The sequence below is a fragment of the Drosophila arizonae genome, chromosome 5 (assembly GCF_054131065.1).
Source record: "Drosophila arizonae isolate 15081-1271.41 chromosome 5, UAZ_ARI_1.0, whole genome shotgun sequence".
Classification (NCBI taxonomy): Eukaryota; Metazoa; Arthropoda; class Insecta; order Diptera; family Drosophilidae; genus Drosophila; species Drosophila arizonae.
This window is the reverse complement of record NC_142925.1, coordinates 1,335,829-1,624,186: the sequence shown is the minus strand read 5'-3', so window position 1 is coordinate 1,624,186 and position 288,358 is coordinate 1,335,829. Positions and strand designations below refer to the sequence as shown.

The following is a 288,358-nucleotide window of genomic DNA, read 5'->3' as shown; positions in this document are numbered from 1 at the left end:
AGATCACTGTGATCAGGAAAACCAGCGTGGAGAGCAACAGCTCCATGGCCATGATGCACAAGACAAGCTTGTCCACCTGCAGCACTCGCTCCAGCAACACTTCATTTTGCAGCAGGTCATAGATGGTGGCACTCAGACCATAGATTATCAGGCTCACAAAGCTCAGCGAGTAGAGACGCGTCCACTTGTTGCTGACAAAGCGACCTGCCCGCTGGAAAAATCCACTGCAGCCCATGACGAACTGCACCCAGCTAATCAGGCTGACGCATTCGTGCAGACTTTGCGGTTCCCGAATGAAGTACAAAATCGCCATTACTGCCAGCTCGCTGGATGAATCAGAGCTCGGTCGCGTTGCGTGGACAACTGAATTCGAATCCTACGTGCGTTATGTTTCCGCCCAGCTCTGTGGCCTTTGGATATTCAAGTAATTATTGAATGCCATGCTATAATGAAGCATTCAATCTGATAGCTGTGCGAAGCAAAATGCATCAATAACTAATTAAGCACATTATATACAGAGGACGAACGATGGCTGTTAATTACGAAATCTTCGTATCGATCAAACTGTATATACACAGTAAATCTGAAGTCTCTAGGTCTAAAAGTGTCCAAATTAGGCTGAAAGAACAAAGTCGATTTTTCGATTATTCTCGATAAAAAAGTTATCGGATGAGTTATCGAAAAAATAAGATCAACTTGTACTGCCTATGGTATACACGAGTATGCATGCCAAATTTCAGCTCTCTAGCTCTTATATCTTCTGAGATCCTTTTGCGCATACGGACGGACGGACGGACAGACGGACAAGGCTCGTCGTCCTGATCAGGAATATATATACTTTATGGGGTCTGCGATGATTCCTTCTGCCTGTTACATACTTTTCACAAAATCATTATACCCTGATTTCCCATTTTCAATGGAGTGGAGTAAGATTTTATATCCAAATACAAGATCTATATAGCAATACAGTTTATTTACCTTCATACTGCAGAAGTATCATTACCTAGGCTTTATTATAGATGCTCTATTCAGTTTATGTTTTTCCCTAATCCTTATCATTTCCATAGCTTGAAAGTAGAACTTAATGACACCAACATATTCGCTAAGCCCCTTGGGCGAGACGTCGGTGATTTTTAGGGAAAACATGTAAATGCCTAAAGGCAAAACTGGGAGCATGTTCTCATCAATGGATAAGTTCCGCGCATAGAGATGATTCTGTAGGTGATTATGAGAATTAAACTAGTTTACAAATCAGTGTATTCAATTATTGAATTCAATTATTCAATTATTGAATTTGAATATCATAATACCTCAATTGGGCAGGAGTGGTTGACATTCGAGAACTCCTTGACTGTTCTCCACAGGATTGTTCCGTAGGGCAAGAAGCTTCTCTTAGCTAAGATGTCACATGCATTGAAGGTGACATTGACCAGGAAGGGATGGTACTGATTGCTGTAGCCCTTTTTAAACACCTCCAACTGAACCTGCAACAGAGGCTATTACACCTAGATATTATTCTAACTAGACATTATTATTTACCGAAAAATTGCGCATTGGCACAACGAGATCACAGTCCATTTGGGCAACTGCCTTGTTCCAATTGATTGCTTTGATGATGCAGGAGAGATTCACAGCGCGTTTCGGGTTGCCAATGCATTCGATATTTGTTGTCTTGTATACAATCTTGGGTTCGGCGCCCTGAAAGAGAAAAACCCTTGAGTATCGAATAGATTTGTTGCATTTTAAATGCATTTAACTGCACTCCATTCTGGCAGTAGGATTATGAAGACAAGCCAAGCTAAATACATTTTGTCGACTGATCGAGTGGCAAGGGCTGCACTTTAATATAACAGAGATACAAAGTTATTTTTAATTGTAGGGGCATCAGATTAAATGAGGCGAAATCATTAGCAATATCGTAAAATTGATTTTACATTGGTGTACAAATTTTGAGTTTGAAATCTATTTTATGGTGATTAAATTATATAACCCAACGGATGAGCTGGATTCACTGCCATACTTTTGCAATTTAAAATGAATTATTTCAATTAAATAAAAGAAATTTCTCGATTTTTTTTTTATTAATTCTACTGTTGCTTAATTTTAACCATTTCCTTAACATTCACATAAAACTTTACGGTACCAACGAATCGAGCAGGTCCATCTGCGTAGTTCTCAAAGAATTTTAGAGAAATTAGATAAAAGCCAAGTGGGAAATTCGGCATTAGCTTCTCATCTATGTACAAATTTCTAGCCAGCAGATGACCCTGGAAATTACGAGTTTAATAAAACATTCATCAAACAGTCAATGAACAGGGAAACATTACCTTAATGGGGCAGCTGTGATTTACATTTGTGTATTTCTTGATCACTTTCCAAAACATCATGCCATAGGTCAAAAAATTCCTCTTGGAGATAATGTCACATAAATTGACAACTGCATTAACCAGAAACGGATGATATCGATTGCTGTAGTCGCGCTTAAACAACTCTATGTGCACCTAGATATATCAAGAAAGGAATATAATATATGGGAATACCATGCAAATGCCATTTACCGATGTGTTTGTCAGAGGTAGTATCAGATCACAGTCCATGTAGGCCACGGCCTTGTTCCAATTGATTGCCTTGAGGTAGCAGGTTGCATTTACGGCGAATGCGGGATCCGGGAAGCATTCAATATTGGTCGACTTATACACAAGCGCGGAATCAGCGCACTGCATATATAGATATCATATTAACATACTATTTTATAAGATATGGTAGAAGCTCTTGAGAGTATTACCACTCTGTAAAGGTGCCACAGATAGAAAATAATGCCGATTCGAAAATACATTGCGCTCACTGATAATACGTCAAGTGCCTCCTATTTATGATTGATGATGTTCACATTTGTTTTAGTACAATATTTTAAATATCATTAAAAACAAAAACAAAATTACTTAACAGGTTTTTAATAGCAATCGATTAGCATTATATTATCGAGACATAATTAAAACTTGATTTATGTTCGTGGAATATAAATATGTGGATATATATGTAAATGTGCGTAGTTAACTATTTAAGATGCATGAGCACTCGATATTCGTCATTTTATACAATATAAATGATGGAGGCAACAAACTAAAATTATCGAAAGTAGGATAATACAACAATCGATCGATCAATTTATCAACCTCCAGAAAAGGAAACACAAAAGGAAACAGAGCAGAAAATAAATATAATTAGTACTCAGTGAAGGAGACAAGGAATGATATTATTATTAAAAGGTAAATATACACATATACTTTAATCATAATCTGATTTGCAATCATTTCAATATTTATTCATAGGAGTTATACCATGTATAGCATATTCTAATATTTCAAGTTGGCTCAAAGTAAAATTCACAGTTTTATTTTTTGATTTTAAAGGTCAATACACTTTATTACAGCGTTAGGGCATATTTAGAAACATCGATAAGTAAGTTAAATATGGAGAAATACGTTTTTTTATTTCATACTCCCATCTTACAATAGGTTACTTGTATTATTTCTGTTGACCTTCAGTTTCTTCCTTAGTTTTATCATTTCCATAACTTGAACATCAAGGTTGGAGAATGCAAGTTTGGTACTTGGTCTGTCGGAAAAGCCCTCAGTAATCTTAGCGGTAAAACGGTAAAAGCCTAAAGGAAAAGTTGGCAATAGGCCCGGTTCCATGGTGAAATTCCGTACATATATATGATTCTATATATGTGTTAAAGGTTTCTATTCAGTTTAATAATCAAGTGTTATCGCAATCAGTTCACCTCAAACGGACAGGTGTGGTAGGCATTTGTATAATCTTTGACTAGATTGACCCAAATTCTACCGTAGGAAAAGAAGCTTCGTTTTGCAAGGATGTCACACACATTAAACGTAGTATTGATCAGGAATGGATGGTACGTATTGGTGTAGCCCCTTTTAAATACCTCAAACTGGACCTGAAACAGAAGTCCTTTATAAAGAAACCCGCATTTTAAAACCAAGATTATTATTTACCGAGCAATTGTACAATGGCACAACGAGATCACCGTCGTATTGAACAGTCGCCTTGTTCCAATTGACCGCCTTAATGGAGCAGGTGAGGTTCTCTACGTATTTCGGGTTAGCGCTGCACTCGACATTCTTAATCTTATAAACTATCTTTGGATCAGCGCACTGAAAAAAAGTAAAGTTTGTAATGTCTTATGGATCTACACTATTTCTCGTGTTGTTTACTAAACTCAACGCCGTCCCATGGATTACGAAGACTATCCAAAGTAGGTACATTTCCCCGAGTCGACTTTACTTTTTAAATGGCTATGCCTGCACTCAATATATAGGTAGAAATCGTAATTGATTTTTAATTGCTGCGAAAACATAATAATTGAAGCGATAAGTCATTATCATATGAGTGTATATATATTCATAAATGTCATAATATTGATAATTTTAATATCAAGAGCTTATATTTGTAATTACTGCTAATCGAAGCATAACAAATTTGTAATGTATGAAATAGTAGAACATGTGTCTAAATAGGTTAACATATACTTACAGTAGATTCCTGATAATTCGAAATGGCAAGGGAATTCGAGAATTATTATTGGTTTATCGCGATTTTCGTTTTAACGGGGTTATCATTGCTGTGAAGCCTATAAGAAATCAATTAGACAAGACATTTTTGCATTTAGCTGGAATTTTTTATTCAAAAATCCACAGAAATCAGGAGCTCATAACTGAAATTGGGTTAACAAAACTCATTTTACTTTGGAGGTTGATTTAAACTTTCGTTGTAGTTTTTCATAGTTTTCCTTCTATTCAATTTAACCATCTCCATGGCATGGACAAAAATCTTGATTTCCCCAATGTAGTCGTAGCCGTTGACATAACTTTCCATTATGAAAACTGAAAATTGATAGATACCCAATGGGAATGTCGGTAACAGGCCCTCATCGATGTACAAATCGCGGGCCATAATGTGGCCTATGAAGGGGCAAGTGTGATTAAAATTCGTAAATCGTTCAGATAGCTTTCGAATTATTACGCCATAAGGCGAAAAGTTCCTTTTCGAGAGCACGTTACACATATTCAATATAACATCGATTAGAAAGGGCTGATATTGATTGTTATAGTCTTGTTTGTAAACCCGGACTCGAACCTGCAAGATTAGAAGAAATAATTAGTTCATAAAGTTCTCTTTAAAGTTCTGCTTAAAATATCCTTTACTCACAGTCATATTGCGTACGGGTTGAATAATCTCACAATCCATTTGAGCGATTGCCTTATTCCAATTTATCGCTTTCAAAACGCAAACCGATGTCGAAACAAACTTGGGATTCTTTAAGCATTCAATCTTTTTCATTTTGAATATTATCTTGGGATCGCAGCTCTGCAAAAGTTTAAAACTTACTTTTTAGAACTTTCAATAATAGTTTTCAATTCACCCCTTGATATATCAGAAACACGCTGACCAGCGCAAATAGTTTCAAGTCCATGACTGTCCAGTTGTGAAATAAGTTGGCAAAATAGAAATGTAATATATGTGGAAAGAACGATAGGATAGAATAGGTTCATAATTGCAAACAAATCGATTTTTAATGAATTTTTTGTTATGAAAGTTTATGTTATGGAAGTTCTATTTCGAAATGTAAGTGGGAAGAGATCTTTCCACTGATTTCATAGAGAATAATGTGATATGGTTTGTATATGGACAAACCATTACTAATTTATGTTATATACATACAACTAATACTTCTAAATACGTATATGTATATTTATATGTTTATGGTTCCGTGGTTCCGATAGAGCAGCTCATTTGAATAAATTACTGAACTTGTTCAGGGATCAGTCTGCAATGAACGTTGTCATGAATGCTAATCTTGACTCAACTGAGTTTAGGGAGTAGTTTGATTCTCATATTGATTTTCGAATGAATCGACTGCTTTCGTCGACTGCTCCTCCTCAGAACTCCATGAACTTATCAATCATTTACCGAGCATTATGAATCAGGCATTACTCTCTTGCTCATTAATAATATAATATAATAATTTAAGCTGATGCATGGATAGGAACTAGAGCAACCGACTCTTCGCCGTAATTACTTTAATGTATAATCGATTTTTGTCGTAAATATAATATAAATCAATGTGATTACCAAGTAGTTGTTGCTGCTGCTGCTGGCTCATGGCAGCGGCTTCAATTTAACAACATAATCTATGGCATTATGGCAACTGTCATTGGAGCTGACGCCGTTTCAAAAGTCGCTGACGAGGCGTACGACAGAAGTTGATGGCTTCCAATGGGCGACACGTGCACCCAACTCCCTCTGGCGGGAAAGTATTGCATAATTTACGGCCGAGCAGCAGCAACAACAGCAGCAACAGCTGCAGGAAGTATTGACACGGATATGGCAGCTGGCAAATGGCAAATGGAAGTTGGCAGTTGGCAGTTGCCAATGGGCTCTGGGCTGAACTATTATCCCGGTGCAGACTCTGTCCAGACTCTTGGCCGCAAGGCGCCGGCATTTTGTCGCCTTTAATTAATTAAACTTGATTAACGAAAATTTTATGATTGTCCACTGGCAGGCAGCAGGCAATCAATCATCCCATCCATCCATCCAGCTCTCATCCTGCTCTCGTTTGCCGCTGTTCACGCGATTCTGTTAATTATTTTGCATTAAATATTTATGAGCTGACGGAGTCCAGCAAAAAAAAAAATGGAATTGGCTAATACGGCTAACGATAGCAACAACAAAAGTGTAGTGTAAAATTCATTAGGCGTGCGCAAAATTAACGCCTGACAACAACACTACACCTAAAACAACAACAAATGTACAAGGTTCAACAACAACAACAGCAACATCATTTGTTATAGTTACTAGATTGTTGTTGTTCAACAGTTGACTGCACACAACACATTTATGCTAGTTCATAAAGCGATCAAGAGAGTATATCGGTTTTAGTTTAGTTTAATGCTCGGCTGCCTATCATTTTATCTGTAAAGTTAGAGATTGAAAATTTGACATGATTAGTTAGTCAGACTAACAAGTTTGAAGAGATTTGGTAGGAACTCAACAGAGATGTGACTATTAGTCATACATACACATACATACATACATGCATACATACTTATATACAGTCAATGTTATACAGGGCTATCCATATTCGACTGACTCATCTGGCAGCCTTATATCTTTTGACAGAGATGCCAGATCGCTTATTGACATACCGCGTTGGAAGCTTTAGTCTAAGCAGATTTTCACCATGAATCCGTATACCCCATGCGAGTGCTCCCAAATCGTTGAAATTTACATATAATACTTCATTTCATTTAATTTTTAATTATACTTCATTTTACTAAGTGTAAGCAGGTATTCAGAAGTCAGGCAACATTCTTCATTCTTCATTTTTTAAAATTTTTTTTTATTTTTTATTATTATTTAAATTTTACACTAGTGATTTCATGGCTCGCTAATTTAACAGATGAGCCATTAGAATATAATAATATTTTTTATACATATTTATACGTATAGAAAATATATTAAAGCATATGATTAAAAGAATACTCTTCAGTGAGTATAGATAGATAGATAATTTGTTACTGAACTTAATTTTAATTTTTTAATTTACTGAATTTAATTTTTAATATATAACATAAAGCATAGGACAACCCTCTAAAATGATTCGTTTCGATTGGACTCATATGAAAAAGTCCGTTCAATATTTGTAAATATTTATATGAAGATATTGAGAGATCTAGAGAGATATCTTTATCTATAGATTATCTTTATATTAAAATATTCACTATATCTGTAATTATTATCTATATCTATATAATATTATCTATATAATATTATCTATATAATATTATCTATATAATATTTACTATTGTCTAGCGCATTAAGAACTCGACTCTTACCTCACATTGAAAATTAACTGCGATTGCAATTTCTCTTCATTTTTATACCCTGAACCCATTGAAAATGGGAAATCAGGGTATAATGGTTTTGTTAAAAGTATGTAACAGGCAGAAGGAGGCGTGGCAGACCCCACAAAGTATATATATTCTTGATCAGGGCGACGAGCTGAGTTGATTTGGCCCTGTCCGTCTGTCTGTCCGTCCGTCCGTCCGTCCGTCCGTCCGTCCGTCCGTCCGTATGTATGAACGCGTCGATTTCAGAAGATATAAGAGCTAGAGACTTCAATTTTTTTTAAAAATGTCCGTAATTACAGCGCGCATATCAAGTTTATCATTAAAAATCGATAACTCATCCCGATCTCGATAAAAACCCTTATCGAAAACCAGTTATAAAATTATATCTTCTACACCCTTATTGCTAGAGTCTCCAAATTTTTAATGTATACTTATATGCAATTTATACAATTTCGGTTTTTGTTAGAATTTACCCCCCACCCTTAAATTCACCCCCTCACCCTCACTTTTGTAAAAAGCGTATTTCAAATACTAGAGACGTGGGCTTTGGAATATACACACATATTCACCATATGATTACGCTCTAAAAGTTTCATTAAGATCGTATGTCTACAAAAGAAATTATTTAACAAATAAATTCTCATAATATTGCCCACACTGCAGCGCAGCCCAAGCGCAGTCGCTGCTTACTGCGCAGTTAGCAGAGCGCAGGCTTATGCGTGCGTGTGGATGCATGTGTATGTATGTGTGCATAAAAGATGTGCAGAATGATTAGAATATCAGCTTGGAGGGTTCAGGGTATCTCCTAGTCGAGCAGTCTCGACTGGAGCTTTCTTACTTGTTTTTTTTTAAATGTTAACTAAATATTTTTGTGTTAATTGAAATATTAAACAGTTATATCTTTACACTTAAATAAATTAGCATGTGACATATGCACAGCAAATGCATTTTAAATGAGGTAAATTAAATAAAATTATCCGTAAATTTGTGTGAACAGTCGAGAGTAGTTTAAACAAGCATTAAAGCAAATTAAAGATAACAATTGAAGTTCGGAGATGTAATTGAATTGGAAGCGAGATAGCTCGCCTGGCTATAGGCCGTCAACTGGATCAGATATAATGCTTAACATATTTGTCTAAGACACTTGCAGGCTTTTAGCCTTATTGAAAACGGAAAGCTAAATGATATTTGAGCAGCTAAGAGTAAAGTAAATAATTGTATATTATATTAATTGGGCTGACAGTCAAGAAATATCATTAAATCGAGTCAATTAATCAAAAAGCAATTATGCTTGTACCCTAGAAGCCAGAGACTGCAGAGCGAATAGGTGAAAAGGTATGCAACGAGAAGAGGGAGATGTGAACGATCTAGTCTTATACATGATCAGCAGACGACTCGATCTGAATGTGTCTTACTATTCGAGCATTCTACTGTCCAGGCGTCCTATTTGCTGCCTCTCATCTTTTGATCTATAAGAGCGAGAGCTCTTGGCTCTCTCTTGGTCTGCTTGGCATCATCGATAGCTCTTTCCATGAAATCCCTTTGGTCATTCGGGCTTAAGTTACTTGAGGTCATATACATTTCTCTCAAAAAGCTGAGGGAATTCAGGGTATATAGTAGTCGAGCAGCTCCTGCTAGAGTCCATTAACAAATTCCTAGTCAATGCGTAAATAATGTTCACTTTCGGCCCAAAAATACTCATTAGTAAAACACCGGTGACAATCCTAACTAATCGAATTAAAGAATCGAGAAATTAAAGAACCTTCGAGTCGAGTCAGCAGCCCGAGCTTGCCTTACATGCGAATGCCAATGTGCGGGATTTGGAGGCTGTCAAAAAACTTATTCGGCAAATTTGCACATGTGACAGCTGACTTAACTGACTTAACTGACAGGCTGACAGACGGACAAAGGGACGCGATGGACTAGCGGACATATGGACGGGCTAGACAGCTGGACGATGAACGAGAACGAAAACACTTCTTGGCTTGATTCAATTAGCGCTAATTTAAAATGCCAGCACGAGAGCAGGAAAAAAATAACACATACGTATATAGGGGAAAATGCAACCCCAATTTTCCACATGACCCGCATCAAAAAGTTGTTGTTGTTGTTGTTGTAGTTTCTGTGATTTGTAGCAAGTGTTGATTGGCTGCTATTTGGTTTATTTTCACTTGTTGTTGTTGTTTGCTGAATGTCATTTTGGCAAGCGTTAACTGATCCATGTGAGTGGGAGAAATAAAAAAAAAAATAAATAAACAAGCATTATCCCACGTCTATGGAAAGCCATTGAAACCATCTCTCTACAATTTGTATGTGTAAATCAGGCAGCGGAAAAGCCAAGTGGGGTATGCCGGACTAGAAAATGCTCTATGTGCATAATTAGTAGCTGAGCTACAATCTATATTTTAAGTGGATTTAGTTTAAATGGAGTATTATGGAAAATCTTTCTCTTGTTGTTGTCGAGCGGATCCCTAGCTCTATTTGTTCTTGGGCTCTACTTTCTTTAAAATCAAGTTTCAAAATTAATTCCTTATCGATTAAGAGAAAATCTATCTTATAATAATATAAAATATACGTATATCTTCAAACAATGTAACACAAATTTCGATTAAAGAATAAAATAGAAATAAAAATAAATAATGATAGAAATATATAATTCTATATAGATTGATTTTGTATTTACATCAATTTCTTGTGAGATTGGAACACTTTCAGACTACACCCTGGTGTATTTCATATTTCGAGGAATAATGATTGAGCTTCTCTATGAGATTTCCTTTTCCATTTCAATTCCTTACGCTAATACACTCACATGAACCTCTTGCAATTCTATTTAGGGTATTCCAGGAAGCATTTTCTATAAATATTTCTACATGCATGCTGTTCAGCCAGGTTTGAGTTATTATAGATTTCACTCGAAATGACAAGAGCAACAACAACACACAGGCAACAACGACAATATTTGTATGTAGCTCATGTATTTTTGATGGAAGTAAAAATACACGCACTTAGTCGCTACAAATGAGCATATAATGCGTATACGCACCATGGCTCACAGCAGGTTGGCAGCATAATTTTTATATCATTATCATGATCAACATAATCAACGAGCATATGTGGCCTAAATGCACACAATGACAAATGTTTCACTTGCTTTCCCAAAACATGAAAACACATTTGTCTGCCCCCAGGAGGTTGAGCTCTGAGTGTATATCTGTGTGCGTCTATGTGTGTGTGCTGCAAGTGCACATGCGTGTGTGTGTGCTTGTGCGTGTGAGTATGTGTTTTAAAGGCAGCGTCTGCTAATAGGCCAACCATTTGTACGCACTTGCCAACTGACTGCGTCTAAATGCCACACGCAATTAAATTAAATAACACAATAATTAATTACAGTGTAGCTACACGAGACCAAAAATAAACAAACGAAATGTAAAAAGGAAAAAGAAAACAGAAAACAGAAGTAACAAGAAAAAGAAAAACAATTCCAGTTGGCCACAGTCTTGATTTGTTAGCAGCATTTGATGGCACGCACTCTCTACACCCTGCAAAGGTAGGTGTTAATGCTCGCCGGGGACAACGCCATTCATTATTAAACTTTACGCATGTGTGTGTGTGTGTGTGTGTGTGTGTGTGTGTGCGTGTGAGTATGAGTGTGCGTCTGACCGGCTTGAAATAAGGAATGATTTATGTTGCGAGCGCCGGCCACGCATGTTCGTTCTCACAATTAAACTTTGACCGCAAGTGGCGAGGCTTTCCCTTTCTATTTTCGCTTAACACATTTTTTTGTTTTTTTTTTTGGTAGGGCTTTGCATTGCAATTTATACCCTACATGAATGGAATTTTATATAAATAAAAGAAAACAATTTTAATTTAATTGTATTTGGCATGAGCTTCCGCTTATAGAGCTCAACAGGCGATCAAAACAAAGGCAGGAATTTAGGGTTTTAACATAATGTGAGACGGGAAGGACAAACTATGTAGAATTTGTACGTACATGTATGTTCTATGTTCTATGTTCTATATTATTCTATATTCTATATTCTATATTCTATATTCTATATTCTATATTCTATATTCTATATTCTATATTCTATATTCTATATTCTATATTCTATATTCTATATTCTATATTCTATATTCTATATTCTATATTCTATATTCTATATTCTATATTCTATATTCTATATTCTATATTCTATATTCTATATTCTATATTCTATATTATATATTATATATTATATATTCTATATTCTATATTCTATATTCTATATTCTATATTCTATATTCTATATTCTATATTCTATATTCTATATTCTACATTCTACATTCCACATTCTATATTCTATATTCTATATTCTATATTCTATATTCTATATTCTATACTAATATCTATATTCTCCATATCTATATTCTATATTCATATCGAATTATATTCTATATTCTATATTCTATAGAATTCTATATTCTATATTCTATATTCTATCTATATTCATATCTATTATTCAATTATATTCTATATTCTAATTCTACTATTCTATTCTAATTTCTTCTGCTATTTATATTCTATATTCTATATTCTATATTCTATATCTATATTCTATATTCTATATCCTATATTCTATATTCTATATCCTATATTCTATATTCTATATTCTATATTCTATATTCTATATTCTATATTCTATATTCTATATTCTATATTCTACATTCTACATTCCACATTCTATATTCTATATTCTATATTCAGGCAGTTCAATATTTTCTTATTGGCAAAAATCAAGATGGCGGCTAAGCTGAAACAGCTTCACTTCTGGTGGAAAGACGTGCCACTAAAAGAGCAGTTCCCCCATAAAGCGCATCGTAAATTAAAAGATTATGATTACGAGCAGTGCACAAAAAGCGCACAAATCAATGGGCCATAGCTCGTAATGCAATTTGGCAATAACTGAGCAAATGGCTGCATTGATTGCCAATATACACGCATGCATATTTATATATGTATATAAATATGCATATATATAGTATAGTCGTCAAAGGCCGGCCATCAAAGCCATGTTGCAAACTTATCAGCGATATCTTTATCTCCCAGTACAGCTCTTGTTATATCAAAAATTGCATGCTTAATGTTAACGAGCAGAAGTTACTGCCGATTGCTGTTGCTGCTGCTGTTGCCGTTGCTGCTGTTACTGTTGAAGTAATGTTGCTGCTGTTGCCTCTGCTGCTGCTGCTGCTGCAGTTGTTGCTGTTGTTTGTGCTGGTGAAGTTGCTGCTGCTACTGCTATTTCATGTTGCTGTTGTTGCTCCTGCTTATGTTGCTGTTGCTGTTGTCGCTCCTGCTTATGTTGCTGTTGGTTCTTGTTGCTGTTGTTGCTCCTGCTTATGTTGCTGCTGCTGCTGTTGCTCTTGCTTATGTTGCTGTTGCTTTTCCTGTTGTTGCTGGTAAGTTGTTGCTATAGTTATTGCCGCTAAATTTGTTGTTGTTATTACTGCTGCTCCTGCTTATGTTGCTGATGTTGCTATTGCTGTTGTTGCTCCTGCTGTTGTTGCTGCTGCTCCTGCTTATGTTGCTGTTGTTGTATTTGTTGGTGCTAAGCTTGTTGTTGCTGCTGCTTCTGCTGCTGCTGCTGCTGCCGCTGCTCTTATTACTGCTGTTGCTGTTTTTTGCAGTCGCTGCCTTCGCTGTTGTTACTGCTGTTGCCCTTGGCCCCGCCCATTCGCAAGTGTTATCATCATCATCATTACCGTCTGTTTTATCTCCTGCTGAAATATGCCCACATCCGCTGTTGGACGCCGCTTTTTCCGGCCGCGACTCCGTGTTGCAAGCTCTCTTGGCCTGCTGCTGCATAAAGCCGCTGAGGCATGCAACATAAAAACAGCAACAAGCATCGCTGCTTGACTTGGCGGTGCGCACTTGGATCAGTAGATATCCTGTACTCAAATAATGAGTTCCAAGTTTTGGGCACTGCATATAGCTGATCATTTCGAATCTCAAAGCAGATATCCGAGAAGGATATCCTTCATACCTTTCACCTCTTTCTTAACACTTCTTCCTTCAGTGTATAGAGCATAGCCTCCATCTACTGCAATATACCCCATTTATCGCTTGTTTCTACAGGTCATCTTTAAGGTAAATGAATATTCAGTATTTTCTTCTTCTTCTCATGCTGCTGCTGCTGCTGTTGCTTCTGCTTCCAGCTGCATATTGTTGGGCCCCTTTCTGACAAGTGTTTTTTTTTTTTTTTGGACGCGGACGAGAATGCAAAACCAGATGGTTTATTAAATCAGCGAATCAGATATAAAAGACAATGGCCAGATAAGGTGGCCGAGCAGAGGTGGCTATAAAACGAGACTAACGGCACCTTGAAGCTGCTGTAACACTTGAGCAGGCAAAAGTATCAACACTTTTGGCTTTACTTGAGAAAAAGAGCCAAAGAGTTATATAAACGAAAGAGGTTGAGAACACAGTTAAGTTAAACGATCTACTTAGCTGTATTAGCTGAGTCATGTGCTGAATCAGCAATATATATCAGCGATTTCAAGGAAGGAAGTTGGATATGCGCTCTTCAAAGAACTCTTACTGGTATTGCAAGCAACCCTTTGGTGTTTACCAGGCTCGTTCGGAATTGTGTAAGAAATCATGTAAGTCAGCTCTGCAAAAGTTCCTTGTTCTATTACAAAATAAGGCAGTTTTCTCTGCGTGAGAGATGTTTAGATATTTTATTTCTTGTGGAGTCAGAAATGTATTTTTTTTGGCATCAAAAAAGGATTTAGCTCAATCTATATATTGTAGTATGAAAGATGTCATCTAAGCATGAAGTGCAGACTTGTTTATATACAATACATATGTTAGAGAAACATCTTACTCTCTTTCTAACTTCACCTGCTTTCGCTTAAACCGCTAATTTCCCCCTCTCCTCTTCTAGAATCTCTCTCATCGAGTCTTTTAGGGCATTTAATACATGTATAATATCTCCAGCTGCTAGATTCACAATCTAAGCCTAGGCTAGACGTCTGGGTACCCCGCGTTAATGCTAGCACAAAACTCAGCCAGCGCCTTCAAAACCCACAGTTTCTGTAAATCTGTGTATACATATATTAAAAAATTAATAAACATTTTTTGTTATGGGAAAATGATTCGATACGCACATTGCCTCTCATGCTATCGATGAAAAATTGATTCCTGGCAATGTATGCATCACAGATTCAATTATGCCCCACATGCTCTAATCTATCATAGGTTTTGGCATCAGCTTTTTTACTCCCCAAAATAAATCAAGTTTTATTGCTGCTCTGATTGACGCAGACTCCGACTGTGCTTAGGCATGGGCCATAATACCACATGTTTATTGAAGTATTTACAGCGAGTACATATTTTATTATATGTATGTATGTATGTACTGGCTGTGGTATTATATCAGGCAAATGCCTCATTTACTCTACCCCTTTTCCCATACTCTCTCTCTCTCTCTCACACTCTCTCTCACACTCTCTCTCCCTCTCAGTCATCAGCTGCATATCAGCGACGACTGTGCATGAGGCGTCTCAATCAGTTTTTGTTACGTTGCGCAAATATTTGCAAAATTTCCGTATAAATATATAAATACATATATGAATTATATATATGTATGTATATATATCACATATATTTATATATGTGTTTATTTTCTCGTTAAATATGAAGAAAAGCCGATTATGCCGCACGATGTGGCAGCCAGAAAGAAGCCTGCCACAATTTCAGGTCGACTGCTTCGTAGGCCCCGCAGCGAGCAGCAGCAGCAGCAGCAGCAGCAACCACACAGACCTGATTAATGAGCTGCAAATGATGTTGTGCGCTCGACTTTGCTGTCAGTGTGTGTAAATCACCGACAATTGGGTTGAGTGGGGGCGTGGCTGTGGGGGAGCCTCAGCTCAGCTTGCGTGTGTGTCGTATGCGTGCAGGGGCGCCGCATGCAGCAGGCGAGAGCCAACAAAATTGCAAACATGTTGCTAATGTTGCTGCTGGTGTTGCTGCTTCGATTGTTGTTGTTGTTGCTGTTCTTGTTGTTGTTGTTGTTGCTATTTATGTGGCATTGGCATTTTTGAAGTGTGCAGACAACTTGGCATTCGATGCGTTTCACTTGTTGCATCGCAGCTGTTGCACTTATCTCCTAACACGCTATGCACTGCAACTGTCAAAGGGGGTATATTAGTTGATGGATAATGATGCTGCTCGTTTCGATTGGGGAGTGTGGACATATGATAAGATGGATCAAGTCTCAATTCAATCCAGTTCTATTCCGCTCAGTTCACAAATCTATTAAATGCTCGAATCGTTCTTTACGTCACAGATCCTTGGCATGTTATGCTAATACAGTTTAACAGTCACAGCCTAGATAGAGTATTAGAGAGTATATCACATTTCAAGAAGCCAAAAGTCATGTGATGCATTCAAATTTCCTACTCACAGTTTGACAATCATTGCCAAGATATAGTAGTCTATCAAATCGAATGTTTTAGACTTTAATCAGCCTTTTTCTGCTCACAGTAGTTGAGAGCCTATTCCAAATATCCGTATTATCAAGTCTAAAGTCATGTAAATCACTCACAAATCACACCAAGTCACAATTTCCTTTAACAGTTTGACACTCACACAAGTACACAGAAGTTTAAGAGTCACCGAGAAGCGCCTGTTCGCTCTTCTCAGTGAGTATCTTCCGAGTCGCTTTCACGGCAGCAAGTGCAACGCTTTTATTAGCTGTTATTTTTACAAGCGAAAGCGACACAGGCGCATCACGCGCTGACACTTTGCTTACGCCCAGCACTTGCCACGCCCGCTCTTATGACGAGTGGGCAGGGGAGGGTGGAGGGGCGGCGCTTGTTTGCTTTTGAAAGTTTGAAATGCCGGGCACAATTGGCAGCGACGCAAAACATTGGCTTAAAGCAGTTTTGCGTAACAAAAGCCGAACGCCTGGCAAGGCTGGCGGGCAAAAGTTTTTACAGCAGCAGTTAACAGCTATTCGGAAACTTGTAAAAAAAAGGGGGCCACTTGTGGGCGGGGTGGGGGCGGCCAGCAGCCAACAATGGCATATATAGAATATGCTGCTGTTTGGCTCTAGACCCAGTTAAAAAAGCACTGCGAACTGCAGTTACTTCTGTCTGTCCGTCCGTTTGTCTGTCTGTCTGTCCCTGAAAAGCGGCTTATGGCTTAATAAGTACTTGCAGCTGCAACAAAGCCAAATGTTAGCTTTTAAGTAGCCAAAAATAAGAATGAGCCCTGAGCAACAAAACGCTAACAAGCAAAAAATATGCTCGCATGACTAACGGGAAATGGGGGTTAAGCAGCCGGCAGACATTCGCCTTACCTTGGCTACCTTTTGACATGATTCGGTTTTCGCTCTGCAATCAGGAATATTAAAATATTTTTGTTTGCCAAACAAATAAACGAAAGTAGACTGCGGTCTCCTTGCCACTCCACATCCGAGAGTCCTTCAATGATAGCCAAATATTTCGCATATGAGCTGGTATTTGTACTAAGTGGAAGACGCTGATTGCAACATTGATCCACTCCTCGATGTTGCAATCCTCTGCTGACTATGGCTGCTCAAGTGTGAACAGATAGAAGGTCGACCAAGAATGTCAAGAGGGAGAATCATAGCAAGATGGGATTGGACTTGACTTAAACGAGATTACCTATAAATGACTTCGAAATAAATTTAGTTATAAGAGATAGAGAGAGAGAGAGAGAGAGAGAGAGAGAGAGAGAGAGAGGGAACATAATCTCTATAATAATTTGAGCGCTGAGAACTTCCCCCTTTGGTTTTTTCAAGTCCATCGTGAAAGTTGCAAGAAATGCTCTCTAAAGATGGAATTCAGTTAATTGTAAACATGAAAGATACCCTCTCCATTATGATTAATAGGCATGCTAATGAGTTCTGTGAATCTAATTGGCGTTAATATAGAAATCGTATGTTAGATCTAGTAAAGGCCGATAGCTGCTTCTGAAAATGCCGCGGGTCGAACTTGTCAATACCAACAAGAGATAAATGTAAATTAGCTTCAGCAGCCAATATTTTGTAATCAGGCCTGTGGCAAAAAGCTGCAAAGATTTACTAGTTACTAAGTCAGCTCAAGAGACCAATAAATTTGATCGTGGCTGTATTATTATAGAGTTGTGATAGATGTTATAACAGTAGCTAGATTCAAAAGTGAAACCGTCTACGATTCTAATTTCAGCCAATTCAGCTAGCTAGTTTGTTATATATGCAGATGTTGGTAGAGATATGGATAGATATAAGAAATAGTAAGAAATAGGGGGAGGAAGAAAGATACAGATACAGATACAGATACAGATACAGATACAGATACAGATACAGATACAGATACAGATACAGATACAGATACAGATACAGATACAGATACAGATACAGATACAGATACAGATACAGATACAGATACAGATACAGATACAGATACAGATACAGATACAGATACAGATACAGATACAGATACAGATACAGATACAGATACATATATACATATAAATGAGATCCACCTGATTACACTTTTGTTTGTTGATAAATTTGTATTATTTAGTTATGCCTATGAAGCACGCAGCCGAAAGAAATCTATTGATTGGCTAAAACCGGTTGCAGATTGGCCTTAGGCCGTTGGCCTATTTCCAGTCGCCTCTTAGTTTGACCCTTGACTTCAACTTTGTTATTCGGGTTTTGCATATGCAAAACGCGCTGGCGTTGGCTGATGTCAACTTTCTTTTGAGTTCTTCGACATAAAAGTTGAGCGCCAGCCGGCGATTGGTTTCAGTTAAGACGCGCGCGGTTTGCGGTCAAGAAGGCATTAGTCGCTAGCCATGAAAACCCCAAATGCTCTGTGGGCCATTGCCCTGATTGGCCTCAGCTGTCTGCTGACAACAGTCGCAGGTGAGTGGACCCTATGTTGCCTCTAGCTCGCCCTTTGCATGGACTTTAAAGACGAATTTAATATCGGAGTTCAATTGACTTTCAAGTTGACCTTTAAGCAGACGATTATTTGGCTAGCACTTAAAATGTGCTTGGATTCTTATACTGGATTGACTTGACTTTATTTATCTTTGACGCGGGTTACAGCTTGATTAAAGTTCTAATAATTTATTTTCCTCCCTCCTCAGCTGGTCGCCTCACCCTTCGTCCTTTGACGCCGCAGGAGCTGCGCTCCGCTCTCGTTGAGGCGGGCGTCGATGAGGGGCAGCTGACCCCCATTGGCCGCGCCACGCCCTCAGCCATAGCAGGCCTGGGCGGCTTTGCGCTGGGCGTGGCAAACGGTCTGGGCGGCGCCCTGATCTTCGATCTGCTTACCTCGAATGAGACAGCGGCCTATGTATCCAACCTAATCAACTCGCTGAACTCGACGTCGACCGATGGCGGCAGCAGCGGCGGCGCTGGTGGATCGACTCAGGAGGTCTGCTTCCAAAGTCGAAGCTTGAGTGGGAATCTGCTGCAGGGACGTGCCAACGATCAGTACGAGGACTTTAATGATGATCGCGATTTGTATGACTATGAAGATGACGACGATTATTCGGGGCTGGGTCGCCAGGCCACCGAGGATTACTATTCAGACTATGCGGACCCTATCGCTGGCACTCCCGGCATCACCTGCATTGTGGTCAATAAGGGACGATCCATATTTCGGCATCGACGAAGCGCCGAGCTGGCACCGGAGCAGCAGGACGAGAGCAAACCAGCCGAAGGCACAGAATCAGAATCAACGCTAGGGGAAGCGTCCACAGCTAATCCGAATGCATAAATTCTAATCTATGTGTGTTTATTGAGTAATTTAGTGCTTAAGTCTATTAAAGTATAATTGATACCACAAGTGGGCGTGGCAGGGGTCATGACGTGGCAACTGAAGGTGTGTGGGTGCGGGTTCTTATGCAAGAATAATAAAGCGACATGAGTAGTGGGGGTTGTTGGACCTAAAAGCTATTAAGAAGCCGGTGGATACACTGAGCGAATATATAATGGAGTTAAGTTGAAATGCGAAATTTATGTATACTATACACTAATACAGCTAGCTTTTAGATATTTAAGCTGATGCCAACTGATATAAATACAATATATATAAATACTGCACTGAGAGAAAATTTGTAGAAATTCCTACAGTTAGCTAATAAGTAACCAACTCAAACAGAGCCAGGGCAGCAAGTGCTAAAACTCTATTAATGCTACCATGTGCACTGGGAAAAAATTGGACCTAAGTTGTTGTCAGAGAATTGAAAATAAAATCCTCAATAGCTGAAACTAAAATTACACTGTAAAACAAAGTATTAAATAAAGTAGTAAAGTAAAGTAGTGATTAAAATGAATATAAATTAATAAATAAATAATATAAGAAGGAAGATTTTGTCTAAATTCCCCCAATCGAATCGTTGCACTTAGAGAAAATTAAATAAGCGCTATGCCAGAAAGTTATTAGAGAAAAGTTGATATAGAAAAGTTGTTGAAATGTGGGTGATATTAACATAGCATAGCTAGAAGAAGAGGAACAAAAATATTCGCCACAAAATCAGCAAATCAAGTCGCAATGAAACTTTGCCAAGACAAACTCGAACTTTGAACGTTGTCTTTTCGCTCAGTATGCTTAGTCGAAGCTTGATTGAATTTCTCGCTTGGCTGATTTCATCAAAATGAGCCCAAAAGTGGGCGGGGTGGGCAGAGGAGCAGTGGGTGCGTGTGCGTGTTTGTTGTGTGTGTTTGTTGGGTGGCAAATGTAAAAGGTTTTAGCCAATGCATATGTCACCATTTGCAATGTCATGCCTAGACACACACACACGCACACACAGACTCACACGCACACAGACACGCATAAATAGAAATTAATGCAAACAGCCACGCAGAAACCCCTTGCCTATTCCATAGAGAGACTACGAGACACACCGAGAAAGGGAGAGACGGAGAGAGGGGGAGAGACAGAGAGTGGGAGTGAGTAAGTGAAGCAGAGAGGGAATGGGAAATAAACACACGGCTTATGTAAACATTGAAATGTCATTGCCGGCACAGTTCAACGGCCGCGCCCATAAATCCTGACCACAATTTATTAACTTTAACACTGGCCAATGTCAACGCAGTTCCTGAACAGCCACACACGTATGCATACACACACACACATACGCGTATCCTGGCCGCATCCTGCGGCATGCCATTCGTGGCCCTCCGCTGCTCCCCCTCCAGATTTCCTATTGATTTTGATGAGAAATTTATGTGGCCGCAAGACCTTTAAGACTTGCCTTATCCCAGCATTATAATAACTATTAAGCATATTTCAGTTGGAGTTTTCGTTTCCTATCCGGACACATGCAGGTGGCTTCAGTGGTGGTTTCTAGTGGTTCGTATTCCTGTTTATCGGTAGCAGGGCCTTGCCCAAATGGCCATTGCATTAGCTGATATCAAATATTTATGCTAATGCGTTAAAAGCGAATGGGCTATAGGCATGGGCATGAAATGATTTAATTGTTGGACTCCACAAATTGAGATGGAGTTGAATAGAATGAAGAAGGAAGAGAGAGAGAGAGCGGGAGTGGGAGAGTCTGAGCGTGAAAGAATATGATATGATAAAGGGGAAGATTATGAATTTGACTTGTTTAGGTATATTGAAGGAGATAAGGAAAAAAGGGTAAAACGAAAATTGTAGAAACAGAAATTTATGCGGAGTGGTTGAGACAGAGAGAGAGAGAGACAGAGAGGGAATGAGAGAGAGGGGGAAGGGAGGGGAGACAGAGAGAAGGTGGGATATATAAAGATAGTAAGAGAGAGAGAGGGTAAGGGAGGGAGAGAAAGGGATAGATAAAGAAGAAAATGGGATAGATGGAGAGAGACAGTATGGAGAGAGAGAAAGAGAGAGGGGGAGAGAGAGAGAAAGAAAGAGAGAGAGAGGGAGAAAGAGAGAGAGAGAGAGAGAAAGAGAGAGAGGGACAGAAAGAGACAGGACAGAAAGACAGCACATAAAGAGACAGGAGAGAAAGAGACAGGGAGAGTGAGCCTAAGGCTGAGGCAGAAAATTGACTCATGATCTTCCTCCTGTATAATAACATAAGGCATAGATAAATAGCTAGAAATTGACAGATAGGAAGGGAGTTCGATTAAGTGATAAAGTAATACAATTATCATAGAGTGAGAGTAGAGAAATATTTTCATGATTTCAGCTATCAAACTAAGTATAAATGACAAGAGATAGAACTTTCTGTGCTTATGCTTAGTATCTTAAATGGTTCATCCTAATCCGAATAGAACGAAAAAAGCAAAACAACGGCAAATGCTTTAAGTCTGCGAATCAAATCAAAAAGCAATTAAAGCTAAGCAAAACTTTGAGCACTAGCAGCACACATACTTAAACACAACCACACACACTGACTCTCTCTCTCTCTCTCTCTATCTCTCTCTGTGTCTCTCTCTTCCTTATGCACACCCTCACATGCATACAAATTAGCTGCTAAGCATTTCGCATAGCATATTCATGTGCTGGAAGCAGAGGAAAAGAACATTTGTAGAATCACAGCCAAAGCTGCAATACCGACATTTGGAGTCGAAGGAGCAACACTTTGAATTCTGGTGACAGCACACATTCTCTTCCCTCTCTCTCTCTCTCTCTCTCTCTCTGTCTGACTGTCTCGCTCGCTTTTACTCCCTGCAAATGTGGCACTAAATGCGCTAAATTACAAACTAAATGCCGCAAGTGCCGCCCTCTGGGCATGGCCCGGATTACACAAATGAGCGTCTATGCGAGTGGGCCAGAGAGGGACGGGGACGGGGACGGAACGGAGCGAGGCGGGCCGTGGGCGGTAGAGGTCGCCGAAATTTGTGGCAAGTGGCAAAGCCCAAAAATTGTCGACAGCCGATGACATTTGAGCGATAAGAAAAACTGTTTTCTGTGGCTTTAGTTGAAAGCAAGTTAAGAGAAGGCGAGGCGAGGTGGGACGGGGCGGGGCGGGGCAAAAGGCCAAAAGGGCAGCAGGGGGCGTGGCTGTTGAGCAAATGTTTCTGTTTGTATTAAGTATGCAGGCGTGTTGAAGTGTCACACACACACACACACACATAGAGGCAATGTTGTTGTTTGCGCCTTTTGTCGTTTTGTTTGTGGTACTGAAAATTTTTACAGTTATTTTTACAGCATTGAAAATTGTTTTAAATGTTAATGCCAGTTGTTGTTGTTGTTGTTGTTGTTGTTGTTGCCTGTTGCCACTTGGCACAATAAAAAGAGGCGTGTGCCGCCGCCTCCCACACACCATGCCACACGCAATTGCAACGGCACTGAGGCAGCAGCTGAACTCCTCCGTGTGCTGCAAATCCCAGGACAAACAAATAATTGAGAGAAGCGTGTGCACACACACACGCACACACACACACACACATACGCTCTTGTAGCACTTGTGTTAAATTATGCGGGTTTTGGTTTTTATTGCATTTGCCGCTCATTTCTTTTGCTTTGCTTTTCCCTTTGTTTTGTGGCTTTTGCTGCAAGGGTCGCGCCGCTGTGCCAGGTGCGAGCAGGTGGGCAGGCATTGGCAGGAGGCATGTAGCTGCTGCTGGTGCTACGCGAATCATCTGCCAAGTCGCCAAGTCCAAAATGATTTCTTGTTTCCCCCTTACTTTCATTCTCACATATCTCATGCATCGTTGCCCCCTCAACGAGCTATTGTTGTTGTTGTTGTTGTTGGGAGCGGGAACTTAAGGGGGTTAACAGCCCCTGTTTGGCATTTCAATTAATGCCACTTGCGAATGTCAAAAACAAAAGGAAAAAAATAAATAAATATATAAGAATAACGACTAATAGAATCTGCCCAACTGGGAGTTATCCTGTAAATGGCCAACATCCAATAAAAATTACTTTGAGTACTTACGCAGCTGTTGTGTTCCGTGTACTTTAATCGGCCTCGCATATTTCAATTGCCAGCTGCAGGTCTCTAAACAGTCAGAGAAATCTGTGGAGATACAAGAGTTCAAGGAGTGTTTTAGTCAGATGTTGATTCTCACTTCCGTTCGGTTGCAGATATCAATCAAATGGTGTATTGGCAATCTTTGTGTCAGAAGAGGGATGAGATATTCGTGAAACGTTTTCGTAGTAATCGATATTTATCGGAAATTATCAAAAATGACTTGGTATATTCAATCATCTATTCAAAACCTATCAGTTTTCCTATCTGCATCTTGAATATAGCTCATATCTTATGAGATATATAATGAACTTTTGGTAAAACAGCAGAAACATTAGGAATCGATTCAATAGTGCATATAACGCTTTAGCCAATATAAACTCTGCATATAAGGTGTCGCAGTCTAGTCATATATCATTTTAGTATTTGTACTCAAAAGAGTTTTCTTTGCCTTTCAATTAAAGAGGTAAGTGAAGACTGAAAGGAAAGCTCAACACTTGAGTAATAAGACTGGATATTGGTATTTTTATATTACACGTAGATGCATAAGACTAGATCAACGTCAGCCAAAAAATCTGTATCACAAGACTTTCACTCTCAGTGGCATTAGCTAAAACAGAAATCTACTTAACCTTGGCGCTCTACAGGGTATTCAAGGCGTGCTCAAGCAACCCTCTATAGCCCTACATAGGCATAAGGGTCATCACTTTCGCTTTCGACTGACGATTTGCGGCGTAGGCGGCTGGGGATGGCTTCGCTGCACTCTAATGAAGCCATCGCGGGGGCAAGCCCCAAAGCAACCCTTAGCCGGGGCAACCCTCACTTTCCCTCTCTCTCTCTCTCTCTCGCTCGCCCTCTTACTGCTGCTCAATGCTGTGGACAGTGTCAACAAGGTAGCGCGATATCAGTGCAATTCGTGTGACACGTGACCACAAGAAATCCGCCGGAGTGTTTGAGGAGGGGTGCGTCATAAAGAGAACGGGAATGACGAGCAAAGTGTGAAGAAGTGCGAAGTGTCGAGGGGTATTAAGGGGGCACTTAATAGATTTTTGATTTGTTTTGCGCCCGACGCCAAGCCAAGCCCGAGCCAAATCCAATTGTGCGCGGCGCGTGCGACGCTGATTCGAATAATGATTTGCCAAATACCGCAAATTTATGCGACTTCCTTGTCTCTACATATTATATAGATTTGATATATATGTATATATATGGATATACATATATATAAATTAAAATGTATGTGTGTCTGCGTGTTGTATCAATACGTTAACGGTACACGCCATCGATATCGTGTTAAAGCAGCCGAGTAATTCAATAAAGGAATCACGCAAACCGACCAAAAAAACAAACAGACTAAAGACGGGAACGAAATGCACAGAGAGAAACTATGTAGAGGTTCCTTAAATAGGCAGATGACAGCTAAAATTCATATGGAAATTTTAAAGAATTTTATTTAGAGAAAAGATATATCAGTTTCTTATAATTTATTTGATAGTTCCAATAGATTTATTATTTAATCAGATTTATTGAAGAAATTTATTAGATCTTTGTCCCAGTTAAGATTCAATACGGATTAGCTGGATTATCTACATGAATTTGGCTTGATATGATTGAGAATGCCATTGATTTTTATAAATTAAAAAAAATATTTGGAAATTATATTTACTTTCTTATCAAAATAAGAAGAAAGTATTTTACAGAACTAAAAATAATTTATTAACTATTTACAGTAAATTAAGAAGCAAATTATTTAAAATATTGCAGCCTATTATATAATATTACTAAGTAATAATAATATGCTGAAATTCTTAAAATAAATATTATAAATTTCCAATTTTCTATATATAAAATAAATAATTAATAAACAAATTATTTAAAATATTGCAGCCTATTATATAAAATATAAAGCTAAATAATAATAACAATACAAAAATTCTTAATATAAATATAATAAAAGTTACTAAATATAGATATAAAATAAATAAAATTTAGTCATTAGAAAATAACATAATTACAAAAAAAAAACCTAATTATCATTAATTTAATATTTCAGACTTAGTTTGAGCAATTTCCTTCTTGAAAAAAATTCTATTATTTTGTTTGTCATTTCATAGATAAACAAGAAAACAATTTAAAAGAAATCTGAAATTTCAGCTAAATAAATTTTCAGCCTATACTTGTTTATTTCACGCATTCATATATGTATATATATCTTAGCCTTCTCTCTCTCTCTCTGCTCGCCTTTTGTTGCTATATGACAGCTCGCGGGCTAATGCCATGTTTTCGTTCAGTGTAGATCAGACGTAGCTTATTCTTAGGCAGTTTTCTAGCCGCTGGCCATGATTAAAAGCAGCTCAAACTTTGTTACGCTGTCTGCTCTGCTTAAGGTTGTTCCCACTCTCGTTGTTGTTGTTGTTGTTGTTGTCGGTGTCTTTTGGTTGCTTTTTTACAAATTGTTTCAATTAAAAAGTTTACTTGCCTCCGCTTTGCTTTAGTTGGTGAATGTAATATCGGCAATGAGAGCAGGAGCAGGAGCAGAAGCAGAAGCAGGAGCAGAAGCAGTAGCAGGAGCAGGAACTGTTCGTGCGGCAGAGTGCGGCTGTATTTAAGCGGCTTTGGGCAAAACGCTTTGGCATACGATTGACACGTGCCCCAACGACGACGAGAATTGGGCGCTAATTGCGGCCATAATAAGTGTACACTAGTCAGCAGGAGTTCGCTTCTCGCTTCTCGCCAGTCAAAACTTGTTACATTTTCCCTGCGGCCTTGATTGCGATTTAGCTGTTGGCCTTGGCCAGCTTAGCACAAGTTGGAAATGAATTAGAGTGTGGCTGAGACAGCGCGAGAAAGAGAGAGAGAGGGAGAGAGAGAGCTTGAGAGACGGATACATATTCTGTGTTGTGGCGAGTTAAGGCAAATGAGAAAGGCATAAATTATGATTTAACTTCATATTTAACTTAATTTATAGCTTCATATGTTGTTTGATAAGTGAATTATTGTGTGATCTATATCAAATATTCTCTACTGAAAGATTTTTGCTCTAGCCAAACCTTTTTTTTTCCCACTTTTACCTCTTTTATTACTTATATTAGAGAATATTTCAAATATAAATGCAATAATTAATATTAGTTTTCTTGAATTTCCTTGACAAAGTCTTCAGCTACTCACAGGTCTTGCCTTTGAAGACCTCATTACAAATAAATACAGGGTATATCAATACAATTGCATAAGACACAGCACAATCACACACACACACACGGATCCAATTATCGCCAGCTAATTGAGAATTGAAATTGTTTGGGCAAATTAATTAAATATTGTAAAAAAAAAGAGAACAGAAAAAGTATATGGAGAATGAGCTAAAAAAAAGTTGCAGCCTTATCGTAGCATCGTTCAAATATTTCATGGCGCTAATTAATTTAATTGATTCAAGCACATACATATGACTGTATTCGTGTATGTGTGTGTGGTCCACTCTATCAGCTGTGCATTTGGTTTATCTGTTTGTTTTTATTTTTTATTTTTGGTCAAATGTAATTAAAAAGTTTTTCGTAAATTGATTGAAAACTCTCTTTCTCTGCAAGTACATAATCGTTAAAATTAAAATAAAAAATGCGAAATAATATAATAAATAATTGTAACTGTTTTTGAATTAATGAAAAGCATTAATATAACTGCATTTGTTTTTTTTTTTTTTTTCATTTGCATTTGATTTGCTTAAGGAGTTACTCTTGCTGTGGCTGTGGGCTATTTTCTCTTTGGCCTGCCCTTTGCTTTAGGTGTATAAGAGTCATGGCAGCAGATTTGTCTTATACGGCTAAGAGCTGTTGCTCTCTTACTCTTATACGCTGCTAACTGACCTAGGACAGCGCTTAGTTGCTTAGTTAACATTTTACAGCGCCTTCCTAGGGAATCACAACATGTGCTAGCTCAATATGAGATTTATTGATATTTAAAAAAATATTAATTTGATTTAAGTAAAAATGTATCGTATAATATATATTCACTTTATAAGTATTAAATACACTATACATTTTTTATTTTAAAATAAAATTATAAAAATAGTTTTGTAATGATTTTTTTTATTTACTTTTTATTTAATTATTGTATTAAATTTTGCTCAACACTTAAGCATCTTCCATTCAGCTTTGTTACTTCTGTTTACATGGTGTCAAAAACAATTAGTTTAGCAACACTGTTAATAGATTTAACAGCGTCTAATGCATTGTTTAACAGCTCTAAGCTGCTCGATTTGTACAGTTTCTTGCATTCCGTTTACTTGCGTCAATAGCGCTTAAGTGCTTTGCCTTCTACACTTCCTAGAAGCTGGCTTTAAATAAATGTTAATAAATTATTTATAATTGCAATTACAGGCCAAACAGCAAAGATACAACAACAGCAACAACAACAGCTACTGCAGCAAAGCCAAACAAAGCCAGAGCTACAACAACAACAGCAACTACAGCTGCAAATAACTACAGCAAACAAAATGTAAGAGCACAAGTACAAGTACAAGGCACTCTAGCCAAGAGAGTGCTACTCGAAACTTTGCATCGGCTACAAATTTCGTGCACCAATAATTTTTGCCAGCAACAGCAGCAACAACAACAGCAATAACTGTATGCGACTAAAGAGAAAATTTGTGAATTCTCTCTTGCGTTCGGCTCGTTCCGTTTTGGCTAGCATAGCCGAAGCGCTGTCGCAGCTTCGTCGTGCCGTTCAGTGCTTCGTGTGCAGCGCCACGATTGGCGAGCTAGCCGACGCCAGCAGCGCAGTCAGCAGTCAGTTAAATCCTGTTAGTCGAGTGCGAAGCACGCGTTGCTTTTTTGTTCGTCTCCCTCGCTGTGTGTGTCCGTGTGTATGTGTGGAGCGTGAAACGTGTACGTGTGCGAGTTGAGCAAGGCGATTCCACGCAAGTGCTGCGAAGTGCGCGATGCAGCATTAACTGCGAACAGTGTTGACAAGTGGATGACATGTGATGCAAATGCAATAAGCACACACACAACTCTAACTGGAAAGTGCGACTGCACCAGTGAATCAAGTTAACAAACAACAACAGCAACAACGGAAATTCAAACACTCCTGTTAGCCAAGTCAAGCGAAAGCGCTAAGCCGCCAGCAACAAGATAAATTACTTGGCGCCTACGCTTGTTATCTAAAAACCAAAACCAAGTTACAACAAATGAAAAGTAGAAACACAAACAATTGTCAACGCGTCAGTGAGTGAGTGAGTGGGTGGGTGCGGGTGCGTAGGTGTGTGCGTGTGTGTGTTCGTTTCTAAGTGTTGGTAAGCGACGCACATGGCGTATGATTTATGCGGCTGTTGTTGCGACGCCAAAGCCAACGACAAACAGCAACGAAAACAAAAATTACATTAAAAGCAAAACAAGCAAATTGAATTTACAACAATTTGGCTAAAACCAAAAAGTTTTATTGTGCAGTGCGCGAAAGCGAGCAAAGTGGCAGCAGCCTCCACACAGATACAATTGTCAAAGAGATAGCGCTGGATTTTGTAATAGCTCCCAGGCGAGCGCTTAGAGCCGAGACGCCCCCAACAAGATCAGAGCCAAAGCTAACAATAAAATAACAGCAATATATATACACATACATATACACATATATATATATATATATTGTAATTAGAGCTATGCGGTTAACAAGGCCAAGCACAATGTTGGCCAATTTTGGATTATTCAACTGTTGGCCGCTGCTGCTGCTGCTGCCGCTGCTGGCCCAGCTGCAAGGTAAGTGCTGCTCGACCCCTTTGCTCTTGGTCCACATTTAATTAAATAATCCAATTTATTCTCATTTAATTTCGTATTAAATTTAATTTGTCGCCCCCCGGCCATTCGGCTCAGCAGCCTCAGCACCCTTCCGCAGGCTGGGCTCCACCTCTCTCGCTCCCTCTAATTGCTTTTGTCGCTTTGAATTTGTGCGCTAATTTCCGTTTGGGCGTTTCGTCGTTCGTTTGTTTCACAATTGAAATTCTTTAAATTTGCGCGCGCGGAATTTTCAATTTTCGCAGCAGCAAAGCTCTTATTGTCAGGCCACGCCTTCTTTCCTGTGGTCGGCGCGTCCGTCTTTGTTGTTGCCCGCTCAGCTTGTGGCCAAAGAGAGCATATATGTGTGAATTTCTCCTCATACCCATTCAGCTTGTTCTATGCCAGCTTCAACTACTTGAAATTTGAGAGTTATATATGGACTCTGTATGCCCTGCTCTTATGCAGTTTATGTTGCGTTTCCTACGCCTATTAGGCGTGGCAAGTCTATTAAAAACTATATCTGTCATGGTGCTCCAATATACGACTTTTGCAGCTTTAATCTCTTTAATTCACAAAAATCCCTTTATTATTATTTTTAGTAAATTTTTTTAGCTTGAGCGAGCATTAGGCAGTCGCCTACGGCCATCTCATTTCATTTTTTTTTTCTTTGATTTAATGACTGTGTCAATCTATGCGCGCGAGCTAATTGCGCTTGAAGTGTACCATTTTGTTGTTGTTGTTGTTGTTGCTTTCTCTGACTTAACGACCTCAAAAAGAAAAAAAAATGTAGCTGTTGTTATTGCTGAAGCCTTTAGGGTTCAGCTGGCTGTTTGCTCATTTCTTGTGCAAGGCAAGGTCGCAGCCATCCGGTCAGCCACCCAGTGCGCTGCCACCCATTCAAGTGCTCTTTTTTTTTTGTTGGGGGGCTTTTGGTCCAGCCAAATGGCAGCTAAACACTTGTAGCCCCAAGCTCGAAGCCCAAAACATCTGCATATGCTCATGTGAATGTGTGTGTGAGTGTGAGTGTGTGTGTTGTTTGTTGTCTGGCTCGCCAACTTTCCACTCTCTCACACACACTGACACACACTGGCTGTGTACTAACTGTAAACTCGTACTTTCCGCAACACTGACACAAAATTTCATTTTCAATTCATGCTGCATACAGGCGTCTAACATATATACATATATATATATGTTGGTATATATAGGTATGTGCATATGAAAAGTGAGTGTTGGCAAGAAATAACACACGCACACACGCACGCTTTCACACACATAGAGCTATAGACGCATTCATGTGCGCTGACAAACTAACGAGCTGGCAGGCACTTCTAAATGCAGCCGCTGCCTTGAAAAATGCACCAGTTGTTGTTGTTGTTGCTGTTGTCGTTGTTGTTGTTGTTGTATACCCGCGCTTTAAGCCTCTAAAAAGAAATGGGCATTTTATGGGAGAACATGCCCTAAAAAGCTCAACAGAATACAGAAATAATTAAATAATTAAGAATTATATGTAATTGGGAAAATATTGTAGTATTTATAATAATACATAAAATACTATAAAATATAACTAATACTATAATATACATGTATACTCTTTAATTATATTTAAATTATTAATTAGGAGAGCAAAAAAAAAAAAATCATTTTTTTTTTTCGTTTTTTTATGGTTAATATAAACCAAATTAATTTTTATATCAAAACTAAGCCATATACACACGTTGTACACAATATATTAATCTTTGACAATATTGTTTGATGCTGTTTTTCGACACGCCGTTTGGTTGAAACGTGAGATATTGTCGATATAAGCGGCTTGTCCTTAAAAGCGGAGGCCTTTTCATATAGATTTATTTGTGGTACAACCGAAACATTGAATTTTCATCGCAATAACCGGACGAAAATTATAAGCGGAATCGTCATAGCTAGGTTATACTGTAGTGTTTTTTTTTTTTTTTTTTTTTTTTTTTTTTTTTTTTTTTTAGAAATTGAGTTAAACTAAAACTAAAGTTAAACTAAAACCAAAATAAAAAAATAATAATAATAATAAAAAAAAAATAGTAATAATAATAATAAAAAAAAAATTTTTTAAATAATATATAAATAAATGATTTTTCTTTTTTTCGAAAAATGAAAGAAAAAGAAAACACCACAAAAATAAAATAAAATAATATAATAATTAAATGAAAGTCAAACGTATTTGGATTAAAATTTTAAGCTAAGACATCTTTGTATATGAAAATATATATTTTAAATATATTTCCTAGAACAAATTTAATTTCAAATACAACCGCAAATATTTCATATTTTTCTTAAAAGAAATCAACAAACGAAGCTCAGCACAAAAAGAGCTTTTCAGCCTCCTACTCAAGCAACCAGGACAGCTTACTGGACACTACAAATATATTTTATAGATTAATAAAGATATTTTTTCACAAAATACGAATAATCTGCAATATCTATACTATATGTATATGTTTGAACTATTATTATTGTGGCTGAAAGAAATGCAGAGCGAGGCTGCAGTTGCATTTTCTATAGCATACTTTTAAGCTGGTCTTGTTTACCTGATGTTTTTTAACGCTGCGCTTTGAGGGGATTATGTTAGGATATTGAAAAAACATATATCTTTATATATATGCATGTGCATGTATGTATGCATATGCATAAATGTTTGTATCTATTTGTACTAGAAACATGTTATTTTTTATTGCATTGTTGTTTGGCTGTTCAGGGTCGAGCTTCAGTTGATGTCGTTGAGGTTGCAGTTGACACATGAAATTGTTTCTGTCAGTTATATGTGCGTGCGTGTGTGTGCTCGTTGTAGCCGCAGTTAGACTTATTCATTCAGCTGGCATTGCAAACCACTTCAGTTACACACACACACACACATAGAGAAAGAGAGAGATAGAGGTAAAGCGAGGTAGAGCTCTCAATGCCTAAACGTACTTCATCATTTTTTTTTTATAATTTTCCATTTTCTCGCATTTTCATTCATTTTCATTTCGATTCCGCGCTTTGCCTCCACAATTTTGTCTTCGACGGCGCAATTGTCTATGTTTCGCTTTGCTTTGCTTTGCTTTGTAATTTCCAAATGAAATGCTTTCCAAATGCAATTTACCGTTGCAAATTGTTGCGCTCCCGCTGCCACGCCCCGCCCAACCGCTGCCTTTATTGCCAACTACACTCACATCTGGCCATCTATCATAGCTTTTCGCTCTCTCTATCTATCTGTGTCTGTGTGTGTGTGTGTGTGCATTTCATTTTGCTAAAAGCTACTTGTCGTTGCGAAATAAAAGGCAAATAGAAATTACTTTGCAGCTTAAGTCATTCGTAATTGAAAAATTACTTAAAAAACTCAAAGGGAATCGAAAACCAGCAGCAAAATTGAGACTGAGGTAGCACACCTGACGGGCATAATAAATCATCAATTCCATTTGTTAGGATCACAAATTTGTCCATTTCTGGAGGCACAATCAAATATATTTTTGTAGATAAAAAAAAATATTTTTTCTATTTTACAAAATATAGTTCAATTTCTATATGAAGCTTTATATGAAGCTGAAAGCAAATAGAATTGCTTTAAATACATAATATTAATATAATATTTATAAATATAATTTCTATATTAACTACCTAATATTATTATTATATTTATATTTACATTTCATACATAATATAAATATAATATTTTTATTTATATTAAATACCTAATATGATTATAGTATTTATATTTATATTTATATTTAATACATAATATAGTTTTAATTTGAAATAAAAGCTAAGCCTGAGTCAACTGAGGCATCCCAGCTCTATGCAAATGCTTTACGTATTTTGCAACTCAACTGAAACTAGTTAAGACTAAATTGTATATTGACATATTAATTTGCTTTGACTAACTAGTTATCTGAAATTTCATATTTGCTTAAAGTTGCTGAGACAGAGACTCGCTATAGAGAGAGAGAGAGAGAGGGAGAGAGAGAGACTCGGCATAGATGTTATATAGGACTAAAGCACACATAAATATATACAAGACTATATATATTTTATATATAATATATATATATATATATATATAACCAGGTAGAGAGAGAGGGAGAGAGAGAGCGAGAGAGAGAGAAAGAGAGAGACTGTTGCTACGTTCGTTAATTTGCAACAGCTGCAGGTAAACAGGAAATGTTTCTGGTTGCCATCAAAGTTTCTATTTGCAGTTGCACATTTTCATTTGCTGTTGACATTGATGCATGTTGAATAAGTCAAAATGGCGAAATTGCGAGTGTGCGTATGCGGCTGTGCGCGAGTGTGTGTGTGTATGTGCGTCCAGCGACTTGTTTGAAAATGTGTGGAAATTGCGAAAGGTAAAGGCAAAGGCGGCCAAAGCACGCCAGCTGCCTGGTTGGCTATACAAATAGAAATAGTGTAGCAAACACACACACACTTACACACACACACACTACACACACACAGCTACAAATTTGTTGGCCCAAAATGGAAGAAAAAAATCAGGCGAGTGACCATGAAAAGTGAGCAAACAGTTTTGCAGCCGAATCAAAGAGCAGTTGACATTTAACATTTGCGAAAAAAAAGCTACACTGAGCGAAAAAAAGACATGTATTATAAACACATATACATAGGTGCGCGTGTGTGTGCGTTGGTGTATATATCTTTTAATCAATGTAATTCAATAACGAATTCATAAAATTTGCGCAATGCTTTTATTGTTGAAGCTCACATAAATGAGTGCGTAGGTGTATGAGTGTGTGTAGGTGTGTGTGTGTGTGCGTGTGTTTGCACTTGCGGTTATTCCTTTGCATTTTTATGTGTTTATTTAGTGCGCCAAATATGCGACGGATGCGGTAAATGTAAATTGCAGTTATTTGCGCAGCTGTTCGCCATTTAATGCAAACACAAATTGTTTACACTCTTCTTCTTCTTTATCTGCGTGGCATATGTTGTTGTAACTATTTGTTGTTGTAGTCAGCATAGTTATTGTGGCTGCTGCTGCTGCTGCTTCTGTTGTTGTTGTTGCTGTTGTTGTTATTGGCATTGCATATTTTATGGCACACAACGTGCTCGCCTTTAAATATTTTTCCAAATAAAAGAAAAATAAAACAAAATTGCTGAAATGCTTGAGGTTTGAGCATCAACGACTTGCTAATACCCTGACCTCAAAAGGCATATATGTAAAATTTATATTAATTTTAGCTATGTTTGCAAGTTTATAGAGTTATCGAGTTAGGGTTATATATTAAGTAGATATCGCTAGGTTTACCTGCTTATATATACTGTACATATTTGAGATACAATTTACATATATATCATATTTCGATTACTCTAGTCATTCAACTTTAGTTGACTTTGTTCCATTGATTGTCACATATTCTATCCTATAGCCCATATACCCTGCTCAATCACTTTGCACTGCGCGCGCGCTTGTCATTTGTATATAAAAAATAGTTCACTTATCGTGATTTACGGTCAAAGCCCATTTTAATGCACACGAAATTCACTTTTGATTTCTGAATTAATAAAAATAGCAAAAAATTGATGCAAAATATATAAATTAAAATATAGCCAGGAAATGAAAGCAGGTGCTGGGCTCTGACTGACTGCATAATACGCGCTCTTGATTTAACAGTTGGAAATTTTAGTATTGATCTCTCCTCAAATGATGTTGTTTATTGCTGCAAAGCTCTTTATATGATTATAATTATATAATATTAATAATATATCATTTGGTTTTCTATATTTTTATAGAGTACAGCTCGATTGCTTTACTAAGCATACATGCATATATATATCCAATTTCAAATACTACTATCTATACTTGATTTTCATAGCTAAACATCTAATGATACTAATAAGCTCTCTTTACCACCTCAAAGCGTTTTTGCTCTTTCGCATGCAAAAATTTGCAAATAAATATTGTTAATTTTGTTTAAAAATCATATTAAATATGCATTCGGGTATATTTATATTTCATATACATTTATTTTATAAATAATATGTGCGCAACGCTAATTAGTTGCGTTGCCTTAATTAAACAAATTATGATTGACATTTAAATTGTTAATTGAGCGGCTGCTGTGGATAATCATTTTTGTTATTATTGAAAACTATTTATTGAAAAAATAAAAAATAAAGAATCAACAAAAAGTAATTTTTATTTTATTGCTTCAAGCAAATGAAAGAAAATTCTATGCAAATCTGTATTTTCCTCTTCTTCTCTCTCTCTCTCTCAATCTCTTTTTCTTTAAAATATGCATGCATATTTTAGGCTCCTCGCATGACTTAATCTACTTTCTGAATATTCATCAAATATCGATTTAATGCAAAAATGAAAAAATATACATTTATATAATATTCCATGTAATTTTCATAATAAATGAATTTAAAATTAAATTTTCAAATTAATATTGTATTTGAATTTAAGATAGATGCTGAAATAATTAAGTTAATAAATTGATTTGAATTTATACTGAGGAGATAAAAAAATATCAGAATGAAATATTAAATATAGTCATATATAAAATATTTTTGTTTTGTAAATATTCCTATAATTCTATTGCATAGACTTTTGGGATAGTATTTTTGTTGATATGGCAATTCTCATATTAGTGGCAACGCTATCATGTACTTAGCTATTAAGAAGCATAATAAAATCAGTCTCACTTGAACAACCAAACGTTGCGGTTCTTCTCATCCACTCGCGCACAAATACTCGCCAACAGGTTATGGGCCCAGGGCTTATGTATGTGTGCAAAGAAACAGTGTAAAGCAGAGAGAAGAAAGTGAGCTCGAGAAGTTTCTGTGCATAACGGACATTGCAAGCAGAAAAGTAGAAACTGAAAATGAGTTCCATGTACAATATAGAAAAGCTGGATGACACCAACTATGACTGTTGGAGTGTCATGGTAGAAAGTGTTTTGGTTCATCAAAACTTATGGGCCGTGGTTTCAAATGAGTTTGTGAAGCCAGAAGATGAAACGAGTGAAGCGTTCAAGACATGGAAACGAGAGAACGACAAAGCAAAAGCAGTGCTAATTTTGTCGATGAGTGCATCGCAAGTAAACTACGTGAAGAGATGCATTTACGCAAAAGATGTATGGAATGAACTGAAAATGTTACATCAATCATCTGGACCTGTGCGTAGGGTAACATTGTTTAAACAGCTTTTAAACAAGAAAATGGCAGAAGGAGAAAATTTGCAAACGTACATCATGGAGTTTTCAAATATTGTTGAAAATCTATCAGCAATTGGAATTACGTTGCAAGAAGAGTTAATCGTCATCATGCTACTGGCAAGTCTTCCATCATCGTTCGAGAACTTTGTGGTTGCATTAGAAGCTCGTGATGAGTTGCCGAATTTCAGCAGCATAAAATGCAAGTTGACAGAGGAGAGTGAGAGGCGAAAAATCAGCGATCAAAGAGAAGCTACGCAATCATTTTCGGCAAGGCAGACGGGACAAAGAGGCAAAGAACGGGGAAGAAATGAGACGACAGACAGACGCCGGTATTTCAAATGCTATAAGTGTGGTCAGCAAGGCCATTACGCAGCGAATTGTACGACGAAAGAGGCAAACGAAAAATACGGCAAGGAACGGCGCGGGAAAAGCGAAAGTGTAAATGGAAAGAATAAAGATGCGCATTCAAATCAACGATCGTTTGCTGGCATGATGGGAAACTATCGTATGAGTCAAGATGCTTGGGTTATCGATAGCGGAGCAACATCGCATATGTGCGCACGTCGTGATTTATTCGATAACTTTGAGCAACACAACGAAAGTATCGAATTGGCTGGAAATAATTTTACGACGGCTTGTGGCAGAGGCACAGTAGTTATCAATAGTCTGTGTGGCTTTGAAATTACTCTAAAAGACGTGTTATTTGTACCAGGGCTGCAGTGTAATTTCATATCAGTTGGAAAGGCAGTCGCAAATGGATGCTCTGTTGAATTTAATTCAGGTTTTTGCAAAGTTTTTGACAGCGAAAATATAGTCATATTAATTGCCAAAAGAATCAGCGGACTGTTTCTGTGTGAAACAAAAAATAATGAAAAGTTGTGTTTATCAAAAGGTGCTGATGATATCAAGAAATGGCATGCACGATACGGCCATTTAAATGTGCAGAGCCTTCGTGAACTGAAAAGTAAAGATATGGTGCGTGGATTGGCAGTAAGCTCTGACATAGATCATTTTGATTGTATAAATTGCTTGAAAAGTAAATGTCACGCTAGACCATTTGAAGATTCAGAGAATAGATCAAAACAAATATGTGAGTTGATACATAGTGACGTGTGTGGACCTATAAGGCAAGTATCGAATGGCGGCGCCAGATACTTTCTCACAATGATTGACGATAAGAGCCGTTACATCCATGTTTACTTTATGAAACAAAAGTCTGAGGTGACCAAGATATTTAAAGAACATGTAACGATGCTAGAGCGTCAGAAAGGTCTGAAAGTGAAAATCATTAGAAGTGATAATGGTACAGAATATGTCAACAAAGATTTTGACGAATATATTAAGTTGGCTGGTATTAAACGGCAGCTGAGTGCACCGTATACCCCGCAACAAAATGGTGTTGCTGAGCGCTGCAATCGGACACTGGTGGAGATGGCAAGAGTAATGCTTAATAGTGCTGCATTAAATGAGAGTTTCTGGGCGGAGGCAGTCGCGTGCGCTGCATATCTAAGAAACCGATCACCAACGAAAGCTCTGGATGGCATAACACCTTTTGAGGCGTTTACAGGGCTGAAGCCAGTTGTCAAGCACTTGAGAGTGTTTGGATGTACAGCAATTGCACTGGAAAAGGGTCCAAAGAAGAAGTTCCAGGAGAGAGGAAGAGAGTATACTATGGTCGGATACTCTGAGTCGTCAAAGGCATATCGATTGTTCGACAAGAACACAGGTGACGTGAAGATCAGCAGAGACGTTTATTTCATCGAGGATAGCGTACGTGAGTCAACCGAGAAAGCTAGCGCTACGATAATGGTTGAAGATGATAATGATGATCAGGAAGGTATACAAGAGGATCATTCTAATACAGAGGAGCAACCTGACGATGATGCTGACGGAGCTGAACAGCCAAGAAGAGGGCCAGGCAGGCCTAAGATAATCAGAACGGGCTTGAAGGGACGGCCAACTAAACAATACAACGTGGCAAATGTAATGTTAAGCAATAACATTAAAGTTCCTTTAACCGTGCAGCAAGCACAATCGAGTCCACAAGCAGATGAATGGAAAGCGGCAATGCAGGAAGAGTATAACGCATTGATGCGTAATGACACATGGGACGTGGTTCAGTTACCACATGGTCAGAAGCCCATAGGCTGCAAATGGGTGTTTACTTTAAAGACGAATTCATCTGGAGAAGTTGAGCGCTACAAAGCGCGCTTGGTTGCAAAAGGATGCGGCCAAAGGTATGGCATAGACTTCAAAGAGACGTATTCTCCAGTAGTGCGCTATAGTACAATACGTATGATCCTGGCTATGGCTGCAGAATACGAGCTTTATGTACATCAACTTGATGTTTCGACGGCATACCTAAACGGCATTCTGGAAGAAGATATCTACATGCAACAGCCAGAACTCTACGACGACCATTCTGGATGTGTGTTGAAGCTTAAAAGGTCGCTGTACGGCCTGAAGCAAGCTGGTCGGGTTTGGAACACTAAATTGGATGGCGTTCTAACCAAAATGGGATACAGGGCATGCGAGAGCGAGCCATGTCTGTATACCAAGTGCTCAGATGACCAGACGATAAACCTGATTGCAGTATATGTAGATGATATGTTACTGGCGTGTTCAAGCATGGGTGAGATGCGAGCTACTAAAAAGGCTATATCTTCTGAATTTCAGGTAGTAGACAAGGGTCAAGTGACGAACTTCTTGGGCCTTGAAATCCAACGAGAAGGAAGGACTGGTGCGATACGCGTGAGCCAGAGGAAGCATATAGTGGGTCTGCTCAATGAGATGGGCATGTCCAACTGCCGCACCACGTCAACGCCATTGGAAGCTAACTTCCAAGTGAACTGCGAGAGAGAGTCGTGTAAGCGTGTTGATATCACAGAATATCAGTCTGTGATTGGTTCGCTAATGTATATTGCGCTATGCACACGGCCGGACATCTTACATTCGGTGTGCAAGCTGGCACAAAGGAATTCGAATCCACATAGCGAACATCTTGCAGCAGCAAAGCAAGTTTTGAGGTATCTGCACACCACAGCAGATCTAGCGTTAGTCTACGAGAAGACAGGAGAGGAAATTGCTGGCTATGCAGATGCAGATTGGGCTGGAGACTCAACTGATAGGAAGTCTTTCACAGGATATGCCTTCATGTGGGGAGGTTCGGCATTTTCATGGACCTCGAAGAAACAGAAGTCGGTGGCGCTGAGCAGTACTGAGGCGGAGTATATGGCGCTCTCTGATGCTGCAAAGGAGGCGATTTATTTAAGAAAGCTAATAAGCGAAATGAATCCGTATTTTAAGAGAAACTGTATAAGAATTTATGAAGATAATGTAAGCGCGTTAAATCTTGTGAAGAATCCTATATATCATGCACGAAGCAAACATATAGATACTAAATATCACCATATACGAAATTGTTATGAGAATAAGTTAATCGATTTATCTTATTGTCCATCAAATGAAATGATTGCCGATGTATTAACTAAGAATTTGTCAAGAGTAAAACATATGAAATGTATAGCGTTGATCGGCCTAATGAAAATATAAGAATTGAGGAAGAGTGTTGATATGGCAATTCTCATATTAGTGGCAACGCTATCATGTACTTAGCTATTAAGAAGCATAATAAAATCAGTCTCACTTGAACAACCAAACGTTGCGGTTCTTCTCATCCACTCGCGCACAAATACTCGCCAACAATACTCGCCAACAATTTTTGAATGGATATTATATATATGTAGAGTTTTAAGGCTATTTAGAAGGCAACAAATATACCCTATATATAATATATACCTTATATATATCCCATAAATTACAAAAATAAATCCACATCTGGAACTCTCTGACCTTGCCCATTTACTCGCCAATATCGCTTAACACAAATCAAATAATATATTCAATATTTTGCAGTTCTCCTCTAAGCACTACACCTTGACCCCACATCGTCAAAAACGCATAAATTTTTATTTAAATTTAATATAGATAACCGCTTTACATACCCAAGAGCGAGAACGATTTAGAACCAATCAAGCTCTATGCAGCAGCTGCCTATAGCATGATACAGCGCAAAGCTTCGACAGCCTCTATAAAAGAGAGTGAGACACAGAGACAGAGAAGAGAAGAGGAAGCATCGGATGAGAGGCGGAATAAAGCACTAGTTGAAGCAGATGTCTGACAAGTCGCTGGCGGCCTTCAACGTTTTTGTATGGGATGCAAGGCGCGGATTTGATGAAACGGCAAAGCAAACTTATGCCTCAAGGCGGCAGGGGCAATCAGAGAGGCAGAGAAAGAGGGAGGGAGAGAGAGCGGGTGTGATTGCCCGAGGGGTGTCAGACTGATGAATGGAGCGCGACGGCCGCTTAGACATCGACATGGACATGAACACGGACACGGACAGGCGGACGGACGGACACGCATGCCGAGGCACGCACCGCACAAAAACAAGAAGAAGAAAAATATCGGCGCACAAATCGATGAATTTTCCTTCTGCCCGCAAAGTATGCAAAAGCAAACAAAGCAGCCTGGGTGTGTGCGCGTGTGTGTGTGTGTGCGCGTGTGTGTGTGTGTGCGTGGGAGTGTGCGTGTTCGTGGAAGCGTGAAAGCGATGCAAAATTATGGCCAAGAGGCTCAGGTTCATTCACATCGAGTGCCTTGAGACCTGCCACGAGGCATGGGGTGAGGGGGAGGGAGGGGAGAGGCCGAGCATCTTTAAAAACGTCTTGTCTCTCGTTGATTTAAACGACATATGCTGAAAAATGTTTGCGACGTGCTCATGCAGACAGAGCGACAGCAAAAATCTCTTGATGTAAAACGACGACATCATGATGTATTACAAAAATATGCAAAAAATAAAAAAAAAAAAATAAAAAAAAAAAATATGGAAAAATAAAATAAATTCCTATTTATGTAGTCAGCTTCGTTTTCCTTTAGTCTGACAACTTGGCGACATTTTATGAATGGGTTTTCTATTTGAGTAGGTCCTCAAGCGAGTGTGTGCGATATATCTGCGGCATGTTTTGTTGCTGAGATTTCAATGGGCAATCAGTGCAAGAACCTGATATAGCCAACTATTAGAGCGTTGCTTTTGTCAACTTGAGTGAATATTCATAAGGGCTACTTGGTAGGGGCTTAATAAACCAACTCTTAATGAGTCGGCATTGGTATAGAAACTATTTTATAAAATAGTAGAATGAAAGGAAAGTTTTTATTGTTAATGCAACAGAGAGTGTCCAAGGCATATATGTATATATATTTTAAATATTCACATATACATATTTATGTGTTTTCGTGAAAAGTATTACATTTCATCAATTTAATAAATATTAAAAAAATAACATAAAATTCATATACAACTTTAACTAGAATTATCAGCAGTTAATAATGTGCTTTACATATTAAACTATTGCATGATATATTTTATATGTTAAGCTAGGCAAATCTACTATATATGAGTCCTGCTTTGAGAGCTTTTCAAATTCTTGAAGATATCTATTTGATTAAATCTGAGCAACATTCGATTTTGCTCTAAGTTTCAACTATATGCCGTGGAAGCATTAGACACTAATAATTTTTTATATTATTATAAGAAATTTGTTAAGAGAAATCATTGCTCATCCCAGCTCATATATGAATCTCTATATGTGAACGAATACACTTGACTATGGTGGTGTTTAGTTTCGTCTATTTTTAGAGTCCGTACATGTGATCCTTATCTTCCCCCTCGCACTACCTGCTAGTCGTTGAGTGCTAACTTTTATTAATATTGTGTAAAACACTTCCATGCATAGAATGCGAAGATTGTCACTTACAACTTTGTCTACACACGAAAAATACTCCATAAACTATGATCTATATATCCCTCCATTTAAAGCCACTTCCGATACAGAGATCTTTACTCCCACAATGCTTTCAATATTTACAATTGTCGTTGTCGCTCATAAAATATTCGTGAACTGAAGTTATCTCAACTGGAATCAATTTCCCACTCAGCTCCAGCATGGGAAATCTTTTAACCACACTTTTCTTGAGTTCTATTTCCTGCTCGAGTATTTTTATGCGCTGCCTAATGACTCAACTGCCGTTCGTTCATAACTTTTCTTGATAAATATAAATACATGTATGTGTAAAATAAAAAAAATTTAAACTTTTGTATTGAACTGTCATTGTTTGGGCGAGAAAAACAGCCGCAAGTGTTTAAACTTGTTTTTCTCTCTCACTCCCTTTCCTCCTTCTTCTTCTTCTCTTTTTTTTTTATTTATTCTTGCCGCAACATTTTGTGTGCTTTTTGCGTAACACTTATGGATTTGACATTTATATGACAGTTGGATTTTTGTACAAGGCGCAATATGCTGCGATACACGCACACACACACACACACCCAAACACACACACACATACATAGAGTGGGACATGCGTGTGGGGTTTACCATTTCTTTTGCTATTTCTACTGGGAAAAAACGTGCGGGTTTCCGAAAGGCTGAAGAAACTGAAATTGTTTTTTCTCCAGCTTTATTTATTTCCTCGCACACGCACACACATACAGAGCATATAAACAGCTTTCTGTGTGTGTGTGTGCGCGCTGGTTTTTAAGGCATTTGGCACAATTTTTCGTTATGCTCATCGCATTTCAGTCACGTAACTGCCTTCTTCTCTTTGTTGTTTTTGTTTTTGTTTTTGTTTTTGTTTTTTGTTGTTGTTGTTGTTTTGTGGCGCGACAAGAGAATTTATGCATTTGATTTCAACTAATTTTCAACGGCATAAATATAATTAAATTCACGCACGTCGCAGCAAATTAGATGCCATCATAAATTGGGCTCATTGCTGGCTTTCTCAAGAGAAACGCACGAAGAGAGAGAAAGAGGGAGAGAGAGAGAGAGAGAGAGAGAGACAGTGGAAAAATGAAAGCCTAAGTATTTATACCAGACCAGAAAGATATGAAAGGAGAAATTGAATGTGTGAGTAAAGGCAAATTGAGAAAGAGGAAGGGCAGGAGGAGAATAATGAAGACAGAAGAAAAGAGAAGTCTTACATCGCAAATGAAGACAGAAGAAAAGAGAAGAATACCAGACTAGGTATTAAATGAAGGGCATGAGGAATAAGGACGAAGGAGATGTGAGAGAGGAAGAGAGAGAGAGAGAGAGACAACGAGTAAGAGACCGATAGACCGGAAAAGATACTCTATATGATTGTAAATCTCTCTTTCTCTCTAGTGAGAAGTTAGGCGACGGAGGAAGCTAGAAGGAAGGAAGAGAGGAAAAGACAATTGTAAAAAGAGAAAACTCTTCTCCCATAAGAATCTCCCTCAGAGAGTCAGGGAAAGGTATAGAAGGTATGAAGAAACAAAAAGAAGTTAAACAGGGTAAAGGTTGAAAAAACGTGGAGAAGGCGAAAATGATTAAATAATGAAAGACACCTTTCTTTAAAACAATCTAGGCCCCAGGCGAATGCGTAACATATGGGAGAATGGAAGATATAACAAAAGAAACAGAGAGAGAGAGAGAGATAGAGAGACAAAGGAAGACAAGAAAAGTGATGGCAAAGGGAAGCCACATCCCTTCTTTAATCTAGCCCCAAAGCAAACTTGAAAAACGTGAAACAGACTATTAAAAGACACTAAAAAAAATTAAAAATAAAACATGCTCGACTGCGTTATACTCGTTCAGTTATTTTTGAGAGATGTGATTGTCGATTGACAACTGAATATGTTTGATCATGTCATCCATCAAAATAACAGTCAAGGTCACACACGCAAATATTTATTACAAAATATTTATTTTTAGCACTAAGCGATACTGTTGAGAAATTATTAGTCGAATTGTTTTGTTTGATGAAAGCATTTATTTATGATGGCACGTCCGTGCCTTCTTAGACTTCGTTTTATAATGAATTTACAGAATGTATATTATATTCTTATAGCTAGAGCCGCATAGCTGTGCTGCCGGTTACGCCAGCAGCAGAGCGGCTTCGTTCATATACATATATGCTTAGGTATAAGTGTTTATATATTAGCTTAATGGTCTGGCGAGAGTCGCAGACGGAGAGGGGGTAATGTGTCCACTTGTTTACGAAACAGTCGCGCATGCAAAATATGCCGACTCAGCGGAGTTAGTGCACTGGTGAGGCCAATGCACTTGAGAGTGATCATATTACTTCTTATTTATGTATGTTTAATTGTAACAATGTATTTGTGACATTCTTTGTGTATGTAAATATATATATGTCTTGAATACAGTGAACATTTAATAAAGTGGACATACTACATCTCCCTCCTTTTGAAAAATAACGTAATTTTAATGGAGTTATTTTCTTAGTTATATTACTTATCCAAATATATTTTTTTTTTGTGTTTTGTTTCAAGCAGGTTGATCATTCCTGTTCTTGATTTTTTTTTTTTTTTTTTTTTACTAGTTTAATTATTTATATTTTTATTTTTGTTCCCCTTTTTTTTTTGCAATTAATTGATTATGAATTAAACATTTTTAATCTATCTTTATGTACTACTTGTTTTTTATTTTTATTATTTGAAATTGTTATATTATCGTTTTTTCCTATGCTTTCTACTTTGTATGGTCCTGTATATTTGAAATCTAACTTATGACCTGTTTCGTTATTTAGTAGAACTCTATCGCCTATTTTTAATTCAAAATCTAAACTATTGCTATCGTAATAAATTTTTTGTTTTTTCTTATTTGTTTCTAGCATTAGCCTAGCTCTCTTATATGCCTGTTCTAGTCTGAATTTTGATTCCTTAGCATAGTCTTCTACATTATATAGTGGCTTAATTCTATCTATGCTATTAAAATCTTTTGGCAAGTTTGACGTTTTGCCGAACACGAGCTCATATGGACAATAGTCATGTGCCATAGAGGGTGTTGTGTTAAAACAATATACGAAGTATCTTAACCATACGTCCCAATCTGTCTTATCGACTGATATATAAGATCGTATGAATTCGTTAAGTGTTCTGTGGCTTCGTTCCACGGTACCTACTGTCTGGTGATGGTGTGCGGTTGAAGTTATGTTTTTAATTTTAAGATTTTTACATAAGTCTTCAATTATTGAATTTTTATATTCTGTACCCATGTCCGTAATGAACGTCTTCATTGGACCGTATACCAGAATAAAATTTTCAAATATAGCTTTTGCTACCGTTTTCGCACTTTTGTCTTTAATTGGGATTGCTACAAGGTATTTTGTTAGATCGCAGATTAAAGTTACTGCATATTCGTTTCTGTATTCTGATTTGGGTAAAGGACCGATCGTGTCTACAATTACCCTGTCGAAAGCTCTCTGTGGAGTTTCGGTAATAGTTAATGGAGTCTTTGTGTGTTTAGTCGTTTTAGACTTTTGACACTTCTCACATTTTTTTATATAATTCGATATATCTGTTGTCATTTTATTCCAGTGATAATGCCTTTTTATTTTGGCTATCGTTCTGGCTATTCCAGTATGACCTCCTTGTATTGGGTCGTCATGGAACGTAAACAGTATTGCTTCTTTTTCTTTATTATTATCGTTTGATAATAGGGTCACCGGCTTGAGTAGCGCTACTCTTAAAGATTTTAAATATTTATTGCCCATTAATTTAAAAGATTCTATTGAGATAATCTCAAAGATCTTTTCGCTCGGTGCCACTTTGAGTTTGCTAATATTAAGTATACCGGCTTCTGATTCAAGCCTTTGAAAGAACTGACCTAAGTCAAAAGTTTCATTGGTGTACATATTGCTAACATCAATTCTTGCGATAACACTCTTTCCTTGTTTTAATAAACATAAAGAATTTGTTATTCGCAAGGTCACTACTTTTCGTACTTCGTCATTTACAATGACTTCGTATACGTTGGGCTTAGAAGCATTTGGAGTCTGCTTTTGCAAGACCTCCTTTTCTTTTTCTTTTCCTGCACAGGAATTTAACTGTTTACTTTGATTTCTGGTAGTGACTTTCAGAATTTTATTATTTGTCTGTATATTTTTCAAATCTGTTATTGTTATTCTAGATAGCGCATCGGCTACGTAGTTGTCTTTTCCCTTTAGAAATTCTACCGTAAAATTATATTCCTCTAGTTCAAGTCTTATTCTGGTGAGTTTGGAGCTCGGATTTATCATTGAAAATAGATATGTGAGTGGCCTGTGATCTGTTTTGACAGTGAAGTGTCTACCATAAATGTATGGCCTGAAGTACGTTATTGCCCAATGTATGGCTGTTAGTTCCTGTTCTGTTGTGCTTTTATTACTTTCTCCTTTAGTAAAAGATCTTGATGCGTATGCTACCGGGAGTTGAAGTCCATCTTTGTTTTGTGTCAGGACTGCTCCACAAGCTTGCTTACTAGCATCCGTTATAATGCAAAATTCTTTGCTGAAGTCTGGGTATTGGAGGAGTGTTGGATTCATTAATGCCGATTTTAGATGTTCGAAGGCGTTTTGGCAATCCGCCGTCCATTCGAATTTGACATCCTTTTTGCATAGCTTCGTTATGTGACGAGAATAGTCGGCGAAGTTTTTAATGAATCGTCTGTAGTAATTACAAAAAGCTATAAATCGTCTAGCGCTGTCCGCATCATGTGGGACTGGGTAATTTTGAATGACGTCGTATTTTTTGTCGTCGGGTAAGATTCCTTTATCTGTGCATTTATGTCCTAAGAAAGTGACTTCATGCATGAAAAATGAACATTTTTCTGGATGTAACTTTAGGTTGTGCTGCCTACATTTCTCAAAGACATCAGTTAAGTTTTTGAGCATATGTTTTTCGGAGCAACCAATGACTATTAAGTCATCCATATAAAGGAATGCTTGAGAGGGTTCAAGTCCAGAGAATGCTACAGTCATCATTCTCTGAAACGAATTTGGCGCTATTTTTAAACCGAATGGTAACCGCGTGAAGCGATATGAACCGTTGGTTGTTGAAAATGAAGTAATATCTCTTGATCTTTCTTCGAGTTCTATTTGGTGAAAACCTGACATTAAATCTAGGCATGAAAAGAATTTCGCTCTACCTAGTTGATCTAAAATATCATCAATTCTAGGGAGTGGAAATTTATCGGACAACAATTTTTTATTTATTTGGCGATAGTCAATTACTAATCGCCATTTTTTTTCTTCAGTGCCCGGAAGGGCCTTTTTGGGAACTAATAAAAGTGGGCTATTATAGGGAGATACGGACGGTTCGACTATTTTGTCGTCAATTAGTTTTTTGACTTGTTTCTGAATTTCTTCTTTTTGGCTGTGAGGATTTCTATAATTTTTTATATATATCGGTTCATCATCTTTCAATCTCAGTTTTTGCTTATAGAAATTATTTGTGGTCATTGGTTCGGTTTCTAAACCAAACACATCACTATATTGTACGCACAGTGACGTTAGCTGTTTATGGAATAATGGCGGAAAATTTTTTGATAGCTGGCTTAGTACAATTTTTTCTCTTTTTTCTGGAGTTGTTGTAACTACTTCGTAGTTTGAAAGTGGTTCATGTTTTAAACTATTTATGCTAATTAATTGGTCTTCGTTAGTTGTATTTAGTATTCTTAAGAATGCGTTTTGAGAATTTACTATGGTATTTGCTATGTAAACACCATGCTGAATTTCTTGATTTGGAATAAGTATACTTTCTTCTTCTGAGTTTATTTTAATGTTTCTGATTACTTGAGATCTTGCTGGCAGAATTAAGGAGTTGTTGCCAGAACTGTATGTTATTTGAACATAAATGGGATATTTTAAATTGTTTGGTCTAATTATTAGCCAGTCTTCAGTTGGATTGAAATCCAATACGCAGTTATATTTCTTTATGAAATCTATTCCTAGTATTCCATCACATGGAATAGCGAAGTTTGTATTCACGATGTGAAAATCGTGTGGAATTATATATTTTGAAGTTTGTATTTCTATAGACGTAAATCCTTTGGATTTAGTAACTTCCTTACTTATTCCTTGTATGTTAATTATATTGTTTGTTTGGATGTTTTGATAAACATCCGAATTTTCTTTTAATATTGAGATGTCTGCGCCGGTGTCGACTAAAAAGACTAATTCATTTCCTGTACTAGCGTTTGTGAATTTTACATATATATTTTTGCTGAGATTGATAGTGTGAATTTCCGATATCTTTACTGCTGATTTTCTAAAGGGTTTTGTGAGTTTCCCGATGTGTTTTGGGCCACCCTAACATTGTTGTTATTATTGTTGTTATTGTATCGGTTATAACCGCTGTTCTGCTGATTATTTCCTCTACTGTTTCCTCTATTACTTCTATTATTATAATTTCCTCTATTGTTTCCTCTATAGTTATTTTGATTGGTGTTTTGGTAGCTGTAGCGATCATTATTATTATTATAATAACCGCGGCCATTGCCTCTACCACGACCTCTGTTATTGAAATTACCTCGACCCCTTTGGGTGTAGAACACCGTGTTGGGATTTCCGGTCATTTCTGTACTACACTGTACATATTTGGCTATGGCATCGTTCATTGTTTTGAAGTTGCCAGCCTCAAGGATTGTTTTTAATTTACTCTGTTCGCAATTTTTAATCATTGCGTCAATGGCTTCCTTGGTACTGAATTTATCAGCATGTTCTGCTGGTAAACCTTCATCAATATACGAAGCCTCAAGAAGCCTTCGTAAATTGTCTATTTCGGTCGTGAATTTTTCGGCCGTTTTTCCTTTTTGTATAGTTTTAGATAGTTTGGCCTTTACTACGTCGGATGTTTCACCAACTATAGTATCTTGAAGTTTCTTTATTATAGCCTTTATAGTTGTTTCGTCTTGGACTTTATATAGTGTTGAGCCAACAATTTTTGATTTTATTACTTCAACAGCTATATCTTCAAATGTGCCTTTTGTAAGATCTACTAACTTCAAAGCTCTTATGAATCTTTGAAGATGTATTCTTTGTCCGTTGAATTCCGGAATGGCATTTGAAATGTCCTTTATATAGGCTCTTTGTTCGTTTATATTTGCCATTATGTTTATTTTTCTATCTACTATACTTGTATTAGAATCTATGTCTGAATAATCTTCTATTTCATTATCGGGTTCCGATAATGTAAATAGGGCTGGTATTGTTAGATCGTTTAGATCTTTTTCTTTTATCTGAGTTTCGGACTCAGAATCGGAATTTTCGTCAGCTGATTCTATGTTAGTGAATATAGCTAGAGGTGTGTTCAATACGGTTGGTATGAATATATCTAACTTATATTTTTCTTTTACGTTTATAAGGTTCGAACGTAGTTTGATCAATAGTTTTGAAATCTTTGTCCAATTTGATTTGTCTATTATTTCTCTATTGTCATTTACTAACGTTCGTGCGTCGTTGAATGAATCAACGAGAATTTTCGCATGCTTATATAATGTTTCTTTTTGTATTGTCCTATTCTGTGTTACACATTTATAAGACTTGCTAAATTTTTCTTTTATTTCGCGTATATGAAGGCTGAGTTGTTCCCAATTCATTCTTAGGATTTAAAAGCTTTTTAGCGATGCAATCGCACCATAACTTTATTGGATTGTCCTAGAATGGGGTTATATTCAGTTACAATTTTAGCCTGTAAATAAGGAATTGTTGTCGCTAAGACAAGACCTTGCTCGATTTGGGTCAGACCATATAATGGACATGTAACACCACCGAACATTTCCATATATTCTCCTGAGAATTCATATACGCTTATAAATTTTTTGTGCTTTTGAAACACATTTAATGATCTCACTAGGTATTCTGGCTCTCTGCTGAGGACTTGCTGACATAGGTCTCTAATACGTGCGTTTGACATTTTAGTTGTTTCCTATATATTAGACAAATATTTGTGTTTTGAGTGTGTTTTTATTATTAGACATATATAAAAGTTTTCTCTCTTTTTTTTTTTAAATTTATTCCTGTTTAGACCGTCTGTGCATTTATTTAGATCTTGTCTAGATCATTAGCTTGGCTTAAGGCCCTCTTTGTAATGCATTTGTTATGCAGCAAATATGCTTTATAAATTACATATGCACTCATAATAATGACGATTATAAACAGCAATATATTTGTTATTTTAGAGTCCATATTATTTGACTCAATTTTGTTTATTACGTTAGCAGTGGAATCCACTACCTTTGTGTCTACGAGTCCCATTTTGGGTGCTACTCCTAATTCGACTAATTTTTCTGATATCTCTTCAAATTTACTTATGCTATTACTTCGCATAGAAGTATGAAACGATAATATAATAATTCTCGATAAATTTCTTATATATTTATTATATATATATATATATATATATTTTTTTTTTTTAATTCATAATCAACTTAAATTTTTTTTTATAATATAAAATAAATTTTTTTTCACTTCGTCATATTTTCATTCTAATATAGTTTCCCTATTCGATCAGCGCAGTGATCTCCTGTCTAATGTTTCGTATGGCTGTCAGGCCACACTCTATTACGAGCAACGCAATTATCGCTCAGTATTACAAACATATCTTTACATTTCATGACTTAATTTAATTCTTAGTTTAACAATTTTTCTTTTAAATTTAAATTTATTTTTATATATATATAGAAATATGTTGCGCGCTCTATGTAGCGCTGCCGGCCCTATAGTACTTGGTCTGTTGGGGCGCCGGTGCTGGTTCCGCACAGGCTGTTGGGGCGCCGGTGCTGGTCCTTCTCATGCATGTATATACGCAGTGAGGGCTCTCTAGTGGTCCAGCGCAGTCAGCAGGGCATGTCTCTTCCGGTTTTGTTTTTAGTTGCTTTTTTTGTGGTACATCTTGAAATTTAATTTCATTAATAACTTTTATTTTCTTGGTTTTATTTTCGTTTGTAGAGGTTGAGCTTTTATGTTTTTGCTTAATCGACTCGATATTGTCGATTTCAGCTTGTATGTTATTGCCTCTTTCCCAACTTATTTTCGTGTTGGTGGCAAATAACAGCTTTAGGAGTTCGGCTTTTTTATTCTTAAGCCTTCTTTTAACTCCACTGCGCCTATTTTTAGGCATAGCTCAGAGCCTCTACTCACTCAGTTGATGGGGCTGTTGGCATTCTTGGCCTTCTCGCTGTAGTCCTCCTCGCTGGATGTGCGCGGCTACTTGTCGTCCTTGTCGACGTTGCTGCTGTACTTCTGGGCCTGCTGCTGCTGTTGTTGCTGATCCGGTTAGTCCTTAAAAGGTCCTGTCACGGTCGCCATGTTGAGAAATTATTAGTCGAATTGTTTTGTTTGATGAAAGCATTTATTTATGATGGCACGTCCGTGCCTTCTTAGACTTCGTTTTATAATGAATTTACAGAATGTATATTATATTCTTATAGCTAGAGCCGCATAGCTGTGCTGCCGGTTACGCCAGCAGCAGAGCGGCTTCGTTCATATACATATATGCTTAGGTATAAGTGTTTATATATTAGCTTAATGGTCTGGCGAGAGTCGCAGACGGAGAGGGGGTAATGTGTCCACTTGTTTACGAAACAGTCGCGCATGCAAAATATGCCGACTCAGCGGAGTTAGTGCACTGGTGAGGCCAATGCACTTGAGAGTGATCATATTACTTCTTATTTATGTATGTTTAATTGTAACAATGTATTTGTGACATTCTTTGTGTATGTAAATATATATATGTCTTGAATACAGTGAACATTTAATAAAGTGGACATACTACAATACACTCCATTCGCGCCTTTGCTGAGCGGGCATATAAATCAGGCAGCTGTCGTCGCTCACAGCGCTGAATGAATGAATAAGCCTTTCGCCTCAAGTGTCAAACACCCAAGTCGTAAAAAGATGCTTGCTGTCATTTAAAGTCTGATGGGCTAAGGCAGGCTGGGGTATGCTGCCTAAGTAGTTTTGAATTGAGGCAGGACGGGGGCACAGTGGTGGGCGTGGCTGTGTCTCGTGTGCTCGATAAACCAGTTGCGCGGCTGCAAATCGCGTAGGCTTCGAATGATTTGGCAGCGATACAAGCTCATTTTGGATTTTATTAACACACACACACACACACACACACACACACACACACACACAAAAGCAACAACAACAATAACAAAACGTGTCAACAGCTTCCGCGGCATACCTTGAGGCGTGCCAGTAACCTACTTAAATACCCACACACACACACACACACACACACACTCGTCTGTTTAGATGTGAAGCCTTTGAGCCACTTGCTTGTCTTTTGCCTGAGCCGTTTTATTAAAAATTCCACACACATACAAACACACACACACACATACACAGAGAGCATGTTTTAAGGCAGGCAACTACCAAAAGACAACAACAGCAGCCAACAAACAAACAACAACAGCTACAGCAGCGGTTTGGCAATTGTTGCTGCTGCTTTGCCGTTTTATTGCTTTGTCATTCCTACATATTTCACAGCAACACACACACACGCACATACAGACTCGCATACGTGCCCAGCGGCAAAGGATTTGACTAAGGCCTTCTCTAACCAAAAAAAAAAAAAAAATTACAGCCGCATTGTCGCTTTGTATCCTGTAATCAGGTGTCTAACACTGGGTATGTTGCGGTCGGTCTGCGCACAAATTGAATTAGCAATTAGGTGCAATAAAGCGAATCAATAGGCAGCTGTTTAGATTATCAAAATGCATAGCTGTATATACATATAGTAAGGCTTAATATACATGTATATAGATTGCATTTGATATCGAAGATAAAGTTTGGAGATGAGACTTGTCAGAAGACAGGAGATATGAGGAAATGGGAGCTGGCATTGAAAATTAGAAGAGATTCCCCATATTCCTATTACAAAAATAAATAAATATATTTTTTTTAATTTTATTCTAATTAATAATAATAAAAAAACTAAAAAAAAATTATATGTATTCCTGTTATACTAATAATATTTAACAATATTTTAATGAATGTGAAGATCGTTTGCGTTGAGTGCTTGAGTTAGTTTTTGCTCATCTACTCAGTGTGATGTGTGAGTGTCAAACGAATTGCTAAATGAACGATGTTCGTGTCAACTCAAGCCGCTCAACCGAAAACCAGAAGGAAATGAAGCGAAGGATTTGCACAGAGGGAGAAAGAGAGAGCTATTAAATATGATTTTTTCAGTTGAACAGAGCGCAGAAAATAAAACAAACAACTGTTAAAGTTCATTGAGGGGTATGGATGCATTTAATATTTTATTGTGAATAATAAAGCAATCGTGAATTGCGGAAATTGTCAGCATTCATCATATATAAATTTTTCATTGATTGCTTTGAGTACCCTTTAAATTCTCTCCCATTAAATGACAATTGGATCTTTAATTAATGTTTGTTTAATATAGGCCGTAATATTTTTAATTAAATGCCAATTGCTGTTCAAGTCTTATGCATTTAACGAGGCGCTTCACAACACTTCAAGTCTCATGTTGCTTAAAGCCTTAAAGCATATTGCATTTATTTGCTGCTGGCTGCACGGATACACCTACAAACAACACTGGCCTACAGGGTATTATTTGTGCACCTTGATGTTGTTGTTGTTGCTGTTGCGGCTGCTCGAGGAATTGTCAACACGTTTGTGTGGCCCAAAGGGCTGCCACATTTCTCATGCGCTCGCGCGTGTCATATTTATTTATTTCGTCTTGGGAGTGTTCAGGCCCCCAGTCACAAACACCTATACACACACACATGGATACACACCAGCGCACACTCACATTACTGTTTTCTTTGATATGCAAAAATCTGCCGATGCTGGCATAAGCAAACGCGCTTTGATCCAAGCCGGCGGCTGTTTTGCATTTAAGTCTTTCGATTCTGGCAGCAATTAAACAATTTTATTTGCACTCATTTATCAAGCGCGCATGAAATTAACATTTATGGCCAAACGGGCCGTGACACTTTTATGGTCACGTTTAACAATTATGGACAGAAGCATCAAACCAAAACAACAAAAAATGCCGATGAAAATGGCAACCGATAAACGTGCGCTGTGGTTGCGGCACACATTCGGTTCAATGAACTTGCAGTGCCTTAATTTTGTCTGCCGTGTTAAAAAAGGAGCAGGAGACACAGCAGCAGCAGCAGCGGCGGCGGTGGCGGCAATCGCTGCGCCTGGCATGCGGCCAAGAGCTACAACAGCAGCAGCAGCAGTCGCTGCACAAAAACAGCAGAAAGCAATTAAACTTTGGCATTTTGTTTGCACAAAAGCGATTAAAGTTGTTGCAGCAGACAAAAGATGCTGCGAGCGACTGCCCCCCCTCGTACTGCCCCTCCCACTGAGTGTAATGCGCTGCGCTTAAATGTCGGGAGTCGACAATTTTTTTCGTTAGCTTACCCTCGATTTGATTTGCGGCGTACCTGGCGTATGCTCAATGTGCAATTACGTATACCAATGGGAAATGAAGATGATAGAATATAATGATATTTATGTATATATTAATAAGCAGATATGTCTATATACATATAAATGTGCTTGTTGTCTACCAGACGTATACTTAATATGCCAGGACCTAAGACGCCTCTTTCAATATAAATATACATATGTATTTATGCGAATCGAAAACGTGCGAGACAGGACTAGAGTATAACTAAAAAAAAAAAAAAATAAATAAAATTAAGTACTTTTATTTTCCATGCCAAAAAACTGATCACACATAAAATAAAATTGAAAATGTATTGTGCACGTGTGCAAAAATATATGAAATAAATATGAGCACATCTGCCGCATGCATAATCTATCAAGGTACCAAGAACTCTAAGAGTTCTCTATGAAAGCAAATAAATATTGTTGTTTCTGCCTGACGAATATCGAATAGAAACAGAGTCAAATATTGCAAAATATACTGGTATTACATTGAAAAACGAAAACTGAATATATATACCAGGACATTCACATGCCTCGCCTGACAAGACAGGACAAGAATCAAATATATAAACATATTTTAGATTCCCTTTAACCACCTGGCGTTCACTAAATACCGTCAACAGGTACAAAAACATATGACGCAGACTTGCCTATATCAATGCATGTATTTAATGATCCATAAAATGTCAAGTCATCGCACACAGAGCAACTACCACATATGGAATAAATTTAATTTCTTTGAAACATTAAACATATATTAAAATTGCGTTTTTCCAGCTCGCTTGCTCACATGCCTGTGTCATTTGAGCCAGGGCTTTGTATAATCATATCGAGTGGGGGCTTACATTTGTCTGCGGGCGGCGCATGCTTAATGTGAATGGCGCTCGAAAGTAGGCAACAAAAATGTGGCTTGGCCAATTTTCGGTTGCGCTCGAAAGTAGGCAACACTTTTTTCGCTCGCCCAAAGTGCTGGCAACTCAATACTGGGCTCAAATTTGATATCTCTACTATGCGTGTTTGAGTATGTGTGTGTGTGTGTCTCTCTTACTCTCTCTGTGTGTTACGTGCTCCAATTGAATGGCCTGTAGCTGGCTGGGCAGGTCATCGTCAGCGCCCATTGACATTCATATTCATGGCTAAAGCCGCTGGCAGCGACGTTTATTGAACTTTTTATGCGCTCACAAATTTACTTTTATGTTTTGTCGCCTGTGCACTGTGTTGCTATTTCTACTGTTGTTGTTCTTGCTGTATTTTGCTATAGCCTGCGGTTGGAGCTGGCGTCTTTTTTTTAGGTCTATATCCTTGCCTCGTTGGAGTAATTAAGCCGCCTCAATGGCTGATGAAAATGGACAGAAATTTTGCGCACTTTAGCGCCGGCTTGGCTCCTCTCTCTCTGTGTGTGTGTGTGTGTTTGTGGTAAATGTTTGTTTTGGACACAAACTTGTCGAGTTTTTCCCATGAATATTAAGCGGTATGGTCCAATTCTTTTTCTCTCCATCCTTTTTTGTTTTTTGTGTTTTTGCTTTCGTTGCTCTCATTTTGCTGGGCAGTTTTTGTTATCCGGTTTTGACAGCGTTTTGAATTATCAAAAAGCCAGTCGAGAGCAGCGTCTGCTGTTTAATTAAGCCAAAATGTTTGTATTTTATTACTGTATATTCCGCGTAATTAAAATCAACGCTCGCCAACAGCAACAGCAACAGTATCAAGGCGACGAGATAAGGGGGGCGTGGCTGCTGCCACAGCACAGACACAAATATCGGTCAACTTATTGAAAGTGTCTGCGGCTTTGCCTCGAGTCCTGCTGCTGCTGCTGCTGCTGCTGCTGCTTGGCTCGTTTACAGTTACAGTTTACTTGTTATAGCCCCCGCAGCAACAGCTGTGGGTTGTTATGCGCACTTCCATATATATCTATATATATATATCTGTGCATATACATCTGCTTTGTGCTGCTATTGAGCAGTTGGGCACAGCTGCTGGGCGCGCGTTAATTGCTTGAAAGCTAATGCCTAAACAACTCAGCTACGATCTTAAAGACTCGGTCCCGCAATTTGCCAACGGCGTTTCAATTTGATTGGCGCACAAATTGTTTTTATTTTTATTTTCCTTCTTTTTTTCTTTCTTCCTCTTCTTCATATTCTGTGTTTAGCTTCAAACAGCGCACAAAACAGGCCCTACAGAAATTCCCAGACTCGAGTCGATCATTTATATTGGCCTGCAGCGTAAGGCAGGGGCAGAGTCAGTCTCTGACTGAGCGTATTAAGGGGTGTCTAAATGTTGTACTCAATTTTGAGAGTACTTAAGATATACTTATAAAAGTTGAATAGGTTCCAGATAGTATAAGAATATTGTGCTGCACCATGGAAAGGAATTTACCAAATTCTTACAGAGTTATATTGAATTGAAGTAGCAAAACATTTCCAATAAGATATATCTCCAGAATTATATATGACTGTTGATAGAATATATCTTATAAATCTAACTCCGAAGCCCTTAGCTCATTCAGTGACCTACATTACGTATACGTAGCGTAATACCAAGTGAAAAGCTAAGCCACTAAGATATTCTGTGCATTACACAGTATTTGCTCGTCTATCATACTGGGGCAACAGTGTGGCTGCTTTTCTTTCTTTCTGTCGCTGCTCGCCTGCAAACAGAGAATTCAATTTAAATTGTGGACGATTCGAGAGCGCGTCAAATAGAATTATGCGTAGGTCCATGGCCGGCAAACGTCTTGGGCCAAATAAATTACGGCATTAAATAAAGTTTGTCATTTAAATTGAAAAATAGTAGTCGGACCTCGACAGCGAGCGACAGAGCCTACCTTCCATCCCACCCAACCCATCGGAATGACCCTCCGCTAGCCTCCATGGACATGTCTAGTTAGCCCTTCGGGGCTACGGGACGTGTCGCTGAAAAATTACGCAATTTTCAAAATACAACACACACTTACAAATTGTGCACATATGTTAAATTTCTCAAGCGAAGAAATGAATTGTGCGTGTGTGTATTCCACTATTCTTTTCGTATGTGTGTGTGTGTGTGTATGTGAGGCGATGGCCTACGTGCGGACATTAGGCCCAGCGAATGGTCACCCGGACCCTCCCAGTGCGGGCAGCAGCAGCAGCGCAATAAGCAGAGCTTAGCCAAAGCCCAAGCCTGGACAAACTTTGAGCGACAATCTAAAATAATTTTGGCAATGTTCTGTGTCCTCTGATCTGTTTGTGTGTGCGTGTGCGTGTATGTCGCTGTCTTACATCTGGCTTACACGTAATACTTACGCAGAGTTCAGTGACGGGCCGGGCCAAGCAAAACGATGTCCCAATGGGCAACAGTTTTGTGCATCATTTATACGAATCGCCAGACGTAATTAAAAATTCCCCTTTTCTGGAGAGCAGAACTGAGCCAAACAGAATTCATAACTCTAATTGGCTAATTTGCCAACGAGTTGAAGCCGTTGCTGAAAAATCTCGACTAAGCTCCTGCTGCTCGACAACTGCCGTTAAAAGGATTTAACTATAAAGTTAACAACAAAATTTTACAGCTTCAGTGTTGAGCATTTCGTTGCTGTTAAATAAGCGCTTTAAAAAACTCTTTGCTATCAAATTTGAAGCAGTTAGCGTTGGGGTCGCTGAGCATAATGCTGACCCATATTTAAGTTACTCTTCTGGTAATTAAGTGTAGAGGAATTGAGTATAAGTATAAGTATAAGTATAAGTATAAGTATAAGTATAAGTATAAGTATAAGTATAAGTATAAGTATAAGTATAAGTATAAGTATAAGTATAAGTATAAGTATAAGTATAAGTATAAGTATAAGTATAAGTATAAGTATAAGTATAAGTATAAGTATAAGTATAAGTATAAGTATAAGTATAAGTATAAGTATAAGTATAAGTATAAGTATAAGTATAAGTATAAGTATAAGTATAAGTATAAGTATAAGTATAAGTATAAGTATAAGTATAAGTATAAGTATAAGATAAGTATAAGTATAAGATAAGTATAAGTATAAGTATAAGTATAAGTATAAGTATAAGTATAAGTATAAGTATAAGTATAAGTATAAGTATAAGTATAAGTATAAGTATAAGTATAAGTATAAGTATAAGTATAAGTATAAGTATAAGTATAAGTATAAGTAAAGTATAAGTATAAGTATAAGTATAAGTATAAGTATAAGTATAAGTATAAGTATAAGTATAAGTATAAGTATAAGTATAAGTATAAGTATAAGTATAAGTATAAGTATAAGTATAAGTATAAGTATAAGTATAAGTATAAGTATAAGTATAAGTATAAGTATAAGTATAAGTATAAGTATAAGTATAAGTATAAGTATAAGTATAAGTATAAGTATAAGTATAAGTATAAGTATAAGTATAAGTATAAGTATAAGTATAAGTATAAGTATAAGTATAAGTATAAGTATAAGTATAAGTATAAGTATAAGTATAAGTATAAGTATAAGTATAAGTATAAGTATAAGTATAAGTATAAGTATAAGTATAAGTATAAGTATAAGTATAAGTATAAGTATAAGTATAAGTATAAGTATAAGTATAAGTATAAGTATAAGTATAAGTATAAGTATAAGTATAAGTATAAGTATAAGTATAAGTATAAGTATAAGTATAAGTATAAGTATAAGTATAAGTATAAGTATAAGTATAAGTATAAGTATAAGTATAAGTATAAGTATAAGTATAAGTATAAGTATAAGTATAAGTATAAGTATAAGTATAAGTATAAGAGTATTAAAGTTGCTGCACTTATAGAAATTAAATTTCATTTTTTGTTTTGTTGCATGCTGCGTATACGTAATATGCGTTGAGCTTCGACAAAAGTTGGCTCTAAAATGTTACAATTGCTGTAATTACACGCTTGCTTGACTGCACTCTACACACGCAACTGCACACCAGACTGTGTGTGTTTGTGTGTGTGAAGGAGTTCAAACTAGCTGCAATGTGTGAGCATTTGTTTAAGCACACACACACACACACACACACACACATTGACATATTCACAGACCCATTTAGCTAGGCCAAGTAATGAGTCGCAGTGCTTGCATTTATTTTTGGCCAGAAAGGATATGAATGCTGCTCAAGGATGTGGCTGCCACGCCCACAGCTGCAGCCAGCCCTCTGCTGCTCCTTTATCTGGCTATTAATTTTATGTGTAGCAACGTGTCAGAGTTGTGGCAAAAATGTTGCAGTTACTGCAGACTGCAGCAGTGGCAGTTGCAGTTGCAGCAGCAAGCTCATGTTGTGCGTTGTGGTTGTAATTATTTTTAATCATTTTTGCTGGTTTTTGCTGCGGCAGGTTTGTTGCAGTTGCACTTTTCAGTTGCTGCAGTTAATAAGCTGCCACTTGACTTCTGTGTGGCAGTTGTTGCACCTGGCAGGTGGCACAATGTCTGTGGCTCACCTCAGTGGCTGTTTTTCCTTTAAACTCATATTCCTTTGGCCACTCAAAAGTTATTTCAATGCTGACAGCTTCATTTGTTGCAACACCTCGTGTGTAAATGGGAGAAGGAGCGAGGGGGACAGATAGTGGGGGTGACAGACAGAGATAATGAGTTGCATTTAATATTACAGCTGCTCTTCGTTGTGGCATATGCAAAAAGTTGCCCTGACAGCAAAAGATCTCAGCTCTTTTTGCACACTCAAAACATATTTGAAAAACTCGCATGCTTCTTGTTAATATTGTAATGACAGCTAGAGTTCTCAAAGGGAATTGTAACTAAATACATATAAATACATTAAGTATTTTTTTTAGTAATTATACTTAAAGAGATTACTGTGTGTAAATGTAAATATACATAATTATTTCGAAAATAGGTAACGATAAATTATTTTATGGATCATATTTTAAATGCAATCAACGGGAATTGTAACTAAATACATATAAATACATTAAATATTTTTTAAATAATTATACTCAAAGAGATTATTGTGTATAAATGTAAATATACATAATTATTTCGAAAATAGGTAACGATAAATTATTTTATGGATCATATTTTAAATGCAATTAAAATACAAAAAAGCTAAAACTTATTATAACGTTTTTTTTTACCCTTATCATGTATAAATTGCATAGAGTGGGTATTTTTCACAGTATAACTCGTACTCATTTCAACAAGATTTCTGTTTAAAGCAGATTATATATATATATATTTTTTTTTTCGAGAGAATTTCCCACAGCAGATGGATAATACGAGAACATTAATGCCGACTGACATATACTCTATGTTGATCTGGCAATTCTCATTTTAGTGGCAACGCTATCATGTGCTTCACTTTTAAGTAAAATAATAAGCTCAGTCTCACTGTAAAAACCAAACGTTGCGGTTCTTCTCATCCACTCGCGCAAAGCACTCGCCAACACTCTAAGCTTCCCATCAAGTTACTAATTTAAGCTTAAGTTATCAACATGTATATAATTTTACTAGCAACCCTAAGTAGGTAGCTGTCTGATAAAATCTTTCAAGTATGATTTAAAATTCACATCTGAAACTAAATTAGCAGCTGATTATTTATATTCTAAATGGACTATTTATATATGCATAATCAGTTACATATTCTTTAACACAATCATACCCTGAATTCATACTTTTAATTAAATCAAGCCCCACAATAATCTTCTCATTGGAAATTATCTACCCAGTTTTAATATTTTCAAATTTTTTTCGACAAAATTCGCTTTGATATTGGATTAAAGATTACTTACTCAATGCTTCTGTTAGCTACTTTTCCTTTCAACTGTATATATTGAAACCATGGATATTATACTTTATTTTTTAGCTTTCACTCAGCTGCAGCTAATAGCTGTTAAGTGTCATCTATCTAAATACAGTCTGACGCTGGCTCCTGTCTCTATTAGGCTAAGCTCTCATAAATTTGATATTGAAGCAGTTCTCGATTAAATAATTTATCATATGCTGACATAATTTAATTTCAATTTCATGCAAAAACTTTGACTGGGCAAAAAAAAAAAATAAATTACAACCAGCGAGCTATGAACCCAATATGAAAATGTTACCTAATCCCACGATGGCTTTTAGCTGCCGTCAACAACAACAACAAAAGCTCGCTTAATATTGGGGCTCCGGGTCCTTGCCGTTGACAGCCAGCCCAAAAGTGAGGCGCAAAAAAACAAAACCAGAAAAGTTTTGCATACTTTTTTTTCTACAAATACACGTGTGTGTATCTGTGTGAGTGTGTCGCATTATATATTAATGATATATTTGCCAAGAGTTTTGTCTGCTAGCGCTCGCTCCACACTCCACACTCCACACTACAACCACGCTGGCAGTTGTTGTCCATTTGGCTTTGCTGCTGCGGCTGCAGTGGCACATTTTATAATCCGCAATGATTGATATATGCGCTGGCTACAAAGAACTCGACTTGGCGTGCTCTCTCTCTCTCTATCTCTCTCTGTAGTCTGTGCACTCACTTGACGCTCAACAAAAGGCAGCGACTAAAAGCATGCAATGCAAAATATCGCCCACAGTTAAAATGTCACAGTAAATTCATATTCATTCATTATGTTAAAATCCCCGTAGGCTTTACGGCCCAAAAACAAAGCAGCCGAGGTGACATAAAAAAAAAGTGCACACACATAGATAACACACACACACAGAGAGAGAGCGCCACATGTGCATAACGTTGATTGTCTGTGGCAGCGAGTCGAGTTGTGGCAAGTCGTGCTGCGAGTGCCGCATTCATTTTCATTAACCCGTTTTTAGGCACACACACCACCTGCCACGCCCACTCTGCACAGCTAGCCATCTCTCCCTCACTCTCACCAGGCCATCTCTGATGTATCACTTGCCCAAATCTCTGACGCTGTGGCAGCATTTTGTTGCTCTACGTTTGTTTTATTTGCCACACGCTGCAAATTGTGCACAAATATATATACATACTATATATATATATCTGTATGTATATGTGTGTGTATCTGCTGCTCTATTGCTTTTGTTCCTGTCTGGAATTTTACGGCAACTGTGTCATGTGAAAATTAATTGTTTCGTGTGAAATTTTGTCAGTGCTGCGAGTACAGCTTGTTTATTACTTTCATCACTAATTAACAAAATCAAAAAACAAATATATATAGACTAAAATGTGTATAAATTAAATATACTTAGGCGTAGCTGGAGTTTGTTTGGCTGCTTTTACTCAGCTGCTCAATGCAATGAAGCGTCAAGCAATGCGACTGCTCAATCAATTCTCCCTCTCTGTGAGTGTGTGTGGGATTGTGCGTGTGTGTGTGTGTGGGCCCACCGTCTAACATATGGCCAAAATCACAGCCAATCAGGCGCAAAATTCCAACTCAAGCATTTGCAAAATTATATATAAAATTATGAAATGAAACAGCCAGAAAGGGGACTGAGTGAACGACTCTAGACGAGTCTTCAGACTGACAGTCACTCGTAAAAGTTGAACGACAGCTAATTAACTTACTTTTTATTTGTCGCAGCAACATAAGTATTTGTTACCATCAAAACAAAAAAGGGAAAAAGTAAAATGAAAAGCTCATACAATGTCAATTGTTCTCTTTTGCGTAGCGGGCAAACACGGCGTATACGTGTTCCGGCAAAAGCAGCGCCCAACATTTTTATGATATGCTAATAAACATATGGCATTTCATTAAATACATTAACATAAAAAGCAAACCACAGTCAGCTACCTCACTCGCACTCTACCTCCCTCCCTCCCGCTCTCTTTCTCTCTCTCTCGTTCCCTCATGCTCGCTGCATAATTTCATTAGCACTTTGGAGTTTTTAAGCAGAAGCAAATTATATCTCTTTGGCAAGGCAGCAGGAAAAATTGAAGCGAAAATGTGGAAAACTCTACGACCGCAGCGCACAGAATTGTGCGAGAATTTTAATGCTGTTAACAGAACGCAAACAGCAGTCAAAGGAAGCTAAAGCTGAAGATGAAGAAGAAGACGAAGAGAGTGTAAGATGAAGAAAAAAACGCAGCAACTGGCAGCTGAAGCAACAGCCGAGCGGGTATTATGACAATAATATTAAGCTCGCACAGCAGCTGCCAGCAGTATGCGTACATGTGGAGGTAGCGATAGACGTGTAAGGGACTTAAGCTGGATTCCCTTCTCTGCACATTGCACTACTCAACGTATATATATATATACATATATAAGTATATTCATTTATGATCAGCTTAAATGGAGAGAAAACCTTATAATATAGAGCTGATACACGCTCTCTCTCTCTCTCCCTTCAGCTATATACGGCTCATATCCCTGTCTCTCTCTTTCTATATTTACATCTCTCTCTTCTTAATTTATCTATTCTCTAAATCTGTTTTCCATATCTCTTCTCTATCTCACCCTTCGTTCTATTCCTCTTCCCTCTCTCCACCATCACTCTCTTTTATGTCAATCTCTCCTCCCTATCCCTTCGCTATCTCATTTTTATACCCTGAACCCATTGAAAATGGGAAATCAGGGTATAATGGTTTTGTTGAAATGTATGTAACAGGCAGAAGGAGGCGTGGCAGACCCCACAAAGTATATATATTCTTGATCAGGGTGACGAGCTGAGTTGATTTGGCCCTGTCCGTCTGTCTGTCTGTCCGTCTGTCCGTCTGTCCGTCTGTCCGTATGTTTGAACGCGTCGATTTCCGAAGATATAAGAGCTAGAGACTTCAAATTTTTTGTAAAATGTTCGTAATTACAGCGCGGATATCGAGTTTATCATTAAAATTCGATAACTCATCCCGATCTTTTTTTATCGATGAAAAACCTTATCGAAAACCAGTTATAAAATTATATCTTCTACACCTTTATTGCTAGAGTCTCCAAATTTTTTATATATGCTTATATGCAATTTATACAATTTCGGTTTTTGTTAAAATTTACCCCCCACCTCTAAATTCACCCCCTCACCCTCACTTTTGTAAAACGCGTATTTCAAATACTAGAGACTTGTGCTTTGGCAATTACATGCATATTCATGTTATAATCATAATCTGAAAGTTTCATGAAGATCGTACGTCCACAAAAAAAGTTATTAAACAATTAAGTTCTCATAGTAAGCGCACACTGCAGCCCATGCGTGTTTATGCGTGGGTGCTTGTGTGTGTATGTGTTTGTGTATGTGTGTGTGTTTCTTGTGTAAGCTGAAAGACGCGAAAAATTATTGAAATAGCTAGCACTCCAAGGGTTCAGGGGATCTCGTAGTCGAGCAGTCTCGACTAGAGCTTTCTTACTTGTTCTGTCAGTCCTTCTACCTTTGTTTCTCTATCTTTTACCTCACTTTCTCTCGCTCTCTCACTCTCCTTCATCTGTTTCATGTTGCAAACAGCTTTTCCTATACCTTCGTGTCACGCTCATCAGGCACGACCCACACTCAGAGCTCACATCTCTAAAATGTTGGGCTTAAATAAAGAATTTTCTGTGCAGGATTCTGCTTTTATGCTTCACATTCTTTGCCATCTGCATATGTTCACCTACTTATGTTTCTTGAGGGCTTTTTAAAGCCTCTGCTCCTGCTGCTGCTCCTCACCTTCTCTCTCTGAGTCTTTGGTCATTGAAATCCCCTGAATTTCCCTTTATAGTGTATCAACTATTTCTGGTTATTGAACATGATTCTGTTGCTTTTCATTTTCCATTTTGCACCCATTTCTTTTTTCTTTGCATTTCTTGTCGCCTTTGCCAAAGCATTATGCAAATAATAAGCTCAACACCAAGGCGAACCTTCAACAACAACAACAACTGTCGAAGAGCCTTTCTAACAAAAGGAAAAACTCGCTTTTGGTAACAAATAATAAAGGGGTGCGGGTGTGTGTATGTGTGTGTGAATGTGAGGGTAAAGCTTCCTTATGCCGTCTTTGCAATTGTCACAGCCGTTGCTTTTTTATAGCACGCACAAAACACAACACACACACAGATACACAAGAAGAAGAAGAAGAAGAGGAGGTAGAAGCAAAAGGATTTATTCGGCTGCTTAACTTGAGCTTAGCTGACGGTTTTAAATGTAATTAGTATGCATGTTTGCATTTCGTTAGCGGGCGGCCGGCGACTGTGAACTTTTCATTATAAATCACGTGTCCCACACCCACGCCCTTCCGCTTGCCACGCCCACCCACATTGAGACAGCAGCAGCAGCAGTTGGATTCCAGAGAAAAAAATATATATTCATTTAAATATATTTTTAATTAAAGCTTGTTAGCACAGCAACAGCAACAACAACAACAACAACAACAGCAACAACAACAACAACAACAAAATCTGTAACAAACTGTTCACGCAGTGGGCGTTGCTGTGGGCGTGACATGTGCGTAGCTGTCTGGCTGGCTGCTGCTGCTGCTGCTCCTGCTGCTGCTGCCCTCTCCTCCTCGCCCCTCTCGCACCTTGCCTGATGAAGACTTATGCTCGTCGCGGTTATTGCTGCGGTTGCCAAGGTGCTCGAAGCAGCCGCGTCAAAGACTCTTGCGGCAAATTTATTTCAAGTGCCAGGCCACCGAAGTATACCCTTGCCCCATGCCATATGGCGCCGGCTGGTTTGGTTGTCACTGGCAGCACACACACACACCCACACACACATACATGCATACATAGGAAAATTCTTAGAAAATTTCAAATAATTTCATTTTGTCTTTATTTGCACTCGATTATTTATGGCAAGTGGGCAAAAAAAATATACAAGCAGAAAAAACCGCTGACTTTAATTTAATCTCTGGCATACTCTTTTTTTTTCAATTATGCAGCACTTACTAGGAATTCTAAGCTCAGTCGACAGTGGAGCGAAATGTGATAAACCAATAAGAATTAAGCTTTGCATTTTTGAAGATGTCGACTAAATGAAATTGTAAAAGTTAATTGATGACAAGGACATATTTAGAGATAAAGAGAGAGAGAGAGAGATAGAGAAAGAGAGAGAGAGGGCGGGAAATATAGACCGGGAAGAGGAAGAAATATATAAAGGAGAAGTAAAAGGAGAGACACAGAGTGACAAATATAAAATGGAAGAGAAGGAGAAGGAGAGAGAGAATGAGAAGGGAAGAATGAATGAGTGACAGAGAGTGAGGGAGAGAACGAGAAAAATAGAAAGCAAGCGTCAGGAGAATAGATTCGTAGAGCGAGAGAAAATGAGAAAGATCAAGAAAAATAGAGAAAGATAACATAATAAACTAATATGTAAGAAGAAATATCTATACAAAACAAGTAAGAAAACTCTAGTCGAGAGTGCTCGACTAGATACTACCCTGAACCCAACAAATAAAAATGCTCATTTAGTATGGCTGAAATTTCAATTTCGATGTATTTAAAAATATAAATAAAATACCAAACTCATTTAATAAAATATAAAAATATTTTGAAATAATTAAAAAAAAATTAACATCAGGTTGCATCGACCGGGATTCGAACCGCGACCCCTCGGTCGAGCGTCATGCTGCTAACACACTAGGCCACCTCACTCCTGCTAGTGGCGCTGGCAAAACTCAAATAGATTTACTGCTGCAGCGCCATCTACCAAAACTAAATAAAACTAACTGCTGATGTGATTCTAAGAATCTGCTAGAATAACCAAACTATTAAAAACGCACATAAAGTATAGTTAAAATTTCAATTTCGGTGTATTTAAAAATATAAATTAAATAGAAAACGTATTTATGAAAATATAAAAATATTTTGAAACAATTAAAAAAAAAAAAACATCAGTGTTGCACCGATCGGGATTCGAACCGCGACTTCTTGATCGAGCGTCATGCACCTAACACACTAGGCCACCCCACTCCTGCTGGTGGCGCTGGCAAAACTCAAATAGATTCACTGCTGCAGCGCCATCTACCAAAACTAAACGAAACTAACAGCTGATGTGATTCAACGAATGTTTTTGTTGTAGCTGCTGCACGTGCGTTTGTTAATTGGCCAAATATTTGATTATTTTTTATTAATTTTTGACTGAACGGAATTTAATGAAACTTTCAGCATATGATCTACATATTATATTGAATATTTGAGAAATTTGAAAAAAGAAAAATCATTCACAATTAGCTATAGAGGCACCTGATTTGAACTTGAATGTTTTTACTCGATAAAAACATAACGGGATGATTTATCGAATTTTAAAAGCAAACTCGACGTCCGCGCTGTATATACGGTCATTTAAAAAAAAAATTCAAGTCTCTAGCTCTTATATCTTCGGAAATCGACGCGTTCAAACATACGGACAGACGGACAGACGGACAGACGGACAGACGGACAGACAGACAGACGGACAGGGCCAAATCAACTCAGCTCGTCGCCCTGATCAAGAATATATATACTTTGTGGGGTCTGCCACGCCTCCTTCTGCCTGTTACATACATTTCAACAAAACCATTATACCCTGATTTCCCATTTTCAATGGGTTCAGGGTATAAAAACTATCAAAATATACCTGCATATATCATATAATAAAATGAAAACAGAGAAAAAAAAAAAAACACTCTGTAATCAAGGCTTAAATATGAAAATAATATCAATTAATTTATAGAAGAATTGAAGATAGGTGAAAAAATATGATATACAAAAATAATAATAATAAATAAATAAACGGAATGCCCTGGCAAATTCACGATTAACCGAGTCTAATGAAATGTTGCTCAAAAGCGAGATATCATAGTTCAGATGACGCTCTGTAGAACTAGATAAATAATATATGTATTACAAATAAATTATAGAGTAAACATGCACCACTATATATTTGCATTATACTATTTCTCAAAATATATACAAAAGAGAGTTTGCCAAAATGAGAGTAAAATAAGTCCATGGATTATCACAAGCCTTTGCGTGGAAATGAAAAAGGAAATTAAATACATTGAGTATATCAATAGCAGTTCTGGCATACCCTATAAACATGGTTCAGCAGTGAGTCAAAGTCTCATAGATTTCACATAGTAAAAATTAAATGGATAAGCGATATGCTTGTCTGACCAATCAACGGCAGACTAATCTCTAGCTTACAGGGTATTTATATCTATTTATACGTATGTATGTATTTGTTTTTTTTTTTTTTTTTTTTGTATAGAAAAAGGACCTTAAAAAGCGCATTTCACAGCTGAAGGCACTGCGTGTCCGTCCCTCAAGAAGGTGCTCGCCCGCAGAAGTTCTCAGTTTTTGCTTGTTTTCTTTCGTGCTGCTTTCTCTGCTGCTGCTTCTTGCTCTCATTTTCTGCTGTTTGCTGCAATTTGTGAGTATTTTGTTTGGCTTTCGTCTTGTTGTTGGCTTTGTTTTTGCTTTCGCTGCTGTTTTTGCTATTTACTTTAGCCTCGCATTAATGAATCCGGTTTATTAATGTGCGCTCGTATTTCTTCACTTGATTATACATGTAATTTGCACCCTGTCAAGCGCCTCCATCCCCCCATCCCACCCCAGCTCTACCTTCGTCTTATATTTCTCATTGTGGTTGTTGTTCTTACTGCTCTTTGGGTTACATTTCATGATTTCGCATTGTGGCTTGTTTGTCGTGTCCTCTCGCCGTGTCCTGCCATGTCCTTTCTGCTGGCTAAGAAAGCACAAAGAAAAAACTCATTTACAGCGAGCAGTGGACAACGCAACATGCTCATCATTATCATCATCAGCTCCAGCTGCATCATTATGAGCATCATCATAAATTACCGACTGCCTCAATTAATGAATGGAGCACATTAATGAAATGCCAACAAGCAATGAAACTGATTTGCAACTTTGCGCATGACGTAGCCAAACACAAACACAAATTAAATATATTTTTTTTTATATTACATATAAATATTTTTATATATAACTCAGGAAATACAGTTAATTTTGTTGTCCTCTAATGAATGAAGGCAACATGATCGCAGGACTTAGCATATTCCTTTGTCATGCAATCTCAACTGGATTTTTAATCAACTCTCTACTCATTCTAAGCTGTAACTAATTAAAATTAAAATTGATTCCTTTGCAATTGCATTTTATTGCTGCTCAAGCTGAGAGCAGCTTCAGCTGAAATTACCAAGCTAAGAGCAGTCAAAAAAGGCTCTAAGAGACGGAGTTCTCATATGCCACTCGGCTCTCTTCAACTTCGAACTAGTTGAGCATTGCAGAGCCAAGTCAAGGAGCAGAGGAGTTCCAAAGTTTCTAATTGGGCTTTTGTATTTTTAGTATCAAAGCCAACATAGATGAAGAATTTTACAATTTCAGCTAAACTTCAGCTCGTAGGCAGAAGCAAGTTAAGTAAAACTAAACTTAATTAGTTGTGATCAAGAGCTGCATTTCTCTCTACTCAATTCTAATTTCCCTTTGATAGAGATTAAAGTGCAAAACTCGGCTGCTCTGACTGAGAATGTTTCTTGAAGTGCTTAAAACTTGCATATCGAGACTCAGTTGGTGCACACTTAATCATTCGAATTGCATCAGAGTAGCCAAAATGTGAATGGAGAAAGGCAGCTGGCCGAAAATGTATTTAGCCACAGCAAGTATGCCACAGAAATTCCGTCCGTTTGCCATAAAAAACTGCAATTTAAATGGCCAAATAGCAAATGCCACAGCGGCAGACACAGACGAAGAAAAAGAGAGAGAGAGAGAGAGAGAGAGAGAGGGTAGAAGCGGAGAGCCGAGTGCACGGGTCATAAGCAAACCAAAGCAGAGAATAGAAACGCAAGAAAGATAAGTAAATCAAGCCACAAAGGAAATGTGTTTATATCAAAAAAACTCTATAAAGAGACTGAGAGAGAGAGAGAGAGAGTGAGTGAGAGAGTGAGATGCAGATATATAAATATGAAACAGGATAACAGCGACATTCAAGTGCGATAAAGGACCCTAACTGCGATTATATTATGCACTCGTAATATTGCTTTAGTTTGGCAAGCAAGCGAATGCGCGACGCCTTTAAGAATGTGGGCGCCACTGGGGCGGGAGGCGTGGCAGCTGCTGCTGCTGCTGCTGCCACTGCATACAAATGCCTAAATGCATTTGCCTTTGCTCGCACAGCTCGCGCTACCACGAATTTTATTTTATGCTAAAAAACAAAGTAATTAGTTTTGATGTTGCGCCTCTCTCCCCTCTATCTCTCTCTCTCTCTCTCACTATCCGTGTCTTCCTTTAGTGTCTCGCATTACGTTGCTCTGCCTCCTTTTATCGTGTAATTGCATGCAACATTTTACACGCTCCGGCATTTTTAGGGCTGCCCAAAAAAGGAACACGAAAGGAAGGTTTTAATGATTTCTTCTTCTTCTTTTTTGTCTGCTAAATGTTTATTTGCATGCAAAATGCGATACTTTAGGCAAAGCGTGGGAAGCAAAAATACTAACGAAAAGCACCACAAGAAACGTAAAATACTCTAAAAAATAAAAAAGAGAGACATCAGTGAGCAGTCATTGCAGTAGGGCATAGCTGACTAGCTAATACCTGCACCAAAGGAACTAATTAGGAAGATAAGCAAAGCCTTATCAACTGCTACGCCTCTGAGATTATTATAGATAGAGTAGAGAGTAGAACACATTAAAAGAAGGAAATGTATATACGCATTCTTTTTCTATGCTATATACACTCTAGATATATATGCTCTCTCTCTGTCTCTCTCTCTCTCTTTTACTCACTTCATAAAGAGGTGGCACAAAAGTTTTTCTCTCAATCTCCTGGAGCTAGGCTGTTTCGCTTCAACTGCTGCTTAATTTGCATAAATGCGCTCATAAAATTGACAAATGGCACTTGGAATTGGGACACACGCAGGACATATGCAGGATATGCGCAGCACATTTCGTGCGGACTAATGAGTGATTCGATAGCAGAAGAAATCATCATCAAATTGAAATATGCGAACATCAAATACGACTCGACGAAACGACGACTCGACGACTGGGCGACTGTGATTATTTGATTGGGAGCCAATAAACGACAGTCCACGCACGCTGCAGTCGCTCTGAGCTGCTCTCAATAAACATTAGAAATGTCAAGAGGCAAAAGCTCCATAAAAGTATACCCTGTAAAGGAGCAGATGGGAGTCTATTGCTGATGAGCTGATCCAGTAGCCTAAGTTGATTGAGCAGAGTTCAATGTGGACTTGGATTGGATCAGTCTATATATGGAGAGTCTATATAAGGAAGGCTCCTTCTTTTGCCTTACTTCATTCCTTGCTTTTAAGAGATATTAAGGCTATTTTAAGGCATACTACTTTCTGATAGTTTCTTCTTCTGAGCGAACTCCTGCGAGAGGACTCAGCTTGCCTTCCCATAAGAAAGGCAATCTTGTTTACTTTCATCGTTTCGTATGTCTTTCCTTTACCCTAAGTTTCTCTTCTATTCTTCGCTGCCTTCTCCTATAACCTAAGGCAAAGTAAAGTTAGGCAACAGAAGTTGGCAAGAGTTGGTAGGTTTACCCCAGGCATAGATTCGATTGAATAAGTTTAGTAAGGAGAAGATTGGAACTCTTGACTATTCCAAATTAGATAAGGCTATATCACTCAGCAATACGTTGAGTAGGTCAGCTTCAGCTAAGAGTAACTTGGGATATAAAGTCAACTTGGTTATGTTTGGCTTCTGCTTAATCACTCAGGACTATTAAAAGGATTAGCTGGTAGAAGGTCGCGTTGGGTCAGGGTCAGCTTAGGCGGGCTAAGGTCATTTGGAAGTTAGTGCAGATTAGGCTGTCTAAGACTTCTTAAATACAATTTGAGCATAAAACAAAACTGTAAAGCCCGGGTCAAAGATCACGATAAGGCCAACTGTGCTTTACACCCTTTTTCATATCTAATGCACTGGGTATAAAAACAAACATTGGCACTTCACATATCCGTTTGTCTATATTTAGGTGTATGTGTGTGTGTGTGAGAGAGTGTGAGTGTGTGTTTCGCATAGATAAAGCGAAATGCTGTGGCTGCAGGCGCTGTTCCTTGTGATGCGAATATTTTACACATCCATTAACGGCAAAACGGCCGCAAATGCGACACGACGAAAACGAGCGAAAGAGATAGATATACAGGGAGTAGGTGAGTGAGAGAGAGAGAGAGGGAGAGGGAGAGCGCGAGAGGGGTACAGACTGTGCTGAACTGTTAGTCATTGTCTTTGGGGCATTTAACGGCGCTTTTATGGCGCGTCCTTTGTGACAAGGATGCGAATGGCAAACGCATGGGTTGACAACGACGACGACGATGACGACGACGACGATGACGATGGGGACGGCAACGCTGTTGCCTCTTGGCGACTGCTGCGCCAGTCATTAAAATGCGGCCGAAAAATCCACGAATGCGGCGAGCGCGCGCGGGTGTCCTAATTGACAGGCGCGCCACAACACACACACAACAGGAGCAGCGAGCAGGAGCAGCAGGAGCAGCAGCAGCAGTAGACGTAGCAGTAGCAGTTGCTGCTGTTGGGGCGTGGCAGCGCAATGCGCGAACGCCTTAATTAGGTTATAAAAGTTTAATTATGTCGCCGTCGCAATCAGCGCAAATCATTCGGAATTTATGCCCAAATACAAAGCTCAACTATGTGGGCACACACACACGTACACACACACACACACATTTAAATGGTCAGCCAGCTAATGCCCTGTGCGTGTAGCCACTCTAGAGACTTGACTTAACTCTCAACTTCCGTTTTTACGCTCTCTCTCGCTCTCGCTCTCCCTCTCCCTCTCGCTTCCTCCCTCTCTTTTTGAGTCAGTGACTCTGTTTGCTGCGCATTAATGAAATATTTAATGCGTGCAACATTCATGCTGAGCACTTGTAATGGCACCAATGTGGCTTGAGGCAGTTCCTCTCCCTCTTTCTGCCACTCCTCTCCCTCTATTTGCTCATATAATAGGCTATGTCATCACTGCAGTTCTCTATGTCGCTCTCTCTCTTTCACTTCTCTTTGTAGCCATTGCATATTACAGCATATTTTCGTGCCGCACTTTGGGGTATTTGTGCCTGAGCGCATTTGAGTGAAGCTAAATTACCAAATCGCTGGAGTTTTATTAAAGTTTACTCAGTTACACACACACACACACATGCACACACACATAGGCATTCCCAAGCTTGGGCAGCAGCTTCATCAAAGCGTAAAATCGATTTCGACTACCTCACAGCTTTTTGGCACTAAATTGAAGTCTAGGCGAATGGAACTTATACTACATACATATATGTATACACATATGTGTGTGTGTGTGCGTGTGTGCCTGGCATATTTGTTGGTCTGACTAAAGCCGTGGGCATAAATTGGATGTGCGCCAAAACTCATCAAAATGCAAAACAAAATGCGCAAAAGTAATTTGTATCTACATATAGTTATTTATTTTCTATTATTGGCGCAAGATGCTGCCCGTTGCTAGACAATCGGCAACAATAACAACTACAATCAATCTGTATATACTATATATATAAATGTATATTTATTTGTCTGCTTCGCTACATAAACAAGCACTAAAAGTTTCAGCTACTTGCGAGACATTGCAAGCAGCGCGTTGTAATCAAAGCAGCCAATTGTTGCAATTGTTAACCAAAGTAGAGCAACAGCAACAACAACAACAACTACACCAACAACTACTATAAGTTAAGGCGCAACAGCCGCCGCAGCACTTGGCATACATAATTAAGTAAACTATTCAAATAATGCGCATACGCCATGTGGCTCGCACATCAATTAGCGCTACAAGCCAGCTGCCTCTCTTCTCTCTCTCTCTCTTACTATCCCTCTCTCTCTCTCTATATATATATATATATCTCTCTTTCTGTTAAGCTTTTGTTCTTGTTGCCACAGCCGCTGCTGCTGTTGTTATGGCCGCCTGGCTCATTTGATATCAAATCTGTCATTGCGCATACGCCACGTTGTCACGTCTGATTTCAGTTGATGCGCGCATTGGCATTGCGCTGGCGTTTCGCGGTTTTGACAACCCAGTTTGTTACTGAGAAGCCAGCCACACAGTGTCCAGCTGGGACAGACACACACACACACACACACGCATACATGTAATGTATGCAGCTGCTAAAATCAATTAAAGCTCATTCGCATTTGATTAATTTCAGCTGTCAGTGTATGTTATATATAAAAGCTATTATATATACACATACATATATATTAAAATACGTACATTTATACACTCAGAGAAAAATGCTAAGCTAACATGTGCAAGCATAGATTAAGTCTGAATACAAAAAAGAAAAATTTAAAATTTAAAAAAATCCTATTTAGTTCATTAAATACAAATTTAGTTATCGGAAAAAATTCCCGATAATAAATATTAAAACAAATTAATAAGTCTGCGTAATTTACATATAAATCCTGCCCGCACTACATACATTAAACTAATTAAATAAATTTGAAAATTCGAGGAAATACAAATTTCAATTTGCAGCTTAGGAAATTTTGCAGACTTTGGCAAAGTTTTTGCTCGATTTCTTTGGAAAGTACTGAGAATTTTTTTAAGTTTAATCTGTGTAAATAAGTATATATATATGTAATATATATATACATTTAATTAAATACATTGTCAGCGCGGCTTTTGGCCATTTGGTGCGCATTTTAAGCCGTCAAAGCAACTAATTACATTATTTATATATATAGTAAGCGCTTCGGCTGCTGGTCAACAAAGCGCGGCGCAAGTGGGGCGCTATGGGGGTGTGCCGCAGGGGCCAATGTGACCCACAACTAATTAGCAAACGGGTTAATGCCGGCAAAAGTCAATTTAGCAAATGAAAGTGCTTTAGCCAAGACATTATTGAAATGCGCTGCGCTTGGTTAGCTGAGCGTTAGAAACTCTCTTTAGATAATGCCTGCCCCTATCTATATCTCCACCTTTGCCCTCTGCTAGCACTTGAAATGCATCTGCACTCAATTTGAGCTGCTTATTGAATATGCAAATGCAAATAATTGCGTGCTCATTGCAATTTTTGCATTATTAATGTCGCCTGCAATCGCTCAAATTGATTAGCTCGCCCAATTAGTGAAATATAGGTATATATGTATATTTGAAGCTGGGCATTTCGTTCAATTGCGAATGTGCAAATTTATATTTGCATTTCGCTGCCAAAATGCCACGCACATAATTTAATATTTAACTAATTTGCAGCTGCATTTAATTAAACGCATTCATTATTAAATACCGTTATAATAATAATAATAAGACATGCGACTAATGTTTGCAATTTGTAAATTGCTCTGCCTAATGCATTAATTAATCATGTTAAATGGCTTGGAAATATTTCAATACAATAAATTGTTTAGTGTGTGCCATGAGAGCTTAGCTTTAATAGGAAATCAAGAACTTTAAACTGTTTATCCACACAAGTGGCAGCAAAGGATCTTAAATATTTGAATAACATTTGAAATTGAAGATAGAACAGACTTACCCAATATAAAAAGAAAAAGTGTTAGATCTAAGATGCACTGCAAAAGATAAGAAGAGAAAAGGAAATGAGAAGCTGACGTAAATGATGAAAAAACGAAATAAAGTTCTTTGCTCTTTCTCTGGAGACTTCATCAGATATATTACTTTATATACAAATGATTGTAAAATATATACGATATGTAAATAATGGTCTAACTAAATTTAAATATCTAGTATTCATATTCTCTGTTGAGTGTATATATAAAGACAATTATTGAGAGCCCTAACGAAGCCGTTTAAAATGTATTTTATTTGCCTGTTAAGTGTGGCACATGTGTTTCATACATACACACACACACACAGTACACACGTGTGTGTGTGCATTTTGACCAGTAAACACTTTTGAGTACTTCAAAAAGTTGCACAGTCAACAAGCAAATTCAAGTGCGGTTCGAACCAAGATGTCCTGCAGCTGTCTCCAGCAACTGTTAGACATGTGCCCGCAGAGAGAAAGAGGGAGATAGAGAGAGAGAGAGGGAGGGAGAGAGTGAGGGACGCAGCAGCTTCCTCTGCTGAGCAGAAGACGTGTCTGAAAGTCACGCAGCGCGTGTTTGACAGCTACTTGAAAGTTTGCAACGACCGCCCCGCCCCCTGCCCACCCATTCCACCGTCACCTTAAATGGGCAAACAAAGAAGCAGCCGAAGTGAAGTAAGCACATAGTCAGGTATTGTCAAGCAACAGTCAGAGAGTCTCTGAAGACTTTCGCCCCGCCACGCTTCGGGTTAAACGAGGCATGTGCTATCTGAGAAGCACACACACACCCTGCACGCTTGGCCACGGCGGGGTAGTTCAATTAGAGGCAGTTGCCTCGCCGCTTGACTGCTTAAGCCTTCTTGGCTTGGAATTTTGTTTTTGTTTTCCACTTTCATTTTTTTCTCCGTCTTAAGCCTCAAAATGTCAGCTAATTTCCAGTTAGTGCTTGATGCGTGGTAATGATGTGGAAAATTATGCAGCCACCAGCCAAGCCGAGTGCTTGGCAAAAATTATGATTTTCGTGTTGATTATGACGCATTAAAGCTAAACGATGTCCTGTCCGCAATGTTTGTCGCCTAGCTGAATTAACTTCGGAGACTTCTTTTGTTTTTGCGCTGGCAAGCAAAAGGAAATTTGCATATTTCTATTGGAGACACGTCATCAGCCCGAACTTAAAGCCAGCTCCCAAGGGCGCACAGCGAGAGTGGGCGCGGGAGGTGGTGAGGCGTTAGCTGTGGCATAAAATTACAAAGCAGTCTGAATGGCATACTTTCAGCCAGTTTTATGAGATGCTAACAACAACAACAACAACAAGCAAGGAAAAAAATCTATAAAAATTTTGGTAGCAAAAATGCCCAACTTCTCGGCCAGGCCAAAGTGAAGACATTAGTGCGAGTGGCAAAAGAGAAACCCCAACAAAAAGAAATGTGTACATATATAAAGTCGAGAGATGGCCAGGCAACAACAATGAGAACTAGCGAGCTGAAAAAAAAAGAAAAACAAAAAAGGAAACAACAACAGCAACGTGAAATCTAATATGATTTTTGTGTGACGAAAATATACTCTTTCATTCATATAAAAAAATATTATTTATAGCGTTTAGTGCAAGAAATTAATTTGATATATTAGCTTTGTGCCGAGGCCGTCAGATTTGATTATTAAAAGGAAAAATATTTATATATGCTTGAGAAGCTAAGCAAGTTATGCTGACTTTAGTCTGCTAAGATATTCGATCTTAAAGTTTAACTTTGATGTAGGCGAATTTCTTCAAATATTCTGGGTTATAGAAAAAGTGAAACAATATAAATTTGCTCAGCTCTTCATATTTCAAGTCCTATGAAATAGGCTAAAAAAATCAATAAGTCAACGTAAAAAAAAAAAAAAAAAAAAAAAAAAACAAAACAAAAAATAATAATAATAAAAAATAATAATAAAAAAATATAATAATAATAAAAAAAATATAATTAAATAAAAAAATATATAATTAAATAAAATAAATAATAAAACAAAAAAGTAAAGAAGTAAATAAATAAAAATAAATAGACAATACAAAATTTGTAACATAAATTATAAATAAAAAATATATATATTTCAGGAAATGAATTTAATTAAAAGAGAGAAAATTTATTTATATGAATAAAACCAGATGTATTTTAAATAAATAATTAAATACATACCAAATTAAAAAAATATATAATATAAAATAATAACAATAATGTAAATACATATAGAGTATAATAAAAAATAAAGTAAAATATAAATAAATATAATTATATATAAGCTATACACTGCGCGTCATCAGGTTAGCGCCCCCCTTTACACTCAGCCTCAAAGCTAAATAAAATCTAAACTATCAGAGCTCCATCTTTGAAATTTTTTTTACATTATACTCCATTTATTTATCTTTAAAATACAAAAAGAATGGCTACTGTAACAATAAGGATTATTTTTAAATAATTTTTTTTGTAAAATGTACAAAAAACATGTAACAAAAATTTGGTCATCAGATTAGCGCCCCCTGCGCTAAATTCAATTTATTTAAGTTAATGACCAAAAATAACACCGTATTTTAAGCTATTATTATTTTTAAGTAATATTAGTAGTGCGTAGTGCCGTTTTTTGTTTGAAATTACTTCAAAAATTCGATTAGGAGTGGAATTATAAAGTTATTCAATATTATTCAAGGATATGGTTGGCCAAGCGTGTTCAGTACCTTCGATTAACTCTGTCTTTGCACTATAATGCTTTCCGGACTCATATACTTCCTGACCATCCATTCCCAGACGTTTCCAATGATATTAAGGTCGAGTGAGTATGGTGGCCACTCCATGAGATCAATTTTTTGGCCCTGAATCCAGGACTTCAGGGATTTGGATTTAGATTTGGAGCAATATCATGCTGGGAAATCTAATGCCGGTTTTCAGACAGGTTATAGAAATGCGGAACAGCAGTTTTAAACATAGTGTTATAGTCCTATGCGTTCATGCGCGATGTCAAAAATTGAAGCTTACAAGCGCTGTAGTAAGATATTGCACCCTACATCAATGCCACACCCCCCCCCCGCCGCAACGGCTTGGAAACCGTTCCAAATAATGTTCTTCTATGCGTAGGGTATGGATATAATAAATTTAGCCATCAGTTCTTTCCAAATTCAATTTTTCTCATCAGAAAAGCCAACATGCTGCCATTGGATAGACCACGTCATGTTCGCCCGGCCAAAATTAATGCGTATTTCTTTTCTCAGCATATCGACTGGTGTCTTTTTTTTTACATTCTATTTCTTTAGGTAATTAACTTTCCTTATTGCTCTTTGGACCGTTGATAAGCTCGTCTTAACACCGATTTTATCCCTAATCTTGGTGGTCGATTCATGGGAATTCGAAGCTTCTCGAACTAATGCTCTTCTATTTCCTTCTGAAATCTCTTGATTATTGCCGCTTATATAGTTTTTTTCCATAGTTTTCCCTATTTGTAAAAAAATTGCCACTTAGTTTTCTGTTTTTTCCTGTTTTTTCAGCAATTTTATGGTTGCATAGTCTAGATTCAAAGTATGCCTCAATCTTTGATTTTCAACCAAAGATAAAACTGTTTCTTTACCCATACTATAAATATATTGAATGCTTTGAGCTTCACAAAAAATTTGGTGAGTGTAATTGCCAAAATAAGCAAGATAATTACAATTGCATTTGGGGGCGCTAATCTGATGACGCAAAATAAGTGCACACATTTTTTGCGAAAATAGAAAAGAATAGAAAATAAAACATAACGGGTTTTTACTCGCGCTTTTTTTTGGTATGAGAGACATCTCATATGATGATAATGAAATACAAAAAAAATTAAGAAGTTGCGTGCAATAGGCAAAGAGAAAAACGTAAAAGAAAATGAGTGTAAGGGGGGGCGCTAACCTGATGACGCGAAGTGTATATGTTTATTATTAAAATATGCTTTAAAAAAAAGTAATAATAATTGAAAACCATATTTGAAAGTTAATTTTCACAATCAACATCTATTAATGAAAACAAAAATATGTATCTACTATATTGGACATGGCTGTACTAAGTACTATAAAGTAAGAGCTAACGTAATACAACAGACTATAGATACACTTGTGTACTCATCCATCATCCATCTCTATATTCCTCCCAAACTGTCCATATCCGAAACTAACAAAATTCACAACAAAATAATATAGCTCGAGCGCTAGAGCATCAAATTGTTGCCAATCTTGGCCAGAGCGGGGGAGGGGAAGAGGACAACGGGCTGCTCAGCTGGACAAATGAAAAACCTACGTCGTTTTGGCCTACAACAAATGCCATCATTTGCATGCATTGTCACACGCAGGCCATAGCAACAACAGCAGCAGCAGCAGCAGCAGCAGCAGCAGCCGCACCTCTAGGGGGTGAGAGGGCAATGGGCAAAAAGGTCAACTATGTAACATCAAATTGGCACAATAGCCATCCATGCAGTAGTTGCTTGCTTAGGTGTTGAGCTCTGTGACCGGACTATGAATAAGCTGGACGTATACCTAGACACCTATTTATTTTGTTTTTTCCATGTTTTTTTTTTTTTTTTGGTTTTTTTGTTGGTGCTCTGGAAACATATTTATTTGCTGGCTGCTGTGCGTGTGACAGTCAACAACAAAGCCACTCAATGCAAATTGATGCTGAAGTTAGAGGGGGGAGGGAAGTGAGGATAAGACAGGGCACACCCGTGGTGAACTGTTGCGCGTCTTGTTGACTTTGAAGCTGTGGCCATTAATTCAAGAGCATTTCGCTTTTTAAGTAGATCCGTTTAAAGTGCTCGCTCATGCTGTGTTATTAAAGCCACAACATGACGCAGCACATACTGGGAGTAAGAGAGAGAGAGAGAGAGAGATATAGGGAGAGAGAGAGGCAGATGAAATCAATTTTTAGACGCTATCATTAAAAATAAAAATTATGACCAGTATCTGGATATCAGCATTAAAATGTTGCCCAACAAGCAATCAAATTCATAATCATAATAAAAATGAAAACGTTAATCTCATTTTCCCTGCAATTTATTTCATTTTACGGCAGTCATGCAGCAGCAGCAGCAGCAGCAGGAGTAGCAGGAGTAGCAGGAGCAGCAGGCAACGAGCAGGGAATGAAATCTTCTTGTCGCTGCAAAAATTTCAATAACTGCCTTTGCCATTCATCATAATTTCGAATTATGGGCGACCCCAGTCATGGGGCGTGTCACTGCTACAGCATTAATACGAGCAGCAGCGCTTTGGCAATGTGTGAAATAAATAGGCAGAGGCTCTCTAGCAGGGGGCGAATCAAGAGAATGCTTAATAAGAAGTGTGTTTGCAAGAGCTGGAGTTGAATTTTCCCAGCTTTTTCCCGAGTTGCTAATTATACTTGTTCACTAAGTGAAAAGAGTGAAAATCTAGAAATTTAACAACCAAGTATTACACATAAAGCTTAAAGTATATGAAAAGCCATTCTAAGAATTAATATTTCACACTAAAAGCATAAGGAAACTGACTACGTAATACTAAATACGCAAGAGAGTGAGAAATATTTAATAAAGACTTCATCTCGGACAATAATCTACATAGATTTATTTAAATTTAAAGCACACAGCGAAATATATTTTATGGATATATGAAAAATATGTAAATTTCTGGCTTTAATGATAAATCATGTGCGTACATATATATAATATCTGTCACAACCCACTTCAGCCTTATCTCATACGCACACACACACACATGCATAGACACACGCTTAACCCATATAAAAGCGCCTTGATATAGAGCAAACAAATATTGTAGCATACTTTTGAGCGCAGCAAATGACCGCAAAATCGAAAGCGTCGTAGAAAGAGCAAGCGAGATGGAGATAGAGACCGAGTGGTGTGGGTAGTACGCGCGCCTGCATGTTACCCATTTTATATGAAAATAAAGTTGTTGAGCCATGATTGGGTTTACATTTTGTTGTTATTTGCACGCCAACTCGCAGTCAAAGTCAATTTACAGTCACTCGACTGCAATTGCATGTCCATGGCTCGCCGCCCCCTCGCCCGCCACGCCCACCACGACCGCCTCGCTCCAATGCCCGCATGCCTTTCCAATCCAGCTGTCACGCATATGTTGTGCAAGCGTAAATTCTTTCTAGTACACACACACACATACGCACACACACACACACACACACACACAACACGCTGCGTGGTAAACGGATCTACTTGAGTTGGCTACGTGCCCACAATTCGCGCAAATCTATTGCGGTCGCAGCCACGCCCACACACACACACGCACGCCTTAATCGTCTTACTTGTGCATATGGCTTTGGCTGTAGCCCCGCCAGTTGCAGTCGCAAATGCAGCAGCACCGCAGCACCAGCAACAAATCCATTTTAAGGCGCATGTAAGGCGAGCTACAGCACGACATTAAGTCGCGGCAAGTCTTGTGGCGGGGCGGGAGGCATGCCTCAAAAGGGGACCTTGCTCAAAAAAGAACAACAGAGCACAAGCACCAGCATCGAAGAAAACTCATGAAAAGACAAAGGCAAACTCTGCCAGTTGCAGTTGAATATTTTACGCACTGATTAAAGCAAACGAAACTTTTCGCCTTGCATTTGCATTCGCAAATCTCTCTTCTGGGCGCACTTTTCTGCTTTCTTTTATATATATACGAGTATATAGTATATACTATATATATAAACAGTAAAACCGGCGCAAGTGAATAAATTTGGGGAGTATATTGGTTTTGGGGTAATGGAGGTAACAGGCAGTAAGAGCTGTCGGCAAGGGCAGATTAAGTACTTGGATTCTCCTTCTCTCTCCCTCTCTCTCTCTCTCCCTGTTGAATATGAAAATATTGTTTATATATTCCTGTAAACTCATTACAAAATTATTTTGAAATTTAGTTTCTATAAAAACTTTTGACTTCACTTAAGTTTCGCAAATAGAAAGCAAAGCAAATGTGAAGTATCTTATATATATGTCTGAGATATTTTATGAGATTTTCTTATATAATGCTTATTAATAAGTCCCACAAGAGACATACAATCATTCAATTTAGGCATATATCAATTCACATAATAAATTTTAAAGACATTCAAAATTTTTTTCTCACATCGTATTAATATATTCTTGAAATTCATTAGAAATAATTTTAAATTTTGGTTTATTTGAATCAAAGTCGAGATCTATAAGAGCTAGGCCCATGACATCTGACACTTAGATAGCCTTTGAGCGTACGCATATAAGAAATTATTCAGTTTTTGGATACCTTCTCGGATTGTCCAGCACTCAAGTACTCAAGTATTCAACTAATACGCTCTCAGTTTAATATAAATCAAACAGAGAAAATGTACGCTCAATGTCGAAATTGATAAAGCTATGGCAGCTCGTATCATTATATAGAGTAGCTGCTAGTCAGGCAGTTTTAATTAGTTCAAATTTATTTTACTCACAAGTCTTATCCCATCATCCACCCACTCTATGCCTTTATCTTTCACCTACTTAAGTTAGCAACAGCAATCGGAAGTCAGCTGGGCTTACAGAGTATTCCCAGTCCATCATTGGCAGCAACTGTGTTTTTTAATGTTACTCAAACAGCCTTCAGTTTGCTTCCATTGCATATTGAACAAGTTATTGCATTTTGCAGTTGCAGCAACTTGTTTACTTTGGGCGCTGCTCGCAGCTCTTGCCAAGTTTTATGCGTTAATGTGCTTAACAAGTTGGCCAAATCCGGCGCTGCCTTATAAATGGAGTGTAATGTGACTAGTCAAGGCGTCTAGACTTGGCTTAGGTTCAATAAAAGCGAAGAAAAAGGCCAGAGGAAAAAAATAGAATGAAATGCAGCCAGCAGCCCATACAATGTGCTTAAATCTCGGCACAAATAAAAATGCCATAAAAATCACTCATACGCATTGTCGCCGAACCCCGCGCGAACACTGTCTAACCTAATTTGCTGTGACTCTGGCTGCCTGGCAGCATCTATGACATGCGAATGGCATTTGCTGTATGCTTATCGAACAGCCGAGGCTAATAAAATGCGCTGAATTATGACAGCCGCGCCAGATAGTGGCCAGAGCCAGCTGAGGCAGCAGCAGAGGCAGCAGCCGCAGACAATCAGAGACTCGCAAGGAATTGACCAGAACTCAACCAATAAACGTTGCCCACACCGAACGAGGCCAAGTTGTGCTGGCGGCATTTTGTTAAATTAAATCAGAGCTGTGCGCAAAGAGAGACGAGCAAAAAATAAACACTGCCCTCAAATGAGGCACATAATCATGAAAGCAAAAACAACGACAGCGAAATCTGTAACTGGATAGAGCAGAAGTAGGTTAGAGCGTAGACGCAACTCCAGCGGGGTCAACACGACTGCGTAGGTATTCTAGGCGTCTTTTATTACAGAGCGCAAGCAAATCATAATGATATACAATCTAAAAATTATATGAACCATCTGTGAGTCAGATTCTGCCAAGGGAAGGAAGGCTTAGATTACATAGAACTGAAATTTAAGCATTTGAATGCTAATGGTAGGCCTTCATATGTGACAAAAAGAGTGACTAATGCGTGACTTGGTAGGGTAGGGCAAGGCTCGAAATCTTTATCATGCCCAGCTTTGCGGTAAGTCTCAAAAATAATCAAGAAGACGAGACGAATTATAGCTCGTTCAAATTGAAATATTGTTTCCTTTGTAATTCTATTTTGGTTTGTCAAAAGTCTTGCCAATATTGTATAGTTTTTTCGCAGGTCAAAAAAAAAATAAATAAATAAATAAATAAATAAAAATAAATAAATAAATAAATAAATAAAATAAAATAAATAAATAGATAAATAAAAAATAAAAATAAAATAAATAAAATAAAAAAATTTAAAAAATGTATAAATTATTCTGCTAAGTGCACAAAGAAGTTAAAAATTAGCGTGCTTAAATTTGATTAGTGAATATTAATTTCTAAATTGGTATTAGGAATGTTTAAGCAGCATTAGAGTTAGTTCATCTAATGGAGCACACTGCCTGTAGATATACATAAATTATTTATTCTTTTCTTTTCTCCTTTTGAGTAAATTTTAGGCAGAACTTTACGAGCTTTTGTTGCAAATGTATCTATCGAAGTATATAACGAACTAACTAACAAACAGCTGGCATAAAACCTATGAATTTTTGAATATGATTTTATAATTAGGAGACTTCTCACATAGTCACGCTTGAGTTCCAGAATTTTTTGAGCATAGCCAATGCAACAATGAGCGAGTTATCAGCATCTAAAATAAAATAATTTTCTGTACACATATCTCGGTAGCCTCCAGATGCTGTCATTAGCAGAATTTTCTTTACCTTTTCAAGCTATTAACTAAGAGTTTCCTCTAAGCCTTGTTACATTACCCAAGGTTAGTTGCTAGGGAACCAGGCCTGAAGGCTACATGCAGCTACTTCCGTCTGCATGTTACAGTTATTTGCACAATACAAATATACCCTTTGTAACCCATTTTTAATGGTTGCAGGGTATTTCAGCTGGTAGAGAAAATAAGGAGGAGAGAGGAGCAGAAATTCCAACAGAAGCTGGCAAGCTTGGCCATAAAAGCGACGCCCGAAAGTCTGCAGCAGTTTTTGTTTTGCGCGCCTTGTCGCTTGCTTTAACTTTTTGGCTTGTCATGTGTGAGTGAGTATGTGTGTGAGTGTGTGTGTGTGTGTGCTCTTGTAGCTGTAACTGTGACCCAGCGAGTCTGCTTTGTTTTCGCTCTTACTCTCTGCATGTGTGTGTGTGTGTGTGAACAAAGTTCAATGTCTGTTTGGCAATTTGAGCCGCTCTGCTTAGAGTGTTGCCAGCAGAACAATAGAAATGCCGGAAAACAATACAATACAAAAAGAAAGAGAGAAAAACAGAACTAGAAAAGGGCCACCGAACGGCCCACGCACATCACAGCGAATAGCGCCACGCCCACACACTATAAGCCACACACTATATTTTTTTTTTTTTCGGGCACTTTTCAGTCAAAAACCCCGAAATAAAATACGACAAATGCTGTGAGCCGAACAACGCCCCAGCCATGGACTAGATCGACTTTTGACAACTTGCTCTTTTGTGCATGTCAATGTTTAGTTGAAGCGGATTCCTTAGCCTTTGAACTCGCGTTCGAGTGCTGCTCGAGCAGCTCAAAATGCCATCGAGCTTTCTGGCCTTGGCTCTCCTTATGCATATTGAAAATGGAATTTTCAAGGGGCCGCTGTCAGCTGCGAGGCCACGAATTGGCAAAGGCCAATTGCTGATTGGCCAATTGTAGCAGCAGCTGAAATTCAATTAGCGCACAATTAGCCACAGTGTAACAAGCCACAACAACAACAACAACAACAACAGCAATAACAACAACAACTACAGCAGTTCAACATAGGTGTGGCTATGTGGTTCAGTGGTGCGGCTGCTGCGGCTAATACATACACACACACACACACCCACACCCACACATTCACATACACAATCGCATACTCATGGATGCCACTACATTTCAACCAAATTAGGCTGTCCAACTCAAGTTGCGTGTGCCTACACTGAGCGCATTAATTGTGTGAATTGAAGTGGATACTATATAAATACAATATGTACATATAAATGTACATATGTTTTCGATTTCATTTTGATATGTCATTTGTTATATTTGCTGGTTTTCTCTTCAGCAGCATTCCATTTCGTTTGCTCAATTCCTTCTATAAAAGTTACTGCCGTTTTGTTCGAGTGTAGCGCAAAATTAATCATCTATACAACTAGCATACATTGGCATTTTAACATGATGTCGCTGTCAGAAGCACACAGCATCAATAATCAAGCATACATGATTTTTAAGGGCAGTTCGAAGAATTGTTGAAGTAGGAATGGGACAAAGGAGAGTTCAAAAGGGAATTTAAGTGTTCAATGCAGAATGTGAGAAAATTCTACAAATGCAAATCATTCGATTAATAACACTATATAGAAATCAATATAAATCATTCATATACATATATAGTAAATATAGGTATATATGAAGTATATAAATAAATACGCCAAAAAGAAAACGAAATACACAAGAAAAATAATAAATTGATAATAAATAAATAAAAAAAATAATATTAAAATATTTAAGGTATACAAATCGAAAATAAAATAACAATAATAATTAAATTAATAATTATAAAAATATAATAATAAATATTATATACTTATAAATGAAAAGAAAAAAATATGGTTATGTACACATTAATGAATGTTGAAGATAAAAATTATATAAAATATATAAGAGTAAAACACAAGTAAAATATAATAAAATAAAAATAAAACATAAAATATATTACACATAAACAGTATTTATAAAATATTTAACAAAAATGAGAAAAATATCGAAAATAAAAAATATATAAATTGATACATCGAAAAGCAAATATATACGATATTCATATAAAATAATAAATCTGATAGCAAATATTTACATGTCGCTCAAAACAAGAAAATCCCAAGCTCAGCAAACAGCATCTCAAGGCAATGCATTTGCATATGATATATGTATGCACTTACTTCATCAACTTAATCAAATTTCCACTTTATTTTCCTGGCAAAAGGTCTCTTCTGGGCTTGAATAAATAAATTTATTTTAATTCAAATTTCTAGTTTATTTAAAGCGCAATCAAATTTAATTGCTCAGTGCTTAGTGAGCTAATAAATTAAAGCAAATTTATGCTATGCAAATTGTGAGAAACTGTCATAAGAATATGCTGGCCGCAATTCAAACACACACACACATACACGTATACATATAGATTTCTATATATTTTGTAGCTCACTCTCTCTCTTTGAGATTTCGTTTACATTTATTTGGGCAACTCTCGCTCTTGGTTTGCGTACATTATGCATACGCCATGTGGCACAGGCTCGCAGTCCAGGCATAATTTATGGCTTGGCAAACGTCTGCGCCGTAAATTAATTGTCGCGCCTAAGTGCGTAGCCAGCATTTGCTAGCGCAGCGCGGGCCGCAGCGCACAAAAGTATCGACAAAATGAAGTCAATTCAAATAGAAAATTGCCAGGCGCAGAGATTGCGCAAAGAGGGGCGATGAAAAATTGATAAATATATGCGAGCAAAGCAATTGGCAACAATTTGTCTATAATTGACTGCATACACACACGCACACACACACGCACACACACACGCACACGCATACGCGCACGCATGCACACTGAGAACTTTATGTTGGTGGCATGCATGGCGTATGCGTTATATGCGCATTACGCATACGCAGTGGATGCGCAACACAAAAATTAAATGCAATTATATTTAAGTGCTTTCTGCGTGCAGTCGGGTTAACCAATAAAACTGCATAATAAATAAACTCGCAGCTCTCTCTCCCTCTCTCTCTCTCTCTCCGTCTCGCTCTCTTACAATTTAAAGCTCTACTTTAAAGTAGCCCAAAATACAATTCAAACGGGAGGCAAACTCCTGTGCGTGTGTGTGTGTGTGGACTTCTTTGTGGGCAAACAGCAAATGTAAACTGCAAACGATTCATGTCTGTATTTAACTGTAGCACTTTTGTATGTCAAATCATTTAGGGCATGGGTGTGCAAGTGTGTGTGTGTGTGTGTGTGGGGTTAGTTGTGCAAATGCTGTGCTCAGCAGAAAATGCCTGCCTGAAATGTTCTCGCAAAGCTGCAAACGCCAGCACTTTGACTCAATGTATTACGCTGCCAACACCAACAGTGAGAGTGTGTCACTGCATGTGTGTGCGTGTGTGTATTTGGCATTGTCAACACACTCAGCTCGACAACAATTTATTGTTAAAAAAACACCTTTTGGGTATTTAGTATATTGAAAAACGCCGAATTGGTGTGTCAAACGTAATCTGCTTAAATATTGAATCAATGTTGAGGGTATTCCCTTAACTTAACTTGAAGCATTTGTCGGATTTTATGATTTCATAGATTTTGATTTTCATGTTTTTTTTGCTTGTGCTCTTAACGATCTTACAAATCTTGTCGAGAATTTACGAGGCATATCCGTCAGTCAGTAAGTTGTCGCCATGGGCGCCATTCAGCAAACGTTTATCTGATTTTCGTTTCCGCTCGCAATTTCTCTTCCTTTTTTTTTTTTTTTTTTTTTTTTTTGGCTATATTTCGAGCATCGTCATCGCTGACATGTGATGTGCATGCAAATGTGGCAGCTCGGCACGCGTATGTGGCACATATATTATGCGACTGTCAGCCAAAAAGAGACTCCGGCCTGAGATTTAAATGAGAAGTGCGCCCTGTCGCTGCTGCTGCTGCTGCTGCTCCATCTTCTTTATCTCTTTCTCTTTTTTAATGCTCATTGAAATGCGACAACGTCGCGACAAAAAAAATAAAGAAGAAGAAAACGAATCGGAAGGCGGCGCTGCTGAGCCTTTACAGTGTCAACAGTCGGAACGCTTCGATTGCCTAACAGACTCAAATGAATGAGATTCATGTGCGTGAGTCATGCGCCTAATACGAGTCAAAGTATTTAAGCATTCATATGAGCCAGCTTCAATTGGTTAACAGCAAAAATAAAAAATTTATATATATATAAAAAAAGAGAAACAACAACTGCGAAACAGCCATAATAAATTCCGAGCGCGACACTAATAACATTAGCTACCCGCCTCAGCTGAACTATCCAGTCAATTCAAGACAGCGCTGGAGCCAGACTTTGCGCCTCGGGCTATGCCATAAAAATGGCGACGCATCAAAAAAGTTTTACACGACACAGAGAGAGAGAGAGAGTGGGAGAGAGAGGCACATACACTCGCATGTAAGTCTGCGCTACAACTTAGCGTATGAATAAAAAGCAGACGAAACTTGAGCTGCAGCTCCAACTAGCTCCATCTCTCTCACTCCCTAGCAAATCCTCTCTCTCGCTCTAACTCACACTCTCTTTAAGCCTAATGCACATTTAGTGTAAATTAAAAGCAACTCAGCTATAATACGATTTCGAAAAAAGTAAGAGATTTGTAGTGAGCACTGCTCGACTAGAAGATGCCCTGTACACTGATATTTCAATTATTATACGTGTGTTTTATATATTACAAACATCCACACACATTTATAAATATAAACCCACATGGTCATAATGACATCCACTCTGCTCCTCACCCCTCTTAAGTGCTTGCACAAACCTTTACACTCGGATTTCCCCTTTTGAGCAGGTTCAGGGTATAATAAAAACACATAAAACTTTAGCTTAGTCTAAGTGCTTACATATTCAAGCGGGGCATAGGTACATAAATGTGCCCTGCGCTCTACATAGACTTGCGTAGAACTAATTTCTCATTATATGTACCTACGCCTAATGCCCATTGGGCTTTAATTAACTTCCATTATAGCTCTATAGAGCTTTTGTCTAGCTTCAGATCTACGCGATTTGAATTAATTTGCCTTCATTTGGCTATCAAACACACGCAATGGAAATGGCATTGTGTGGGATATACATATACAATTAAATAATTGATATTTATATATAGAGCCAAGTCGAAGCAATAGCTAATATTTATGCGATGCCCATGCTTGGTGCTCAATCAGCTGCTGCCAAAAATATATTTTCAATCAAAGCCCGCGCTTAGTTAGCTTCAGTCAAATAAGTTTGGCTGCTTTAGCTATTTTTTTTTGTCGTCCTGCCACGCCCCCTTTGCGTGCGGAAACACTTTTGCAACATAATCGATAGTTCAACATATTTAAAAGCGCGCAGCGTCTGGATGGCAGCAGCTACTTCGACTGTGACTCGCTCTCGCTCTCTCTCTCTCTCTCTCTCGCACACACACTCTCTTTCCATATATAGCCATCTCTATTTATCTGCAGTCTAGACAATTTGTGGCAAGTCAACAGGCGCCGCGTCGAGTGCAGCTGCAGTGGCAGCCACTCAATGCGTCAAAATGTGTTGTCAGTTGCAACTTAACCTTAAGTGCTGGGATCACGGCTATATATCCTGCGACGTCTTGGCCAGGCCCTTGCTAGTAAACAGAATGTGGCCAGAGTGTGTGCTGGCTGTGCTTGCTAGATACCCTGTATGTGATGAGGGAAGGCTTTCTATTCGATATGTTTATGTTATGTTGAAGAAGATTGGAATTTAGATATGCTAGTAATGAGTTGGGCAACTGATGTGCTATAGCATACCCTGTAACTGTTTTGTTTTTATAAGTTAAGGGGAAAGTTACGGCGTGAGGTTGAACACCTTTGATAGGTAATGGATAAATAGACTATTAAAAACGCAGATGAGCTTGTGTGTGACCAGCTAGCAGATACCCTGTATATGGAGTACAACCAAGAGGTTGTGGCATATATAGCTAGGAGATATATGCCATAACTTCTTGGCCATGGCCAACTGGGCTAACATTCATGAGAGATCCTGTCTGTGAGCCAATAGAAACAGAAAGGTGTCCGACTGATATGTTAACAGATACCCTGTATATACAGTGAACATTAAGATATATTCAACGAAATTCCTTAAAGTTCCCGATTTTTAAAAAGTACTTTAAAGTCAGCTGCATGAAAATGGGCGAACATGTGACTGATGAACAAGCAAATACCCTGTATATTGGGCTATCACTTCTATAGACGCCTCTTGCCTTGGCTAATAATTGAAATAAAGTCTGTGAGCAGAAGTAAACACGTCTGATAAACTAACAGATACCCTGCATATTTTATTACATATCTAAGCACCTTAAGGCTCAAGCATGCAAATGTTGATGTTGGGCATATTTAATACATGTTTGCCTCACGCAGCTAACCACATAGCTGATGTGCGAGCATATACCCTGCAAATGTGGCAATTCAAGCACAGCTATGTATATCTATAATCACCTCTGAACTACCTTGGTTGATTGGTTTCTAAGCTTGTTTGGTTTTCACCCTGATTGATTGCAGATTATGAGCCGCCGACACCCTCAGCGTGCTCGCTCCCTCGCTGAATATTTACTTTGGCATGCGCATACTATTTGCCGGTAGTTTAGGCATGTCACAGCACCAACGCGTCCCACTAATCACACACAGTTTGTTTGTTTGGCGTGCGCCAATGTTTGTCTACGATTTGCATAAAGCAAAACCAATCCATTTAACGCTCAATTAATGTGCCCATAAAGGGTATATCGGTTATGTGTAGACAGCATAGAGACAGTGTGTGCTGAGGGCGAACAATCGCGTGGCTTTCAATTTGCTTTGGCTTGCCAGGCGATCTATTAAAGTATTCGCTGGGAGTAAACGACATTCATAAATTGTGGGCAAAATTTTGCGTTATGTAAACTCGGTAAAATTTTCCACCACATTTGCTAATTTGTAAGCGGCCAACAAGCCGTTGGGCATGGCCCGCATATTCCAGCAATTTGGCCGTCATGCATCATGCCAATTTCTCGCTTGCTTTTGATTAAACGCGCTTAAAGCCAAAATTCTGACAACAGCAGCTGTTGTGCTTGTTCTCTGCCTGTATCTGCCGCTCTGATCGATAGCTAAGTGGCTCAAACAACAACAGCTGTGTATGTGTGTGTGTGTGTGTGTGTTGGTGAGCCTCGTTTTTCCAGCCAGCCGCATCGTTAATTTGCTCAACATGAGCACGCAGCAAAATTTTCGATGCATAAACTTAAAATTAGCAAACACCCAAAACACGCACACATACACACACACAGAGAGACACATTTAGCTTCGCTCTGGTCATAAATTTCATGCCCGCTGATAAACAATAAATTAAGTTCAGCTTCAGCTTCAGCTACAGCTACAGAGCAGGACACGTTTCGTAGCCGTTGCCATGTATTTCCCACGCATTTCCATGCCGCACGCACGCATACGTGCAAAATTCCAAAGCTAATTTTCGTTGGGTTTGCGCCTGGCCAGAGCTCTATCCATGGGTGAGCGGCAAGTGCAGGGGCCGTTAGCCATGCGAACCGCGTTGTTAGCCAGGTTACAGCTAGATATGCCTCCGCCCTTAATACCCTGCACGCAGTAGCAAGGGCGTAAATACGAAAATGAGTGAGTCAATAAGTAGGCTTAGCCGTAGACCTCATTAGCATCAACTCCAATAAAATTTCATCAGTTTTCGACTGAAATTCAATCAGCATATCAGCTCGAACTTTTGCAGAGTATCTGCTAGTCGGGCTTAAGCCTGCGCGTTAATTAGTCGATAATGCTTGCCAGCTGTGCTGCTGTTTGATTGTGCTCGAGTTCCATCCACATCGAATCCAACAATGGCATTTTAATTACACTTGGACTAGACTGCAGCCATCAATCAATCAATCGCGGACACTCACCCATTTCTATGTTGTATTGGACCTTGTTCCTTGCTTCAAAATTGTGATTTAGTCTTTAATGCTAAAAGATATAATCATCATTTAAGAGCTATACAACTTTTTGAATAGATCAATCAATCATCAATCAATCATTCTGAAGGTCAACTTAATTTTAGTTAGAGATAACTACAAAGAGTAGAGATCCACCGCATGAAAGCCTCAAATCGAGGCTACACTTATCAGTCTATTAATGAGATTCATAGATTCTTATTAACACATTTCTCAATTAATTTTAAAAAATTAAAAATACCGCAATCATTCAATCAATCAGTCATTGAAGAAATATGATAAATTTTTTCTTCATTATAGAATATAGATCTTGACTGAAAGAAATAGGCTTAGAAATGGGCAAAATATATATCAACCGCTCACTCAAATTGATTCAATCCAACCATCCATCTATTAATCAATCTGTCAATCAATCTTTCAACCATTGATTAAACGTGCCAAAGATTGTTTATACATATCAAATATAAGTTAAATAATAGATTAAGTGATAGACATACATCAATCTAGACTATCCTATAGTCTCATTCATAGTGTATAGGGTATTTACTACTCTATGCTTTGCGTTAATTTGCGTGTGTCTTTGCATGTGTTTTTGACACGTTTCCATTTACAGCAACTATTTCATAATCACGTCCCATGATTTTCTTCGTCTCTCAATTTTGTTGTATTTTTTTTTTTTTTTTGCCTATCCCAACGAATATAGCTGTACTCAAGTTCTCTTATCGCATATCTCCGCCGTGGATATACTTAGTTTAACCTCCGGATATCAAACAGCAAATTAAATATGCAAATTCCATTCTCTCTCTCTCTGTCTCTATCTCTCTCCCTCTCTTCCTCTCTCTCTCTCTCTCTATCGCTCTCTGTCTTAGTCGCTTAGTTTGCTAGCTCTCAAGTTGTGGCGCATATCTATAGAAATTGCTTTTCTTTTCCACACTTTACACGCGTTTCTTCCTCTTTATCTCTTTTGGATTTTCCGTGTTGTTTTTAGAATTATCTACACTTTCTTGTGTTTTTTTTCCTTCTGAATACTTTGCGTATTGGCTAAGCTGGCTGGTGGGGCACGTACTTGAAATGTTGCGGGCGCACATTAAATTTAACTTTGTGTTCGAATTTTCAACAGTAAATCGTAAAATTTGTCATGGCAGAGTTACCAACTTCCCCCACCGACGCCCTGCCCCTATATAGCCACGCCCAGGCCCTCGATTCATACGCATGTGGTAAAAAGTTTTGCGTATGTTTTGCAGCTGCCTTTTTGCGCGTGTTGGCCAAAAACTTTTTGTTCTGTCTGTCTCTCTCTCCCTCTCTCTCCCTCAAAATTTGTTGCGTGCTTTTTGGCGGCGCGTGCGGAAAAGGAAATGTGCAACAGCAGTTGAAGAGCAAGCGGAGAGGCACCCGAAAAAACGTAGCATACTTTTATGCGCTATACATTTCGACTCTAGCAACACGTTAGGCGTATAGCTGCTGCCCCGCCTCCTGCCCAGCGATACTTTCGCAATTCCAGCTCAAAGTTCGATAAACTGGTTGGCTTCCTGTCTGCCTGCTGCCTGCTGCCTGCTGCCTGCTGCCTTCTGGTGCCTTCTCATTCAATTATTCGTATTCCAGTTGGCTGCCTGCGCCCTGCTACGCTGATTTCGGAACGAAAGCGCTTTGATGTGCAAAAACTTTGCTGAGACACTGTCGTTCAAGCTCAAATCTCGCATTGATGAACTTATTTCGAATACGATTCGAGGTTTGCTTTTGGCCAGCGCGCTTATCTAACGTGCTCGAAGTTGGACTGCCCAAAACATAGTTGAAAAGAAGCCAAAGAAGCCATCTCTCTCACTCCCACTCTCTTTCTCTCTTCTCGAGGAATTCGAGTGGCAGCCATATTAATTTTCAATTAAATTTCGTTTCATATTGCTGCCGAGCTGCGGTTTGTTTGTTAATGCCGCATTAAATCCTAGCCTTGAGCTCAAAATGCCTCTGTGTACTCACGCGCACACACACACACACACACAACAATCGAATGGGCGCCTGTATATACAGCTAAAGAGCGAGGGAGAGAGGGAGACAAAAATGAGCTGTTATAAATAAATCCGCATTTACAACGAATCGTTAATAATCCATATTCAAATCTATATAACGCAAAGGCATATATATCCATATATGCACACATATACATATATTTATGTATACATATATTTATGTACATATCTACAATGTGCCAAAGCTGTGCCATATATTTATATGTATATAAAAAAGGGGACTATAATTGTTTGCTAAAGATTTTTGCGTTTTTCTGTTGTATTTTTATGAGAATTTTATTACTTTTCGGTTTTTGTGCGTTGTGCACAACACACACACACACACACTAACACATATGTCTGATTGTGTCGGCTTGTTTTTGCTCACACACAATACATATGCACGTTGAAAATGAAAATGAAAATAAATTTCCATTTGGCCAAAATTTTTTTTTTTTTTGGTTGTATCGTATGCAACAACAATTTCACACTCTTTTTTCTCTTTCTCTCTCACTTTCTATAGGCTACAGCGCAGCTTTGGCACCGACGCCACCGACAACAACAACAACTACAATTTCACCCACAAATCTCTTGCCCTATTTTGACTTTGATGTTCCACGTAACTTGACCGTCACAGTGGGCCAAACGGGCTTCCTGCACTGCCGAGTGGAGCGATTGGGCGATAAGGATGTAAGTATATAATATATGAATATATATGGATAAAGTTGAGAATTGATGGGCTTAACTATTAGTTGAAAATTAATGGGCTTAAGCCGATCGGAAGAGAAGAGGAGAGAAAAGAAGAGAAGAGATGAGATGAGATGAGATGAGATGAGATGAGATGAGATGAGATGAGATGAGATGAGATGAGATGAGATGAGATGAGATGAGATGAGATGAGATGAGATGAGATGAGATGAGATATGAGATATGAGATATGAGATATGAGATATGAAATATGAGATATGAGATATGAGATGTGAGATGTGAGATATGAGATATGAGATATGAAATATGAGATATGAGATATGAGATATGAGATATGAGATATGAGATATAAGATATAAGATATAAGATATAAGATATAAGATATAAGATATAAGATATAAGATATAAGATATAAGATATAAGATATAAGATATAAGATATAAGATATAAGATATAAGATATAAGATATGAGATATGAGATATGAGATATGAGATATCAGATATCAGATATCAGATATCAGATATCAGATATCAGATATCAGATATCAGATATCAGAGATCAGAGATCAGATATCAGATATCAGAGATCAGATATCAGATATGAGAAACGAGATATGCTGAAGAAAAAACACAACAGAAAGAAAACCTAATGCAGAGACTTTGTTAATAGATAATTTATAAAAGATTATTAATAATAGAAAATGTATAATACTATACTACTATACTATATATACTATATCATTACAAGTATGAAATCCTGTACTCAGTCATAAAAAGCAAACGTCGCTTCATATATTAGCTGTTTGCTTTTGAACTTCAGAGCTGAAGTTTGGGCTTAGCTGCTCTTAAAAAAAAAGTTGTTCTTACTTTTATTTGTTTTGGCCATTAAAGTATTTCCGCCGTGAAAAGCAAATAAGTGAATTACTACTCAAATGCCGGGCACAAAGCAATTCGCGGAAATGGAAATATGAACTACTTTGGCAACATAACAATTCCTTGGAGATTAGTGCTTATAGAAGCTTTGCTGCTTGATAACTTTTCTTTCTTATTTCTTCTCTTTTTTTATTTTACTTTTTTTTTTGGCTTTTTGGCAGTTAAGACCTTCAAGAATGTACCAAGAAAACTACTTGACTTGACTTTGCCTTCAATTTTTTTCGGCTTACAAAACAAGAAAAGCAAGGAGGAGGAACAAGAAAAGAAATGAAATTGAAAGCAATGGGGATTTGAAGCAGCGTTCAATCATTTGGCTTGATGTGGCGCAGTGATTGCCCAGCAGCAACATTGATTGAAGGTCGGCGTGCTGCTAACCCTTTGCCAAAATGTGTGCTGGACATGGGTGCCCAGAGCCCGTCTATGCCTAATATGTCAACATCAGCAGCGAGGCCCAGGCCCACGCAGGGGAGCAGCTTTGGGCGGTCACGAAAAACGCAAATATGCCCGCTGGTGGGCGGGGAGGGGCGTGACGGGGCGGGGCAGGCCGGTGCGTGCTGTGTTCGAACTGAAGTGGAAGGATTTATGCTGGCAAACTGTAGCTGTATATTAAATGCCCAGGACTAGGCCAAATTACGCCTTGATTACTGAGGCTGCACTCGATGCGAAAAATGTTTCAGGCGACAGCCCAGCTAACGACTGCCTGCCAGGGCGAATGAGCGAGAGAGACAGGTCGTGAGGTGCTGTGCGTTGGCTAAGACGAAATGACTAATTTATGAGCCATCAATCACGTGACTGGCTATGCCATCACGCTGGCTGGCAGCCTGCATGCGGCAGGCAGGCAGCAGGCAGGCAGGCAGGCAATGTCCTTAAGGACACGCCAACGCTATCAGCTTTAATTTGCACCAGCTCATGGCGGAAGCGGAAGTTGTGCGCTGCGTGAAGGAAGCCAGCCAAGTGCAGACACACGGCTTAATACAGAGACGCAGCGCGCTGTGAGCAAAAAATTTGAAAATCGACTCAGAGCTACTCTAGAAATAGAGCAAGATATTGGAATATAGTTAAGGACTTGATGTCATTGATGATTTAAGAAACCTCCAATATTGTATATTTGCAGTTATAGGAGTTCCTTGAGATGCATGTAAAGAGAACATCTGTTAGTTCCATCTGCTTCAGTTATTATAGTTTTTATATTCCTAATACTCCATGGAGTAGATTTCTGAAAACTAAAACATTGTTCGACTGTATAGAGCTGGTGTTCTATAGTTAATATCTCTGCTTCTTACATCTAGTTCTCGAGTTATCTATGAATAATTGACATTATATGATATGATACGATTATGTGAGCAATATCAAATCTAGTTATAGATTAGATTAGATACATTTGAGAAGACAACGAATAAAATATATTATATATGCATCGGTTTTTTAATAGGAGATTCAGTATCAATATTTTAGCTGGAGATAGCCTCTTTATAATATAAAACCCAGATATTATTGAAACTGAAATATTCTAAATCTCTGTATAACTTTAAAGTTTCTTCATAAAAAACATGACCTCTTCTTCTCTTACAACTCTTGAGTCACCAATAAAAAAAAAATGCCAACACAGCAAATCACTTTTGATATGAAGTCTAATCAGCATTGTTTTATTATTTTGAGATATGCATATTTTGATCGTGTCTATCATACATGAGCTCTTACAGCACCAATATACCCGGCTTACGCCATGCTGAATGTGTTTTCTGTGCATAGACAAGACGAAAAATAAAAGCTTAGCTCGTTTAAGACAACTTGGGTTCTGTTGAGTTCATTAAAAGCATTGAAAGTACATTAAATAAATGGCAGGCAAACATTCGAGAGCCAGCCCGGAGCCTTGCCCTTGAAGCCTTAATTACAAACTGTCCACTGGGCATTACAGACTACTTAGTTGCCTGCCTTCTCCTCCATCAACGGATGCTGCTGCGGCTGTTGTTGTTGCTGTTGTTGCTGCTGCTGCTGCTGCTGTGGTTGTTTTTTATCATTTGGCAAGCCGGCGCTTGCGTCAGCATCAGCAGAATAGCTGCACTTGGGATTGAGATTCGGATTGGGACTTGGATTTGATTTTGAACTAACGCTGAGCATGGCCGCTGCGATGCAAGTGGTGGGCTCCTCTGGCTTGGCCATGGTCATGCCTGGCACAGGCTGCTTCACCATAGCGACGGGGGGCGGGGCTCTCGGCAGCGAGGAGACACTCGATGAGGGCGTTCCAAAGCGTCGCTGGGAAGAACGCTGCGGCATGTCCTGCTGATCGTGATGTGTGAACATTGAGGCTGTCGTCGAAGCTGTGTCTACGGTTAGCTGTTGGGGTTGTGCTCGATTGGGATTGGGGAAGGGTCGTCGATTCTCCAAGATGAGCTTTATATCACGCGCCGATTGCCACCAGCTGGGGGAGAGGCAGAGTTCTATTAGAGGCCCGAAAGAGCAGTCAAACCTCAGCCTATTCTTACCGATACCAAGGCGTCAACTGTGATTTGATTAACATGTAGATATTCGCAAAATAAACCGTTATCTGTGGGACAGCAGTTGAGTTAGAGAGAGAGAGAGAGAGAGGAGCTGAGCAGAGCGAATCCCCATACACACCGTCATAAACAAGAAGAACAACATCCAAGACTTGGTCCACAGCTTGCTCAAGCCCCACGACTGCGTGTGCATCGCATAGTACTGTATGCCCACCAGCAAAGTGCCAATAATGCCGAATGCAACCAGCGTCAGCAACGAGAACATTTGGCAGTCCTCCTGCAGTGCACGCCGGCTCATAGCACGCGAGTACCACAAGCGCAGCGACTGCAGGCACGTGTAGCTGCAACGGAAACGGCAATTGGATGAGGTCGCAGCTCCGACGACAACGGTACAAAGCAGAGTTCAACAAGCGTGAAATGAGTCGGGTGAGCCAGACTACTAACTACTCGAAGCTTTAAGTTTGTGTTGGGAGCAAAGGGAAATCTCAATGGAAATAAATATACGAGTGAATATGCGAGTTTTCAATGGGTGGATAGTGTTAGCTAAATTACCTATCGGATTATCGGTTTGTTTATTCTAAAGATATACCAGTAAGAGCTAAGATGTGAAGTTTGGTTTAGTTGCTTACAAAGATCGTTAACTTAAATGTCAAATGTAATCTCTTATTTCTACAGTTCTCAATAGTATCCTTATACCAATATACCCCTCAATAATATCCTTATACCAAATTTGATAGCTCTTACTCTTATAGTTCTCGACTTATAGCGATTCAGCTTCATATCTATCCATATCCTCTATGAAGTTACAGTTTACCTGATATTGAGCAGGCAGATCATCAAATACTACTGCAAGCTACCAATATACCCAGTTGCCCTAGCCAACGGCTTAATCAACTTGTTATCGGATCTTGAGCAGGGCAAACCCCAATAGACATACAACTTCAAACAAGCAATATAGCCAGTGGCTCTACGGTACGCCCTTCTCAGTATCACAAAGGCGTCTCAAATGTGGACCAATTAGCCAGCTCCAAAGCATTCACTGATTCAAAAGTGCCAAAGCCGGGACCGAGCTCTACCCTAGCGCCAGTCCCAGTCCAAGCCCCAGAGCCAGAGTTGTAGCAATCGCACTAAGCCTGGCAACCTCTAACCAAGTGGCTGCTGATGAAGTTGAGTGTCAAGTGGATGCACAGCTAGTTGAGTTTTTGCCAGCGCTTTTGAATTGTGTTGGCACTCGGCGTGGACAACCGAGGGGGAGGCATAGCATGAATCAGGCCGTTATTGCACTTACCGTAGCGTCTGTTCCGTGTTATAATGAAACTGGCACAGTTCGCAGATTGTGCAGCGCGAGGTGCTAATCCAACGCTCCAGGCAGTGCACGTGCACATATGTCAGCGAGCCCTTGCACAAACAGGGCGACACCAGTCTGCAGAGAGAGAGAAAGAGAGGGGAGCGGTGTTAACAACAATGGCAAAAAGCAGGAGGAGGATTAAATGTGCGGACAGATGAGCAAACAGCATCCGGCGTAAACAGCATGCAGCTGAAATACGTACATATGTCGCCCCTCGCTTTCAAATGCAACTGCAACTGCGACTGCGACTGCGACTGCATTTTAATAACTTGAATAAATAATAATATTTACAGGCAAATACACAGATCAACTATGAATATATAAATATATGCATATGTAAATATATTTACATACATGCATATATATCCATATAGAAACTGTTTAAGTATTACGGCCATTACGCTAATTTTATTAAAATGTCATGCAATTAATTTCACGCACTTTGCGGTTACATGCACAATTCACAATATACCCTGGAAACGACAGTGAACAAAGGGTATATTGCATTGTGAATCACTAAAAACCATTAAATGCCAGCTGGACAGAGCAGCAGCAGCGGATTTGGGGAGAAGAGTAAATAGGATTTTTACTTTTTAGCATAACTCTGTACGTTAAAGCTACGGAATTACAAAAACAACGTAAAGAAAAAGTATTTGTTGTCTTTTTAATGATGCATTGGAACATGTATGAAAAGATCACAATGTACATTAAACATATAACATTAACAAATTTAAAGTTTGAATATACAAATTTCTAGCTGGAATTTTGTAAGCATGAAAAACTTAAAAAAAAAAAAAAAAAAAATAATAATAATAAAATAAAAACTAGTTAAAAAAATAAATAACTTTATAGCTAAAAATTGTTTAACTAAAAAAACAAATAATATATGTATATATTAGATTTCATCATTATAATTAAATAAATTTACTGAAAATATACTAATATATGATATAAATATATTTAAAATATTTAAAAATGTACGAAACAATTAAATTTGCGTAATTCTCATTTTAATTTAAAAAAATATTAAATATTAAATTATAAAATGTCAAATTATTATTAATTGTAATTTTAATTAAATTTTAATTTTAATTTTTTTCTTAAAGATTATGCTTAAGGAAAGATTCTCGGACAATTTTAGAGCTTGGAAAAATATATTTTAATAAATTATACTTATTTCTATAATTTACTCTACTTTAGAGTACTTTCTTTTAAAGAAGCTTTGCTCCAATAGCTCTACTTATTTTGCATACAAAATATTGTTTCTATATAGAAAGTTTGACTTTGATAATATTAATATTTCTGTCTTAAATAAATATTCTAAATTAGAAGAAATAGACGTCCATTTTCAGAACTTAGCTCTCACAAAGATCTTGATCTTGATCGTGGCAAACCCCAATACACATGCAATTTCAAACAATCAATATAGCCAGTGGCTCTACGATACGCCCTTCTGAGTATCACAAGTTTCAGTCTAAGCTTAAGTTATACATATTCGCTTACTGTCTCTAGAGTAAAGTCTCTCATATTGAAAAGTACTCTGAGTACAGGTCAAAACCTAGTCGCATACACCCCACACACAGAGCACGAGGCCTGACGCCACTTGGCTTAATTTATGGCCATTAGATGTGTTTATAGATATTAAATGGACAACGCTGGATTTATGGTGCTACTCACTGTTCGGGATTATCCGCATTGTGGCAAATGCGGCAGACGAGCGAGCCAATCGATGGCATCGAGTCGCTCGAGTTGGAGGCCTCGCAGTCGAGATTCAAATTATTGCATTGCGTTCCACTGTCCGCACAGCGTCGCAGCACGGGGGCCATGACCAGTTCGCTGCCCGCCGGCTTGGCTGCGGCGCACGTGGAGATGTTTGCCGCAGCCAGGGCTGCCTCCGTGTGGGCCAGCGACTGGTTGAGCTTCTCAGTGTTCGTCGAGAGCAGCTGGAACTGCACGTTCGGCTTGAGGCCCAGCGTAATGGAGCAGCCAGCCTGTTCATTCGCTGCTTCCTTGTCGCCCTTCTCGATCTTTTCGACCTTTTCGATTTGCTTGGACGCATTCGTCGGCTCCACGGAGTTGATGCATGTCTCGACAATGATCATCGAGGGTGGCGTATCATCGGCGCTGCTATTCGACACGAGCTCCTCAATATCCAGCTGCAGCGCTGTCTCTGGCTTCAGCGCATCCTGCTCCACCACGCCGCCACTTGCATCTGCAAAGCAAACAGCATATAGATAAAAGTGAATATCATTCACGCAGTTCAGCTAACCAAATCTTTCGCTCTCCATTGTTTCGGCGCTCTTATCAAATGTGGATGGAGAATATCTGACTATCATCAAAATTGAATGGGTACGCTGAGTTGCGCTTTAATTGTTACTTGTGGTATAAATTAACCAAAATTTAAACACATTCCGCTTGTAAAAAAAAACCTCTGATCGTTTGCTATTGTATGATTGTGTGCTGTTAAACTCAATTACGTTTTCTATATAATTCAGAGATTGCTTGATTCTATGTAAATATATATGATTTTCATAGCTCTTAGCTTAGGTTGACTTTACCTTAGAAGACTTTACTAGCTGCAGTATTGGAACAGTACTCTTCACACATAATTCTACATTTGTCTATCAAATGAGTGTTGCAAAACGCCATCTAAAAAGCTTACCTAGCACAAGTGCTGCACAACTCCAGCGATTCATTCAATTCGCCCAACCACTTTTCACTTTTTAGTTTCCCAATGTTTTTGATCAGCAATTAGTTAGTTTGCGAGTTGGAGCAAACCGGTGTCGGTGTCGCGGGGGCGGAGACAAAAAAGCCCGAAAAGCGAAAACAAACATTAATTGTAATTGACAGAGTGGAACCGCGCGCTGTCACCCACAGCTACTGCCCATAAACTCAAATTGAAAGTGTAACAGTTACGGCAAATAACTTTGTCGCCGCTTGGCTACCAGAAAAACTCTAAAAAAAAAAAAAAAAAATACCCTAACCATCTCCCAACTCAATATATAGTACAGCCAACACCTTCGACTCCTGCTACTATCGAGCGCTGTGCTATTTCTGGCCTGGACTTTATGCCCGCGCTGTTAGTTCGTTAGGCTCCTCTGCAGCAGTCTGACTCTCTCTCTCTCTCTCTCTCGCTCTGCTTGTGTGAGTGTAGGAGTAACTCCTGTCTGCGTGTGTCATTACCATACCAAAACTGCTGCTTCAAAACATTTTTACTCCCTTTTTGCCTGCCGTGTGCGTCAGTTTGTATATTCATTTTTTTTTTTGCTGCCTCTGCTTGAGCGCCGGAAGCTGCTTGAATCCGCTTGTTCAAACTTGACTTCACAGGATTCAGCTCGTGGGCTTCGTTGATTTATTACGGCGGACGCAAAGCCAACGCAAAACATTCTCATAAGCGCGTTCCGTTCAACAACATGAGAGGAACCCGCAATTTGGTCATGTAGCAACTACAGCAACAAGAACAAGACTCAATATACAAACGAAAAACAAGTCAGAAAAACAAGTCCGGCATCTATCAAGAAGCTATCGAAGATTGAATACACTAACAGACAGCAAAGGGTTGCTATAGAAGATGTATGAAGAGAGAAGACGCGCCTTTAATGTGTTTCGGCTGATCTGAAAGAGATATAAATAATAAAAAAATCTCTACAAAAGTTGACAATATGGAAAATATATCGCTATCAACAACTATCGATAAACAAACATATTTTGCATCGTGCTGACTTTATTGGACTTCACTCTTCCATTCTCTTCATTGCTTCACCCAATCAATATACTCTTTCGACAGCGCATCCCACAACAAAAAAGGGCAACTTCTATGTCTATATCAAAGAGCAAAAGTTTTTAGTCCGCGAACCCTTTTTAATGCCATCGCCGTTTGGCGCTTGTTTCTGACGCGTTGTCCCAAAAATCGGTTAACAACTTTGTTTACAAAACAATTCGAGATGAAGTCAAAAAGTGGAAAGTGGAAAGCGGAAAGTGGAAAGTGAAAAGTTGAGATATTTTTTATGCGTGTGCATGCATTGAATAAACAAGAGTATATTGGTTTTATGCAATCTCTGTGCCGATGTCTGCATGTCTGTGTTGTGTGTAGCCTTGACTGAGATTTCGAACGTCCGCCTGGCCCCCTGGCAATGGTTCTATTTGAGACTGGTTCTCTACTGACCTACTCAACAGTTTGGCAAAGAATTTATAAGAAACGATTATTATGCAACTTGCTATAAAGAATTGCGGCAATTGCAATGCACTTAGGCGATTCGATGATGAGCATTTCATTTAGTTGCAGACTAAAGTTCATTAGTTCATATTTTTTTATTTTTTATCTCTGGCAATTTGTAAATGGGCTAAAAACAAAGAAGAAGAAGAAGAAGCTAGCACAATTTTAATGAAATTTTCACACTATTTCCGGTATGGACAAAGCTATACACCAACACACACACATACACACACACACACACTGGCTGAACAACTGCAACTGTGTAGCAGAGACTCAAGTTATCCCGAGCGCTGGCTAAAAGTCCAAAGTCTAAAGTCTGCGCCTTTGGTTAGAGACGCAGAAAATGCGTCAGCAAAGTTTTTAATGTATTTTCGCCAAGTTTGCGCACACACACACAAGCACACATACATAGACACACTTATAGCAGAAAATTCCTTCATTTGGCAATGACAAAAACAAAAAACAGACAGAGAGGGAGAGAGAGAGGGCGAACAGAAAAGAAAGCAAGAAAGAAAGAATGAAAGTAGAACAGCAGCAGAGGCGAGGCAAAAGTTTTGCTCTAGCACACAAAGTGTTAAATAATATAAAACTATGCTTGTGGTATTTATTTAAACCTAAAGACATTACGAAAATTATACCCCAAGCACAAAGTTTTCACCAGTAGCTGCCCAGTCCTTCCGCAGCTGCCCCCAGCTGCCACTTCCAAAAGACAAGTCGCCACGCAACACGGCATCTAGTTTCATTGGTAGCTTCAGCAACCTGTGGCAAGTCCCTCGGCGACGGCGAATTGAACTAACAAACAAACATACATATATCTCTCTCTCTATACACATACACACACACATAAATATATACCTAGTTGAGCTGGTCGCTAAAAAGCTTTGCTGCAAACTTGTTCAACTTTTCACTTTTGCTCGGAAATTAAATATTTACGGATTTGGTTACAACATTTTGTATTCCGTGTTAACAGAACGTGACTACAGGAGACGGCTCAGCTTAAAGAGGCTAATATCAACTAGAAATTAGTTGCATTTTAAAGTAACAGAAAAAGCAATTGAGCCGAATTTGATTTTTTTTAAAATATATAAGAAATACATAACAATATCGTAGTAATTGGTGGGTAGGTAATAATGAGATATAGATTTCAATATTGCCAATATTTATAAAATATATATGTACATTTTACTTTATAGCTGCTTAGCTTTTAAATTCTATATATGAATTTATAGATCTACATACACACACATATGTATTTGAATATTCTATTTTCTTTAGAATTTTACTCTTTAAATTCATGTTTAATTCATAAGAAACAGAATATTTTATTGTTTCAATAGTCTTTTTACAGAGCCTTCTACATTTTTAGCTAAGAAGTAAAAACTGAAATGCTCTACGGCATATGCAGCCAATAGGCTGAAGCCGATTTATTTTCGTGTTACTTATTAATTATAATTTTATTTGACTAAAAACTTACGTTATCAATATTATTTAATTTTTGTATTTAATTTTTTTTTATGATAGTTTTAATAAAGATTATTTTAAAAAATAACAAGGCTCAATTGTGAACTAAAAGGCCTTTTAAATATGACATGAAAATTATTGAAATATTTTATTTTTATTTGTTTATTTATATATTTATTTTTTAGTTAGTTTTTGTTTTTTTTAATTCCTATTTATATTTACAAATTTTTATATTTATATTTTTTATATATATATTTTATATTTTTATTTATTTAATTTTTGTTATTTAATTATTTTTTCATTATAATTTATTTTTAAATTTAACATATTTGATTTTATTATTATTATTTGATTTTTATTTATTTATTTATTTTTTTTTTTTTAGTTCCTGCTAATATTAAAAAAAAAATTATTTTTGTATCTATTTTTATTATTTTCATTTTATAATTTAGTTATTCATTTTTAGCAATATTTCTTCAAATTCCTAATATTTGTATCTAATTATTTTCTTAGTTTAAACATTATTATATAAAGTTAAGTTACTTCTCGATATTATTTAGACAAGGGTCTTTTTAACTTTTGTGCTTTCAATATGTATTTAGCCCAATATGTATTTATATTCTTCATAAACATATCTTATTTTATTTTGATGCAGCACTACTTTCACTGATTTTCACGTTTTTATAGCTCCTAATTCCTTAGCCGCTCTATTTCCTTTTATAGATATTGCTCAACTTGGCCAATAAGCAGTCGATTTCCTGTATCTCTCCCAGCCTATGCCTTTCACTTTCTTTCTCTCTCTTTCTCTATCACTATCTCTTATCTACCTCTGTAGCTCTATTAAAAATCCTGACCTCGCACCGTAAACGGTTGTAAAAGGTTTAGTTTGAAGTCCATTGCGGGGCTTTGGCACAGCTTTTCGTTGCCCTTTGTCCCTTATCAGCTTCATATTGTCTATATGTATATACATTTATATATAGATGGCAAATTCTCAATGCATTGAACATCGGGAATGCAGAATAGAATGGCAGTTCGCAGTTGGTGCCGAGTCTATGATGGAAAGCATAAAAATTGCCGCATAAAACTTTTACAAGCAAATGAATTTTATTTTTACGTATTACGTGACCGTTGCCATTTGCCCAGCTTTTGTTGATGGCTTTGCCGCTTTGCTTTGCCCTGCCTTGCTTTGCTTTGCTTTGCTTTGTTTGTGTGTGCTTTTCGACTTTTGGCGTCAATCGAATGAATTTATTAGAAACGCAAAGGCCCAAGGATCACAAAACGGAAGCACAAAAACCAGGCCAAAAGGATTGTTTATTTGCGCTATTTTACGCACGCATTCCGATAGTTGTGCACGGGCATTTTCGCACTTACTTGCCGAAGACATCATATTTATTAAGTAATAACCGAAGAAGTTTTACAGTCATATATATAAGATATATTTATAGAGATATATTTAACATTTATGTTGACAGTCGCAGATATTCAAAACTTTAATTGGGCGCGCAGCTTGGAGAATAAATAAATATATATATATATTCTACTTGGCATAGCGAAACTTTTAGCCCGACGTAATTAAAATTGAGCATCTCGACAACAACAACAACGACAACGACAATGGCACAGCAAAACAAAACTAAGGTCATTAAATAAATTGGAAACAATGTGCCAAAAGGGCACAAAGGTCGAGCATAACAAAGACAGAAAAAAAAGACACACACACACACACACACACACAGACAAACCGAGAAGAAATCTCAGCAGCGAAACACAAAACCAGTTCTAATGGTTACCCCTAAGGTGGGGATGGGGGCGGAAGGGCAGGCGCCGCTGCGGCAAAGGGTCGAGCAAGGCAATCAAATGAAAATGTAATTCGAGCTCTAATAAAAATTGGCCAAATAGAGGCCAGCACAACAATGGTGCCATGCCCGGCCATGCCCAGCTATGCCCGGCCATGCCTTCTTCTATATCTGTCCGTTAAAAGGCATTTTGAAACAATTGCGAGACACATTCGGACTGCGAAATGTCGCCAGCTTAAAGACTTTGCAATTGTCTGAGTAATTTATGTAGCTTCGGCTATAAAATTGTAGCTTCTTGGAGCATCGATAAGAGAGCGACTACTATTCATTCTGCAAAACACCATTTCCCTCTTTTCTGTCAACGTTGCGTATACGCAACCCTTTCATACACACACACACACCCACACCCACACCCATATATACATATATATACCATATATACATGTACATGAATATTGCGTATACGTAATGGCGGACTAGTTTGACCAAATGGCTGACTTGCTGTAATACAACGAGGCGGAGGTATATTAATTAGATAGCTTTGTGTGTAGCACAGTTGGGAGCAGAGCTGTTGGGGTAGTATATGGAGAGAATATGTGAATATTGTTGATCGGGGCTTAAGAGTCAAGTCTGACCATTCCTATCTATAAAGTTGCATAGCTCGATGTTTATCCATTTTTATGCACGTCTGGACTAAGGAATGTTTCACTTAAGGACTTAACTCTTAAAGTTCTTTTGATGGGTTTATCATCCAATTGCTCTATTCAAACTCACATTAATATAGGGAAATATTTATTTTATTTTTTGAATAGAGGGATTACATGATAAACTACCTCGACGTTGCATTCCATCGGACTATAATCAAATATATGTATATAATAAAATCCATAAACTCATATAATATCATTCACTAATGCCCTTCTCACTGACATTTAAGCCCTCTAAGTAATACATATGCGTAGTTTCTTATTGTCTTATTATTGAAAGCATAAGCCCATCAGCTTAAGCTTTTTCAATAGCCAAACAAAGCCCTGCTATGCTCCGATTCCTTTCCATAACATATAAGCCATAAAAGCACAACAAATTTGCATCGAATATGTTTTCAAGGGGCATTAAATCTTCTTTCGTTTAAAGTCAACTTCACTTAGGTGGCTCATTGCTGGTGTTTGCCGTTGATTAAATGCGGCAGAAACAAAACAGAAATTCGAAAGATTAACAAACAGCAGCAACAGCAACAGCAGCGGCAGCCCAACCCGAAAAGAAGTGCCAAAAGCAGCTTCGCCCTCAACCCGAAAAAAATACAAAAAAATACAAAAAATACGAAAGAAAGTAGCAAAAAAGTAAACTTTGCGCTTTGTTGCTGTGTGGAGAGTGTGGAAAGTGTGGCAAGTGTGGCAAGTGTGGCAACTGTGGCAGTGTGGCACTGGATACAAGAGTGCGCACACAAAGCGCTGTTAAACGCACTTGGGCGAAACTTTTAAGTGCGGAATTTGTAATTTTTAAAACTTGGCAGACGCCAAGTGAACAACAAGTCTTTATCTCCTGCCTTCTAGCTTCTGCCTGCTGCTTCTTCTCAAATTCGCTGTTTCTCACTTTTCCGCCTTTGATTCTGTTACAGGTCTCATGGATACGCAAACGTGATCTGCATATACTCACGGCAGGCAGCACAACCTACACCTCCGATCAGCGCTTTCAGGTGAGTCGCGACGTATTTTCCAGCCCTTTGAGCCAAACTCTACATAATTGGCTCATCTAATCTCGTATGTAGGTTCTGCGGCCCGATAACTCAGCCAATTGGACGCTGCAAATCAAATATCCCCAGCCACGCGACTCGGGCGTCTACGAGTGCCAAATCAACACCGAGCCCAAAATGTCGCTATCCTATACCTTCAATGTTGTGGGTGAGTACGATGAGAAGGTTTCTTTAAACTGAGTAAATTTTATAGCTAAGCATGGGGACAGCTAGTTATGCGACAGCAGAGAGTTGAAGGGAACTCAGAAGGGAACTGAACGGAAGTGAGAGAGGGGTCCAAATATATATATGTATATGTATATGTATATAGTTGAAAGAATTATCCAAAAGAAACAACAGAGAGTCTTTCAGCTGCTTGCATTTTTCATTAGCTGCAGTTTGTTTTAAAGTCTGTTGTAGGAAAATTCAATTTAATAACTAACTAGTACATATATTATTATTAATATAGTCTCATACACACACGCGCTTATATTCCGCCCTCTGAAACAACAAGCGAATAGTTAATTAATTTACCGGATTTATAACGCCCATTAGAAATTTAGACTTAGTCTCTGCTCGAATACCTTTACTAAGCCCACAAATTTGTCCACTCGCCGCACAGATCGGTCCCAAAATTGTCCCTCCTTCCGGCTAATATTATGTGAACGAGCGAGCTACACAAATGAGCGAAATTTACTGTGACCCAAGGCCCGAGAGCAAAAATATCGACATGCTGTAAATGCGCTGTAGCTGGCTGCTAATAGCCAATGCATAGAGCATACATACATACATATACTGCTAATAGCCAATGCATAGAGCATGGATATATACATATGTATGTATATGTAGAGCTGAACCCTTTTGCCTTGGCAATTATCATAACTCTCTGGGTCGAAAGGTCAACCACATTCAAATAGCCAAATTCACTTCAGCTAACAGCATTTGCTGTGCCTAGCTCACATTTTACATTTCACATTTCACATGTTACATTTTACATTTTACATTTTGGAAGGCTGTTGCAAAAATTGGTCACAAAACCACTGAAGTGCTTACTTTTATGAGACACTGTATGGGTGTGATATTAGTGTATGTGTGTGTCCGAGTGTGTGTGTGTGTGTGTGCGTGTGTATGACAAGACTTTCTGAGTTTCTGCGTCGGCTGCCTAAGTCTCATGTTTGCCAGCTGCATGCAGCTTTCATGAGCTTAAGGAAGTCATACAATATGCATGCTATTTACACATGTGTGTGGCAGCCTATATATATATGTGTGTGTGTGAGAGAGAGGATGGCTGCCTATGCCTGTGTGTGTGTGTGAAATTATGTGCTGTAGCTCACTGTGCCAGGCAGTCAGCCGAAGTGCCTTGTATGATTATAAAATAGCAAATTCGATTATGCGCAAATTGCCTTGCTGGGTGCCTCTAGCACGGCGTATACCCTGTAATTCTTTAACAGAGCTACACAGAATATAGAATATCAAGCGTAGAAGAAAGTTAAGTCAGCAGTTTAGCTTTAGTCTTATGTTTCTGTCTGGTTTCTGTCCAGATTAATTTGATAATTCCATTTTGGATCCTTTATATATGCTTATTTCCCATTTCTTATATACAGACTTAGACACATTAGACTTGAGCTTGCCTTACCGACCAACTCTTGGTCCATCATGCTCAATTGTGGGCCCAAAAGATTGTAGCTGTAAACGAAGTTAAAATTTAGATGCCGGCTGTGCACGCATGAGTTTGCTTTTGCTTTGCCTTGGCATCCGAACGCCTCTAATTAGCTTAACTTAACGCCTGAAAAGGCGTTAGCTATACACCCGCACACACATGCACACTAGCACTCTCACACACACTCACACCATGATCTGTGTTACCTTCAGCTATAGTCAGCAATTTTTTGAAACTAATTGAAAAATGTTCGCTCGTATCGCCAGGTGGGAAACGGAAGAACTGCTTACTAATACACATTAAAAGTTTTTATCTATGCTCTATAACTTAGAGGTGGGAGCCATTAAGGGCGTGCAGCGTGCCGAATTTGTTGGGCAACTGCTTATAAATTTTTGCGTTCAGTGCATTTTTATCGCATATCGCATTAGCAATGCATTTTTGTTAAAAGTTTCTGGTGCGGAAGAATGCGTTCAATGAGATTATTTGATTTCTGAACTATGTGTTGCCATATATACATGTATGTATGTATGTGTGCGTATACATGTGCATGCATGCATGCTAGCATGTGTGCGTGTTGTTGTTTTTGGCAAACTCATCTGAGCCTGGCCGCATGGCCAAACGACTTTGTTTCAACATAAATGCTTTGGTCAGCTTGAATGTTATGAATGTTTTAGTGCACTCACACACTCTCGCCAAAACACACACACACAGTCAAGAAAGGCAAGCTAAAACGTATGTATATGTGGGTGAAGAGGACAACAACTTGACCGACTGACATAGCAACCGTCAAGTCAGACAAACACATCTCAACACAATGGTCATAAATATTACATTTGCGGAAATGCAAATGACTGCCAAACGTCCTGCATAAGCCGCGCCCCACTAGTGCACGCCCACTATTTCCCTCAACCTCCACAAACAAAAAAGGAATAAACACAGATATATAAAACCAAAAGGAAAAAACAAACTCCACGCAAGCCTTAGTAGAACTCATGTTCATACTCATTTCAATGGCCAAAAAGAAAACGTGCATATAAAATATTCGACATGCCACTCACGTGGAAAGCTGGAAACCAAAATGCTGCCACAGTGGTGCAAGAGCGATTTGTCTGTGGATCAAATGAGCTGATATACCCAAGGCATATCCAAGTGAGGCAGAAAGCAGGGAAACTTCATTGAAGAGAGCATAAAAAACATTTTGGAGAAATAATATTTAAAAAAAAATAATAATAAAAATATTATATATTGATATTAATTATTTTCTATATTATATATTAATTTATTTATATATTTCACATAAAAAAAAAAAATACTTAAAAGGTAAATAAAAAATTGTATTTACAAATTTTAAATATTTATATAACAAATTATTCACATTTTATTAGAATTTTAATAATGAAAAAAAAAATAAATAAATAAATAAATAAAAATACTAAATAATTTAGCTATTATTTTTTTATTTATTTAATTGGCATATATTTTTAGTTTCACTTCCTTTTTCGAAATGTTATAAAACATCCTTCCACAGCAATGTTGATCCCTGATTTGGCCCACTGTGCAGCAGCTATTTCTGCTGCCAGCTTAACAAACTCAAATGTTAGTTGTCTTGACAGATTAAACTAGGTTTACATTCAGTTTCAAATTGAATCATTGCCACAGTTAGCTAGTTGAAGTGTGAAAAAAACAAGGAATATTTAAACTGTTTATGTGTTCAAATTTTGGTCGACTTTCTGCCACTGTGGCTGAACTTCTGCCCGGCTTCCATTGTCGTTGCATGCATCTGATGTAGCGTCAGTATTTTTTATTATGCGCTTATGCAAATAAAAATTTCGCACTAAAAATTCCATAAATTTGTTTTTTATACGCCGCCCCCTCCCCGCAGCCATAGCCAGCACACGCTCTGTCTATCTCTAGTGAAAATTCTATTACAGTTGGAAGAAAAAAGAAGTGAAAGGAAGCTTGGACGCAGCGCCATAAACATCAGTCAAGATACTCGAACCCGGCTGCTGCGCGCCTCTGCCTCTGCCACTGCCCCAGCCTCTGCTCTGCTGCAATACATTAGACATTTTAATGCAGAAGCAGGCGCTTCAATTGCTTAAATTACCAAGTTTATTGCCAAGTCTCGACAAGGTGTCAAACTATGCAGGAAGTAAAGTCGACTTCCTAAAAAAAGAAAAGGAGAAAGGGCGGGGCGACAGCGTGTCGCCTTCGTAGATTTTAATTTGGAATTTAAGGGCAAATTACCGAGCTGCCTGCTGATAAAGAAGCCAAATTGTAAATTGTAAATGAAATTATGTACTTTGTGTGTGCGTCAAAACACAGCCAGCCCCAGCCAGCCTCGCAGGGCGAAAGAAAAAGGCAAAAGGTGTTGTTGATGCCGCTAAAAAATTTGTTTACCAGCGCGCGAGTAATCAAGCGTAACTATATACAGCAGCGGGAGCAGCAGCAGAAGAAGAAGAGGTAGAAGAAAAAATGGAAAGTAGGAAGTGAGTGACTGAGCGCTGAGCAGAAAATACAGACTGAATATCTTAAGCGAGTTAGAATGGGTCAGAAGGGCTCTGATCGACTGCAGCATGCTCGCCTAGGGATGCAAAGAGGAGGAAATGAGGAAATTGATGTGGTGTATACATTAAGAGTCTAGCTTTAAGCTTTAGCTCTGTGGTTATCCAGACTATAAAAATACTTAGAATTTTAAAAATATTTTAAATTAATCCTATAAAGTACAGGTCTATCTGTAGAGGCATCAATTATGATAGTCCATGCTCAAATGTAGATTTTTCATATGCCACGCCCTCATAAGCATGCATTGTCATAGGCTTTCATATAGAGCTTCACATGTAAGAAGTAAAGTAAATGCAAAATGATTGTTGATTATAGATCAGTGGTGGATTGAGTTCTCTTCGATTTGCCACGCCTTATAGATATATATGTATGTATTATATATAGTCAATGCTTAGATAAACGCAACACACATTCCACTTGTTGTTTTCATACATACAGTTTGACAAAGAAGATCAATCTATGATATAAAATACATATCATCATTATACAATACTATCAATTATATTATCAAATATTTTTTTACCTTATAGTACATCTAAACGTCTACATTTCTTCTTCTTCTCTCACTCCTAGTGTAATTTAAAATTAGCATATCTAATATTCTAGTGTAAAAAAATTAAATATCTCTCTCCTCAATTCTCTCCCCACAAAGAACACCGCCCAGCCCAATAGATCTTCTCAATTGCCACCTCCACAAAATGTATTCTAAGTTCTCCTTCAACTCACTAAATCACATGGATAAACAGAAAGCTAGAGAGACAATTGCGAAAGCCAATATACTCACTTTTACACTATCTGCAAGAGTGTGAAAAAATAAATTGCTTAAGCAAAGGTAAGAGAAGGCAGAGTCCGAGGGAGCGAGAGCGAGTGGGAGATCCAAAGAGGGAGATAGCAGTTCCGTTGGAATTTAAGCAAAATGCTGGCAATTTAAATGCGCGGCCCTTCAAAAAATAAGCAGCAGCAGCAGAAGCAGAAGCAGAAGCAGAATCAGAAGAAGATGTCTACTTGAGCAAGGTAGCAGCTAGATTGATGCTAGATTGCTCCTACTCAGGCACCATAAAGCAACACTCAAGTGGCAGCTTCACTGTACAGTATACTCCTTCCACGCCGCTGCTGCTGCTGCTGTTGCTGCTGCTGTTGCTGTCATTGCTGTTGACATTAGCAGCCAGCAAATTGCATGCAATCAAGCGCAAATAATTTCAGCCAGCCAGAGTTAAAGATTCAATTTGTGCGCCTTTTATTGCACAATATTCTTTATTTTGAGGGCATCGCAGCAAAGCAGGTCAAACTGAAAAGTATCTTCTGTCGAATAAGAAAGGAGAGTGAACGAAATTACTAATATGAAGCATTTGCTCATAATTGAAGTTAATTCTTTCTTTCGAACTTCAGCTGAATTGAGTGCCATTCAGCTCGAAATTTTATTGCGAAATCCGAAACTAAAGTTTGATGTCCTCTGCATGATTTGTATTTTAAGATTTCAACTTGAGTTTATTGGAGCAACTTCAAATTGAAACTAAAAATGGTGTGTACAAAACTTTTATTGCAAATCAAGCCTTCGATGACATTCGCAAGCGATTACGGAACACCATAGATGGGGAGCTTAGTTGAACTGAAGTTTGAAGTTTTTAAATAGATAAAGTATTAAAGTATTAGGGGTTTCTAAGGAACTATCAGACAAACGAACAGAGGAAGACAAATTCATAATCTAGAGTAAATATATATTTTAGACTCTACTCCGCCTTCTACTGCCTATTGCATATTATTTAAGAATATTAATACACGCTCATTATCCATTTCAATGAGTTCATAATATAATTAATTATGTAGAGAAAGTATATTATTTTGAAATAGTATATTTAGCTGGAATTCCTTTAGTTTAAGCTTTGTGCTGTTCATATTTTATAATAAACTTTGGTAACTATGATAGGATTTGGCTAGAAAAATAATATACATAACTAGGTTCATAGGTAGGTTGTATTCAAATTTAATAGATTACTGCATGTATATCTAAACGAATGAACAAACAGGGCTAAATAGGCTTCGTTACCTGTCCTGATGAAAAATACCTTATATATACCTTAAATATACCTGGTATGCCTCATTTCTCTACGTGTCCTCCCTTTGACAGTCGCTTCCAAAATGTTCCCTTGTCTGCAATCTGAACAATCTGAATTCGGCTTGTTTAGTGCCCTAAAGTTGTATTTTTAAAAATCTCCAGAGTGCTTATTCTTGATTGGCCATCATAATTTATTTTTTGTAGAGATTAGTTAGCTTAGCTCAACTTATTCAGCAAATGTTTTACGTTTTTAATTGCTCCAGTTATGTGTGAAGCTCAGCTTTTGTTCATTGTCCATCCAGAAATTAAATCGGGCGCAATTGCCTCACATAATTTTCAGGTTAACTCTAAAATTCATTTATTTCGCATTATATGTAACTAAGCTGCTTCAAGTGGCTTCCTCTGTGAATTGCAGTACTCTAATTTAATTAGAATTTATTTGTGAATAGTTTCGCCCGACCAGAGTTGATTGAAGGGGCTTCAAATGGAATTCACAACTATTTAAGTAATTAAACATCTAGCCGACAGAGGCGATTATTAATCAAATGTAATTAGTGAGGGATTTGAGAGCATTTCATGTGCCATTTGCAGTTGACTGAAATGCATTTCTTTGGCCCAGGCACCGTAAATTTAAAATTGCTTGTGATTTGTGTGGCTCATAAGGCCAGACAATAAGCTAGCAATTATTTGCATATTAAGAGCTTACTGCCAGCTTCCACTTGGGCATTGTTTTTGGCACTGTCTTGGCTCTTTGCAAGCTGAGCGCAGCGACTTGTTATTACTGTGGGTGTGTGTGGCAGTGTGTGTGTGCAGATGGCTGGGGGTGGCTGTATATGTATATGTGTGTATGGTGGCTACAGCGCGAGCAGCTGACCCAAATTCCTTGGCAAATTGCACGTTTATTTAACTTATTACACAAAGTGAGCCACAGAGGCACTTGAAGTAGTCCAGAACGTAAGTGCGCTCGCACGCTGGCAACCGCTGACTAAGAGATGCTCTTCAATTTCATCATAACTGATCATTCAGGCACTTGGAAAAGTAAAATATATTACTGTAAAATATTCTGTATCTCTATTCTCATATTTGTTAGCTAATAGAGGAAGAAAAGGTATTTCATATCTATATATTATATATCTTTAAATACATACAATCCTATCCTATACAAAAAATCCTATCGCAGCTATATATGGTCCTGGAATATGCTTTAAAAACAGATTTAGAAAACAATTTAACACTCTAGACTAATAAATACACGAATTGTTTACCTTAGTCTAAATGGGTCCTAAACCATTTATAGTTTAAGATTGCCCTAATTTTATGTTTCTAGCCGGAATTTAGCTAAGAAAAATCAGCTTTAACTTTTATAGACTTAGACCTGTTTATAAGCTAAGGCCATCTATAAACTAAATATTGTTAGCTTATTTCATTCCATCATGCATTTATAGTTAAGGAAAGTATACTTTTAATCAATTCCTATTGATTCATTATTCTCGAAGGCATTCAATACATAGCAATAGCCACTTTATCAGACTGGGCTGTCAGCCTAGCAGATAGTATTACCTACGTGTGCAGAATAAATTTACTACATCCTGTACACCTTCTCTGTAGGGAAATCTAGCGCTGAATTTCCTACACATATAATGTATACATATTGTGATTAGTCTTAGTATAAGCAATAGCTCATACTTAGCAGTTGTTATCACCCTAGGAAAACGGTTAGCAATTGAGATATATCTTCTATTTTTGAAACTACACGAAGTTATAAACTGTTAAGTTATATAAGAGGTAGGTATGAGACACTTAACCATGCCCACATTTAATATGTAAATATCTTAAACTCAATACATATTTTTCCTCTCAGAGCAACCGTCCGCTTGTCACATAATCTCTCGAAAATTGTTCGCTTCTCTCTCATATACCCTAACCAAAAAGCGCATTACAAACTGCATTACGCTTTATTTATGTAAACTTAAGGGCCAAGATGCATAAGCCTAGGTTAATGTCAAGAAAATTATGTTCATAAAATGTGTTTTTCCTACTTACTATTTTATGGTGAAAATAGAAAACTAGAGAATTATATTTGTGATAGCGCGAATTCATGATAAATGGCCAAGAATATTATTATACGACTGTAGCAGCTCATGATTAATGTGCCACGAATTATTAATAATAACAATAATAATAAGCAGAGAAATGGAATTGCCAGGAGTGGACAGACAGACAGAGAGAGAGAGAGAGAGTGAGAGGGAGAGGGGGAGAGTGAGAGGGGGAATGGGTGTGTGAGAGAGAGAGTGAGAGTGAAATGTGTCTGGGGCCATGATGATGATGTTTTGGCATTTCATTTTGCTGCCATTGTTGGACTCCACGTTTTGACAGCCATAGCCAAATTCAACAGAATATTTCAATCAATTGTGCATGTATGTGTGTGTGTGTGGGTGTGTGTGTCTGTGACGCTGACTTTTACAAATTGAATTTATTTATTTGATTTGACAATTAATTCCAAGCAATTTGCGTTTCGAGTTAGATTAATAGCCAAACGCATTTACTTTAAAGCTGGCTAGGAGCAGCATTTAAAATAGCCGAAAACCAGCTGGAAAATAGCTGGAAAAAATTACCAGAACACACAAACACACACACACAGTCGTATACGCTGTTAAATTGTATGTCACTTAGCGCAGCGAGAAACGAGAACGAGGCAATAAATACTCGTATATGTTGTACATGTGTGCAAACATACATCAACATATGCGGCGCAATAAATTTTTACAACAGCAGCAGACCCCGAGCTGGGTTAAGGGAATTTACATATAAGACGGAAGGGACAGAGTATGAGATACCCTGTAATAGATATACATGCAAGGGAGGCTAAAGCTGAACAGCAATATATGCAAGCTCAGCTCATTTTACAGTAAATAGTCTTACATTCGCACTAATACAGCCATGATTTATATATTGTATGTGAAGCATTTCTTAGCTCGTCAGCTAAGACATTCGCAAACTCTGCCCGCTGACCCACATACCAAAAAGCTCACTTGATATACCCCTTGAAATGTCAATTGTATAGGGCATAACAAGCTGCATTGTGGCAGGCCCCTCTACCCACCCCGCCACGCCCCTACAGCTGCTGCCGCCACTCACCAAAAAGTATGCCATGCGCAAAGTTCATTGCTCCAAATGTTTATGTTTATGGGCCTAGGCTTATGCGCATTTTATGCGCGAAATCAAGAAAAATGAAAATGCATTTTCGCAAAGCCTCTTTTTTTCTGTTATTTGTTTTTCGCTTCTGTGGGTCCCCACACAGCCAGAAAGCTGCTCTGACTGTCTGTTTGTTTGACTGCGGCTGCACACATTTCAAGCCAACTATATGCTGTCTCTCTGTGTGTGTGTGTGTGTGCTCTGTTTGCCTGGCTAACAGCAGTTGTTGCCAGCTGTCTTTACCTTACTCTTTCTATTCCTTCTGCCTTTCCTTTTTTTTTTGGGGTACTTTTACACTTTGGCTGTCGGCCAGCTTTTCGGGCCTGGGTCAACTAATGAAAACTTCAAACAGCTGGCCCAATAGCCAGCAAAGTTTTCCACTTTTTATACGCGCTTACGTCTGCCTGCAAGGTATATTGGTTTTGTGGCTAGCCCTGCTGTCCATCAGTAGGAGAGCCAGTCATTCTGCTGCTGTCTGAAACTTTCGGGGTATATCATGTATACTTTAGCCAACTAGCTAAGTAGTCAGCTTGACTAGAAACAAGTTTATGCATGTGAGCTTGGCCTTATTGAACTATATCCTCCAAAGGAATAGACGTCAGGTGCATATGTCATACTCTCATTGTTACCTCTAAGAACCTTCTGTGGAAAAAAAATACTAACCTATATCTAATTGATCTACTTCATATGAATATAAACCAGCTGTCACAGCTAAAGAGCTGCCTTAGCTCTCTGGAGAAAAAGACAGAAAAAGGCGGAGTGAGTGCTATTAGGGCGTGACAAATCGAAAGCTCATGAACGTGCATTAAGTAGTCAATTAGGCACAACTTCGTTACCTTCAACTTCTCCCTTTTAGCCTGGCCTAAACGCTCGGCATTCATAATGCAGGTGAGTGCGGCTGGCTAGCAACGTCAAATGCCGCAAACAGGTTCAACTAATTATTGTTAAATAGCCAATTTGCCAACACGAAAGTTCTATTATGCACACATATAAAGATTTATATATAGATATAAAACTATGTATGTGTATATATAAAGTTCAACCAGCAGCGCGCTGACAGCAGGCAATGCAAGTTTCATGTGGGCCAAAGAAAGAGCAAACTCAGCTAAAATACACACAGCCACACACACACATGTGGTGCACACACCTGGCTGTTTGGGCAGGTGGGGGCGTGGCCTGTGTATATGTGGCAATAATTTTTGGCTAGCTGCTTTGTTTGCGCGCACCGCATTGTAGCCAAGTCAGCGCCAAAAGTCATAGACACTTGCCACTCGGCCCGCCGCAATGCTTGTGCCAGGTGCGCAACAACAACAGCAACAACAACAACAGCCACGGGTACAACAAAAACAGCTCGTCGCACCCTGTGCGGGTCTAACCGTAAAGCAGCCAGAGATAATCGCCCACGGCATGTTCGAATTCCATTTGGGGTTTGTTTTCTGCTTCTCTTTCATTCATTCTTCTTTTTCTGACACTCTTTCCACTTTCGGCAGCGGCACTCTATTATTATGGAGCTTGGCATTTAATTTAGATTAACATGCCCCAACACCCAGCGCCAGCGCTACCAGCGCCAAATCGCTTAAACTGCAAAGCCGACCTTAAAGCATTATACGCCGTCTTTTTACAATTTTACGTATGTGCAAAGCTCACATCAAAAAAAAGAAAAGAGAGCGAAAGAAACGCCAAGTTAAGATGGGAAAACCAACAGCACGTGTGCTTTTACTTAACTTAAGCCAATTGTTTAGACTTTTACTTATGGTTTTATCAGTTACAAGCAGAGATATACATATACATATATAAATATATAGATCTGTGTGTGTATATAACGACCCATAAAATTGTGCGCCAAGTTCTTTTATTCGGCAAATGAGTTTGTTTCGAAAAGTACGTTAAAAAGTTTCCTTATCGAATTTCAGATATAGACATAGGCGCAAGGTTTATGGCAGCCCTCGTTGGGCAATTTATGAATGCACACACACACACTCACACACACACTTGCACATACACTCGAATACACACTCGACATAGTGCATATTAAGCCCATGCAAATCAACGGCCCAAAAGTATGCAACACTTTTTGCGTTACACTTTTGCCAAATGGTTTTTCGTTCCTGCTCGATTGAATGGCAGCAAAGCGATGGATGGGAATGAGGATGGGGATGAAGAGAGATGGAAGTCATAACGCAAAGATGTGTCAAATGTTGGCATGCAAGACATGCATGCAAGATACCCTGTTATGATATAGTTGTTTTTCTGGGAGAGGAACAAGGAAGAACTTTCGGGATATTAAATGAAGAAGAGAAAAGAGAAGCACAATAGGTATAATAATAAAAGAGAATAGTAATAAAGAGAATAGTAATATTAAGGCAAATATTACAAACATATTATTAAGAAGATGGATATCAAGTTAGATATATATCAAGATTAACAAGAAGAAAACTCTAAAGTCAAACATGCTTCAGCTTTTTGCGAACAAAAGCGTTTTCTGCATTGATTTTCTATTTAAAAACATAATAACCATGAAATGATTGTATAGAGTTTAGTATAAAATGAAGAAGAACAAGTTATCGATAACTTTAATTTATAAACATACTCAGCAAAGATATTATCCGAGAGTTATCTAGACTCCAGATAATCAAACAGCACTCGATGGACTTCCCAGCAGATGCTCATCTACTTGACTCTCTATTACAGATTACTCTCTGTTTGAGATGAGTATTAAGAGAAGAGCAAGAACTTATCGAGTGCTTAAATAGATAAATAACCGATACACATAGATCAACAAGTCAAAGACTCTAGAGAGACAAACAACTTGAGTTGACTGCAGATGTTCATTTCTCAGCTGTCTTCAGTCTGTTCCACACATTGTCAGTCTAGCCTGCTCAGTCATTTGCCATTTCTACAGGGTACAAACAGGGAAGAGAGTTGAAAGTATCAGTGTGTACAAAACCGTTACAGTTGCTGTTGCTGCTGTTGCTGCAGCAGTTGCAGTTGCCGTCGTTGGCAGCAATTTATTTACGCCAGGCTTTGCGGTTCTTTAGATGCAAGGCGCAAAAACCCAAGCTGTAAAATAACAAGAGTATGTGAGAGAGTGTGTGTATGTGTGTGTCTGTGTGTGCTAGTGTGTGTTTGACTGCTGTTGTTGAAAGTGGAGCATACAAACACATGTAGTTGCTGCTGCTGCTGCTGCTGTAAGCATGACGAAGCATAGCGACTAGGCACACACACACACACACACACACACAGACACATGTGTGTGCCACTTTCCGCTGCATGCAACGCTAAGCGTTTGCATTAGTGGCAATGAGGCAGCAAAATAATAAAAAACGAAGCGAACGCAGAAGTAAAGAACTGATGCAAGCAGCGGCACTCGGGACATATTCCATTACGTCAACTGTCAAACATCTCTGCAGCAGCGCTGACGCTTCGCTCATAAGCGGCAAAAATCGCATTTGGCTCACTGTCCGCAGCAATTTTTCAATTTTCAATTTTCAATCTACAATTTTTCATTCGGCAGTTTTACCAGCCATTTCCAGTTTGTTTTTTTTTTCTCTCTCTCTCTCTTTCTCTCTTCCGTCCGATTGAGAGACTTCGACAGTTGCGTGGCTATAAACAACAAAAGGCACTTCACAGTTGACACTTTGATTCTTATATTTTTTGTTAGACAATTCCGAGGGGAGCCAAGCGACCAGGCGCAATGTTTCTGCAGGTACCACGGGGCGTATGAGTGCGCGCATTGTGTGTATCTATGAGAGTGTGGTTGGCTTTTATATGGCATAACAAAAGCTTATCGCCAGCATAATAGAGACACGCGTCTGTGTAATAAAGTAGCAAGCAGCCAGGCAGCCAGGCGAGCAGTCGAACAGTCGCGCAAGCAGTCAGTCAGTCAGTCGGGGCATTATCATTAACATTATTATTATTATTATTATTATTACATTACAAAAACAGCGCTTTGTTCGTATATATTTCTATGTATGTATGTTTCCTGGCAACTTAAGTGACTTTTTGTTCTCTCTCTCTCTCTCTCTCTCTCTCCTCGACTGCTTTTCACACTCTTTGGCATTGTTAAGCAGAGCTCAAAGCGGAAATCTACGGACCCAGCGATCTGATGGTAAAAACGGGCAGCGACATTAATTTAACCTGTAAAATAATGCAGGGACCACACGAGCTGGGCAACATATTCTGGTACAAAGGTGCGTATGCGTAATAACTTTCAGTCCCTCACCCACCTCTGTTTACCTCTCGCAATTTAAACAATTCAATTTGCAACTGACATTCACATTCCATGTGCTTTATTCTTATATCTTATATCTTATATCTTCATCCGCCTCTGCTCTCCTCCTGTCCCCTTACAGGCAGCGAAATGCTCGATGGCAAGCACGAGAACGATATCGACAGCTCCATGGCACGCATACTCGTCGAGGATGATTGGTCGGATGGCTTGACTTCCAGGTATGTGTGACTGAGGGCATCTTCAAATAATGCCCATGCAAACATCTATTTCAGTTATTTGCATTCGAATGCCTCACACTTAATTAAGCTGAAGAAGCCCCACACAATGTAAAGTGCTGAGGGTAGTCGAGTGTCTTTCGGGGTCGGGTGGGGCGGGCCCGGTGCTCGAACAGTTAAAGCAATGCGAGACATTCCTGAGCCGAGCTGAGCAGGGCAAATAGAAAGCAAACTGGGCGTCAAATAAAGATTCATGGAATATCTCAGAAATAAATGTTCCATTCAAATAGCGCAATATTAAGTAACCATCGAAATTAATTATGAGTGAACGTATTTAACAGAGAGAGGTCGTATTTATTATTGATAAATTGTAAATTATTGCTATGATTTTGCTTAACAATTCTTAATCTTCATAATGAACATTACATTACATTAAGATTAACATTAAATTAACATTAACATTTCATTAACATTTTCTGTTATTTTTATGGTTATTATCAGTCTTAATGCAATTATATATCTCATTGTGATTATCTCTCTCATTATCAACATTACATTACATTAAAATTAACATTACATTAACATTAGCATTTTCTGTTATTTTTATGGCTACTCTCACGCTCAATCTAATCATATATCTGATTGTGATTATCTCTCTCATTATTTATATTATTATTCTCATCCATTTGCATCATATTTACTACATTATTAAACATAATTATTATTTATATATTATTTTTCACTATATTATTTTTTTTGGTAATTTATTACCTCAACCAACTCCCTTTTACTATTCCTTGCATCTATTTAAATTTTCCCCTCATTTAATGTCAACAACCTCTTCCAATACATTAAGTAACTAGTTAGAATAGCAATTAGTTAATGGCTTGCTTATGCCCAAACAAAACAGGGTATTACATAGTCTCCACATAGACGCATTTAAATGACAGCATCACAATTCACAATTGTTCGCAGTTAGCCGTGTGTGATTTTTAATTTGCCTTAGTTTTTGCTGTCATCCAGTCACAGTTGCAGTCACAGTTGCAGTTGCAGTTGCAGTTGCAGTTACTGTCACAGTTAGAGTCAGAGAGTTATAGTAAGTATGCCTCGTGGCTGTATGTGCTCATTATGCATTTATGCCGTTAACGAACGACACGGGCAGCCGTGAAATGCAGATGCCGCCAACCGAGCAGGAGTTGGGCCTCCCTCCCTATCCCGAACTGTGACTTCAGCATAAAGTAGCAAAAACTTTTTAATGTAGCTGCCACATAACGCTTGGCTTTTATTTGATGTTAGTGTGCGCCCACAGACGTGCTCTCCAGGCCCGGGTCCCGGCCCCTGCCCCAGCCCTAGCACGCGCCCTAGTCAAAAAACTCCCGACTCATTGCCGACTATGTTATTCATTTGCAGGCATTGCCATTCACTTTCAACTAACTTTACTCTACTTCTCTTCTCTTCTCTTCCCTTTGCGCCTCCCTCGGCGCTTCTCAGATTAAAAATCAAGCGAGCCATGCCCGGCGACACCGGCAACTACACCTGTGTGCCAACCGTCGCAAAAACCTCCAGCGTCTACGTGCACGTAATTATTGGTGAGTATATATGTGTGTGTATTTGTTGTATATGTGTACTGTCTGTGAGTTTGTGTGTGTGTGTGTGTGTGTGCGTGTTAGCTGTGTGTGCCTGACAGTTTTGCATGTTTATGACAGGAAGTTGCCTGTTAGCAGCGCGCACTGCAATTTGAGCATTTCAACTGCACTGAATGCCAAGTGCACTCTCTCTACATGTGTGTGTGCGTGTGTGTGGGCGTAGCTGGAGGCTAGCATACACTGCTCAGTGTTTGTCTTTCCATACTCTGCATGGCAAGCAATAAAAACTGTGTGCTTTTTCGTCACTCTTTGCTAAGTAAATGCAACTTTTTTGTTGCACTGCTTGAAAAAAACTTCAAAAGGAATAAGCACTCAATCAGATCAAACGGAGTATATACTTTATAGTCAGTTGGATTCATTGACGCTAGATTATTAAGTATCTTAATATACAAAATCTCTATTACATTGCACAAATTTTTCTAAAGTTTTTTCTAATTCTAAGCAATACGAGACAAATCTTTATCAGTAGATATTTTTGATACTTTGCTCTTAATTAAACTCTTCCTTAATTTATTGAATATTCCAAAAGTTTACTATCTATGTATCTTTCTTTCTATATTCTTCTTTATACTATACATCAGAAATAATACCTATACAATAGTACTTCAAAAGCTCTTCGCTTTCCATAGAAAACATATTATTTAGATTTGAGATTATCTCAAACTCACATTCCAAATTCTCAACTTAAGAACTCAGCTTTTACAGGGTATTCAAGCTGTCGTTAGAGCACACAACTTTTGCCATGTTTGCGTTGTATATGCGTTAGCTTAGCCTGAAAAGAAGTGCGGAAATTATTTGCTTGCTAGCTAGAAATGCCAATAATCAAGTCGGGCTACCCTATGAAAAGGCAGCCACAACAAAAACTTCAGATGCAGCACTTGTGTGCTCAAGTGCTGTATATAAAAAGTTGTTGTTGTTGCTGCTGCTGTTGTGTGTTGTAGCTGCTTTAGTGTTTGCCTTGTTTGGCAAACAGGAAATGCGCACATGCAAAGGAAAGCTTCGATATTATCTGGCCCAGATTTTCAGGTGCAACTTTCGTTGATGTTGATGCTGCTGCTGCTGCTGCTGCTACTGCTGCTCCTGCTCCTGCTGATGATGCTGATGATGTTGATGTGCAAGATGAGTCTGAAGCACAGATTTCGCCACAGGCGATTGAACCTGGCATCCAAACAAAGGCAATCGGAAGCAGCAGCTAACAGCAGCAACTACAGCTAAGAACAGCAACAACAACAACAACAACAAAAGCAGCTGCACCTTAGCTGAATGGCGTCCCTTTACGCATGCGCTTGACTTACTTTTGACTGCTTTAACAATTAGCTAATGAATTGAAAAAGCACAAGCACAAGTAGAAGATGTTGCTCTAGTTGGATATGCAGGACTGGCTAATACCTTAAGGTTTACGTTGTGTGACTGAGAAATAAGTATTCTTGCTTTTAAGAAAATTTCAAACTAGAAGACTAAAACAAAGAAGAGAAGAAATAAATAAACGTTTATTCTAAAATTTTTAAGTAAAGAAATTTTTATTAAATATATTTTATGGGCTCAGTCACGCCTTTGGCTGCCTGTTAAATGTATCTTACTAAAACCTATACACCCCAGCTTACTCACACAGAATGCGCTCCAGGGTATATTTACAACTGTTTTCTTAACTAATTTGCACAGTTTTTCTTACGCTTCCTCTATTTGCTTTTCCATTTCTACTTGCAGGCGAACACCCGGCGGCCATGCAGCACAATTCAAGCAGCAACAGCAACAGCTTCTACTGCGGCATTTGTTGCATGCTGCTCAGCATTTTCTCCTGCTGCCTGCAGCATTGGTATGTGTGTGCAGCGCCTGCTGAGACAATGGCTGCGCTTTTCTTGCTGCCAACCAAAGAATTGTCACAGGCAGCGACAGCAACAGCAACAACAACAACAGCAACAGCAACAACAGCGGCAACAGTTGCTGCTGCAGCCGTAACAGCCGTAACAGCAACAGCCACATTGAAAGCCCGCCCCCGCCGCCGCAGCACCAGCAGCAGCTCCCAGCAGAGTGGACTGAGATGAAGGAATGACAGTTCGCTTCTGGCCCACTGAGTTCCAGGTGATGATGTGGATGATGATGATCATGTTAATTGAGTTAATAATGACATTTAGTTAAATTAAAGCAAGCATTGAATTCGTATCTAAGACAAAATGCACTTAGTGAATAAACAACAAACCAAACCAAACCAAACCAAACAAAACAAAACCAATAAGAAAATAAAAACATCTTTAGCTCTAAGCTCTCGACTTTTGGGTAAGTTAAGCCAAGCAGAAGACAAATTAAAAATATATATGAAATGATCTGTATATGAAAAGTCAAATAAACAGTGCATGAGCATATATATAATATGATATAAATATATAAATAAATAATATTTAATTATGATTTAAGCGAAATGTAGTTAAGCAAATGTGCAGTTGATCACAAGCATAGGAAAAGTGAAGAGTTTTGCAGCTAAGCTTTTTATATTTTTGTATTGTAATTCACATTCAGCTTCGGTTCTGTCAGAGCATGCTAAATTATAGACTATTCAAGCTAATTTCTCCTTAAACTTCTTTTAAAACTAATGCAAATAGCTCTTTGAAGAAATGCTTTCTAATTCTCAACTAGTTCAAACATTCTTTATAACTTAGCAGTTCTCCAATTCATAAATGAAGCAATCAATGTATATTGAATCATCTGCTGTGTGCTTTTAGCTTCCTAATTCACAATTTATTCAAGCTGATTCCGGCTAAATATTTGTAGTTCACAACTTATTCAAACAACTGTTCCATCAGGCAAACAAATTCTATATATTTTTGTGATCTTCTGCTGCATTTGCTTCATTCTCACACACCCACACACACCTCAATAGCAACACGTTAAAGGGAAAACAGAAATCTTGTCATTATGAAATAAGACTAAATAGGCTATGCATATGCAATACAAACTGATCTCCAATCCACTCAGCATGTCACTCGAATCAACTTAAATCAAATCAAAATTGTGCAGCTTTCAACCTCTCTAAGTCGTTTTTCTAGCCCTCTCACCGTATGCATACTACTGTAGCTCACTGTGTACTCTATTGTAAGTATTAAGCATAATACTTGAATATTTGCTGTAAATAAATGCCATTTAGATATATATAGAGCCATAAATATATATAACTGTTTTGTTTTGTAATTTCTTATGGAGAAATTGGGAGCAGAAAGAAGCGTTCGGTAGTCCGAAATTTAGATGCCCCTGTATAGAAGAATTTGTAAAAGAAGTTGTTTAAATAAATTTGAAATGTTTCAGTTTCTATATTTAAGGATGTATTTTGCAAGGAAATTTCATATGCGGAACAATTAACAGCTACAAGAAAGCGAAAACATCGTAGTTTGCGAAAAGGAGTAGAGAGATGTAGCTGAGAGTTACCCTGAACCCTGAGCAGAACTTTACCTTGCTTTCAAACTGCACGCAGAAAATATTGTTTGTAATGATGATCTGATAATTCTATAACCAACAAAAATTATAGACATATGTATATCAAAAGTATGACAACAACGGAGCAAAAAAATGAGAATGAATCTTCGATGAAACATCTTAGAGAAGATCCTCTAGTCAACTTTCTAACTTTTCCGGGAGCAGAAAGACAAATTCCTTTACTATGTTTTTTAATACATGGAAATATAATGTAATAATTTTGTATGGGAATCTGAGCGACTTTTTGAAAGGAATGGATTTGACCTATGCTTATATGCGGCTATAAAATCTTGTATCCACATTTTTGTTCTACCAACGTTTATACTTAATGGTGCCAGCCAAGCATTCTTCAGCCTGCTACGGAAAGGTAATCATGAAACCACTTCCACTCCCACTTTCAATAGTTTTCAGGGTATAAAATGTCACAAATCGTTTAAGCTAATAAAGTTTTATAAGCATGTACAGACAAATTCATACAAATAAAAAAATAAAAGATAATTAAAAAATATATATGCGAATATATATATAAAAGTATATATAAATTTAAATATACGTGCTAACTAATTAGTATTGGCTGACATAAGAGCATATGACAAATGCAAATTAATAATGTGCTTAAACGGAAATCGAAATGCAAAAAGCAAAAACAAAAAAACAATTAATAATAAAAAAACGCACTGTAAATAAATTCATTAGTAGTGACTGTAGTTTTAATTAACTCTTAAATAAAATAAAAACCTAAATGCAAAATGCAATTTAAATGTTTGTAAACTGTTTAATTTGTACACCACACGCAGCAGACATACATATAAATAAATACATATATACAGACATAATATATATAAATTGAAATAAATAACAATACAAAAGAAACCAATAACAATTATGATAAAACACCTATTGAATAAAAGAAAAAAAAAAAGAGGAAAAACGAAATGAGAAAAAACAGATGCAAAATGCAAATAGAAAATGCAACAGATAAATGCAAAGCAGCAACGACAGCAACAAATAGAAGAAAAAAAAGTTTAGATAAATTTCATAAACAAATACAAAACTGCATAACTGCGTGTGTATGCGTATGTGTGTGTGTGTGTGAGTGTGTAAATGTGTGAATTTAGATTAAGCTATAAAAAAGCAAAGAAAATAAAAACTTTGCAGTTGGCTGCTGACGACTGCGCAATGCTCGCTCACAAGTTGAGACAAAAAAGGTAATTTGAGTATGAAATCAAAGTTCTCCAAGCTGCAGCTGTAAATGCAGATAAGAGAGATGCAGCTGCAAAACTTTTGCCATTCTAAAAACTGTGGCAGACCATTAGAAGAAAATTTTTTTTCTGAATACAAGTTGGTTCTTATTCTAAATAGACGAAATTGGCTCGGTTTGTCACGATCTCACTGAAAGAGCTTACTGGACTCGCTACATACATATATGTATATGTATACATAACACATACAGGTCTATAAGCGATGCACACACACACACACACATGCACACATGCACAAGCAAATGTGTCACTTGATGTGTGTTAACTATAAGAGCAAAACACTTTAGAGTTCATTCGAAGTCAACCGACGACATTATAACTAAGTATTTATATGATATATAATATAAATATATATATACATAGATATATATATATGTATGTGAACACAAATACACACTCACAATCACACTCATAAACACATATACACTGCAAGAGATTTAAACGAATTAAGATTAAAATTAATTATGGGTTAGAAAAATTAATAAAAAAAATTCAAAACGTCTTTTATTTGGATACTGAAATTGGAAATCATTATGTAAAGCGCTAAATTTGATGTTGGAAACATCATTGTAGATTCTTCTCCTAATCGGATTAAATTATAATGAATGGTCTCCTAATATATCAGTTGAAATACCTTAAATGACGCAAATTATGATAAATAACCAAATATTTAAATCTTTGGGAGTAGAACAGAGGTCTGAATGGAGAGGAACTATAGAGAGATAAATTCAGATTAAAACAACATGGAATAACTACGAATGCTCATATAAAGCAATCAATGAAGTCTAGTGATTGGATGATAAGGACCGAAAAGAAGAGAGAAAAAAAGACAGTGATAGAGTGCCTAATCATAGAGATAAATTAGAGAAAAGAAATAGTTCTACGATAATATTCAATGAAACATTGATCCATATGTACATAGAGAGCGTAGTTCTCGATAGCCGAAAACTATTTGAAACCCTGCGCAATTGATGAATGATCCTCATTTACCCGATAATATCATCCCGGTTGACGCGAACTCTAAATTTGACAAGTACTTTAGTCTCTGGTGTTATAGTTCGAATACCCCGGAATATGGTAAGTTAAATAAAGCGGTAAAAAACTAATTTTTTTTTAATTTTTTTTTTTTTTTTAACAGTTCAACTAGAAGAGATGGGTAAATACCGTTTTAATAGCAGCTGCTTTCAATGATCTTTGAAAACAATAACTTTAAGCGGATTTTTGCAAATTTTCTGAAGACTATTTCGTTTGTTCCCATGCTAATGATATAGTTAAATGATGTATTTAGTTTCTATTAGTTTATAACAAGTTTTCAATATATACCAAATCATGCCAACAGCCATATTAAGGGGTATAAAAATCGCATAAGCACGCGCATAACTAACAGAATACAGTTAATTATAGAAATCGCTTAACAAGATGTCGAGCGATTACAAATTTTCTTCAGATGAACCAAAAACAGACCAAACTTGACTAACGCCCAAAAATGATAAACACGATCGAAGCAAGCTTAACTAAGCTGATCTCGTTGGCTTACACATAGTTCAAGAACCAGTTCCAGCCAACGCGCATTTAAATGCGTTCATTGACTCGACTTCGCTACGAATGTGTGCCATAATTTATTGAAATGGATTTGAGGGTAGAATTTTTCGAGCTATTCCATTCCATATTCCATAGAAATCAAAATAATTGCAGTATTTGGCAGATATTTACCGTTTGTTTTAGACTAGACGAATGTATAAATAAGACTATCGTCTGGCACTGCGAGTCTCAGTTTCACTGATTGGACGACAGACAATGAATTCAGCGTGGCTTCGTCGTTTCGGCTTTCTATGTTTGGTATTGACTTGCTGCGAGGCGGGTACGTAAACAAACCAAGCGAGATTCAGTGGAATCAAATTGCAGAACGACTCACATTTGCAGCACCATCGACTGAGAAGGAGGAGCAGGCGGTGCGCGTCTATCCCATCAGCGAGGAGCAGTATGAACGCTTGCTGCAGATTACCGATGGCAATAATCTTATATCCGAGGGGCGTCTGACAACCGCCGGATTCGCTTCGGTGCGCAACACGCTCGGCTCGGGCTGGCAGTCGCTGCTGCGCATCGTCGGCTTCACCCCGACTCGCACGGATCAGCCAAAGATCGATATTGATGGGCAGCCTCTGTGTGTGATGAGGCGTAATGTATACGATGCTGAGTCGCTTAGCGTAGAGGGCAAATCGGCAAACGGCGAGGAGTCGGTCATCAATTGCATTGTGGTGCTTAAGCGGGATCCAGCATTGCAGTCCCTCAGCTCTAGCAATCCCGACTTTGCGCCCTATTGGTATAACGAACAAAGCGAAGAGCAGCAGCAGCAGCCAGCTGAGCTGAACTTTGCACCCGAGGCTGAGCAGCAGCTGGAACGGGTCAGGGCAACGACAACTACAATTGCGCCAAAGGTAACTAGGAAGCGTAACAAAGCCAAATCCAAATCCGCATCCAAGAACAAGAACAAGAACAAGAACAAGAAAAGGGCACGCCCATCTCTCAAATCTGTATATGCTGTGGCTGCTCCTCGTCAATATGGCTCACCCTACGGACCACCTGCACCACCACTGCCACAACTTCCACCACCACAGCCACCAGTGCCACAACTTCCACCACCACAGCCACCAGTGCCAGCGGCACCATATGGCAGTGCCTATGGCGGTGCTTATCCCTTCCCTAGCTACGGCCAGTACAATCCCTATGCAGCCTACAGCCAACAACTGCCTTTTAGCCCTCAATCAGCTTTTGGCCAACAGCCCTATCCATATTCGCCGCAGTATTACGGACAGAGCCCGTACTACAATCCCCTTGCCTATTACGAGCAACAAGATAAAGAGGAAGACGACATTGATGAGGACAATGAAGACGAAGAGTATGGCCATGATTTGCATGTGGACTCAGAAGACGAAGACTATTATGAATAAAGATCACATAAAATATACCTAAATGAATATATGAATATTGTTTGAATTTTAGAGGTAAATTAATGACAGCCAATCAAAAGATTAAAATTGTTCGAAAATTATTTAGATATTGAGATATTAGATATCTAGAATTAAGACTTGCCATAGACAATTGTAAATTTTTGAAAAGAATGAAAAGTTGCTTAAGAGGTTTTCCATGAATTCATCTGTGAATTCATATAAACACTTGGCCCATGTCTGAACGTAATCTTGATCTTTGCTGGAGTTACAAATTAATAGTAAACTATTTCTGAAGTAGGCAATACTCTAGCTCTAAATTCCATGCGCTGAAAATAATTGTCAGCTCAGCAATAAAACTAACTATGATCAACAATTGCTGAAAATCTCCTAAGGATCCTTCAGAATCGGTGATAAATAATAAACATAATTCACAGATCATCTAGAGAGTAAATTGTGTTTAGTTTCTGCCTAAGGAAAATTAGCTTGAAATCCAGACCTGACAGTTAAATTCATTCCAGTCCCAAATTCAGGTAATTTTGGCTATTTTAAAGTCATTCATATTTGAATATGCGAAACTAAGTTTAATTTTCTTGCAGCAACAAGTTTACTGCAGCGGTAATTTAATTAATTTACCCAATAATAAAAATTCTATTTAAATTAGTTTTAAAATTTTATATCATTTGATATCAAATCCAAAATTGATGGAGGAATGTAAAAAAGAACATAAAGCCTTATTTGTAAAGCTTTATATATTCATTTCCATTTACATGTGCCCAACTAGAATCTTTTCTAGACTTAGATAAACAACGCTAATCAAGCTGCTCTCAATATCTGATTACTAAATAGCCATTAGCTTCGCCTTATATGTACAATTATCCATTTTCACTTTAATCAACTCGTCGCCGTTCTTGCCAAATTTTCAAATATCATTCTGCTGCTCCCAACAGCCGCCGAGACACGTTAATAAATAAACAGTTATCTTATAAATGCGAACAGCGATCATTAAAACCAAATCGTGGCATTTTTTTTGGTCGACTTCGCATTGTCTGTTAAGGCTTGGCCTAACGAATTCCTCACAGAACTGGGTCGCCGCGTAAATTATGTATAAAAGAAAGAAAAAGAAAACTAACAAACAGATTGTTCATATTAATGTTTTGGTTTTTATGGGGCGCTGCAATTTAAATGATAATGCCATACGAGTCTTTATAAAGATGTTGCCTCTAGCCATAGCTAGTTATTCGAACAGAACGCTCGAAAGGCCAGAGATGAAGATTTTGCCACTTGTTGCGCTCCTGGCGCTATGCGCAGTCGCAGCCGATGCTGGTGAGTCCTTTAATGATCCCAATCGCAGGATGTGAGTGAGAGTTTGACTTGTTACCTTTGCAGCTCGTACGCAGCTGCTGCGCATTCACGAGGTTACTCAGCAGGAGTACAACGATTTGCTCCGCCTAACCAGAGGCGGGTCGGAGGTGTCAGAGTCACGCCTGCTGCGCAGCCCGCTCAGCGGCTTGGCCAACTTCGCTCAATCGCTTTCCTTCGAAAGCAAAAAGCCCAGCTCTGCTGCCAAGCGCTATCCGCTGTGCGTTGTCTCGCCACAGGATAGGGATTCGAAGTATGGACGTCATATCACCTGGAACGGAGGCGGCTCTAACGATGAGAAGTATGATGACAAGTTCGAGTATGAGGGTGGACATGGACATGATCATGACAATGTTCATGATGATGATGACGACAACGATAAGGATAAGGACGACAAAGCTGGTCGCCCTGTTGTTAATTGCATTGTAGTGGTCAAGGATGACAAGGATAAAGATCATTACTCTAACCATCATGTCGTTCCCAAGCCAGGCCCCCCTATCGGTCCTCAACCAGGTCCCCCCAATTACACTAGCGACTACCCCTTGGAGCTGTGGAGGTGGTATCAACAGTTTGGCAGGTGGCTTAGCCAATTCCCTTGTGATCCGAAAGTGCAAAGGTGCCCGTAAAGGGTGCGATGGTTCTTTAAAATCAAATAAGGAATATTTAATGAAATAAAAAACAAACGAATTTATATTGCAAAATATAGAAAGAAATAAACAATGTGTTTGAATTTTGCTTTTTTGATAGCTCGAATTGGATTTTAATTCGAATTCCAATTTGTATTAAGTTGAGTAAGTAAATATAAAATATAATCTATGTTAAGATATCTATCTGAAAAGGCGTTTTTAGAATTCGATAGGTGTAAACTCAAATAGAGCAGTGGGCGTAACTCTAGTTGCTCCAACGATATCTAAATTATTCCAATTGGAATTCAAATTGGACTTGCTAGAATGCTACTGCATTCTGAAAAAAAATCGAATGCTAATTTTCGCGTTTCTCCTCAGTTGAGTGAACGATCGAAAGTGTTACAAGGTCCGTAAACTAACAATGCAGGGGAAACAAATAAGAGAAAGCACCACTACCAAATACCCTGTATTTGTTGTTGTCACCAAAAGTTTAACTTTCTGCAGCGAAAGGAAAAGCTTTCTATGCTTTATAAGAAAAGTGAACTTGCATTCGAAAAGAATTTAAGAATTCTAGAGAACGACAATAAACCATTTTTTATATACAGCTTTATAGGTATTGTTCTTTAACTTTCATTTATAAGATATACTTTTGATATTTATTATTTACTTCTGCACATCGAAAGTTGGAGAAAGTGAACGCACAAGTTCTATGAAAAGAATATTTCATAAATACGAAAAGGTCAAGTCTATAAATCTTTGTATCAAACAACAATCAAAAACTCTCTTTAAAAGCTTTGTGTTTATAATGAAAGAATATAGTGTGTATAAGCTGTAGCAATAGACAGTGTCAAAAGATTCCTGTAGACATGGCTAGCTGTATCTCACATGCCCTAATGCTAGCTCTCAATACTCAGCTCTCAACGTTTACAGGGTATACAAAGGCCTGATCTAGGCAACAAAACAAGGCCAGCCATGTAAACAAGTGACACAACACTGTCACTTCCACACACACACACATACATACGCCTACGCACACACAGCCGCATTCGCCTACACACATGGTTGGCTTTTGTAGGAGCTGCCGTTGGCGGCGCATTCGAACAACAGCAAGGACAACGCGCTGGGCTAGGCGACTGAAAAGAGAATAAATTAAAGAACAACTCAAAATATCTGCGAGCAATTTTTACCCAGCAGTGAAAGTAACTGAGTCTGTTTGTGTGTGTGTGTGTGTGTGTGCGTGTGTGTGTGCCCTGTCGTTGCGTATGTGTGCCGATTTGCTTGCCTACGCCTGTTTGCTGTTAAGTGCAAGTGCATCGATAGCAACACACACAGCGGCAAACAGAAAGGCAGAGAGGGAGAGCGATTGCTAGCGTGCGACTAAGATGGAGAGATAGAGCTGAGATAAGCGCCCCGCCTGGGCTGTCTCTATGCAACTGCAAAATAATTACTTTCATATCCAGCGGCAATTAAATTCATTTAGTTTGGCACCAATTTTCCTGCTACGAACTGTCACAGCAACGAGTGGGTGTAGCCTAAGCGGCATGTGCTCGACTAATACATACCCTAGGTGGAAGTTGAGTATACTAAAGCAGATGATGTATGACAAGCGTAACTCTTAAAGTAAAGTATATTTCTAGGTGTATTTAGGTGTCTATCGATAAATTGCAGAATTTATCGATATTTTGTATAATATAGCAACCCATTCCACCAATTTCATATTGTTTTCACTCGCTTGCCAGAGTCTTATATGCTTTGCAGTTGCCTGCTGCACTCGTACATTCCGCACCAATATACCCACTTCCCACATTCACTGCAGGGTATTACAACAACAATGTGCAAGAGGCACACTATTAAGACATTCATTCAATCCACATTCAAACGTAGGCTAGAGCTCTTGCCAGCTTGGCTGTTGAACCTGCTGACCCACCCAGCCCATCAGCCACGCCTTCTGCCACCACTCTCCTCTCCTATACTCTTACACCCACCCGCCCGTTAGCTCGTCTGGTCGGGCAACTCTCTAAACTATGTCAACTGTTAACTTTTTTAGCCGCTGGCATTCCGCTCGCATGGCTTACATATTTTTTTCAAGGACCCACGCACAGCTGCCACGCCCACCAGCGCTGAAAGCCAAACAATGAATTGCTTTAGGCCTGTGCAGCTAGTGGCACAAATCTGTATGCTGGAGTCGGAATTTATTAGATATCGATTTAATTGTGGAATTTCTCGCCAAATAAATGACAAAATAATTCATTTTAATCGAGCTCAATCAATTGTTACTTGATATCCCAGATTAGAATTTTGCTAAGCGAATACAAATTAAATTCGTAAATCTGGCAAATTAACGATTGACTGATTGAGGAATTGTTAATGAACACAACGGGGCAGATTGTGAAGATGCTTAAGCTGAGAACTTGTATTACAAATTCAGTTTAACTTAAATGTTATATATATAAATATAAATATAAATATATTTGCATATAAAATATAAATATAATTTTAAATTATTTTGGCCTAATGCTTGTTATAATAGATCCATATAAAATGCTTATACGTTACACAAATATTCTAGAAACATACGTATTTCATATATATACATATAAATCTATAATATACATCTATCTATAATCATAGGTCTGGGAGAAAGTATCTATAGATTCAGGTCTATACGGCCATAATAAAGCGTGCATAGAGATAGATGCCTGGACAAGAGTATACGGCTTCGATATATAGGTATCATGACAGAGAAAGTGTGAGCAGGACATAGGATTTTATAGAGTACATAGTGCATAGAGCAAGCTCAAGCCAAAAATGTTTTCAGTCGGTAAACAGTTTGGTAAGTTCGATACACCGACCAGGCCAAGAAACCATTTACATAAACCATTTTCACCTAGGCCTGATTGGCCTAATAAATTGATTGACTAATTGAATTAAAGACTAGGCGACAATGCCAGCGAGTTAAGATTTGATTTCGATTATAATTAACTGATTGAGTGATGCATAAATAAGAAAGGCCTAGAGGTTTATCTGCTCAACATTTCCATAGCCAGACGAAACGCAATAAAATTAGCATAGAACCAAAAACAGCTTTGGAATTTGTATAATGAAAGTAGGCACAACGTATAAATATATGAATTTAAGATTTTAAGAATTCAGAGTTTCTGCAGAAGTGAAATATCTTACAAGCGTGAACTGTACAGTAAGCCACCACATCAACCCACTCATATTTTAACATTGAAACATTTACTCAATACTAGTTGATATAGCATAGGAATATTTGTTAACTGAACTCTATAAAAGTTGATCGAATTAGTGGTATTGCTTAAACTATTACGCTGTCAGTTGTAGGAACAGACACATATAATAATATACCAATACTAATATATGATATAGTCAATATAATAACTAGCCCAAGAACACATAAACACGCCTGGAATGAGACCCTTCTAGTACGTCAAGCCTTTTACGTTAGCTATTTCTGTCAACAACTTTGAGCAATTATGTAAATTGTGTCGAAAAGCCTCATTTATAACTATACAAATATTTGAAGAACTATATATGTATTAGCATAAATAGCTGTCAGTTGGTAATCAAGGATATTAAGTGCTTTCGGCTTATAAATTATGAAATATTCTACGGCTGAAAATAAATTAATGCTCGTGACGTCATCGAAAATTACTTTTACATATATATATAAGGCATATACATAAGTATATACAAAGAAATCAAATCAATTTAACACTTATATTCGAGTTCTTGGTAAAACTCGTTCGCTGTATAAAAGCATATGCCACATTGAGTGTCATTTGGTTGAGGCGCAAAAATTGATAAGTGCCTTGTGGTTATTGCGGCCATTAACACGCACACGCACACACATGCATATACACACACACACACACACACGCAGGCATAAGACATACGCATATATCTAACGAGCGACCAACTCACGTCAATCAAACATGGCGTCAAATAATCATTAAGAAGCAACGCACAGTTAGAGAGCGAGAGAGATAGAGCGTGAGTGAGTGAGAGAAAGAGGGAGTGGGAATGTTAGGGTGCTGAAGCATCATTTTAAAAGGCAGCTGTACATGTTAGTTCTCTCTTGGAGTAGTAGGCGTGGCAGTTGCTTTGGCTTCCGTTGTAGCCTGTCATGTAGTTGACATTTGATTTGACTGACAAAAATTGATTTGCGGTTGCTACTTGAAGAGGGTTTGGGCCCTCTCACATTGTCAATGTAATAATTGCTAAAAATATTGTAGCTAAAAACAATAAATGCGGCACTACAAGAGAAAAAGACAGAGCAGGCAGAGGGACGTAGAGAGAGGGGCAACAATTTCTGATCATTTCAATGAAGCCAACAGCAAAAGTTCACTAACGAGCTGTGATTTTTCTAGCCATCAGGCGAGAAGCTGTTGGTGAAGCATGGGCTAGACTGCAGGCCAATGCGATTGACGTCAATTAAGTGCTATAAGCGCCACTCGGGCTCCGATGCAGAGCGACGGTAGTGCGAGCGGTACGGAAGACGGGGTAGTAGGGGGAGGGAGTAGTGGAGAAGTGGTGTCGTCTCGTTGCTTTGTTTGTTGCTGTTTGGCAGCTGGTTATGGCAGCATAGGCGCGCGTTTGACACACTTTACGGGGCACCTAGCAGATTGATTGCTGCCACTCAATTGGCAGCACACACACCAGCACACTCAACTAACACACACACACACACACCCAGGCAGTTACAACCTTTGGCCTAGGTTCTGGCTCTGGCTCGTTACACGCAACGTTGCGCCATCGAATGTTGCCTACTGTTTCCTATCCTTTATTTTCTTTTTTTTGGCATGCCTGCTACTTTTTCGGTTACCGTTTGTCAATAGCAAGAAACGGGTATATTAGTTTTGAGAAGAAATATCATTTAACTTCTTAAAATTGGAATTAAACTATGATTAAGTACATAAATATGATAGAAATCAAGAGGTTTAATATTCCTTAAATGTTTCTTGGACTTTCTAGAGCTAACATAAATTTTTTATATTTATTGATAACTTTTATCGATTGAGAATAGGTGAGAAATTTGATAATAGCTACAGAATATTTGTAATTTATTTTTTGTTTTATTTGAATTCTTAAAATCAATACCGAAAATTTATGATATATTTTTCTTTTTTCTTTTATTTAAATTCACCCAAAGTTGTAAACAAAATTGATCAGAAATTTCTTTTGCCATCCATTTTCGTATTAACCATTAGTTCAAGTACTCCGAGAGCCGGAGTAAAGCTTGATATGCAAGAATGAATGAGAGATCTTCCTGCTATATATCTTATCCTACCCAGAGTAGGATAACCCATTGATTAATAGTCTCCTGCATTATATTCAAAATAACATTTAAGTAGAAGTAACAAGAACCCACTGGCTCAACTTTATTCTTAGGGTATCTACTAGTATACCATCTCTAACATAACACAGTCTTGCTGACTATCTATTTTCACATATCTCATTAAACTCACAATAAATGCAAGCTTTGTGTGAATTATTAGCCTGCTGCTCATGCCCCAGCTTGTCCCAGTCAATCACTCCCAGCTTCTTATAGTCTACACATAGATATAGTACAGCCCATTATACTTGGAATACATGAAATGACAGCTCAATTTGCTCTTTCTTTTCCTCTCTATATCTTTGTCTTTCTCTACTCTCTCCCAGAGTATCTCCAAGTCGATGACTCCTCACTGTCTCACTCTCACTTGAATCTCTAATTTTTTTCTGTTTTTTTGCAGAACAACCAATGCCTGACAAGCGATTAGAATAAATTGCAACAAGCTGGCAAAGCGACAGCAGCAGCAGCAGCAGCAACAGCAGCAGCAGGCTTAACGCATGCATTTGACACGAATGTTGCGGCCTGGCAGATTTCAGCTTGAACAAGTTCTCAATGGCTCCATCTGTATATCTGAAAATATGTATATACATATATATCCTTTATATATAAATATATATATGGATGTATGCAATGTTTTTGAAGTGTTGCATGCGTATTGATGTATGTATGTGTGTGTGTGTGTGTGCGTGCGTGTGTAATCAATTTTAGTGGCGTCGCAAACTTTTTCAATCCGTTGCCATTCAATTAAAATTTTTCGCACAACTTTGTGAGCTCCTAAGTGGCCCAACATAGAGCTGCTTCATCAGCCAACATATATATATATATATATGAATTTCTATATATATAAATCTCTCGCTCTTTACCCTATATATACATTTTTACTTTGATATATACTACATACACATAGATTCGCTTGCTCTTGAGCGTATTTTTATGCAATTGATTAATGTGCTTTGTGCGCCAACATGATGAATTGCCATTTCAAAGGTGATTCCTTGCTTTGAAGTCCTCTATACAGGGTTTTCTCAACAATATATATATATATATATACATATATGTTTTCATTAAAATATTGGCATATTGAAGCTATGCTTGTAGAGCTTAAACTTATTCAAAATTTTAATGAACTTCAATTTTAGGAATCACTTTCATCGGCAAAAGATTTGACCGACTCTAATCTTAACGTTTTCAGCTCAAATAGCTATTGTTTTATGGAAATGATAATAGAACACTTAAAATATTCCCTTAACTAACAAGTAATCCTTACATATTATGCCCCTTTATTCCTCCTTGACACACGTTTATTATTAAACTTCAATTCAGCATCTCCCACGCTCAATAATCAGTCTGAAATGTGAGTTAAGGCACATTTCAACTCGTTCTTAATTAGTCTTAATTGTAATTTGGCTGCCGGAAAGTGCATGCTGACATTTTCCGAAGAACAATCATAGGAAAATGTAGAGGAGCTGACATATGTATGCTCGCATATGGCCAACAGGCTTTTCCATTTTCCACACACAACTTATTTTAATGGCATGCAAGCAGCAACTAGTTCAATTTAGCTTGTCATTTCGCTGTCCAGCAACAGACACGCACACACACGCATGCACTCAAGTACTCACACATGCACATGCACACACATGCACACACATCGAGCATCGTTATAATTTTCCATGCTGGCAAAGACAAAAGCCTGACGTGAGAAGCAAATTTTCTTTTGTATGTGCGGCAGACTAAATTGAAATTCTATGCAAAACTTAATCAAAAATTGTTTAGCAATGCACAAGCCGAGTACAGGGCACATACACACACACACTTACATACTTGAAAAAAAAAAAAATAACATCAAACTTTGGTAGAAATTGAAAAATAATAACAAAAAGTTACCGTGGCAGCCGCAGTTGTTGTTCTTTTTGTTGTTATTGCTGTTGTTGTTGCTGTTGTTGTTGTTCTTGCCGTTGTTGTCGTTGGCATTGTTGCTGTTGCTTGTGCTGTTGTTGCTCTAATTTAATGCGTTGAGTTTTCTCTTTCAATACCCTTGCAAAGAGTATTGTAACTGGGTTAAGAACTGTGTAACGCATTGGGAAGGAGTACAACTGTGAAGCATATCGATAACTGAAAAGACTCCAAAGAAAGAAGGAGAGAGACAAAATAAGAGAAAGATAGAATAGAAAGCCAGAGTAAGAGGGTGATAGATAGAGAGAGGGTTTTCTTTAGAGAGAAGTCAAAGGGAGAACGGATCAGGGAGAATATGCACATATACATATAGATCGATTCCTTTTTCGAACTTCATTGAATGAGAAGATTTAGATGTACCCTCCCTATATCTCGATTCTTAGTCTCGCCTTTTTAAGCACAGCTTGGGCACTAATATATACTTACATATATTCTCATTAAGAGTTATATAAATATGTAATATCATATAGTTGCTCATATAGCAGGGTATCTGCTAGTCAAACACTTTCGCCTGGATTCCGCTTGTTTTGCTTTTAATTTATATAGCTGCTCGAAGCACTCGGCACCTGCACTCGGCTGATGCTGCTGCCATTATTCAATCTGATGGCGTCTTTGCTGCTGGCTGACATAGGCCGCCACTTCTACTTCTTCCTCGGCTGCTTCTTGCTCTCCTTATTATTATTATTCTTGTTATTGTTGTTGTGGTTGTTATTGTTTGTATTTTAATAAAACACTGACAGCAACAGCAGCAGCAACGCGCTGCCTGACTCAAGTAGTGTCGAGTCAAGTGAGATAGACAGATAGAGGGAGAGAGAGAGAGAGAGAGAGAGAGAGAAAGAGAGAGTAAGAGTAAATCTTATTATTTTATCCTTTGTTATTGCATTTGCAAAGCCGAGCACTGGCTTAGCCTCAAACAGTGCGCAGCTCTGCCTTGTTCTTGTTGATGATAATAAATCTGCATGCTGTTGCAGGGAAGCTTATAGAAAGGCGGGGACTATGGCCCGCTTGGCCGGGTATGGCCTGTGATTTTGATTTTGCTTGTCACTTGGGCTGGCCAAACGCTGGAACAAACGACCAAGAGAGAGAGATAGAGAGAGAGAGACGGAGCGAGCAACGTCATATGTCAACTGCATCAATATTTGCATTTTGATTGAAACTTACAAGAAAGCAAGCCAGCTGGCAGCCAGCAGCCAGCAGCATTTGCATATGCTTGCAGTAAAGGACAACTGAATTCGTCTTGGTTAATCATTAAAGAGATGTGGGACCACTTTAAATGACAACAGCACAGAAGGAGAGAGAGAGACAGAGATAGATGGACATTTTGAGTGAAAGAGAGATAACTTTAAGACATTTGCCCACCATTATGAGCAGTGAAGACTCTCAGAGATGTTTCGTGTCCATGGCAAATGCAGTTATGTTGTTAATTTCACTTATAACGCACATTAAACGCAGATATGCAGCAGCTGCTGTTGCTGCCTCTGCTGCTGCCTCTGCTGCTGCCTCTGCCGCCCCAAATTGTTAGCCGACAAAAGCTATTTGAACATAATCAGTGCAAAGTGCTGCCACTCCATTTGTAGTTCAGCCCTGGCAATGGCCATTGCTATTAGTATTTGCTATTGCCCATTGGCCCATTGGCCAATGGCCATTGCCCAATGTTGTTGTCGGCTCTAAGGGCTCTGACATTGTCATTCTGCTCAAATTGGGTCAAAATGCGTTAAATATCGCCAACGCCAACGCCAACGAGTTAATCAATAGCAACAACAACCGGCCAAAACAGTTTACAGTTGGCCGATAATAATGCCACTGGATTTAGCCATTTTCAAGCTAGATTGCCCACAAACTGTATGCTAATAGCTGCATAAACATGTTACGGAAGTATTTGGAGTTGTTGTGGCGGATCAGTTATCGAATTGTATTGCCATTTTCCATAGACTTCAGCGAAAATGGAATGGCTAAGGCATTATCCACCTTTCGACTTTTTTAACAGACTCATATGTCTACAGAAATTTCTCTTTTCTTATAGCTCGACTTGGAGAAAGTCAAAATTTTCTAGCTGAATTTGACAAGTAAATAACTGGAAATATTAAAAACATTTGAAAGACAATTTGAGTGGAATCTATCCCCACTTTATTCGCAACGTTTCTCATTCTAAAGGTGTCCACGACTACTCGTTTAACAAGTTTTCATTAAGGAGGTATATAGTGAATACTCTGCCATCTAATTGCAGAATCAGCTCTGTTGACCACGGTTTGAGCAGACGTTAGCTCAAATTGGCAACAGCCCGCAGGCAATTGGCTGCTGCTTGTTAGCTGTGAAGAGCTAGGTATGAAAATTAATTGGGACTTGTAAATGGCAGGGCTTTGCCTGTCACACACACATACAGATAAATACACACGCACACCTATAGCAAAACAGTAGGACAACAATGAGATAATTTTGGGCTAATTAAACCAAGGAGGCTTGTGCGTTGCATCATGTCGATTGGATAATGCCACAAAGGTTCACGGCAACGAGCAACAGGCAACAGGCAATAGAAGCAGCTGCTGCATTTAATAATTGGAAAAATAAAAAATAAAAATGAGAAAAAATGAATGAAAAAAATTGAGCTCGCGACATAATTAATTTTGCTGGCTTCTCTATCTGTTGGTTCGTTCGTTCGTTTCGCAATTTCATTAGAAAAATTGTTTATTAAAAAAATATTAAGTAAATAGAATAAAAAACAATAAGCCGAGTGCCCTCGACTCGACTCGACTCGACTCTGTCAGCGCCTTTCTGCGCTTGATGGCAAGTTTATCTTTGCATAAGACATGCCACGCCCCCCACCACATACCCACGTACCCTTCTTGCCAGCCCTTCAGGCTGTACGCGCTACTATCTTGAGCATAATCATAAAAAGTTATGCGCTTGCTAATTTGATTAATGGCATTTCCTTGGCCGCAATCCAAATTCGTAATGACTCGCGCTCTGCCTCTACCCAGCTCTTACCCTCTCTCACTACCTCTCTCTCTCTCTCACACACTCTCTCTGCCACTCTGTGTGCTGCTGGCTAGGAAATTATTATTACTTCTAATTACAACAGACAACTTCATTAAGCCAGGCAACGGAACTGGCGGGGCATTAAAACAATCGCATCTGGAAATCAAGTGCCGTAAATCATAAAATCTAATTAATGTCTGCAGCGCTCACACAGCCTAGCTCTAAGAATTATTTAAAAAATATCTATATAAATATAAAATCATATTTTCATAATTTTTGATTGCAGACATTTTATTTCACTCAATTATATTTCAATTCTCCTGTGGCGCACTGCACGTATACGTAATGTGTATTAGCTGGCATATTTGTGACCAAATTTGAAGAGCATTACATGCACACATAATGGCCATATAGTGTATATAGGTTTAGTTCCACTGGGCAATCACAATTTCGAATTTCGCATACTATTTGTGCTCTTTGCGCCATTGGCGAGTATTACGCATTTAACTGCACCCAACGAAAAATCCTGTTGCTTGTTTTGCCTAAATAAATGCACCACAAATCAGTTTCAATTGCATTTTAATAAACATATATACACACAGCTATGTGACATATACATATATGTTTGTCATATTTGTATAAATACTGCAAAATTGATAAGGCTTGCATCAACCATTTTTTGCCTAAATATTTTTGCCAATTGTCAATGTTTATTAAATGTCAATACATATGCCAATATATACAATACAAATATATATATATACTTTTATAATACATATATTTATACCTATATCACAGACATTGATTTTATTTTGGATTAAATTCGCAAACGAAATTGATATTGCTTTGCAAATATTTTCGTAGCTAAAAGTATTAAGAGACTTGGGCATAAAAAAATAAAATGGCGATGCAATTTGGCCAGGAATTATAAATTAAATTGGGGAAGCTATAAACAATTAAATATATATTTATTTGCAAATCGACTTAAGCCCTGCATAAAGCATATTTGATTCAGTTTCATGGCGACTTGAGCCTGGAATACTAACTACTTTAGCATAAAGCATTTTAATGAAAAATTAATTTTAGAATTCTATACATGAATAATTTTTTAATGAAATAAATAACAAATATTAAAGTAAGGAAAATCACTAAATTGAAATATTTATTTTTTTTTTTTTAATAATATAAGTATAGAAATATCTGTGTATCTTTTTATCTTTCTATCTATAAATATATCTCTACATCTGCCAATATCTATATCTATCTTTTATCTATCTCTCATTTATTTTCTCTCTAATCAAAATGTGCCTTTCCCTATCTATTGATATCTGTACACAATTGCAATGTGTCTCTCAAAGTCTCCTACTATCTATCTATATACTCACCATCACTTACAATTTCGCAAAGGAAATAATACCTCTGCTCTCACTGAGCAAACATTTGCATGTGCGAATGGCCTCTCTATTGCCATAATGTGCATTAAGCAGGGACAAACAGAACTTGTAGTTGATACGCAGGACAACTGTGCCTATATGGATCAACAGCAAGCGCATATAAACTGAAGACATTGACCACATTGACTGACCAATTCGCGCGGCGGGCTCAAAGCTGATTATCATGGCAATGACAAGAGCATATTGGTCACGTTACGGCAACACACCCCCGCCACACCACCAGCCATGCGACGCCTCTTCCGCTGCCACGCCCCCGCAGCCAGTTAAAAGGCCACATGCACTTACAAGCGAGCGCAGCCCGTTAATAACTGAAACGTGCCTCAGTGGGAGCATGCGGCATTAATGCGACGCTTGGCTGCTACTATTTGCGTACAACGACTCAAGCGGACCGACTGTTGCGCTTGTCTGGCTCTGTGTGTGTGTGTGTGGGCGGGGCAAGCGCACTGTTAAATCAGGCAGCCAGCCAGCTGGGCAGCATCATCAAGCGAGTCGAGTCCAGCATTGCATGCAAAGTGGCAACTCCATTTGCCAGGTTTTGGTTTTCTATACCATCAGCTTTAGTATTATGAACTATATGAAAAGGTTTGTAACATATTAAGGGCACTTTTGCTGTAAACGTCAGCTTTTAGGATCAGCTGCAGCCTATTTTTTCCCCGTTATATTCGTTTACACTCTTTCATGAAGGAAATGGATATATTGGTTTCTAGCCACAGAAGTTATTATATGATAGATGGATTCAGAATTAATTATATGATAAATGACTGCTCAGCTTATAGAAATGAAAATGAACAATCTCTGTCCTACTCAAAGCATCTATTTACTCAAAAGAACCCATTTTTATACCCTGAACACATTTTCAATGGGAAATCATGGTATAATGGTTTTGTTAAATGTATGTGACAGGTAAAAGCCGATTTGGCCCTGTCCGTCTGCCCGTCCGTCCGTCTGTCCGTATGTTTGAACGCGTGGATCTCAGAAGATATAAGATCTAGAAACCTGAAATTTTTTTCCTAGGTCCGTGTATAGCACGCGCATAACGTGTTTTGCTTTAAATATCGATAAATTGCCTCGTTTATTTGGTATCGATTAAAAACATTATCGAAAACCAGTAATAAATTTATATCTCCTACATCTTTAAAGCTAGAGTCTCCAAACTCCCAACTTTTATGTATACTTATATGCATTTTATACAATTTCGGTTTTTGTCAAAATTTACCCGCCACCCCTAGTTCACCCCCTTATCCTAACATTTGTAAAAGGTGTATTTCAAATACTAGAGTTTCTATATATAATATATAACTATCATATAACTATGTTCATATATAACTGTCTACAAGTTCATCCCCACAGCGCATTTCATACAGACATTTCCCAGTTAGAGTATTTCAACTCTCGTGCTAGCTCCAGCGATAATTGCAACATATTTTCCTCGTTTCTTTTTGCTATTATTATTTTCATTTTTTTGTTCACTTTCAACAGCAGTTTGCGTGCGAATTTCTAGTCCCCAGTCTTGTTCAGCTATCACGTTTGGCGCTTAGTCACGACGCGAATCGCATGAGTTGCTGTGATTAAGTTTTGTTATCATTTTGGTCATTGCATTTACATTTGCTTTAACTGATGGCAGGTCTATTTAGATTACACATTCCTACATATAGACTCTATAGTGCCGTTAATAGTCAATTGTAAATGGCTTTAATGGCTGGCTAATTGGAAGTCTAAGCATTAATGTGGCAAACTTTGCTCATAAATATAATTGCAGCACAATGTGGCGGTAAGCGCTTAAAGACTGCTTGCTGTGTCGCTGTTGATGCTGATTGATGCGATAGAGACCTTAACAGAGCGCATAAAAGTACTCAAGCAGAGGGAGAGAGGCAGATAGAGAGGGAGTGAGAGCGAGAAGGCGTGAAGCTGTGGCAAGGACTCACTGCAAAATTGCATAATTAATCATAAGCGCATAAAAATGTCAACTGAAATGAAACGAGAAAACTGTTGGCTGGCTGGCAACATGTTGCTTGCACACACCCACACACACACACACACACACAAACTGGGAAACACTTTGCAAGTGATCAGCGCAACAGCTGCAGCAGCTGCAACAGTAAAGCGAAACTGAAACTGAATCTAGGACTGAGCGCGCGTATTTCTCTGTGTTCCGGGGGGGGTTTTTATGCTCCTTGTTGGGTTTTGCCACGTCGAACATTTACAAACAAATCAAATTTGCATCAGAATTTCATTTATCTTGTTTTGTTTTTGTTTGCTTTTTGCCTGCTGACTGTTGCGAAGCTTTTGGGCGGACAAAACGCGTCGCAGTCGAATTGCATTTGCCAGTCGCACAAAATCAGAAATAACACGAACCCAAGCGGCAAAAACCAAGCAACGAACTTCAAATGACCTGCACAAATTGAAAGCTTGAGACGGGAGAATAAAGCTGGATATGCAAATAGAAATTGAAATGAAGATATTGTTATGGAATATGAAATGAAATGGAAGCAACTGCAGATGTTGATACAAAAGAGATGAATAAACAGAAACACAGAAACATGCATAGACAGAGATGCGAATAATTTATATAGATATAGATACAGTTGCAGATACAGATACAGATACAGATACAGATACAGATACAAATACAGATACAGATACAGATACAAATACAGATACAGATACAGATACAGATACAGATACAGATACAGATACAGATACAGATACAGATACAGATACAGATACAGATACAGATACAGATACAGATACAGATACAGATACAGATACAGATACAGATACAGATACAGATACAGATACAGATACAGATACAGATACAGATACAGATACAGATACAGATACAGATACAGATACAGATACAGATACAGATACAGATACAGATACAGATACAGATACAGATACAGATACAGATACAGATACAGATACAGATACAGATACAGATACAGATACAGATACAGATACAGATACAGATACAGATACAGATACAGATACAGATACAGATACAGATACAGATACAGATACAGATACAGATACAGATACTATCTTATCTTTATTTAAGCTCACATTTCAATCATCTATTCAACTAAGTCAAGCAAATGACTCCACTAAATCCAACTGATCCGAATCTATGACTGATATGTTCAGCTCATTTACACTTCAGTCTTATCAATTAGCTGCTCTCATCTTACGACACTGACTTAGTGCAATTCAATTGCACAGTGCAACAACAACTACAGCAACAATAGCAATGCCTTTCGAGGCAATCAATATGCGCCTCGCATTCAATTTGACAGCCAAGGCGAAAAAGGAAAACTTCTGCTTCAGCTGCAGAACTCAACTTCGAGCTCATTTATTAATGTCAAATGTAATTTCTTTGCATATTTTGTGCTAAACATAATAAATGGTAGCTGACTTTAATGAAACACTATATACACAAACAAATATACACACATATATAAGTGTATATACATATATCGCATGGCTACACTCATGACTTTTTGTGCAATGCCTGAGCAAAGTTAATAACCGTTTTATGAGTCTATTAAAAAAGGATAATCGTTGGGTAGCTCAAGCTTTATATTTCCCTGAATTTTTTCACCCCCTCCCTTTTTCTTTTTCATCTCATGTTTGTTTGTGGATGCTAGGACTATGCTGTATGCTTTGTATTTGTGTGTGGCATTTATGTAAACGATGCCACAAAAACTTCAAGCAGAAAAAAACACATCATCAACTACAACAAAAGGGGGCAACAACAACAAAAACATCAGAGCAGCAAAGCAGCAAAGCTCTCTAATCGTTAGCCGGTGTTTTATAACGCTCGTATATTATTAAACCCAACAGAACCTTTCCAGCAAGCAGCTCGAGCCTAGTTTAGTTACTTGCTGTGTAAATAAATAAACAGGGTTGCCAACAACAAGCAGCAAACAGCAACAAAAAAACATAAGTCAGATATTCGATTGGCAGTATCCGACTAGAAGATACGATACATTTTTTTTAGGGATTATTAAAAACATTGAATAAGAAAAATGAATATGAGATATTTGTTTAGGAGACATTTGACATAAAATTTTATAGGATTTAATTCTCAGAAATATTTTGATGTATTTTGAAAATTAATTGGCAGTGGAAAATCAATTTCAATAAATTTTATAAGCCTTCACTTTAAGTATTTAACTCTAGCTGAATTTATTCTTTTAACCTTCAAGATAATTCAAAGGAAGGCACAGTCGTATGCATTCCCGTCTATACCTCATGAGGCAACAAACCCGAAACACCCCTCTTACCCCTTCTCCAGTGACCTCTAGGGTATGCGCAAAACAAAAACTGAATAGAGCAAAAGAATTCGTGAGAAACTAAAAATGGTTTTTTATTTGCTGTTCGCTCTTAATGATTATCCTCTGTGTAAATCAAACCGACTGCCGAAAAAGGGACGCAGCACAAATTATGCAGATTATGTCGAGAGTTTGTTAGCTCTGGCATGGGGCGGCGCTTGGGGGTGTGGCGTGAAAGGTTCGGCTAGTCTATAAATATTATTTATGGTGATATGTGCCCAAACCTGGCAGAATGATAAATTATCAAATGCCACAAATTTTTGCAACATTTTCCAGGTACATTTTGCGGTTTAGGCTTTTAGGCCATTTTTTCTTCTTTTTTTATTTCATTCTGCTTGCTTTTTTACGTATGCCCATTAAAAGTGGCCTGGAATGGGTGTAGTAAACTTAAGCAGGAAGATGTTACGGCGCACATATATTGTATTTATGATTGATTTTAAAATAATGAAGGAGGCAGGTGGTTTAAGGCAAGGTTAGATTAGGAGCCAAAAGTTATTGCTTGTGGAAAAGGGTTCCGTTTTGGCTAGGGAAATGAAGACTGAGCCATGAAGAAGACTTTCATAAGAATTTTGAGAAGAGCTTCTTGCTTTAATTTTAATTTGTTGGTGCCTTAAACTGAGTTTGAATACAAATAAGATTTGTAGAAAAATTAAATTCAGTTTTAGCAGGTGGAGGACATTTTTATATTGAGATATATAAAGCTGACTAAACTTCTAGAAGTCAGACATATTAATATATGATATATTATCCAAGTGCATACAAAGATCTTTTGGAAAATATATTATTTATAAGTCAGGTTGAAGCCCCATTTGAATGCTAAGTAAATCCGCTTTCACTATTAAAATTTTTCCTCTATGGAAAATCCAGCCGTCGAGCACTTTCCATCATTTAAAACTCCAATATTTTCTCTCCCTTAGACTTTCTAGGCATGCAAAGCCATGTTCATGTGTGAGTATTGGGTTATGTGAGTTTTGCTGTGTTGGCGCTGAGACGAAATCAATAATTGTAACTGCCAAAGCGCAGCCATAGCGCTGCCATTGCTTTACGTATTTAATTAAATATTGCGGCTGCATCATAAATCATGGAGGAAATGCATAGGAAGATGAGGGACTGGAAAAAAAAAACGAGCATGGCTGAAGCGCGAAAGCGAAAATTTTAGGACTAAGCGCCTTGTGGAGGCAACTGCAGGATCCAATTATATGCACTTTAAATGCACATGTGGCAAAAGGCGTGTTGCATGCAGATTTGCGGTGCCTCGCAATGTTGCAATGTGCGGCAATGTGGCAAGTGCCAAAACTTCCGGCGCTCTGCTGGCGGCAACATCTTAAAGCTAACGTTTGGTCGCACTCTACATCCCTTTTCCGTTGCATAAATAACAACATGAGGCAAGCAAAACGGAGCAGGAGCTTGAATGGATGTGAATGACTAGAAGATACCCTGAACAACTTGAAGAGATTGAGCTGAGATGAGGAATTTAATTGAAATGAGATTGAGCTAGGAGATTGGAGTAGGTGAGCAATCAAGGAGAATCTGTACTAAATCTCAACCAAATTTCTCTGCATGCATTCTTAACAGAAGTGTAGAAGCCTAAACCAATCAAATCAAGTCTCTTATCGATTTATCAGATCTTGCTGAAGTTTTGGCTCCCTAGTTAAATCCCTTTTCATTCCATTCTAATTAATATTTATATTTACATCTATTCATCTACCTCTTACGTTAATTTTAACAAATACAATCTACCCTACATATCCTTATCCAATGGGCTCCTGGGTATAACAGCAACAACAACAACAACACTCAACTCTGTTGTCAGCTCCATGGCCAGCCCGCAAGTTGGCAAAATTTTGCAAGCAGCAGCCACTAAATATTATATATAATATATACATATACATACATACAATATACACACATATATAAGCTATCGCTGAGCACCCATAGACACATTTATACAGTTTAGACATATACATATATCTATGTATATGTATCTACTCCATATGCCGGCTAAGATGAGCATTTAAATTTACCGACTGGGCATTTGCGGACATGCGGACATGCCGCACTTCCGCAGAAGCCAACAATAACAACAGCAACAAACACCGGGAATGGCCGAGCAACAGACCTTAGCATTCTCACTGTTTCAATATAGCATACATTTGTATATATTTATGCTGCAAGGGCAGATACAAAAGTTCTGTTTTAGACAGGCTTCTGCCTGCTCTATTTTCTAAAAACACAATTTATACACAATTCAAATACAGTTTGAGAGAATGGAAAAAAACGAAAGGTCCATAAATTAACTGTTTACTAAGGTAAAAGCAATTCAAATATTTGAGAGGTTTCAACTGGAGCTAGAATTTAAAAGAGAACAAAACTAATTAAGCGCTCATGAGGCTTCACAACTGAGAGCAAATGCTGAGCAAAAACTTTCTAGACGGGAAAGCTCATTAAATGGCAGAGATGATGCTTTTATGGCGGATATTTATGGGTTTTTAGCTAGCTGCTGGAGTGGCTCCAATGTATCCAATTTAGTTTTATTCAAGAAGAGTGGAGCTGGGTTATAATGGGCATACCAATATAGGCCTACAGGTCGAACGTGTTAGAAAATGTTCAAAATAACTGAAAACTTTGATATTTGCTTAGAAAATTTCTTATAGCTAGGCTTTGAATGATAATATAGTATATACTATTAAAAAGACAAACAATATTATTGTATATTATTTACATTATGTAATATCTTATATATATGGTATTAACTATTATTATCATTTGAACAGTTATAGATACCACGATAAAAACTCATTTAGAAGACACCGTGAAGCATACCTCTCAATCAACCCTCGCACATGCATGTCTCCGCATGCATGGGCTCTTCTGTATATGTGTGTGTGTGCCCTGTGGGTGCGTGTGCGTGTGTGCGTATGTAGCGTATGCTGATATGAAAAATATTACTTCCGCCATTTTGTTGGAGAATTTATGCCTTGGCTTGAAGTCACAGTGGCAAACACGCACCCACACACACACACACATACAGAGTCAAACAACCTACACACACACACATACGCACACTGAGACACATATGGCAGCGAAAGGAAAAACGGAACTGGCTCGCCCGTGCACTTGATTCGCATACCCGGAAAATGAGCCGCCGGCAGTGCTACTTTCATTAACAGACGCACAGACGGCGGAAAAAAGGAGTAGACGACGAAGCTGCGACTTTAACATAAGACGCATTAAAAGTCACCGTCATGGAAACGTTTATTTTTCCGGAATTTATGCAAAAATTAAATTTACCGCCAGTCGTAATTAAGAGTTAGAGTCGGATTTTTGAGGAGGAGTCGGATTGCAGCAGGAGCAGCAGCAGCAGCAGCAGCAGAAAGGCAACATGTCTCAAATTGCGACTAGACGGCATAAATCTGAGAAATTGCAGTTAGCAGAAGGAGCAGCAGTTGCAGCAGCTGTTGCAGCAGTTGCACCAAATGCAGCAAAGCCAAAATGCTGCAGTAAACCCGCTCTTGGCAAACGTAAATATTTGCCCTGCCTGGGCCTTTATACGTTTGCCAGCCAAAAAACAAAGGGGGGGGGGGGGGGGGGGGGGGGGAATGTGAACATGTTGCTCGCAGTGTATGAAATAGGCCCTAGAGAACTTCGGTCTGGCCAGTTCTTCATCCAAAACAAATCAAACACTGAGCTCCGAGTTCTATTGATGGCTACAGTCAACAATTGTCTAATACCTGAAGGTTTCAGGCTGGCAAATTTAAGTTGAGCTTTTAAGAAATGTTTTCGTAAATTTTGCAGCAAATGGACTGTGCTTTGGTAAATTCAAAGGCTTCAAGTTTTTTTAAATTTTTTTTTTTTTTATTTCTTTAAGCTGCTTAAATTTTGTTACAAGAAAAAAATGAAGTTTTCTTGTTATTCCCTTCATAGAAATCAGGCAATGATAATATTTTAAAATACATATTTTAATTTTTTTAGCATGAGCAATCTATATTAACCTTTCCATTGAGGTTATATGTAAATCTAGTATTTCGAAAGCCACCTTTAGCAAAAAAAAAACATGTCAATTTAAAATCAGTTCACTCTAAACACACTTTCCTCTAGTTTGATGTCTTCAAATCTAAAGCTCATCCTTATAAGCCAAAACCTTTTTGTGTAAATGTCAGCTTCAATAAGGTTTTTGATAGCCTAATTAACCCAACTCAAGAAAAGAACAACAGCCACGGCAGCAGCAACAAGTATGACAAGCATTTGATCTATTTCAAAAATTTGTAGAGCACAAAGCGGTAATTGAATCCTTTTGCACATTCCTGACCCACTCGAAATACCTTTTGAGCACTCACTTTCTCCCTCTACCTCTCTCGCTCTCTCAATGTATCTATATATAAATGCCATTGAAAACTGTGATATGACGCATAAATTTCTGGGCTATAGATTTCGATAATTGAATTAATTACAATTGGTTACAATTGGTAAACGATTTCTGATGGCTGCCATCATTCTATCAGCCAGTCAGCCAGTCAGTCAGTCAGTCTGCTAGTCAGCCAGTCTGTCAACATGGGATATGTGATTATCTATTTAGACGCTTGATGAAAGCCAACTGGCGTGTGTTTGCTTTAATTTTTGCGGTCGCATCTGTATTTGCATGTCACTTAGCTGTCATTGAGAGGAAACACACATATCTGTATATATGTGCATATATAATTGTATATATATAATATATTGCTGTTTATCTATATCTGAATGGACAGATACATTGCAACTGCCAATTAAATATTCACTTTCGTATTCATTAATGGTACAAAAACGGACGCATCAGCTTGTTTGGGATGGACATAACCAACTGCATAATACTCGTCAATTATATAAGCTCAACTAGAAAAGTGCAGCAGTATATAAAGGAGGCAGGGGTAGAGGTAGTAGTAAAGCAGTTGAGTGATAGAGCTATATAGCGGTAGAGCGATAGAGCAGAGGGACAGTAGAGCAGTAGAATGGAAGAGCTACAGAGCTATAAAACTATGAGCCGGTAGAGCGGTAGAGCGATTGGTAGAGTCTTAGAGTAGTAGAGCAGCAGTCCAATAGAGCGGTAGAGCTGTAGAGCGATAAAGCTATAGAGCAGTAAAGCAGTAGAGCCGTAGAGCGGTAGAGCGATACAGTAACAGAACTGTAGAGCAGTAGAGTAGCAAAGCAATAATAATGAAACGGTAAAGCAATAGAGCAGTAGGACAGTAGAGCAGTAGTGCAGCATTCCTATAGAGCTACCGAGCCGCAGAGAATCGAATCGTAGAGCAGTAAAGTGGTAGAGCAGTAGAGAAGTAGAGCAGCAGAGTGGGTGGTAGAGCAGTAGACCGGTAGAGCGTTAGAGCAGCAGGACAGTAGAGTAGTAGAGTAGTAGAGCAGCAGATCAATAGAGCAATAGAGCAGTAACGAAATAGAGCAGTGAATGGGGTGATTTATTGGATATAAGTAATAGAATTCTCTTATGTATGAAGCAATATACATACTCATCTGAGTTTATAGTCAGTTAATAGTGCGGACTAAGTTTTCAGAGAACAGTTATCATTCAAGTAGGCGGACGAACAGCCTTTTCTCTTTTATAACTATGCCCCCGCCTGCTTCAAACTTTGTATATTCAATATTGGATACCAATTTGAAGAATCTCTGATCACAGTCATATATACTCGCTTTTGCTCATTGTGAGCGAGCAGTGAAAAGGCGAAAATGCAAACGCAGAAAATTGCGCGCATAAATTGCTAATTGACATAAAAATGCCAACGTCTATATGCCACAGCACATCTGTGCATGTGCGTGTGTGTGTGTGTTGCTGTCATTGTTGTATGTGTGAGTGCCATACAGCAATAACAAATTGCACTCCAAAATTGAAAATTCAATTGTCGTGCAAATTGATTTCAAATGTCACATAAATGTCAAACTTGCATTTGATGGATACACTTGCACTCTCGCTTCCCCTCGCTCTTTCTCTATTCCTGACACTCCGTCTCTCTTCCTCTCTCCCATGATCTCTGGCATCACATTGCAGCTTTTGTTTTGCTGCTGATAATAATAGCATCGAATGACACCACAATGCGCTTACACACACGCACACACACACTAACACTCCAACTCACACACCTACACACACTCACATCGCTCACGTATCGATTGTGTTAGCCACACAAATCTTTTTGACTTTTGGCCATAGCTGGATGGATGATTCGTCAGCGTTCAAGCCAGCCATGAATTTAGGTGAGCACCAATCAATAATCACATTCGCTACGAACTACGACTAACACCCTAGTCACTTGCCCCGCCCCCACTTTCCGTCCTATTCCCCGGCCAGCGACTCTTTCCGTCCACATCGTGGGCAACATGAAAAATGACCGATGGCGCAGCCAAATAGAAGAAGAGAAGAGAAACTTTCGCTATAGCTGTTGTGTTTAGCTAGGTGTAGAGGTGTGTGTCTGTGTGTGTGTGCGTGTGTAGCTGTAGCTTGGCTGAGTTCACTTTGATTTACTTGACTGTGCCCCGGCTCGACATTTTGACACAAATCACAGCTGACCAGGCAGCAGATTGGCCAGGACTTTAAATGACGGCCTACACGTGACTATATATGTATGGTATAGCTGTATTCATATAGCTAATCAAGGCTAATAATATTGTGCTTCATATAAGAATTATGCTTCACCCAAGTGAGTGCTTTAACTAAAATGCTCAAAGAAATTGAAAAAAAACTTTCGCAATATTAAGATGTGTTTAAATAAATATTATAGAATACAAAAAAATTCTAGTTATTTTAGCAGAAAATTCTACGACAGTCAAGCCCACTTGCTTAGAAATTCCTGCAGATAATAATAAATCATAATTAACAGACAGCTTAAACGCTCTTTGAGCTGTGAACATATATTAATATTCATTTGAGAGTTTAAAGTGTTTATGATACCCTGGAAAATACTGAAGTGGCTAGCAGATGTAGGCATGATAGACTCTCCAAGGTACACAGCGTTTTCACCAAGGCGAACTAGCTGGATCTAGCTATTTTCTTCTCTCTGAGCACTACTTTCACTATAAATGCTTCAATCTCGAAAACTTTGATAATTCCAAATTGGAAATTTTTTTAAATGTATTCCGATATACCCTAAGCAGTATAGTTTAAAAACTTTAATCTATAAAACTATTAAAGCTAGAATAATCCGAGTAACTATACTTACAATAAAGACAACAAATTTATTTTTTTCGGAATTCCAAAAAGGATATTAAAAGATAAAAGATACGTATTTCTATCAGCTATTGGTGATTCTTGGAATTGGGTATTTACACACCTTAATATCTAAAATTCTTTCCCCGAAAAATTCATTAGGATCGCACATCCACAAACAAAGTTCAATCAATCAACCTAATTCTGATTGTGGGCGTTAAAGGAAGAACAAACGAAGCCGCTGCATAGAGTGTACAGTTACTTAAGTTTGCTTGTGCTTGATTACGTGCTTGTACAAGTTTGGGTATATGTATATCTAGGAGATGGCGAAAGTGAAGAACGGGTTCACGGTATCTCCCTGTCGAGCACACCCACCTATTTGTTTCACGAAAACTTTTCCTCCATTGCCTAACAAATTTAATAGGAATTTATTAATACTCAACTCCCTAGAGCAAAAATATAATAAGTATCGGGGGAAAAAAAAGAATTGTAAGAAAAATTAGGAAACATTTTAAAAGGCAAGAATAAAGCTGGGCGCTGGCACGTGCCTAAGATTTCGTTACCCAGGCCAAAAGTATTTCAACTTGCAATGGCAATAGGCTTTCATTAGCCTTATATATATGTATGTATATATCTGGAAGTTGACAAGATTTGTTAGACATTTGTCAAATTGCTAGCATATCAGAGAGCAATGCGATGCGACGGCTGTCAGCTTGCCTTTTGTTTCGTTTTTTTCTTTATTTTTTTTTTTCTTTATGCTTTCCTTTTTCCGTACTAGAAAATTCCTTGTGAAGTCCATGAGAAACAATATATAGAGAATAATTCAGGTGGCCGACAGGTAGGAGAAAGAGACGCAAGTGCATATAGAGACGCGATTTCGATAACGAGACTCGACTCTGTTGAGTTCTTGGCTTTGGCGACAACTTGATCAATCGCTGACAGCAGCAAATGATGATTGATTGATTAAGGCACAAAGCACATACACTGGTACATACACTCGACACTAGATTTCGGACACTCATTGAGTGAGAGCTGCATTAATTCATACCCATTTATAAATCGTTTTCGAATTTATGGGCCGCGGCTACTTCATAAATTCTCTCCGCCTCACTGTGGCCTGCCACCAAGGGCTATTAAAATTTAATGCTGGACCGCGCATTATTGAAAAGCGGCACCAAACTGAAATCATAAATCATTTTCTGGTCAATTTTAATGCACAAGACAAGACAGGACACGAAAAAGAAATTTATACAAGAAAATAAATGAAGAGGAAAATGAAGGTAATAAGCGGCCGACTGGGAAATACCCTGAACAACTGAAGTGTGGCAGGTATTTACAAAAGGAAACGGACTATTTCAAAACTAAAGATAGGCAGCATATATGCCCAAGAAACAAAGGATTCATATTGATTATTATCGATAGTATAAAAAATCGATAAAAGTGGTCAATGGACCAATTTGATTTCTCTTTAATCTATACAATATACATAATATATAATCTAAAGTTGTTTATTTATCATTTGCTTTCACAAATATTGAGAGGCTTATCAAGAGTTTCGTACTTCTTCATACAATGGAATTCCTGATCCTGATCAAGCATATATGTTACTACCTCTACAACAATATACCCTATATTATTTCTAATGGATTCCAGGGTATATTAAAAGGCAGACTAGACGGATGACTTTGACTTGGGCTCATTATACGCCCACTTGCCTAGATAATTGCCAGCTGTGTCTAAATATGTGTATGTATGTGTGTGTTGGCGCGTGTCACAGCCTTGACCTAGGGGAAATATTCTGTTTTCTTTGTTCACAATGGTCACATATATATACATACATACATACATATATTTGGTATGGCTGCTTATTAACCGCCACAAAACGAAGTTTTCTTTTTGATGAATTCTAATGCGTAACATGTGTAATTGGATTCTTATTGGAATTACAGTTGACACACAGACTTTTGGACTTTTTATATAAATTTCTATATATATTTTGGTTGTACAATGATTAATAGGGAAATTTGAGGAATATGGAAAAAGCTGTGAGACTAATTTGATTTGGCTTTCATTAATAATATTAATTGATAAACTGAATTGGTTAGGACGTGGATTTGTATATATGATAATGAAGAAGAAGATATACAAAAGCGAAGCTTGGACTTACGTCAAGTAACAAACAAAACCAAAACAGGAAATCTATATATATATCTATGTATAGAAGTATCATTAACATAATAAGAAATATAAATATAATATACGATTATTAGAAGTAAACTTTCATCAGACTTACCAACTATCCTGAGTTGCTTGTGATTTGTTTAACTTTTTAATTAACTCATTCATTCATTATGTCTAAGTTACTTAAAACAAGAATTTCTAATCTCCACTTAGTCTTCATTCAGTTTTCAATATGTAACAAATAAATCTAGGTCAAGTCACGCTCACATTGAGACTGCTATGCTATAATGCCACAATCTGTTTAAGAAATAAACAAAAATCTTTTTCCACTTTGCACAGTTTTCCATATTTGTCTTGAGGAGTTGTTAGTCTAAGCTTATTTCTAAACTTAAGCTATTTACAGCTTATTCATTTACACTTTTCACACACATACACACACATCGATCTATATGTCGTACGCACTAATAAGTTCTACTTCTCTTGCCTCCCGCAAAAGATTGTTTGTTAATAAATCATAAATAGCTCGAGCAAGTGGCCTTGAGTGGGCTTGTCTGGCTCCCGCCTCCAATGGATGATTGCAAAAGTTAAATGAACTTTAAGTTTTAAAGCAGCTTAGCTGAGGGTCTGCAACTACCCCTACCGTCAAAATTGGCTGGCTTTGCATATTGATGGGGCATTAGGTGTGAAAGCCAAAAACTGAAAGCGCGGCAACAAGTTGGCTTAGTCCTAACGCATACAACTATGAAATTTGTGGCGTGCATAAATTGCGCAGAAGCCGCCTCAATACATTGCGTATACGCAGTGTGCGGCCTTGTTTGGCTAAATATATATATGTATACATATATATGTATCTATGTGTATATATTGAGAAGTTTGTCATTTGACATTCCGGCCGCGTCCGCGTCGGAATCGAGAATGAACTGTGAGCGTGACAAAGAAACGGATTTTTATGTTGCTCATAAACTTGAGCTCCTCCATCTGCTCCCCCAGCTCCTCTTCCTCCTACTGTGCTGCCTTCTGGGCTGGCATTAGGCTTTGTTTTATTTTATTATGCTGCTATTGTTATCCCCGTTGTTGTTGTCCTTGCACTAAATCAAAGCATCGTTTATCCTGCAGCCGCAGGCCAGCTTTATGGCCATCGATTGTTATTCGGGGAGCCTGATTTCGGTTTTTGCATAACAATTAGCCAGGCCAATTTGATTAGCGCTCTCATCCATTAAGCGCCATGCACCCGTTTGCTTCCATTTTGTTGTTGCCCAAAAATAACGGCTATATTTTGAAACTGAAATTGAAAAGCATTAAGCGAAAATTAATACAAATTTGTATGAGTTGAAGTTATCGAATCGGGGATTTAGCGAATAGTGGATAAACGTATCTAGGAGTGGTTATCTAGCTATAATTACTACAACTATAATTTAGTCGCTGCGGCTAATTAGATACTGCAAAATCTACTATCAAACCCATTTAAACTCACATATTTAGTCCCCCTCTCTCTCTCTCTCTCTCTCTCTCTCTCTCTCTCTCCCTGTGTCTTTCAAAGTACATTACACATCATCTTCCTTAGTTATATTACCTGCTTTTCAATAAAATTTTGATGCAATTCCATTTTCTCACCATAAACCAAATATTTTAACAATTTGCAGCAGGTTGTGGCAAGCTTTACGAGCGACTCATCAAAAACATGTTTGAAGTTTATGGAGCGGGAGCCAATGGGTGGTCTGGGGTATTCACTAAAATGCGAATATCATATAAAGGACAGACGCAATGAACCGCGAGAGCTGCTGAACAATATAAGGGTGGGGGGAGCTGCAAAAAGTGCACAAGAGACACAAAGAAAATTGCAATAACAATTTGGCACAGAAACGAAAATTTGCTAAAAACGAGAACAAAAAAAAAAAAAAAAAAAAATAACATTCGATTTTTTTTTTTTTTTTTGCTAGGAATTTGCATAGAGAAATTCAAATTAAACGAAAATGTACAAAATGCTGTGAATGGTTTTATCGGCTTGGTATACCCTGTAGCCAATATAGAGGGTATTTAACTGTATAAATCTATAGTAAATTAAGTTTGAAGTGAAGTCCCAATTGATTTGGAGATGTCTTCTCTCATTGTCTTTCAGTGCAAGTGTATATATTTTCATAAAATGAACAGCTGTCAATTACCTACAGGGTATCCACTAGTCTATCTTCAACAACTTGCTCATTTCATCATGTTTTCTGCTCACTTTGTTATTGCTCTTCTCATAAAATGCAACAACTGAATGTCCGAAAAATAAAACCCAAGCAGAGCAGCACAAACAAAAATAAATAAATAAATGGGAAAATGCAAAATAAAAAGCGAATCTGACATTGGAAATAGTCAAATGAGCAGGCAACTGAGCGAACCAGAGCAATTGACAAACGGATAACAAAGGCTGAGAGCTGCAGATGGGCAGATGGGCAGATAGACAGAGAGGGCGTGGCCTATATACAGAGAGAGTGGTGCTCAAATTGTTCGTCTAATGACAAAGTAAATTGTTTGCATTTGCACTTCAACAACAACAACAACAGCCACAGCAGCAACAATATAAAAGCAACTGGAAATTCAAGTCCTTGAAGCTCTGTCGATCTTTAAAGTTTGCAATCGAATAAATAATGGTATAAGCCACAAGTGGATTGAGCATGTTCTTGCATGCCCACGCCCACACAGCCAACAAACAACGCCCACTTTCAATTACAATTCCATTGCTAATATACCCAGTAGGCAGAGCAAGTGGGGTATGTTGATGCTAGGGTAGATGAGTTGACTTACATACCTTATATAATGTGCACGCAATAATTTTAGGAACAAATTTGAACAATTAATTAATTAACTTAGCCACATACACTATATGATAGAAACATATGTATACACTAGATAATATATCCATTTATAATATTAATAACACCCTAAGATTCTTCAAAAATTGCAATTAATATGCAAAAGTAATTTAATATCGAATATTCAATGGCATTTGTAGGTCTGCCTATAGGGTATTTTCGAGTCAGCCATTCGCTCACCCCACACACTTTCAACCGTTACTCTTTGCTGTTGTTGCTTAATGAAGACACTGCGCTTAATTGTCTCATGCGCTTTCCCCGCTCTTTATCCATTTAACTTTTGCACTCTTGCCTCTTACTGTATTTGCATAGGCGACTGGGAACGGCGCTCGCTCGCGCCGTCTTCCAGTTGCCTGGAAGAATGTGCAGGCAACAACAAGAACAGCGCGGCTGCCAGGCAGCCACTGATTGCCGTCACTTTCCAGTGTTTAAGCGGCAAAAGTTTTATGGCAACAATGCCACAAAAGTTACTTACCTTAAATACACTTTTAACTTTGCCAACTCTACACAGATAACACAACACGATTCACTTGAAAAAAAAGAAAACAAAATATAGGAAAACTTTGCACAATAAGAAAATTTCACAACTTTACGCGGTCACTGCAGAAGATAAACTACTCAATTCGATACAGCTATCGATTGCTGAGCCAATATTATCGATACGTGCGTGAGCTCCAGCAGCCAGCGAGGATCAGCCATCAAATATTTTCACTTAACACATTTGCAAAAATTTTATATACATATATATTATTGTATAGTAACAATATTATTCCTTATATACTCATTTATTTATCTGTATATCCTGCATGCTGCATATTCGTGTCAAGCAATATATCGTGCGTGCAATTTGATACGATACCAATTAGCCAGCCATCGATACCTAACGCATACTCCTGAACAGTTGTCTTTTAAGCGTTTAGTGATTGCGCGTTTGTGAAGTGAAGTGAAATGTTTGTATAAAATTAATTAATTAAGAGTGCTCAAGTGTGGGGGTAAGTCCTATTCGATCTATTTATTATACATTTATGTAATTGAATAGGCGAACACTGTCAGCAAATCATTGTAGCAGCGAAAAAGAAAATCAAGCATATTTAAGTGTTTCATTTATGCCTTTTGTTTGCGCTCCTTTTGCAACTTGGCATTTTTGCATCCAGCCTCACTCTATCTACCTCTCGCTCACTCTTGCATAGGCGAACAAGCGCCTTTGTGCCCGTCCGTTACGCTGTCTATCTGTCTGTCATTTACTGCCTCTTTTCTTTCTATCGTAGTTTTCATAGCACGCACGCAATGCAAAAGCATAAAGCGGGTATATTGGAATTGAGTTTTAAGAGTTTATAAAGTAGATTAAATATAAATTTTTATTACAGCTATATATAAAATAACACTGTTTATTATGTTTGGATATATAACAGATATGTTTATATGTATGTATGTTTATATATAATATGTTTTCGAAGAGTCCTTAATATGCGTTATTAAACGAGAATAACCAAAATTATGCTCATAGTTATATAACAACAATTTATATATATTGCAATTTATTGTAAGGGTATTTTAGATGCGACTCTACACAGATAATGAGGTTGAAAACCTATTTAATCTACAACCAGAAGATTTTTCTTTATGCTCTTGGGCATGTGAATGTGCCACACTTATGGAAAACAATTGTTAGGGTATTCATTGTGCGACTATGCATAGTTAAGCTCTTGCTCCTTTCGTTTTGCATTATGTCGTTGCATTCATTGGCATTCGCCATTCTTGCTGTCTGCACCATTGTCCGCATGTAAATTTCGTTTGGCTGCGCTGCGGCCCACTGTTTACGGTTCACAGAGCTAACTGTCAACAGTTTTCATAAATCTTCATTCCACTGTGGACATCATCATCAGCTCCTGGACCTGGGACCCTGCACTTGTCTCAAGATACAGTTATCTTAAGTGCTCTAAGTGCAGACTGTCACTCCGTTTGCTTTGCTTTTGGTTTTCTTTTCGTTATGCGTTGCTCTCGTCTCAGTTTTTTTTTTTTCGAGTTTATTTTTGGAGTTTTCTTTATTTTGTTTCAACTGCTTTTGACATGTTCTTATAGAGAAATATAAGTTCCCAAAATACCATCGAAATTGAATTGCAACTGCAGTAGGGGTATTCCTGTCACACAATAAATTCAATTTATCTTCTGAAATCGCTTGCCACTTACTTTCCTTTTGCCAGCGTATTATATCTACATATACATACATCTCTTTCAGCTTTGATATGTTAATCTGAACTTTCACCTTTCGCTCGCCGCCCGTCGTTTGACGCTTGCCTCTTGGCTCTTTATTAAGATTTTAAGCTACGCATAAAAGGCAAATTGGTCAAGGCCCTGCGACAGGTCAGCAGCGTGTCCGCCATTTATTGTGACCATAACAATCGTCTTTTATGATCAACATCAGAGTTAACAGAAGTGCACTGAGAGAAATCGTGGAGTAAATCATAAAATCGTCTATGTGTTTCTTATTAAATATATAAAAAATAAGAGAACTTTGTATTCACATTTATTTAGTCAAATCCCCTAAAGAGCTTTAATCGCGTATATAATTCAATGTAGACATTTTAAAATTTAGTCACTCGCAATTCCTCTCAGTGTAACGCATATTCAAATTACAAAAAAACAGCTAGCAGAATTGCCGTTGCTTTTGACCATTTGCGGAACCTGTTTTTTCGTTGCTGCTGTTGTGCGTCTATTTTGACAATGTTTTCACATTCTGAGAACATTTGGCATGCAAATTAGGCCCCACGCCTCGATTGACCCAAATTGAAAGGCGATAAAATGTGCGTGAATGCCGAAGAATCGGCTTAGTTCGCTGACAGACAGACGGGAACGCCCGAAATTATGTTGCTACCCATAACATTAACGTTAACTTTGGCGATCACCATCAGCCTGGCAACATGTAAGGCAAAACAAGATAGTCCAGTGAAAGTTCTCGCAGAGTTAATAAGTTAATAATCTCTAAAACAGCTGCGACGCATTTTAGCCAGGTGAAACGAAAACATTGGAAACGTGCTCCCGCTCATGGAACCTTCAATGTGGACGCCTATGCTTACAACAAGCCCGTGGTGAATCTGGTGAAGCACTTGCCCAGATCTGGGCAGGCTCTACCCATGGGTCGGCTGCTGGAGCAGATCGCGCTGAGCAGTCGAGTGAGTGAAGTGCCCAGAACTGAATACAGAAACCTCGATTCGAGTAGAGAACCTACGAGCAGCATGGATCCAGCTTCATTGGCTGCTCTCAATAGTGAATTGGCGCAGATGCAAATGCATTTGAGATTATATTCACACGAGTTTCAAGTCCAGGACAAGGGCAAGAAGAAAATTGTGATTATAAATACACTGGGAAGTGACAAAGGCAAGGAGTCAGTTGAGAAGTCACCTGAATTGGAGAAACCGGAGCAACAGAGTCCATTAAATCTAAAATTGGCATTACCTGAGCGATGGGCAGACGATGTGGCAGCCGCACAACCAAAGCCGAGCAACTCGAATGAAGTTTTGACGAACACTCGAGCAATTAGCCCAATGAAAGCTCAGCTAGCCAAAATGGAAACAGCTCAGGAGTTGGACAAACTGGCGAAGCTGCCGGATGACAGCAAAAAGCGAACAAATGATGCGACAACAATCGAAATGGCATCAACAACTGCAAAGAGAAGAGAGCAGCTGAAGTCAGGACAACAGTCGAAGACTATTGTAAATGTGAACCATGTGCAGGTCGAGGGCTTACAGAAGCACTTGGGCATTAAGAGGGGGCAGATAGAAGAGCAGACGCAGCAGCAGCAGGTGAACGGAGAGCAGGAGTTAGAGCAGATAGACGGGCAGACAAATGAAGAGGGACAGCAGCTAGTGGAACAGCAACAGAAACTGATGGAACAGAATGAGGAGGAACAGACTGAGCTGCAGCGAATAGACACGCCGGAGACAGATGGAGAAGAGCAGCAGTCAAAGTTGAAGAAGCGGCAGGAGGAACTAATGAAAGAGGAAGAAGAAAAGCTTAAGAGGAAAGAAGAGCTGAAGCTGGAGCTGAACGGAACAACGGAAAAGGAACAGACGCAGATGGAGAAGAGTCAGGTAATACAAGAGCAGATGAGAGATCTAGTTGGAAATGTGCCTGAGGCAGAGCAGAGGAAAGAGCATCCACAGCAACTGAGAAAAGAAGAGCCAAAGCCTGATGAGAACCTAGGACATCAGAAGGAAGTTGACCCACAAGAGCAGATGCTAAAGCTAGATCAGCAGACGGCAGAGCTCAAGCAACAGCAAACAGTGGAGCAGCAACAAATTGAGATGCAGACACAGTTGAAAGAACATCAAACTGGAGCAAAGCAAGAGCAGCTAATGGACAAGCCAAAGCAAGAAGATGAGAAATTGGAGCCAGTCGCACTTCAGTTGCAGCTGAATCCGAAGCCTGATCAGAATGTTGCCGACGCACACATTGCTGCTGTGAATGCAGCCAAGAAAGATGACAGCCAAAATGACAATGATGGCCCAGCAACTGGCATGAATATGTCGGGCAAGCCAAAGCTCGAGTCCAAGCCAGAAGCTGATGCTGCTGGAGCTGAAGTAGGACCAGCAGCAGTAGATAAGCCTCTACGAGTGAAGTCGAAGCGTAAGCGAACGCAAGCGAAAACACAAAAAACAAAGACACACAAACCAAATGAAATTGATACAAAGCCGAAAGCAGGACCCACTCCAGCTCCAGTTCCAGCTCGGGCTCCAGCTCCGACTCGAAAGCTGATGACGGCTGTTGGACAGACAGCAGATGTCAAGGCGACAACGGAAATCAGCTCACAGGACAAGCGCCAACCAATGCAAAAGGGGCAAAAGGAGCAAAAGGGGCAAACCGGGAAAATGGGGCAAAAGACAACCAAAGGCAAGGGCAAGCGACGACCTACTGATGAGCAGGAAATCGAAACTACGACAAATTGGTGGCAGATACTACCATATGCGGAAATTAGAAAATTTTTGAATACGATCTATGATAGCATCACTGACGATGACGACGCCAACGACGAACGGGCCCAACGGATGCGGACAGAAGAACCGATTGGAGCGGGAGAATAGGAGATTGTGAATTTAGTGTGAGTGGGTATCTGGGTTTTAGCTGCTAAGTTGGGTTTGGCTTGGCCAGTGTTGAATTGAATTTCCGCTTTTCAAGCTCTTTGGGTTGATTACCAGCAAACGCAAGCATGTAAGTTTATGCTTCTTCTGAATGTTTCTTCTTTTTTTCGTACTGGGCAATACAAAATAAAATATAATCGTAAAACTACAACAATGAACGCTAAAAAGTTGTGAAGCTCGTTCAATCTAACTAGTTTGTATACGCACTTGTATACGTTTTTACGATTGAATGTACAAGTCTTAAATAGCTGAGATTACAATGTCAGAGCGGTGGTGGGAGAGGGACTTGAAAGAGGAGCTATAATGAAATGTTTGACGTAGGCTTTAATTGGCATTGAGGAAAAAATTAAATATAAATATATTATAGGATTACCATACGTATTTAGACTTAATTAGTACTGAAATAATTTATAATTTACTTTAAGATTTGTAATGTCAAAAACCATATATTGATTTCTGGGAAGCCTCTTTAGGACTTTCAATAAAATAAATAAATTTATGATTTAAAATTAAATAATCTGAGTGTAAATCTAGTTGAAATTGATAGAAATATGTTTATTATATTAATTTATTATTATTGTAATTATTATATTATATAAATATAAACATTTTATTGGTAATCGTCATTCGAGCTACTCGTTTAGATATAGAACAAATCTTGAAGCTGGAACGAGAACGAGATTTGTTCTATATGTAGACGTAAACATCTTAAATTATAGGTTCTTTGCTAAGAATATCTCATATGATACCTAGCTAAACTTTGGATCTATTACTAATAAAACATTCAGAAAAGAAAACTGGTGGGGAATACGAAACTATGAGATACCTTGAACATGAAGTTTACATTTCTGCCACACATCATTCAATACATCAATTAATATACCCCGAATGAACTTACATTTCTGTCATACATGATTCAATATGATACAATCAATATGCCCCGAACATGTCAAGACTAATGAAACAGGTAAAATCTAGCGAAATACATTTATCTTAAGACTGGTTAAGCATATCTTGGCATTGCAGGAAACTTAGACCAACACATATACGAGCTCTTCGGTCCTACCCCAAACATAACCCTATGCCTAGAATCGCCAAAAGTAAGTCAAAATTATGAATATTTTATTTGTTTGCTGTGAATGAGCTGCTAATTATTTGATGAATGTCTTTCACATTTTTTTGCGTTGTCTTTTTTCACGAGTTTCACTTGCGCTTTCTCAGCTATTTCTATGGTTAGAGTTTTGCGTATGCAAATCTGTTTAATAATGAATAAGACATTGTTGATGTTTTTCTTGTTACTTTTGCACGACCTCTTAGGTAAATTTGGCGCTGTCAAAGGTCTCAAGCTGACTTCTCGACTTTTTCATTCACATTGCCGCTTCGTGGGTCCAAATTCATTAATATTTAATTGAACAAATAGAAAAGAAGAGCTTAGGGTTCACGCCTAATTAAATACGCATAGGATTGAGAAACTCTTTGTTTTTGTTGTTGATGTCATTTTTGTTGTTGTTGTTGGGATTTTAAGCCAGGGTTCGCGTGGTCACAGGTTAAAGTTGAAAGCGGTCGAACGGCTTCCGCGTCAGAGCCAACTGACTTGGTGTGAATTAGACATTAATGAGCTAAATAGATATTATTTATCGTGTGATCGGACCAGCCGCCAGGCATTTGCTACTGAATGGTTCGGTAGATAAAAAAAAATCAACAACAAAATAAACTATAATGAATCTTAAGCTTTTTAAGCGTTTGGTGTTGGTTTATTTTATTTTTTATTTCTTTGTTTATTCTATGTTTTGATTTATTGAGCTTTACGGTGTTTCTCGAACCTGTCTTTCAGTTTGTTGACATAAGACGGCGCTTTCTTTTCCCTGACTTTGACTTTGATTTGTTTCTGGTTTTCAAGCTGGGCTTCGCCTTCCGCTCCACCTGCGCATAGATTAACAGCATTTGCTCATGCTCAGCACTGGGCACTGTGAAGAGCAGTTGTTGTGTGTTTGGTTCACTGGGCAGCTGCTCGTCTTGCTCAGGTCCAGTCTCAGGTAAGCTCACCTGGAAGGCATGCCCCTCGTACAGGTGCAGCTGCCAATCGCAAAGCTGCGGCACTAGCTGACAGCGCGCTGTTGCATTGGCTGCGATTAGGGCCACCTGCTCGTGGCTTAATTGTGGTATTTGCTGTAGGTGTGCGGCGCTCTGCTCCTCAGCTCTGCTGCGTACGACCAGCAGCAACAGCAGCAGCAGCGGCAGCGGCAACGGCACTAATGGCATAATTCGTGTTGCCCGCATTGCTTAAGCACTAAGTACCTGCTGCTCTTGCAGCTCGCTAACGACTGGCCCGTTCAGAGCCCAAAAACTTGTTTTTGTATATAGAAAAATGAAAGTTACTCGAACAAAACACCTTATGAATAGGTGCTCATATATCATAGTCCTTTTATTAAAAATATGATCTCAGATTTGTAAAAAGACAGCCAGAAAATTTATTGTCATATCTAAATATGTATTTCTAATAGAATTTTTGAGTTCATTTGCTGCTGACTTCTTGGAACTGATCAAGTTTGAGTACTTCAAAACTTTTATTCGGCTTAAGTTTTTCCTTGTTAAGAGCTTAATATGAAGTTTATTTCTAATTAGGGATTTTTATTATCCACAAATAATTTACATTTCTTTCAATACTCAACTTTATTGCTTTTTGTTTTTTCGTTTATGCGAACGTCTTGGCATCAAACGGGAGTTCGCATTTCTTCCCTGATATTGTGATGCTGTCTTATAGATACCGTCCGAATCAAATTGGCTTTGACTAAAATATCGGCGTGTTGGTTTCCTGGCGAGTCTAAGAGGCTTTCTTGTTGTTGTAGGTGGAGATATCAATATGAAGGCATGACCATTTCCATCAATTAATTCCATAAAGTGCGCATTTTCAGGCTCATCGCAGAGCTCGGGATGATAATGGCAAAGAGAAGACATCGATTGCGGCTGCGTCTTGACAGACAACTGTTGCTCCGGCTGGAGATCATCGGAGTTGTCAAGTGACATAACGTATTTTTTATAACGTACCGTACCGGACGGCCTTGGAGAAGTATATTGTGCTGTTGTTGTCTCTGTGGGTGGTTCGGTTGTTGTTCCTGCAGTTGTTCGTGTAGTTGTGGCACGTGTGGTTGAGGTTGTTGCGGCAGTTGTTGAAGCAATCATAGGTCTTCTTGTAGTTGTGGGTCGAGGCCGGCGAGAGGGTCGAGGTCGACGTGAGGGCCTTGGTCTTGGCGGTGGCCGTGGCAAGGGCACATACTGAATATATGGCGGATTTTGCAAATAATAGTTCTGCCAGTAAACATTATAGTAATCATCAATGGCGACTGGATCCACCGCTTCTGGTCTGGTTTTTTGCCGTTTGTGCGAATTGCTAAACACGTTTGTTATACGCGAATACAAGTCGCTCATATCCCAACCAGGCATATTCAATCTCATCTGTCCTACATCCTCTTTTGCTTGACTCCAAGCAGGCATTGCCAGCATGAGCCAAAGGCACACGCGACTTATGAACATCGTCGAATCGTTTTAGTTTTAGTCACAGAATTTAACTAAGCGCTACTACGGGTAGAGTGATTCTTATATAAACGAAGTTTATGCCAAAATATGACAGCATGCGTACATGAATGACTGATGGCGGCCTGAGGCATCGAGAAAACTTCAACAATACTCTAAAGACAATGGGAAACAATTATCACTTGATGAAGCCAGCGACCACCGCTGTGCATATGCGAAACCGTTTAAGGTTACCATCTGAAAAGTAGGGAGAGGTATTTGGATTTTCCGCAAGATTAATTCATTGGCATACCTTATAGCCAACACAGCACAACAAAAACTATGAAGGAGGGGCAGCTGTTGAGAGAGGCGGCTTTGTGGAACAGGCACGTGTCATCGGTCGATTGATGTAAATATATCCATTATGGGACGAACCGTGAGATATTGCATACTGGCTTAGATTAATAGGAACTTTCCGCCAGAGTTGTTGCACGCATAGAATTTATACAGAAAACAGACCCAATCAAAAAAAATTACAATAACATTTAAAATTCTGTAATTATATTGATAAGATATATACAAACGTATAGGACTATGCAATAAATAATTTTCTACACTAATGAAATCGCATTATGCTTCAGATACGCTAAATATATTATTGGGTAGAAAGAGATGGGAGATAAGACGTCTTCTTGGTATTTTTGACGATGTTTCACTTGGTCTGTTGAATATTCGACGAAGAAATGTTTGTTTTGTGGGCATAGTTGGTGGCTCTGTTGGTATCTCTGCTGTTGGATAGGGGTAGGGGATTGGGTAGAGTGGTCCAATAGGCTTAGCCGGATAGTTCCAACTGGGTGGATAGTAATAATCGTCAGGATCTTGCTCTTCCACGTTATTATTGTCATCGTATAAATTTATTTTAATAGAGGCTCCTCTAAAGGCGTCCCTTAACTGCATATAGGCATCCTTTAGATCCGAAGCGGGCACCGGCACTCTAGATTCACCACGACGAACCGATATGCCGACAGCTGAGCTAGCCGCTAGCAGCACTAAACACAGGGTATAGGCTAACATTTATATCTTCGCACGAACTGCCATAGAGAAAAACTGAGCCTCCAAGGCGATCGGTGAACTGATTTTATACAGTTGCTCGATTCGATAACAATAAGTCTATCAATGAGTCAGCCACAGCTAAGAGATTAGGACAATAATAAAACGCTTTATTATTATTATTATTATCATTGTGCTGTTGCAGATATTTATAGACTGCTTGAATAACTTTCTAGTTTAATAAGCTGCATTGCGTAACCGAACTCAATAAAACATCGACGAAACGTGACGGGGAGAGAGCTTCGCATTAGCTAAATATCTTTGAGTCGGAATCTTGCTGCCGGGTGCTGCGAATACCAAAGGCTGTTGGAGTTTGACCAATTGCATATCATCGGGCAGATGACACAGACGTCGACTGAAGCTGCACAGGAGGGAAGCTGAATGCGATGAAAAACTAAGTTTAGACTTAGTCTGCTTATGCTTCTTCTTCATTTGCAATAAAGCTGGATCAGCTGAGAGATCATCCTTTATTCCCTCCATCATTGGATTCACCGTAGTTTCTTCAAATGATGCTACTATCGGTGTTGGCTTTGTTATAGGAGCTGTCGTTGTCGTTGTCGTGGTTGTTGTTGTTGTTGCTTTGCGATGACGATAGTTGAACAAATGCATTGGCTTCGAAAATACTGGCATTTCGTTGCTCCATGTGAGTTCATCGTGATAGTCATGACTGTGATCATCAGGGAATTGGAAATACTTTTGGTGTATCGACCATCGATACGATGGAGCCCTAAGAACTTTAACCAGACGTGCGTAGCTACCGCTGACATCCCAAACAGGCACGGGGACGGTATATGACATAGTCTTTAAGACTGTAGCCCAAGTGGAGCCAGCAGCTAGCGCCAACAGGAAAACGGAGTTGATCAACATTCTTGTTGTTGTCCTTCGGCTAACTGTTTAGCTTAGAGTTGGACGTGATACTGAGTTGACGTTTGGACCCAGCAAATGATTTTATAGGGACTTACGCTAATGTCGTTTAATAAATTACAATTGTTATCTTTATTATCTCATTTCGTCAATCGTCAGAAATATGCGAATAACTTTCTAGTCTAATTAACTGGAGTCAAGCTTGGATAAACTGATTTGCCTGCGGCTGTGACTTGTAGTAGGTGTAACCGGGATGGGTAGCTCCGACGGGACGTCTCAATGGCTTCTGGTTGGGCGCTATCAATATAAGGGGCTCTCCGTTCTTATCAGTGAGGTGTACGAATTGCCTGTCGGGCTCAAAGATAAGTGATGTATGTGCGTCATCATCATCATCATTACCAAGAGCAGCAGCTGGATCATATAGATCATCATCATTAGCGTAATACCCATTTCCATAGTTTATCGGATGAAAGCGACGAGTGGGAATAGCGTTTACGGTTGTACCAGTGCTAGGAGTAGTGGGAACGGCTGTCGACGTTGTGGGTGCTGCAGTGGTAGTGGGAATAGCTGTCGACGTTGTGGGTGCTGCAGTGGAAGTGGGAATAGCTGTCGACGTTGTGGGTGCTCCAGTGGAAGTGGGAATAGCTGTCGACGTTGTGGGTGCTCCAGTGGAAGTGGGAATAGCTGTAGACGTTGTGGGTGCTCCAGTGGAAGTGGGAATAGCTGTCGACGTTGTGGGTGTTCCAGTGGAAGTGGGAATAGCTGTCGATGTTGTAGGTGTTCCAGTGGAAGTGGGAATAGCTGTCGATGTTGTAGGTGTTGGGGTTGTTGAGGTTGGCGGTCTTGCAGTGGTTGTAGTTGTCGTAGCTTGGTTAGCTAAATTTTGATAATACAAATTATATCTCTCAAGGGCCAAGAAGTAAAGGTAGTTGTAGTACTCCCAGGTCGTCCTGTCATAATTGGTTGCACTATATGCACTATATGGACTATATGGACTATATGGACTATATGGACTATAGCCAGTCGGTGCCTGTGACGGTGGCCATTGATTTGGGTAATACGCGGAATATTGTGCCCATATAGGGCCGGCCAGTAGCAGCAATAGCCAAACGCGATCAATTAACATATTTTGATTTGAAGACCAAACTTTTATTTAATCAGATTCTTTCACGTCGTCCAAGCAGCACCACGTCTAGAACTGAATAGTTCCAAAAGCAGCTCGAGTGCTTATATATAATATGTATGGCTATTTAGCTTGGGTGTGTGTGTATGGCTGAATTTATTATCTTTTTTTCTCCAACTTAAATAGAATAGCAACATTTTTGGGCTTTTGTAAATCAGCTTAAGCTAATGACCGCGCCGGCACTAGATCGCTCGGACTGGTCTTTTATTGGCAAACTGCGAATTATTTAACTGCTGATCATTATCCAGTTCGTATTTGATGCGAGAACCGTTCTTAAAGTCTATATAATCGTAATCGGGGTCATTGTCATTGCTGTTGGGCTCTTTAGCTACATCCTCTAACATCGTTTTAGGTGCTCTAGTCGTCGTCGTCGTGGTCGTCGTCGTCTTCGTTGTCTGCACCTGTTGCAGCACATCGGCGAGCACAGCGGGCGGGACGGTAACTCCGCCCTCCGTGGACTGCAGGCCTTGTAGTATACCTTGCAAGAACTGTTCCCGTATTTGGGCGTTGGCATCGACCGGCTCATCGCTTTGTACTGGCGGCTGCCTCATTATCGTTGGCTCATCTAGCGGCCGTCGTATGGGAATGGGAATGGGGACGCCGACTTGTGGCCGATAGCTGAGCAGCAATAGCAAAGGCAGAGTCGTACGAGCATCGCTCCTCTCCCTGATGTACACCAGTACAGGCTGGCTTTGAATCTCTGCCGCCAATAGACAGATCAGCGCAATCAAATCTAGGGCTGTTTGTCGCTTCATAGCGCTGCGAGTTCGCTGACCAACTGAAATGACGCTATCGAAGCTTTTGCATATTTAGTAAACTCTCAAATTGAATTGAGAATTGCTAAATAGTGAAATTCACCAAAGCGGAGAAATTTCACCAAACAGAGAATAATAAAAAATATATATATAAATATATATATATATTTTTTTTAGTTTGTTGCTCATATTTATAACAATCTCTTTCAGTCCATTTATTTAACACCCTAATTAATTAATAAATAATTCACTTTGCCGCTCGCTGTTGCTTGCGCTTCTTCTTGCCTGGCTTCGCTTTGCTTTTGATTTTGTTTTGATTTTTCTTTCGTTTGACTTTTGAGCTGCCATCGGCTTGGCGCCACAGTTCATCTTCTCCCTCGTCTTCCCCAAAGCCATAGTCGTCGTATTCATCTAACTCATTTTCGTCTTCATCGTCGTCTTTATCGTACCCAAAGTCGTTCTCCACCTCCACATCTTCCAACTCCTCGCCATAGTCCAGCCCGTCGTCGTAGGCCAACGCTGGCCTTGGACTGAAAAGTTCCTGCTCTTGCACCCACTGTCGATAGGGCGCTAAGACGTCGTTTGGCTGATCAACATTCGTCGCAATCAGATTGTAATAATTAGAGGGGGAGCCAATGCCAAAGCCGGGCTGCTCGAACACCTGTACGGTAGGTACGTGATTATAATCGCTTGAGCCAAAGATCTGTGGATAGCCCGGAAATGTGAAGCCATAGCCCTGGCCAGTGCCAGCTCCAAAGCCAAATCCAGCTGCAGCTCCTGCCCCGCCTCCGCCATAGCTAAAGCCATCAAAGCTGCCATAGAATTGTTGGCCATTTGCCTGATTCGGTATTTGTACATTGAGCACTTGACTCGAGCTGAACTGTCGGCCGCTAATTGGATCATAGTTGCCTTTCCAGGGATATGGCAACTCTTCTCTTTGCGCTTCTGCTGCTTCTTCTTCGTCTTCCTTACTGACATTGTTTTCCTCTGGCTTCTCTTTGGCGGAATTGAAAAGCCTATTGTAGAGGCGACTGAAATGCATCAACGGTCGCTCATTATAAAGTCTGGTGAAATTGATCGTTGGCAATTCCAGCACAACGCGACTCGGATGCGCTTGTCGCAGCTCCTGTTGTGCTGCGATCGATTTGCTGTCTGCTGCAGCAACAAGAACCAACAACAGCAACAGCAGGTGGAGCTGCCGGCACATTGACATCTCGTTAGGCGTATTGCGTTTGACGTACTGACCAGGGTCCCACAGATCGGCCTGCCTTTTATAACATGCCATTCGACTCCATTTTGACCCAATATTTTCACCACATATTTAAATTGAGTTTCTATTTGAATAAATAATTGACATTTAACTAATTAGATTTTAGTTTTCTGATTTAAGTTCCCGCCTGCCGGGGAGTCTTTTCGCTATAAAAAAAATATTAACTCGATGTCATTTGCATAATTGGCAAAAGTCCTTAACTTTCAAAGTTTTTTTTTTTTAAATAAAAATAATTAATTTTGTTAAAAATTTGCATTAAAAAAAATTAAATTTATTCTTATCTAAAAAAAAAAGGTTTTCAAAAAATTTTATAAAAAAAATTTAAAATAAAAAAAAAATGTTATAAAACAAAAAAATTACAAATAATTTATAAAATAATAAAAAACATTTAAATAAAAATATTTTATAAAAAAAAAAAAATGGATGTATTTTACTACTACTATATTTTACGGCTTTTAATTTTTATGATATTTATGCGCTACGTATACATAATAATAAGAATAATATAAAATAAAATAATAATATATATTAAAAAATTATTTGTCAATTATTTAATAGTAAAGCAATTTAATTTGTTTAGATGTATTATGTACAACAAAAATAAATAGTATATAAATAAATGATGATAATCAATACATTGCCAAACAAACAAAATTTTATGTAAAAGTAATTAAAATTAAAAATTTTTTAAAAATAAGATTTTAATAATTAACCACGACTTTAATAAAAAATAAAAATTGTTAAGTTTAGCATGCTCAATTTTTATTTAGTTGGAAATAAAAATGACTCGAGTTATTTTTAAAGCACGTAGACTCTTCAAAATGCTGCAAATATTTGTAAACCTTCTGATATTGGTTTACTTACTTTTCTTAGAATAGAAAAACTGAAAACCCTTAAAAAAAATCAAATCATATAGCACACTAAAATATAATATACAATTTTATAAAGAATTTTATTTAAAAATATTTTTATTATTATGATTTCACAAGTTCTTTGCTTGCTCGCAATTAGGCAGCCTCCTCCGTTAGTGTGGATTGTGCATCAGAGTCGGCTTCAGGTGCGACGGCCAGGTACACCAGTTGTTGCGATCGCTTCTTGTTCTTCTTCTTCTTTGATTTCTGAGTGCGACGCACTAGGTATTGAGTTCTCTTCGCATTCTGAATAGTGTCGAGCTCATCAAATAGCTGCGCCGGCTGCTGCAGCTGTGGCTGAATCACATTTGAGGCAAAGAGTTGACCGTCAGTGGATTGAGCATAGAATTGCTGTGGATTCGCTTGATAGAATCGCTGATGAGGCTGAAATGTATTCTGGCTTGTGAATTGTTGTGATTGACTCAAGGCCTGACCCAACAGCTCAGCTAAGCCATTCAATTCCATTAGATTGGCTATTCTACCGTCGTCCGGGCCAGTGCCCGTGCCGGTGCCAGTGCCGGTGCCAGTGCCGGTTCCAGTGCCAGTTCCAGTGCCGGTTCCAGTGCCGGTGCCGGTGCTGGTGCCAGTTGAAGCTGCAGCCATAACGGGTGCATAGGTTATGTTGATGAACGGTAAGCGAAAACCACCCAAACCACCATAGCCACCATAGCCGCCATAGCCACCGCCCCAGCCAGGACGTGGACGATAAACTGGTTTTATGACGGGCTTAATAATCGTTGGTGGTTGTGAATGGTGATGGTGAGGGAATGGCACTGGGTACGGGATCGGCTGTGGATAAGGCTGCGGATATGGATGTGGATGCGGCGGCTGGATACTCGGATAAGATGGATAGTGTGGATATGATGGCTGATGTGGCTGCTGTATTATAATAGGCCTGTCATCATGATATTTGTCCCGATCCGAATCGCGTATAATCGAAAACACACGACCCTCTTGCTCAGGCTCCTCGTCCACATCGTCAGCAGAAATGGGCAGCACTGCACCCGCTCGAGCCTGTGTCCGAACCTTGACCGCTTGCGTTCGCGCCAATGCACAGAGCACGAGCAATGCGCAACTAAATTTGAACATATTCATCTGTGTGGCCTATTGATTTGATTTTATTATTTGAACTGATCCTCTGAGCACGGCGGAGCGTATTTATATAGAGTTGATTTTGTTGAGGCGTGTCGGCACACGAGTTCGTAGTTCATTAATGTTTTCCCGATTAGATATGCAAATCGGCGCGGCGCAGAAATAGTTACCATCCGTGCGAGATCAATTTTTATACCCTGAACCCATTGAAAATGCGAAATCAGGGTATAATGGTTTTGTCGAGTATGTAACAGGCAGAAGGAATCTTCGCAGACCCTATAAAGTATATATATTCTTGATCAGGACGACGAGCGGACGTCGACTCACATAGTCTGTCAGTCCGTCCGTCCATCCGTCCGTATGAACGCCTAGATCTCAGAAGCTATAAGAGCTAGGGAGCTGAAATTCGACATGCATACTCGTGTATACCATAGGCAGTACAAGTTTATCATATTTTTTCGATAACTGATCCGATAACTTTTTTATCGAAAATAATCGAAAAATTGAGGTTTTTTCGCCTAATTTGAACACTTTTAGACCTGGAGACTTCAGATTTACTGTGTATATACAGTTTAGATACCCAGTTTGGATATCCCAGCAACTTATAAAAAATCTTTTTCCAGTACTAGAAACTTGTACTTTGGAATATACATACATTTGAGCATTATGATTACGTTCTGAAAGTTTCATTAAGATAGTCTTAATACAAGAGAATTTATTTACCAAATAAATTCTCATAATATTGCCCACACTGTAGTACAGTCCAAGCTCTGTCGCTGCTGACAACGCAGTCAGCAGAGCGCGTGATATACGTGCGTGGGCATGCATGTGTGCATAAAAGAAGTGCAGAATGAGTAGAATATCAGCTTTGAGGGTTCAGGGTATCTCCCAGTCGAGCAGTCTCGACTGTAGCCTTCTTACCTGTTTTAGTAATATATGTTTCCTAGAATATGTGCATATATTTCAAACTCAATTTAATATCTCCCATGTCAAAGTTGATATGTCGACCAATAATATTTGAATTCTTTATTTGGAATTTAAATTAGCTCCGACTATATGCGTCATCAAAGTGTGAATGAAAGTTTGAATCATTTAACTAATTAGGTAAGTTAAATTGTTGAATGTCAAGTCCCTGAAGCGTTGGGGAAAACGTGTAGAAGATTTTTGCACATTCACTTCAAAGTTTCACTCGTTGCGTTGAGCTTTGACCTTATTTAGGCCGAATATGCTAATGAGTACATAATATTGATTCAACTAATGAGTACCGATGAAGTAGAACTTTTTAAGCATATCACGTGTTGAAGACTGTGCATATTCCCGTAAAAATTCCACTCATTTCGTAAGGCTTTGACCTTATTTACTCAAAATATGATAATGAGCATTTAGCATTGGTTCAACTAATGAGTAATGATGAATTAGAACTATCTCAAACTAACATGTTCATTCATGTCTACTTTAAAGACTTCTCAGCAAATCGAGTTTTTAATTCATAGCCGATGGCATTTGAACACTTGTTTAATTTTCGCACAAGCTCTTTTATCTCAGATACAAGACTTAATACTCGCTGCTATCTATGAACTACAGATTTAATTTTCAAGCGACTCGTCGTAACTTCGAAAGCAGATAGCGGCATTGGGCTCTTCCTTAAAAACAGTATGTCTTAATACAGTTATTTATATTATAGTAAATACAAATATTAGCAGTATTATTATTGTTCTTATAATAATATTGAATTATAATTATATATTTGTTCTCATTATTAAATAATCGTTGTAGTTAATTACAATTATTAGTTGAATTAAATAGTATTAGTTTGAGTATTAGTATTAGTATTAGTGACCCCTTAATTACCTTGCATTATAGGTATATTATAATCCCTAAATTTTTCCCAAATTTTTTTATTAACTAAGCTCTACCAATTATTTTATTCTTAATTCGAATTAGCAAGTTATAAAGTTTAAATGGTCTTAAAAAAAGTTTCAAACTAATAATTAATGAGATTCCGATCTCAAGCTGCATATAAAAATACATATATATTCTTAATTTATTCAAAGCCAAATTTAATCCGATATACATTGATTTTCATAAATTTTTGATTTTTTTCGCCCCTCCGTGCTCCCAAAGCTGACGATATGAGCTCGACTAATTTGAATTAGAATAGATCGTTTGATTATGGATGCGGCTCTCTTTTTTTTAGCGGCCGTGTCAAATGTGAAAAATATTTCATTCTGGACCAGTCCACTTAGTTGGTGAAATTGGGTTAAGTGTGTCCGCATGCTGAATGCATTAGGGGTCAATCATTGGCCATAATTAATATACATATCTTTTGTCTATAAAAACATATTTGTGAAAGACAAAGCCAGCCATTTAGAAAGACACGCTTACGAAATGAACTCCAAAGCGACCTTCTGCTTGGGGCTGACTTTGTTTTTGTGCTCTGCCCTTGCGGTTCTAGCACTGCCCACTGAGGAGGACTACAGTGACGATTATACATCTGATGATGAGTATGACGATCTGAGGCAAGGCGAGGCTCTCGCTGACTATGCTGATATTAAGTTGGCTAGATTCGCTTATCCGTATTACTGCAATACGACTGTTCAGAATCATACCTACTTTTATCCGTGCCAAACGAGACCGACTCCTATTCGTCCAGGACCACCTCCTCCACCTCCTCCACATCGACCACATCCTATATATCCGCCGCAACCTGGCCCACCTCCGGCTTATCCACCGCCGGCTTATACACCTCCGGCTTATCCACCTCCGGCTTATCCACCCCCGGCTTATCCACCTCCAGTGTATGCACCCCCCGTGTACTCACACCCAGTGTACCCACACCCAGTGTATCCACACCCAGTGTATCCACCTCCAGTGTATCGACCTCCTGTGTATCGACCTCCGGTGAACCGACCTCCAAGAAGAAGACTTGATACTGTGAGAATTTGCACGAAAATACCGAAGCTAGGCCTTGCCTGTACACCAGGTATATCCATTTATGTTGATGATAAATAAAAAAGAAAGCTACCAAAAACAAAAAAACTGTCTTTAAATTATGCAAAACGAGATTTCAAATGGAAAAATTGATTTGAGCTGGTATACCAAATATATGAGGTAGTAAATTGATTTACAATAGAAATTGCTCACCACATAATTAAGATATCCATATAAAAGAAATGTTCTCCCTTCTACGCAAATTTCTTCTATTCAAAGGCCCACTTTTAACTATCCACGATATCGTCATATGAGCCTTTGGTATGTGATTTATTTGAAATATGCAAATGTGAAGCAATAATAAACGCAAACAAAGCCATAACCGCGCTCTGATTCAGTTATGTTCTAAGCAAATATCAAATGATTTTCATATAGATGGTATCGAATATGGGGCTCTTGCTATTGTGTTGAGAATGAAAATATCATTCGGCATATTCGTCAGTGAACCATTTTTGCGCATATTAATCAAGCAGAAAGTGTATATAAACTAATTGGCTCAGAGCGATCTGTATCAGTTCCCATTGACAGCTCGAATATGAGCTTAAAGTTTACTTTGTGCCTATTGCTGGCACTCGGCTGCAGCTTGGCTGTGGCCAAGGAGGATCCCCAATCGGCCGTCTATAATCTAGAGGCCGACGGCATCAAAGATCAGGAGGTTTACGTGGCCGCTGACTATTTTAGTGATGCGAACAGCGTCGAGGAGGATGATGACGAGTCGGAGACTGTTGGCACTAAGCGACAGGGATCTTTTGAATATCCAAACGATGCAGACGCAGGAAACTATGAGGGCTTGAGCACACGTGCGGATCCAGCGCCTGCGGCGGCTCCAAGCCGTTATCCATATCCTTATCCATATCCATACTATGGATACCCTCCTTACCCTAGCTATCCTTATCCGTACTACGGTTACCCGCCTCCAGCTTATGTCTATGGACATCATCACCACAGTAATCGTCCAGGTCCAGGTCCAGCTCCAGGTCCAGGTCCCGCTCCAGGTCCAGGTCCCGCTCCAGGTCCAGGTCCCGCTCCAGGTCCATTCCCAGGTCCATTCCCAGGTCCATTCCCTCCCTTCCCACCACCACCACCACCACCACCACCACCACCACCACCACCACCACCACCACCACCACCAACATATAAGCCCACACGACCACCAAGGCCTACATACAAACCTACTAAGCCGCGCCCAGATTCGGACAGAAAAAAGATTTGCAAGGACGTGTTTCCCATTGGCAAAATTTGCACTTATTTAAAAGATTAATTTAAACTTGATTTGTAATTGGATTTATAGCTGAACAATAATTATGGAATATTAAATAAATGTAAACAGCATTAACTCGATTTGTTTGAAAACCATCCTAGACCTTACAATACTTCTTTAGGCAGTTGTCACAGCTATATGATGATAGCTCCCCATGTATAAAACATATAAACATAGATGCATGTATTTGTGAATCTATACACATAATTCTTACATACCCATTCTTTCTTTCATCTCTCTTCGTATTGCGTTTATAGTACTTTAGATTTGGCCAGAACAAAAGAAAAATGCCGTTATCTCTGATGTTGGCTTTTATATTCGCTAGCTCGCAGCCTCGTCCATCATTGATAAGCAGTGGGGCAGCGTTTGATATGTTCTTGACTGATTTTAATAGCTCAACTGATTTACATTCATTTGTCACTGCGAATCGCATTAGAGATTTATTAGCCCTTTGTTTTTGGGTGCTGTCTTCCATTTGCGCACGTTGTAATACTGCGAATTTGACAGATGTCCTATTTGATATGAGCATTAAGTTATACGCCATAAACTTGGAATACCTTTTGAAATCCGACTATAAATACGCTAGAAGATTTCGACAATTAATCAGTTCGAATCAAACGCTCCTAAAATGAGCTTGAAATTTCATTTGTGCCTTCTGCTGTCACTTTGCTGCGGCTTGGCTTTGGCCAAGGATGGCGCTGACTCGCTGAACTTGCAACTGGAAGAGGACAGTGTTGAGGAGCAGGATACGGTCGATGATGTTTCGAGCACCGAGCTTGAGGGATTCAACGCGATCGATGCATCACCAGTTGGTGAAGGGCGGCAGGCTTTCCCTTACCCGTATCCCGGATATCCGTACTATCCGTATTATCCGTATTATCCGTATCCCCTACCAGTCCTGCCTACACCACAACCCACAACTCCAACGGATCCGAATAGCCCGACACCAACGCCGACACCATTACCTATACCGATCATACCACCACCGCCACCACCACCCTTTCCATATCCAAGTTTTGGACGTCCTGGCTTTCCTGGCCCACATCCTCCTTACGGCTATCCCCACCACGGCTATCCACACCATGGATATCCAAATCATGGCTATCCACATCATGATCATCACCATGACCATCCGACCCACAAGCCAACTCCACGTCCCACAAAGCCCACCTCCACACAAACTTCCAAAATCTGCAAGAAGGTTTTGCATTTGGGCATTGTCTGCTTCTAAGGACAGTTTACCAATTGTATTTCAAACAATTTTTGTATAACTGTATTTATTATTGATAGTAATAAATGAAGTTCTTGGGAAACAGTTTAAATTAAAAATTATATTTCTGTACAACTTGAATGAATTGTGATGGGAACTGATATTTTCCAGTTTCAAGTACAGTGGAGTCTCAATAATTTGTACCCCACTAAATCGAAAAACATTCGATACCCTTGAAAGAAATTGGTTCAATAATTTGAATTTATGTGTACATCCAAAAAAGCATTTCGAATTATTGGGATACAACTGGATATTGATAGATAAAAGATCTAGCTTGTTAATATATTTGTGCCTTTCGACTTGGATAAACTCGATGGTAACTTTTATTTAGCCAAAATTCGAGTAATAATTGGGTAGACTCAGGGAAAATCTTAGTCAGTCAATCCCTTAATATTTATTTATTTATTTATTTACTTATTTATTTATTTATTTAGATATATATATTTTCCTTTTTTAATGCTTTGAACTTCGCAACGGGTGTCGCACGACTTTGCAATTGAAGTTGACATTGGCTGGAGCTCATTAACACAATTGTCAAGAACAGACTTGTCAGTCCCTGATAATTGGCCACGGATGTTTATTTGGCTGGAAATAAAGTTTTGTTGTGCGTACGTGTGTGTAAGTGTGTGCGTGTGTAAATGAGATAGGCTTTGTGTGCGCATTTATTTGATGAGTTTTTAACATTTTAACATCAATTTGCCAGTATGTCAATTTGTCAAACGTGTTGCTCTGGTGACAGTTGGCCGCCAGCGCCAGCGCCAGCGTCAGCGCCAGTGTCGCTGCTGCCAATCAAATAAATATTTAAATTTATCCAATAAAACGCGCTGATAAATATCTTTAAAATGTAAATGTGAAATGCTGGCGACCATAAAAGGCAGCGCGCGTCTAATAAGTTCGTTGACTTTTTACAGTTACTACGATATGAATAACTAAATGTAAATGTGAATGTGTGCAGTCAAGCAGCAGCAGCAGCAACAGCAGAACCATCCAAGCCTCATCGAAATGCAGTGCACAGCATTTTTAATAAGTCAATTTCGCTTGCCTCTCACACAGAGTGAAGGTCAAACTAGGCAACTGAGCTGGAGGTTGCTGGTTGCCACGTAATAGCCGGCTTATTTATCGAGTTTTCTCGACTTGCTGGCGACACTAATTAAATGTTCAACCAAGCTTACTGAATCAAAACAACAAAGATCTCAAAAATAAAGCGCGACATGAAAAAATTATATACATATACTATATATAAATAAATATGTATAGATGTAACAATAATAATACAAATGGGTATAATTATAATAATAATAAAAAATATAAATTTAAAAAAAAAAAAAAAACAATATAAATATTTAAAATAAATAAAAAAAAAATTAATAATTAGCTAATAAAAATTGTGCTCTAAAAGACCATCAGAATACAAAAACCATAAAAAAAAAGAAAAAATAATATATATTTTATCAATATTTTAGATATTGATACTAAAATTTGCTTATTTATGCAATCAAAAATTTTTGACTGTAAAAAATCCCATGTTCTAGATTTCAAATTCATATATTTTTATTTTTATATGAGATCTATTGGAAAGTTTAAAAATCCACTTCAATTTCGATATTTTTCATTCACCTACTAAAACACTTCTCTCAGTGTAAGGGCAGTTAGTTAAGCAAGTTCCTGACTATATTGTGTATGTGTGTGTGTGTGTGTATGCATGTTTTGACAATCGTAAATTCAAGATATTGTTAAAAAAGTTTTCGAAAAGCATAAATCTGCTTCCACAACAACAACAAAACAATAATAACAAGTGGAGCTTTGGCCGCTAACGAGGGAAAGTCCCCTGGCTGAAATCATTGAAAAATAATGCCTATAAATATGCTAAGGAAATTGTCTGTGTGTGAGTCTGTGAGTCAGTGGCAGAGGCAGCGGCAGAGCCAGTTGCTGTCGTTGCCTCTGCGCTATATTCTATATTCTATCCTTTGTGCTGCCTCAATTGAGGCATATTCAAAGGCAAAACTTTTGCTACCAAAGCGAATGAAGGTCAACAGCGTAATTTGTTTACTTTATGCAAGCCACTTTGCCCAGTTATAACTCGCTCTCTGTGTGTGCGTGTGTGTGTGTGTGTCTGTGAGGATGGTCGATGGGGGTGGCAACGCTTCGTTTCATTTGCAGAGTGAAAGCACTACAATTATCTGTGCTCGCTCTGGCATAGCCTGAAGCCGCGGCACATGCCGCAGATTAATCGAACAACCATCAACTGTCAGCTAACTGATTATTGTTAACTGGGCTCAAAAAGAAAAACAAAACCTTCTAATTGCTGGCTATCGGCTAAAAAGCAATTAGCCAGCAATTATCATTATAATTTGGTTAATGGACGGCAGCTAACGACTGCATAATGCTGGCTCATTAACCTTAAAATAGTTTGACTCCAATGAGATTATGATAGGCTGGAGTTATCATATAATGTGTTGATTTTCGAGTAACCTAAGAGCTAATTAACCTAAATAACTGCAAAATATAAGAAATTGCGCTTCTTCCTTATAAAAGTTGAAAACAGTCGGGTATCTTCTAGTTGGGCAATTCTGACTAAAATAGTCTTAATGGTTTGTTGATATATCTTTAAAGGAGGAGTACAGAACTTTGTATGAAATATTTATGCTTTTTATCGGGAAATGGTATATTGATTGTACATAGAGTGCTTTCCTTGATGAAATAATGTATCGATGGTATAGGGAGCCTATGTGGTGTATATAGAATATATATCTCTATTTTCTAAAGGAATGGGTAGAGAGTAAAAGTAAAGAGCATGGTTTCATTTCGTGTAGTGCAGTGTAGTGCAGCTCTACCACTTTATTGACGTCCCTCTCTCTAATCTCTTTATCGGCCTCCATACAGACAACCAATATCAGCGCATCATTCAAACCTTTCACTTCGTAAACGAGTATAAATCGAGCAATATTTCTGCTGGATTCCTATGCAATAACCTGACGCACGCCATAAAAATGCCAGCATGAGCTAATAGAGCGCGCGTCCATTAACTTTATATATGTATGTTTATGAAAAGATGCCAAGATGCCCAACCGTGGCCCCTCGGTGGCTGTTTTGAGCCGCGAGCTCACAGAAAAAAAAGTGCAAAAATTTGTTTGCATTCCTTTTGTTAGGGTACAGGAGCTCTTTGGCTTTCTAGCCTGGCAACGAGTAGCAATAAATGGGGAAAAAAATATTATATAAGAAACGGAAGTACTCGAAGGCGACGGAAATACAATATGAAGTTGGCCTATCAGTTGAGTTACTTAGCCAACATTCTTTTTTATGGCTTCAAATAATTGTGAGGAAAAATGAAAGAGAGAAAACAGAAAAACGAAAGTGAGACGTACAACGAAATTCTCGTTAAAAGCATTTTTCAACTTTCAAGTGCTTTTGGGTAATTACTCACCGGAAAATATACAACTTCTTTATTTTTTGGGAAATTAGAGCAATTAAATTGTGAAGTGTGTGCTATAAAATAGAGCAGTTATTGATAGACTGCAAGGGGAATTTCTAGCTTTTTTAAAAGAAGTTTTAGAAAACTTGAGCAAAATATGGGCAAATCAAAAGAAATGAAATGTTGATTGATTTATAAACTATTTGATTGACTAATTGAATGATAGACTTGAAAGTCTTTATAATCAAATTGAATTGTTTCTTTGAGTTCAGACTTGATTGACTGAGAGTAAAATTGATTTCATGATTTGCTATTATAAATGTAAAATTCTGTTCAAGCTCTTCTAGGCCGATTTGAATAACTGATGCTGCAACAAATATCATTAAATTTGTATTTTATAATTGAAAATTTATGTATATTTGAAAAACCTTTTGACTTGGTAAGCCTATTTAAAATAATTATTCCGTGTCTTTTATGCTCATACAATTCCATAGAATTTTTATGGCTCGACAATTGCACATTGTGTAAAATTATCCAGCTCTGTTGAGCGACTTCGTTGTGCTATCATTGAACGAATTTCATGCTCTACAATTTATTTCATTTTTTAGTATTATTATCTCATTGCCAACTGTTCTCTTTGCCGCATTTTTGTCGTGGCTTGTGTAATCGCTAAAAGCCATTGTGAGTGGTCTCTGGAAATGGAATATCGAAAAGTGCGCTTAAAGCACCGCTTCATTAAATAAAAGAAGAAGAAGAAAAAATAGAGCCATTCGATTTGCTAATAAGCCAAACAGAGATAATGATTCGCAATGTTGGCCTCTCTGCGAAAGTGCTTCAAGTTTTAATTAGAAACAGTCGCAGCGAAGCAAACAGTAATTAACAGAACCATAAAAAAAAATACAGAAAACACAAAATGGGAAATACAAATTAAAAATTGTATTTGCGAGAAATAGAATTTGAATAGAAAATGAATGAATTCAATGAGGAAGCTTTGATAAAAGCAGGAATTTTGGATTTGTCAGCAAATATGTGACATTAGAGAGAATGAGAGAGAGAGATAGAGAGAGAATATTAGTTTTCACAACTAGAAATATATAACTAACTGAAGGCATCTGAGCATAAATGAATTACTATCATAGCTATACTCTGCCCACCTTATATACCAATTGCTATGCTTTTCCTGCTCTCAAGTTCTCTTTGCATCATTTCATAGAGTAGCTGCTAGTCCATCAGCCTGGCGCTCTAATTTTTCGCTCTATTTTTCTTCTATTAATAATTATTTCATTCCATTTACTCGAATGCTAGGCATTTCAATATTTTCAGCTGCTGGGCTTTGCCTTCTACACTGTTTTATGCTCGCTCTGTGTCAAAAGTGATTGTAATGAGTTTTTGATATGTGCCACAGAGCAAGGGAGAGACACCAAAGACCAGAGGGCAGACTAGAAAGCCTCCTCTCCTCCTCTCTTTGCCTGTCTCGCTTCTCGCTAAATTTATGACTGTTTCTTGTCAATATTACAAATATTGTCACACCGACAGCTGAGCTGAGCCTGTCAAATTGTCAAAAATATGTATGTGACTGACATATGTCCATCTCTATAAATAAATAAAAATTTTTTTGCATATGCATATATATTTTCTAAAAATGAAATACTTTAATTCTACACACACATTTCCTTTTTGGCATTGACTATGCCCTCACTATTATAGTTAGAAAGTAGGAGATATTGTTGGGGTAGTCTGTGAAAGTGAAGGGTATTGCATACCCGAGCACTTGATAGCGTTTAACGAAAACACGGAAAAGTTTTTTCTTTTTCTTATGTTGCTGTTTACATTTAGAACACGCGCCCAACGGCTATTTTTGCGTGCTTCAGCAGCAACAACAACAACAACAAGAGACACGATAAGGCAACAATGGAAGCTGGAAAACATGGGATATGCAACTACTGAATACTCGCTCAAAGTGATGTGAACGATTTGAAGTGAGGGAATGCAGACGTTCGCTATGAACTGGAAGCTTTTTAATAGCATAATTATATGAGAGCTGATATGAGTTATTTAAGAGATCATGAACTAATGCATTCCACTGCATTGTTCTATTCTGTTCGACTGAACCAGATATAAATGTGAACATAGTGTAAATCACTATATTGAAACTTGTAAATCAATTGAACAATCTAGTTCACAAACTGTAAGCTAAACTATGAAACTATGTCATACAAAAGAGCCAGAATATCAACTATGATTTTCCCCCTTTATTAGTGAGTCAGTAAATGCAATGAACGATCTAGTTCACAACTCAAAAGTGAACGATTAAACTAAACTATTCCATTAAACTAGAATTGCCAGCTAAATAAACACCTTTATAGGTAAGCTTAGTAACAGAACTTGAACTAGTTCGTGGCTCGCGAATTGAACGAAATTTAGTTCAGTGTCCAACCACATATACCCCATTTCACCCAGCTCGAGCGCGCACAAACAAAGTTGTCTGTTGGTTCAGGCGTTGAGGCGCATGAGTTAAGTCGCGCGTAGGCGTGTCGCTGCCTCTTTCTTTTTTAATTTCTTTAAGAGCTAAACAGAAATGGCAAAATAAGCATAATTCCAGGCGCCATAAAAATAAAAACAAAAGCAAAAAAACACAAAAAAATAAAATAAAATTCACACAATTTGAAAAACGCAAACACTCAGCCACAGCCGCAGCCGCAGCGAAACAGCGAAAGTCTAAAGCTGAGAGCTTGAGGCGCTGTGAAGTGGGGGGCGTGGTGCTAGGGCAGCTACTAAAGCCGCCCAAAGCAGTCCGAAAAAAATGGCGGCAGCGAAAGTACAGCTGCAGCTGTTTAATGGCTGCTGTATGTGTGAGTCTGTGTATGTGTGTGTGTCTCAATGACTGCCACACTCACGCTGTGTGTGTGCTGGTGTGTGTGTGTGTCGGAAAATGAATTAAAAAATGTTTACGACTCGACCGCTTGATTTCCAGCACATTGCAAAGTGGTTGAGGCGAGCAGCACACACAGGGGCCAAGGAATTTGTTTCAGATCTCCGTCTTCCACGCTGACCTAAACTGCCTGCACTCTTCCGCTCGCTCACGCTTTAAGAAATTCCAACACATCGATGTGGCCGGCCAAAATAAAAAGGAAAGAAACGTGGATGGGTATATTGAGCAAGACCAACGAAGCACCACAACCACAACAACAACAACAACTAAAGCGAAGCGTGCAAGTGTTTGTGGCAGCGGTTTTACAATGCCACACGTTGTACCTATGCAACCAATTGATTTTGTATTAGCGTCTGCTGAGACGGGCTATTAAAGCTGTATATCGATTTAAATCGATTTCGTGGAAGTCGAAGAAGTTATCGGAAACAGACGTGGGGAGCCGAAGCAAAACATTTGAAATTAATAATTTAATGGACATGAGCCTCTTCAAATCATAGAGCTGTAGTTAAACGGGCAACAAGACATATCTACTTTCAAGATTGTGCAATATAGATCTATAGATCAGAGAAGAGAAGAAGAAGTATAAATAATTGGGAGAGAGTTCTGTTTGTAGATCAGCTCAGTTGATTGCTAGATATTTCTGTGTCCTGGTGCACAGCACAGTTGAGAGTGGGTAGAGGAAAAACCCATATACTATATTAAGTGGGAGCTTCGATATATATGTTCCAATGGATAGTCCATTCCACTACAATATTCCTAGCTGAATTCTGAAACAAAGATGCCCTTAAATTGGTTTTCTCTAGATTTCTTTACCAAATACCTCCCAGATTATATTTTAATATTCATTTACACTTTGTTGTTTATCTGTTTGCTTACTTATTAGAACTGTGCTTAACTCACATTATTTACTTATATTTTAATCGGCTTTTAGTGTCTCACGCCCACTTTTAATTGTCTTTGGCCTTGAAAGCACTCGCGATTACCATGCACAAACGACGAAAAAAACAAAAGAAAATAAAAAAGAGAAAAGTTTTAATTATTTCATTGCTTTCGTAGTCAGAAATATTTGCCACTTAAAGCCAACTCGTGGAGCAAATGATGCTGAGCCGAAAACCACATTTTCTACATTTTTTTAAAGCAGGAGAGTATATTGGCTTTATCGTTATCAATATCCGTATCTTTGCCGATTAACTATATTCATTCACAGCTAAAATCAGTTTTCCTATTAGCTCACTGAACTTGAACTTGATCGATAAATATCGGTTTCGATACAATTCCCCCTCTAACGAGCATTAGATAGTTGGTTCAGCTCGATTGCAACGGTTTTCGCCTGGTATTTCTTGTGTATTTTTGAGCTGGTTCAATTTAATAATTGAAAATGGAAACTGTGAATATAGAGGGAAAAAAGAAAACGGAAAATGGAAATGGAAAATCGGACAAGTGCCCAAGCGAATCCAAATTGACGACTTTCGAATGCTAATTTGTGTGCTGGCTAATTAGCTCGTTGTTTTTCCTAGATTTTTCTGTGTGTATGTATGTGTGTTTGTGCCTTTGTGTGTGGCAGCATAAATTGTTGCATTAACTGTAACTGTTGCAGCAACCAATTAACGTGCCATAAGCTCGGCCCATTAAGGGCGTCCGCAAAACAGTTGCCCCACAGCCAGTTGCAATTGCTGTTTAATTGAGCGCACGGCTGCCGCCCACAAAGCACATTGCATGTTGCATGTTGCACGAGAGAGAGAGAGAGAGAGAGGGAGAGCGGAGGGCGAACGCTGTTGAGCAATGTAAAACGCTGCGTAAGCCCAAAGCCAACAAAATGAGACAAAATGTTCAAAGAGCGCATAAGCGCCTCCATAAATTGCATGCAAAGCAAATCGTCGCATGCGGCTCGCCTCAAAGAGGGCAGTGGCAGAGCCATATACCATTTGACAAATTATTATCGAGTTGGCAAGCCCCACGGTTGGTCGGCTTAAAATTTATGCGCTCGCCAGGTAAACCGAGCCGAACAGCTAAAACAGAGACATCGAGCCAACTCAGAGCCAGACTCAGGCTCAGGACTCACGTTTCGCTGCCCCAATGGGCCGCAGTCTATTAAATCAGTTTCCCGAAATATGGACAGCGAAGGCGAACCAACAAAAAAAAATCGTAATATTTATGGCACGCATTTAGGCAGTGATAAAATATGACAAATGCCTAAAAATATATGCCAAGATGCTGCAATGGCTGCCGCCAAGCCCAGAGAACTTATCTGGGCACATGCATAATTTAAGTCAAATTGACAATAAATCAAAATACTCTCAGCAAATGTTCCGCCTCCCCACCTGCCCACCTTCCCCATCCCCCCTGCCCACCTGGCTGCCTGCTGCGGACACAGGTGCGAGCAGCACATTGCCAATGCCCAATTTTGATGGCCGCAAACGCAAACGCGGCGACAACAAGTGAACGCGTTCGGCTGCCCAACAATTCATTTCAAAATGCTTTTATAATTGTTATACACTATGAGGAAGTGAAGTACATTGGCTATGTAGAGGCGTTTGTGGATATTTTATTAAAATTTATTAACTAAACTGCTTAAGTGCTTTAAGAGTGAGGCAATCGTGGATGATTTTTGGAGAAATTTATAGAAAGTTGAATGTGAAGGTCAGTTTGTGATATATTTGATTGAATGATTGTCTGGTTGATGGTTTCTAAATGCAAGAGAGTGAGATAAATATAGAATGAAGCTCATGTGAAAAGCGAAAGATATAGAAACCAGGTAGCTATAATGGAAATAGATTTGTAGGACAGTCAGATCGTGAAAGCAAGAGAGAGAGAGAGAGAGAGACAGCGTGAGAGAGAAAAGGAGAGTAAGAAAGAGCGAAAGATGGAGAGAGTGAGACAGGAACAGACTACTTTGTAGCACAATAGCTATATCTATTTAAGAATACGTATAGACATACATATGGATATGTATATAAATATCCAATTTTATATATTGCCTATCTAATAATAGAGAAAAGTTTTTAGAAAGCAAATATCACTTTTAAGATATATCTGTGTGATGAATCTATAAAGAGATTTAGATTCTTTGATTTAGCGATTGGTTCATTGATAAAACTCCATCTATAATAAGCTACAATTATTATTGTACAATATTAAAATAAGCATATTTACAATATATATAAAACTTTAATGGCCAGCAAACGAAACCAACTCGACCTTAGATCCATCTTATTGCTCTTTAAATTCATTCCATATTCATGCAATTCAAATGTCTTTCGATGGCGCTCTCTTGTCACTGTCCCTCTAGAGCATTTCGCTTCCCATATAGACTTTCGCACTTAATTGGATGTTTTATACGTTGTTTAAAACGTTTCTGGCAGCGCCAAAATATAAAATATGTATGCGCACTCAATATGCAACGCGAATTTAGATTTATTTTAGACAATTTGATTGCCGATGGCCGCGTTTATTTTATTTTATTTTTAAGCTGCCCTCGAATGTCCAAAAACATATAAATCTGCGGCCAAAGCTAGAAAAATAAATGCAAAAAATATATAGATATACGGCAAAAAGGAAAAACTGGGTTTTTCGTACGTGTCCGGAAAATGTTGCAGTCATCGTTCGTCAGTTGAGTTGGTCAACGCATGCCGCAGCCCGTGACCCCTGCAGCGACCCGGAGCACAGCTGCTGCATGCAATTAATCAACGCCAGGGTTGCCAGGTAGTCAAAAAAAACATGAAATGAAAAAAAAAAAAAAAAATGTTTGAAATTGAAATCAGGCATTTTCAAGCTGCACAAATTGTCGACAAAATTAATACTCTAACGGAGTTAGTTTGTAAAATGTATAGAGGAATTGAAAAGCATGAAGAATGTGTAAGGTTTTTATATATTTCAGTTAGTCGAGATTGAACTATGTATATCCTATGATAGAGATAGAGAAAGTTGAGATATAGTATGACTGAAAAAACTGGCTGGGGCTAGCTATGATAACTATATCTATAAAGTATAATGAACTGTGTATAGGGCAATGATAAAAACTGAACAAGATATATGATTGGATTATAGTCATATCATGCTCTTCTAGGAAAACCTAACTTTCAAGTTTTCAGAAAAAATTAAAATGAGTTCTTAGCCTTATTTTCTATAAAATAATATGAGTGCAATATAAGTGCAGTAGAGTCTCTTTAATCTATACCTCTTTAATCTATAAAAATCGTTCTCGATAATTTAAATTTCTGTGTAAATGGAAGAAAAGGGGGCCATTTCGAAGCTATATAGAAATTTTTTGTTAAAGAAATCTATATAACTGTCCTGAAATGATGGAAGAATGGAACGAGAAGAATACATTGAGTAATTTATCGATGAAAGTTGGGCAAATAAAAATATATTTATACTTATAAATAACTACAAAATGCCTTAACAAATTGATAATACCCAAAATTCGCCTAGTGTATGCATAAGGGGTTTAACGATGTCTGCTGCGTGACATAGAACGCTGCTTGAATTGAATTGCAAAGGTAAGCAGACTAACAGGCGCCGACGAGCGCAGCCATTGAAGGTGCTCCGTGAAGACGAAGAGGTGTCTAAAAGCCGCTAAATATGAACGCGTTGCGCGTTGCATGTTGCGTGTGATGCGTTTGCTTGCTTACTAGCTGATGATGCTACTGCTCCTAGATGCTGCTGCTGCTGCTGCTGCTGCTTGGCGTGCTTGAAGCTGAAGCACCTTTCAGAGAGCAGCTGCCACTTCATTTTGTGCACTTTTTTTACGCTGGCTGCAGATACTTGCTGGGCTGTGCGGGGGCGTGGCACATCAGTCAAAGTGCAAGTGGCACTTGTTGCCACTTCATGCCACACAAAAAGAAGAAGAAGAAGAGGACGAACGGAAGCAGCAGCTGCTGCGGCAGCCAAAGCAAACGCTTGCCACCCACTCAAGTGGGCGCCTTCAAGTCGCCGCTAAAGCAGCTTGCCATTTTCTCAGCCAACAGCTGCAGCAGCTCTAGCCCCCTTCTAGCTCCTCTCTCTCAGCTCAGCTCTGGCTTGGCTTGGCTTGGTTTGACTGCTCTGCCACTCGCATTAATTGCATCAAAGCCAGGCAAAAATTTTGTGCAAATTCCGCTGGGCAAGTTTTTGGTCACAGCAAATAACAAGCATCTCATATGTCCTTGTAGCGAAGTCCTGCTGCAGCTGCATCTGCAGCTTTAACTACTCTCCAATTATTTTCTTACAATTTTGAATATCTGGCAAAAGCAACTTAAATTTGGCACCGAAACTCTCGAGCTGTCTGTGTCTGGCTGCGTTTTTAGTTTCAACAAGAGCTGTGCTGTAAGTGGGATGAGGATAAGATGATTGAGAGTCCTCTTCTTACATTCGTTTAGATAATATGAATATTTAAAATATTTTTGAATGCTATGTAAGAGATTTTAACTATGTTAAATTGAAAACCTTAATGGGAGAATAAATGCATGTTATATTAGATATTTATTTATCCAAGACGAATGAAGCTGTTATGAAGTCTACCTTTCTATATGGTATATAGCCCGCACAGGTCTATTTGTGGATAAAAATTCATAAGAAAGATTGTTTTCTACAGCTTTAGTATATACATATATTATATGCATACCTTTGAGTTAATCCCAAATTTCAGTAGACACGTTTCCTATTTATATGTTTCAGTATTCATGCAAGGCCCGTTGGTATGTTGAGAGTCTCTTTGAATGATTGTATTATGAGCATTCAATATTCAGTCCTTTAAAATCCATATATTATGGATCTTCTTACTTCTTCGATTTCTTAGTAAAATTTAAATATTACTTTGTCCTATCCTTCTATGCCTCACTTCAAATCATCGCTTTGGCTCTGTAACCTAGTTTGAAATTTGAGTTTCTGCCCTACCAAGCTTTCATACATACATCTAAGTTCTTGATTAGCTTAGCTTTAACTTTGATTCCAGGTATCTAAACTTTATTTCAGGTACTCAAACTACTTAGACTTTAATCCGCTTTGCAGCTCTAATATAAGCCGGATATGCTTGTGGCACATAAACTGAAATGAACAAACTGAAGAGAAATTTTTTTATAATCAAGAAGCCATATTTTGACTTATGGCTTGCGACATTGTTACTATAAAATACCCCTCTTCTTCTTCTTCAAGCCAACTTTATTCTGTGTGCATTGACTTTGAATGAGTTTTCTGCAATTTCATATTTCAAGAGAATCTCTTATGTTTGAATTTTCTCATATGTATATGCGTCTATCATCAATCTCATCCAGCAGCATTATCAAAAATTTTCCAGATATTCATTTATCCATAATTTGCTCTTCATAATATTCCCAACTAAAAACTGCTGAAAAGAATTTCACATAATTAGCTAAACATAATCAGAATCTCAGATAATGAACTAAAATTCCATGTTTATTATATGCACATGAACCAATCTAAATATCGTCTACTATATTTATGCAGTTCACTACTGAAAACTGCAAATAGATCGAAACATTTATTTTTATTGCTTTTAAACTCATTTCTTTGGGGCAAAATAAAAAATAAAAATCGAATATAAAATTGTCGTTTGGCCAATGCAAAAATTGTGGGCGAATGTTGCCAGAGTTCATGGACCAAATAACTGAGAGTGTGTCTATGTGTGTGTGTGTGTGTGTGTGTGTGTGTGTTTGTCTGTTTGTTGTTATTGTTGTTGTCATACCGCAAGGCCTGTCTCAGCTCTATTGCATTGTGCTAAAAGGATATGTGTGCAATTTCCCCGGGGAAATTTATGCAAATAAAAGAGCAAATAAATTTTACAATTTCATGTGCAGAACAACAAAATACAAGCAGTGTGCAGTCCGTCAATCAGTCAGTCATTCAATCATTCATGCATTCATTCATTTACTCACTCCTTCAATTCATTTGATTTGCATTTATTTTGTTTGGCTGGCCTCGAATTTGCTTTAACTTTTGCAAGGTTTTGGCTTTATTTGTCCAATTCAAGCTGTCTCTCTCTCTCTTGCTATCTCTGTTCCACATTGCATTTGGTGGCACACTGCTCATAAGTTGATTCATAAATTGCGACTCCCAGAAGACTCGGATCATTGGCGAATGCCTGGCATTTAACAGCTGTCTAGACACTCGACCTTAGTAGCTCATAATAATGCGCATACGTATTCGTTTCGCACTCATTCTGTGACGCGACTAGGTGTCTGTGTGTGTGTGTGGGCGTTACGTATATCACAAAAAAAAAAAAAAAAAAAAAAAAAAAAACTTTAATTGCTCAAAACGCCTTCAGCGTCAAACTTTTTTAATCATGAATGTGCGCATTTAACAGCTGGTCGACTTTTCATACGCACACACACACAGACACACCGCTACCACATGCACCCCCATCCTCACACACACACACACACACACTTGCACGATTTGCCTTTGGCTACGCATTTTCACACTCAACTAAATCCACAGAAATTTGACGGGGGACAACAAAATAGAAGCCACGACTAACAAATACCCCAAGCTTTTTGTTTATTTTTTGGAATATTGTATTAATCTCCTGATATCTTTGGGTATTTTTTTTCGTTACCCTAAACCCATTGAAAATGTATAATGATTCATTGAAAATAAAATGTTTATTAATTTTTTATTTCTTTTTTATTTTCAGTTAATATAAATTGGAAGCGAATCAGTCGAGGGTTCATATTAATCGTTCTCTCTATTTATTTTTATTTTTTTATTTATTTTATCTTTTTATTTTATTTATTTTATTCTTTTTTTTGTGTGTGCAAAATATAATGTACTATTTTCTTCGTGCCAATGAAATGAATAAAAGTAAGTTTCATATATCATATAATATATCAAATATAAAATTTAAGCTTAAAGCACTTAGAAAGCTTTTTAATGAAATAATTAATTTTATAAGAATATTAAAAAAAATTTTATGTTGAGAATACTGACAAAACTGTTTTCAAAACTTTTGTAATTCCATGAAAAAAAAAAAAAACATATATTTTAAATTGATTTTATTTCCTTTCGTTACAGATTATTTAAAAGTAAAGCGGAATTTATTATTCAAATAATTTTCTCTGTGAAAAATATTATTATTATTACTATTTTTTTTTTTTTTTTTTTGCATACCTGTTACCTATATATTGAGCATAATTACGAAAAATTTACAATTCTGTAATATATAAATATATATACAAAAATTCTGCAGAATTATTACAAACATTTATTATGACGGTAAGTCCAAACATTTTCATATTTTTCTTTAAAACAAAATAACATTTCTGAAAATATTTAAACAATGAATTTCATTCAAATTCAACAAGTTTTTATGTATTTTGATATTTTCAAATAACTCTTTGTCCAGTTTCACTCAAATTTTGTTTATAACTTGTTATCGCAACTTTTGCACCTTTTGTTATAGGGTATGCATATATATGTATATATATATATATAGATATGTATATATATAAGTATGTTTGTATGTAACGGAAAATGTTGTCAGCATACCTTCTAAAGTTTGTGGTTATTTTTGCCGCTGCTGCTGTTGTTGTTGTTGTTGCTAGTCTGTTTGTTTCAAATGGATTAGAAACAACTTTGTCTGCAGCTCCAAGCGCTGAGCGCCAAGCGCCGATAAAGTATGCAAAAATTATTGAAATTGAGCATTCAATTTATTTGCAAATAGCTTGCCATATATTTCGAACAGCTTTTGCTTTGTTTTTCCGCATACACATATGCATGTATGTGTATGTGTGTATATATATATATTTTTTTTCTACACAATCTCATATGTGGAAAATTACAGCAGAGCTGGCAGAAGGGGGTTAGACAAAAGTTTAAGGATAACTGAAATGTACGCACGAAGGCGCCAACATCTATTAAGCTTCAATGGATGAATCTACACATACAAGGATATATGAGGGGATACAAAAGAGTGCGTGTGTGTGTGTGTGTGTGAAGGCGTTAGCTGGCTGCTCAAATATGTATAAATTGAAATCAATAATTATTTCCATATCATTAGATGCCAAAAGCAAAATGAAATGAAAAGCAAATTATATGCTAAACAAAAAGTCGTAGATTTTTAGATTGCTTGAGTTTCCTTCAGGCACACACACACACACACACACATGCACAAAGCTATATTTGTATGATGTGTGCTGTCCTTGCGACAGATGTCCTTGCCTGCTCCTGCAAAACAATCGCAGGAATTTCTCTTTGTTTACCTCGCACAAGTGTGTGTGTGTGTGTGTGTTGCCATTGATTTGAAACGTTGGCCAAGTTAAATGAAAACTGGCCCCCCGCCGTGCACCAAGTTAATTTTTATACCCTGAACCCATTGAAAATGGGAAATCAGGGTATAATGGTTTTGTGAAAAGTATGTAACAGGCAGAAGGAATCATCGCAGACCCCATAAAGTATATATATTCTTGATCAGGACGACGAGCTGAGTCGATATAGCCCTGTCCGTCTGTCCGTCCGTCCGTCCGTCCGTCCGTCCGTCCGTCCGTTCGTCCGTCCGTCCGTCCGTCCGTCCGTTCGTCCGTCCGTCCGTCCGTCCGTCCGTCCGTCCGTCCGTCCGTCCGTATGAGCAAAAGGATCTCAGAAGATATAAGAGCTAGAGAGCTGAAATTTGGCAAGCATACTCGTGTATACCATAGGCAGTACAAGTTTGCTTTATTTTTTCGATAACTCATCCGATAACTTTTTTATCGAGAATAATCGAAAAATCGACAATGTTTTTTCAGCTTATTTTGAACACTTTTAGACCTGGAGACTTCAAATTTGCGTTGTATATAAAGTTAATGGATACAAAGATTTTGTAATTTACAGATTTTGGATACCACGCCCCCTTCGCCCCCAATTTGTAAAAAACGCATTTCAAGTACTAGAGACTTGTGCTTTGAAATGTACACACATTTAAGCCATATGATTACGCTCTAAAAGTTTCATTAAGATCGTATGTCTACAAAAGAAATTATTCAACAAATAAATTCTCGTTATATTGCCCACACTGCAGTGCAGCCCAAGCGCAGCCGCTGCTAGCTGCGCAGTTTGCAAAGCGCGTGCTTATACGTGCATGTGTATGTATGTGTGCATAAAAGAAGTCCAGAATGATTAGAATATCAGTTTGGAGGGTTCAGGGTATCTCCTAGTCGAGCAGTCTCGACTGGAGCCTTCTTACTTGTTATTTATGTGCAAAGTGTTTTGGTGAAAGGGGGCAGAACGCTTGCCCGACTAACAAACACCCTATAAATAATCTATAATCAAATCCAAATCTCTATTGTGTCGCAAGTGTTTATCTCTATTTACAATATATCAATTTAATGGACAGCAGCTGCTACCCCATTCACACCCCTCGAAGTCTCCAGGGTATATTTGTGAAAGCGTATGCATGCCGAAAATATTTTATGTCATGCAACCCTGAAAAGGTGAAAATTTGTGTTTTTGGGACAAAGTGTGGAAACAACGCACGTGTGCGCTGAGAGGGCGCCATAAGGAGCTGATTTGATGTGTCAAGCGATATAGATTTTATGCCAGACAAAAACAGAGTCATTCTAGAGATGCCCGCATATATAGTATATCTGAGTTAGTGTATTGCCACAGAAAATCGAATCATAGAACAGTTACGTTTATGGCCATGATGATGCACGAAGATATATATAGAAAGGCCAAGCCCTAGCAAAGCTAACTCTTTATGTAAATTTACTGTATACAATAAAAAAAAGGATATTCCTAATCATAATCAAAGCATACTTCCATAAAAAAACTAAAAATTATTGAGCTCATTAAACTTTTTTGACTACTCAATAAAAAACTTTTCACAGTATTTATTAGGATGAATAGAAATGGGTATCTCTATCCTTAAGTTGATTTTAGAAAAGAATTTAAGGTTTCGGTAGGGGTGTGTCTACATAAAATGATGACATTGAAAAGTTATTATTCAGTATAAAGAAAGTAATTTTTTACATTATAAAAGCTTTGGGATATTCCCATAAATAATATAAAGCCGCTTAACAGAATATTTCAACTAACTTTACTTCAATTTTATTCAAGTGAAGGGTATTCCCAGAATAATATACAAATAATTCTATATATATATTTATGACTCTAATATAAAGTCAATCGAAAGTTCTCATATGAAAAGGGTATTCTCACACAAACAATGAAATATATTTAAGAGATAATTTGAAAATTGGGTTACGTAGATTCCCACGCCACACTAAAACAATTTATGATATAAATAATAAGCAAGGATATAGTACACTCTAAAACAAAATAAAAAGGAAAATATAAAGGAGGGGTAGTCCCACGCACTTTCACAAAAGGCATGCATACGATATTTAATTCATAAGGAAGGCGTTATTCTCACACAAAAGTCAAACATAATATATGTATAGTATTTCAAGGGAGGCCCAGACAATTCCCACTCCAAGAGAAAATTTAGCTTTTCAATACAATTAAAGGCATTCCCAAGCATAAATAAAGCTATTACAGAGGAATTTTTCAAAAGGAGGTATTCTTTAGCAGTTAAATAAATTAAATTATTAATTGCATTTCAAAGTTCTCAAGGTTAGATTTTAAAATGAGGACAACAGAGCTCCGGTTGCCCTGGGAAAGCAACACGTAGCCTTCTAAGGCAGTCTAAGACCCAGTTGATTTGATCTTTCGGCAGATTAAAATTTAATGCTCGACAACCACGCGAAGCAAACAAAAGCAAAGCGAAAAAGTTTAGCACACGCTCAGCAAATAGCGGAACTTAAGGCGTGGAGTGTAATGTACACGAAACTGTGGCACGCTGCGTATACGTAACGTAAGGTAATGAGATGCTTATGCGGTATTTAATTAAAGCCAGCCAAAATGGTGGCCCACACACGCACACGCACACACACACGCACACACACTTCAGCTGGCATTGCAACAATCACAAAGGCATTAAACAACAAACTAACAGGCAACAGTCAACAATATTCAATAATTAATATGCGACTGGGCCACTTTGACCTCAATTTATCAAGTTTTGATTTATTGTGAAGTTGTAAAGTGCAAAACCTCTCTAACCTGTCGTTGCTCGCTCACAGTTGAGTTGAATGTGGAGTGGGATGGGTGGGGCTGGGGCTGGGCTGGAGCTGGGACGATTGGCTGCCACAAAGCGGCTACAATTTGGCTCAGAGCCAGGTAGCCAGGCAGCCAGTCAGCCAGTCAGCCAGGTAGCAAGGCAGCGGATATAATTGGCCTGGCCAGCAGCATTTGTTTGGCTTCGCCTCGTTCACCTGGCAACAGCACAACAAGCAATTGCACTCCACTCGAACCCGATTAAGGATCATTGGCGCCAGCAGCAGGAGCAGCAGCAGCAACAGCAGAAGCCGAAGCAGAAAAAAACGCCAAATGTTGCGAACACACGGAGAAAGAATAATTGTATGTATAAATAATTGATGGCAATAAACGAATCGCATGAAGGCGATTTCCCACTGAGCTGTTAAACCGCAAATGAGTCTCGCCAACGACCGGCGGTTGGGCGGTTGAGAGGTTGGATCGGGTAAATGTACACCAAGCGCCCATTCCTTTTCAGCTCTCTTTTGGCTCGTTGTCCTAAATGAATTACTTGTGATGCTGTTCTATATATATAAGTATATACATACATATACATTTATATATGTTTCATATATATATAAAAGCAACTAAATTTGCACAGCACAAAAAAGGATTTAATAGCGTAGTTGAAATCTTTTTTTTTTTTTTTTTTTTTTGAGGTTGCGCGAATCTAAATGAAACTGGTTTCTTAAAATAAAATTAAAATGAAATTTCTTAGAATGTACTTATAATTTATTTTTAAATTCTTAGTATTTATGAATTCTTATTTATTTATTTTATTTTATTTAATTCATAAAATACAATTTCAGTTTAAATTTTTAGAATGTATACAATTTTTTTTAATTTTTTTTTTTATTTCTTAAAATAAAGTTCTTAGAACGTATAAATTATTTTCAAATTCTTAGAATTTATAAATATTTAATTGATTGAAATTCTTAGAATTTATAAATATTTATTTATTTCTTTTATTTTATTTAAAATTCTTAGAATGTATAATTTATTTTCAAATTTTTAGAATTTATACATCTTTCATTTTTATTTTTTATATTATTATTTATGCATATGCATATAATATGTACATTATTAATTATAAATAATAGATTTTATATTAAAATGTGTTTTTATTTATTTCTAGCTTCAGCTTAAATTAAATATAAAATTACTAATTCTTCAATCAAGAAAAGATTAATTTAAAATTTTTTGCTTCTATTTATAAATAGTATAATCTATATATGTATATACATTTACATATATTTTATATTCTACTCATATTTTCCAATGAATTTCTCTGAAGTACTCTTACAAAAATAAAATCTGATATATGACAACGAAAAAAAAAAATTAGTATATTAAAGGAACTGTGCTCAAACTCAATTTTTCGTTGAATTCCCACTCCTTTATATTACATTGTCTGATACTTACTCTCATTATTTGACATCCTAAGCAAACCCGACTCGTACAACCTTTCATAGTACTGCTAATCGAGCTGCTGCTTTAAATGGCTCTCGCTGTGTTTTGTAATTATATCAACTCTGCATTTAGTTGGCATTTATTTCTCTGTTTACTCTTCCACTTTTCTCTCAGTATATGTGGCTTTTGAAGCCGCTTTTATGCTTCGCTTGTTTATCTTTTCGGGGATTTTCGTTTGATTTTGAGCGTGCGCCTAATTGACAACATCATTTGCAGTTCGTTCGTTCGTTCACTTATACGCAATCACTTAAGCGCTGCCTTTTGCTATAATTACATTGTTAGCTTGTAGCTACATACTTGCCGCAACCCTCTCGGCACGCCCCCCTGCAGCAGCACTTGCAACATTGTAAACCATTGTAAACACGCTGAGGCAACAAGAATTGAGTGCGCGCTTGTAAGAAGCTGTTGGCGACAAGCTCATAGAACTGTAAACACACGCACACGCACACACACACACACATCCTCACGCACTCATACACTCACACATACAGAGATGTTTCCTCAAGTTTGTCTGGATGCTGACTGTTCCTTGGGGGGAGGGAGGCGTGACTATGTCATTAGAGGCGTGAAGTCGGCTCAATTTTTATAGTCGATTCGTTTATCAAGCAGCGCTTGCCACATGCCACATGCCGCATGCCGCATGCCGCATGCAACGCGTGCAGCTAACAAATATGCAAATTATTTGGTCGTAACTCTCGTAATTCCCCATCTGCAAACATTTAATGCAATGTTTTTTCGCGGAATTACAGTGCGTGGCAAAAGTTTGGCGCCCACTAAACTGCAATTGTTGTCGCTCATTAATTACGTGAAAAGCCTGATGTAAGCCTAAAGAGCGTGACTGTGATTGAGAGTTTGATGAACTAGCAGATACCCTGTAGACAGCTAAACTTGCAAGTGCAAGCTACAAATGAACGAGTTCCAAGTTAATTGGAATAATATGAACTAGTTCCATATATTAGATCCTTTTTATAGTTTATGTAGATAGCAAATTAAACTATTTCATGAGTATTTTGAGCTACCATTATCTCAAATTTATATATAATCTCTTCTGTTCCAATTTCTATACAAATTTCGAATTAGTGCGGACTTATTCATTCTTAAAACTGGCATTGTTTTCCCAACTTTGTTTAAGCTAAATTATTCCTCATATACTCGCATATCAGATTGTCAAATTTGCCAAAAATTTGACTGAGCATAAGGCTTAGCTGGGCGCTGCGGCCCCCAAAATGCTCTAGCGAGCTGGCTGCTATTGCTGCATTAGAGTATTAAAAACCGTTTGTGTCCATGCTATGACGGAATTCCCGGTTCGTTTCTATGTAATTACATTGCAGACTCAGCGCTTTATTTGCTTAATGCGCAGCAATGCAACAGTTCATTATCACGCTGATGTCACATGCCGTTTCTCTAATTTTTAACAGCGCATAGAAGAGTAGTTGTGGATAGGGGGGGAGGGCGGGGCTGGGGGCGTGTGTCAGGCTACATGCAGCATTTACATGATGGCTCAGTTGTTTGTCGCATAATGAACCAGTTGCCGGACTTTGACATGCAACTGCCTGCGGCCACTCGCTTGCCTGCCAGCGTTGCCAATAGCAACCGCATTCGCATTTATATTCGCATATTCGCATTCGCATCCGCATTCGCAGTGAATGTCCAATGAGCGTGGGCCACAAATTATGCGCATTAGGCACAGCTCGCATTGTTTCGATGCCCGCTAGCGATGCCATCAAGAGAGTATATTGATCATCAGGAGAAACAGTTATAGGCAAAAGTAGAGCTGTCTCATATGCTCAAGTCTTTGATTACGCCAAGGAATTGCAGGCTGATCTTCGTTGATTCTCTCCTTACATGCAGCTCATATATAATTAAATTCACCACAAGCACAGGTATTCTACAGTCGGGCATATCCTAGCGTATTCTGCAACATTCTTCCCTAATTTTCATTGATATTTACATATTCATTATAAATGCGTGATAAATGGTTGAAATTCCCTTTGCTCTGCCTATCTTTTAGTTGAATTCCAATTAAGTTTGGTTAACAATAAATAGAATTTGGCACGCGCCAACACACACACGCACACATAGACATAATTGATGCAGTACATGCATTAGCCTCAGACACGCAACAGTTAGGCATTTGCATAGCACTCATCCGCCCCATTGTACAGCTGTTTCTGCAGCTGAAACGAAATCAATTAGCAAACGCTGCACAAAAGTCAAATGTAAGTGGCATATACACAAAAGTTATCGCTGTCGTTGACGTTGACGTGGCTTATGATGATTATTAGTATGGTTATTAGACCATAAACATACACACACACGTACACATGGACACATGGACACATGTGCACACATATGAACAGCTGCTTGGCATTGGAAATGCGTTTGTGATCCGCAAGACAAATATAAAGGCAGCTGAAATGTTATAATAAGGTGTGATAGACTATAAGATGCCCTAAGGCATGAGGTAAACTAAGCGTTAGCATAGTTAAACCTTTTTCTATCCAAGAAAGGGAATGTTTCCAATGTGTATACAGTCTAAGGGTATGTAGTTAACAAATTTCAAGATTATCGCCATTAGAGCTCTCGAGATATATGGAAAACCAAGCAAGTACCTTAATAGGTTTATGTTAATATTTGGCACAGAATTTGAGATTAAGAGAAATATGAGATCAAAGAACTTCCTAGGCTCGGCTCACAAACCTTATCTAGCAAATATTCACTTTAAAGAGCCAAAGCTGCAACCTTTTGCTACCTTTGCCAGTAAACTAAATACCCTTTTCATCAATTTAGCTTGGATTAAGGGGTAGAGAAAAGGCAAAAAGCGAAATTCTGTAGCTCTAGGTTGGCCTGCTGCTTGGCCGTATTCAATATTTGAATTTAGTAACTGATACACATAACAATAGCCATTTGGCACACACACACACACTCACGTACACAGCTACGGCTCCGGCTTCACTCGTCTGCTTAAGCATTGAGTTTCAGCAGAAACTGCTAGCCCGGGTCAGCAGTAGCTGAAGCGGGAAGCATATCAAAGAAGCCATTAGATGGAAATCGTTTTGCGAAATTGCCACAATAAATGCTAAAATGTGATTGTACTTTAATAGTGCCGCTTGACTTTGACTTTGACTGGTTGCCTCTCTCTCTCTCTTTCACTCTCACTCTATCTGTCTGCATGTGTGTGCCCGGCTAGACACACACTGTGAGCTAAGAGCCTGCAGTAGACAGCACGAGGCAGCCCGCCTTTGGGAAGCCAAAAATTTGTTGCCTCTCGGCTGCTTCATCTTTATTTTTCGTCAGACAGTGAAGCCTTTTTTCCAAGAACTTGGCTTTAAGCACAATTTTGTGCTGCTTTTGTAGTCGCCTTAAAGTGGCAGCCAGTGAAGCACTTCTTTTGATGCATCCAGACCCATTTTATTTTAAATAAGTGTTTAGACATTAACAAAGAACTTTTCAAGCATTGATATTGTTATGTTTATTTCCTTTTTTTTTCGGCCAGAGTCTTTTGTCATTGAAAAGCTAAGCTTATATATGACGTAAATACTTATAAATCAACTTTAATAACTCAAAAGAAAGCTTTGACTTTGTAGAAAGCAATAAAAGACATTTGAGTAAGGCCTTTTAATCAAAATACAATTAAATACATTAAAGTTTTATAATGTTAAAGTAATGTGGTTAACAGAGAATACATACATGTATATTAGTAGTCACAGATAATGTCAGATTAATTCGTTCATCTTATTTCAGATAATAATCTCTATGATATAGGACTTTTCTGTTGTCAAGACTGGCGTAAGCTATAAGATATCTTAAGACTATATGATATCTACCCCGAAACTCTATGAAGAACTGTTAATATAGTATATGTTAAAAGTTGTATTGGTCTAGCATAAATAGATTATGGTATCGAAGATTCTATTCCGAAACAAAATATTGTATTAGCTGATATAGCAAAATGAATCTATGGACCGTTTCAAAGAGCTAACTGCAGTGCTTTTCGCTTTACCTTTAACAGTGACATAAGACTTTTAATATAGATCAAAAATTAGTGCTTAACAATCAGGTATATACCCCCTACCTATTACAGTAGAAAAACAAACCTTCACTCGAAAAAGAATCGTTAGTTTAATTTTAGAGTTAGCCATTTTCACTCTCCTATCTATTCTATCTAACTATCTATTCCCTCCCATTCCTACTTAAAGCAAAGTCCAGCCAAGCTGCTCATAAATGTCATTTATTGAATAGCTCCCTAAAGCGCATTTTGCACAAATTAGAAACTTATGTGATAGGCCCTCGGTTGCTAGGCGAATGCCTCGATATGGACGTTGTTTGATTTGTAACCATTTCCATTCAATGCTTTATGCTGCAGCCTTGCTGACTGTCGGCAATCATTGTGGTGATTGCTTCACTGGATTATTGAGTGTCTGTGTGAGTGCGTGTGTGTGTGTGTGTGTCTGACTAGTATGTACAACTCTGCTTATCAGTGTGTGTGCGGCATGGACATTGGCTTTGACAGCGACAGGCGAGTCGATAAGAAACTCCGCTAGCCAGCCAACTCTAATTGTTTGGCCAGTTGTAAGCTGCGGTTATAGCTGTTCAGGCCATTTATTTGTGCGGCCTTAAACTGGGCCCCCACAACGAAATGGGTAGAAGAGGAGAAGAATAAAAAATAATTGGGCATTTTGTTTTGGCCATCTATCAAAATGTATCAAAATCTCGCTCGTGCGCACAATGCGCTGACAAACGAGCCAACTGGCTTTGGCTTTAAAAGGTTTTAATGCGAACAAAGCCGCATACATATAGATATACACGCACACACACACACACACACACAGCAAGTGAGAGAGCTGCCAATCTAAGCGAAAGCAAATTGAGGCGAAATAACCGCAGCTTGGTTTGCCTTTGGCCTTCGCCTTGGCCTCGCATTGCCCTAGACGCTCGCTCGCACCCTCGCTAGCCACCAAATTCACACACAGCCGTGTTAATCCACACTAATTTGCTGGCCATAATTCACTGAGAGCTCAGCTCCTTCAAGTTGGAGTCCAGTCGACGCCGGTTTAACCCCACTTTCTCACGTTCCTCCTGCTCCAGCTGTCTCTCGCTCTCACTCTTTATTTTCGTCTTGCTCGTTTTTTTTTAGCCTTTTTTCATTCCCAATCCCATTTTCATTTGCAGTGTGATGAATATCTGGCAAATTATCCTTTTTAATTGACAGCTGTTATTTAGATTTGAGCCCAAAATAGCAGCCCAATAGCAGAAAGATGTAGAGAGAAAGAGAGAGATATATTTAGCAAAAGCTGTAGATGGAGGCAGCTATGCTGATAAATATTAATATGTGCAGATACAGATACAGATACAGATACAGATACAAATACAGATACAGATACAGATACAGATACAGATACAGATACAGATACAGATACAGATACAGATACAGATACAGATACAGATACAGATACAGATACAGATACAGATACAGATACAGATACAGATACAGATACAGATACAGATACAGATACAGATACAGATACAGATACAGATACAGATACAGATACAGATACAGATACAGATACAGATACAGATACAGATACAGATACAGATACAGATACAGATACAGATACAGATACAGATACAGATACAGATACAGATACAGATACAGATACAGATACAGATACAGATACAGATACAGATACAGATACAGATACAGATACAGATACAGATACAGATACAGATACAGATACAGATACAGATACAGATACAGGTACAGGTACAGATACAGATACAGATACAGATACAGATACAGATACAGATACAGATACAGATACAGATACAGATACAGATACAGATACAGATACAGATACAGATACAGATACAGATACAGATACAGATACATATACAAATACAGATACAGATACAGATACATGTCTACCTATAAACACCCACATTCAGATCTCTATCGGCCTTCCTATCTGCAGCCTTATTTCAATGATTCTGTAAACACTGAGATAGATTTAGAGGTACAGATTGGAATACGGGCGACAAGTCCAGCTATGTATACATAGACACAGCTACATTAAAGCCTGATTATGCGTTAAATTTATATTTGTAAAAGGGAAGGAGAGGGGGCCTCGTCGGCCAGAGCAAAAACCATATAAAATATGGCCCAACGCACAAGGACTAACAAATGGGCCCAAACTCTGGCCATTTCCTAGGGGCCGTAATTTCTTGTTGTGCGCCAATAAAGGCGCCTGGGGGCGGGGTAGGGGCTGTAAATGCTGCTCAATATTATCCTTCGCAGCGCATTAGGCTGGTCATTGCTACTCGTCTGCTGCCTCCACAATTTTTTTCTGCTTTGGCATAATGAAGCGAGCGTCACGCTGCGTGAGCAAGCAGAGCGAGCAGAGGGAGCCAGAGGAGAGGGTGGGTGGCCATGCCTTGCATAAATCAAGTGTAACTGTAACCCGGACCGGGACTGCTCCAAACTTTCGTAAGGACACGAAACGCTGCGGGCGAGACGCCGATAGAGACAGAGGCAGATGGATAGAGAAGGAGAGAGAGAGAGAGAGAGAGAGAGAGAGAGAGTGGCAGAGAGAGGGGGAAAACGAGCGACAAAACTAAGCCGTGGCAGTCTTACGTGCGCAGGATTTAATCGATGTACTTAGTTTATTGTTTTCAAATTGAAATTGCGAATTCAAAACGCGCCCGCCTGCCGCACTCGCACCCCCCCTCCTTGAATGCGGGCAGCCGGGCAGAGCCAACAAATTAATGTCTGTCATGGCAAATTTAATTTCATAAATATTTGAGATATTTCAGCGCAATTTGTGCAGGTTATTAAATTGACGAAATCCGCAAGCGGGCTTCAAATTTAACCTTCTGCGAAAAAGCAAAAAAAAAAAAAAAAAATTAAAAGAGAAAAAAAATAACAACAACAAAATCCAAACAAAACAAAAAGCAATTCAAATTTAAATGCAAAGAATTGCTAAGGGAGCGTGCCTATGAGTGTGTGTGTGTGTTGGTGTTGAAGTGTTTATGTGTGTGTGTGTGTGCGTGTGTATTGCTTTCTGTTTTATGAAAACCATTTTACGCCACTTTTGTGCACACCTTTTGGGTTTTTTGTGGGGGCAAAGCTTTTGCTTTTTATCGCAAAAGTACAAAAACTTTTTGCTGCGTAACAAAATATTTTTTGGCACAAATTTTCGTATAAAATAGAAAAAGGAAAAACAACAGGCTTTAGCTCGAGCTCAACTAGCGGTTAGCCTGTAAGTAGGCAAAGCCGTTGTTGACTTTTCCTGAAGGCCGACTTGATTTACGAACGTTTTATTGTGGAATGAATAATTGCGCCAAATGGCAGAGACTCAAGATGGTATTTGCTTGTTGAATGGAGGATTTTTAAACAATTTTTGAGCTAGGGAAACAGGAATACAAATTTGAGGTATATAGCTCTTCAATTTTTCCATCTTTGAAGTCAAGCTTAGAGCCACTAGAGGTCCAACATTTTCTACAGTTATTTCAAGACAAGGAAATAAATTTCTATTACTGATTTTTGGATTTAATATTCAATAATTGCAGGGTATTTACAAAAAGTCTTGAAATCGAAGCAAAAGATATAAACATCTAAAAAGTTAAACAACAAAAATGTAGCTGTGCATTGCCTATTTTACAACTATGTCCAAATAGCAGCCTAACCTTTTTCCGATCAAAATCAATGTGTACAGGGTATGCATATTGTACAAAAAAACGAAGCTAAAAATCAAGGCGAAAAAATAACTTTTGCTATTAAATGAAAATAGAAATTTCTTTGCCCCTTAGCGAGCAGCCAACGCAGGAAAAACAAAGCGTTTCGATGCTAGCCAAGTTTGCAGGAATTTATTCAACATTTATTCAACAGCAACATATTGTAACTTGAAGCAGCAACAGCGGCAGCAATAGCAGCAACATGTTGGCTTATGGCTTAATGGTTTATTTATAAAGCAACAAAAAAAAACCCCAAATTTTAACGAGTTTTTCTTTTATTCTTCTTCTTTGGCTTTATGCAGATTTTTTGTTAATTGGCCAAGCCAATTATGTACCTTGACTTCTGTTAAATGAACACGCCAGGCTGCAACTAATGGGCACGTGTGCGTGCCACGCCCACTGCCCTCCCAGATCGTTCATCTGCCCTTTACCCAGCGGTACTTTCTCAGCTAAATAAACACAACAGCAAAAATATTTATAGATTGAATATAAATTGAGTTTTTTGTTGATTCAGCAAAAAAATTGCAATTCGAATTCCATTTTCCACAATAAATTTGTATTAAGTTCGGGTGCTAGAGGGTAGCTTGAAGTCGAGCTCGGAATTGTTTGATTGCGCTGCCACCTGAATCTGAAATTGATTAAATGGTTACCGTTATTATTGAAAGTGAAATCTTACAATATTTGTGAGTGGAAGCAGATGACGTCAAGAGTCTGAAATGACCTTTCGTATAGAGTTCATATTAATGGAGTATAGAAAGTTCTGGTTGAGATTTATTGATTGATGTGATTAGTGAATCTTATGCAGGGAATAATGAATTAAATTTATGTATTCGAATGTGAAGTCGGACTCGAGTTGGAGAGAGCAGAAATGGGCTTGTATTCCATTGGAAGACAGTAAATAGATGCTATGGCTTCAGATTAGACATAAAATTTGGAGTAAATAAATGCATAAATAAATATATATTGAGTAATTAAATAAATATATACATGCATATACGAACGCAGGCAAAACTCTTTGGCTAAAAGCTAACTCAGCTTCACTAATATATTTATTCATTCTACTTTGTATCATTTAAGTAATCTTCTCACACTCAGAAGTGTTCAGAGCTCTGGCACTCATAATTGTTGGACAATTTGCTTAATGATAACCAGAAGATAACTATATTGTAGCTAGTTATCATCTAGTTGGCGAACTCAACTAACATCAAAGCCAAGTCCCCGACTATGCGTCTGGTGCATTTGGACCCTGTGCATGGTGTTAGACTATAATTTAAATTGCGGTTAATGTTGTTGGCCAACAAAATTGCAGTTTGGCAACATTCGTCAGCCAGACGCACAAGAATTTGAAGCTTATTGAGTGAATGTGTTAAATGAAACCATGAATATTTAATATTAGAGTCTAACGCATAGATTACTTAGAATATATGTAATACATATTATATTTCGAGCTGATTATCAAATAATTTATGCTCTGAGTAATCAAGCAGATAAGCAGGAGAATGCAGCCTAATTTATAAATTATGTATAAAATAAAAAATAATAATACGAATATTTTGAAAATTCATGAAAACTAATCAAAACTGTAATATTAATGAATATGAAATTTATATAATATTTATTGAATATATAATTGGAACTTTTTTACTAGAATTCAATTAAGTAAGTACATCTCAAAAAAAAGAAAAAAAAAATTAAAATAAAAAATAAAAAATGCAAAAAATTAAGAACTTAGCTTCTTTAAAAAGAGGAAAACAAAAATAAAGTCCAGCTTATTCATAAATGTTAAACAAAATATTGATGTAAAGTGATTCATTAGATATACTAGTAACTTTCTAGTCTAAGGTCTCGCACAGTTGCTGTTAAATAGAACCTGCTGCTCAGTCAGCTCTAGAGCCAACTAAAAACTAAAAACTAAAACTAAAGGCCTTGCAGCAAATCATAAATGATAAACGAAAGCCTAAATATTAAAGTTGAGCTCATAAATTGTATATGATATTATAAATATTTAGCTGTTGTTGTCTACATTTCATTTTGCAAGTGTAAATGAAATGTTCTTAAATATTAATAGAATTTACGTGCTTAATCTGTGTGAGCTGAACTCTCTTGAGTCGGCATAGCTTAGAGGCAATCATTTAAAATGTTTGGCAGGCGGTTTTTCGGGCAATGTCAGCCACAGGTAAACGGACCCAACTGAAGAAGAATGTGAGTGAGTGTGCGTGTGTGTACGTATGTGTGTTATGTAATGCGAAGCATTTTGCTCAATGATTTCTACATAGTGCGAGCTAAAGCTCATAACAAATGGAGCCCTTTGTCATTTGTCTCGGCTGTCGTGCTACAGATTTACCACACACATGCAGCTAATCATGTGTGTGTATGTGCCTGTGCATGTGTGCATGTGTGTGTGGCAATTAACAATTTATGGTTTTGTAATAATTCAATCTGGCGAATAGATGTGCTCACATTAATTTTGGCATTGTTATTGCTTCTGCTGCTCCTGGCTGCTCCTGCTGCTGCTGCTGCTGCTGCTGGCTGTCGGCTATCGCGGCTCCGCTGCTTCATGCAACAGTTGAGCAAAAATGTTGCACGCTTACAAAAATTAAGCTCATAAATCGACAAAGCATATTCTGGGCAGCTTCGGCTAAGAGAAAATATCCCCAATTGTTGTCAGCTCTTAAATGGCATTCGCTTCTCTCTGGCGCCGGCGCCGGCGCAATGGCGACACGCTTCACTCTTTGATTGCGCGCTAATTTGCCATGCAGACGCCTATTACACCTGCTTGGCTTGGTAATTAGAAAATGCTCGTCTTGCTCCATCTCGGCCCAGTGTCTCCCGTGCGTTGTCCTTGAAAGACAATGCCAAACGTTGTCGTTGTCGTTGTCGTGTGTCCTGTCTCCTGTGTCTCATGCAACTTGCAGCGCGAAAAGTTCGAAGACAAAACTTTCGTTGCACCCATCAATTTGCAGCAGCCACTTTTCATCGAAAAAACTTACAAAAAGGAATAAAAAAGGAGAGAAGAGGACTCAGCACCTGCTCTTCTTAAATGGCCAGCGTTGCGTGTGGCAAGGCTATGTGCGCCAGTGGGGCACACTGAGCGGACACTTTCCAATAACAGCCATAAGACAAATTTGTGCGTCATTAGATTTTCAGCACCCTAAACTTATTTCAATTGGGGTATGTTAGGCAATCTATGAGAGTATTAGCAAAAAGTTGGATAACCTAAGCGAAGATAAAGATGATGATGCGTGAAAGATTAAAGATGAATATATATCAGCTTTATGCAGTAAAATAAAATAAATATTTTAATTATAAAAAAAAATTAATAAAAAATAATGAAACTATAATTATATATATATGTATCTATATAAATTTAAAATACAAATAAAAATACAGTTTCATATTTTTTTAATTAATTAATTTATTTATTTTTATTTTTATTTTTTTTTAAATTAAAATAAATTTTTTTATTGAAAAGAAAGATAATGAATGAATGAATAATAATTTAATTGTGAAATGAGGATGATGAATAAAGGATTTTTGTTTTGTTTTTGTTTTTTAATTAAAATAAAATTTTTAATTGAAACGGAAGATAATGAATGTTTACTTTATTATTTTTTCTGTACCATACCATAAGAATTTAAATTAAATTAATTTAATTATGTATTTTGAATAATAATAAATAATGTTCTAAAAGGCTTCCCAAAAATTGTATTTTAATTACTTATGTCTTTATTTTCATATTTCTCTTCCTAAGCATATTCTAGTTAAGTATCGATGGCACTATAGTTGAGTATCGATATTAAGGCTTATAGCTATGTATGGATAATTAACAATATGATCTATGCTATTCTTATTGGTCTACAGCAATGTATACATTATGCTATAGCTCAACTCTAGAGATCAAGAACGAATAGTTGAAGCTCTATTCTGTGTACGTTTTGCTTGATTTAAATGCTTGCCTTAGTTATTCTTGTATGTCTTATTAGCAGATGCGTTTTATAAGATTTTTTTTTTTTTTTTTTGCTTTGAGCCTGGTCTCAAGCATTATGATTTTACATTTATATTAATACCCTGAACCTATTTTCATTTATTATTATTAATATTATATGTTATTAATTAAGAAAGTCTTCATAAGGTCGCCTTAAAGCGCTTTTTTAATCAACTCAATTTTCTACCAAGCCTAAAATAAGACAGCTTCCATACTATGTTTACCCTAATGTACTGCTCACTCTATAAGTATATTCTGCTTCAAATACATGCCACACAGCATCCATTTCCACTGTCGAGGGCATCTTTTAGTCAGCTGCCACGCAGCGCAATTTTCGCTCAACTGTTTGTGTTACCTCTTCGAGGTGGAATGCGGGGTGTGGCATGTGCCTCAAGGCCAAAGCCTGTCAGCTGTAACAGCCAGGTATACGCAACGACAGCCACGCCCACATGCAGTGACGCCCACGCACACGGGCTACGTGGACAAAATTAAAAGCTTAGTTCAATATGACCTTAAGTGTCAATTCATTGAAAATTTATAATTCGCCAAGCCTCAATGTGCTGACCCTGAATGCCTCACACACACACACGCTCAAACATTCTCTGCATGTGTGTGTGTGAAGGTGTGGGTGTATGTTTAGCCATTTTGGTTTATGCTTTTGTTCGCTTCCGCTTCAGCTGCTAACAATTGTGGGCAAAGTTTATGCGGCTTTGGCCCTTGCGGCAATGTTGTCTGTTTTATTTATTCCTTGCGAACACCTTGCGAATTTTTCCACGCACCGACAACAACAACAACAACTACGATTTTTAGCCTTTTTTTTTTTTTTTTTTTTTTTTTTTTTTTTTTGTCAAGTAAAAATCGTCGAGTTGTGCATTTGTCATTTGCGCTAGAACTTTAATGGCAAAATGTGTAGAAATATGAATCGGGAGAGGAAAAATTTCTTTTAAAATGATATATTGAGGAAATGTGTGCGAATCTAGTTTAACTAGCAGCAAATGTTTCGGACAGTTGAAGTAACTTTACAGCGATTTTGTAGCTCTGTAAGCAGTAAGTTAGGATGTACGGAACAGACAGTAGATGATAGTTTATAAGTAATCAAGTCTTGTTGATTACAATGTCAATTATAGCCAAAATTATTTTCATAGAAAATTGTGAATTTTTCTTCACTTAATCAAGAGCAAGTTTAATAAACTCCAAAAGAACTAAGTCAAATATGAACAAACACTTGAAATGGGCTTAATGAACTTTTGTGTTGAAGAGCATTGTCAAGTGAAATGCAATCAACTTGTATTAATTGAATTTGTTCATTCAATTAAATCAAATTGGAAATGAATTGTAAATAGTCAAAAAGTGAGATAAATGATTGATTTTTTAGCTATTTAAAGTATTTAATGTCTATGCAGTTTATTTATATATTTTCTTAGTTATATTTATGCAGGTCAAATATGCATATATTTAACGCGTTGAAGTCCATTTGCTTAATGGCAATGGAATGCTTTGGTAGCTCTTCGAGAGATTATATAATAATAAAAATAATTCACTTTATGCTTCAATGCAATTGAATACTTAATGCTAAGTATCTTTGTCTTTATCTATTTATTAACTTTAATCGACAGAGAAACTTCCATATATAAAAACTCTGCTCAACGTAGCTCTATAACTGAAGATTTCCAGTATTTTTTAGACAAGGTATATGAAGAGTTTAGTATTTGTGTATATATTAAATATGGTTAACATTTCTCCTTCATGAGAATGCGCTATGTTTGTGCATATTATAAATACTGAACTCTCTCCCATTTGCTTTGTCTACACGAGACTCAAAACTAATGCAATAGACTCTGTTCAAATAACTGTTTAAAGAACCATAAAGCAACTGCAACTGCAAAAGCAATAGCAACTGTTTATTAGATATATAAAGATATATATAAGCTTTAAAATACTTGCAAACAGGAAAAGGCTGTGGCCAGGTCAAAGTATTTCCTTTGCAGAGCGCACAGAGACTGGCTGCCAAAATGCTGCAATGATAATGCCCAATGTATACAGAGAGAGAGAGAGGGTGAGTGAGAGGGGGGGGGGGGATTGAGAGGGGACTGCCAGTAGGATGTATTCAAAGTGAAACTGCTTTTTAGTCAGGCAAGTAAAAAGCAACAACAACAACAACAACTGAAACAACAATAACTTACAGACAGGCAAAACACGATCGACAAAGCCCGATGGCAGGACAAAGTTCGCCACGTTGACGCCGCGAGGCAGACCACCTACAAGAATGCAGCCAAGGTAAAAAGAAGAAGATGACAACAAAAACAACAACAACAAAAAGGAAGAAAAGAAAATTCCGAGAAAAAGAGAGCGGGAAAAAATACAGTCATAAAATTGGAATGGCAACTGCAGGCGATGACGACGACGACGACGACGACGTTTGCGGCAATGCAACTTATGCAAATTTATTGGAAAATGCTTGGCAATATTTTTGCTGTTCTTCTTTTCTTCTGCTTTACTCCAGCTTTGCTCCTTTTTTCTTTTATTTGTTGAGAATTTTCGCTTGGCATTTTTTTTGTGCTTTTGTGCCATAACTTTTTGCATTTTATTTGTACATATCTAACGTCTTTTGCAGTACGTCTTCAATTTTATTGCCAGCGGAGTAGGATAGAGATAAACAGTGAGAGAGAGAGGGGGGGGGAGCGTGAAAGGGAGAGTCAAGGTAGAAAAACATTGCAGGCAAAGTGTGCCTGACCAGGCGCTGCTCTGTTTTTAAAGAAAGTTGGAAAGCTATCTAATTGAAAGAGGCTCTAAAACTGTAGAGCAATTACTCTCAAAGTGGCGGGAGAAGGGGAAAATGGAAATAGATTTTTTTGAAATTATCCAAGGTAAATTGAAGACAGAGTTAAGAACAGATTAACAAAATCTTCTGCGTATTCTGAAGATGCTTCTTATACTTATACGAAGTACTATCATATTGAGATTCTCGGGAATAGATAATGTAATATATAAGGGCGAGCTATAAGTCTAACAGATAATTGTGGCTCAGCGGTAAGATAAATAGATATGCTTATAATACAATACAAGAACTTCTATCGAACATCAGAAACTATAGTAAGAAAAGTGATCTAATTGATTCATATGCTAATTCCAAGAACAGTGACTGTCAAACTGTGGGTCAAGCTAGTATCCAACATCTATGAACATTTGCGATCTCTCAAGATGGCGAACTTCATCTGAATTATAACATCTGCCAATAGCTCACTCTGCCTTCCATTTCCAAAACAATCAATATACCCATTTCTCTACACCCACTCAGCGCATAAGAAATGCACTTGTGGGGCGTGGTCATGCAGTAGGCGTTACGTCTATTTGATATGCAAGTGCATTTGAGCTCAATTTTCAAACGTGAGAGCTCTGCACACACAAACAAGAGAGAGAGCGAGAGAGACAAAAGCTGAAAAGAATGCGAATGCGAGTGTGGGTATGGGTGTGAGTGTGAGTGTGAATGCGAGTGTGAATGTGAATGCGAAGAGCATCTTGGCAATAACTTCATATTGAATCAAGTGAATAAGTATGCATGCCTTGCATATCTGCATATATGCCACGCCTACAGCCCACACACACACACACACGCATAGTCAGAGAAGATTGGCAGTGGAGCAAACAATTAATCAAGCTGGCAACCAACGGACTAAAAGCTAAGAGCATCAGCATTCGGTTCATTGTTTTATAGAGACTGTGTTGTACCCTGTCAGCATTAGCAGCTAGTAAAACGGGTAGATTAACTTGAGTGAGTACATTTTGGAAGGAAATTTGAAGCATAAATACATATGTATATAGATATATAGATTATTGTTCAAATCTTGAACTTGAGTAAGTAAAGTAGGAAGTAAATTTGATTGCTGAATTATATGTATAAATTATTGTTAATATCTTCTGGGTTTTATTGATAATTTACTCATGCTCCCATATATATTTTTAGAAGAGTTTTTTGAAGAAAAATATGCCAAAGACTAAAGAGTATATCTGTTTAATTCGACTTTTGTATACTCTATCCATGCACCAATGAGCTAAGAATGAGAAGCATTGCCCCTATTGACTTTACAGGGCAACCTCTAGTAGTTGCCTTCACTTCCACTTCGCTCGAACTTCCTGCTTATGGTGGGGCCATCATTAATTTGTTGGCCAATTGTTTGTTGTAGCTGTTGTTGTTGTTGTTGTTGTAGCTATTGCTTCGAATGCTGCTCGAAATGCTTACAGCGTTTGCCATTGTCATTTTGATGTCCATTTTCTGCACCAGAGCACAAAACACATTTTTATTTCATTCGGCTGGATATGATTTGTTTTTCCACTGTAGCGCATGCCACATGCCACAGCAACTGCCGCAGCTGCCACTGCTGCCCCTGCTGTTGCTTACTTAAGCTGCTTAGGCGAGTTTTTGTGCAGCTGCGTCTGAGGGCGTGGCAGCCAGATCCTCTGCCACTGTCCTGTTTAGTGCGCTGCGTAATTAATTATAACGAAAATCATTTATTCTGCCTTTGGCTTTCCCGTTGCCTTTGCTGTTGCTTTGCCTTTCCCGTTGCCTGTGCTGCATGCGCCAAAATCTGTGCAGTTGCCACTGCTGCTGCTTCTTTTTAATCTACTTTGTGCAGATGCTCATATGAATATATTCCCTAATTGGGCTGGCTTAGTCCAAAGATCTTGCGCTATTTAAAGTCTTTTTTCGGGCTTAAATAAAGTTCAAACTATTCATTCGACCACTGATTTCTAGTCCCAGTTCCAATTGTAAAGAATATAAGACATACGATAGTGGGTTTCATGCACACATTCAATTCGAATTCCAAAGGAAGGAGCACATGGACATTTCAATGAGTATAAAGATATTTATTTATCATCTATTCATCTAAATGACATCATCATCATCTATATATCATCTCTAATGATAACTACCATCTGTAAAATATTGGCTATCCCATCCCTCATCCAATTAAAATTTCAGTTATTTCCTAATTGAAGCAAATGTTTTCTTCGAGCCGATTGAAATGTAAACAAAATTTATTTGCGAATTCAGAAATATCCGAAACGTAAATCTTGAGCTGGCAAGCGCAGCTAATTGAAATTATCTGATAATTAATCAGATTTGCATATTATATTTATTGTATGCATATAAATAGCACGGCGTTCCTCCCAGTCCCAGTAGTTTGACCTGATTTGGCCAAAGCTGTTGCCAGACAACATCTGCATCGTGCATATCATACACACAATTAGGGCAAAGATTTCATTTGAGAGCTGTGTTCTCAGAATTTGGTAATTTTGCATTTTGCATTTTGCATTTAAGTCTTGGAAATTGGCTTTGGCTTTGGCTTTTCTTGTTTGTGCACTTGTGGCAGCCATCCCATTTGGTTAGCTGTCAGACATTAGATGCGCTCGCTCTCGGCTCTCAGCTCTCAGCTCTCAGCTCTGCTAATGGATAAACTAAATTAGGGCACTTTGTGTGGCATGCAGCAGGGCAACACAAAGCAGTTAAACAGACACATCATTTACCAAATATATATACATATGTGTCTATGTATATGTGCCCACCTGCTCACCTGCTCACCTGCTCACCTGCCCAGCAGTCGGCAGCTGGCAGCTGGCAGCTTGGCTGATTGCAACAACTGCGACAGCAGCAGCTACACAATTTAATTAGCTGAGCAGGCGCCTTGCCAGCCATGTGAACTCCCCCCACATTAACTCGTTTGCCACAAAATTATTTCATTTTTTATGTTCGCTTAGCTGATGTCAAAAATTTGTGCACGACTTGAGTTGAACTCGTCCATTTTGTACGTCTCGGCGAGTGCTCACTGTGCCAGCAAGTTGGCAAATCAATCAAATGCTTTGTCTGACTAAATCAATCAAACAGTCAATTGTGCAGTCTCTTTGTGCATATGTGTGCGTGTGTCTGTCGAAATTGGCTGGCCGGAATGTATATAAATCACGTATACGCACGAGTGTGCGTGCACAAGGTTGCAAGCGTGTAGCAAGAAAGCAAGGCAACTCGAAGACTTTGTGGCAAAAGCTAAAAGATACTCAGCTTACACTGCGAAAAAGTAATTGCAGGTTGTAAATTTTAAGTGGCTGAAAAAAAAAAATATAGAACATACATATATAAAATATATAATTAAGATATTGTGATAATTGACTTTGTGAAATCGCTCAGCTCGAATTCTCTTCTTTAGTTGAGGACATTCTCATCATAATTTTTATCATTTATCATAATTTAGATAAATATCGATAACATTATAGTAATAAATGCTCTGGTTACTTCAAAAAAAAAAAAAAAATAATAATAATAATAATAATAATAATAAATTAAAATAAAATAAAATAAAATAAATAAAATAAAAAAAATATTTAAAATAACTAAATAAATTAAATATAAATAAATTAAATATCTCTGAGTACTCTAAAAAAAATATATATATATATATATAAAAAATAAATAAAAATTAAAATGTAAATTAATAAATGAATTTATAATTTAATATTTATCTATTATCAATCCATTATTATAAAGAATATATATAGTGTATATGGATTATGTATGGTATATGTGGTATATATGGAAAATGTTGTATATAAAGTATAGATTTCTTAATTTTAGCTCTCATTTTCAATCAATGAAATGTAAACTAAAAACTCTTTACAGCCTGTACAGCTATACCATATAGACCGTCAGTCACTTTTTCAATAAGTTTGCCTCATATTCCGCAAGCCCTTGCCACACACTAAAGTGCTTAGCATTACAAGTCTTTGGCTTTTATCTTTAACAAGTTTTGATTTTCAGTCCAAAATGTTAAGCTTTGTTGACTTTTGCCTATTGAATTATTGACTGCATGCGAAGTAAGGCAAAAATGCAATATTTGCTGCACTTACACATGCCAAATTATGCAACACATCCCAAATTCGTGCTCTGTATTCGTATTTATCAAAAACTGTTGCAAAATATTTGCAATAGCTGTGCAAACATTCAGTTTATTCAAGACTCAATATGTATGTGTGTGTGTGATTGTGTGTGTGTGTTAGTTAGTGTATACCTTAAGTCTGCATTACATGACTTTCACAGCTTGTGCACAGCTTTTGGCAATTAGTTGATGAGCCTGGTCTTTGGTTTCGATGCTTATGCCAGACACGTTCTGCTTTAACTGCCTCTTAAATTATCGCACAGTTTGCATAGAAATTCAATTATTATTCTCTCTCACTCTCTCTCTCTCTCTTTTTCTCATTTTCTGCTGCTCTGTTAAATTGCTTGACAATTTTTAATAACCATCATAAAAATGCCACGCATTGCCCGGCTGGCAGCTGCGACTACTGAAGCTACTGCTGCTGGCTCCTGCTCCTGCTGGCTCCTGCTGGCTGCTGCTGCTGCTGCCATGATAGCGCGTTGACATACCTGTTTGACGCAATCGATCATAATACCTTTTGATATCGTTATTAAGCTTTTTAGCGCACATTAAATTTACATTACACTAAATGCTTAATGACCAAAAAGTATGCAAGTATCCCACGCTCGCACTCATTTGCTTCGTTCCCTGCCTACTTCTTCATTTTTTTGCGTCCATTTTGGGCCATGGGCATAACTTTTTCGCTAAGACCATGAAATTTATACGCTTGTTTGGCTCAAAGCAGCCAAATGGCTGCAGCGTGTCCATTAAAATGCGAGCGAAACTTGAAAATTGATGCAACGCCGTTATGCGCCCACTTGCCAAGCTGCCCTGCAAAGTATGCTATTAAAATTGTACCTGGCCAAGAGCGAAATTACTAGCAACAAAAAGGCAAAGAACAACAGGCTAGGACACAGACAGAGAGAGGGGCAGACAGACAGTGGGGCTATGCAAAGGGCAACTAGTAAACGCACACACGCACACACACATGCTCCTTCACCAGCTATCACACAGACTCCACTCATAAAAGTTTTGCATATTAATGAGCTTTCCCATTGACGTGCATAAAAATGTTTTCAAATGAAAAATGAAAGAAAAATATTGAAAAATAAAAAAAAATCAAGCATTAGACGCACTTTTAACTTTTTGAGCGAACCGTACACAAACTGTCAATAATAACTGTAGAAAAACTAAGTAATAAAAAACAAAGGCTAAGACATATATGGCGAGGGTAGTTTAAAAATATGCCAGAACTTGGTGTAGTAGTTGCTTTGAATCATTCGACGAGCTGCTTGCTAAATGCAACTGAATCGAAGAGGTGGATATAAGGAAACTTCAATTCTTTGGATATAGTTTCTATAATATTCAATAGATACAGGTCGAGGTCAACACTTGCTTTCAGCTTCAGCTCTTTGATAGACTTATAGATCATGCCAAGTCAACTATTCTACAGCAGAATGTGTGTAGTTCAAGTCTCTAACTTTTATATATTGCGAAAATCGCACTTGTAGTCAAATGGGTTGCTGAACAGGCAGCGAAAATACGGGCAGACGGCCAGACGAGGACATAGACTGACGGGCAGACAGACAGCCAGACGAGTGAACGCCCAGGCAGACGAAAACGCAGACTGACGGAAGGACTTACGGACGGACGAACATACACAGAGGCATACGGGAACACACACACTGACAGAACGCATGCGGACAGACTGGCAAAGAGACAAACGGGCAACTAGACGGAAAAACGGAAATAGAGATGGACAGTTAGACAGGCAGACAGTCAGGCGAACAGACGGAACTAGATTGAGTATACATATTTGATAGGGCAGGCCACGCCTCTTTTTATATACCTTGACAGCTTATATAGGGCAAAGGAGAGTTTTTTTATATACATATATACAAGAGATATAATTAAATAAATGATTTTTCTTTGGTTCTACCATACTTTTAGACTATATATACATTCATTTATATACACATATATACATACATACATGATTATATACATAATTGTATATAATATATTATGTTTATGTATTTCTATATATTTGTGCCAGCATCTGCTCTGTACATTTTAATAATCTGTATAGCCTTGACTCACGAGTGTGTTTAAAGAGTGCTGTGAGCTGCTGTGAGTTGATGTGAGCTGATGTGTATTTGAGATGAGTAAATGCGCTGGGATCTGCTCCATTGGGCACAGCTGTGCTCGCCTTTGGCTATTGAAGTTTCCTTTCATTTCACTTTCATTTGAGCTAAGCTCCTATGCAATGCATTGATTGCATCTCTAGGTTTTTGGTCTATTTCATTTGGTGAGTAGCTGCTTTGATTCCCAGAGCTGGCCAAAAATGAGTTTCAATGGAATTGGCTTGAATTCAATGAGTTTGCCACCTCAAGAACTTTAACATGACTGCAGCTCAAAATTCATTTCAATGATGACCTTCAGCAATCAATCACTGAATGAGTGAATGATTCAATCTGTATAATCAATGAAAAAGCAGAGCATTATAGAAGGAAGCAGCTGTATAAGTAACGCCATTAATATAAATATATAGCAGATAATTAAAGATATGTTAACGACTCTCAATCAATCAATTAATCAATTAGTCAATCAGCTGATAAAAAAAAAAACAAAAACTATTCCCATTAAAAATAATGAGATAAGTATAATCGGAAAATCTCATTAAGATCGAAATAAAATTGCAATCTGACCGCAGCTCTAGGCACTTGGGTGATTAAATTGGAAAAAAAAATAATATAAAAAAATATGGGCAAGGAGCTCTCATATATAAAACTTTTGAAAATTGTGTTAAATTTAAGCACTCCGCATGCCAGCTGAAACAGACGAATATTAATTTTTAACCATTTCGCTGGCAATGTTTTCGCGCTCGAGTGCGCACACGCAAACAAATTAAGGCATATATAACGAATATTCAATCTATATATATGTATGTATATGTATGTATATGTATATGTATATGTGTATATGAGATGCCCAACAAGGTCGCTGCTGCCTGATGCCTTATGTTGGCTGGTAGCTGCAGCCCGTCTACTCGCCTCGGCCCCCCTCGACTGCGCCCCTGCACTGCCCCTGCTCGGGCTGCCATTTAAGCAACGTAACTTGAAATAATCGAACTCATATATAATCCGAGGCATGCAACTTTCAGTTACCAAAAAAAAAAAAAAAAAAAACACCCACAGCTGCCAGCCGCATGCATGGGAATTCACACACACACACACACGTGCACACATATAGTGAGAGAAGACAGGATGTCTGTGGTCCTGGCTGCTCCTTAGCATAAGTAATAAATGTACTACGCCGCATGAGAGAAATCGCTTGGAATGGCAGCAAAATAAATTATCGAGCTTCGATTTTCACATTGAACAGCAGCAGCAGGAGCAGACGCAGCAGCAGGAGCAGGAGCCATAGGAGCAGGAGCAGGAGCAGCCACTACCTAGACTCGCTCGATTTGCCCTTAAACTATGTCGCTCCAGTTTCATTCTCTATTTTATGATCTTTCAAGTTTACATTTTTCCCAGTTTTTGGTATACCCTATAAAAGTGGGATTGTGTGAGTAGCATGGGCTATCATGAAGACAGAAGGTACTAAATTGATGATCATAAATTGAGTTGAATGAACGGATGAGAAAAATTCACTTCGCTGATCGAGACAATCATAAATATTTAATAAATATGCAGTTTCATATTAAATATTAAACATGGAACTTTGTGATTTCCTCTATTAAAAATGATTAATATAAATAACTAGAAATATATATAATATATATATATATATCCCAATTATCCATATGATAGTTCTGTCAAATTTTCCACTCAGACTTCAAGAACTAAATCGCTTCTTTACAGGCTAACTTCAAGTCGTTCAATTGCTCATTCTATATTACTCAATATACTCCTTATATTTTAGCTTTGGCTATAAAATTGATATGTAAAAAGAAACTTGGACCAGGCCAGGCCAGAAGCTGGCGTTCGCTGTTATTTCCAACTAAGTTAAACTTAAATTACACACACATTAAAGTTTAATAACGGATGTGTGTGTGTGTATGTCTCTGTGTGTGTGGAAATTTGAGATGAGGCCTTGTTTTTCAATTTGCCTGCTTGTTTGTTTGCTCGTTTGCCTTTTCAAACATTGGGGTTAGCTAAATATTTGTTGTTGCGCATTGAATTTCACTTTCTTGCCCTCTCGCTCTGTCTGTTTCTCCTCTTTTTTTATAGCATGACATGGTATACTGGTCAGCAAGGTCACAGCTAAGCGCATATTTCATAAATTTCAATTATTGAACAATTGACCAAGCGCTCAAGGCCATTCGAACAAATTGCACAATGTTTGAAGGGAAATGTTAGAAGGAATGTGAACGAAAAAAATGTTGCATACTTTTTGGTGCCAGCTGCGACAATTCGGTCTGTGTGTGTGTGTGTGTGTGTGTGTGTGTGTGTGTGTGTGTGTGTGTATAGGTAGGTAGGTCATGTCAAGCAAATGTTGAACAATGTCTCATTAATCATGCCAGCCTCCAAACACACACACACACACACACACACACACTAATACACAGCTGCTGCTGGGCTCAGTTTTCTTTGCGCTTTCTCTTCATTTTTTTTCTTTTTGATTAAAATTCAACTTTTGACTCGTGCATTGTAATGGCTGACATCATTTGCTTGCCGCTGCCACTGACCACCTGTGACCGGTCAGCGAGCACACACACACACACATACACACCCAGTCACATATGCATACACACAAATTTCGCTCTCTCTATCTCTGTTTCTTTTCATTTGTGTATTCACGTAGTCAGCCTAACACCCAAGGGCCTGTAATCTTTCAACTACAAAAACACTGAAGAAATAACAAAAAAATAAGTAAAAAATAAAATTATCATATTATGTGCAGGTCTTAACAGCTTAGATACCCTGGAATATAAAAATATTAGTTTTAGCCTGTGCTCAAATATTTGTATAATTTAATTTCATATAACGAGCTTTGGCAAGGCCAACTGGAACAGTTTAGCTCAGCCAGTTTCGTATTGCCCATTGGTCGTATATTTATGTTTAATAAATTACTCCAGTAATTTTTTTTTTATTTAAAAAAAAAATCTTTTAACTAAAGATTTTTTTTTTTTTTTTTTTTTTTTTTTTTGTAATATTATATTTTTTATGAATATTTTAAAACATAAATATATCATTTTTATTTTGTAAGGAATTCAGCTTGCTCAAGCTGGTAAGATATTTTTATTATATTTTCTCTTTTAATAATACATTTAATTAGGTTGTTTAAAATAAATATACAAACAAAAAAAAAATTAGGTTGTTAATATGATTAAAAACTAATTCACGTATTGCTTAATATTTTGTTTACTTAGATCTTTTACGGTCTTGATTCTACTAAATATTATTGCTTTTAATATGCTACATTGCATATAACAGCATATTTTCCTTTTCATAATTTCATACTGAGGTGCTATGAAATATCATATACGGATCCTCATATCTTATAAAGTAAGACAGTAAATTACTTCTAACAGTTTTACTTAGAGGGTATCAAAACGGCAACTCTCTTTTTTCAGACTATGTATATGTATATTTGTACATATATATTTTTTTTTTATTATTATTATTTATTTTTTTTTTTTTTTTATTATTTATTTATTTTTTTTTTTTCTGTTTAACCAACAAACTAAGAACAATTTGAACTTTTAGCGTGTTGTTGTATTTCGCTCTGTTTTTTCATATATATATATTATATATATATAAAATTTTTTTTTATTTTTTTACCCAACGAAACGTATTCATTTATTTCAAAATATACGGTATTCATTTCGGCTGCCCACTTTTTGGCGGCGTTAGCATTTAGGGTCCAGTTCGTCCATTGTGCAGCTGTCACGTCCGTCATCAGCATCAGCTGTCAAAAGCTGCCAAGCCGACTACGTGCCGTGTGCCAGTCTTATATATATTTGTGTGTGTGTGTCTGTGGGTGTGTGTGTTTGTGTGTTTGGGTTTCCAAATGTTTGTTAGTTTTCATTACATGCCACACACACTTTTTTTTTTTTTTGCTGCTGCTGCTGCTGCTGCTCACTCAAATTGCCATCAAGCTGTTTGTTGAATTGTTTGCATTTGACAAATGAAGCTCTGCCCAGCGCTGTCCAGACTGTCCCGCTGCTAATTATATAATTAATTTCGACTGCCTTTCTAATGCGCTTTGCTGCAATCGATTGTTGGACTAAAAGCCTGCGCAAACATTTGCCCTGCACTTGGCCGAAAAAAAGAGCCGCTCACAAAAAGCTTTTGCCAAACAGACACGCCAAAAAGAAAAAATAGACAATGCATTGCAGTTGGGCGTATGCGATGGCATAATGCTCGTTCGTCACACGAAAATGGGTAAAATTTAGATGGGAATAATAGATCTATCGTAAGTCAAGCTAGCCTCAGCCTCAAGTCTATAATGGATATAATTTTAATCTTAAGCCAGATTAGACCAACACTCGAATGCAACGAATATGCTCACATTGCGGTTTCATGAACGTGCATAAAAAATCATTTGATGTGCAAATACTTACGCAAAAGCTGAAACTAAAGCGGGGGAATTACCTAGAGCTGGGACTGCAACAGCAACTGTGTTCAATGTTTGCTCTGTTGCCACATGCCGCATGCCACATGCCGCATGCCACATGCCGTATGCCACTTGCCAAACGCCGCTTGCCTCATTGTCTGCAACTGAATCTCAGTCTAATGACTTTGGCCATTTGAACAGCAACGCCAGCTAATTGAGATAAAATACAATTTAATGCGCATGCTAACGGTTAATTTGTTTTTCTTTTCGTATTCCCTCTTTAAATTGCTTTCTTTACCCTTTTAGTTTGCCAAATGGAATTCAATATGCAATTACGCTATAAATGTAGAGCTTTAAGTTGACTATGGTCTGGCTTTCTCTCTCTCTCTCTCTCTCTCTCGTGTGCTGTATCACATCATAGCAATAGATATCTGAAGAATCTCAATATTTATTTGTATCCCTCTCCCACCTCTCACACCTCTCTATTCGTCTCTCTTTTTCTTTCTATTCGTCTCTCTCTCTTTATTCGTCTCTCTCTCTCTTTATTCGTGTCTCTCCCTCACTCTCCCTCTCTCTCTTTCATTATTCGTCGCTCACCTCTCGTTCTGTCACTGTATTTGTCATTCAATTTTATACTTACTCTAAAGTAACTCTTTTATGTCTATCTCTCTGTCTCTCTCTCTCTCTTTCTCCCTCTCTCTCCTCTCTCTCTCTCATTCTTTCTCTCTTATTCTTTCTTTTAATTTGACAATTTGCTCATCTTCCTTCATTGTCATCGTTTTTTGAAGAGTATTTCATACATTTTTCTACAACTTGTAGTTTCCTCCCTCTTTTCCCTTTCTCTCTCTTTCTTTCTACTGCTGAGGTCTCCTTTCTTTGTCATGGTCCTTCACTCATATCTGCCTTTATCTTAACTTCTTTCCTTTGTTTCCTAATATGAACATATCCCTCTAGCGATTCCCCACATCATCATTTCTAATCCTATTTCTAGAACAATATTTACCCTTATCTCTTTTCTCTTTTACTCTCACTATGGCCATTTCCATCCCACACATTTGCTACTTCATTATTGCACTACAAAGCCAGTCTATGGAATATGTGGATAAATTTGCTTTGGAAAACAAATTAATATGCATTCGTCTGCTCTCGCATCTGTATCTGTCTGGCTATATTAACTCTTTAGCACCTGAAGCTCTCAGTTGGTTCAAATGCCGTTTTGGCCATAAGCACTGCACAGAGCCAAGTTTTGCAATAATAGTTTTTGTGGTTCTTTTGGTTTGCAACACGAAATGTTCATAAGTTGCACGTTGCCAGTTGTTAGTTGCATGTTGCCTACATTTGAGAGCACATTTTGGCAAAATGCAAAACTTGGAATGTGCTAGGATATATCTATGTCTCCTCTACCTCCCTCCCTCCCTCTCCACTTTCTCTATCTCTGTCTCTTTCTATATTCTAATACAGTTCTTAGCAATTATGTTGGCTGCTGCTGCCAGTTGCTCTGGCAAAGCCGCATTAACAAGAGCTCATCGTTCAATGTGTCAATTGCTGCAGCAGCAGCAACAGCAACTTGCAACCAGCTGGGGCAGCAACAGCCACAACAAGTTTTCCGTTTCGTAGCCACATTTGCCAATGACAACTGATACAGAACGTAGCTGTAAGCTGAAAGCTGACAGCTCCAAAACATAAAACATAAAACTGACTGCAACAATTCTCCACCTCTCCACTCTCTCTCTCCCTCTCTCTCTCTCTCCATTGCTCTGCATTTTACTGGCAATATTTTACATCCACAAGTTTGTGTTTTATTATTTTCCAAGCAGCAGTTGTCTTGTTCTATATCTCTATCTCTGTGCGTGTGTGTGTTTGTGTCTCTCTCCCTCTCTCTCTCTCTCTCTCTCTCTCTCTATCTGTGTTGGCCAAACTAACAAGCGGCAAATCGGTTGGCAACACCCGCCGCAACTCTCACACTTCTGTCGCTGCCCTTCCCTCACTTTTACTCGCCCTCTCCCTCTCTCTCTATCCATTTCCCTGTCTCCCTTTCTCCCTCTTAGTTAACCACAAAACCGAAAAACCGTTGGGCACCAATCGCTGCGCATTGCGGTCAACAATTTTGATTGTTTTGTGGCCAAGTTAAAGTTAGCTTGCCAATAACTAAACTGCGGCCGGAAAGCTCTATCTCCACCCTTCCCTACTTGCACCTCCCTGTCCGCCTCTGCGCTCTGCCCTTTGCACTCTGCTTTTCCTTATCTCCTGCTGCTCGCCCAAAATTTTCCCAGCAGTTGCTTCTGTTGTTTGTCTGCGGCTTTGGCTTTATTGGCACGCCAATCAACATTAAACAAGCATAACCAACTATAGATATTCACCTGGAAGTCAGATCATATTTATGGGCACCGGCTGCTAGACTAGCTCATACCCTGTAGCAAACTAGGCTAAAATTGATTAGAGTACAGCATATTGCTTGACTAGCAGCTAAATAATTTGACTTATATTAAGTAGTAAAAACTACTCTCTAGTAATAACTGCTATGCTCAAAATACCCTGGAATTTTCTTATATAGGTTATATATCAAATTTCCATATATGCATGTTGCCTGATCTGAAGATATCATGTAATTAGCATTAAATTTTATGTAATTCACTGAAAAGCTTCCACTGGAAACTCTAATAAACAATGCTCAGCTGCAAGATATCCTGTAATTTTATTATAAAGCTGACAATTTATAAAATATTTTTTATTTTATTTTTACATTTATTTATTATTATTACATAATTATATATTATATTTATTTATTCTTTTATTTATTTATTAATATTTTTAGAAATATAATAATTAAGAAATTAACCTTAATTTATTTTTGAATTTAAAATTCCCTATTATTCATTAGGAATATGTTCCTAAGTTCTTAGTCTCCCATATAGATATACTGATCTGATCTGATCGTGTTATTCAAATGATATATATATCTTTAAGAAGTGCTTCAAATAAATTTGCATAAATAAATAGTGTATAATTCTTATTCTATAGGGTATTTGAGAGTTATATTCAAATGATACAGCTTATTGAGGCTTTGCGGTTTCTCGGAACGCTCCTTATCTATAAAGCAATATTTACACTCTATTAACCATTTAACCAGAGTTAAGCAGCAATTTGACTTGTTGAATGTTAATTATGCATTAATATAGCATGATTAGGCTTAACAGCAATAAATCTGCTTAGAATAATAACTGTTGATAAGCAGGAAGAGTAGAGCTACAATAATTTTCTCATATACAAGCTCAATTCCAATTCAACTCCTATTTGAATCTATCCCTTCAATACTTCAATTCTTCAATAATTCAATAGTTGTAAGTGTGATTATCGGCGCTGATTGTTAATGCATTACAAACGTCTTGTTGAATACGTTATACCCAACTCAGTGGAGACCAATCGCCGCTTGCTGTTAAAAGCCTTTTGGCAGTTTTTATGTTTATGCTGGGGCGCGGTTCGGCAAAAACTTTTCGCTTTTGGCCAAACAGCCAAAGTCTGACTTTGCACTGGCATACATTTTATGCACTTGCAATCAATTTGCGCACATAAATTTCTACCCCGCAGCCACGACGTCTACCCGCCCTCTGCCCCTTCCCTGTGTGGCGCATCTTGTGCACGTCTGCGACATGACCAAATAAAAGCTAAAAGCAAGCATAATGGTGGCTGCTTACAACCCTTTGCTGCAGCAAATAAAAATTTATGAGCCAAAAGTCAAAGTGGCGGGAGGGCAGCAGAGAGAGAACGACACAGCGAGAGAGAGAGAGAGAGAGAGAGAGAGATAGACAGAGAGAGGGAAAGTAAGAAAAATGAGAGCAAATAAAATATTGGCTAATAATCGCATAATAATACCAAAAGGATTCGCATTTTGGCTCAACTCAGCTGAAGCATGGGCATTACGTGGCCATGCCCAAGGGACTAACACACACCAACACACCCACACACACTGTAATTTGTATGCGACCACATTGCGTATACGCAATCCACTTGCTACGCACTGCTAAAACCATTTTCACTTTTTGCAGCTCTGACGCAACTTTGTGGCATTATTGACGAATGGGGTGGAGTTGCGTCTGTGCCGGGGAGGGGTGGTGGGGTCTGTGGGTTCGCCTTCGCTACTTCGGCATTAATAATGACAACTCGTTTACTGCCCCAGCGGCAAACACTCATCAAAATGTAGCTCAATGTCTGACTTAGTGCGGCGAAAGCAAGCACCAAAGCCGGCGCTTAAAGTTGCCTCTGTCCCTCGTCAGCCCTCAGTGCCTCCGCCACCTAATTGTTGTGGCAAGTGTATCAAATAAAATGTTACCCCTGTGGCAGCTGATAAGCCCTTGTCTGCCCTGCCTGTCTCTCAGTCCGTGCGCTAAACCAGCTCACAACTGCAGAGAGTTGCGAGCTGTGAGAGTTGCGTTTAAGTGCAGCTGCCCCCGCTCCTCCTGCTCCTCGAGCTCACCCTGCTCACCCTACTTCCACCTGCCCCGCCTGCCGCTGTTGCAAGTTGAGCGCTCTTAAAAGTTATATACGCAGCCCTATTATATTGTACATAATATCGCACTTCACGGAGCCTAATGACTTTGTCATCATTTTTGGCACTTAGCCGGCTTTTTGGCGCTGTAAACATGGCTAATACCGGCTTAAAGTAGATGCGGAGGATGCGCTCTTTGCATGCAGCTTAAATGAGACTCGCAACTCGTAATTGTTATAAAATGTACAGTGGGCTTACATAAAACTGAATTCACTTACAAGGGCTGTCGGTAATATCTCATAAGTTTACGAATTTTCTCTATGTAATGCTGAAAGAGCATAAAAGATTGTATGCTTCATAATATTTTGTATATAAATGAAGATTACGATATTTTGTATTTAGGCATAAATATCATTAAATAGCGAACTGACAAAAAAGTCTTCAAAGAGGCTTTTTAACTGAGGTCTCATACGTTTTTATACCCTGAACCCATTGAAAATGGGAAATCAGGGTATAATGGTTTCGTTGAAATGTATATAACAGACAGAAGGAGGCGTGGCAGACCCCATAAAGTATATATATTCTTGATAAGAGCGACGGGCTGAGTCGATTTAGCCCTGTCCGTCTGTCTGTCCGTATGTCAATTTCAATTTAAACTTCAGATATAAGAGCTAAAAACTTCAAATTTTTTTTTCAAATGTCGCTGTATACGCAGCGCGGATATCGAGTTTATCTCATTTTGTTATCGATTAAAAACATTATGGAAATTCAGTAATAAAATTATATCTGCAACATCTTTGAAGTGTAAAAGGCGTATTACAAATACTAGACACTTGTACATTTCAATGTTATAATCATGATATGGAAGTTTAATAAATATACCACCCGTCGAATGTCATATCATTCAGCTTATGTCATGCAGTCTCAACACATTTAGTTTCTGGCATAAATTCACTAGGAACCTAAATTAAGAGTTTATATTTTTGTGAATCATATTATGTTTTCTATTTCGTGAGCAATGAGGATGAATTCCTCTACAAGCTTCCATAGTATTCAGTACCTTACACCGAGTGTCGTAGCATTCAGCTTTTGTCATGCAGCTGCCTTAACTCAAGTTTCACGCAAATATGATCAATATTTCCAAATTTCTCATAGATATCGATAAATAGTTATCGAAATTGATATAAAGTTATAGAAACCGATAAACTGTTTACGAAATCGATAAACGGTTATCGAGGAGTGTCGTAGCATTCAGCTTTTGTCATGCAGCTGCCTTAACTCAGGTTTCACGCAAATATGATCAATATCCCCAAATTCGTCATTTATATCGATAAATAGTTATCGAAATCGATAAATAATTATCGAAATCGATAAACAGTTATCGAAATCGATAAATAGTTATCGAAATCAATAAATAGTTATCGAAATCGATAAATAGTTATCGAAATCGATAAAATGCCATCGAGGAGTGTCGTAGCATTCAGCTTTTGTCATGCAGCTGCCTTAACTCAAATTTCATGCAAATTGATCAATATTTCCACATTTGTCATAGATATTGATAAATAGTTATCGAAATCGATAAATAGTTATCGAGGAGTGTCGTAGCATTCAGCTTTTGTCATGCAGCTGCCTTAACTCAGGTTTCACGCAAATATGATCAATATCCCCAGATTCGTCATTTATATCGATAAACAGTTATCGAAGGAGTGTCGTAGCATTCAGCTTTTGTCATGCAGCTGCCTTAACTCAGGTTTCACGCAAATATGATCAATATCCCCAAATTCGTCATTTATATCGATAAATAGTTATCGAAATCGATAAATAGTTATCGAAATCGATAAATAGTTCTCGAATTCGATAAATAGTTATCGAAATCGATAAAATGCCATCGAGGAGTGTCGTAGCATTCAGCTTTTGTCATGCAGCTGCCTTAACTCAAATTTCATGCAAATTGTCAATATTTCCACATTTGTCATAGATATTGATAAATAGTTATCGAAATCGATAAATAGTTATCGAAATCGATAAATAGTTATCGAAATCGATAAATAGTTATCGAAATCGATAAATTGTTATCGAGGAGTGTCGTAGCATTCAGCTTTTGTCATGCAGCTGCCTTAACTCAGGTTTCACGCAAATATGATCAATATCCCCAGATTCGTCATTTATATCGATAAACAGTTATCGGAATCGATAAATAGTTATCGAAATCGATAGATGGTTATCGAAATCGATAAATAGTTATCGAAATCGATAAATAGTTATCGAAATCGATAAATAGTTATCGAAATCGATAAAATGCCATCGAGGAGTGTCGTAGCATTCATCTTTTGTCATGCAGCTGCATTAACTCAAGTTTCACGCAATATTGTCATTGGTCATTTATATCGATAAATAGTTACCGAAATCGATAAATAATCATCAGAGGTGTGTCGTAGCAATCAGCTTTTGTCATGCGTAGCATTCAGCTTTTATCATGCAGCTGCCTTAACTCAGGTTTTCCGCAAATATGATCAATATCCCCAAATTGGTCATTTATATCGATACATAGTTATCGAAATCGATACATAGTTATCGAAATCGATACATAGTTATCGAAATCGATACATAGTTATCGAAATCGATACATAGTTATCGAAATCGATACATAGTTATCGAAATCGATAAATGGTTATCGATAAATAGTTATCGGGGAGCGTCGTAGCATTCAGCTTTTGTCATGCAATCTCAAATCATTTAGCTTCTGCAATAAATTCGCTAGAAGATCAAAGCTATTTCTGTGAATCCCGTATATGTTTTCTATTTCATGAGCAATGAATTTATATTATTCAGTCTTTGGCATTGATGCATTGAGTCTTGTAGCATTCAGCTTTTGTCATGCAGCTGTCCTAACTCAAGTTTCAAGTTTTGTCTTTGTCACATTCGCTAGAAGAGTTGGCCCACAGTTTCAGAGGCATTCATGGGACCTCAGAATGTCGCATATCCCCTTTATATAATTTGAAAAGTAAATTTATGCATCTCTCAATATTATTGTTATCAATTATCATAGCAGCTAAAGAGCCGCTTAAATCAAATCAGTTGAACGAAAATACCCTTTAGCCAAATTCAAATATGCTTGACATGATTATAGAGCTTAAGTCGCGTAATCTCTTTACTTTTATCTTCACACAGGAATACCCCAAATAAACGATGCGAAACTGTTCAAACATAAGCTCTTCCATAAATGCGATTTTTTATATCATTACTGTAGCAGCAGCAGCAGCAGGAGTAGCAGGAGCAGGAGCATTTGCTGCGATTCCCTTAAGACAAATGTCAATGCAGCTTGTTGCGAAGGGCTAATAAAATAAAGCTGATCATTCGCTATATATGTGGGCCAGCTATAGTTTCCTTTTTATAGGTCTGGGCTTTGTGTATTCCCTATATAGGTTTTTGTGGGTTGCTTTTTGCTTCTTTTATGCAGCGTGTGGCAAGTGTAGGGCGAGTGTGTTGCATATCTTTGCGCAATTGTTGTTCGTGTTCAAGTTGTTGCTGTCTTGCTCTTGCGTTTGTTGTTGCACCTGCTCACTGCAACTTGCAACTTTTAACGGTTTGCTAACTGTTGATAAGACCCAAAACTTGGTAACTAGTTTATGTTTGTTTATATACTCGTTCAGCTGTTGTAGAGGAAGAGTATATTGGTTTGTGGGGTATGTTCCCTTGGTTGTCTATAAGATTGGCTATCAGAGTGTCATGATTATAACTATATATATATAGATTATATATGGAATAGCTTAGATTTAATTGGCAACTTTTATTTGACCACTTAAAGGCGTGGCATATTTTTCACTGCCTTACAGCTGCAGTTGTCAAATTTAAGTGCTGATATTCCTTAACAAAGAACAAAACAAAAAACTCTAAAGCTCAAGAAGGTATTTTGTTTCACTACATGTAAAATTTCGTGTAAAGAGTTTCATTTAAGAGAACTTTAAAGAAAGAAAGATGAAACAAAAAACAAGACGGACATGCACAAAATCCATATAGTTGCTCTGCGTGGTATTACACAGTCGTGTATGCCCAATTATGCCACCTTTTTCGCGCAGCTACTTGCGCCGCTATTTTTGTTTTGCTCATTTGGCCGCCTCTCGCTAGCAGCTCGCAGCGCTGACTCTTTAGTGGCACCTTAATTAGAACGCAGCCACATCAGGCTCTGCGCCTGTATTTCCCTTCTCTGTTGCTATCTCTCTCCCTCGCTGCCACTCCCCCTTGCCCTAGTCATGCAAATCGTTGTCTTGTTTACATTTTTAGCCATGAATTTTTGATGGCGTTTGAGCTTAAGCTTTAAACTCGCTTTCTATTTGTATGTGTGTGCGGCATGTAGAAAGCAAAGCGGAAAACACACATTACACAATACGCACACCCATATATATACACACACACACACATAGACAGACAGACAATATGTGTCGTGCCCCATGCGGAAATCACTAAAGGCATTTCCTGTCGCAGCGCCAACAAATGCTGTAAAAATCATGAGAGCAGCACGCAGCTAACATTATGCCGCTACGCTACCTATACTTGGACATATCTATATATGTATGTGTGTGTGTAATATATATATACATAGATAAGCTGAGCACGATAAACGTGCTTAGCGCTGAGCCGAGGTCAATGGGTCGGCGCTTTAAACAGCAGCTGCCTCGGCTGCTGGCAAATGTCAGCCATACTTGTCATAATATGCCCACACTATGCCCAGCAGACACACACACGCACACCACACACATAGCTACTCACACACACACAGCTAGCAAATGCCGCAACACTTTGGCGCAAGAAAAAAATTACAAGACGCAAGACTTTGTCCTATGCATGTGCCTGTGTCTATGTGTGCGTGTGCGTATGTGTGTGTGTGTGTGTGGCATATTTCTAAAAGATGCTCACACACACACACACACAGAGAGACTCCTGCAGCGCAGCCATGCAAAATATGCCCACATTAAATAACTTCAATCTACTCTAAAGAACTTGTTTATGCTGCTGCCCACATCCTACCACGCCCCTTCTGCCAGAATGCTGGCTCATGGGCTGGCGCGCTATTTGACATCTTAGCCAACAGGAATTTATATGGGAATCTGCTTTGAAAGTGTCTGTGAGCATGTGTGGGTGTGCGTGTGTGTATGTGTTGGGGCTTTCACTCTGAATAGTTTGTTTATCCTTTCATTTTTTTCTTCTTATTTTTCCTTTTTATTTTTTTTTTTCTTTTTTGCTTCAGCTTCATCAGGTTCTTTGAGCAGCTGCTTTTTCTTGTCAATTTCTTCATCTCTTTTGGCTTTATCGCTTGACTTTGGCTTCTGCTTGGCTCTGATTTGCATTGTAACACACCAACATATGTATACATATATATATATGAATGTATATGTGTGTATAAACTATATAATATTTGGACTTCGGAGATCTTATTGCAATCTCTTTGCTTTGCTAATGGATTTGAGTGAGCTGACCAAGAGCAATGGAAATCTGGCCAAAGGCGACACATCCGAATGTAAATTGTAATATTTTTTTTCCTCTTTGTTGTAGTTGGCGCTCAAGTCAATATTGATATGAAATAAGCGAGTGAAGTGCAGGCAACGAGGGTGGCTTGAGCAGTATGGTAAGGGGAGCATATGAAGAGCAAATGGAAATTTAGCTTTAGGCTAAATTATATAAAGGAAAATGTTTTTATTGAATATTTATATGCACGTCGGTAGTTTGAAAAGTAACTAATGAAGCCAGTTTTAAAGATAGATATATACATCTCTGTATATAATAATTGGAAAATAATAAAAGTTTTAGGCTAAAATTTTGAATCAAAAATATTATTTAACTTTTTATGTTTAAAATATTTATCCACTTTTCAAGCTAAATAAATTGGCTAGTTCATACTCTCTCTTATTCAATATATCTAAAAATCTGTAAATAAATAAAAAAAAAATATATATATATATATATTTCTATATAAATAACTAAATAAAAACATTTTTGTATATTTTTTTTTTGGTTACATAGTAAATTTTTATTCACGAAAAATGTTTTGTTTTTTCTTGTTTAATAGAAAACTTTACAAAGAATATATAATATCGTAATTATAAAAATAAAGTAATATACATAGTAATCAGAATATATTTAAATATTAAATACCTGTACAATAGAATTGCCTTTGCAATTCCGTTTTCTTATTTTCTTTTTTTTTTTTGGCACAACATTGACTAAATATACAAAAATTTTGGTTTTTCTTTTTACGGCCGTATGAAAATATTTACAATGAGCTGGCAAAAAAAAATTGCTAAACATTTACATTACAGCTACACAGCTAGAGAGTGAGATGAAGCATGTGCTAGAGTGAGATGGCAACAATGCACTTTTGCCAAGACACAAAAATGCAAAGTACCAAAAAAAACAACACTAACAACAATTTGTATTTCTTATGCCTTGGTGCTTGGTCGAAAATATAAAAATTACTTCGTTTACATTTACAAGCATTCAGGGATAAGTGAGAAAGAGAGAGAGGGAGACAGAGGCAGGAAAAGAGAGAGAAAGATAGTGCGAATATGGCAGCAAACGGTCACGCAGTGACCAGACAAGCAATAACACTTGACGCACGTCCGGGCTACCCGTGTACGTGTTCCGGAGTAGCCACTCAGGTGGTTTGATGGTGCAACCTACCGAAAGAAGAAAAATTGGGAGAAAGTGGCACAGAGAGAGCAAGTGAGGTGTGCATGACTAGCAGTTGGTTGGAGCTATAGAAAAAAGAAAATACTTAATGTAAGAATATATTGTAGTAATAGCTACATAACAAATTTGAGCTTAATCGCTCATATGATTCTCGAGTTATGCTAGAAAAACTAAGATTTTTGGTCATATAAAGGAAATTGTAGTAGCTATAGATGAAAACTTAACGTTAGAGCTTGCAAAACTCAAATATCTATATCAAGGGATATATAAGTATATATACAATATAATAATATATATTATAAGTGGGTTTATATTAAATTTGAGCTTCATAGCTCATAAACTTCTTGAGTAATTCTCAAATATCAAAGTCTTATAATCGATATGTTAGCTGTATGAAGGAAATGGCTAAACTCGAAGACTTACAGACTTCACAAGTCTGCTTTATATGATCTCAAGTCCTAGAAATCTTTTCTGCTGCTAGTTACATATTGATGGGTATAACCGGTATACCCGCTTTGGCCATTTTGAATGGGCAGCTAGAGTGAAAAAAGGCTAGACAAAACTCTCCTGACGTGTTAAATTGAATTTCAGCGTTGTCCTTGCTTGAGCCTCGGGCGTCTGGTGGCTGCTCCTAAATGTTGCCACAGCTCCAGCGCCAGATCCAGTTGCTGCGCCCGCTGCACCCACACCCAGGAGCAGCTGCTCCTGCTGATGTGCTTGCAGCAATTGTCGCGCCAGCTGCGAAATGTCTCCACTGTAACCGTTGCTATGATCCAACTGGGCGGAGTTGCTGCCACTTGCTGATGTTGTTGCTGCCGTTAGAGATTGTCGCAGGAGATCGGGTAGATGCCACTGCTCCAGGAGCTCGGCGCCCAGCTGATGCGAGTGCTGGACAAGGCGTGTCAGCGTATAGAGTATGGCCTTAATGCTGCGCCGCTGGGCATCGCATTCGGCACGTGAGTCGTAGGACTTGTAGAATTCCGTTTGGTAAACGGACGTGATGAAATTTATGATGATGCCATTGGCCAAGTGGCTGTGGCACTTCTTGTTCAGCGACATGTTGTGCAGCATCCCAACGATTTGCTCCTGTGTTCAAACGATAAAAGGACACAAAATGTTGATGAGCAACACAGAGCGAAAAACACGTAAAAAAAAAAGTGAACGGAAAGAAGGAAAATGCTTACAACCAGCGGGCAGTCAATCTGATTCTGTATAGATGTGCATGTGTGTGTGTGTGTATGTGTGTGTGTATGTGTGTGTGCTTTCTGGGGCAAAGGCAAATGAAAAATCGTGGCCAAGATTGTGAAAAAATTGCTTTGCAAATGCACAAATAAATTTTACGAGCTCTCTACAAGGCAATGCTTTCAATAAAATTGGTGCAAAAAAAATATAGGGAAAAGTGAATGAGAGACGAACGAAACCAGGGCTGAACGCATGCCAAAATTTAAGCGCACTTAAATAGTTCCAAACGATGGCTTCCATTGAAACAATGGCAATAGAACAGAGTTGATTTATGAACTAGTCTGAAGGGGTTTAGATTGGCATTGATAAATGAACTGAGAAATGGGGCCGATAAATCTTAGTTAAAAAGCTTAAATGGAACTAGAAGTGGAACGCCTAACTTAATAGGAATTAGGAATTAGGAATAGCATAGAAATCCCTCAAAGATTCACAAGTGGAGCCAGAAAAGCAAACAAATATAATATATTTGCACTCAGCATAATTCCTGGTTCTATTTAAAATATACTAGTTCCACTATTCATTTACTAGTTCCATTTACTAGTTCTGTTCAACATACTAATATCACCGACTTGTTCCACCTACTAGTTCAACTAGTTTTGCTCACTAGTTCCACCTTCTGGTTCCACTCCCTACACGCAATCCTTTAACATACTGACTAGTTCTAATTACGATTTTAGGCCATCTGCTTCATTCACTAATCTCAAGCAATAGTTCCATTTACTGGTTCCACTCACTAGTTCCGCTTATTAGTTAGATATACAGATCTACTCTCTAGTTCAAATTCCAAATAATACTTCCACCTAGTAATCTCCACAGAGTAGTCTCAATTACTAGTTCCACTCACTAGTTCCACACACACACACACATGGACTCATCTTAGCTGCCAGCCCTATCTTTCGAGTATCGCATACTTACATAGAGAAAGACGCTGATGCCGCAGCTTTGATGCTCGAGCGTTGAAATCAACTTGAAGATGGCCTCGTTGGACATGATGGAATAGTGTGAGGTGACCTCCATCCGGCTGAGATTGTTGAGCGCGGCAGCGCAAAGCAACAGGGTCTGAGCGCAGCAGTCGGGCTGCAGCAGCGCTGCCAAGCCCGCAACCAGGGACTCGGCGCTATCCCTCAGTCCGGCCACGCGATGCTCCGGCCCGTGCCAGCTGGCCGTGATCTGGGCGAGCAGGGAGACGGCCTCGCGGCGCTCGATGGCACCGCGCTCCGCCGCGCTCTGGCCCACCTGGAGTATGTCCCTCACGATTTCAATGCCGCCACAGTTGCCCAGCTGGGCGATCGCCTGCGGGGCACAGCAGAGCGTGGCCAGAGCCCGCAGGGCCAGGGCGCGCACCGAGCTCAGCTTGTGATCGAGCACAATGACGAGCAGGGCTCGCACCGCCTCGTTCTGCACGAAGGCGTCGGAGAGCGAGGCGAAGCCGTCGTAGTCGATGTTCATCAGGGTGGCAATCATATTGATGTTCGCTCGCAGCAGCAGGTCGCAGCGGCTCTGCTCGACGCTCAGCACCAGGATGCGCGCCAGGCGCTCGAAGATCAGTCTCAGGGTGATCAACGTGTGCCGCTTCAGCAGCTGCACATCGTCCAGCAGCGACTCCAGATTGATGTAGTGCTGCCGCTCCAGCGAGTAGCGCGTGTCCCGGCTAACGGTGCGTATTTGCTCGAGATGCTGCTCGTAACGGCGCCGCTCGACGCGCGCATCGTTGAAGAAGATGCTGCGTCGCTCCAGCACACAGGTGAACTCGTCCAGGTGGACGAGCAGCTGTGTGGCACCGGCCAGTGCCTCGGGCAGCGTCGTCGCCTGCTGCCCGCCCAGGACGCGCTCGCAGCGCTCGAAGTGCGTCTGCAGATTCAGCGCCTGCTGCTGCAGCTGCCGCATCAGCTTGGCCACGGCGCTGGTGGTGATCGTGAAGTTCTTGTAGGCCTCCTGGGCAATGGACTTGTGCTGCAGCATGCACATCACCTCCGGCTCACAGCTCCAGCGCTGCTCGGAGCGCCAGCTGTGGACGGCCTGCAGCTTGAGCTTGTTGGACCTGCTGCGCGCCTTGGGCGTGCTGGTGCTGGCCGTGAAGCGGGAGAGTGCCACGTAGTTGCCGGCATCCTTCTTCAGAGTGAGGGTCTCGTCGAGATTGGACTCCTGCCCGCCGAAGGTAACGGTTTCGTTGTTGTACGGCGGCGGCGCCTCGCCCAGATAGATGGTCTCATTGTTGTAGGGCGGCGGTGGTGTCACTGGCGACATGAACTCGCCCAGCTCCTCCTCCTGCTCCTGCTCCTGCTCCAGCTGTTTCTCCTGCTCCTCCTCCGCCTGCTCCTGCTCCAGCTCCTGCTCCTTCGATTTGCTTTTGCTCATGCGTTTGCGTCTTCGCACAGCTGGACGTGGCGGCGTCGCCGGACTCATTGTCTTATCCGGGTCCACATCAGCCAGCTCGTCCAACTGCAGGCTATCTAGCTGCTCAAACAGGCGACTGCGACTTGCCTCCATGTCGTCGTCCTCCTGCTCTGGCTCATCCTGTTGCTGTTTGAAGGATATGCGACGCGTTACGCTGACCAGCGGCGAGTAGAAGGACGATTTGCCCACGCGCCGTATGACAGTGGGCGGCGTCGCTATCGAGCGTAACGATGTGGGCGAGGCAGTGGGCGTGCTTGCTGTGGCATCTGTCACAGCTGTGGCCGTCTGGCTATTGTGCTGCTCCTCGTTGTCCGAGAAGCCCGAATCCTGCAAGCAGAAACCAATTTTAGATATTAGCTTAGGGAGAACTGCGAAGGGGAACGATATGAAATGGAACAGGCATGGATAATAAACGGAATGTCTAATAGTTGCTCCATTATATGGTGACCTTATGAGAGCACACATGGAATGGAACGGAATGCTTGTTGAATATTGTGAGTCATATAGAAGACATGGAGGCAAATGAGAGGGGGAATGTTGGAATGAAACAAGAATGAGAAACATGACTTGAGTCAAGCTAAATATATTGAGAAACTTGTTAAAATTAAATAAGGGAATGCTGGAATGAAACAATTAATTGAGCAATTTGCAAAAGTCAAGATTTTTATTTATTTAAATGAAAACAGGAATTTAGGAAGAATGAGTGCTCAAATAGCTTGTATTCTAAGTGGAACGTTGGAATGAAACAACGTAAATTGTAGTAGTGCTGCAATTGCAGTAGAAACGTTGAGATGAACTGAAATTTATGATATCCCGGCAATGGAATAGATATTCAAATTTCAAAAGTTAAAGTTTCGCCTTAAAGTGTTCCACTGCCACACGTTCCATGCGGCCAGCTTTGGCTTTCTTTACGGAGTTTGGAGCACGCTCCGCTTGACTGGGCTGCCTGAATTAGTTTAGATAACGCACCTGACTGCGCAGACTGCCCGGACTGTCATGCTTGTGCCAGGAGAGCTTCGAGCTGTTCTGCTCATCGTCCACCTCCTGGATGCTGGACAAGTTGCCGGCGTGTGTGCCCAGATGGCGCTCCAGAGATGCGGGCTGCAGCTGCTGATGCTGTTGAAGCATCTGTCGCTGTTGTTGTTGTTGTTGCTGTTGTTGTTGGATGTTGTAATTGTAGTGGGAGTAGAGGCCGCCGCCCGTGAAGCTGCCGCTGCTGCTGCTGCCCAACTGTTGGCTATCGGAGCCCCACCAGACTTTGCTATAGCTGCGCTGGAATGCCATGGCCTGCCATAGAAAGAGAGAGAGCGGGAGAGAAAATGCAAATCAGTTCTGTGTGTCAATCAATTAATGAAATTGCCTCATTTGTGGGCAGCGCTTTAAATTTGATTAAGTTAAATGCAATTGACGCCTGCTTAATTTATTTTCCACCTCGAGGCCTCGAGGCCACGGCCACGTCAACAGCAACTTTTTGACCAGCTGCCTGGAATAAGTTTTAAATACAGCAGTCCAAACGCTCACGCAACGTAAATAAATAAACAAACCAGAGAGAGAGAGAGAGAGAGAGAGTGAGAGAGTGAGAGAGAGTGAGGGAGATGTATGTGTATATGTATAATAATATCCGTTACAGCAAAAAATTAAATTTCCGGCAAGCGACACAAATCATTATTTTAATCAATATACGATGTTTGCCTTTTCAGCTCTGCTTTGTTCGCTTGTGCATTTCGCTGAACTTTGAACTGAAATGTCAGCTGACACAATTTAAGAACAGGTAACAGAGATATAAACAATATTTAGGGGGAACTGAGCTGACAATGAAGCGAAAATAGCTGGACAAATATTGATTTGATTCTATAAATAGGAGAATAACATGTGAGAAGTGTTGATTAGATTCAACAGTGGCAGTTCAGGTATATCAGGTGTATATACTTTCCTAATCAGTAGCAATTGCTATGGGGCATATCAGGTGTATATGCCTTAGCAATATGTATACCTAATCAGTAGACTAGATGAGACAGCTCCATATAATTCATTCATCTAATCGTGCCATCTATCATATGTCGTCTATAAGGTCTTATCTCACGAATACCATAGATCGTTTATCATCTATTGTATATCATCTATCGTATATTATTTAGCATTTATTATATGTCATCTATCGTGTATTCATTCATATATCATTCTATTATATATTGTCCATCATTTATCATATATCAGTTCGTTCAATAGCAAGAAAGTTCTATGAAAATCTTTTATGTAATCCAAGCACTAACGAGCGAATATAAGATTAAAGATTGTTAACAGTTTTTAGAGCGATAGTCTTGTCAACATCAAACAACCTTATCATATAGTTCTATAAGGAAGAATTTACATCCAATTTAATGCCTGATCAAGTCAAGCTTTCTATTTGACGTAAGTGCTCGATGTGCTTCGCCTTAACTGTGAAAATCTCTATTAAACCAAACCAAATATTGCCATTTGCTTAACAGGCAGACAGAGAACGAAAGAGCAAGAGAGAGAGAGAGGGACAGGAGTAGAAATTTCCGTCTTAAGACAGAGAAAGAGAGAGATAGAGAGAGAAGTAGAAAGTCGGCTTTTAGGTGCACAGCTTAAAAGGCAGGCAAAGAACAAGAGAGAGTGAGAGAGAGAGGAGTAGAAATCTAGCTTTTAGTAGCAATCTCTAATGCAAAAGTTGCTGTTATCAAAATGACATTTGACATATGGCACAAACATGCTTAGGTCAAAGTAACACAAATGCCTATCTCCGTCTCTCTCTCTCTCTCTCTCTCTCTCTGTGGTCATCTCTGACTGTAGCTAGCCCACAGTAAATGTGGTACATATATAATTGTGTTATAATTTCAAAGTAATTGATGTGATGCCAAATTGTGGCCAGGTATTTATGCAGATTTTATGGCCCAAATGGCTCGGCAGCAGCAGGCGACAGTTCTGCACGCTCCTCTATTATCCAGGCTTTCCCTCTGCTCTGACTGGGCTGGGCACATCCTTTTGGTTGCCCAGCTGTTTCTGGCTCTGTTTCTGTTACCAAAAGTTGCAAATGCAAATGTTGGCCAAAAACCATTTACGCTATATTATGCAAATGAATTAAAGTAATTATGCCACACCAAAATTGTTGGGGTTGACAGCATCTATATATATATATATAACAGATGTATCTATGTATATAACAGATGTATATATATACATATACATATATTTACATTGTGCATATTTATGCTAGCTCTTCCTGTTAACTGGTTTTCAGTTATTTTTTATTCGCATTTGTTGTTGTTGGTCTGCTCTCTGCTTTTGGCATAATTACAATGCAACAAATAGAAAATGCATTTTCGCCAATATTTTGGTTTCTTTTTGGCGATTTTGTTTCATTTTGCGTAAATATTTACAGAGTATATTTCAGCTAAAATCATAATAAAACGTTTCGAAATTATTTTTGCCTTCTGCGTACAGGCGCAAATAAAAAGTACACTCGAAAAAAATAATCAAAACAATCCAAATATGTCAGAGTAAATATTTGATAAAAAGTACGGAGAGTGTGAAAAATAATATAATAAATGGCTGTCAATTGATATATGAAATACTGTAAAGGAGTTTTTATTTGCTTACATAGTTGTTTTTTATGGGACGTGTAGCAAAAACTTATAATTTTTATATGCATGTGTTTTTCTGCAATACTCAATAATTGCGAATATTACAGAATATTTGCAGTACCCGGAGCTATGAGCATAGTTAACTGGGTATTCTCTCCTAGAGCGGTAGAGTTAAATGTACTTTACAGGGTATTCAGTGATGCTTATAGCTTACAGTTACAGTTTACAGGGTATTGAAAGCTGAAACTGCTTTGAATATAATTTACAGCTTATTTGCAATTTAAGCTATAAGCAATTCGCAGCAATATTTGAGACTTTATTTATTTATAGGGTATTTGATAGCCTATAAAAATATTATGAATTATAATTGTAAAGTTTATTGAAATCTTATTTCACTCAAAAATTGATTTATTTTATAATATATAAATATTATATAAATATATAGATAAGAAAACTCGAAGCACTCCATTATTTTTTGCAGTGTATATCAAAAATATTTGTTTACTTTTACATGTATGATTTATAATTATGCTACCCTTAATCAAATGTTAGTTCATTCAATTGTCCAACATTTATATTTTCTTCATTACTCCAATTTCTTTCAGTGTATTCACTACCTCTCATTTAGAGCTGTTTACATATTTATTCAATTCATTAAATGCCATTAAATCACAAATATTATTAGTGATATGTTGTTATTTATTCAACATTTAACGCAGCTCTTACATTAATTGCTTAAACAATTTTTATTAAACTGATTAAAATTTATTAAAAATTAAAAAAAAAATTAAGCAAATTTATTTTGATTTTCATTGAAATGAAAAGAGCAAAATAAATGTTGCCGGCGACTAATTAATGGAGAGCTTTACAACTTAAGCTGCGCATTCGAGTGAGGGGCGTGGCACAGCAAGGGGCGTGCCGGAGTGCGTTGAAATGCGCCGTACGAAGGCTTGCGCAATAAATATAAAATAAATGCGCAATTGCCAATGGAGCTTGCAGCAAGGCGATAAAAATTAACGGTACTTAATGCCAATATGGAAAATCATTAAGTGATTTATGCGAACAGCGAAAGAGAACGAGAGATGGAGCGGCAGAGGGCGAGAGTGAGAGATTGTGAGACAGAGAGAGAAGGAGAATACAAATGAGCATGCAGCTACGATATATATGTATATCGGGCGATTAATATTTGTCAGCGCTCTTTAAGCACTTTCCTGCACACAAAGCCAGCAAGAGCCAGCAGAGTGCCGATAAGATGGGGAGTGCACGAATAGGAGATACCCTGGAGCATATGAACAAAATCTTGGAATACATTTAACTGAAATTCTATGTCGATTTTATTAAACACTGACCAGATAACACAAAAATTTATCGATGATTTGAGGGCCACGTATAAATAATCGATAATTTAATTTTAACTATGTATCACTTGTTTATAACTTGTATCGATATTTCTAACTGTCGTCCTGTCGTCAGATTCTTCATCTAACTATGTGTAGTAATTCTCTACTATACATTCATATATACTATATCATATGCTCTCAATTCTCAACAGTCTCCAAGTTCTTCCCTTGCTCTCATCCTGCCCAATTTAGCCAACTTCAGCATTTACAAAGAAATAAACAAAAAAAATTTCCGCACGTGAAAATGTAAATATTGAACGTAAAAGATATTACATGTTATTGTCCGGCTACGGCACAGGGATTACGCACATAATATCTGAATTTTATAGGGCATGAGACGGGAGCCAGGCAAACAGCTGCTAAAATTAATATAGGCGATTGTAATTAATGTGTCTATAGTCTATAGTCTATAGAGTATAGTCTAGACAGATGTCATTAAATATAAATAGATATTATATAGCTCTACTTATAAACTTAAGAAAAAAATAAATAAAAAAATAAACAAAATAAATAAAAAATAATAAGGAATATTAGAAAAAAAAATTATTCGATGTTTTTAAGTTATTTAGAATGAAAATCTGAAGACAAGAATCAATAATAAATAAAAGAATGAAAATCTGAAGAGAAGAATCAATAATAAATTCTGATTGATATAATTTTTTCATTATAGAATTATATATACATATATAAATTCCAGTTTCCTAAACCTTTTTTTCCTTTTAAGAATATAAACACTCGAGCCATCTATTTGTTTTTGTTATTTATTTATGAAATTTGTTTTACATTTATGTATATATACATTAAAGCATCCTAGAATACATGATAAACGCATTTTTTCTATAATACAAAAATACAGAGTTAAACAATGTCAAATATTTTCCTTTAAGTATTTCCTCTTCTCTCCAGCATCGTGCTTCTGCTTCTTCTTCTTCTTCTTTTTCTCTTCGTCAACTGTCCATAATACAAACGCAGATAATATCGAAACAAAATAGGGAAAAAATACTCGCACACTCACACAGATACAAATAAAAGCTAAGGAAGAAGAAAATAATTATGAACTGTAAAGGAAAATTGGGGATTTGCTGTGTGTGTGTGTGTGTGTGCGGGTGTTAGTTTGTGTGTGTGGCACAGTCAATTAACAAACGCGCGCCACATAAATTTTAATATCGAATGCATATTCGTTTTTGGTATTTGTTTAATCAAGATAAACGAGCGCCGCGCCTTGCCACACGGGCACAGCGAGCACAGCAGTTGGGACAGGTGAAAGGATGGGTGGAGGGGAGAGGGGGACATAAACATATGTGTGTGTGTGTGAGTGAGAGAGTGTAGTGAAAGCCAGCACCAATCTTTGCGGGTTACAGGTAGACAATACATAGGCATAAAGTATACGCATATACATATACATATACATATACATATATATATATATATAGGAGTATATAGTATATAGTCGGGCTACAGATCCGGCGCCGTTTTCAGCATCAATGTGGACGTGTAGGTGGCCGTCTTTGCCACTGCTGACACCGGCTTGCCATTCGCCTCCAGCTGAGTGGGCGTGGTCGGGCCTGGCGGCTGCTCCTCCACATAGCCGACGGCGGTTACCTGGACCAGCGTTTTGGTCAGGTGCAAAGTGCGTTCACTTAGCAGATTATTGTTGGCCAAGCCGTTGCCCCGGGCCAGCGGCTGCCGCAGCTCCTTGCCACGCCCATTGCTGCGTACATGCTGGTCCACAGCATCCACAGCATTGGTATTCGCCTCCACAATCTCATCGTCGTCGCTGTAGTCGCTGCTGCGCATCGAGCTGGCGTAGGAGTAGGGCGACTGTAGGCGTGGCGCACTCGCACTCGCATTGGCATTCGCATTCGACGTCCGCTGCTGCAGCGTCGTCGTTGACGCTCCGGCCGTGATGTCCTCCTCGGAGATGTCATCGAAGGCAGGTGGCGGCGTCGACATGCCGGAGAGCAGAGCCAGGGCGACGGGGCGACTGCTGCTGCCGCTATTGCTGGGCGTGTTCGCGACGTTCGTGCGATTGAGGGGGCTGCGCAGCGGCTGCGTGGCCGACGTCTTGCGCTTCGAGGGGGAATGTTTTAGCGGAAATGTGGGCGTCTTCTTGAACACCTGCTTGCCCATGGCGTCCTGGAAGCGCTTCGCGTAGAACGAGGGCCGGCACACGGAGACCGTGTCGCCGTTGTAGAGGATGCTCTTGAATGTGTGCTCCAGCTTCTTCTCCAGCCGATACGACTGCAGGATGTCGATGATGCCGATGTAGAGCATTAGTCGCTCATCGTTCTCGGACCGCGCTGGAATGCCGCCCTTTGGCTCGTCGACGCCCTCCTCGAGCGTCGCATCCAAATCGGCTGTGATCGACTCCATGGCCGTGGAATGGGCCACCAATCGCTGGCGATTCATGCTGCGCGTCCGATTCAGTCCCGCCGCCGAGGTGCCCGGTATGGAGGCCGAGCTGGAGACGGGCTGCAGCTGGTTCACCTGATCCGCTTCGGGTGCATCGTCGTCGGGGCATTCCTTGCGCTGCAGCTTGGCCCTTGCATTACGTATGCGCTCCTCCTTCTTCTCCTTGGCCGCCAGATCCAGATTGTGTATGCCCACCAGGAGCGAGTAGTCCATGATTTGGAAACTCTCCAGGACCATGCAATCCCTCTTGATCGTGTTCATCAGCGCCGTATACGTGTCGGTCTCCAGGAAAATACCATTCGGATGGTGCTCGGCAAAGTCCAGATCCTTGTACGTCGGACTCGCCTTCTGCCGCTCCGCCTTGGAGGCCTTTCGCCTGAATGTCGAGCCCTTCAGATCGTACTTCTCGTGCATCTTAATGTCCGACGGCAGCAGATTGTTCATGGCCACCAATCGAACGTTCTTCGAGTTGTAGTGGAAGCAGTACAGGCCGAAGAACTTGGGCAGCAGCGTGCGCGGATTCTGGGAGAGATTCATGTAGTAGCCGGGCAACAGCTTCTGCAGGAATTCACACTCCTTCTTCTGCACCGTCTTGATGATGAACTCATCATCGTCGGTCAGATAGAATATGGAGCCCGAGGCGCCCGGATTGGACAGCTCGCGCATCGGCGACGCGCACATCGACATTAGAAAGTCATCCGGCTCGATGTTGAACAGATCGCGAAAGTAACGAAAAGCAATCGGAGCATAGACCTTGAAGCGAAAGTCGCTGTAGTGATGAGCGGGCGTCAGGGATGAGCCGTCGGGCGGAAAGGCGATCGTCTCCATCTCCCAGAAATCGTTCATCAGCAAATCTCGCTTCGGCTTGTTCGCCAGGCTGCCCACGGTGTGCTGTATGCCCAGCTGGATGGAGCCCATGATCTGCTTCGATTGGATTTTCTTGTAGGTCACCTCGCCGCCCTCGGCCACCCGGCGGTGGCCGATCTTCTTCTCGTGCCGGCCCGTCGTCGACGGATTTCTCGAGACAGTCGCATCCGGCATGGAGGCATCGCTGTGAACCTTCGGCAGCTGTGTGGCAGCTATGTAGTTCTGTTCCTGTTGCATTAGGGCCAACGATTCCGTTCCGCCGTGCCGAGCGGCGGCTTCCCTGAACAGCTGGCGGGATGTGCTCGCTGGGGGCGTGGCTGGTGGGATGGCGGGCAGCACTTGGCTCGATGGGGCCGCATCGATGGAATTACCCGAGCCAGAGCTGAGCGTGACCTGTGTTCCATTGTTGTCATTTCTATTGCTATTGTTGTTGTTATTTGTGGTTGCTGCTGCTGTTGTTGTTGTTGTTGTTGTTGTTGTTGACAGCAGCGGTTGCTGCTGCTCGATTTGTTCCTCGTGCTGATCCTTTTTATCAAGGGACTGCAGCTCCAGCTGTATTTCTGTCTCCATATTGCTGCAAATTTGAGTTTGATTAGCGAACGGCGAACGGCCAAAACGAAACGGCTAACAAATGGCAAAATGACAAGCTGACAAAGTGGCTCTCAAACTGTCTAAATCAAAAGCAAATACGCGAATAATTGCAGCTCAACTAAGTGTGTGTGTGTACGTATGTGTGTTGGATGATTAAGCTTGCTGAGGGTAATATGTATATATGTACGTTAATATTCATATATGTTTATGTCACGTCTCTAATTGCACAATAAATACCAATTACAGTGCCCACTCTATAAGATGCACAATAAAAGCAAAGCAAGGTCGAAAATTAATTAATATTGATATATGTAAGATTTATTTATATGTATAGGAGATTTTTTTACAATTAAATTTCTTTTTTTTAACAATTTATTTTGCAGCTCATTTAAATTTTTTTTAAATTATTTTAATATTGCTTTTTATACAATTAATTTTTTTTTTCAATTATTTAATATATTTTAGTATTTATAAATTTTATTTTATTTTTTATTTTTATTTTATTTTTTTATTTATTTATTTTTTTTTTTTTTTTTTTTTTTTTTTTTTGTATATTCACCTTGTACTTTATTGATATTCTTGCTTTCAATTGTATTTTTAATTGTTTTTATACTCTATTTATTTTTTTTCCTGCCGCTGCATTCGTCTTTAGTGTTTACGTGCCCTGTTTTCTAAATTAATAAATAAAATCAGTTGAACGCACAAAGCTGCATTCAATTTTGATTAAATTGTTAAGCGAGTGCGAGCGTATTTTCCACTCTCTCATTCTCGCTCTCTCTCTCTCTCTCTCTCTTCCTCCACCCACTCAGCTTGCTAAGCAACTCTCTCTGCCCGTCTCTACCCATCTCCCTCACTCGCGTTCGTTTTGTTTCGCTGCTTTTGGTTTCCATTGGGATTTATTTAGCGCTTGGCTTAGTCAGCAGCGTAAGCCCACCCATATATACACACAGACACTATACCCTACACACACACAGACACCACTTAATACGTTGCTTATCTTTGTTTACACAATATGCAACAAGAAGAAGAACAATTGCAAACACTTTTATCGCACGCACACAGCGGAACAGCGGCTAAGCGCAATGCATGCCAAACTGTGCAGGCCACTGTTACTGCTGTTTACAGTTAAATTCGAAAGACCAACTGTTGCTCCAATGGAATTTCAATTATTTGTATACACATACAAATATGTACAATGGGCAATCAATATACATATGTACATATACATATCATATATATTATTATTAGAAATGGAAAGCAAAAGTCTACGAAAATAAATTCTCATTTATTGCATTTATTTTTATACGCGACGTATGCGGAATTATGTATGTAAAAAACGGAAAATTTTGTATATAATATATACGAACATATTTCATATTGTTCTGAATGAATATATATATATGCTATATCTACATTAGTATGTCGTGTGTATTTGTCGAACACCAAACTGTGGGCGTTTTCTTGTATGTATTTAATCTTATCAAAAGTACACGCATGGAATGCATGTAGTTAAAAATACACACAAAATCTACTATTAAGTAATACTTAACAGCATTTCAATATAGACTTAAGAGAGTGTAAACTTTGCTTTGCTATTAACAGCGCGCTTAACAGTGCCATTTGACAGTCAGGGATGATGTATGTGCGAGCGTGTGTGTGTGTCTAGCCAAGCTGTGGTATTTTGTAATTGTTTTGTATTGTAGTGGATGACATGCTTTGTACACACATTTATGAGTTTGCAATTAAACGCGTTGCCTTATAGTTTTGTTACCTTCTTAGTTGTTTTTTTGCTTTTTGCCATTTGAATAAATTTTATATCGTACTTACACATACAAATGCTCGAAGGGAAACGCCGACAAAGGTCACACGCATACACATGCGCACACACTCACACACACACAAACAACAATACAGCGCAGAGATATTTATGTATTTATATGCAAGCGCTTAGTAGCGTTTCTTTGTGTGCGTGTGCGTGAGCGTGAGCGAGTGCGAGAGTGTGTGTGAATAAGCAACAAGTCGTCGACGACGTCGTCGTCGTTGCTGTTGTTGTTGGGAAGTGGTTTCGTCTAGCACTCCAGCTCTGTTGACTGAGCGCTGCGAATTCTTCAATTTTCCTTCACTTTTTGTATTCGCATAAATGATTTCAACTGCGCTGCCAGCTGCGCTGCTGCTGCTGCTGCCGCCGCTTCTTCTTTTGTTGTTGCCTGCCTGCACGATCAATGAGCGTTCTGCTTTAGCTTTTGCTTTTTGTTTTCTCTCTTATGTTTCACTCGTCTCGTTGTAGTTGGCGTTGTTCTTGCTGCAGCTTCGCTGTTTGTTGTTTTTCGATTTCCAGTTGATAAATTGCTTTCATAATTTACAAATCCAACAATAATTTCAACGAGTGCCTGTCCGTGTGTATGTGTGTGTATGTCTGCCTGATGACGTCGGCGCAGCGGCAAACAGCAAATTTCTTTTATGCTTCGCTTCAGCAGCGACCGCGGCAGAGCCGCATGACTACGACCCCGAAAATCGGAGCCCCTAGAAAAATATTGAAAGCAACAACACAACACTCGCGCGCTCAACAACAACAACTAACTATTTTTGTAAACATTCGATTCACTTAAACTTCAAAAGAAATATAAAGGCTCTTAATTTTATTTTCTATAATTTCAATTTTAATTTCTTTTTTTCGCTGTAGAAACGCGACCGCACAGCTGGTCAAGTCGTACGCGCAGTGTGAGTCAACTTGGCAGAATGAACTTGCGCAGCGCCGAGCCGCAGCTCACTTGTGCGTTAGAGCAGTGCAGCTAGCTGTGCGCCGTTGTGTCAGACAGCGACAACAAGCTGCCAGTGTTGCTCTACGCTTGTGATTGCTAGCGCCATCTAGCTGTCGTTATCAAATAACGATCAGGCCAACGCCTATCGATAGATATTTGAATACGTTACAATTTGTTTTGCCATTTGATGCGTTTTGAAAAGTAAAGCTAATTAAGTTATATATGGATATTTAAGCATTAGCTGCTGCTACTGCGGCTTAGCTAATTAGATTAGGTCTGGCCCTGAAGCCAGCCAAGCAACACCAAATGACCCGCCCACACTGTTTATTCTTGTTGTTGTTGGTCGTTTTGCTATTTTTTCGTGGCGTTTATTTACAGCTACAATTTAATGCGCCTCATTAGCAGCAGCAGCAGCAGCGCCCGCAGCAGCGCCGGCAGCAAAGTAAATTACAATTGATTAAAAAAAAAGCCACAGAATGGGAATCGATATTTTTTCGTGACGACAGTGATGAGTAATTTTTTTTTTTTAAAGGCGCCTCATTAAAATACAAAAAAAAGAAAAAAATTATAATAATAACATGAAAATGCTCGTTACAAATGCCTCGAGGCTCAGGCGAAGGCGCAGCCTTCTGACCAGTGTTAAAAAGCGTACGAAATTTATGCGCATTCCGATTCGCTGAGCTGTCAATTTACAGTTGTCTCAGTGGAGGCAGGGGCAAGGGAGGGGTAGGAGCAGCCTTATAGCGATTACAAGGAGCAGAGCGGGTAGGCGCGTGTCCAAGCTCTATTTCACTGATTAAATAATTAAAGAAAACACTGCTTCTTCTTCTTCTTCTTCTCCTCCTTCTTCCTCCCCATCTTTATGAACTCTGCTTTTTGTTTAATTAGCGCATCGATAGGCAAAATGTGTCGACAAATCAAATTCATATGCAAATCCAGCAAAATTACTAATAAAGTTGTTTTCTATTGGACAAATACCCTGCACCCCTCTCTCTCTCTCGCCCTCTCTTCCTCTCTCTTTCTTGAAACTGGTTTCCCAGCTATCATCAGCATGTGTTGGATAACATTTGCCATAGCCAGCAGCATTCTTGCTTGAGCTGCTCGGGGAACGGGGGGAGCCTCATTAATTGCGCTCTATCGAAATGCAAATCAATCAAATATGTGATCCAGAGACCCGATGAATACCCTGCAAATGCTAATACCTAATCAAGCACACTTAAGAGTCATTTGTAAGCAAGTTTCTGGCTAAGTTGATAAATTAGCTAGAACAAGATTTAAAGTCTATAGAAAACTTGCTGTTTGATTGACTGACTGACTGATTGAAGAACTTGAATACTAGACTTGAAGAATTAGAAGAACTTAAATACTAGACTCTACATATATTATATTAAAAAGACTTTTCTCTTTGCTCACTTGATTTTCACTTCTAATGGGAAATGAAACTTCCCTTTCCTGCCTTTTTCTGGTATTATTCAAGCATTGTCTTACATATTTTTATTGCCTCCTCCTTTTCAAGCAAATGCACCTGACCTTCTAATAAATTCCCCCAAAGCCCCTTTGCCCATTTATGTGTTCGATATTTATAAACTTTTATAGGGTATAATGTGTCATAATTTATGCATAACGCGTTGTCAACAGCCACCTTACTTAACGGCACTTTTCTTATAAACCAAACACGCACCAAACCCAAACACAATCGAGGCAACTGACCAAAAATACATTTTTAGCTTGACATTTTTTTTTTTTTTTTTTTTTAAATTTTTTTTCTTGTCTGATAACAAAAGCGCTGCCCGTTTAATTACCCATATGTTATTATATATACATATACATACACATTTTTATAAATATTCTTCATATACTCATATTAAAAACTTAAAAAGTAAAAAATGATCTGAAAGCCCGCAATATTTTGAATGGAACTTTTTAATGGCATTAAGGCCGAAATATTAAAAATGCTAACAGAATATTCCATTTTATTGAGCTTTCAATCAGCAATCGGGCAGAGAGAAAGGGAGGGGAGGATGAGCCGCAGAGAGAGGGGAGATTACATAATTAAAATTATGTTTTATGGTAGAAAGTATTGAGAACCTTTATGTTAATACAGGTCAAAGAGAATGGAGAATGGGGATACGAGCAGTCGAAATCATTGATTTTTACCCAAAATTATATAGCATATATGAATATGGTTAAAAGAGGCAACGGAAGCCAGAAATTACAGACTTGACGATAAATAAATATCGATAGTTAGCGAATTTTCGCTTTACATATTAGCTAGCAAGATCATCAATAAATATAAGGATCTCGATAAATTTAAAGAAAATACTCGATATAAACCATGGAATTTTAATAAATCGATAAATGTTTAGATATATCAAGACTTTAAAGCGTATGTAGACAGTGTCCAAAAACATTTTCATATCAAACTCACTCAATAACTTGCAGCAAGTCTGACAATCGATAAATATCGAAATTATATATACTATATGGCAACGCAAGTAATTGATTAAAATGAAAATGTTTATTGATGGCGGTATTGAGGCATTGAAGACTGAGGCAGGCGCCAATCGGGTGTTCTGCGGTAGTTCGGGTCGGATTTACTTAATTAATCGACACTTCAATTATGAATCCGCAAACAACTTTTTAATAGTTTTGACATTAAATGGCGAAATGATAAAAATGTGGGAGTAAGCGTGAGATTGTTGTAAGTGAATGAACTGGAAGATATCCTGTAATGTTACTGATGATAAGTTTAATGGAGAGTGAAGGGCGTAAGGAGGGAGTGGTAGTTAGTGGTAAATGCTTGTGCATACTCAAGGAATTACAGATAGATGAAAGATTGAATAGCTTAACGCTTGGAAAGTGCACGAAGTTTGTTATCGATTTATATCGATTTTAGGTCAAGGCTCAAAATAATCGCCTATCCAAAGTAAAAATTCGTTTTTTTGATATGAAGTTCTCTTCCAAATTGATGCAGAGGGAGAGGAAAACCGATAGACAGTCATAGAGAGAGAGAGAGAGAGAGAGAGAGAGAGAGAGAGAAAGAGATGGAGGCAGTCGCACTTTCAGGCTTAACTTTCGTTGTTCTCAGCTTCTAATCAATAATACATCTATACTCTTCTTAACTGGATAGACAACCATGCCTGCCCTACCTCACTCATATACAGGGTATACAAAAACCCAGCAAGGAAAATGAATTCAATTCGAATAATTGCAAAATAAGCGCAATAAATTTTAATCGCTGTGTTAAGCATTTCCCATTTGTTCGTTCCGTTTGTTGAGCGCTTATTATGATTATTATTATTATAATTATTATGATTAAAACTGGGGTCGAGTTCCCTATTTATATCACTTATGTATATACATATATATGTATATACTTTTTTTTGCCAGCTGTTGCGCTGATTATATAATGCGAGATATTTATATAATTGCGAAATGTTCTTTTATTTATTATATTCGCTTTTTTTCGCCTTTGCATTGCATAATTAATTGTTGTCAGTCAAGTGACAAACAATTAAAAAATAAATCAGTTTTTAAATAATTGCACAATTATGTTAAATGGACACGCGGTTAAAGTGGGGGTGGGGGGGGGCTGGAGGCTGGACAAATATGCAGTTAAATGGTTGACTTTTTGAACCCCATATAGAAATATTATTCTAGTTTTATTATCGAGGCTCAACAATGGAATAAATCATGTATTTTGCTTATAAATATTTATATATGAAAATATTTGTAAATGAAGGTACTCTGAACACCCTTTATTCAGTTTAATCTGACATTTACATCTTCAATCAGTCAATCAATCAATCGAGCAAATAATAATGCGATGTATTTTGCATAATTAAATATATATGCTTACATGCTATGATAATCAGAAATTATAGCTATACCAGCTTATATATGAATTTGAGCATTACATGTCGTTTTCCAACACTAAATCAGTATGTCAAGCCCCTGCAAGGTATTTCAACAACTCATAGAATTCTATAAGAAATGATAATCACAAATGATATCTATACCAATTTAAATATACAAATTTACATGTCGTTTTCCAACACTAATCCACTATGCCACGCCAATGGAAGGCATTTCAACAACTTATAAATTTCTATAAGAAATGATAATCAGGAATTATAACTATACCAATTTATGTATAAATTTGAGCATCATATGTCGTTTTCCAACACTAATCCACTATGCCACGCCCCTGGAAGATATTTCAACAACTCATTGGACCCCCTTGAACATTATTCACAATAATTGCAATTGAGCTTATAAAAACTTCATGTATGCATCAAATATCACACATCACACATCGTTTTGCAACACTTAACTAATAGAACTGAGCTTTGGTAAAGCAACACCAAATCAATATACAACTCCAACTCCAACTCCAACTCCAACTGCAGCTCCAAATTGATTTACCGCGAACAATAAACAAATTGCTAAATGGGCATTAAATAGAATTCTTTGTTTTCTTTTATTTATGACACACACACAAACACAAGCACACTCCAGAGCGCATTACTCAACACTGCAAATAGTTGAATTGTAATGCAAGCCATTTGACAATTGTTGCAGCCATTGTTCGCTTTAGTTATGAGCACTTGGCCAAATGTTAAGGCCAAACAGACGATTCAGCTGGACCAGCTCCCCCTCTGTCTCTCTCTCCCTCCCTCTCTCTCTCTCTCACTCCACTTATTGGCTTTCCACTGTTTGCTTTTCATTGGAAATTGAATTTAATTCGCATTCTAATTACACAATCGACAAATCGCGCATCGGCTCGGCATTTGAGCTTTGTAGAGCGGCGATCTAACGGTAGCTAATGCTCTCGACACCATTGTCATCGATATCTAATCGGATCGCCTCAGATCTTGCACGAATGTGAATGTGTGACTCAACTTGATTCGTAGCTCGAGTGAGCGAGTGCAGACTCGTTTTCAGGCATCTCCAAGTTCTGTGTGGCATGCCACTTTAATGCTGCCGCCGCCTTGTGATCAACCTCATGGCAGATCACGCCCTGACTTATGGTCAGCGAGCAGCAAACAGTTAGCCGACTTGGCATCTGCTTTAACTTTTGCATTTGCTCTAATGGCGGCTCCTTAACAGCATTCAGTGTGAACGCTGTGTGTGGCACATGCCACATGCCACATGCCACACGTAGCATGGCCATGAGCTCAACTGCCTCTATAATCAGCTAGTCAACAAATACAAATGTTAACAAATTGCTTACAAATTGCAATTATAAATAATTGTTTAAGACTTGACTTTGAAATTTATTCTAATTGGCATTCTTATTGGACTCGATGAACTGCAAACATGTTTAAAATTAGCTAGCATAGAGTTAGAGGGAGAGTGTGAGAGGGAGAGAGAGAGAAGAGTGCCTAGGAGCGATGGAGAAAGAGTGAAAGAGAGTGGAGCAGAGAGACAAAGTCGGTAAGACAGGCAGAGTAACGCAGAAAGGCAGGTAGAGAGAGAGAGAGAGAGAGAGAGAGCGATAGAAAAAGAGAAATAGAGAGATATTAATATGAGAGAGAGAGAGAGAGAGAGAGAGCGATAGAAAAAGAGAAATAGAGAGATATAAATATGAGAGAGAGAGAAAGAGAGATACATAAAAAATGGAGAGATAGAGATTTAGAGAGAGAGAGAGAGAGAGAATTTTAAAAAGTCAAACAGTCAGAAAGAGAATATTAGAGGAAGAAAGAGATACAGATAGCTAGGAATATAGATAGATAGAGAGTAAGAGACAGAGAGATAGACAGATAGATAGAGAAAGAGAGATAGAGAAGTAGAGAGAGAGAGATATAGTGATATAGATCGAGATCAATGATCAAATGAATAAAGGATAATGGAATGGAACGCGATAAATGATAAGATGAAATGATTTCCCATTGAAAATGGGTTCAAGGTATAAAAAGAGAGCGAGAGAGAAAGAAATATAGCCTTCCAATAATTCATAGAATTTGCATTTGAAATGTTGATCGCAATTTGATTAAATTATTCAAAATATAAACAAAAATGTTAATGTAATAAAAATCATTTTAGTTTATGGTAAAGTTGTGACATTTGATCAATTAAGTAGAAAAGATTTCATATATGAAATATACATAAATGGTACAAATATGGTATGTAGCTGGGATATACATAGATACATACGTACAGATCTCGATTCGTTTTAGCCTAATGATTTGTTTGCCAAATTTTAATTAAAATTTTAAAACAAGAGCTAAATATTATGACATAGTTATGAAATTTGTTAGACTAAAATACCCTAGTTGACTTTGTGGAGAGGAGAGGTTATATGAAAGAGATCCTTTGCATTAGATCTCTAAAAATCTTAATGAATCATGTTGATGAATCTATAGATCTAAGCATCATTTACAGTCGACCAATCGTAACGTGATGACTGTTAAGCATTTACATGGTATGCAAGCGTCTATCAATTTGTCATTCATTGATTCACTTCTCACAGAGCTAGTGCATTAGCTGTTGCAGCAAATTAAAGCTTCCTCATTTCGCAAACAGCTCTATAATAAGTAATTCCCATTTGAAGTCGACTCATTTATAGATCCAAATAAAATGTGAATTACTGATGGATCTGTGTGAATATATATATATATAAATCCACATACATATATAGTTGTATATCTTTGTCAGGTTGTCACATTGTTTTCCTGAGCTGCTCATGACTCATTGGGATCTACACACAGCGAGAGAGTGTGACAGAGAGGGAAAGAGGGAGACAGAGGTAGAGCGAGAGAACTTTAAGATAAATACGCAAAACCAACTGAATTCCTGACTCATAAAATGTGGGCGCTGGGCGTGGCGTCGTCGACTCCTCAGCATAATAAAGTTCACGTACTAGCAATTACAGTTAGTGTGGAGGGCTGGAGGGGGGAGGGCCTCTTGGGGGTCGCCTTTTAATGAGGGGCGTTTATATAGAAGGTAAATGACTTTTTGCTTATATCTGTTCATTGATAAGCTGGATAAATATTAATATAACGCACTGGCTTATTGGGGTCAGACATAAACATAAAAGTATTATGAGTGCGAGCATAGCTATGACCTGGGTACAGTGAACTCACTGATAAAGAACAGCATGAGAAAGGTCAGAGAAATGTAAAAAGCTAAAGATATTTATGCCTAATATATATATTTCGATAATTCCAAGTACAAATTTGTACTGTACTTTGCCAGTACAGTAAGCACTCTGAGAGAGAACAGTTTAGTTGTAAGAGAAAATTGTTAAAGACAGTCTTTACTGTATTTATCCATTAATATGTGAAGAAGAAAAGCTCAGTTTCCTTTTGTCTTCAAGTTTGTTGTTCCTTAATGGAAGTCTTCACTGCATTCACTTTATGGTCAACTTACCGTTATTGTTGTTGTTGTCGTCGTCGTGATTGATAAACAAAAGTCGAGGTAATCCCAATTGTTGTTGTTAATTTCTTTTATGGAATGCTGATAGCGGGAGAATCCGTATGAGAAGCACGTGTCATACGAATGCGGTACACAAAGCACAACCGAAACAAGTGTGTGAGAAGCACAGTGGGGTGGGGTGGGTGGTGTTTGACACCCACAAATATGGTGCTGTAAATAGTTTTACACTGCACAACGGTAAACAGTTAACAGCAAACAACACACAAAACACAAAACGCGCAAAGACGAAAACACGAAAAGACGTAAAAAATCGTTTTGAATGAAACGCGACGATCGCAACCTTTGCGTCTGCGTTGTTCGAACGTTTGCGACCGAATGACGAATGCGGCGCAGTCAGCGACACAGCCGAAGTTGCGCTGCTGTCTGAGCTGTCTGAGAGAGCGTAAGACGATGAGAGAGAGAGAGATAGAGAGAGACACAACTCTGTCTATGCGTAAGCCACTGAGGGTGTTTAAAAGCAGAGCGCTTAAATGACTGTGTGTGGGGCACTTGGAAGAGTCTGTGTGAGAGAGGGAGAGGGCGAGAGACGAGGCTCAAGACAAGAGAGGGTGAGAGCGCGCCCGACTTGCTTTACCTGATGAGAGCGAGCACACGAGCTATCGGCCCAAGCAGCTGCTGTTTGCTGCGCCCAGTTTGCGAGCAAGTCTGCGTCACTGTTGTTGTTGTTGTTGTTGTTGTTGTTGCTGTTGCTGTTGTTTGCTTAATCATATTGTACACAAGTTTCGCATAATGCGGCGCATTGTTCGCCTCATTGCTTGTTGTAGTTGCTCGTGGTGGTTTCTGCTGCTGCTGGCGGCGCTGCTGCTGCTTCTTCTCTTTTCTTGCTTATCACACGCTCTGCCGTGACGTATTGCACAGCTGTGCGCTATGCCCGAACCGGTAGCAAATGTCCAGAGTGAGAGAGCGCAACGAAGAGAGCATGCGTGCGCGTGTGTGTGAGTGCGAGAGGTGTGATCTGACTTATGCTGTGCTGCTCGCTCTTACTCTATAGTAGGCATGCGCGGCATTCCATTCATTTCAGGGCTCAGCTGCCGTGATTTTATAGCTGCTGTTGTTGTTTTCGTTTTGTTATTCTTCTGCTCGCTTTTTGGTGTTCTTCTTGATGCATAATTGTATGAAAAAAATTATATATATTTTTGGCGCTTACTTTTTGGTTGTGTCATTTGCATAGCACGGCGAACACGTTAATTGAGCGGCATGCGAGGTGCGCTTAAGCCGTTAACATCGCATTTCTTCAATCATTTCCGTTGTGAAATATTACTGATAAGACGTGGGCACTTCAGCCGATAAGATTTCGCTGATAGTTTGTTGCCAACACTATTGTGTAAATATCGAGTTAGCTGATCAATCAGTAAGATATAGCTTATATAACACACACACACACACATATTTTCGATCTACTTTCGTCACATTGAGTGGCATTCAGTCAACTCATCCCACTAAAAAGCGTTTCGACAACAATTAAACAATTGAAGCATTCGCAATAAATGGGCAGCGAAGCCGCCCACCTGATAACCGCAAACAATTAAAACCACCCGCGCACAGCAATTTTGCCAATTTTATAACAATTTCCAGCTGGAAAGCAATGCACGCGCGTTCTCGAGTGCCGTTGCCAAGCGCGAGTGCGTGAAAGTAGTTAAAAAGCAATATGCAAGAGCAGCCGAGGTGGGCGGCTTGACATGGGGGAGGGGGAGGAGGGCTGTAATGGCATGGATGAAGTAATCACCGAGACATATGTACACACACACATATACATATAGGAGAGCAGAAGTGCGCGCGTGTGTGGGTAAGAAAATTAAAATTGAAAACAAGTGAAAATAATTAACTCAAGGTGTGAAAGACGTTAGAATATTCTGTAAAATGGAGCAAGTGAAGAATATGCAAATATAGAATATAATTGTCTAAGGGGACATATTTAATAATAATAATAATAATAATAATAATAATAATAATAATAATAATAATAATAATAATAATAATAATAATAATAATAATAATAATAATAATAATAATAATAATAATAATAATAATAATAATAATAATAATAATAATAATAATAATAATAATAATAATAATAATAATAATAATAATAATAATAATAATAATAATAATAATTTCTGAACTGTTATATATTGTAGTATAACAGTTGTTTTCTTCTCGTATAACAGCTTAATTTGTATACAACCGTTTTATGTTTTATATATAAATGTATACTATCTTATTTACTTTGTATAACAGTTTTGTTTATTCCTTAATAGTTTACTGCAATACCTTAAACTATTGCCTTCTTTGTTCTGAACTGCAGTTATTCTTGCTTATGACACATTTGTCTGTTTTGTATAACAGTTTTCATTTTCCATCTTATTTGACATGGTCTGTATAACTGTTTAGGCTACACCTTAATAGGATAAATTTCTTGTTAAAGATGTGTCACACATGATAACAAGTTTTATCATGTTTTGTATAACAGTTTTATTCTTTTATTCAAGATACCAAATTTCATGGCATAAAGCCTTTCTCGCAATGCTACAGGGTATATCAATTGTTCTTGTTGTTGCAAGGAAAATAAACTTTGCTACAAGAATGTCGAACTATTTACAAAGAAGAAAATCGTACAGAGCACAGATACACACCCATATGTACATAGCTGTGTGTGTGTGTGTGTGTGTGTGTAAAGAGGAAGACAGAGGGCACATAAAGAAAGTTCAGAGTGCACACGGTGAAAGGAATTTCGTTTCGACGAGCAATATAATTTGTCAGTTCAAAGACCTCTGCACGTAGGCGAAACAACAACAACAACAACAACAACAACAAAGGTAAAGAGCTGCACACACACACATACACAGAGCACAGGATGCACCCAGGATTCTACGTGCATATTTTCTTGAGCTGTTTACACTGAGATACAGATGGCATGAGTGGGAGAGGGAGAGAGAGGAGAGAATTGGGGAGAGAGATAGTGGGCAGGAGACAAATGTGCCAAGTGTGCAGACGTGAGCAGCGCTCGAGCCGCGGCTCGTGCGTCTGTTTCCTTATCCCTTTCCCCTTCCCCCTTTCCATCTGCTTCCTATGTTTCGCTCTCGCTCACTCTCAGGGCGCCATGTAAAAAATGTAATCAATGTATTTTTGTCACGTTAACGAAATTTAGACTTCAACAAGAACAACAACAACAGCAGCCGGAATAGCAGCAGCAGCAGCAGCAGCAGCAGCAGCGGCGTCGGCAACAACTGCAATTCATGCACTGCGAGCGCAGCTGCCACCACGCGGAGAGGAACTCGATTCTCTCAGTTCCAAGATTCTACAACAGGATTTGAAATCTGTCTTAGAGAATAGAAATTTTGCTCTTGGCAGATTTCAGATTTCTGAATAAAACTAACATTTTTAGCAATATTTAAAATAAAACATTTTTTATTTATTTACTTCAATTATTAGTTTAAATAAATAATATATACAATATTTATTTAAGTATTTTTTACTCTGATGATTTTATAGAATTATTAATTTTATTGAATAATACAAAAATATGTAATAATATTAATTAAAAGAAAAAAAAATAATAATAATAATGATAATAATATTAATATATAAAAAAAAACTATGTAATAAAATGAAATAGTATTTATAATAGTATATATAAAATTATATTTTATGTATATTATGTATATATCAATAGTATATATAAAATTATGTATTATAAAGAATACTAAAATGTAAATATTCCTAAATTGTTTAATCAATCTAATATTATTATTAACATACATTATGCTTTAATCAACAGTTTACTGTCTCATTTGCTTAACATTTCCTATTTTTTTTCTTTTTTTTTTTTTTTTTTTTTCTTTTAATTCTTTGCCCATTGGAAATCTTTTCTTAAAACAAGAATTTCTTGTTCTCTGGATTTTACCTGTGATTTACGTACTGCAAAATATACGATTATTTTCTGTCAGTGTTTCAGTTTGGCAATAAACATAAACTCAGCTGCTGCTGCTGTTGCAGTTGCTGCAAATTTGTGGCAGCAGCAGCAGCTCAGAAATCCTAGCGCACAAAAGATTTAGCTAAAGGTACACACTCACACACATGCACACAGACACACACACACATACAGTGAAATGTCACTAACGTTCGCTGTAATTATCCTGGAAACTCAAACCGAAAACTCAGCTAAAAATGTCGCAGCTGCCTTTGGCTCGAGCAACTCGCCATCTGCCCATCTCGCTCGCACTCACGCTCTACTTAACGCCCGCTCTCTCCCTCTCTTTCGTATTTTGTACTCGCTCACAATTCAATTGCTCAATTGCATGTTTGTTAGTTCATATAATAGCTGTTGTTGCCGACCCCCCACCCTTCGCTTGGCATTGATGTGTGCCTTATGCCACGACTTCCGTGCGCATTCAACCCCCCCTGGCAATGCAGACAGAGAGAGAGAGAGAGAGAGAGAGAGAGAGCGAGAGCGAGAGACTGAGTGTAAGAAAACTTAAGTGCATCAGGGCAGGCGGCGGCGGCTTCGTAGTCGTCTGCCAGCTGTCTGCACCCCTTACTCTCTGGCTGTCCCACAATCACCCCCCTTCCACTCCCTCTCTCCCTCTCTCACCCTCCCTCTCTCGAAGTCTACTCCTATTGCTAGTAATTGAGTCGAATCGTTATCAACGTTGAATGTCGCAACTATTTCGATATTGCTGCATCGCTCGAAATTTATGAGCAGCGCATTTGCTTTGGCTATTTATAGATATGCTGGCTAATTGCATAACGGTGCGCACATATGGACCTATCGATAACTCGACAATTACTTGGAGTATTTGACTGGAATTTGGTAGAGAATGGACTTGCGAGTTTAGTGTTTCAGTTAAGATAAGAATGTTTCCATAGAGGCAATCAATTTTTGACCTAGTTCTAATACCTACTACTACATTTATATATAACTTTAGGCATTGTATTTTCAGTTATCTGCCTGACAATCTTTTATAATTTAATAATATATACCCTATCTAATCTAAACTCCATTTCTACTGCTCACATTCAGTCAAGAAATTGATAGAGCAGCGGCGTTGCCTCTCTTCCGACTGCATGCCAAATTTCACAGTTTTATCTTAGGTCGCATCGTACAGTGCGATAAACCTAATACAAACAAATTCTTCAATCTGCTGACTCACCTCAAGCTTTGGCCAAATTTCTTATGTGTCAGCGCGGCAGAAGTGAGAAAAAAATCAAAACCAAAAGAAAATGTAATTAATAACAGAAAGCGCAAGGGAGAGTGAGAGGCAGAGAGTGCGCGCGTGATCTGTTATGATTAATTCGCAACTCTCTCCCCCTCTCACTCTGTCACACTCAACCAGAAGCTCTGCCGACTCAGCTTATTCAGCGCCGCGACTTCAGCGTGTCAAGTTGTGAGCAAGACAGGCAGGTATCGATATCTATCTCTTGCTCTTTCGCAATTCGACTCCTTGCATATCATATTTATTTTACCGCTGCCTCAGCTCTTTTCAGTCAACGTCTTATCAGCAACGACGGCGTCGGCGGCGCTGTCGCTGTTGCTGTGTCATAAAGCAATATGGAAACGATAAAAAAAAGCATGCCCTGCACTAAAGCAAAACAATTTAACGACGCGAATCGACGCCCCAAATGAAATCAAAAACAAACGCAGATAGCGACGGCAGCGACGCTGACGCTTACGTTGACGCTGACGTAGACGTAGACGTCGACAGCAGCCACAGACGCTGCGCAGCAGCAACAAGTCGTCAGCTTTGTCGCTTTGGCTGTTTACCTTGTGTCAGTTGTCAATGCAGCGTGAAAAAAAGTGACACGTCTAAAGTTGCACTGAAATTTAACTGTTATCAGCATGCGTTTGTTTTTGCAACCACGCAGCCCACCCTCCCCCCTCTCTCATCTTTCCTCTATTGTGCTCACGAGCTATTGTTTACGCAGCTGCAAGCTTTAAAGCATTGACACTGTTCACTTGGCAGCGTAGCAGAACGGCGTTCATGTTAAATGAGTTGCTTAACACTGTTAGAGTAGAGCAGATTAACAGCTTAATGATGCTAGAAGAGTTCAGCGCTATATAAGTGCAGTTTGCTTTCTCTGTTAATGTGACAGTATAGCTCTGAGCATCAGTTATGTTAAATTTACAGAGATAAACACTGTTATAGTCCGCTTAGATAAGCTTTCGCTCTTTCTCTCTCTGTTAACTTAGCTGTGTTAGAATAGCCTAGCATTATTCCAGTGCAGCTCGCTCTGTCTATGCACAGTTGTTAGGAGTGAGCAAGAGCAAGCGAGGATGATCTCACTGGAAAGGTAATGCAGCTTTGTCTGGCGTTCAAGTGGCGCTTATTAAGTCATAGCCAAAGCCAAAGCAAAGTTCACAAGCACTTGACGCCCGCATAAGTATGCAATGCACCAAGCATAAAGACTGCTGCGGTTGTGGCTGTGCTAGCTGTGTGTGTGGGTGGGTGTATGTGTGAGTGCCTGTGAGTATGCGTGTGTGAGCATTGTGCTGTAATTTACTATTTTAGTAGCTTACTCACGCACACACACATACACTTATACAAGCTTTTGTTTTAGCTTTTTCAGTGCGGAGAGAAGCGAGATGGCATGCTGTGCGCTTCACTTGAGCCGCATTGTTGCCTTAACTTGTGTGTGTGGGTGTGTGAAAAAATCATACACAATTTACAAGTGTTGAGCAGCAACAGCAACAGCAACAGCGACAGCAGCAGCAACCACAAGACAACAACAACAGAGTCAAGTTAACAATGCAGCGGCTTTTATATTAACAAGCGTTGGCAACAAAAGCGAAGCGAAAAGAAAGAAAAAATAATAATGTTGACAATGACGCAAAACAAGCGAAAACATTGCATAAACTTGAGCGCACACACCCACACAAACACAAACACACATATTTATGTGTGCGTGCTGGCGTGTTGAAATTTATGCTGTGTGTAAAATAATGGAGCTTTAAGAAACGCCGCGTAAAACGATTTTTTTTTCAGCTGCTTATCAGCAATGTGTATGGCCGTGTGAGGTCTTAGTGCACTTACATACACATGTGTGCGGGTGTGTGTGTGTGTGTGTTATGTAACAACTCGCTGCATTTGAACAATGCGGCGCGCTTTTGTTTGTTCGGCACAGCAGACAATGAACACACATTTTTGTCTGCTCTTTCAAGTTCTACTTGCTTACAAGTACATATATACATATGTGTGTGTGTGTGGCTGTGTGCGTGTGTGTAGAAAAGCCAAAATATTTGAACAATTTGCACTGCAGATTTGCTTTTGGCAGCAGCAACAGCAGCAGCACCAGCAGCAGTCGCAGTCCACAAAGCGCCGCTAACAGCCTTTTGCTTTACGGCATTTCCGCCACACTCAGGCTGTCTCGCTTGCACCTTTGGCGATGCTGCCGCTGCCGCTGCATATGGCTGAATCTAAGCACTAATGCTTGCACACATACACACGCATACACACTCGCAATCTCGCTCTTCGCTTAGCCCCTCACACTGCTCGTCCCTTTCGCACCCATGGGCACGCTGCACTCGTTTAGCATCGTTAAGCTTTCCACTTTCTGCTTTTGTGTAGCCGGCCACATTTTTCGTGCTAATATCGTTAAAATGTTATTACAACGTCGTTTTTTTGCTTTACTCTCTTTTTATACCCTGAACCCATTGAAAATGGGAAATCAGGGTATAATGGTTTTGTTGAAATGTATGTAACAGGCAGAAGGAGGCGTGGCAGACCCCACAAAGTATATATATTCTTGATCAGGGCGACGAGCTGAGTCGATTTAGCCCTGTCCGTCTGTCTGTCTGTCCGTCTGTCCGTCTGTCCGTCTGTCCGTCTGTCCGTCTGTCCGTCTGTCCGTATGTTTGAACGCGTCGATTTCCGAAGATATAAGAGCTAGAGACTTGAATTTTTTTTTAAAATGACCGTATATACAGCGCGGACGTCGAGTTTGCTTTTAAAATTCGAAAAATCATCCCGTTATGTTTTTATCGAGTAAAAACATTCAAGTTCAAATCAGGTGCCTCTATAGCTAATTGTGAATGATTTTTCTTTTTTCAAATTTCTCAAATATTCAATATAATATGTAGATCATATGCTGAAAGTTTCATTAAATTCCGTTCAGTCAAAAATTAATAAAAATAATCAAATATTTGGCCAATTAACAAACGCACGTGCAGCAGCTACAACAAATACATCACATCAGCTGTTAGTTTCGTTTAGTTTTTTAGTAGATGGCGCTGCAGCAGTGAATCTATTTGAGTTTTGCCAGCGCCACCAGCAGGAGTGGGGTGGCCTAGTGTGTTAGGTGCATGACGCTCGATCAAGAAGTCGCGGTTCGAATCCCGATCGGTGCAACACTGATGTTTTTTTTTTTTAATTGTTTCAAAATATTTTTATATTTTCATAAATACGTTTTCTATTTAATTTATATTTTTAAATACACCGAAATTGAAATTTTAACTATACTTTATGTGCGTTTTTAATAGTTTGGTTATTCTAGCAGATTCTTAGAATCACATCAGCAGTTAGTTTCATTTAGTTTTGGTAGATGGCGCTGCAGCAGTGAATCTATTTGAGTTTTGCCAGCGCCACTAGCAGGAGTGGGGTGGCCTAGTGTGTTAGCAGCATGACGCTCGACCGAGGAGTCGCGGTTCGAATCCCGGTCGATGCAACTGATGTTAATTTTATTTTAATTATTTCAAAATATTTTCATATTTTATTAAATGAGTTTGGTATTTTATTTATATTTTTAAATACATCGAAATTGAAATTTCAGCCATACTAAATGAGCATTTTTATTTGTTGGGTTCAGGGTAGTATCTAGTCGAGCACTCTCGACTAGAGTTTTCTTACTTGTTTTGTGTTGCACTCTGGCCCCCCTCATGGCAGTGTGCTTGTAAAATTATCGTTAGTTTTGTTTTTGCTGGATTTTCGTTACATCGTGTAAAATTAATTGAATGTAGCTGCCTGCAGAGCAGCTGCCCAGCTCAGCCAATGGGCAAGGGACGGTAGTGGGGGAAGTGGGGCGCTCCATTGCTGGCAATGGGGCATATAATTTAGATGCTCGCCATGTTGGCAGCTACTTAAATGCGCCTCTCGCTCTCGCCTCTCCCTCCTCTCACTCCTATCTTCTCTCACTTACTTTTTGGCCAAATCGCTTGGAGCGAAAAAACTTATTAAATATTTATAGACTAACGAAGCGTTTAAGATATATTATTCTTGTCGCTGATTATAAAGCTTAATTGATATTTTTATAAAGCTGTTGTAATGGAACATAGACCAGTTAACAGTGAACAGTTAACAGATGTGCAGCTGTTATGCATTGTATATGAAAAACATGTGTCGAGTAATTGAAGTCATTTATTTACATTAGGGGTGCTCCATAACGAATAATTAGTTTTATTCAGTGTGGTTAAATATGAGAATAATATGAAATATATTTTTTTTTATATTTCTATTTTTATTTATATTGTATACATATATTATTATTGTTATTACCTTTAAGTATCAATATGATTTTTTTTTCTATTATGTTTCTTTATTATTTATATTTAAATAAATATCATTTCAGCTGAAAGGCAGCTGAATTTGAGTCACTTTGAGTCTTCCGCATGGAATGTTATTATCTCACCTCATATCAATAGCGCGCTATTTATGTTTGCCTAAAGCAAACCTTAATTCAGGCATAACTCAGAATAACTCTTACCCCTAACTATGACACATATATATACATATATGTATATATATATATATTTATATGCTATATCTATAACTCTGTATTTTGGCTTATCTTATCTTGAGTCGCATTCACGTGTGATTAAATGCATTGAAAAGCATTTTTGATGTGCGAGTTTTTCCGTTTACCGTTGCACAGGAAAGCATAATACAACAAAAATCATATCTCATGTGTGCTACATATATTCATATATGTATATGTATATATACAATATTTGTATATGAATCCTAACAAATGTTTGTTTATGCTTTAAGCTACAGCTTTTTAATGCTCACAGCGATAAGCGTTGATGCTCGATCAACAAGTTGCAAAAGAGAGTATATTGGTTCTGTGTGATCTTCGGATTCGTCAGTCTGGGCACAGTTTTGAGACTAGCTACATCAAGTATTGCTGCTGGATCATGATTGAGCTGCTATAAGTTATACTATAAATTGACGCCGTTTAGGGCGTCGCATTTACGAATATGTAAAATTATTTATAGCTTCAACTTGAGCCAGTATTATGCAGTCGTTTATGCCCGATTTTCAAGCTCTTTGTTTTGTTTGTTATTTGCTTGACTGACTCGAAAGTTTGTGCTTCACACACAGAGAGATAGACAGACGGACAGACAACTAAACATAAACACATACATACATATAAATATATACATATACATATATTTATATCTATATATATCTTCAGCTACATTTGTTTATTTGAAGTTTGTTGCGGTTTGGTTTAATAAACTTTCGTAAATATTTGCAAGGTATAATGAGTTGAGCTTAGGGTGAGAGAGACAGAGAGAGAGGGATAGGTGTAGGAAGCTGCGTTGGCGTGCTGCTCAGTGTTGTGAGATGTCCTTGAGACTGGCCACAATATGAGCGCAAGGCAAGCCCTACGCAATGAGTGCGTGATTAGCTCACGTAAAGCTCTGAGTCCTTTGACTTGTGTGGGCAGTTTATTAGAAGTGTGTGAACTTGAATTGATATAGGGCAGAGCGAGAGTGAGAGAGAGAGAGAGGGAGTAGGGGTAGATAGCGAGTGGTAGAGGCAAATATATGGCATATATATTAGCTGTATTAGATACTTATGCATGAGTCATAAGCTCTATGTAATTAAGGCAGTAGAGCCCCGTTCAACGTTTCTATTTCAAGGCAGTCAATTGCGTTGATGCTGGAATTGTTATAGAACTTCAGGGAGTTAAGTAAGTATAGGAAAAAATTAATTTCGGTAATGTTAACGATGAAACATATTTGAAATAAAAATAATCTTTAGTTTATGGAATTTATTTATAATGTTTAATTAAAGAATACAACTTTAAATAAAAGACTTCTGTTTCTCTTCTGTGTTTCAGGATATGATAAAAATTATTTAAAAGGTGAGTCAGTATTCACATAAATATATTATAATTGTACAAGATAGCATACTTCTAAGTTTTGACTGATTATAGATATACCTTAGTTATTTATATGTTATCCCTATGGATACTTTAAAGATTGCATATTTGAATCTGGTTTTCCTATGCCATAAGCATATTTGTAGTATATTGATAGATATCTCCTAGTCAAGCACTCCTCTCTCATTTAAGTTCATATACGATTCCTCCTCATAGACACAGGCCTCTTTATAAACGCAACCCTAAATATATTCCATCGACTCTGCCCTCAAGTCGACATTCTGATCCTCTCTGCTCGCATTTTTGGTACAGTTCTTAGTTAACTGAAATGTCCTTTCGCTGGCTTAAATTATGTTTAAGGCGGAGAAAGAAGGCGAAGAAAGAAAAAACTTAGCTAAGCATCAAGAGCGATAGCATTTTCCATTTTCCATTTTTCCACTTTCCTTTTGCTGTACAGCTTATATAAAATTTTCTTGTGCTCCTTTTGCTGCTTTTGGGCAGAAGCGATGAAAAGTGAACTATTAGCCAGTGGGCCATTACGAAAAGGCGCTCAACTGCAACGTGCCGTGTGGCGTGTGGCGTGTGGCGTGTGGCAGGCGGGCGGGCAGCACGTAACGCCTACCAGGAAGTGGTAGGTGCACACACACATACACATGCAAGCATGTATTTATATATGTATAGGTGTCTATTCACATACCTTCGCTCGAAACGTGTGGGCGCTGCGAAGCGTGGCAACAGCAGGCGGCAGGGCAGACAGGACACGCGTCCTGCATTTGTTTTGGTCGTCTTTGCTGTTGGCCGTTTGCCGTTTGCTTTGGCTTTAAGTTAAAGGAAATTAAAAGACGCAGCTGGGCAAAGACGTTGTCCGGCCTCCTCCCCCTCCTACCTCTTGACTTTATAGTTGACTGAAAACTATTCAATTGCCAGACATTTCTTTGGCCGCTTATCTGCCCGGAAATGAGGCGAGTCCTTCGATTGCCCATGCAAATGTCGGCTCTCGCCTTATCGCCAGAGTCAGAGTCAGATTCGCCAGCTTATGTGCTTTTCATCTATTGTGTATTTGTGTGCTTAATACGTGTGTTTATCTCTCACTTTTTGCGGCAGGCCCGCAGGTTTTTCGGCCACCGCAGCCCAATTCGTTCATCAATCAAAACTGCGTAAAATCAAAAATGTATGCCTCATTGGCATTTGGGGCACACGCTCGGACGCATGCGGCAGATAAAACCCAATAAAATCGAGAAATCTATGTATCTATGTATATAAAGATGTGTGTTGATATATGTAGAAGTCTATGTATGCCAGGTTCTATTTAGGCTGAGTTGCATTAAAAACCAAAGCAAGAAAATATATTTTATTTTATATACATTTTATTAACACACAAACAGATACAAAAACAGTTACAGCAGCAAAGATAGATACACTTAGAAAAACTGTATATAGATACAAATACAGATACAGATACAGATACAGATACAGATACAGATACAGATACAGATACAGATACAGATACAGATACAGATACAGATACAGATACAGATACAGATACAGATACAGATACAGATACAGATACAGATACAGATACAGATACAGATACAGATACAGATACAGATACAGATACAGATACAGATACAGATACAGATACAGATACAGATACAGATACAGATACAGATACAGATACAGATACAGATACAGATACAGATACAGATACAGATACAGACACAGATACAGATACATTTCTTCGTAATATTTTCGCTCAGTGCATTGCCTGGGCTGTCCGGCACAGCAGCTGTTAACCACGCAACTTGGCACTGATAGTTGGCCATGCCATGTGTGAGCTGATGGCGAGGGAGGGAGGGGGCGGAGCAGATGGGCACTGGCCGCAAGTCAGCTGCACGTAGCACAGCACCCAGTCCTCCCGCCTATGGCCACCCATGGCCACCCATGGCCACCCTGTCCATTTTCACCTGACCAACTGGCATTAAAATTGCATGAACTTGAAGTTGATTTGAATGTGGCGAGCGTTCAGCTGCCAAGTGGGTCACATAGGCGCGTGTCTGTAGTTGTCTGTGGTTCTCTCTCTGCTTGTGTATGTGCTTGTGTGTGTGTGTATGTTGAAATATATATCAGGTAGGACGCGCCGCACATGCTCGAATTCCCAAACTTGTTGTGCCGCTTGTCACGGCCAGCACAAATTCCTAGCGAACACAACTCCCCAAAGGATGAAGGATGAAGGCAGCGCATTGATAAGTTCAGCTAGGCGAAATTGTAACGGTTCTTTTAGCTGCTCTTCTACCTCTTAGCCTCTACCACTCTTCTGGTTTGCAGTCATAATTTCCACCACTTTGAGCACAACTAGTTGCAACCCCGCGTGCCGTGGAAATCAACGCCGCGGCAGATGTGCGCGACAGGACACGCTCGAAGGCTCACAGGACAGAGAGTGTGTGTGCGGGTCGCTGCCTATTGCACTCACTCTCCCTCTCTCTCTCTCTCTCTGTCTCTCTGATCAACCCTACAGCTAGCATTTTATGCTTGTTTAATTACAGAAACTTCCTACCAAAATTCATATTGTAATCATTTTCAAGGGCTCTCACTCTCTCCCTCTCCCCCTATGTTGTTGCAGTTGTGGTTGTTGTTGTAATTATTCTATTCTTTTTTTTTTTTTTTTTTTTTTTTTTTTTTGGTACAGCCAACGAGCTTATGTTTTTCTCTGTTGCTTACAATATTTCATATGTTACGGAAATCCTTGATGAAACTTTAAAGTGTTTTCTCTCGCATGTTGGTTCATGTAGGACAAATCGAGCATATTCGTTCCGATGTTCATCTATTTTATTCTTATTTTTGTATATTTATGTATTGACTCTAAAATTCTAGCATTCCTTTATAAATAGTTAGATCAATTATTGTTAATATTTCAATATTTCAGAAAATTGTAAAAAGCATGTTCATCGGGAGTTCAAGCCGAGGTCACATGAGCAGGCATGACTCATTCGAGTAAGCTCAATTGCCAAGTTCTCAGCTAGTTTTTCTTCTTTTTTTTTTTTTGTAAGCATTAATTTTGTATTTTTGTTGTTGCTGTTTGTTTGCATTCTGAGCAAATATTTGTTGTATATAGCACACACACGCATACACACACATCAAGCAAAAATGTTATTTGTTATGTGTATTTTTTGTATACAATTTATTTGCAATATGTAAGCCATGGTAGAAATAACATTTTTGTGGCCTCCTGCACTCAGAAAAACAAAAACGAAAAACAAAGAAAAAACTTTTAAGTGAATTCAATAAAGTAAGAAGAAAGTAGAGGCGATTCAGGAGTACAGATAAAATATTGGATAATTAAAGGAATTTGTGTTTAATTTAACAGTATTAGCAGATAAAAAAAAATATATATAATATATTGTATGAATGAACATTTGTAAATACCTATTAAAATAAAAAAAAATAAAATAAAAAATAAATAAAAGTTGTTAAGCGAATCGAAACTTTATACCATTGAAAATATTACAAATTAATCGTAAATTTTTATTAAATATTTAAATATAACATTTAAGTATTATTATTAAAATTGAATAAAAATAATAATTATTAGAAATAATATTATTATTATAAAAAATATTAAAATAATTAATTGATATCATCTCGCAGATATTCAAATTTAATAGCTTTATTCAAATTGATAAATATTTATTTTAGCGTGTCATTACTGTATTTGCTACAACAAAGGATGTGTCTTTTCCGCCTGCTGTGTTGCGGCATAAATAATTAAATTTCATTTCCAGGTTTACTTCTGCACTTTGGCAAAATAAAATTCGAAGAATTTTGCAAAAACAGTAGAAAAACGTCACAAAAATGTTGGCTTTGATTTTGCCAGTCAAACTGTTGCACAGGAATGGAGAGAGAGAGAGAAAGTTGTGAGATAGATAGAGTGAGTGAAGAAGAGATGGTGGGTGGAGAGGAGAAGCAAAGTAGCTTCACTTTGTGGCATGAAAAGTAATGCAATTCGTTGAATTTCAATCGAAGTGCTTTGACATGGCATTCAAAATATTACTTTGAATTTAAAAGCAAAATGCCAAGCATTTTACTTATATATGTATATGTATATATGTACGTAGTATGGCTTGCAACGGTAAATTGCATTTGAATAATGGCATAACAGTTTTTATTGCGGCAAATCGGTTTTTATTTTGCAATCAGGCCTCAATTCAATAAATATTGCCAGAGCAGGCCGAAGCGAATGCAGCCACAGACAAGCCATTTGGTTAGCCTTTTTTAGAGTTTAGCTAAAACGACAAAACGATTTAGGTAGAGAGAAGGTAGATTGGTTGATTATGGAGGAGTTTGTAGGTGAGTCTTAAATATTTCACATTTTGGGCAACCCTAGCAAAATTCAAGATCTTTAACAGTTAGATAACATTGGGTATACAGTAAAGTCTTCTTCTTCTTCTCTCACAGTAGAAATAAACTTCAAATGATATCCTTTATTATGTACAGGATAACTGCTAGTCAAGCATATTTCACTCTCTTTTTTCTTCAGTTAACCCAAGTAAAAATTTTTGCTTGCAGTTGAAGAAAATATTCGAATAGTTTTTAAGCAAGTCCCTGAGTGGGTAAAGGCAAATGCTGAGACGGTTGTCAAATTGTCTAAATGGGCTAAAAATTATTGAAATTCTTCCTTTTGCTCGAGCTGAGGCTTAGTGTTCATGTGTTCGATTCACATTGTCCATGCAAATCCCAGACAGAGAAAATTTACACCTTCGGGTGCAGTTGGCAAAGCCCCGGGGATAATCCGCATTAGTTGCACAATGCTTTCGGTTTCTGGGCCAGCAGCAGATTGGGCCGGGCTTAGTTAACTGAGTTTTAGTGCTTGTCGCCAGTCGGTTGGCCAGGACATGGAGCTACGCAAATTGAATCGTGTTTTGGCCAGCATTTCATTTGGCATTTGGCATTTGTCAAATGTCCAAATGTTAGCCTCAATGGACGGCTGTGCGACAGGGCGTGTCGCATGCCATATATACAATAAAATATGTATTGCATATTGCAATTTTAATTTCTCAATTCATTTTGCTGGCCTGCACACGCTTCTTTTACGACTCTTGTTGTGTTTTTTTTCTGCCTTCGCACTTGCAGTGGGCAATAGTGGGCGCTGCCCTCCCCCGCCCGGCCACAGGAGGGCCACAAATAACAAATTGCTTGTCATTGGCATCGTTGTTGGCCAACAGCAGCAGCAGCAGTAGCAATTGCAGTCAGTCAGTTAGCCGAGCAGGCCAGGACAGGACAGGCCTGGACAGGCGAGGTCAGCACAGGCCAGACAGGCAAGCAGGCTAGTCAAACGTTTCGAGCCGTGGGGTCATTGCATTTACAATTTCAATCTCTATTAAAATTCATTGAATCCCTGGCATTAGTTTGCGCTCACAGTGTGACAAAGTCTATGCTAATGGCAAGCAATTTGCCAGCGGGTGGTAAAAAGCAAATGGAATGTGAATTGATTCATTATTGACATGCAATTTCTATACAGATCGTGTCAAGTCATCACAGTCTACTCTAAATACTGATCGTGATGATATGCTATGTGATACACAAGTCCATATACTCTTAGTCAGTTCTACTTAACTGTCCAAGTCTATAAGAAAAGATCTTCCTTGTAGGCAAATATTCTACCTCTGAATGAGACGGATATTCAACAATAGATCTATTCATAAGGTGCTAAGCAATCGATACTTTCGTAGCTCAAAAGATCTTTGTCCAGGCATGACAATTGTCAAGAATGTTTCCGCTCTCTAAAGGTCTTTCAGCAGACGATCCTCACATATGCAGATCTGTTATTCAGGCCTTACCCCTTAAGGTTCCTTTCAACAGTTCTTCGCATTGAGTAAACCGACAAATAGATAGAGCAGTTCAGCTCCTTACCTAATCTAAATATATATTCATATCATATATCATATATCTAGTACATAATGCTATTCCGCAACGATGCCCAAGTTCTTGATCATTTGGGGCACCTTGCGACGCTGCAGCTTGTCATTGGATGTCTTGGGCAGTGAATCGACAAAGAAAATGCCGCCGCGTATGTGATAGGCCGAGCTTAGGTATCGCTCAACAATATTTCGCACTTGATCCGCTGTCAGTTTCCTGCCCTCCTCGTCGTCGGTGCGCACCACGGCGCAGGCTGTCAGATTGGTGGAGACCTCGTCGGGCACGCCGAAGACGCAGGCCTCGCTCACGCCGGGCAGGCGCAGAATGAACTCTTCGATCTGCTCCGGATAGATCTGAAAGTTGTTGTACTTGAAGACATCGGTGTCGCGCGTCAGTATGTAGAGATAGCCCTCGCTATCCAGATAGCCAATGTCTCCCGTTCTCAGCCACTGGCCATCGGGACTGAGCGCGCGCTTGGTGGCCTCCGGGTTGCGGTAGTAGCCCGCCCATTTGTAGCGCAAGTGGCCGTAGATGATGCCCACTTCATTGATGCCGAGCGGCATGCGCAGCTTGTCCAGCACGCGCAGCTCGACGTTGCGCATGACCTTGCCCTCGCTGCCCAGAGGACCGCCTAGGTTTTTGCTGATGCCGCCCATCTCGGAGAGACCGTAGCCCACCACGAAGCGCATGTTGCCAATCAGGTCGTACATGCGCTGGGAGACGGCCTTGCACACCTTGGAGCCAGCCCCAATCAATACCTTAACGGACTCCAATTTCGCTCGGATCTTGGACACGTCAATCTGGCACTTGGAGAGCAGCGCTATCTGATGGGAGGCGAGGAAGAGGAAGGTCACCTGATGCCTTTGCACAATCTCCAGCAGGTACTCCACAGTGTATGGGCGATGTGTGATGATGCGCTTGCAGCCGTTGAGTAGATTGGCCAGCAGCATGTAGGTGCCGGAGATCCAGTAGAGCGGGCTGAACGAGAGTACGACTGTGTCTCGGGTGTAGGTATTGGGGCTGCCAGAGGGAAAAATAGAGGTGAATGAACTCGTCTTCAGTTGGGCTTAAATACTTTTTCACTAACTTCTTGCAGTTGCAAATGAGACTGCGATGCGAGCGAGTCACGCCCTTCGGCATGCCTGTCGTGCCCGAGGAGCAGACAATGAAGGCCGTGTGATCGCCATTCAGCGTGGGGCAAGGCACGTAGCTAAGGATGAGAGGAAGACACCATTGAGCTACCTTTCCTTGAAGGTTTGTAGGTTGTATCAAGACTTACGCAGCTGGCGCTATGGACTCGTCTTCCTTCAGAAGATCCCACACATCAGACACGCCCTCGATTTTACCGTTCACCAGATAGATCTTAGCTGGCTTAGCCAAGTTCTCATTGACCGCTTTAATAATCTTATAGTTCTCCACATCGCAAAAGATTAGCTTCGGCTCTGTGATGTCAAACATGTACTTGACGGTTTCTATGAAAGCAAAACTTGAGTGACTTATCGAGGGATTTTTTCAATTGATATTATCTTACCTTGATCAAAATCTGGATGCAGTGGGTTAATGGGCGTACCACACAGCATAGCGGCTATGGTGACGCCCGTTAGATAAGTCGTATTATTGGCTGCAATGCCAATGACGTCTCCAACTTGCAGGCCCATCTGTCGGAAGGCCCTCTCGATGGTCAGGCCCTGTTGTGCTAGCTGTCTGCCCGTTAGCTGCACGTTCGTTATATCACAGTGCTGTAGGATCTTATCCGCATTCAGATTGAGCACACGCATCGTCACCTCACCGAGGGTCATTTCGGGGCCATAGAACTCCTTGCCTCGCGGCCCCAGCCAGGTGCGAGTCGCTGCATCGTAGTGGACCTCACAGGAGCCCATCTTGATGACTGTGGATTGAATCTACAACTAAGTGATTTATTGCGTCTCGGTATTGTTTTTATATACGCTTCAAGTCGTAAATAGGAAACATATCTCAACGTGCTAATTGATGCCCCACGTTTCCAGACAGATTTCACAACTTTTGTCTTAATCATTATTGTTGTCAACTAAAAGGTGTGTTTAAATAGATGCTGATTTAGGCTTGAGCTGATACCAATACAGGTGCTCGACTGAGGAAGCAGTTGGAAACGTTTCCATCAAAACACTTCTCATGACTCATCAATTAATGCAATTAACTGGCTCAACAGAGAAGTCGCAGAACCCGACGTTCTAAACATGGAAGCATGAAATGTATCTCATATGTACACGCTCATGCATGCATCTCATGCGGTAACTCTTTAGCAAGTCTAGAAAGTCTATGTCTAATAGACGTCTACGCATTATTTGATCAAAGAACTTAAATGCGTTCTATGACATTGTATTGATTGGTAGAACTCCTATGAAATCCGTAGGAACATCATACTCTGGATATTGTGACATTTACCAGGAAGTTGTGTCTTGTTGTATGATCCTTTGTTGTATCGAACCATTTTGGTGAGTTTAACAAAGTCCTGAAGACCTTTGCCCTATCTTCCTATGGTATCCCGCAATTTATAGCGTCAATGAAATTTTCAAAAGTATCATAATTCTCAGTAAGTCCTTCCATTAGATTTGAGTCGAAGACACCGATCTCTTCGACTCAATTCCTAAGGGTGATTAGCCCCCCCAGGGTTTCCATAGGTGACTAGCTAACCATGGGATCTCTCCGATCTCTAATGCTATTTAGTAATTTCCCTCCCCTAAATACCCAATTCGAAATACTATCTTTAAATATACAATTTCATTATTTTATAGTTCATTCTTTATTGACAATTGTATTCTTTATAAGGCCGTAATGCCACATTTCTGCTTAAGCTCTTCTAGAATGCGACGTCTTTGTATTTTGTTGTTCGTCGTCTTGGGCAGCTGGTCCACAAAGTAAACGCCGCCTTTTAGGTGATAGGCCTCACTCAGATGCTCTGCGACAATTGCTTTGATCTGATCCGCAGTTAGCTTTTGGCCGTCTTCGTTCTGTTCTCGCACCACAGCGCAGGCAGTCAGATTTGTGGACACATCGTCGGGTACACCGAAGATGGCAACCTCATGGACCCCAGGCAGGTGCTGTATGATATCCTCGATTTGCTTGGGGTAGACAGGGAAGTGATTGTACTTGAAGACGTCGGTGTCACGGGTCTGGAAGTGCAGGCAGCCCTCGTCATCGAAGTAGCCATGGTCGCCAGTCAGCAACCATTTGCCATCGGGGGTAACCGTTGTCTGGGTGTCCTGCGGATTGTGGTAGTAGCCGCCCCAGCGCTGATTCAGTTTGATGTGAATGTGGCCCGTATGATTGGGACCCAGAGCGTTGCCCCTCTCATCCAAAATGCGCACTTGGATGTTACGCAAGAGCTTGCCCTCGCAGCCCACCGGGCCGCCAATATTCTTGCTAACGCCGCCAACCTCCGACAGGCCATAGAGCACCGAGAATCTGTCACTGCCGAGTAGTTCATACAGTCGGTTCCAAATGGTAAGTGGAAGCTTGGAGCCACTGCAGACGAACGATTGCACCGACGCCAGCTTCTCTACCAGATCCGTGCGTGGGCTCTTAGCCAGAAGCGCCATGTGGTGTGGCACGGTGATCACGAAGGTGACCTGGTGACGTGACACGACCTCGGCAAAGTATTCAACGCTGAAGGGCTTGTTCGTTATTACGCGCTTGCAGCCATTGACCAGCGAGACGAGCAGAGTGAAAATGCAGGAGACCCAGTACAAAGGACTAATGCAGAATATCACAGTCTTCGCGGTAAACAGTTGAGGGCTAAAGAAAGAGAGAGACAGGGAGAGAGAAAGAGAGAGCGATGTAGAGATGTTAGCTATGGACAGATCCTACTGCCCACTGAGTGGGAAGTGGATCAAGGGAGAGATGTAAGGGGGTAAAGAGAAGTAGCTTACTCCCTATTAAAATTTCATGTATGTATTATGTCGCAAGGAGAAGAGAGAGAGAGACAAGGGTTAGCTGCAGTCAGAGAGGGACCTTAACCTCTACTCACATTTTGGTATTATTTAGCAGACTGCGATGCGAGCGCGTGACGCCCTTTGGCAAACCGGTTACACCCGAGGAGCTGATGATGAAGGCCGTGTCATCGCCACAGAGATGTGGACAGGCAAAGCTGTAAGGAAATACTAGACAATCTTCTAACTTAAGGTGAGGCTCTACCTACAGCGTCTTGGGATCGTAGCCTTCGGCGCCATCCTTTAGCAGATCTTCTATATTACGCACTCCGGGCAGCTTGCCACTGAGTAAAATGAGCTCCGTTTTGAATTTTAAGCTTTCCTTAACCGCCGCCAAGGTCTCGTAGTTATCTACGTCGCAGAAAATGACCTTGGGCTTGGTTATTTCGTACATATAGGCAACTGTTTCTGTAAGGCATGAATGTGAAGAAGAGGTAAACCTTGTTTGAGTTCCACTCACCCTTATCAAAATCCGGATGGAGAGGATTGATGGGCGTGCCGCTTAGTAGAGCTGCAATCACCACCTCTGTGAGGTAAGTGGTGTTCTTGGCGGAAATGCCAACCACATCGCCCCGATGCAGATTTAAGTGCTGAAAGGCGTGAGCTAAGCGACGACTTTGCTCGTAGAGCTGAGCTCCGGTCAGAGTCTCGCCGGTCGGATCAAAGACCTGCATCACAGTGTCCGCATGCAGCTTGAGTATGAGCAGAGCTACCTCGCCCAGGGTCATGTCGGGTCCATAGTACTCCTTGTCTTTGGGTCCCGACCAGATCTTCTCAATGCTATCGTAGCTAGTGGATGCCATTTCTAACTCCAACTTCAAAACACAAGTCAAACAACTGAGCCGTTAGATGTTTATGTGGCCTATATATAGTCGACCATAGCATCTACCTACTGTCTCCGTCGTCGTAACTAGAATTAATATCTGCTAATTAGTTTCACACGTTTGCTGTGCCGCAAGCCAAAGTCGTAGCCGGCGCCGATGACAAGGCTCTAATAACATCGGTCGACTGATCGGTGGCTGCCAATGATAAGTCATGTAACATATCTATGTTTATTGGGTCTAGCCTCTGTTCGCTGAAGAGAGAGGGAAAGTGCGAAAGGGGGAGTGACTGAGTTCCAGAAAGATTGCAAAATACAACTAGAGCATTCTATATGAATGTCAATGCTATTGCTAATTTGTGGAAGGAATTTTTCGAAAATCAGATTTACAGACTGATTTATTGACGGACTGTTTGAGTGTGAGGGCTGGACAAGAAGAGAAGGAGAGATTGAAAGTGATGCCACTGAAGCTAAAAATAGGGATAGAAAGAAAGTCTATACAAAAGAAAGTGAATAAAAGAGAGATAAACAGAGTGAAAGAGGGAGAGAGAGAGAAACAAAGAAAATAATTGATAAAGAGTAGAGAAGACAAAAGGAGAGAAGATAGAAAGAGAGATTGTAAGGAGATCCTTCTCCATGATTGCCACAGGGATAAAATTGTAATTGGGGATAGTAGAGAGAATAAATTACATAGAGACAGAGAAGGAGTGAGAGAGAGAGAGACAGAGGCAGAGAGAGAAAGAAGGAAAGCAAGAGAGAGAGAGTGACTGAGAAAGTGTGAGAGTAAGATGGTGAGACAGAGAGAAATAGAGTTGACAATCAGATGACTGCCTGACTGATTATTAATAAATGATTAGTTCGAAAAGCAAGCTAAGACAGCCAACAGAGGAATGATGAACCATTAGGCTAGTCCGAATCGATTGATTATAACAGCACATCGTCCACTATAATAGTATGTGAGGTAAGCAGCAGTTTCCTCTCAATAATTACGTTACTCCTACTATTTTTCTTACGTCACTCGAATATTGTTCGTAGTAAGGCATGTCGCACCACTGTGCGCTTGCAGTTCGATTGCATAATTTTAGCGATTAAACACAGTTTGATCTCCTGGCGCACTGTCTCTCTATCTCTCCATCTCTCTCTCTCTCTTTGCCTTCACAGCTGTCGATGTGGCTGCTGCTGTCCTCAGGCCTTGTCGCCGTTAGAGAGGCGCATCCTTGATGCGTATGCACGCTTCATTTGCGAGCTTAGTGAGGAAATCAAGCGTGTGCCTGTTCACAGTGACAGCCACAGCCCCAGTCACAGTCACAGTCACGGTCTCAGTCGCAGTCGCAGTCGCAGGCACGGCTTTAGCATGCAAGCAGCGTGTGCAGCGTGGCAGCCCACACAGCTTTGCCTTGGGGGCTTGCAACTTCATTGGGGTCAAAGTTGTTCAGTGTCAGGTGAGGCAGGCAACGGCAGATGAGAGCAGTCGACGAGCTGATGCTGCCTGTCGCTTAGCTAGTTTCAAGGATGGATTGTCTATGAGAGTCGATGCGAGTGTCTGTATGTGTGTGTGAGTGTGTATGTGTGTTTGTGCGGCAGACAGAGTTGAAAAATATATGTGCTATGTAAGCTGCAGCAAAGTTTATTTATTGATTTTGCTTAAGCCTTAAATTTTAGTTAACACGTTTCGTATTTTTTTTTTTTACCTGCAGCCTAAACAACAAAACAACTTAATTAATTACACGGCCCGCTAAATGTGCAACACAATAACAACAACAACAACATCAACTGTATGATGAACTGCAACAACAAGAGCTGCTTATAAAAGTTTTGGCACAACTTTGATATTGGCTTTTGATGAGGTCATTAAACAGTCAAGCAACAACAACAACAACAACAACAACAAAAGCTAAACAGCAGTCAGAGCCTGAGCAAGCAGAGCAGAAAAGTTGAGAGAGAGAGTATGAGCGACTATTTAATGCCCTTTAAAAGGGGTAGAGCACGGAGGCTTTGATATGAGAAGTAAGTGCAGATTAATGATAGTTAATTGTAATTAAAGTTGAGGTTTATTATGAGATTATATGCGCTCGAGGTATCGTCGTTATAACCGAAAGACGCTATAACCGTATAAGCTAGCTTATATGAGCTTGTCTGGGGTTCAGAATTTTCGTCGGCCATAGCCGTACAGACGCTATAAGCGGAGTCGTTATATCCGGACTCTACTGTACTTATATACTAAGAAACTTTATTCGCATATCATATATCATATATACGTTTTTTGCTAGGGTTGATAGACAACACCAAACTTGTGTAAGTCTTATCTTAATAAAAATATAATTATCTCAGTAAACGAATCTTGATTTACTGTAGAAGGAAA

The 288,358-nt window shown here is 38.5% G+C and overlaps 16 protein-coding genes and 2 long non-coding RNA genes across 27 annotated transcripts in view; 6 read left to right on the top strand and 12 right to left on the bottom strand.

Annotated features, from left to right (window-relative positions):
* The window catches only part of Gr57a (Gustatory receptor 57a), a 1,456-nt gene extending 1,143 nt beyond the window's left edge, over positions 1-313 (bottom strand). The window contains exon 1 of the mRNA XM_018009574.2: positions 1-313. This exon is cut by the window's left edge and continues 842 nt beyond it. Within this exon, the coding sequence (XP_017865063.1) occupies positions 1-313 (313 nt within the window).
* Positions 314-999: 686 nt separating this feature from the next.
* Positions 1,000-1,808, bottom strand: LOC108614828 (uncharacterized). Its single transcript, XM_018009049.2, has 4 exons — positions 1,758-1,808; positions 1,540-1,698; positions 1,311-1,484; positions 1,000-1,215 (listed from the first exon to the last, which is right to left on the bottom strand). Exons 1-4 carry the CDS (start codon positions 1,806-1,808, stop codon positions 1,000-1,002), a joined length of 600 nt encoding a protein of 199 aa, XP_017864538.1.
* Positions 1,809-2,087: 279 nt separating this feature from the next.
* LOC108614827 (uncharacterized) lies at positions 2,088-3,353 on the bottom strand. The gene is made up of 4 exons (XM_089469956.1): positions 3,342-3,353; positions 2,559-2,717; positions 2,328-2,501; positions 2,088-2,267 (listed from the first exon to the last, which is right to left on the bottom strand). Exons 1-4 carry the CDS (start codon positions 3,351-3,353, stop codon positions 2,088-2,090), a joined length of 525 nt encoding a protein of 174 aa, XP_089326082.1.
* A 65-nt stretch (positions 3,354-3,418) lies between these two features.
* Positions 3,419-76,396, bottom strand: LOC108614826 (uncharacterized). 5 transcript variants are annotated; one of them, XM_089472380.1, is made up of 8 exons: positions 76,359-76,396; positions 23,803-23,883; positions 5,233-5,391; positions 4,558-5,160; positions 4,239-4,369; positions 4,020-4,178; positions 3,788-3,961; positions 3,419-3,725 (listed from the first exon to the last, which is right to left on the bottom strand). In XM_089472380.1, the coding sequence occupies exons 2-4, from the start codon at positions 23,839-23,841 to the stop codon at positions 4,765-4,767; spliced, it is 594 nt and encodes a 197-aa protein (XP_089328506.1). In that variant the 5' UTR covers positions 23,842-23,883; positions 76,359-76,396; the 3' UTR covers positions 3,419-3,725; positions 3,788-3,961; positions 4,020-4,178; positions 4,239-4,369; positions 4,558-4,764. The 5 variants fall into 5 exon arrangements, with proteins under 5 accessions (XP_089328506.1, XP_089328507.1, XP_089328508.1 ...); XM_089472381.1 differs by having other exon boundaries at positions 4,244-4,369; XM_089472382.1 differs by lacking the exons at positions 23,803-23,883; positions 76,359-76,396 and adding an exon at positions 5,447-5,494.
* On the top strand, positions 18,715-20,294 carry LOC108614825 (uncharacterized). Its single transcript, XM_018009046.2, has 2 exons — positions 18,715-18,850; positions 19,078-20,294. The coding sequence occupies exons 1-2, from the start codon at positions 18,781-18,783 to the stop codon at positions 19,710-19,712; spliced, it is 705 nt and encodes a 234-aa protein (XP_017864535.1). The 5' UTR covers positions 18,715-18,780; the 3' UTR covers positions 19,713-20,294.
* dpr1 (defective proboscis extension response 1) lies at positions 28,606-130,151 on the top strand. 2 transcript variants are annotated; one of them, XM_089472376.1, is made up of 8 exons: positions 28,606-29,579; positions 96,195-96,361; positions 110,250-110,327; positions 110,400-110,532; positions 123,904-124,026; positions 124,189-124,285; positions 125,774-125,871; positions 127,636-130,151. In XM_089472376.1, exons 1-8 carry the CDS (start codon positions 29,483-29,485, stop codon positions 127,971-127,973), a joined length of 1,131 nt encoding a protein of 376 aa, XP_089328502.1. In that variant the 5' UTR covers positions 28,606-29,482; the 3' UTR covers positions 127,974-130,151. The 2 variants fall into 2 exon arrangements, with proteins under 2 accessions (XP_089328502.1, XP_017868428.2); XM_018012939.2 differs by having other exon boundaries at positions 28,607-29,579; positions 123,907-124,026.
* Positions 98,926-103,657, bottom strand: LOC108617217 (uncharacterized). Its single transcript, XM_018012938.2, has 6 exons — positions 103,428-103,657; positions 102,836-103,370; positions 101,099-101,233; positions 99,932-100,151; positions 99,799-99,860; positions 98,926-99,734 (listed from the first exon to the last, which is right to left on the bottom strand). The coding sequence occupies exons 1-6, from the start codon at positions 103,492-103,494 to the stop codon at positions 99,236-99,238; spliced, it is 1,518 nt and encodes a 505-aa protein (XP_017868427.1). The 5' UTR covers positions 103,495-103,657; the 3' UTR covers positions 98,926-99,235.
* LOC149268362 (uncharacterized) lies at positions 113,464-114,355 on the bottom strand. The gene is made up of 2 exons (XR_016270688.1): positions 114,128-114,355; positions 113,464-114,071 (listed from the first exon to the last, which is right to left on the bottom strand). It is a non-coding gene; the product is annotated as an uncharacterized LOC149268362 (long non-coding RNA).
* Positions 130,152-130,431: 280 nt separating the features above from the next.
* On the top strand, positions 130,432-135,136 carry LOC108614824 (uncharacterized). Its single transcript, XM_089472377.1, has 3 exons — positions 130,432-132,519; positions 132,582-134,932; positions 134,996-135,136. The coding sequence occupies exons 1-2, from the start codon at positions 132,456-132,458 to the stop codon at positions 133,607-133,609; spliced, it is 1,092 nt and encodes a 363-aa protein (XP_089328503.1). The 5' UTR covers positions 130,432-132,455; the 3' UTR covers positions 133,610-134,932; positions 134,996-135,136.
* Positions 135,137-164,600: 29,464 nt separating this feature from the next.
* On the top strand, positions 164,601-288,061 carry LOC149268357 (uncharacterized). Its single transcript, XR_016270269.1, has 5 exons — positions 164,601-164,887; positions 199,228-199,394; positions 199,605-199,805; positions 275,254-275,277; positions 287,694-288,061. It is a non-coding gene; the product is annotated as an uncharacterized LOC149268357 (long non-coding RNA).
* On the top strand, positions 166,585-169,426 carry LOC149268361 (uncharacterized). Its single transcript, XM_089470186.1, has 2 exons — positions 166,585-166,818; positions 166,887-169,426. Exons 1-2 carry the CDS (start codon positions 166,761-166,763, stop codon positions 168,974-168,976), a joined length of 2,148 nt encoding a protein of 715 aa, XP_089326312.1. The 5' UTR covers positions 166,585-166,760; the 3' UTR covers positions 168,977-169,426.
* LOC149268360 (uncharacterized) lies at positions 174,626-175,737 on the bottom strand. Its single transcript, XM_089471205.1, has one exon. It carries the CDS (start codon positions 175,644-175,646, stop codon positions 174,717-174,719), a length of 930 nt encoding a protein of 309 aa, XP_089327331.1. The 5' UTR covers positions 175,647-175,737; the 3' UTR covers positions 174,626-174,716.
* Positions 175,867-176,511, bottom strand: LOC149268359 (uncharacterized). The gene has a single exon (XM_089471206.1). The coding sequence runs from the start codon at positions 176,456-176,458 to the stop codon at positions 175,886-175,888; it is 573 nt and encodes a 190-aa protein (XP_089327332.1). The 5' UTR covers positions 176,459-176,511; the 3' UTR covers positions 175,867-175,885.
* Positions 183,228-184,054, top strand: LOC149268358 (uncharacterized). The gene has a single exon (XM_089470190.1). It carries the CDS (start codon positions 183,258-183,260, stop codon positions 183,981-183,983), a length of 726 nt encoding a protein of 241 aa, XP_089326316.1. The 5' UTR covers positions 183,228-183,257; the 3' UTR covers positions 183,984-184,054.
* On the bottom strand, positions 241,683-264,538 carry insc (spindle orientation adaptor protein inscuteable). 2 transcript variants are annotated; one of them, XM_018012955.2, is made up of 4 exons: positions 264,133-264,538; positions 246,094-246,411; positions 243,643-245,451; positions 241,683-242,571 (listed from the first exon to the last, which is right to left on the bottom strand). In XM_018012955.2, the coding sequence occupies exons 2-4, from the start codon at positions 246,406-246,408 to the stop codon at positions 242,038-242,040; spliced, it is 2,658 nt and encodes an 885-aa protein (XP_017868444.1). In that variant the 5' UTR covers positions 246,409-246,411; positions 264,133-264,538; the 3' UTR covers positions 241,683-242,037. The 2 variants fall into 2 exon arrangements, with proteins under 2 accessions (XP_017868444.1, XP_089325525.1); XM_089469399.1 differs by lacking the exon at positions 264,133-264,538 and adding an exon at positions 246,556-246,734.
* sktl (skittles) lies at positions 250,873-256,848 on the bottom strand. 2 transcript variants are annotated; one of them, XM_018012956.2, is made up of 2 exons: positions 255,827-256,848; positions 250,873-253,982 (listed from the first exon to the last, which is right to left on the bottom strand). In XM_018012956.2, exon 2 carries the CDS (start codon positions 253,976-253,978, stop codon positions 251,585-251,587), a length of 2,394 nt encoding a protein of 797 aa, XP_017868445.2. In that variant the 5' UTR covers positions 253,979-253,982; positions 255,827-256,848; the 3' UTR covers positions 250,873-251,584. The 2 variants fall into 2 exon arrangements, with proteins under 2 accessions (XP_017868445.2, XP_089325526.1); XM_089469400.1 differs by lacking the exon at positions 255,827-256,848 and adding an exon at positions 254,559-255,817.
* Positions 281,180-283,124, bottom strand: LOC108617431 (luciferin 4-monooxygenase). Of its 2 annotated transcripts, none has more exons than XM_089470835.1 (4): positions 282,740-283,124; positions 282,488-282,680; positions 282,284-282,418; positions 281,180-282,228 (listed from the first exon to the last, which is right to left on the bottom strand). In XM_089470835.1, exons 1-4 carry the CDS (start codon positions 283,086-283,088, stop codon positions 281,253-281,255), a joined length of 1,653 nt encoding a protein of 550 aa, XP_089326961.1. In that variant the 5' UTR covers positions 283,089-283,124; the 3' UTR covers positions 281,180-281,252. The 2 variants fall into 2 exon arrangements, with proteins under 2 accessions (XP_089326961.1, XP_017868727.1); XM_018013238.2 differs by having other exon boundaries at positions 282,296-282,418.
* Positions 283,962-286,033, bottom strand: LOC108617432 (uncharacterized). Of its 2 annotated transcripts, none has more exons than XM_018013239.2 (4): positions 285,637-286,033; positions 285,386-285,584; positions 285,215-285,334; positions 283,962-284,982 (listed from the first exon to the last, which is right to left on the bottom strand). In XM_018013239.2, exons 1-4 carry the CDS (start codon positions 285,977-285,979, stop codon positions 284,010-284,012), a joined length of 1,635 nt encoding a protein of 544 aa, XP_017868728.1. In that variant the 5' UTR covers positions 285,980-286,033; the 3' UTR covers positions 283,962-284,009. The 2 variants fall into 2 exon arrangements, with proteins under 2 accessions (XP_017868728.1, XP_089326959.1); XM_089470833.1 differs by having other exon boundaries at positions 285,386-285,578.
* Positions 288,062-288,358: the final 297 nt, after the last annotated feature.

Excerpts from the sequence above, each read along its gene's own strand:
- LOC108614828 (XM_018009049.2), bottom strand. The coding sequence starts at position 1,808 with ATGTATTTAGCTTGGCTTGTCTTCATAATCCTACTGCCAGAATGGAGT. Across the intron at positions 1,485-1,539 it reads TGCCAATGCGCAATTTTTCG|GTTCAGTTGGAGGTGTTTAA; the intron begins GTAAATAATAAT and ends CCTCTGTTGCAG. Across the intron at positions 1,216-1,310 it reads ACCACTCCTGCCCAATTGAG|AATCATCTCTATGCGCGGAA; the intron begins GTATTATGATAT and ends AATCACCTACAG.
- LOC108614827 (XM_089469956.1), bottom strand. Across the intron at positions 2,502-2,558 it reads TACCTCTGACAAACACATCG|GTGCACATAGAGTTGTTTAA; the intron begins GTAAATGGCATT and ends TGATATATCTAG. Across the intron at positions 2,268-2,327 it reads ATCACAGCTGCCCCATTAAG|GGTCATCTGCTGGCTAGAAA; the intron begins GTAATGTTTCCC and ends CGTAATTTCCAG.
- LOC108614826 (XM_089472378.1), bottom strand. The coding sequence starts at position 4,289 with ATGTACCTACTTTGGATAGTCTTCGTAATCCATGGGACGGCGTTGAGT. Across the intron at positions 4,179-4,238 it reads ATGGGACGGCGTTGAGTTTA|TGCGCTGATCCAAAGATAGT; the intron begins GTAAACAACACG and ends ACTTTTTTTCAG. Across the intron at positions 3,726-3,787 it reads ACCACACCTGTCCGTTTGAG|AATCATATATATGTACGGAA; the intron begins GTGAACTGATTG and ends ACACATATATAG.
- LOC108614825 (XM_018009046.2), top strand. The coding sequence starts at position 18,781 with ATGAAAACCCCAAATGCTCTGTGGGCCATTGCCCTGATTGGCCTCAGC. Across the intron at positions 18,851-19,077 it reads TCTGCTGACAACAGTCGCAG|CTGGTCGCCTCACCCTTCGT; the intron begins GTGAGTGGACCC and ends CTCCCTCCTCAG.
- dpr1 (XM_089472376.1), top strand. The coding sequence starts at position 29,483 with ATGCGGTTAACAAGGCCAAGCACAATGTTGGCCAATTTTGGATTATTC. Across the intron at positions 29,580-96,194 it reads GCTGCTGGCCCAGCTGCAAG|GCTACAGCGCAGCTTTGGCA; the intron begins GTAAGTGCTGCT and ends CACTTTCTATAG. Across the intron at positions 110,533-123,903 it reads CTATACCTTCAATGTTGTGG|CAGAGCTCAAAGCGGAAATC; the intron begins GTGAGTACGATG and ends GGCATTGTTAAG.
- LOC108617217 (XM_018012938.2), bottom strand. The coding sequence starts at position 103,494 with ATGATAGTCAGATATTCTCCATCCACATTTGATAAGAGCGCCGAAACA. Across the intron at positions 103,371-103,427 it reads AATGGAGAGCGAAAGATTTG|ATGCAAGTGGCGGCGTGGTG; the intron begins GTTAGCTGAACT and ends TTTGCTTTGCAG. Across the intron at positions 101,234-102,835 it reads AATGCGGATAATCCCGAACA|ACTGGTGTCGCCCTGTTTGT; the intron begins GTGAGTAGCACC and ends CTCTCTCTGCAG.
- LOC108614824 (XM_089472377.1), top strand. The coding sequence starts at position 132,456 with ATGAATTCAGCGTGGCTTCGTCGTTTCGGCTTTCTATGTTTGGTATTG. Across the intron at positions 132,520-132,581 it reads ATTGACTTGCTGCGAGGCGG|CACCATCGACTGAGAAGGAG; the intron begins GTACGTAAACAA and ends TCACATTTGCAG.
- LOC149268361 (XM_089470186.1), top strand. The coding sequence starts at position 166,761 with ATGTTGCTACCCATAACATTAACGTTAACTTTGGCGATCACCATCAGC. Across the intron at positions 166,819-166,886 it reads CACCATCAGCCTGGCAACAT|CTGCGACGCATTTTAGCCAG; the intron begins GTAAGGCAAAAC and ends TCTCTAAAACAG.
- LOC149268360 (XM_089471205.1), bottom strand. The coding sequence starts at position 175,646 with ATGTTAATTGATCGCGTTTGGCTATTGCTGCTACTGGCCGGCCCTATA.
- LOC149268359 (XM_089471206.1), bottom strand. The coding sequence starts at position 176,458 with ATGAAGCGACAAACAGCCCTAGATTTGATTGCGCTGATCTGTCTATTG.
- LOC149268358 (XM_089470190.1), top strand. The coding sequence starts at position 183,258 with ATGAGCTTAAAGTTTACTTTGTGCCTATTGCTGGCACTCGGCTGCAGC.
- insc (XM_018012955.2), bottom strand. The coding sequence starts at position 246,408 with ATGGCATTCCAGCGCAGCTATAGCAAAGTCTGGTGGGGCTCCGATAGC. Across the intron at positions 245,452-246,093 it reads CGGGCAGTCTGCGCAGTCAG|GATTCGGGCTTCTCGGACAA; the intron begins GTGCGTTATCTA and ends TTCTGCTTGCAG. Across the intron at positions 242,572-243,642 it reads GCATCAGCGTCTTTCTCTAT|GAGCAAATCGTTGGGATGCT; the intron begins GTAAGTATGCGA and ends GTTTGAACACAG.
- sktl (XM_018012956.2), bottom strand. The coding sequence starts at position 253,978 with ATGGAGACAGAAATACAGCTGGAGCTGCAGTCCCTTGATAAAAAGGAT.
- LOC108617431 (XM_089470835.1), bottom strand. The coding sequence starts at position 283,088 with ATGGGCTCCTGTGAGGTCCACTACGATGCAGCGACTCGCACCTGGCTG. Across the intron at positions 282,681-282,739 it reads GCATCCAGATTTTGATCAAG|AAACCGTCAAGTACATGTTT; the intron begins GTAAGATAATAT and ends TTGCTTTCATAG. Across the intron at positions 282,229-282,283 it reads TGCAAGAAGTTAGTGAAAAA|CCCCAATACCTACACCCGAG; the intron begins GTATTTAAGCCC and ends TCCCTCTGGCAG.
- LOC108617432 (XM_018013239.2), bottom strand. The coding sequence starts at position 285,979 with ATGGCATCCACTAGCTACGATAGCATTGAGAAGATCTGGTCGGGACCC. Across the intron at positions 285,585-285,636 it reads CCATCCGGATTTTGATAAGG|AAACAGTTGCCTATATGTAC; the intron begins GTGAGTGGAACT and ends CATGCCTTACAG. Across the intron at positions 284,983-285,214 it reads CTGCTAAATAATACCAAAAT|CCCTCAACTGTTTACCGCGA; the intron begins GTGAGTAGAGGT and ends CTCTTTCTTTAG.